Raw genomic sequence first — 250,558 nt, forward strand, 5'->3', positions numbered from 1 at the left:
GCAAATTGTTACATTACATTCCATAAAAAAAAAAGATGCCACGTAAAAAAGGAAAAGATTTGCTTTCAGAAAATATAATACCTGATAATTAAGAGAAATGCCATACTTGGTTGGTATGTTTTACATATATAAATTGCAGGTAACTTGCATATGACTGATGTCTTAGGAAAAGAATAGACAAATACAAATGCATTTGTAACAGACAAATAAATATCTGATAATTTATAGTTATATTGTGGGAGTCACAATAAATTACTACAGTAGTAAAAGAATTCTATTCCCTCCCCCTCCCTGCACTGCACAGGCACAAGCAAAACAAAATAAATGTTTTATTATAGCAAGAAATACAGTAAAATACCCAAAAACCCATTTCAAAATAATGGGTAAGAGAAATGTTTTCTAAGAACTTCAATGATCTCACATCAACTTCTCCTATTCTTTAACCCTAAGAAAGAAAATACTTTAGTTTGCAGAATTTATTTCCAAGAAATCCAAGAGAAGCCTCACTAATCCTAAAAGATTAACAAGGTTTATCTTGTTTGTGGAAAGACACGAGGTAAAAAAAGTGTAATAAAAAACTGTTAAGCTTTATGCAGAATCTTCATTTCCAAACCTGGTGATATATCAGACTTAAATATATAAGAAATGTCAAAAGATGACATTTTGATGATATAAAAAATAAATTTTAAAAAATTATCTGATTATTTTATGAAAGGAACAATGTGGTTTTTTATATAAAGTTTTATTTATTTCTGATAACATTACTGGCAGAAGTAAGACTGGAAACTGAAAGCAATGTTTTATTAACCTAAAAAATGTACCACAGATGCACGATATGTGTGAAGCATATCGTGCATCTGTGTTCAGTACAAACATGTTAATGTGCATATGCAGAAAGAATTCATGGCAATTCATAAAAAAAATTATGCAGTATGCAAAGAGAATGGAACAATCCATGTGGTGTGCATAGGTTTATTTAGTATAAGAATTAATTGAAGTGTTTACCATGAAATGCATGCGTTTATGTATAAATTTAACAATATGACATGTGATGCCTCTTTCTTACTTTCAAAGAACAGCTACCTCTAACATTTTCCTTCAGGATAAGTAATAATTGGATCAAATTGACACACTATAATTTATAACAAAAAAGTTTGTCAATATTAGTAATACACTTTCATAGGATGCTGTTCCTTAGAGGTACTAAAATTATCTTAACTTGGGGATGAACAAAAAATAAAATCGTGAACATCAGTGAATTTCTTATAATACAGTACTAAGAATGGATACCTTGTCTAGGTAAACAAGTATACAATAGTATTAAAAAATTTACAAGATAAATATACACAAAGCCTGTTCATTTTTTCTGAACTAGATCACTGCAGAAACTCAATACTTTCTTGACATAAATATTATATAAAAGTTGCCCCAAAATACAAGATTAACAACAAATATGCTGTTATAATCAACATAGTCCAATAATTAATTACACCATGTATGAACAGATTTTTTTTTTACATATATTCAGTCTGATAAATTTTCACCAGTGATGTCTGAAGAGTCACTGTTTCCCAGTCCATCATCTTTAGAATCTGAGTTTAAGACTGTACTATTTGCTGAGGAGTTAAGTAAGATGACTGATTCCTCACCAAGGATAGAGCATAGCTCTTGTAGTCGCCGTTCCATCTGAGGTACACCTGTCAACTGTGCTTCAAGCTGTTCTTTTTCATCTCTAAGGGAAAGGCGGGTAGAAGTGTCAAGTGGTTCTAGCCGCCAACCACCTTCTCCATCAAACTGTAGTAAATGAGTATGAAATTTCCTATGTGGAAAGTTCAAACATAAGTTAGAATTAAAATAATTCAAATTTCAGAATATGTATCCAAAGATATTTTCAAACATCAATTATTAACAGAGACCTCATCTACTAAAAGCAATAATCTTATTTCCTGAAATGTTACATTACAAAATCAATCAGCACATACCCTAAAATCAGTATAACAAAATATTGTAGTTCCCCTTACCACAGGTTCACTATCCACAGTTTCAATTATTCGCAGTCAACCCAGTCTAAAAATATTAAATGGAAAATTCCAGAAATAAACAATTTATGATTACATCGGCAAAGTGGAAATTTGCACTACTTGACTGAAGTAGATAAGGCAACTCAGGGATGCCGAGGATTGTATTCTTGTAAGCCCTCAAGTCAACTTATGAAACTTTCATAGTTTCTACAAACATTCGGCTTTGAAATAGTGTTGGATACAGCAATTTGGGGATGCCGAAGATTGTATTCTTGTAAGCTCTCAGGCCAACTTATGAAACTTTCTAATTTCTAGAAACATTCGGCTTTGAAATAATGTTGGATCTAATATTCTCTTTTTTACATCGCCGAAATGAAGCTGTATAGCTCTTTCTTTTAGTAATAGACGATTCATAAGTTTTAAATTGTGCACCGTTCTGAATAGTTCTTGGTTATCAGATCAACTGTCGCGATGGTTGTGTTCAAGTAACCCTTAGTTTACTTAATGGCTTAAAGCACAAGAGTAGTGATGCCGGCTCGGACATGCCAAAGGGAAGCCGTAAAGTGTTTCCTTTTAAGTGAAAAAGGAAAAAGTTCTCAACTTCATAAAATAATAAATAATAATAATAATAAACATATGCTGAGGTTACTAAGATTCCATTCACATTCAAATAGCTTTTATTACAGTATGTTGTTATAATTTTCTATTTTATTATTAGTTATTGTTGTTAATCTCTTACTGTGCCTAATTTATAAATTAACCTCCCTACTGGCCAAGGTGGATGAAATAGTGAGACCAAATTGCACTTCTTATCCATGTTATTCAACAGGTGTTACCGAATAGTATCCAGAATGCAGTTACAGAATAGTATCCAGCTGGACATCTATAGACATCATGGCTGGTTGGGGGGGTTAAACTTTATCATAGGTGTGTATGTATAGGAAAAAACAGCGTCTTGGAACATGTCCCCCACAGATAAGGGGGGGGAGACTACCATATATACAATTTGTTAATATTTATAGACGAACAATATGATGTAGTCAACTCTATATATTTAACATTTTTAATGTTATTTTTATACTGAAGAAGTGAGCTACAAACCCAGCAAAACCAGTAGATATAAGATTGCATGGCATATTCATTGCAGAGATATGCCATGCAATCTTATCCGGAATTTGATGATCGAATACAATCAATGAGATCTGATATACATGCGTTATTTTATCTTCAGAGAGCACTCTGAAGATAACATACCACAAAATAACAAGCTAATTGCAGTAACCCAAAACAGATGTGCAGATGATAGTGGTAATTAGATTATTTTATACAAAGTAAGGGAATATGGTTCAAATTCTGCATTAATTGTGGATATTAAAAACTTATTTTCCCCAAATATATAATAATTTCTTTATATTGATTATAAAAATGGGCCTGTTGCTGCTAATACTTGAGAGCCAATCAGAATTCAAAAAATCCATTCAAATATAATCAACTCTGTGTCTAGATCTAAGATTTTATTTGACAGTGTTTATGATTATTTTAAAGTTTAAACCCTCAACATTTACTTATAATGGCAAACAAGAAATTACTTTTTTTCTCTATGCAAGTATTCAAAACACACACAAAAAGTATATGTATACTGTGAGGTATTAGAACTGAAAATGATCACATATTATTAATAAACATTAGGAGAAGTATGAAAGTAATGCTTCCTGTGTTTTCAATTTGAGCATTATATGTTACTGAGTGGCCAGCAGCAGTACTCTCTGGTTTTTCCACAGTAAGTGGTGCTGCGATCAGTTGCAAAAGTGAGATGAAAGTGAGATTTATGTGGTTGCTAAGGGATAATTACTATTGTTAGGGTTAGACTATTGTTTCCGGTCTTCCAGTCCAGACATATGCACTGAACGCATCACCAAAGTGATCTTCGCTGGCAAAAACATATAATCCCCATACTACTCAGACCTGCTGTCCCCTAACTAAACCCTGGTTCTCCAAAAAATGTGTCAAGGCTGTACAAATGAAAAATCAGGAATACCACAATTGGCTCAAATCAAGAACCTCATCCTCATTCAATGCCTACACTGAAGTCCGAAACAAATTCAAGAAAACTATTAATACTTCCAAAACAGATTTTAAACGGGCAAAAAGCTTGCAGCCTGTCCAAATAGCAGCTGTGCCTTTTTGTCCCTTGCCAAGGCAATTGGCCGTAACTTTAGCCCTACACTATTCCCACCTCTATCATACCCAGATAGCTCATTTGCAACATCACCCATAGAAAAAGCTAACCTCCTGGCATCACACTTTGCATCCAATGCACACATAACTGACAATGGCAAATGCCCTCCAATCATTCCAACTGCCCAACATATAATGCCCCTATATCCTTTTGCCAAAAAGACATCACAAACCTGCTGCCTAAATTGGACACAAAAAAGAGTGCTGGCCCACATGGAATTCTTCTAATTATCCTGAAGGTCTGTGCATCTGAACTGACTCCTATCCTATGTCACCTGTACACACTCTCTTACTCCACTGGTATATATATCCCAAAACCTGGAAACTCACCTATATTCAACTCATTCCTAAAAAGGGTGACAAATCACTGTCATCTAACTACTGCCCTATCTCACTCACTTCAGTCCTATCTAACATAATGGAGAAAATCATCAACTCTCAACTCCTAATCTACCTTGAAGGTACCTGGCTATTAAGCAACCACCAGTACGGATTCCACCAAAGCCATTCAACAGGAAATCTACTCTCATACATCACCCATCACTGGACAAACGCTATGGAGAAATTTGGTGAATCCCAAGTAGTTGCACTTGATATCTCCAAAGCCTTTGACCGAGTCTGGCACAAAGGCTTACTAAGCAAACTCCCATCATTTGGACTGCCTCAGGACTTCTGCAGATGAATTGCCAGCTTCCTGTCTGGATGCACACTATGTGTGATGATAGACAGCTCCCTATCCCCATCCAACTAATGCCAGGGTTCCTCAAGGCTCAGTTCTCTCACCGACCCTCTTCCTTCTATATATCAATGACCTACTTCAGTTGACCTCTAACCCAATACACAGTTTTGCAGATAACAGCACACTACATTTCTCCCTTTCATTTGACAAACCCTATCCTACACAACTCACTTCAACCTACAGAACATCAACTACCACTGCCCTTAATTCCAACCTCCAAGCCATCCTCCGATGGGACTCAGACAACCTTGTCAACTTCAACGCTTGTAAAACCCAGTTCTGTCTTATTTCTCACAAAAAAGAACCATTTTCCCCCAGCATTGTTTTCGATAACACTCAAATTCACAGACAAGACGAAATTTCACTTCTCGGAATTACCTTGACATCAAGCCTCTCCTGGCATAAACACATCACAACCATTGCATCCTCAGCTTCCAAAAAACTAGGGTTTCTCTTTCGCTCAAGACGCTACTTCACCTCTAAACAGCTGTTAACACTATACAAGTCACAAATCTGCCCAGCTCTCGAATACTGCTCTCACATCTGGAGTGGGGCTCCAAAAAGCTCCCTCAAAATGCTTGACTCAATACAGAGGAGAGCAATTAGACTAATAAATGACCCATCCCTCACCAACCCGCTCCCCTCACTTTCACATAGATGCTTGGTCTCTGTAATCTGTATATTCTATAAATATTTTCACGGGAAAGGTTCATCTGAAACAGCATCAATAATTCCCCCACCCTGTACTAAGCCCATTTTAACACGTACAGCTGCCGCCCAACATCCTTTTACAGTACACCTTGAAACACACAGAACAAGTTTCTTCTCCTCCTCCTCATTCATCCCTGCTACTTCAGTACTGGGGAACAGTCTTCCCCCTGACGTATTTCCCAAGGAATACAATATACAGGCATTCAAATCAAATGTAAACAAGTTTCTCCTTTCACAACCCATATACGGTACTAATGCACTATAGGTTGACCAGCCAACCTCCTGTATATGGGCCCAACATAAAAAATAAATAAAATAATTACATAACACAACATGTTATAGAGAGGACAAGGGATCTGAGGGTGTTGGATCTGATAGTAGCATCAGAAGATGTATCCATAACCAAGGTAGACACTCTGCCTCCAATTGGGGATAGTAGCCATGCAGTCTTGTTCTGAGAAGTTGCCAAACACATGGAGTTATCTGTCAAGTTACTGTTCCAAGATGACTATTGAGCATACTCATTAGTCATCTTGGAACAGTAATTAGTCATCTTGGAACAGAACAAGGGATCAGCATACTCATTAGTAGAACAAAGTGCAAGCAAGATGGGTGACTAGTATGGTAAAAAAGGCCAAATCAGACTATGAGAAAGAATTACCAAAAAGAGGCCAAAGTAAATCCAAAAGAGTTTTTTCATTATGTAGCAAGTAAGAGGAAAAATGACTAAACAATGCTCATGGTAGGAAGGTGACTGAACCAAAAGAAATAGTTGAGTTGCTGAATGATCATTTTGTGAAGGTGTATCATCCAGGTGGTGATTTTAAAGTTGCTAATGGTAACGCATATCAACATTGAGGCAGATGAACAGTAGGTGTTCAGCATATTAAAAAAAATATGAATGTGAACATAGCAGTGGAACGGGATGGCATATCAGTCTGTGTACTATGTGGTAGTGCCAGTTCTCTTGCACATGCCTCTATCACAGCACAGCGTAACTAGTGGAGTACCACACACTTTTTTTGTCCTCTGACAAAAGTCTCTGCATGGTTCCAAAAGAGTGAAAAGAGGGTTAGATAGTAAGAGGATAAGATGTGTTTATACCACATAAAGGTGGCTCCAAGACAGAGAGCAAACAACTACAGACTCAAGAGTCATTTTGGAACAGTGCCATGACTTGAGAAACTACAAGGAAAGAATGTCAGCAGTGCATGGCAAGTAGCATATATCGGGAGTGGTTGTTAAAGTATTGGAAAAGTTCGTGAAAGGTAAAATATAACAGTAAAATATAAAAGATGGACAGGAATGTGATACTCGATAGTGGGCAGCATGGCTTTGTAAAGGGTAGATCCTGTCTTAGTAACTTATTCACATTTTATAATAAAGTGACAGAATTGGATAAAGGTAATGGCTATACCATGATACTGCTCGACTTTGCCAAGACATTTGACAGAGTACCACGTGGAAAAACTATTATAAAAACTGGAGAGAATGGGAATGGATATGAGGCTAGTAGCATGGATAGGGGGATGGCTGATAGACAGACACCAGAGAGTAGTATATGGTGGATCGGAGTCTAGGAGAATGATGGTGACCAGTGGAGTACCACACACTATAATGTAAAATATAACAGTAAAATATAAAAGATAGACAGGAATGTGATACTCGATAGTGGGCAGCATGGCTTTGTAAAGGGTAGATCCTGTCTTAGTAACTTATTCACATTTTATAATAAAGTGACAGAATTGGATAAAGGTAATGGCTATACCATGATACTGCTCGACTTTGCCAAGACATTTGACAGAGTACCACGTGGAAAAACTATTATAAAAACTGGAGAGAATGGGAATGGATATGAGGCTAGTAGCATGGATAGGGGGATGGCTGATAGACAGACACCAGAGAGTAGTATATGGTGGATCGGAGTCTAGGAGAATGATGGTGACCAGTGGAGTACCACACACTCATCTGCATCTGACCTACTTGCTACAGTTTTCCTGAATTTGTGCTTCTGCACTCTCAGTGAACAAGGTTCTCTAGGCAGCTAACTCCAAATCCATTTAAGTGCAGTTCATTAGTATTATACAAATCTTTCCATCTATCAAACTCAGGCAATAAGTTCACAAATTCTACATAATTCCTTCTGTATTGATTCATTAGCTATCATCACTCTCCTTTTCAGATTGCCTCTATCACAGCATGGCAGTAGACTTATAAACTTCACCTCCCTCGCTCTTCTTTTTTTGCTTCTTACAATAACTCCTTTCACATCCTCCCTCATACAATACTTTTCACTTCTCAGGTCATTGGTTCCAGCCAAAACAATCAATTCTTTCACCTTCCCTTTCTAAATTCCAACAGCATTATTAATATTATGAATTTTTGAACCAGGGAAAAAACAAGATTTTTTAGCACTTTCGTGAAGTATCCCCCCCATCCCCTTCATAGAATCACCATAAAAAATTATTTGCTTACACTCTTTCTCTTGTTTATTCTTACACTTTTCTTTTTTGGCTTTGGACCTCTTGCTTTTTTTCTGTTCTCAGATTGATTGATCTCTTGCTGTTTCTGCAGCCTTTCAATCTAGCACTTTGTTTCATGAAGGATGACATGCAAGTGCATCATTTCTTTATTCAGATCTACATTATCCTGAACTTCTGCCACAATGCTTTCAGTATTATCATTGATATTATATTTTCCAGTCTATATACTCAATTCTACTATCAAGTAATTTGTTCTCTTTGCATTTGCTCTCAAAACAATTATTACACACTTGTCATTATTACTGTCAATGACAATGCAGTTAATCCTATCTGAATTGTGTGCTATGGCTGTCAACTAGGTGCATTTTCTTCAGACTGGTTGGCTTGTTTTGTGAGATGAAAACTCCCTTTCCAGGATGAAAAAACCTTCAACTCCATATGAGACTGATTAACTGACCCTCAACTGAAAAGTCCTGATAAAGGTTCTTCATATCCTAGACAGGATTAGTGAACCTGGGTCTTTCCAACCAAAGAACTTCATTCACACTGACTAAGCTACAGAGGCTCTTTAATATGATTTTGCCATTAATGCTATCTGTTGACTCATAATTTTTCTAAGAACTCTCATGGCTGTAGTCTTTGATCAAGTGTTTTTATTTCTAAACATCTCTCAGTTGCATAAGATAAAAGTGGTTTTAATGGCTGCATAACTGCTAAATGTGTTTTGACTAATTTCTCTCTTATTCCATATAAATTTATTCAGGTGACACTTTGCCATTTGCTTATTCTATTGTCTGTTTCCATATTTAATTTGCCATCTACAATAAATAGCTGAAATATTTTTCTTGTTGTATAAGTTGTACACTGAGAATACAGCTGATTCCCCCCACCCCATGTTCATGACTTCTTGTATAGTTTGTCTTTTTATTGCTGATATAATAAATTTTCTAGAACTGTTATTCAATTTAGTTAAAATATTCCTGAAGGTTGCATTGGATTTATTTAGGAGTATAACATCATCTACAAAAAGTAATGAGCTGATTTGAATATCTAATTTATCAATATTGGATTTAAATGTGATCCATAGAGATGAAGAACAACAAGAGTGTCAGCATTTCACCCTTCTCTTACAACTGATTTTAATCTAATTATCTTCAAGTACCTCAGTTAGTTGACCTAACTGTATAATTATAATTCACACCATATAATCTGAGTTCTGAACAGTTCTTCTCTTGGCACCTTCTCATATACCTTTTCACATCTATAAAACTTAAAATAAAAATTTCTTACTGAGTATACTAAAAGAGCTCTACTCCAACCATGCAGAATTCAGCTTCTTGGTTCAGTCATTCTGATTTATACAACATAATCACTGTAAACTGTTACATCTTCATGTACAAGCATTTCTGACTGAACATTATCTACTCTGACTGACTGATAACCTTTCTATCTCAAGTATTAATATGTAATTCTAATTGCATTGCTCTTAAATATTTTTAAATCTCTTAAATACCACCATTCTGTGACTGCTTATTTCAAAGTCTAGACATCCAGAAAATCTTTATCATCAGTTTTTATTTTACCTTTATCATTTGTAATTCCTCTTATACTTCCCTTTCCTCCATTTCAAGGCTTTTTTCCAATAGCCTCCAGAACATTTTGCTACCTTTTGATCTGTTTCTTTATTTTCTTAGCCTTTCCACATCTTTTGTTTAGTTAATTTTCCTACACAGATTAGTTTTCTTATATTTTCTCTGCATTCTCTAAGAGCACTCGCTGGCTTACTTGCCAGGACCTTTTCATATGATTTCATCTTTTCTCAATTGTCTTTAAGGTTTAGTTCTTGTTTTCTGTATATATGAGTCTTGTTCACCACTGAAAGCTGCTTAGCTGATTTTTTTTTTTTTAACTTTCATTCTACATATTCTACAAATAAACCATTTCATTTTATTTTCCAAATAATATTCATTTTTATCTAAACTAAACTCAAAATGCACTTCTTATTCCAAATCCTTTTTATATTTGTGTATGCTGAACTAGTGTAACCAGCTTTTACTTTTCTTCTTTGGGTCAGCTGCTTTCTATAATGACACAAAAATGTCTATCTCTTCCTTAGGAAAATATACTGTAGGATCACAGGTACTAATAAGTTCATTTCCCAATTTTGAAATCTATTTAAAATTTTCACATTATATCATTGAAATGTCAAGTAACATAAAAATAAGGGGGGGGGGTCATGTTGAAGAGTCCATAATAAATAAATAAAATAAAATAAAAATGGCAAAATTCTTACCAAAGAGATGGTCTATGTGTTATAGTTAAAAGGGAAATACCCATATCTTTGGCAGCTTGATAGATCTGAGACTCTACATCTATGGATACAGCACTAGTACATTCATCAAGAAGGGCAAACTGAGGCCTGCAATAGAAAATTATCATTTCAGGCTAGTTCACTGCAAAAATCAGATTTATAAAAAAGATACTGCCTAATAATTTTCTGAATAGTTTTATATACAGTATAATCTGGTTAATTGGGACAGCTGTTTATTTGAGACAAAGCTTAAAGAACCAAACCAAATTGAGAAAACTGCCTTTCCTTGCTTATTGGGGACAGAAGATGCAGCACTCAGTATTATCTCTGAGTTAACTAGTGTTAGTTGAGTGCACTTGTGTCATCTTTCATGCTGAGCCACCCTGTTTTTTGATAATTTTATTTTTAATTTTATAAAATTTTATATCCTTACCAAGATACAGTGTAAAGATTTGTCATCAGCCAAAAAAAGACTTCCTTACTAGATCAAATTAAAGGCCATTCACCCAATACCAGACATTGTCATCCAGCAGAGATAACTGGGATACTGAAATCTATGATTGTGTGCTTGATACTGTTGGATCCTACTTTGTCTTAATCTGTACCTTGGATCCGACATGTTATTTACTACGATGTTCTTAACCTAAAAATAGTTGCTAATTGGTTTCTAATTCAAATATAGAGAAAATTTATATTTAAAGACTGCACCACTCTATATCTGAATTAGTTCAAGAATTGAAGAAAAATCAACCCTCAACTATTTCTCCTTAATATATATACTGGCCGAGTATATTCGACTTACTTAATTTACCTACTTTGGTTCGAATATTTTATGAATGGTGCAGTAAAAGAGATTCAGGCAAAATACAACTTTTGATTAACAAAAACAAACATTTAATATAAGCTATATAACACATATATAAATTCTACTTCTAATTTAAACAATAAAAACAAGTCAAACATTAAGCCAAGTCAATCACATTAGTTCAACCTTCCAAGCCTTCACATACACTTTCTCAGCTTCTGAGTTACAAAGTTCCTACACATATATAAATATAATAGAACTTCCTATCTAATCAGTTTTCACACACTTCTCAGTCATGCTATAAGTTCAAAATATTGCAGGCACTAATAGTTGAAAATATCTCTCTAACAATTCTTAACTTCAACTCTCAATCACGAACAGTTTCCACAGTTGAGGTTAGGTTAAGCGTAGCGTAATTAACACTCAATTCTTCAAGCATTGAAATAATACACTAAGATAGTCCTTACCGGAAATAGTTCCTAGTACATCAAATACGTTGTGAGCAAATTTTTAAATTATTTTTATTTCACTTAAGAACACATCTACAAGACTTATCCACAGTTATAATTAAAACACTATCAATCGTGCTTCAGAAATCCAGACATCGACTGCAGGGTACTTCAACTATCCTTGTTACCACTCAAACTAATTAAAACACTGTGCGGTTCTCCTTAGGGCAAATCGGAAATAAGCCGCAATTCTAGACCAACTGGGTTTATTCAGAATTCTTCCTTGAACTTCCAGCTTTTTATATTATCCGATTACAGCATCAATTTCCCTTTTATTATTACTGCTGGCTTCACTTTCAGCTAACTATAAAATTCACTTCATCCTTGCTCACTTATAAAATTTATCCTCTTAACTCCTGCCCTTAAGAACCTTTCATTTACTTCTACTTCTCTAGTTTATGCCCTCGCTCCCTTTCACTTCCAAGTTTCCGTCCCAACTCTCTCTTGTTACCTCTTATATTTTTTTATTATTCTTTTTCCAGCCCTCGCTCTGTTCCACTGCGCTCGTTTATTTCACGCGTTTCCATGACAACAAATAAACGTAAACATTTTCGCTAACATTACATAAGGTTATACCACTACATTCAGTTATTGCATAACGTTAAACTTTCACAAACAAGAATAAATAGAATATTTGCATTTCAATAAATGCGTAGTTAAATTACAAATACAAGTTCTTATAATATTGACATAACAATAAATAAAATAGCTTAATAATATTTAATACAGAATCTTATTACTATTAACACATCTTTGATTAAACAATTAAATATTAGATATAATTAAGGTAATTACATGATATCAAATTATAATTTAAGTTATTTACATTAAATAATATTTACAAATGTAGCCTTTGTGATGGAAGATCATGTTGGATTCTGAAGCAAATAATAATTACTCTAATATCTACATAATCAGAATCCAACAATACGATAGCAAGATAAATTGCAAGAAGAACAGACATGCTTTGAAAAAGAAGGAACATCCCAAAAATGGAAGCATGAAGGTAAGGAACCTGACACTGAGAATGACCTGAATCAATTCTCCATTATAAATGAATGAAGAATGTGCATCAGTGGTCCACTGTTAAAAAAGAAGCCAGAGATGCTAACTAAAAAGTTAGGTCATGGTGATTTTAATGCAACAAATGGCTGGTTGTCTCGATGAAAATGTAGGCATGATATTAAATTCAAGTTATATAAATTAAATTTTAAATAACAAATATTTTCTAACAAGTTGTATGTTTTGTTTTAATAGGATTACAATGGACATCAGTTGTTGCTGATATTAGACAGATGTAGTATCTAGAAGTTATTAAAAAAAAAAATTATTAATGTGTTATTCAGATCAAACTTTCCCATATTTTTGAAGGATATGCAGTCATTTCAGTTCAAGTTAGAGCATTGAGGTAAGGCCTCAGCACTCTCTTTGAATAGGCATTCGAATTTATATTGGCATCTGTGTAGAAACCAGACACTCTATAGAAAAAAGAATACAAGAACATCAATCTTATATTCTTCACAATAAATCTGATAAGTCTGGACTGGTGCAACACAGAATAGAGACAAACCACAACATTCTCTGGTCTAAAACTCACCTTCTACACAGATGCTGATATAAATTCAAACGCTTATTCAAAGAGAGTGCTGAGGTCTTACTTCAATGCCCTAACTTGAACCGAAATGACTGCATATCCTTGTCAAAAATATGGGAAAGTTTGATCTGCATAACACATTAATTTTTTTTTTTTAAATAACTTCTAGATACTACATCTGTCTAAAGATATCTTTAATATGATTTAATAAATTAAGTTTTTTGTATGACAATGTGAACTTAATGTAATTTATTTCTGCACTCTTATGTTTACATTTTTTCAGTGAAATGATATCATGATTAGCGATGTAACATCACGCCTTGTTCTAATTTTGAATGATCAATTGTTAGTATTCCACCTTGTAAAAGACTGTTTCCTGTCAAGCCACTGATGATAGTTTGTTATTTTTAAACCAAAATGTCTGGCAATATATTAAATAATCTTCTTGTGCTAATGTGTTGATAATTCTTAAAAATTCTGATTGTTTTTGCCAACAGTTGGGAACTTAGTTCTAATATCAATAATGCACACACCACATATACAGCTATCCAAATCTGATATGTTATTCACCACTGAACCTCAATTAGCATCCTCTGCAACTATATATCACCTAAATTTTCCACATTATCATGCCTAATGTCTTTTCAAGATGGGCAGGACTTCTGCATTTGTTAGAACTAATATCCCATACCAAATATTATCAAATGTGGAATCTCCTTTATATAATCTTCTTTGGTTCAAGATTTCCTTGCCTTCATTCTCTACCACTTTCCTAACTCTTATGCTTTTACAGACCTATTTGACTATTATCTCTGATCTTCCTGTCTGTTTATAGTAGGGCAACTCTTGCAAGGGGGGAGAGAGAGAGAGAGAGAGAGAGAGAGGAGTGAGTTGGTCCTTAGTGGAGCAGAAAAGCATACCTAACTTCAGATGTGGTTGAAAGCTGTGCAGAGTTTGTATTTCTTTTAAGATTCTGGCTATTTTTTTAATGTGCCTCAGACAAAGGGGATGGTGATAGTATAACTAGAATCCTTCTAATGGAGAAGGTCAGGGATTGGGGGGTTATGTTATTTATAATGCGGGAACTGTAGCCATTGGATAGGAAGGTGTGATGTATATGATTAAGTTCTGCTGCAAGAGAGGCCTCACTGGAACAAAGGTTATAGGCTCAATATAGTATCATTAAAACACTAACCAACAGAGCCTATAATCTCTGTTCCAATGAACACTCTCTTGCAGCAAAACTTAATCATATACGCTACACCTTCCTATCTAATGGATACATTTCCCACAGCATAATAATAATAATAAATCCTTAACTCAATCCTCAACCTTCTCTTCAGAAGAATTTTAGTAATACTATCACCATCCCCTATGTCTGAAGCATGTCAGAAAAAAACAGAATCTTGAAAAAAAAAAAAAATACAAACACTTGAAACTAACTACCTTTATCCACTCCACTAAGGACCAACTCCTCCTTAGCTAGTCCTTAGTGGAGCAGATAATGAACAGACAGGAAGATCAGCCACAATCCACATGGAAAAACATAAAAAATACATCTGCAGTCATGACCATGGTCAATCACGCCTTACAGACCATGCTTTGGATACGGCTCATAGACTCAATTTAAAAAGACCACCATGTTACATAGCAGTAAATTTAGATAAGACAGACTGCTTTTAGAATCTGTAGTTGCTCTCAAAGATCAGCTTAATTTGAATGAATATGATTGCCTACATAATAAGTGCCCACAGAGGGCACCATATCTAGTTAGGATTCTGGTTTTTACATTCACGTGTTTCACTTAGTTTTGTGTTGCCTTTGTGTGTTGCCTTTGTGTGTGTGCACACACTATAAGTCTCATATTGTACTCCCTGAAGATGTCTCTATGAATGAGATGAAATACTGGAAGAATAAAATATAATTTTTAATCCTTTCTCAGTGCTGTTTCACTCCATTAAGCCTCTAACATGAGAACCAAAATTATTCTTGCTGGTATGAGTGACTTTATTCCCCACTCCATTTAAAAATTCTCAAAGCTCTGGTTCTACAACAACTATGTTAGAGCAGTCCTGGCCAAAAATTTAGTGGCGCAAGACACACACTGCCAGCCTTCTGCAAACTGCAAAAAAAAAGAAAAAGTAAAAAAACCCAAAGCAGACTTTGTAAGGGCCAAATTTACAAGCTTGCCTCCTATTCAAATAGCTGTCGAGCATTCTGGTCCCTTGCCAAGATTGTGGGATGCAATTTCTACCCTTCCATATTTGTACCTCTCCCACATCCTGATAGTACAAATTGGTAACATCTCCTAAAGAAAAGGTAGACTTCTTGGTGGAAGTTTTTTTGTTCCAATTCTTGTATACAATGAAGGTAAATCTCCTACCACTTTTCTATGAACCATTCACAGTATGCCTCTTCTGAATTTCACCACAAGAACATCAGAAAATTACTCAGTAGCTTTGATACCAATAAGTCTCCTGACCTTGATGGTATTCCTCCAGTTGTACTAAAAGCTTGTGATCCAGAACCTCACACCCATCTTGTATCTTCCCTTCAAGCTCTCATACTCATCTGGCATTTGTCCAACTGCTTTGAAACTAGCTTTTATCCAGTCTATTCCCAAAAATGAAGATTAAAAAAAAAAAAAAATCCATCAAACTATCATCCTACTTCTCCGACTTCAGTATTCTCTAAAATAACCAAAAAAGTCATCAACAGTCAATTTCTTCACTACTTGGAGATTCACCAGTTACTCAGTGATCACCAATATGGATTCCACCATTCTCACTCCACAGCATATTGCCTATCTCACCTTATTCATCTTTGGACACAAGTCATAGATAAGTTTGGAGAAACTCAAGTGGTCATTTCTAATATTTTCAAGGCATTTGATTCAGTCTGGCATCATGGCCTGCTTACCAAATATGGTATTCCTCCTATCTTTTGTAAGTGTATAATCAGCTTCCTCTCTGGTCATTTATGATTATGGTAGATGATTTCATCAGATTTTTCAATCAATGCTGGAGTGACATGGGACTCTGTACTTTCACCTCTACTCTTTCTTCTATGCATCAATGATCTCTTCCTCTGACTTCCAATCCTATTCATAGCTTTGTAGATGGCTGTACTCTCCATTCCTCTTCTTCATTTACAAAACATGTAATGCTCATGTGATTCGGACTTCAAGATATTTAACTAATATCCAGTCATTATCAAGTGGGGTGAGGATAACCTGATGATTTAATGCCACCAAAATGCGATTTTATTCCATCTTCTGGTAGAAACGACTATGTTTCACTCTCCCTCACTTTTGACAACATTCCGCTTGCAAGTAGTGGCACAAACAAATCTTCAGCCTCCAAAAAAACTTGGAATTCTTTTAATTGTAAACAATATTTCTTTTCTGCTCAACTCCTGACACTATAAATCTCAAATCCATCCAACCTTGGAATACTGCTCTCACGTTTGAGGTGATGCATCTGAAACCTCCTTCAGAATGCTGAAATGTATTCAGATGAGAGCGAGATTGCTTAATAGATGATTCCCCTCCACCATCTCTCTCTGTGATTCCCCTTTAGTTGTTTTCTCACTCATAGATGCTCTCTATATACTGCATTATGTCATTTATATAAACATTTCCATGGCCACTGCTGGCCACCACCATTCCTATTCCTCTAATCATGTACAAATATGATTAGAGGAATAGGTCTATGGAATAACTGATAACAGATCAGAGGAATAACTGCTCGTCAGCTAAGTTTGGCTCCATTGAACCAACTTCTTATTCATTTCTTTCATTCCATATACCTCTGATTTTTGGAAAAGTCTTTTACCCATACAGTTTTCCCCAATGATTATAGTCCTCAGCTCTTTGAGAACCATATCAACAAATTTATTTCTTCTCTATAGCCACTTGCCCACATGACAAGTGGGCAAGTGGCATGTCATAATAAATTGGTTTGATAATGAAAACACGCAGGGAATGTTGTTGCTGCTATGTAACTGTAGATTTAGCAAGCTTAAAAGTCTGTATTTTATTTCTATGCACAATAAAGAGAAAAAAGCTCTTACATAACGAGTGGGAAAACATAATATATTATTTACTTAGCATGGAACTTTTGTCCTAATGTCAAGGCCATCTTCATATGACTTTCAAATTAAACAAGTAAAAGAGAAAACTGGAAGAATGAAAACATGAACTACGCATACATAATATAGTGACACAATCTAAAATACATTAAGGTCCTAATTGCACAAATTTAAACAAGAGAAAGCATTAATTAATAATTAAAAAAAAACAATAGCACATGCAGAATGTGTGGAAAAGTACTATTTCCCATAATAGGAATAATTTTAGGTCATTATTGCTGTTCAGATTCAGATGATGAAGAAAGGTTTCACGACTCTTTTATAAGCATTCCATAAGGTAATTACTTTTGTGAAGGACCTTAATCTTCCTCAAAAGAATTCAATGTTTGGTAGAGATCGCATGAACTGCAAGTACTGACTGTTCCAGCTTATAGATTTTAATGTAATCAAGGTAATTACCATGACAAACAGTCACCAATTGATCAGTTGAGCTAAAATATGATAACTCACACTGGCATGGAATTTGACAGAGTCCAGAATGGGCTAAAGGTAGAAGTTTATATTTTGCAGAGCCTAAAAAAGGAGATCTTGTTAGGCAGGGCAAAAAGACACCTGTAGACCAACCAAACTAAGCTGTTTGCCTATTCTTCCAAATGTACCTTTAACAGAAGGAAGAGTAACAAGATGGACCACTTCTTGGAAGGGAGATGACAAGGAAACTATTAATGACTGTTGATATAAGACTTGTTACAGCTATAAGCAAGAAAGATGGTCCTGATGTAACTGATTTGTAGAGATGGCAAAAATAAATTTATTTATCAGCACTTCAATAGAGAACAAAGATTGAGCTCTATGAACTAGTCTTAACAGTGCCAGATTTTTAACAAGGATGATGATATGAAAGGGCATGAATGTAAAGTCAGGTACAGGTTTTCTTTCTAAAAACAGAGAAGCAAAAACTACCATCTGGTTAAAGATGAAAGAGGAGGAGATCTAGGAAGGTAATTCACTTATCTTCTTTTACCTCAAGAATGAAATGGATACAATGGTCGATTCTGTTGATCCTTGTGATGAAATCTTGAAGTTCTGTAAGGGAACAATGCTAAATTGTAAGGATATCATCCACATGCCTTTCCCACAAGGATGGTTTAGGAGAAATACTGTCCAGTAGGCATTGTTTGAATTGCTTCATAAAGTAGTTAACAAGTGTTGGAGAAAAATTACCCATGGCTGTATGTTCAATTTTTATTTTTTTTCTATTAATTAATACTTTCTCTTGTTTAAATATGTACAGTTAGAACCTTAATATATTTTAGACCATACCACTCTATGTCATGTACATGTAGTTCGCACATTTTCACTACTGAGTCTTCCAGTTATATCTTCTACTTGTTTAATTTCAAACTCATACTTAAGATGCCCCTGACACTAGAACAAAAATCCTATGTTAAATAAATAATAAATCCATTTAAAAAAAAACTGTAGTTATCAATATTTAAATGAAAGCATTCAATAAAAAAATTGAGACAACTATCAACTTCAGTTGAACATTAATTATTCACATCTCAGGATATCTAGTCCAACTTCACATTACTGCTGTCTTCTAGCTGCAGTCATATCCCAACAAGCTTCCAATTTTCTCTTCTCACTATCCATATTAATGTAGCAACTTGATGTGAATTGTTTCTTTTCATTTTTAATTATGATCTATGCTTGATATCTAATGCTTCTGAAATGACCCCTCTCTCAATCTACAACTATTTCTATGGGAAAAGCATTTCTGTTTAAAGTCATCCTTGATTAAGCTGGAGGTCCAAGAACACAACTCTTGCATAAAAGTGGGACACAATGCATTATAATGCAATAAACAGTCTTGAATTGGGGGGGGGGGGAGCCTATCAAAGATTCAACTCATTCTATTCTCTATTCTATGGTGTTACTACTAGCATGCTATAATGACAGTGCATTATGGTCAGTGAAAAGAAAGAAAGAAAGAAAAAAAAAAAAGGAGCAGGAGAGTACCAAGAAAATTCTAATTGGCTACATTAAAGAAATATCAATGGGAAAAAAAAAAGCTTTCTTCTTTTCTCTGTTTTGTAACAGAGAAGAAAGAAAAAAAGAATACCAGGATCTCTATCTCGCAGTGAAGTAAAAAGACCCATGAGAAAGAGAAAATAGATATTGTAATATATATTTGGAAATAATGGACTGTTGCTATCACCAAACAGTATCTATGAAAATTTAAAGCATTGATCAGTTGACATGCAAAAAGAAAAATTTCTCTCCCTCTCTCTCTCTGTGTATGTGTGTCCGTGCATGTGTGTGTGTGTGTGTGTGAGAGAGAGAGATGAAGTAGAAGAGAAAGGCAAAGCTAATAAGTGCACTGCAACTAGTTAGCAAAAAATTCATATGATTTATTTATCAACAAAGGACTTACAATATTACCAAAGCAAGAAACACAATGAACTAGGCAATTAAATTAAATATAATGAAACTGACATATTTTACATTAAATTTATATTATAATAATTACAAATATAATTATGTATTATTCAAGGAGCATAGTCAAACCTGTGATAAAACAGTCTTGCCATTCCCATTCTTTGTTTCTCTCCTCCTGATAAGATATCTTTCCAGTCACCTTTAGCATCCCAACCTAAAATTAGTTTATTATATTCTTTTAAACATGTCTTTTAAGCTAGTTGTTTTTAATAATATATTTAATAAATTTAATGCATTGTCTAAGCTCATATCATGAAACATTTCTGATATATTAATTTTTGCAATCATGCATATCATTCTGTAACAAATGGGATGACATGCATGATTTCTATTTGTTCTTTCCTTAGACCAACAGTGGTTGGTCTAAGGAAAGAAAGAAAGATGAAGGTTCTCTCTCTCTATTTTAAAAAATTCATATTGGACCTACTCAAACCAAATCATTGAAATAATTCTTACTGGGATGAAGACCTTCACATCCTTTATTCCACCCAAAATCCCAGATACTCTAAACCTCAGTTTTCCAAAAAAATTGTACCAAGATAGTCCAAGAAAAGAATTCAGCATCTTGCAAAGTGGTTTTATGTCAAAACTCCAACATCCCACTAAGCCAACAAAGGCAGCAAACAACAAATGTAAAAAGACCATTAGGCAATCCAAAATAAACTACAAAAGGACAAAGTGCTAAAAACTTGACTCATGTTCAAATGATAGTCAAGTTTTCTAGTCCCTTGCCATCAGGCACAACTTCTGCCAACCCATGTTTTCACCCTTCTCACACCTTGCTAGCACCACTGTACCATCACCCAAAAAATAGAACCAACCTAACTGGTATCACATTCTCCTCCTACCACCTCTTGCACTGATGATGAAGGTAAATTACTCCCCCCCCCCAATACACACACACACTTTAACCAAGAAATGCACATCAAGAAAGACATCTAAAGAATCCTGAATAATTCAGTCTTCTAGCCCTGATATACCCCCAATATACTTAAAACTTGGATTCTGAACACCCATAGTGTGTCATCGTTATAATCCCTCATATTCATCTGGGCAATCTCCTGTACAATATACAGAAGCTATATCCAACACAGTCCAAAGAAAGGAGGCAAAAGCCAGCCATTAAACTATCATCCTCTAAGTTCTTCAAAAGTATATTTCCAATCAATTGATTGGAAAAAGTCATTTCCAATCAATTCCTTCCCCACTCAGCATTCCAAAAATTAATTGGTGACCACCAATATGAATTCTGCTACTTTCATCCACAGCATATCTTCTCACAAACATCACCAATCTATTGACCCAAGCATTTGACTGGGTACAACATAAAGATCATCCTTTGCAAAATGGCCAGCCAGTTTCCTCTCCAATTTCAGAATATTTGAAGGCTCTTTCACATATTCATAAATGATATTCTATCACTAACGTCCAATCCTATTCATAATTTTGCTGATGACAGTACATTCATTCCTCTGACAAACCTTGTAATGCTCATATATACCAAACCAAAAAATCATCCACAATCAATACTTAAAACACTGCTCTCTCTGTCATATTTAAGTAAGGTGAGAACAACCACCTTGTCACTTCAATATCACTGAAAAGTACATATATCCTCCTCTACATCCAAAAAACTAGTTATCCTTTTCCACTCAACACATTTATTTTTACCTTTACAACTGTAAAGGTAAAAATAAATCCTAAATTTCAGATCCTAAATCCATTCTACCTGAATGGATTTAGGATTTATACTGTTCTCACATATTGGGTAATGCACAAAGCTTGATGCCCAGAGTTGTGGGTGGGGGGGGGGGGGGGGAAATCTGATTAACTGGTGCTCTGAAGGACTTACTCCAGTCACTATCTAACAAACTATATTTATGCCTTACATCTCTTCTACAGGTATTTTTATAGACGCTGTTGCTGACACTTGTTCCACTTTTCTTCAAGCCTATAAAACAAATGAGCAGCTGTTAGTCAACACCCATTAAATCCAAACATACTTAACCAACTTCTCATCCTACTTTTTCATTCCTTCCACCTCTGTGCTTGGAACAGTTTCCCTAAGGAATACAGCCTGCAGTTCAAAAAAAACAAGTTCCTTCTTTCTTCTTAACCTCTTTACCAGCACACACTGATGTATTATAGAATTGTAACCTGTTCTGTGTGATATATATATATATCTGACTTTGGCATTCATAAGACCTTTAAGGCATGCATACACCCAACAATGAAGAGATACACAAAACAGCTTCAAATGCTAATAACATAAACCCTTTAATGTGTAGATTTTTTTCTCTTGCAATGTTTGTTGGTAGTTCCCTCATGTTATGCATCCGAAGAAGTTTTCTAAGAAGATGAAACTAGATGTGCAGTTTATTTAAATTATGTTTTATAATAATTTAATCTTTAAAATATATATATATATTATTATTATTAAGAGAGACCTCCAGGGAGTCAGAGACTCATCGAGAGAGGCCACATACTACACAAACCAGCTATCATACGTATTCTTGAATTCATTCACACTGCTTGCACTCACAACATCCAAAGGCAATCCATTCCGATCACACACCACCCTCTGAGAGAAAAATCTAGCCCTCGCACCCTTCCTTCTCAGCTTCCAAGGATGCCCTCTCTTTTTCCCCACCCTCCATAAATTCCATCTATTGAAATCTTGTATGATCCTTTCAGAAGTTTGTAAGTCTCAATCATATCACCCCTCTTTCTCCTGTTTGCTAGTATCTACAGTCTGCAAATTCTCAATCTGTCTTCATAATCAGTATTCCACAATCCTGATATCATTTTTAACATTCTCCTTTGTACTCGCTCCAATATATCAGAATCATGATGGAAACCAGGAGACCAGACCTGTGCACAATAGTCTAGTTGAGGTCTTATCAAGGCCTTGTAAAGAGGCAAAATAACATCCTTATCTTTATATGAACATTCAACCTTATGTGAACGTTCATTTTAGCATTGCAATTATCTTTTGAGTTGTATTTGCAATCTTTGCCACATGGCCCTTAAACTTCAACTTCCTATCTATTATAGGGTTCCCCCATAATGTTTTACTCAAATCTGGGACATTCTGAAATTTTTACTTAAAAAACCGGGAGATTTTGTAAAAAAAACAGGACATGTTAAAAATTAAGAAAACCAAAAATAAAACTATTATATATGTTGCACTTTAAATTAAATACTGCTATAAACATACATTAACATTAAATCCACTTTAAAAAAGGATTATTAATCACAAACATATTTAATTAGAAAAATATTTATCAGATTTATGGACCTGTTCAAGAATTTTTTTTTCTTTTGATATTTGATCACAGAACACAGCACAAGAGAAATTCTTAAAATATGTCTTTACAATGATTAAAGCTTTTACTGTCTCAATTTTAAGTCTGTTTTTTTCTTCTGTCCAGAACGCATTTATTAATGAAAAAACACGTTCAACAGCCGCATCAGTTCCTGGCAGTGCTAAACAAAAACAAACTAGGCATTTAATACTCCCAGAATTTATAGCCTGCTTTGTAAAATGAGCAAACATTTTGCACCATTTATCACTGACACTTTGATCCTTCTGTTCACTCCACACTTTAAATTTGCTTCCACAATATTTTTTCACACATACAAACTCATCAAATAAGTCCTCTTCATTCACAGTAAAACTTGGTGATACTGTCTGCATGAATATGTAGCTTTCTTGTATGTTCTTCCAAGTCATGGGATCCTTTCCCTTCAAATTAATCCAATCCATAGACTGAAGAGGTGTGAGAAATGGTGTATACCACTCCAGAATATATTCAATACAGGTGCAGTAGAAATCTACTGCATAGCTTTCAAACTTTTCAACTGTTATGTGTCCTTCTTTTTCTAATTATTGCAACTGTTTTCTCATAGTAGTTGTAAGAAACTTTTCTGCCTTATTACAATTTAACCTTTCCACCAGTTTGTTTGTTTCATCCTTCACTTCAATTACTGTTGTATCTTGCTTTTCAATACATTTAATAGTATCATAAAAGGTTTTTAACTGGCTGGCAAGGAAATGCAGGAGTGTAATTGAAAGTGGATTTTCAAAGAAAATTTTGATAGGACATTTGTCAATATTTGATATTCAAATATTGACATTCAGTCTCAAATGTCAAAATTTGACATTTGAGACTGATAGGACATTTGTCAATAGAAAGAAAATATGACTTCAATGAAGGGAACATGTCAATAACCGTCTGGATTGCAGGCAAAAGAGGGAGCCATCTTGTCTTGCTGCTACCCAAAACAGTTTTATACTCTGTTTGTGAATTCACAAAATGATTTTTAAGTTCCTCAACTCGTACACAATATATGTGGAAATGTTTGTAAATCTTGTTAATTATCAACTGAAGATCGATAGGTAAGCAATCTGAAGCAGTCTGCACAGCATTATATATCGCCTGTGCAGGGCAACCAATTCCAATTAAATTGTTAACAATGTTTTCTTGCATTTTGAAGTACAGATTATTCTTTCCCTTTCTCTTCTTTCCACCAAAGTTTGTATTTGTATTATCTGTAAATATAGCAATAACCTTTTTCAGGAGATCTAACTTCTGTAACACTTCCAACACATAAGAAAATAAAAGGTCTGAAGTTTCACGACCTAAATTAACGAACTCCAACACATTCACTTTCACACCTTTTTCTGAATGATAGAATCTAATGACCAGAGGAACTAATTTCATGTCAAAGTTGTTTGATGAATCGATTAGTACTGATATAAAACGAACTTCCTTCTTTTAACTCTTCCTCAATCTGCTTTGTCACTAATGGCACAATAACATTGGTTATTATTGCCTTGCACTTTGTTTGAGAATTTATCGTTGAAAATTTTTTTTCACGATGGTTGTTGTGCAGTCCATGGAGTTAAAGCTGTGGTTATGCATCGCTGTGTGATACGTGAAGGTTGCTTCCTGCACTGCCAGTGATAACTCTTTTTCCCTTTCACTCTTGATTTTCACAATTAAAAAATTACTTATACTGCAGTTGGAAGCCTTACTTCGAATAGCAGCTTTATGTTTTTCCATTTTCACTTGGTTGATTACGTCTAACCGACCACCATGCAAAATGTAAAATTTACAGTTACATAAAGTACATTCCACATTTTCATCTACACCTTTAATGAAAGGAAATTCTCTTCTAATATCATCATTAATACTGCACTTACGTTTTGGTATTATAGGGGTATAGTACGCCCACACTTTAGAGAGCTTCGCTTGGAGACTTGCCAAGAATAGTCGATTCATGCTGAAGGGGAGAAAGAAATGAAGGACGTACGAATTGGTTGCCAACACGCGAAATCACATGCTTTATAGGTAAAATTTTCCAACTCTTATACAAGCAACATAGTTAACACTTTAAAAACTACAGTGATCATAAAAGAGAAGTTAGTTTTCCAACGTGTAATAATAAACAACTCATCCCACAATACGGATTGATTACCCATTATCGGAATGGATTCTCCTTCTGTTGACATGTGCAGAAGTGGCGAAGGATCTGGAATCTGTGGGCGTACTATAGAAAACGATAAAAATTATAACACACAAAATATTGATCAAGTAAGATACTGTTATAACAGAAGCATGGGGAAAAAAGAACATCGCCATTAGTTACTATTAGTTAGTTATATTATTTATAATACTAATGATTATTATTATAAATAATAAAAAAATAAAATTTATTATTATCAACATTGTAATAGAAATTGGTACTAAAAATGAAATAAAATCCATTTTTTCCTGAAGGATATTTAAAAAAAGCGAGACTTTTGGAATTAACTGGGGACATTTTTATAAAAAACGGGACAAATGGGAGCCCTAATCTATTAACACTCCAAGATCCCTAGTCTCATCAGTTTCTTCTAGCCTAATCCTACCAATATAATATGACACTGGATATCTAATCATGCCGAAGTGAATGACTTTACATTTACTCCCATTGAACTGACATCCATTTTCCCATGCCCACAATTCCAGCCTATTCAAATCATTCTACAAGTACTGCATATCAACAGCATTTCTGATTACCCTACCTATCTTTGCATCATCAGCAAATAGCTATATGTCGCTTGTCAAATCCTTCCCAATATCATTAATGTACAGATTGAATAACAGTGGACCAAGCACTGATCCTTGTGGTACACCACTTGTTACCTTAAACCTTGCAGACTCAGATCCCCCGTATACCACTTTTTTGATATCTGTCAGTCAGCCATCCTTTTATCCATGCTAATATTGTATAATCTAAACCCGTTTTCTCCAATTTATGCAACAATCTACCATGCTGTATTCTGTCAAAAGCCTTAGCAAAATTCAAAAGTATCATGGTGTATCCATTTCCCTTGTCTAGTTCAATGGTAACATTGTTACAGAATGTGAGCAAGTTGCTAATATATATATATATATATATATATATATAAAATAAAAACACCTTATTCAATCAAAACTTCAGTCATCCTCTAATTAATAAGAGAAACAGAACTTAAGCTTTCCTAAGAAATGTGTAATTTCCAATTTAAACTTCTTGCCTTTGTTATTAAATCTATCCCCCCCCCATAAGAAGGCAGGATTAATTTGGTTAATCATACTGTAGTTTAACCATTCTCTGCATGCATAAATGCCTCAGATAATACCTGTGATTTGAGAGTCAAGGCATCAAGTAAGCTTAAAGTTATTTTCATTCAAAACAATAAATGTTCCACAAATCTCTTGCACAAATGGCTTTATACTTTTCATTCAATTTGAATGAAAAGTCTAACAGAATTTCATCTTCTGATGTTTTCTCTGTACAATTTTTAAAACTATCGTACTTGTTATGTAATTCAAATACGTCTTCTTTTTTTCACTTAATATTTTAAACTCTCCATTAAACCGGTGTCCACTGTTTTCATGCATTTAATCATCTCTTAGCATTCTTGGTAGTAGCTTAAAATATCTATCTATGAATCCTGCTTCAGGCCTCTGACAGACTGGGTATAGTCTCACACTGGACAAAATTCATCTAAAGGTGGGATTTAAACCCTCAGTCTCTTGGTCGGAGTGTGGGTATGCTATTCACTCAGTTCAACCAGGTTTGCAAAATTAGTAGTCGAAATATATTTGTTCAAATTTTAGATGAATCCAATTCCTGTAACAATGATTAATGCTGTTTTCTTGAAGAAATTCTATTTTCAATTTTCAATTTTATTTACTTCTGTTTTTACCTTTTTGAAATTTTATACTATTTGAAACATTTTGATTTCAGAATAAATTGTCTGTGATCTCACTGTCTATTACTATTAACATGGTCTGTATAGCATAAATGGATGCATGATATATAGTCTACTGAAGCTGCACATGTGGTTTAACATATATGATTACCATGACAATTAGTTGCTTTCATCTTCGAAAAACAAACTGTAATACAAATGTGGATGTATTATAAATTGTGTTCTGTCCAATGGAAGATATTAAGTATAGCAATCTTTTTCCAACCTGGAATTAACTAATCTTTGAATGGCTTTGACAAAAGAATTCTGGTACAGTATCGTGCATCTGTACCTTCGGTTACCCAACCCTTCAATTATCAGACTGGCAATTTGCTCTCCTGCTCTGGTTGGATAACCGAGAGATCATTATTCAGATTAACCAACAATATGGTTATGCACTAAAAATGAATTTAGTCAGAGATTTTTAATAATATAATAACATTAATGCAATAATTAATACAATAAATTTTATAAAATTCATCCAACAAGAACAACATTCTTATATGTGTACAGACAAATGTAATATAAATTAATAAAACAAAAACAAAACTAGCATAGTAGTGCTACAATTAAAGCAAATTTACCTCCTTCTCTTAATATAATATGCCGCAAATGTACAACATTTAAGACTTCTTCTAAATCTTTGTCACTTTTGTGTTTTAACTTCATGTCATCTAAGGTATCAGGATAAATAACTTGATCCCTTAAAGTACCCAATGACATATATGGCCTAAAAAAATAACATACAAATAAATTATTTTACCTTTACATCTTTGAACTACATGACAACATACACATGGTCTGAAAATAAAATTATTTAATTTTGGTATACCTTTGGGTTAAGAATCACTAGTCATGTTTAATAATTAACAAAGGAGAGTAGTATCTTGAGTACTCATGTTCCAGGAAATAACCAGAATTTATTCAGGGAAGAATATGTCTTCAAAATTCAGATAAGTAAGTTCCCATAAAGTCCTTAACATTTAATCAGAATTTAATTATTCACAATTTAAGATTTTGCAGTTTACACACACACACACACACACACACACACACACACACACACACACACACACACACACACACACACACACACACACACACACAGCAGTGAACAAATTAATCCAAATAAGCCGAATTTTCATCAGGTTTTTGGTTTGGTTTCAGTTCACAATAATTTTGGTTTCAGTTTTAGTTTACTATTTTCAGTTGAGTGCTGCATGTCATAACTGTCTCTACAATGTTTACTAATAATGTTATGCATTTTAATAGTGTAAACAAGTTGATTTTCATAGTGCTTTATTCATTTTGTGTAGCTATAAAATAGATACATCTCCAAGAAAGTGTTCAAAAATATGTACTGTTTCTCAGCACACATCAATGACTCAAAGACAAACTGTCAATAAGTGTGGTATTGGTTTGGGTACTATTAATGATAATTTAAAGAAGTTTAGAGAGACAGGTACCTTTTCCCCTGACAGAAAAGGAAAATGTGGGAAAAAAAAGGAAAACTAACTTACTCAAGATCATTTACCAGTTAGGAAAAGCAAAATGAATCCAAGATTGTCTGCTGTAGACTTAAATAGAGACTTGGCAACTAGTGGAATTAATGTTTCTGGCATTACAGTCTACTGAAGAGTGCTGGAAGCAGAGAGGATTGCCCACAGACCAAAAAAGAAACAACTGTTGACAAAGGATATGCAGAAAAAGAGACTCCAGTGGGCAAAAGTGGACAAAGATTGGACTGTTAAGAAGTGGAAGAAGGTCATATTCTCAGATGAGCCATTTCTTTGTCCAAGGAGAGCAAATACCCTATTTTTACAAATCAACAACTTAAAAGATTTATCCTACCCACCTTCAACACCCTCTTAAACACCCATCTAAAAACATATTTTGGGTTGTTTTACATATGATGATCCAGGATCACTTGTGCCTGTTGACAGTATAATGAAAAGTGACTAATACATAAAAATATTGGAGATAAGAGTGGTCCCACAGATAAAGAAAGCAGAAAGACAAAGAACTCATCTTCCAACAGGATCTTGCTCCATGCAACACTTCAAAGAAAGCGAGTTCCTCGAAAATCACGTCTAATTGCTTCAGTAGCCAGATAACTCTCCTGGTGTATATATATATTTTTTTTATGTTGGGCCCATATACGAGAGGTTGGCTGGTTAACCTATAAGTAAGTTAGTACCATATATAGTTAGTGAGTTGGGAAAAGAGAAACTTGTTTACATTTGATTTAAAAGCCTGTATGTTGTATTCCTTGGGAAATACATCGGGGTGGGGGTGGGGGGGAGAATGTTCCACAGTACCACAGTAACAGGGATGAAGGAGACAGAAAAGAAAATCGTTCTGTGGGTTTCAAGGTGTACTGTGAAAGGGTGTTGGACGGCAGCTGTACATGTTCCAATGGGCTTAGCACAGAGTGGGGGGAATTATTGATGCTGTTTCTGATGAACATTTCCCATGGAAATATTTATAGAATATACACATTGCAGAGACCAAACGTCTATGTGAGAATGAGGGGAGCGAGTTGGTAAGAGATGAGTCATTTATCAGTCTAATTGCTCTCCTCTGTATTGAGTCAAACATTTTAAGAGAGCTTTTAGGAAACCCACTCCAAATGTGAGAGAGGTATTCAATAGCTGGGCAGAATTCCGATTTGTATAAGGTTAACAGTAGTTTAGAGGTAAAGTAACATCGTGAACAAAAGAGAAAACCTAGTTTTTTGGAAGCTGAGGATGCTTGATGTCAAGGTAATTCCGAGAAATAAAATCTCATCTTGTCTGGGAATTTGAGTGTTATCAAAAATAATGCTGCGGGAAAATGGTTCTTTTTTGTGAGAAATAAGACAGAACTGGGTTTTACTAGCATTGAAGTTGACGAGGTTACCATGCGATAAAGATCTCCAAGCCATTAGAGGATGGCTTGGAGGTCAGAATTAAGGACAGTGGTGGTTGATGCTCTGTGGGTTCAAGTGAGTTGTGTCGAGTAGGGTTTGTCAAATGAAAGGGGGGGGAGGAATGCAATGTGCTGCCATCTCCAAAACTGTATAATGGGTTGGAGGTCAACTGAAGCAGGTCATTGATATACAGAAGGAAGAAGGTCGGCAAGAGAACTAAACCTTGTGGGACCCCAGCATTAGTTGGATAGTGTAAGGATAGGGAGCCATCTACCATCACACATAGTGTACGTCCAGACAGGAAGTTGGCAATCCATCTGCAGAAGTTCCGAGACAGTCCAAATGATGGGAGTTTGCTTAGCAAGCCTTTGTGCCAGACCTGGTCAAAGGCTTTAGAGATATTAACCCAACAGAAAATTTTTGAGCCATAGTGAAAAAGAAACTTGGAAAATTAAATTGTAATACAATGGATAACTTAATACAATCCATTATAAAAGTAAGGTTTTCAGATGCCGAAATAGGAAACACGAGTTCTATGTTGGTAGAGTCCAAGTCTAAGCAAATTAATGAACTTATTAGGAACAGAAGAGTACGTATAAATTATTAGGTAAAGTTGGGATTTAATTTTTGTACTTATTTCCTTAAAAAATTAAAATTTTTATTTAAGTGAGTGTTCGGATTAGTTTGTACGCTACTGTGTATATATACAGATCCTTTCTATTTTCATCACAACTTAGTTTTAATTTTTGCATTTTCTAAAGAATAACAAAAGCAACTTTAACATATTCTTTTCTCACCAGGTAAGCAAACCAACATTTCTGCTATTATACTTGAAGGTTAAGGCCATCACTTCTGGTGATGGCATGAGAGATAATTACTTGAAGCAGAATGTGATGGATGTGATTCAGGGTACAGTGTGTGAATCTAATTATAGGATCAGAAGATCTGTCCATAACTAAGATGGCTATACTGCCTCCGATTGGGGAAAATGATCGTGTGGTTTTGACTTGGGGAGGAATCAAAACATGTAGAAATTCAAGTTAAGAAGGGATATATGTGGAATTAAAAGTTCAGTAATTATGGCATACTTATGAAGCAGGCTGAAGCAGTACCATGCAATAAAGATCTCCAAGAAAAGAATGTTCACAAGTTCATGGAGGATAGTCAAGAGCTATATTACACTGTATACCCAAGCTCAGAGAGCAGATCAGGTAGGATTAGATGGATTAGTATTATCATTAACCATGAGCTGCAAACAAAGAAAATGCTGTGTAAGAAGCAAAAAAAGTATACAGTGTAATATAGCTCTTAACTCCATGCACTTGTGAACATTCTTTCCTTTCAGATCTTTACTGCATGGTACTGCTTTACTAAAGTAACCAGCATGGGTGAATAAGAATATGATGCTCAGAGGCAGCATGGCTTTGTGAAGGGTTGGTCAGGCCATAGTAATCTACTAACTTTTTATAATAGAATGACAGCTGAGTTGTATAAAGGGAATAATAATAATACCGTGTGATGATATAGCATTCCCCCTTTATACGGAAGTTCACGGTACCATCTAGTTCCCCCAAATTTTATCCGGGCTCCGGAACCGGCATAGGCTGACGAATCAGACCTATGGCTGGGTCTGTTTTCCTAACTGTAATCCGTGTGTGTCCTCGGACCGGTTTGCCTGCTCGCAGGATGAAAACCACCAGATAAACTGGCAGAAAAAACCCTGCTACCACACCCAAGACCGGCTAACTTGGTGAGGAAGATCCTTGAGCTCTTCACATCATTGACAGGAATCGAACCAAGGACACTCCTTCCCCAGGCATATGGTTATGAAGCCCAAAGCCACTAGGCTAACAGCACGGACATAAAGGGAATGACTACACTATAATACTGCTGAATTTTGCAAAAGCACTTGACAGTATACCACAAGGAACTCTGTTACGCAAACTACAACAAATGGGAATGGATATGAAACTGGTGATGTGGATAAAAGGGTGGCTGATGGACAGATACCAAAAAGTAATATGCGGAGAAGCAAAATCGAGGAGAAGACATGTGAGTAGTGGTGTGCAGCAGGGCTCTATGTTGGGATCACTGCTGTTTAATCATCATCATCAAATTCCTGACATGTACCCTCAAGGGGTGTAGAGGATATGATAGTACTTCATGAAAAATTTACCTCATTACTAACTTGCTATCTACAATTTTCCTCCAAATCAGTCTGTTACTTGTCAAGACTCCAACATCATTATCTGATGTTATATTTCTATCATCTAAGGCACTTCATACCGTATCAATCCATCTATATCTTGGTCTTCCTCTGGGTCATTTTCCTGCTAACCTGGCAGAAGAACACTAGTTTTGCCAATCTTTCCTCGCCCATTCTGTTCAAGTGACCATACCACCTGAGATTAGCCCTGCTAACGCATTCCTGGATGATGACAATGTCAAGTTCTTTCCTAATATCCTCATTTTTAATATGATATTGCCATTGATGACACCTGTTCATGCCTATAATCTTTCTCAGGACTCTCATATCTGCAGTCTCTAGTCTTTGGAAAAGTGTTTTACTTCTGACCCAGCTGTCAGATCCATAAGTTAAAACTGGTTTGAACATGGTCTTGTATACAGCTAATTTAGTGTTCTGACTAATTTCTCTATTATTCCATATGAATTTGTTCAATTAGCTTCCTACAATACCAGCTTTGTTGATTCTGTTGTCTATTTCCATATTTAATTTGCCATCTTCACTATAAATCATGCCTAAGTAGTTGAAATGTTTTATTTGTTCCACAGGTTCCCCATTCAAAACACAGTTGACATTTTCAATGATTCTACCTAATTTCATTGTCTTTGTCTTTTTATTGCTGACCTTCATACCATATCTATTACAACAGTTATTCAATTTAGTCAGGGAATCTTGCAAACTTGTAGCGGATTTATTTAGAAGTATAACATCGTCCGCATAAAGCAAAGAGCTGACATTAACATCTCCAATTCTGATGCCACTTTCCTTCATAATGTGATCCATATAGATAATGAATAACAGAGGGGATAACATACATCCTTGTCTCACACCAGATTCAACATTAAACCATTATTATTACAGGCGACTCCAGGGAGTCCTTAGACTCATCGAGGGAGGCCCTAAACATCGTGTTCACACAAGTATACGACATTCTCATAATATCTATCATACCTTGCCTTGAACTTATCACCGTCATAGCACCCACAACAGACTCTGGCAGCTTATTCCACTCATTTAACACTCTAAAAATAAAGAACCCAGCTCCAACACCCCTGCTAACCACACTCTTGCCCAGCTTCCATAGGTGACCCCTAGTTCTCCCATCACCAGTCCTAATCTCAAAAATATCCTCTGAATTAATCCTATAGAAACCCTTTAGCAATTTGAATGTCTCAATCATATCTTCCCTTTTCTGCAACCCACAAATCTTCAACCTGTTCTCATAAGGTTCATTCCATAAACCTGCTGTCATCTTAGTCACTCACCTCTGGATCCTCTCCACCTCCTCCCCATCAAGAAGGAACCTAGGTGACCAAATCTGGGCACAGTAGTCGAGATGAGGTCTTATCAACAACTTGGTTGTTGAAAGATATTTTTCAACAACCAAGTGAGTTGATGAGCTGATTTAGCTACATTTGCAATGTGCCTCCTAAACTTCATCTCCCTATCCACCAACACTCCCAAGTCCCTGGCCTCATCAATCTCCTGGAGTACAGTTCCACCAATGTGGTATACTGCTGCTAATCTTTTCCTTTAAAGGCATGTGGAGGTCTCCTCTCAGTTATACAGCTTTGACCCTTAAGCACCCTGCTGTTTAATTTGTACACAAATGATTAGGAAATCATTTGAATTGAGATATTCAGTTGGTCTCTGATGATGCAAGGGTGAGTAGGGTAATAGTTAGTCGAGGTGATGTAGAAGACTGACAGTATAGCAAAACATAATGGATGTCAATTTAATGTGGAAATGTGTAAAGGTATGCATTTTAGGATGCAAAGATTACAAGTGTATCACATTGAGGAAACTGTACTCCAGGAAATTGATAAAGTCTAAGGATTTCATTGTAGTAGTAGATAGAGAGCTGAAGTTCATAGAGGGCATATTGCTTAAGTAGCTCACAGGATTATTTAATTATTGAAGAACACACTAACAAGATACAGGAGTTATCACCCCTCTTTATAAAGCCTTGATACAATTACATCTGGATTACTGTGCTCAGGTCTGGTCACCTGGGTTTCTTTGAGATGATCAAATGATGGAGAGGATTCAGAGATGAGTGACCAAGATGGTGAGTGATGTGTGGAATGCTCCCTATGACCACAGATTCAAGATTTGTGAATTGCAAAAGTTGGTTAATAGGCAAAAATGGAGAGATATAATAGAAATATTTCAGTTACTTACAGAATTTTATAGGAAAAATGTTTCTGCACTTGGCTAGAGGGGCTAGAACAAGAGGTCATCCCTGGAATTGAATAAAGTTGTGGTTAGTAGGGGTGTGAGGACCAGATTTTTTGTGTGGAGAGTTGTGTAAGAATGGAAGGGTTGCCTGAGTCAGTGCTGAGTACTTTGTCTGCTAATGGTTTTAAGAAGTAAGATAGATATTGTGTTGATAGTTTGGGTCACCCACGATGAGTCTTATGACTCCATAGAAGTGCCCGTGCAATAATAATAACCCATATGTGTTTGCTATTGAGAGAAAGTCAACTGCAATAGGTGTCAGAAGGCAAGACAGTAAGTTTAACATAACTATAAAAATTAACTTCTAGATATTTTGCTGTCTGTTGACTAACAGCTTCATTAAGATGATTAACACACAAGAAGGGGGGGGGGAATTAAAAAAAAAATTAAGCACTTCTGAATTTTTTTTTTTCTTTTTTGTAATTCAAAAAATCAAGAGATTGTCTTATAGATAAAGCATTAATTAAAGGAGATGACCAATTTTAAGAAATTGTGAAGCAGCTTTTATCTTTCTTTTTACATTCAGTGTGCTCAAGTGTTCTTTTTTTATGAATTTCACATTTTTCCCAGTTTGACTTATGCTTTGCTGCAAAAGATGGAATCCTGGAGTATAAACTTCAGGCTGATTTTCAAAGGGAATACTGTTGTGAACATAGAAATTATATAAGGTGTGGATTGATTTTAATGTTGTCTAATGTTGACTTGTTTTAAAAATTGTGATATGCCTCAAACTACCATCAACATAGGATAAGGAAATGAAACCTTTATAATTTGTTTCTGTTATTGTACAAGTTGCTTTCTCACAGAAGAATAATTTATATAATAACTTTTTGAGTAGTCATTTTGAAGAAATTAATGAAATAGAAGATTAAGTTTATTTCCCCCCACCACCACCTCAATCATCTTTTTCTAGAAGACCGATACTTTTAAGGTTGATGATTTCTGGCTTTTGTTGTGGGTGATGAATGGACTTGGCAGTGAGATATCATTCTGTGTGAGTGGCTTATGATATTCCTCCATCATGTTTCTTCCTGCAATCAGAACATCCAAAAACTGTTTTGGTTTGTTCTCCTTTTAAATTGCCATTTTGAACTTCATGCTGGGATGGCAATTGAAAAAGAAACAAGTAGAAACAAACAAAATAGTCTATTCCTTTTTTTAGAACATGTTTCCACAAATATATCATCCACATAAGGCCACCATATTTAATCTTTTTATTTTTTATTCTACCAATTTCTTCAGAATGGATACTCAAAAAAAGTTACTAAATAAATTAATCTTCTTGTGAAACAGACATATGATAACAAAAACAGATTATAAAGATTTCATTTTGTTACTGTATATCATCAAAGTTAGAGAATGAACATATCGCAATAAAAAAAAACTATTAGAAATGCTTTGAAACCAGTCCACCCCATGTAGAATTTTTTTGTATATTCATCTAAAGGCAATATTGTATTGAAAAAGATCCTGTGGCATACAAGATTCCATGTTACTGCAGTAAAGCAAATATTAGTTAAACTGGAAGAAATTTTGAGAGAGAGAGAACCTGAATAACTCTAAATGCATAAGGTGAATGTGCATCTTAATATTTGGTCAGAATATCATGAATGAACTGCTCCTCTGCCTTACCTAGAAGACAATCCATTGTTAAAGACAAGTATGGAATCACAAGGTATTGCACTCACATAGCACCTTAAACAGGAACCATGGCCCTCATATTATATGACATTATAAAGCATATATAATATACAACTTTTCAGACTTCCATTGCACCAGGAACCATCTAAATGGCTTCACACTGGATATGTCATATGACTTGCACATAAGTTAATCCACATTATTATTAATGTTGTTAAGAGCTTAAACAAGTAATGTTTAGAAGTTCTCAGATTTTTTTTGTATATTCTCTACTATGCTAATCTTCCTGATAAAGTTGTAAGTGGACAACAAAACATATAGCTCTGCCATTTTAAGGTTATAATAAAAATTCTAAGAGTAATTATAGTGGTATATTCACTATTATTGAATGTCTTCCTTTATCTCAATAAGATAAGGAGATTATAATCCTTCTTTATAAGGCTTTGATAAATCTGTACTAATGCTATACAGATTTGATTAACAATATATATATATATAATATATATGGAAGTGTCAGAAAGGATTCAGTGTCATGTGACCAAAATGACAGTTCACAGAATGCCCCATATGAAAATAAATTGAAGGTTTGTGGTTTATAGTGTGGTTTATCAGTTAAACTTTATAAAAAGTTTAACTGATAGGTAGAAAAGAGGAATATGATAACAAAATACTAAAGATTTATGGAGAATATGACAAAATAAGAAGTAAGGTTAATAAGATGCAAGGATTAGATCTTTGCTTAGAAAGTGATGAATGCATATAATAGGTTGACTGAGATATTTTCAGCGAATGAGTTTAGAGAAAGAAAGGATAAGTGCTGTATAAATAATGATTAGCACAGGCTTCCCTTTATGGGTCTTTCAACTACGTAAATGCCATAATAGTGTTGTACTTCCTTAATCCTTCTTTGGCTATGGAAATGCTTATGCCATGCTTAGAGGAAAAACACTAAATTACAAACCAATTGGTAATGCACAATTGAAAAACTTTAGTTCATTAAACCATGCCAACACTTTGCTGGCACTCTCTGCCAGTATCAGAATAATATTATAGATGATCTGTAATATATTGGCCACTACTCAGAATAGAGGTACACTATAAGAGATAAAATGTATAGTGTGAATATATAAATAACGCTAAAAAATTAGTTATATACTTCCTCTTCTTTCTCATCTGTCAGATGACAGGTTGAGTCCCACAAGAAATCTTTGCCATCTGGCTATTTCTGTCATCTCTCTGAAGCTCAATATTTGTGACCTTTCCTTCAAAGGCTGTAGCCAAGTTCTTTTTTAGTCTGCCTCTTGATCATCCTCCTTCAGTGATTAAATTCAAGCCTAAATTTAATAATCTCTGAGAGGACATTCACCAAACCATTTTAATTGCTATTTAAGAATTATAGCTATGATATCTTTTCTATAGTTTAATTTGTGTTTAACTTGTCCATTTGTTTTGTGTTCTGACCCAGTGAGTCTTATTTATTTTTCTTAAGCATTTCATTCTGAATGCACTGATTTTCTGCATACTGTATAACAATGGTAAAGTTGTGTATTTTTCATGTGATATAAGAGGATAAGAAATAGGACAGGCTTTAAGGAGAACTACCAAAGAAGCACAGCAAGTCTGAAACACAATAACAAGCTTAAACAATTGCACGTTGCATTTTCTAATGCAGACTTCCCACAATCTGAGAAATCAGCATGCCATCCTTTTTATTTCTTTATTGGATTCACAGAAATCATTTAAAAAGTTCAAATTTGTAGCAGGCTATGGTGGAATGGTTCTATGGGATCCCATTTTTTCTATGACTAGTAATCATCAAAGTGTGATTCAAGAAAAAAGACCACAAGAAAAGAGGAAGCTGTTCTAATTTCTGGAACATACCAGTTGCTCAAAGTAAAAGTTTACATGGAGGTTTAATCTCAATAAATCCCAAAACATGACTAAAATTGGTTGCTTTCGTATGGGAGGAACAAAGTATGGAAATGGAAAACTGACACCTGTGCCACATGAAAAAATGAAATAAAATAAAATAATATTACTATGACTAATGGCATCTGTTCATCCTGTTCTAGGTTCTACTTTTGGTCTCTTACCAAGAATTTTGCTATTTATAATCTTCTTACAAATACTGTCATTTTCCACATTAAAACCATGTCTTGCCCACTATAAACTTTTTTTTTAACTTAATTAAACTAGATATTGTAGGTTCTTTATAGAGTTGATATAACTCATGGTTGAACCTCATCCTCCAGAGACCATTATCATTCACTAGGCCAAATATTTTTCTAAGGAAAAATTTTTTAATTTAAGGAAAGCTTTTTAAATTTCCTTTAAAAAGCTGAAATCATTTACCACCCTCAACTGTATATATCAGGATTACACATCCATAGATAACAAATGGATGAATTATTATCCACTTTCAGTTGTAGCAGAGAAAGGGAATACAGAAACAGATGTGCCAACTATACACTCAGCCAACCAGGTTGGCTGAGTGTATAGTTTCATCACCTCCAACTAAACAGGCTGTGAATTCAAATTCTACTGTAAGCATAACTATTTGTGAATGTCTAAAATTGGGATTATAGACTATTTTTATTACTGGTGGAAGAACTTCACCACTACCTTATTTGTTAGAAGCGACTCGAATTAAGTTTCGTGTGATAAGTTTCCAACCTTTTGTGGATAGGATACACGTTAAATAGAAAAAATTATATAATGATATATATCAACACTTATTACCAGATCTAATGGCTGAAGTGCCATTATTGATATCATTCTTGTAAGAATACAAACAGAATTCTTGATGAAAGAAATGAGGTATCTTTATCTGTTAGATTGAGGTATCCTGGTGCTGACCTATGGGTGCTCCAAAATGATGTGATATCTGATAGATGCTTAGACACTGATTATCCCTCATGTTAATGGAGAAAAGACATCTAGCAATACTAATTAACTAAATTTATTTAGCTAATAAACTATTAAGCCACTATTTCACCTTGTCACTAAGGCATCTTTGTGGACACAAAGAAACATACTTAAGTATGTACATGCAGACACATCAACGGGAAGGGAAAGAGGGATTGAGTGTGAAAAGCAGATCCCAGTCTTAAAAGGCATCCTCTTTTTTGGGTGCTGTGAAGGAACCTTGCTAAAGGTCTTAATATGATGGTCTCCCAGATGTTTGGTAAAGTAAAGCAACTAAATTTGTTAAGATTTGAAGAATGTTGTAGTGTTGTAGTGGAATTCTAGAAATAATCTTTCAGATTTCTATCTGTTTCTGTACAAAAGGGAGGTCCTCCCTAACACTGTATCCTGTGATCTATTTTCATAGCATGGTCTGCTGTCTCAGAGGCTGTGGTGCAGATAATAGACCTAGTTTTTATGTTTCTCCAGATTTTCAGATCTTCCAGTTCATCCAAAGTTAGTTTTCAGGTGCAAAGGATACTGTAGACACTGTATATGAGCTAATAAATGGTGCAGAATTTTTAGTACACCCTCTGTCCAAAAAGAAACCGAACTTTTAGAAAATAGAAGAAACTAGTGGTGCCGCCTGTTGTATCTTTTTGTTGTCAAAAGTGGCAACCTTCATTAGTGTTGTGTCAACTGTTTATGACATTTGTTGCATTAGAAGCCAGAAGCCATTAGAAGTTGTTATAGTGCCAGTGTGTTTTGACGAACGGTCGGAAAATGAGTTTCAAACAGAGAGCTGCGAATGACTTTTGTGTTAACCTTGGTAAAAGTTTTGCCAAAACGCATCAAATGCTTCGAAAAGCATACGGTAATGAATGCTTATCCCGTACTCAAGTTTACGAGTGGTTTAAGGGATTTCAAAGTGGTCGTGAGACACTTGAGAACGACGAAAAGCCGGGCCGTCCAAAAACTGGACTGAGCAAAGTTAACATCCAAAAAGTGTGTGTTATTTCATCAAAGAAAACCCAAAATTGTCCGTTAGATTGATTGATTGAAGATGAACTGGGGATTCCAAAATCAAAATGAATTAGCGATTTGTTCCCCCACAAGTTGACCGACGACCAAAAAATGTATCAAATTGACACTGCAAGGACCTCATTCATAAGGACTCAAACTTCCTTAAAACGATCATTACTGGTGACGAAACATGGTGTTTTGAGTATGAGCCTGAAACAAAGCACCAGAGTGCTGAGTGGAGACCACCAGAAGAGGGGCATCCGAAAAAAAGTCACTTGGAGAAGTCAAAAGTAAAGACAATGCTGATTTGTTTCTACGATTCCAGGGGCATTATCCACAAAGAATTCGTTCCGCCTGGCCAAACGATCAATGATGAGTTTTATCTTGAAGTTTTGAAGTGATTGATGGCAAGAATTCATCGTGTACGGCATGAATATCATGATGCAGGCAGCTGGTCGCTTTTGCATGATGATGCACCATCTCATCATGCAAACATTGTGAGACAGTTTTTGAGCAAAAACCAAGTTTGTGTGTTGGATCACTTGCTGTATTCACCTGATTTAGCACCCTGTGACTTCTTTCTCTTCCCCCGACTTCATTTGCTGATGAAAGGAAAGCGATACGACACCATTGAAAACGTTCAAGTGGCAGTAACCACGACCCTCAACAGTATCCCAAACACCGATATAAAAAACTCATTTAACGAATTAATTGACTGTGCCAAATGCTGTATTGAAGCCGAGGGAGAGTATATTGATTGAAATAAATGATTTGAATAATTATAATTGGCCTGTGTTTTATTTGCTGTCAAAAGTTCGGTTTCTTTTTGGACAGAGGGTGTATAGCTGAAAGGAGTCCTTATGTTATACCATTTCAGAGTTCAAATCACTACCCTCCCAGCAGTATTTAACTACATTAGCCTCCATAGCAAAATCAATCCCATCTGGGATTCTTTTAGCCAAAAGCTTTCTCTTCACAAATGAACCCTCTTACTAACCCAAAACACCCCCCCCCCCCAAAAAAAAAAACCATTGCCATTCCCTAATTATGGACACCTCAGGAAACATCTCAGGTGCTCTTGAAAAGTATGAGATAAGGACCTCCTTCAAACTATACCAAAAAAATTAGCTACCTTATCTGCTCACCAAAAGATCTTCTCCACCATTTAGATCGTTCTAGTATCCACAGTAGCCACAGTTGGCATCCACTGGAGGTACGAAATTTTCTTCCAGAACGGCTTCAGGCCATATTTTTTTCCAGCAAGCATTCAATTGTAATTCAGTTGTAATAGAGGGTTGTAATTCCTTAATGGACAGAAAAATAATTTTCACACAATTCAATATTGAAAACTCTTTCCATGCTTGAGGCAGTGCCATGTTTGGATTAGATTCCATTTTTACCAAAATTAATTGGAATGTTCAACGAATATCATATGACTTAAATGCTGATATTATTCCTTGATCAAGTGGTTGAATAAGTGAAGTAGTATTAGGCGGCAAAAAGTTATTTTAATATTCGGATGGCTTAGATTTGTTGGGTGGCCTGGTGCGTTATCTAAATTTAGTAGAATTTTTAAGTCCATATTCTTTTTCTTTGTGTAACTTTCTACATCGGGTACAAAACACTTGAAAAACCAATTTTCAAACATGCTAGCTGTAACCCATGCCTTTTTGTTGGCCCGCCAATAAACAGGTAGGGTGGACTTGTTGAGCCCTTTCATCGCACGAGGATTTGCGGATCGGTTAATAAACATTGGTTTTGTCATGTAATAACCTGATGCATTACTACAAAACAGTAGAATAATTCTATCTTTGGAAACTTAATCCAGGAGCTGATATTTCATTTTTCGAAATATATGTACGTTTTGGCATTTTTTTTCCAATATAACCCAGATTCATCCGCATTGAACACCTGATCTGCACTGTAACCACTTTCTTTAATGATTTTTAAAAGTTCTGCTGGGTATTTCCAGGTAGCTTCAACATCTGCTGATGCTGATTCTCCCTGGATTTTAAGATTATACAAAGAAAACCGCTTTTTAAAGTTTTCGAACTAACCCTTACTGGCACAAAATCCATGCAGAGAGATTTCTTCTGAAGAATCTCGATCAAGTTCTTTTAAATGTTTATAAACTTTGAGAGCTTTTTGTTTAATAAGATGTCCATCCAAAAGAATTTTCTTTTGAGTGCAATTTTCTATCCAAATCATTAGAGATTTCTCCATTTTTTCTATTAGAATATCGCGTACACAAGCAACGTGCTTTGCACTAACCAGTGACCCAGCAATAAACACTTTCTCGGATTTTATGTTCATTTTGTTTGATTGTTCGAATTGTTGATTCATTTAAATTCAGAGTCCTTGCAACAACTCCTGGTTTTTCTGCAATTTTCACCCGATCCAAGATTTTAATTTTTTTCTTCGAGACAAATTAATTTCCTCTTCAATGTTGGTTTTTTCCCTTTTGTTGCAGTTTTAGTGGCCATTACAATAAAAATAAACTTTTACATAAAAAATAAAAGGCATTACATATTGTATGTAACTCACCAGAAAATAAACTGCTCAGCTTGAGAATAAATAACACACTTATGATTTTTAATGCGTTTTCCTGGCAGAAAACGAAGACAATTTTCAACAATAAACTTTATAGAGTAAACTCTAGATGGCGAACCTATGGCACTCGTGCCAGGGGTGGCACATCTGAGAATTTTGCTAGCACATCAACGATTTACAAGTGATATCCTTTTATACGCTTATAAATTATTCAACTTTTTTTTTTTAATTATTACAATACATACAAGTTGAATTTTGTTTTACACGAGAGAGCAGCTATGAAGGCATGCATATGATTGGTGCAGTATTAACAAAAGATCTCGCAAGACAAAGGCAACCAACAAGTGTTGAGCTGAAATGCTAATTATCTTCAGTCGAATTCCATAACATCTGAAACTGTCATATCAACATCACTATTAGTTTTAACACATTCACGACAGGATGTCATTTATCGTTCCGACGGAACTTTTCATTACCGGCTGGCTCAACTCACACAAAGTTTCAAACCTTGGTGGAATTTTATAGCTGCTTGTTTGCGTTCGAGATGGCAGATGAACTCACACGCTCATTATATGGAGTGTTTCAATTCTTGGTAGAATTTTATTTGAAGTTAGCCTTTGTGATCTGTCATAATAACATCAAGAATTTCAAATGCAATAAAACAAACACTTATTTCGTAAATGAAAAATTGGACAATAGTTTTTAGTTAGATACTGTGTTGCAGTGTAACATATGGTTTTGCTCAAGTCTATACAGCATAGTTTCTGTGAGAGAAGGACATGTGATTCATTAGTTAGCACCATTTTTATTCCAGCTGTCTCTAATTGCACTATTTGTTGAGAATTACACAGACTGCAAAAGCCTCTGTATAGTACCTTATTCAGAGATACAATAAAACTAAATTCGATACTTATAACTACTTGCGCAATACGGGGCAGACACAAATTTAACGAAGATAAAATTTGATTTTTAAGTGGCGCGGTGAAAAATATATGAAAAAAAAAAAAAAATACAGGGTTACTAGAAATTGTAGACCGTGTTATATCAAAACTGCGTTGAACAAGGGTTGCTGCAATTTGTAGACCACATTATATCGAAACCGCGTTGTATAAGTACGCCGTTATACGAGGGTTACCTGTACTTATTATTTATGGAGAGTTTTAAGACTTCTTGAATTGCTCCAGATTGAATTTGAACAATGAGTTAACCATTTTAGGACACTGGATTAACCCCCCAACTGGCCATGACATCTATAGCCGTTCAGATAAATCTGGATACAATTCTGAAACATGGTTGAATAACATGGATAAGAAGCGCAATTTGATCTCGCTATTTCATTCACCTCGGCCGGTAGGGAGGTTAAAAACTTGGGAAATTGAAATACTGATCTGCATTAATTAATCATTTCATCCCCCACCACCACCACAAGTTAAAACAAATTCTGATAGTGTGAGCAGCTACATGCTAAGATAGATGTGATCACATCTATATTAGCATGGAGCACATATCCTGTCATTGGGCAAGTAATTCTTTGAGTAAATTAAATCTAGCTGTTAGTAATAAAAATAACTAACACTGGGTTTGTTGATTGTAAAGATTTGATACCAATAGTCACCTACTAGTTTCGCCACGTAAACTAGTGGCTTCATCTGAGTTTGGATGAACATACAAATATAAATATAAACAACAAGCTTCAATTATGAATCAGTACATTACTAAAAAAATACTGAACATGTAGGAACTGTTACACAAATACAACAGAAACATGTGGAGCATGAATGCTGGCAGATGGTCAGTCATTGTTCAGCAGGTGCATCCAATAGTTACCAGAGAAATTAAACTCTGATGTGTGACTTCCAAATGTCACACAGAATCATCCCTTGGTTTCTGTTTAGAGTACCTTGTGAGTAGATTACCACCTACAAATCTTAAACCGTCAATTTGGAAATATGTAGACGACATATTCATAATATGAAAACACAGTGTAGTTGAGTTATATGATTTTCTGGCATCTATTAACTCCTTCCACCATAAAATCAAATTCACCTTAGAACCTGAGAATGAAGGAAAATTACCTTTTCTAGGCATTTTAATTATGAAACAAGCAGATGAAAGCATTTCTCTTAGTATGTACCGTAAGGTCGTTATCTACATTTCTCCTTGTTGCACCATATTTTGCAAAATATAAGAGATGAAGGAACATTAACAGAAGAATTACATTCTATTCTCCAACTATTGATCAGCAATGGATACCCTAAAAAAAATAATACTCTCTAATCCCTCTCTACAACAAATCCATGACATTCATTAGAAAACTTCAATTTCCATCCCTTTTTGTTGGCAAACTTTTGCAAAAAATTGCTAATCCCCTAAAATCTCATGATATTAGAGTAGCCTTCAAACCAATTATGACAGTACAAAATCTGTTATGCTCACTCAAGGACACAACTCCTTCAACAAACATCCTAGAGTTTACAACATTTCATATTCTTGTGGCCTTAATTACATAGGACAAACTCAAGAAGTTTAGAAATAAAACAAAAGGAACATATTGGAGATGTCATCAACAACAACAACAGAGAGAACAGTTCAGGGTTGGCATTCCATTTCTCCAACACTCACCACAACACTGAATGGGATAAGAGCTCCATGCCATACATAGAAGACTATAGCTTTCAACAACATAAAAAAGGCTACAGTGGTAATCCACTCACAAGGTACCCTAAACAGAAACCAAGGGATGATTCTGTGTGACATTTGGAAGTCACTCATCAAATCTCTAAACACATCAGAGTTTAATTTCTCTGCTAACTATCGGATGCACCTGCTGAACAATAACTGACCATGTGCCAGCATTCATGCTCCACATGTTTCTGTTGTATTTGTGTAACAGTTCCTACACATTCAGTATTTTTTTAGTAATGTACTGATTTGTAATCAAAGCTTGTTGTTTATTTACATTTGTGAGTTCATCCAAACTCAGATGAAGCCACTGGTTTACATGGCGAAACTAGTAGTATCAAATCTTTAAGACCAATAAACCCAGTGTTAGTTATTTTTATTACATTAGTTTTCTGGTTGGAATAACATACTTATCATGAACTAGCTGTTAGTATTATAATTGAGGATGAAATTAATTATTCATTCTGAACTTTTTTTTCAGTTAAACAGTAAAGTGCAAGAACATGTCATTTAAAAGAAGTGTAGAAAAGTTAACTAGACAGGATATAAAAAACTTGAAATTCCAAGAATATTAGATATTTGGATCTGATTCATATACCTCAGGTTAGGTCAGCCCAGGATCATTTTTGATATAATCTAACTACTATAAGAAGCTGAATATGAGAACAAATCTTAACATTTTCACTAACATTCATTTACTCAAAGAGTAAATGAATCTTAGATTCAAGTGTTCATATCTCATTCTGCTCAGCAGGTGTCAAGATGGCATTTCGAAAAAAGCTCAGTGAATTTTATGCACTGAGCCAGTAATTCATGTCCAAGGATAACTTAGGTGAATCTATTAGACTAATCACTTGATAATAAATGAACAGAATGTAAGGGTAACCTCTTCCACAGCTTGATGATCATCCTAATATTTTTCAACTATTAGATGGGACAATCTTTCTGGAAACATTACATGACAAACTTGAGATTCCTATTCCTACATATGTGATTGAGTAAATGACCAATTTCCTAGCTAGTCATTATTCCTTACATGCTCAGATTTTTGTTTCCTGTAAAATTATGTAAAGGATAAATTAAACACAAAGTGAGTTCAGTCTAGGAGTTAAAAGAAAAAAAGTAGAGAAGCAGTAACTAAAGTTACTCCAAAAATGTTGGATGATACATAGTAAGACTTGAATTATGTGTTAGATGTATGCTAAGCTGTAAACAGATGTTTGTAGCTTAGCTGGACAGCTAAGCTACAAACATCTGTGCTTTCTTCTGTGCAAACCTTGTATAGACTATAATATACAATGTAATTTAAATTTTGCTATACAAATGTATTTTCTTTAAAATTCTACAATTTATTAATGATAAAAAAATTATAGGAATTAGTATTATTAACAAGCACCTTTGTGGAATGTAAAACATTTGATCAGTAGATGGCCGCTCTAATCTTCCTCCATAGAGTGGCCACAGACCTCGTAAAATCCTAAATAAGGAACTTTTGCCACATCCATTAGGTCCAGTTATAAGGAGATGCATATTGGATGTCATCTGAAATACATATCACTAATTTTCACTTTAATTAAAATTAATTAATAATAAAGAACTGACTAAATTATATAATAAAAGAATAACTCTTTGTATTAAATTTCTAATAAAGATAAGATATAAATTTTCTAGCATTCTTGATGGTCACTCGTTCAAGCTCAGGAATATCATCCTCAACACTTTCTTTTTCTTTTAACATCCTCTGATGTTTTGCTTTGACTTCCTCCCCAAAGTCTTCATTATCATTATAGTATTGAAGATGACTGACAATAGATGCAAATGCTTCACAGTTTCTGATGTAGTTCACATCTAATGGATGTAATTTTTCACTATCAGTGCATATTCATGATTGAATGCTTAAAACCAGAATGAGCAAAACAGTTTTGAATGGTCTTATTGTTTATTTCTTGCCAATGGATATAAATTGTATTGCTTGTAAAAGATGAACTTTTGCTCAGACCTCCTCCGCAATTATCAAGAACTAATGCAATTTTTCTTCATTTCTATTGTAATTCCATATTCCTAACTCATAACCAATTCTTAAAAAAATTCAGATATCATCCATGCATTTTTATTCGCATGGTACTGAAGTGGTAAGCGCTCTCCATTCTAGTCCCTTTAAAAGCATTGAGGTCTGGCCCTGATTCCAATAACTAACAGCTTTCATTCACTAGTTCCTGACATATTTGAACAACATAACACTGTTTACATGATCTATTGCTTTTAATGATTCAAACAGTGTAGCATGTTTATAACACAGGGAGCAATAACTAGCAAGATAAAACAGCCCTATTTTGTCAGCATTGCAGATGTCATCAGCATCAAATTTTTGAATCAAGATTACCTAATTTTTTTTAACACTCCATGTGGTAGAGGTTACTGGCTGGCTCAATTCAACAGCATTGTGTCCCAAATAAACAAAGGAAATTCATGTTATATTCTCATTTGTTTTTATTTTTCTAGACTTGAACAACGAATTTCATAAACAAGAAATGAGCCATGTGCTTGGGGGGGGGGGACACTATCTGCATGACAAACATGGCATCAGAGCATTAAATCCCAGTGATTAGGTGAGGCAAAATACAGGAAGCAAACAGATATAAAATGGAAATTGCCAGTACCTTTGCCAGGAGGTACTTAATTCACTACAAACAGGTGTGATACATAGAGGAAAAAACATAACTGTATTCTATTCTATTTAGAGATAGCTGTGTACATTATCATCATCAAATCGAAGCTGATTTAGTTCTTTCCCATTTACCATAATTCCTCTATTTTTCCAATCCAGTTTTTTTTCCAGTTTTTTAAAAAATTTCTTCTATGGCTACTGAAACTAATTTAGGTGAAATGACATCTCTCTGTTTAACTACCTTTTTATAGGAAATTTCATATCTGTTCCTGATTTTAAAGATGCAGTTGAATTGTTTTATACATGACTAAGTATATCAATGTAAATTTTTGTCAATTCATTGATTTGTAAGGGCTTCTAAAATAGCTACTGTTGAAAATGAATTAAATGCTTTTCGAAATCAATAAATGCCAAACCTAAGGATTTTTGGTATTGATTTGTCTTTTCAATTATCTGTCTTAATATATGTATTATTATTATTATTACGTGACACCTCCAGGAAGTACAAAGACTTATCAAGGGAGGGCATCTAGTCTACAACGCTCTGTCTCCACCAACTACCATTAACTGCAACTACACCAATGCCATCTTCATATATATATATATATATATATAAAAGCAATAGTGCTGTACTTTTTTTTCTGAATCCTGCTTGTTCTGAAGGTTGACAAAAATCTAGACTGTTCCTTGTATTTTGTCTAATGAAGGATTCATTAACAACAGAAAGGAGATTGATAGAGCAGTAATTTTTAATATCTTATCTGTCTCCCTTTTTAGAAACTATAATAAGGATAGTATCCAACTCTTTTGTATTCTGTCTTAAACACGATGTATAAATTTTACTTAACATAGTAATGACTAGTACACCACCCGCTTTCAGAACTTCTATTGGCCAACTCATCTTCACCTGGTGTCTTTCCATTATTCATGCCAGACTTTGCATATTGAACTTTTTTTAACACCTCTAGGCATATTTCTTCCTCTTCCATTTGGGATATTACATTTTTGTTTTCACATTGGTTTAAGTCTTGGAAATCACCACTTGTCATAAAACGATTCTTTTCTTCTTATGATAGTTCTTTGTCTTTAATTAGTACTCCATCTTCATCTTTAAGGGTTATTAATTTATTTTGTCCTATGGACAAGTCTTTTCTCACTCCTTTTAGACTCATATTGTCTTCAATTGTAATTCTAATTATCCTTGTTCTGAGTTTCTAATTTCTAATTGGTAAATTAATAGAGAGTCTTTTGCTTTTATTAAGTCTCTGTCTTTCCCATCCAGTCCATTTTTTCAATTGCTGCTAGATGTGCATCTCTTACACCTACTTTAACAGAGAAGTCTTCCATCAAGATTGTAAAGAATGTATCATTGCTATTTATGTTTCATAAAATACGTGCATTTCCCCCTCTGTGTGGTCTGAAGTTGGTGCATAAACGTGTATAATTCTTAATTTATAGGTCTGTTTTAAGACCTTAAGGTAGAGTTCTGAAATCTTGTGTTTATGGCAATTTTATTTCCTGTATTTATATATATATCAGTTGAGCAATGTATTGAAGAATGCATCCGAGAAATTCAATACTATAGGAGTGAAGCCTCAGCTTTGTCATCACATGTACTCTCTTCAACTGACCCACAAAATGCTTCACAAATGAGACTAAGTGTTATGGGATAAATCGGAACTATTACACCATTGCTTTGATACAACAGAGAGAAAAATCTGGGAGTCTTTGGAAATGGCATTGGATCCTAAACATCTAAATATTAACTCAATTCCAGTGTTCTTGTCTGAATACATCCTAGCCATCAATAGCCAAACACGTGCATGAGAATGCATAAACAAACACAACTTACTGAACAATGCATCATACAATTAGAAATATTTTAAAATAACATCAGTCTCTTTTATAACTGTATGATGGTTGTCTCCTTTGTTAGTCTTTACTGTTTTGTCTACTAGTTTGTATGTTTATATTTAAAGAAATCTTGTGCAATTAGAATGAAACATTGTTTTGTTAATTAAAATAAATGTTATCTTATTCCAGTGTTCTGTCTTATAAACTGATATATAACAGTCTCACACATAATTAAACCTGAAACAAATAAGCACAAAATTAGCCATTCTTAAATGCATGTCATTTATTAAATATGAGCTTGATTACCTCTCAGTTATACTTGAGGGTTATGCAATTAATTAAATACAGATATTATACTACAAAATTTGATCAAAAATTTCCAGACATAGTGCAATATTAAGTCCAAATTGCCAGGAAAGCACATGACTGACTAGATTCTTAAAAAAAAAAAAAAAAAAAAAAAAAAAAAAAAAAAAAAAAATGGAGGGGAATTCTCTTTCAATTAAGGCATAACTCAATCAATGTAAGAAGTATAAACAGAAAATGTTTGGAAATGGCAGATGAATTAAAGAAATATCATGTCGATATAACTGGTGTGTTACCAAAACAAGACAAGAAATAGGTAAGATTCTTTTAAATAATTATAAGACATCAGAGTCAGAATAATAATCAGGGAAAGAAAGGAGTATGTAGAGCATTAAACAAAAAGATTCTTCGATGGCAGAATTCAAGCACAGCGATGTGAGCAAACACCAAAATGGAAAATTGGACAAAGTCACTTATTTGTGCATATGGTCTCCATGAAAAGTTCTACTAAGGAAGAAGTGGAGGAATTTTAAGTCCTTAGAGAAAGCAGCTCATAGGAAGAAAACAAAACAAACAAACAAAAAAGTTGGTCTGTCTCCAACAAGGAATGTTTTAGGAAGATTTGGAAATAAGACCAAAGCTAGTAATAATGATGAGTATCTGTTGGATTTCTGTTCAAGACATGAATTAGTCCTTACTAATAGCATGCTTCAACATAAAGACATGCACAGTTTGACAAGGAGAGAAAACACAAGAAACAAGGAAGCTTTATGGATTACGAGCAAGTTATTGCTGATAGCAATTTCCTCATGCTGGTTCAGGAGAGAAAAATTATATATGGAATTTGAAACAGAAAGTGATCACCGTTTAGTTCAGTTACACTGAAAAAAATTGGTCAACCAATTTCTAGAGATGAACTATTGACTAATATATAATTATTCAGAAAAAATTTGTGTTTGAAAAATAAGAACAAAACCTTGGAGATTCAATGCAGACTATAAAGAAAACATTAATGATTCAAGCAAAAAAGACATGTTGTAAAGGTCTCTGCAAGGACAGAAAAATCAGTACTTCATGGTGGAATCAAGAATAAAGAAGCAGTCCTGGGAAAAAAAAAAATCTAAAAAGTGCAGGTAACCCAAGCATGTGCTCTGAAAAAATACAGAGAAAAATATAAGAAAGTAAAATGGTGTGTAAAAATACTTAAACAATAGTCAGAGGAAGTTAGTAGTTTTACCAAAGCATTTCCAATGATAATATTACTCCAAATTAGTCATCATTTGACAGAACTTCAATACTGTCAGATTTTATATTTTGTTCTTCTAAAGCGTCTGTCACTGCATCAATCTACCTTGATCTTCATCTGTGTCTTTTATTCTGCCATTCTAGCATAAAATACCTGCCTTGCTCATCTTCCTCCCTCCCATTTTATGTAAGTGACCATACTACCCCAGATTACTTGTAGGTAAGCTTATGTTTGGTTTAGATATTTTAATTTTTCAGGAAATGACAACATATACTAAAATATTAATTAAAAAACTTTAATCAATACCTTTCTATATTTTGGCAATGTTACATTGCCATCATCATGGATCACAAAAAACAATTATATGTGCACTCAGGCACTAACACTGAAGTCAGGCCTAGAGTCCTAAACCATGCCCCCTAGTGGGCTAAATTGGGTTGTCTTGGCCGTTGGGCTAACAATTTTAAAATCGTAGCTTCCCAAATTTGGGGAAGTCTCATGCACCCAAATGTGTTGAGGTTTGGAGAGTGTTTTTAGAGATGAGGAAAATTCGATGAATAGTCTTTCATACTTGTATTTGCTATGGTGTAATAAAATGGCCTTCTTCCAGCATATCCTGTGGTGGGTGACCATGCCTCTTGCAGTTGCAAACTGTCCTATTACAGCCAAACAGGCAGGACAGCCAACATCGGGATATCCAAACAATATCCAAACACGACTACTAAAGCATGTCCTGAGTAGCTGTATTGGTGGACCAAGATGTAGTCGTGTTTGGATATCCTGATGTTTGGCTGTAATAGGACGGTTTGCAATTGCAAGAGGCCTGGTATACTCCAAGTAGGTCTAGGGGGAAGTGGCTGGTCTTTGGTGAAGCAGATAAGAGATGCCAATTTCTTATTTGGTTTGTAAGTAGGTCATATTTTTTTAGGATTTTTTGTTCATTTTATGTACCCTGAATATATGGAATGGTGATAGATTTTGAGTAATCTCTGCTTTGGGGGGGGGAGAGAGGTTGTAGTTACATGGTTTTAATATTTTATAGATTTTCTGGGGATTATAGCCATTGGCTAAGAAAGTGTTAGGGATATGGTCAAGTTCAGTAGTTAGGGCACTGTTATCTGAACTGATTAATTTTGCCCTGTTATACAGGATTTTATAATCCTATATTATTAGGAAGGCAGGTGGTGTTATTGCTAGTCAATGTATCTACCTGTATGTGCAGGTTTTCTGTAAATGGAGAATGCTAGGGATCTGTCAGGCTGGCATGTAATCAGATTATCTAAGAATAGGAGATGTTTATTAAATTTTCCAAAGTAAACCGGATCCTGGGGCGTTGATTGTTCATGTGTGGTAAGAAATTGTGGAATGTAATGTATCCAGGACATGCAGCCAAATGGAGAACATATCATCCACAAAGCCAGATAGTGGGTTTATGCAGGGGTGGAGAGAGAATGGAGAAGCCATGGCAGTCACCCTCTCTATCTGTCTGGAGAATTTTCCTTGCCAAACATTAAAGTGAGCTGAGTTATTTATGTGTGAACGTGTGTTGCAAGTATATTGTGTGAGCACTTTGGCTAAATGTTTGGCTAATTTGTATGTGAGTGAATCAATACCATCCACAATGGAGGGGTAATAGTACATCCTGTTTGTAGATTTTTGGTAATCCATATATCTGGGGGGGGGGGGGGTATCTAGAGTTATAAGGTTTTAGTCTGTTTGTAACCTCCACAGACCAAGAGGTAACTTTTTTAAGGAACCTATAGAGTGTTCCGATTCATGTGTTGGTGGGATCATATTTTATATGGAGGTAGGCAGAACGATCTAAAAGTAAACAGGCAAGCTTACCTAAGTAATCTGATTGGTTTAAAACATCGCATTTCCCTTATCCATTTTGGCGATTATTATTCTGTTGTTGCTTTATCTCTTGCAGAGCTTCAAATTCTTTTTATGTTAGGTTGCTTTTTGGTGGTTGAGCTTGGGTAAGAAGACTTGCTACATCTAGTCTGATGTTGTTGGCAATATGGTTGGGAAGGCTGCAGATACCTCTTTCCACTCATAATTTTCTCTGCTAGAATTTTCTTAGGTGCTATTACAAAGTTATGGCCATGTGCGAGTGTGCTAATTGCTTCAGGCTTCATGGTAACAGAATCAACCTCCCAACATGGTAATAAACCTACTGGGAGGGTGATAAAGTTTGGAAGCTGAGTTTTTTTTGTAGACTTTCAAATTTCTTAATGTGCCTACATCATATTCTTTGAAATTCTTTGTCTGCTGAAGCATTCAAGATGTCAGAAAGGATCATCCAAAGTTGACATTCAGGGTGGCAGCAAGTTTCTCCTAGCCAACACCAATGAAACTATCCACGCACTAGAAGCAAAGCTTGCTGTTCTTGATTTTTGTTTTACAATACTCAATTAGAGTATCTGAGGCTGTGGGATTATTTTCCTCTGGTAGTTTTTCCCCTCACAAATATGAAACCAAATCCATCTGGTTGTAGTGCTGTATGCAATATAAAGAAACAACCTAGAATTTGGATAACTTGAGTTCTTGGTTATGCCCAAACGAGGAGACTTAAAGTCTCCTAATTTCAGCATAATAATCCTCTTCTTAAGAAGAGGATTATTATGTGTTTAATGACAATTCACTTGCCTTTTTTTTCATTTCCTAAAATTAAGTACATAGAACTTTCTTGGCCCTAACTTTGGAAAATCAGCATACAACTAATTTCCACCTCTCACTATCACTATGGTTGAGGTCCATTCTATGGATAATTATTAAACTTAAAAAAAAATATATTTAGAAAAAAAATTTAGGGTTCATAAATCATTCTAATCCCACTGAGATGGTTATAAAAACTTAATGCATCATCATCAAATTCCTGACATGTACCCTCAAGGGGTGTACAGGATATGATAGTACTACATGAAAAATTTACATCATTACTAACTTCCTATCTACAATTTTCCTCCAAATCAGTCTGTTACTTGTCAAGACTCCAACATTATCAGATCTTATATTTCTATTGTCTAAGGCACTTTGTACTGTATCAATCCACCTATATCTAAACTGGCAGAGAACACTTGTTTTGCTAATCTTTCCTTGCCCATTCTGTTTAAGTGACCATACCACCTGAGATTAGCTCTGCTAATGCATTCCTGGTTGCTGACAATGTCAAGTTCTTTCCTAATATCCTCGTTTTTAGTATGATATTGCCATTGATGCCATCTGTTCACACCTATAATCTTTCTCAGGACTCTCATACCTGCGGTCTCTAGTCTTTGGTCAATCATTTTACTTCTGACCTGCCTCTCAGATCCATAAGTTAAAACTGGTTTGAACACTGTCTTGTATACAGCTAATTTAGTGTTCCGACTAATTTCTCTCTTATTCATTATGAATTTATTCAATTGACTGTCTACCATACCAGCTTTGTTGATTCTGTTGTCTATTTCTATATTTAATTTACCATCTTCAGTAAATATCGTGCCTAAGTAGCTGAAATCAACACAGTTCATATTTTCAACAATTCTACCTATTTTAATTGTCTTTTTGTCTTTTTAATGCTGACCTTCATACCATATCTATTACAACAGTTATTCAATTTAGTCAGGGAATCTTGCAAACTTGTAGCAGATTTATTTAGAAGTATAACATCGTCCGCATAAAGCAAAGAGCTGACATTAACATCTCCAATTTTGATATCATGTTTAATACCACTTTCCTTCATAATGTGATCCATATAGATAATGAATAACAGAGAGGATAATGTACACCATTGTCTCACACCAGATTTAACATTAAACCATCTTCCTGTACTTCCTTCACTTCTAACTGCTGATTTACAACTCAAATAAAGACTAACTATTGCTTGATATAATGCCCCATTGAAACCATATAACTGTAACGTATTGAATAGCTTCTCTCTTGGCAACTTGTCATATGCCTTTTCCAGATCGACAAAACTTAAATACAGATCTTTGTAATATTCTGATGCTTTCTCAACTATTTGTCGTAAAGTCACAATTTGATTCTGACAGGCTCTATTTGGACTGAATCCAGCTTGTTCTTCACCAAGCTTTTCTTCCACAATTTTCTCCACCATTTCTCAAGCATACGTAGAGATCTTGCCAGGAACACTCAGTAGGGAAATACCTCTGTAATTCTCACGTTCAGTTTTATTTCCCTTTTTATATATGGGTACTATCAGAGCTCTACTCCAATCATCAGGAATTCATCCCTCTGTCCTGGCTTTCTGAACTATGCAGTGCAGTCACTGTAAGACTTTTATACCACCATACTTCAGCATTTCTGGTCGAATATCATCTACTCCTGCTGCCTTTCCACATTTCAAGTCTTTGATGGCTTTTTCTACTTCAAGTATGGATACATATTCCTGACCGTATACCTGTTGAGTGTTTTTTTACCACTGTGCTATCACTGCTTGTTTCATTTAGCAATTTTTCAAAGTAATTACTCCATACTTCAAGGATATCTTTTTTCTCCTATTTTCATGTCACCGTTATCATCTCTAACTGCTTTTACAGCACTCTTTCCTCCATTTCTAAGCTTCTTCAACAACCTTCAGAATATCTTACCACCTTCTTGATATTTATTTTCTATGTTCTTGCCAAAGTCCTCCCATGACTGTTGTTTAGCTAGTTTTACACAGTGATTCACTTTCTTACATTTGTCTCTGTATTCTCTAAGAGCAAAATCTGACTTATTGCCAGGAACTTTTGATATGCTTTCTTCTTTTCCTTCACTGCCTTTTCAACTTCCTGTGTCCACCATGGAGTTCTGATTTTTCTATCCTTGCAGACAACCTCACCAAATGCCTCTCTGGCTGAATCAATCAGGGTTTTCTTCAAGGCTTGCCACTGAATCTCCAAGGTTTGGTTCCTGTTCTCAAACTCTTTCATTTTTTCTTCAATTATCTTTGTGTATTTTAGTCTACAATTCACATCTGAGAGCTGCCCAACTTTTATTCGCTTTAAAACTTTCTTACATGTTATTCTTTTCAATATGAAATTCAATTTTATCCTGCTCAAGACTAAATAGTGATCACTTCCAATTTCAAATCCTCTGTACACGCTGGTGTCCTGCACCAGGGAGAAAACATCACTATCAACAATAACATATTCAATGAGACTTTTCTTATTCCTTGCCTCTTCTCTCCATGTGAATTTGTGCACATTTTTATGTTGGAACATGGTGTTAGTAAATAACCAGTACATGTCCTGAGCAGAAATCCAACAGGTATTTGCCATTATAATTAGCTTTGCTCTTTTCTCCAAATTTTCCCAAAATATTTTTGTTTGGTATTTAGATCCCCAACAAGGACCAACTTTTCCTTTTTCATTGTGTCAGTTGCTTTTTCTAAAGCATCAAAAAATTCCTCCACTTCTACCTTAATAGAACCTTCTGTGGGACTATAGGCACAAAAAAGTCCCGTTGTCCAATTCCCCATTCTGATATTTGTCCACATCACTCTACTTGAGACTGCCTGCCATTCAAGAAGATTAGCGTCGCATTTTGCGTTGAATACTATGACTACTCCTTTTCCTTGATTGTCATTTCTTGAATATAACATTTTGTACTTTTTGCTCAGAAAGATCTCACCAGTTTTTGTCTTTTTTGTTTCACTCACCCCTATTATGTCGACCTGGTACTTATCTAATTCTTCAGCTAGCTCCATTTCTTTGCCATTTAGGCTTCTTATGTTGATAGTACCGAACTTTAACTCTGGTGATGTTGAGTTGGGGTGTGCTTTCAGATTTGTTCCAGTAGCTGACTTTTCGCGCTGGTTCCCTTGCAAAAACAATGGGTACCTTGTTTAACCGGGTGATGCCCCAGCCGGCATGAAATTTTGTCATGTTGTACCATCATTTTGTATATTGTTTTAAGCCAATAAGAATACAATTTGGTTGGCTAAATCCCAAATTGCCAGCCCATCCTCGTTCGTTCAGTATCCAAGTAGATACCTAATAGGTTGCACCATGAGAAGGTGAGGATTGGACATTAGGTCAGAAGTCCTGGTCGGCTCTCCGCATTCATTTAAAGGCTATGTCGAGGTCTCCTCTCAGTTATACAGCTTTGACCCTTAAGCACTCCAAAAACTTACTGCATTATTACGAAATGATAGAATTCAAATCCTGTGGAGCCATGTGATGATCTCCTTAATAAACTACGAATTTAAAATATGGGATTTCACAAAAGAATGATTATATTTTGAAAGTCAATATTTTCGAACACAAGTGATGATAGTTATGTAATCTAAGAAAGTTACTGAGATACTTAGGATTGCACACAAACACATGCAATTTAAGGTAAACAGAAATACTGAGATACTAATGTCTACAAGAGCCTCCATAGTCACTCAGTATAGACAAAGTCCTTTGGTCAGAAAGACCTGGGTTCAATTCTCATCAATGACGTGAGGCCTTTATCTGGTCTGTCTCGACTAAAGGTGTGACTTTCAAGCTCACCTTTAGTCGAAGTGAACTTGGAAACTGTGGTTTTTCGTCCCTCAGAATAGGCAAACTGGCCCTGTGAACACAGCAGCTATGAATACTTATGGCAACATTTAAATAGAATACAAGCTTTCTTTATGAAAACCTTTATTATTACAAAAATATGCATAACCAAAGAAATTGTGTAATTTCTATTCTAGAGTGATGATGAAAAGTTTATTTTTCACTTGGTTAGAGTATAATAAAATTAGTTTAATCCTTTATCCAAGTGTGAGCAAACAAAGTTTGCGCCTGAAAGTATCTTCAGGACTGGGGTAAGGTGGTAAAACACCAGGAAAACTCGTTGCAAAGGCGGGGCAAGCTACCAACACTCCTATCTCAGTATCTCCTATAATGCAAAACACATTTCCTTGCAGATATGTCTAATGTTATGCATTAAGGGAAGGGCCACTACCCAGACTAGTTTCGACCTTTATTGAGGTCTCTTCAGTGGGAGCCAGGCCCAAGTGGAGATATAAGGCAGAAGCATTAGCAGGTCATCTCTACCTATAGGAGTTGCTAAATGGTGTGCCACCCTTTTTTAATAAATTACTCTGGATTTAGAGAAAGATGTTGAAAGTTTATTTTTCACTTGGTTAGAGTATAATAAAATTAGTTTAATCCTTTATCCAAGTGTGAGCAAATAAAGTTTGCGCCTGAAAGTATCTTCAGGACTGGGGTAAGGTGATTTACCTTACCCCAGTCCTGAAGATACTTTCAGGCGCAAACTTTGTTTGCTCACACTTGGATAAAGGATTAAACTAATTTTATTATATTCTAGAGTGAGCATATTAACATGATAAATATTGTTAAAGTTATATTGTGAAGATATCAGATGATGCCAAAAAACAATGCTATGGTGTTTTGCAACCTCTTTTGTGTGTGTGTGTGTGTGTGTGTGTGTGTGTGTGTGTGTGTGTGTGTGTGTGTGTGTGTGTGAAAAGCTGAAGGTGATAAAGCATTTTGTACAGACTCTATAATACACGCAATCTTACACATTTATATACCAGTTAAAACACACACACACAGGAAGCTTCATAAGAGTAAATACTTACTGTGCACGAGAGACTTGGCACAACAATGTCACAGTTTGGTGTTATAATTGGTACATTCTCTAACCTAATCACCCCATCCTTTTCTACAATTTCACCTATAAGAAATATTTCATAGTAATAAACTCACATATCCAAAACAATGAAGTAAGATTTTTCTAAAGTTAATAACTCATAGTTATTCAGCTAATATAAAACATAAGTAAAAAAAAATAGCATTGATAAATTATAAGTGCTCTGGAATAGTAGATAGCTTGTCTGGTTGGCCAAGTGATTAGCATATCTGCTCTTCAACCATAAAGGCTGCAAGTTCAAATTCCGGTATGAATGTTTGCGATTGTCTTTAGGTAGGAGATGAATTTCATTATTTGGTGTGCCTGAAATGGATTGAAAGTTTCATGTTTGGTCTCTAGAGCAGGATTTTCTAGACCATGTAAAAAATAAATTCAGAAAATATATAAAATTGATAACTATAATTTTTAAAAAATCCTTAGCCCACCCACAGTATACAAATGCGCTATAGGTTTGCACACAACCTTCCTTGGCTAGGAGACACCTGAGAGAGAGAGAGAGAAAGAGAATTATAAAATATTATATCCTAGTTAAGCTATTTAATACATAAGAGTGCATGCACAGAAATCATGAAAAACCACTGCAAAAGAAGTAGAAAAAAAAATTCATATCAGGATTCTGTATCTAATGGAAAAAAAACTTGTGGTACTATTTGAAAGCAACAGATTAAAAAAAAATCCATTTTTTTAATTACTGCTGATTTTTTTAAATATTTTTTCGAATACATATCTTCATAGAGCACTTCAAAAAGCTAAGAGTGCAACTTCTGCATTCTTCCACCTTATTCTGTGGCTAGTATCCAGAGCATGATCTGCAAGCCCAGAGTGAAATCGGATGTAGTCCTTGTGTTCTGAGATTCTGATATTTGCTGTCCTGCCTGTTTGGCCAAAGTAGGACAATTTACAGCTGCAAGGGACCTGTTATACACCAGGTAGATCCAGGGAAAGTGGTTGGTCTTTAGTGGAGTGGATAAGAGATGCCAATTTTCTATATGGTCTGTAAAAAGAAGTAAAGTCATGTTTTTTTAGGATTTTGTTGATTTTTTTCGGAGGTGCCTCGGATGTAGGGAATGGTGATGGATTTAGTATAATCTTTTTTTTTTGTGAAGGGGGGAGGGGAGGTGGGTTGTGGATAACTGGTTTTAGTATTTTTTGGATTTTTTTTTTTGAGGGGGAGGGTAGCCATTGGCTGAGAAAGTGTTGAAGATGTGATTTAGTTTAGTGGTTAGAGTCTTAATTGCAGATTAGTGTCTTAATAACTCCATATTGCTGTGAGGGGGGGGGGGATTGTTGATGAATGTATCTGCCTGTATGGGTGGGTTTTCTATAAATTGAGAAAACCAAGGTTCCATCAGGTTGGCGACTAGTGTTTCTAGGAAGGGGAGGCTATTGTTTTCCTCTTTTTCCAGGGTGAACTTGATTCTGGGGTGTTGGTTGTTTAAGTATGTTAAGAAGGAGAGGAGTGTATCCGAGCCATGTCGCCAAATAGCGAACACATCATCAATGTAGCGAAGCCATATGATAGGTTTTTGTGGGGCAGAGTTTAAGGCTTTCTCTTCAAAAGTCTCCATAAAGAAATTGGCCAAGGGTGGGGAAAGAGGTGAACCCATGGCTGTCTCCTCTATCTGTTTGTAGAATTTTTCCTGCCAAACTCTAGACCCCCCCCCCATATATATGGGCTCCCAAACATACATAAAGAAAATGTGCCATTACATCCCATAGTGAATGGCATTGATTCCCCCACGTACAAACTAGCTAAATATTTAGCCAAAGCGCTCTCACACTATACTGGTAAAACACCATCACACATAAAAAACTCAGCCCACTTCAAAGCCAGTATAGAAAACTTTACACTCCAACATAATGACATAATAGTCAGTTTTGACGTCTCCTCCTTATTCACAAATGACACCTCAAAGAAACCTTAGAGCTAATCCATGCTAAATTTTCTCCCAATATCTCATCCTATATCAGTTTCACAATGAACTCAGGCTATTTCGTTTAGCAGGAAAATTTATTTTCCTGCTAAACGAAATTTTAAAAATTATTTTAAAATATTCTTAATATACAACAGTGTAGAACACACAATTGCGTACAAAATCGTGTTAAGACTTTTCGAAGCGTATCTTAGCTGTAATAGCATGTCGGGAATATAAAAGTGTGTCTTGTTGCACTCACTTCCACAGTTCGAATTATCACTTCAATTGTAAACTTGTGTCACCTACCATCCATTATTTTGTTAAAAATGGCAGAGCAATATGATATCCTGAAATCCATGGCTTGGAAATTGGAAAGCCATTGGTCGATTAGAAGCTGGACAAACACAGCAAGTTGTCACTCAAATTTTTCGTGTATCTCAAAGCATAATTTCCCAACTTTGGAATCGCTTTCTGGAGACGGGAAATGTTTGCCAAAGACAAGGTCAAGGTGGCCCATTATCAACAACTCAAAGAGAAGATCAGTAATTGTCATTACTTGCCAGAAGAAAATGCCAATCCAATCGAACCTGGCTTGGATGCTTTAGGTAGGCATGTTTCTGTTCGACTAATGCCACCACAATCGCTTCAAGAGCTCGAAATTGCTCTCACAGAAGAGTGGGGAAAATCCCACAAGAACTGTCTGATCATCTTATCCAGTCCATGCAATCAAGATGTACCATTGTTCTGGCTGTTAATAGAGACCATATGCCCTATTAAAAATTAACAAAGCGTTTTTGGCTATTCTCGTTATTCTTGTGAAAATTATTTCATGCTAAAATGATATAATTTGTTAAATTTGAAATAAATATCAATTATTTAAACAATATCTCATCAATTACACCCTATCCATAAGTAAGAAATATTTATTCATGTATAAAGTACCCAATAGTCATAATTATTAGCAGAAATTTATAATTATCTGACAGAAACTAAAATACCTCCCCCTTATTGAGCCTTCTTAGTGAGGGATTAAGTATGCATTTTATGACTGCAGATCTGTGTGTATTCACAGGCTGGTTTGCCTGTTCTGAGGGATGAAAAACCCGAGTTTCCAGGTGAAAAAAACCTTCTATCTCCATATGAGACTGGCTAACTCAACTTAATCAACTTAATCAAAAGAGACCAGATAAAGGTTCCTCATGTCATGGACGGGAATCGAAAGCAGGCCTTTCCGACCAAAGGCCTTCATCTATATCAACTGAACTAAGGAGGTTCACAGCATGTACACTGAGAGAATTTAGAAAAAAATTTAAGAAAGTAAAGCAATGCACAACAGCAGCTAAACAATAGTCATAGAAAGACTTCGGTAAGAATACAGAAGATAAATATCAGGAAGTTAAAAAAAGCCTCCAGAGACTATTGAAAAAGCTTAGAAATGAAGGCAAGAGCAACTTAAAAGGAATCAAAGATGATAGACATGACAAGAAAAATGAAGATGAAAATATCTTAGATGTCTGGAGTAATTACTCTGAAAGACTGCTAAATGAAGCAAGTAGTGAGAGAAAAGTAGTAGAAAACATTTAGAGCAATGCAATCAGGAATACATATCAATATTTGAGACAGAAAAAGCTATCAAAAACCAGAAATGTGGAAGGGCAAATGGAGTAGATTATATTCAACCAGAAATACTCAAATATAGAGGCATAAAACTTTTATAGTAGTTCCATTATGTAATTCTGAAGGACTGATCAGATGGTAAAATTCTGAATGAAGTAAAGTTCTCATAGTATCCTTCTATTTAATAAAAAGCTGAATGTGAGAATTGCAGAGAAATTATTTCCTTGCTGATCATTCCAGGTAACATTTATCATCAGTTTACCTGATAAGAAGCTAAGAAAAATTATGCAAGAGAAAAGAATAAGCAAGCTTCAGGTCTAATAGAGATTACTGGGATCACCTTTCCACTTTAAATACTTCAAAAAAAAAAAAAAAAAAATCATTGAAATATGATATTGATCTGTGTTTAGGTTTTGTAGATTTAGAAAATGCACATGACAAGATGCCAAGAGCAAAAAAAAACTGTTCAAAATCAATTTAGTTAATATTGTGTAATAAATGAGAAGGCATTATACTGAACTTTTTTTTTTACCTGTTTCACACATGAAAGTCCACAAGACCTATAGCATATTAGTGCTGTGTGTGTGAGCAAGAGGAACAGAAGAAAGGAGGAATGTGTTCACATTCTGCTTGAACAGCTGAGGGTTGTAATCTTTGGGGAAGGCAAATTGGGGGAGACTGTTCAAAAGGAAAGAAGTAGACAGGATGAAGGAGGAGGCAGTGAAGTTGATTCAGTGAGTTTCAAGATGGACTGTAAAAGGATATTGGTTAGCAGTTGCTCTTGTTTTAATGATTTTGGAGGAGAGTGAAAGAATAATAGTGGCCAATTTAGCAGAGTACTGTCCATTAAAGTATCTGTAGAAGAGTCATAAGGTAGAAACTGAATGTCTGTGAGAGAGGGATTGAAGTGGGCATGTGTGAGAGAGGATCATTAATTAGCTGTGCCCTCTTCTGGATAGAATAGAGCAATCTTAGAGAGGATTAGAGTGCTCCACCCCAAATATGGGAGCAATATTCCATGGCTGGGAGGATATGGGTTTTGTAATGTCTTGTGCAAAGTACACCAAGTTTTTTGGCAGCTGCAGCAGCTATAGTTGAAATGTAGTTGTGCCAGGAAAGATCAGAGGTACAGGTCAGTCCAAGTAGAGAAATCTGATCTTGTTTGGCTATTTCTATATTTTTGGGGACCTAGTGAAATACTAGATTAATAATTTAATAACTAAATAAATTTAGTTAGTAAATTATTATCCCCACATGTATGCTTCCTCCTCTAAACATCAAGGAGTGATAATGTCTAAGCATTCATAGCAATAGGCCATGTTTTAATCCTTAATCATGAACATACACATAGAACTGTAGTGTTATAGGTCCTGCGACCTTTTATGTGTGGGGTCATCATTAAAAAAAAAAAAAAAAAAGATGGATTAATGTTCTTGAAGTCCAGAATGTGTTTTTACATAAATATATCAGATACTTTCATAATACAGGGCATTCTCAACATTGCCAAATTAAAAAAAATAAATAAATAAACATAATTTGATTAATTCAGAAGGCCTAGTCAGAAGGTCGAATTCCAGGTGATTGGAGTAGGGAGCTCATAGAACCCATCTATAAAGAAGGGAATAAAGTTGAATGTGAGAATTACAGAGGATTTCTCTACTGAATGTCCCTGATAAGATTTATACAAAGTATTCTTGAGAAGCAGCTAAGAAAAATTGTGGAGGAGAAGCTTGGAGAAGAACAAGCTGGGTTCAAGCTATACAGAGGTTGTCAGGATCAGATTTTCACTTTAAGACAAATAGTTGAGAAATCATGGGAATATAACAAGGATCTGTACTTAAGTTTTGTAGCTCTGAAAAAGGCACATGACAAGGTACCCAGGGAAAAGCTTTTCAAAACACTACAATTATATGGGGTGAATGGAACAGTATACAGAGCAATGCATAGTCTATATTTAAGCTGTATCAGCAGTTAGAACTGAAGGAAATGCAGGAAAATGGTTTGATGTAAAACTGGGGGTTTGACAAAGATAGACAGACATTATCTCCACTCTGATTCATCATTTATATGGATCACATTATTATGGCATTAGGCCTGATAATTGGAGATGGATTGGAGATGTCAAACTTAGCTCTTTGCTTTATGTATTATGAAGTTGTACTTCTAAACATATCTAGTACATGTCTCCAAGTATTCTCTAACTAATTTGAATAGCAGCTGTAACAAATTTGGCATGAAAATCAACAATAAAAAGACCAAAACTATGAAAATAGGCAAAAGCATAGAAAACATCATCAGCTGCATTCTGAATGGAGAGCCTATAAAAGAAGTAAAATATTTCAGGTATTCAGGCACAATTTTTAGTGAAGATGGCAAATTAAATTAGAAAATAGGAAGCACAATAAGTAAAGCTGGCATGGTAGAAAGTCAAATGAATAAATTTATATGAAATAAGAGAGTAATTAGCCAAAACACTAAACTAGCTACATACAAGACAGTGTTCAAACCAATTTTAACTTATGGATCTGAGAACACAAATCTGAAAACACACCCCAACTCAACATCACCAGAGCTAAAGTTCGGTACTATCAACATAAGAAGCCTGAATAGCAAAGAAATGGCGCTCGCTGAAGAATTAGATAACCAGATCGACATAATAGGGGTGACTGAAACAAAAAAGACAAAAACTGGTGAGATCTTTCTGAGCAATAAATACAAAATGTTATATTCAGGCAATGACAATCAAGGAAAAGGAGGAGTAGCCATAGTATTTAACATACGAGGCTAATCTTCTTGAATGGCAGGCAATCTCAAGTAGAGTCAAGCTATTCAAGTCATAGTATTCAACACAAAATACGAGGCTAATCTTCTTGAATGGCAGGCAATCTCAAGTTAAGGTTCTACTAAGGACATGTGGGCAAATATCAGAATGGGGAACTGGACAATGAAACTTATTTGTGCCTATGGTCCCACAGAAGGTTCTACTAAGGTAGAAGAAGAGGAATTTTTTGATGCTTTAGAAAAAGCAACTGACACAATGAAAAAGGAAAAGTTGGTCCTTGTTGGGAATCTAAATAGCAGAGTAGGAAATCATTGTCAGACATACAAAAATATTTACGGAAAATTTGGAGAAAAGAACAAAGCTAATAATAATGGCAAATACCTGTTGGATTTCTGCTCAGGACATGGACTGGTTATTACTAACACCATGTTCCAACATAAAAATGTGCACAAATTTTCATGGAGAGAAGAGGCACGGAATGTTTTCTTCCTAGTGCAGGACACCAACGTGTACAGAGGATGTGAAATTGGAAGCGATCACTATTTAGTCTTGAGCAGGATAAAATTGAATTTCATATTGAAAAGAATAACATGTAAGAAAGTTTCAAAGCGAATAAAAGTTGGGCAGCTCTCAGATGTGAACTGTAGACTAAAATACACAAAGATTATTGAAGAAAAAATGAAAGAGTTTGAGAACAGGAACCAAACCTTGGAGATTCAGTGGCAAGCCTTGAAGAAAACCCTGATTGATTCAGCCAGAGAGGCATATGGTGAGGTTGTCTGCAAGGATAGAAAAATCAGAACTCCATGGTGGACACAGGAAGTTAAAGAGGCAGTGAAGGAAAAGAAAGCATATCAAAAGTTCTAGGCAAATAAGTCAGCTGTTGCTCTTAGAGAATACAGAGACAAATGTAAGAAAGCAAAACACTGTGTAAAACTAGCTAAACAAAAGTCATGGGAGAACTTAGGCAAGAACATAGAAAATAAATATCAAGAAAGTGGTAAGATATTCTGGAGGTTGTTGAAGAAGCTTAGAAATGGAGGAAAGAGTGCTGTAAAAGGAGTTAGAGATGATAAAGGTAACATGAAAACAGGAGAAAAAGATGTCCTTGAAGTATGGAGTAATTACTTTGAAGAATTGCTAAATAAAACAAGCAGTGATAGCCAGTGGTAAAAAACACTCAACAGGCATACAGTCAGGAATACATATCCATACTTGAAGTAGAAAATGCCATCAAAGGTTTGAAATGTGGAAAGGTAGCAGGAGTAGATGATATTCAACCAGAAATGCTGAAGTATGGTGGTATAAAAGTCTTACAGTGGCTGCACTGCATAGTTCAGAAAGCCTGGACAGAGGGACAAATTCCAGATGATTGGAGTAGAGCTCTCATAGTACCCATATATAAAAAGGGAAATAAAACTGAATGTGAGAATTACAGAGGTATTTCCCTACTGAGTGTTCCTGGCAAGATCTATGCACATGTACTTGAGAAACGGTGGAGAAAAATTGTGGAAGAACAAGCTGGATTCAGGCCAAATAAAGGCTGCCAGGATCAAATCTTCACATTACGACAAATAGTTGAGAAAGCATGAGATATATAACAAAGATCTGTATTTAAGTTTTGTCGATCTGGAAAAGGCATATGACAAGTTGCCAAGAGAGAAGCTATTCAATACGCTACAGTTATATGCTGTCAATGGGGCATTATATCAAGCAATACTTAGTCTTATTTGAGTTGTAAGTCAGCAGTTAGAATTGAAGGAAGTACAGGAAGATGGTTAAATGTTAAATCTGGTGTGAAATAAGGATGTACATTATCCCCTCTGTTATTCATTATATATATGGATCACATTATGAAGGAAAGTGGTATTAAACATGATATCAGAATTGGAGATGTTAATGTCAGCTCTTTGCTTTATGCGGACAATGTCATACTTCAAAATAAATCCGCTACAAGTTTGCAAGATTCCCTGACTAAATTGAATAACTGTTGTAATAGATATGGTATGAAGGTCAGCATTAAAAAGACAAAGACAATGAAAATAGGTAGAATTGTTGTAAATGTCAACTGTGTCGTGAATGGGGAACCTGTGGAAGTAAATCATTTCAGCTATTTAGGCACGATTTTTACTGAAGATGATATATTAAATATGGAAATAGACAACAGAATCAACAAAGCTGATATGGTAGGCAGTCAATTGAATAAATTCATAATGAATAAGAGAGAAATTAGTCGGAACACTAAATTAGCTGTATACAAAACAGTGTTCAAACCAGTTTTAATTTATGGATCTGAGAGCCAGGTCAGAAGTAAAATGATTGACCAAAGACTAGAGACCGCAGGTATGAGAGTCCTGAGAAAGATTATAGGTGTGAACAGATGGCATCAATGGCAATATCATACTAAAAACGAGGATATTAGGAAAGAACTTGACATTGTCAGCAACCAGGAATGCATTAGCAGAGCTAATCTCAGGTGGAATGGTCACTTAAACAGAATGGGCAAGGAAAGATTAGCAAAACAAGTGTTCTCTGCCAGGTTGGCAGGAAAACGACCCAGAGGAAGGCCAAGATATAAGTGGATTAATACAGTACAAAGTGCCTTAGACAATAGAAATATAAGATCTGATAATGTTGGAGTCTTGACAAGTAACTGACTGATTTGGAGGAAAATTGTAGATAGGAAGTTAGTAATGATGTAAATTTTTCATGTAGTACTATCATATCCTGTACATCCCTTGAAGGTACATGTCAGGAATTTGATGATGATGATGGATCTGAGAAGTGGGTTAGAAATAGAACTTTTGAGCAAAGATTGGAGACCATAGATATGAGAGTACTGATAAATATTAGGGGCAAAACAGATGGCATCAATGGCAGTATCATATTAAAAATGAGGATATCAGGAAACAACTATACATTGTTAGCATTCAGGAATGCATTAGCAGACCTAATCTTAGATGGTATGACCACTTAAACAGAATGGAAGAGGAAGGATTAGCAAAAGAAGTGTTCATTGCCAGGATGGTAGGAAAAGACCAAGAAGAAGACCAAGACAGAGGTGGAGTGATACAGTAAAAAAAGTGCCTTAGAAGACAGAAATATAAGATCTGATAATATTGAAATATTGACAGATAACAGGCTAATCTGGATGAAAATTGTTGATAGGAAGTAACGATGTAACTGTTCATGTAGCACTATCAAAAGATCCTGTAACCCCCCCATCCCGAGAGTATATGTCAGGAATGTGATGATGACATAATTTGATTCAAATGTATATAGAAGTGAATGAATGATATTCTGGGAAGAATCTGTATAAAATAAGGGGTAAATAACCATTGAATCATATAAACACAAGAGGTCTTTAACCCTTTTATAAGGATTTTTGTCACAAAGACTTGCAAATTCTCTTTAAACTGTGTACTGGTGGTGAGGAGGCGCTGCAGTCGTGACAGAAGCAGACGATGCTTAGGAATTTATTAGCAATGTTTCCGCTGTGTGTGGTATCCATTTTTTTTTTTTAAATGTGTCCGAAGTGAAAGAATAAGTACATCATTAGTGTTTGAAAGCAAATTATAATGTTTTTGTAGTTTCAAGAATCTTGTAAAGCAAGTTTGTGTCAAGTTTTTCAGAAATAAATAACATCACTAGAGTTACATCAGTGAAATGCGTATGAATGTGTTCTAAAAAGTATACTTATAAGCTAGCATTTATTCTGCGTAATGATCAAGACTTTCACCAGCGTTACCACTCATCACAAGTCCAAGTTTTACTGGCGCAGTCAATAGGACCTACAAGGCAAGAGCAATTCGTTATGTAAATGCATGCTCCCATGTTTTAGAGTTCTATTTTGATTATTTGGACGAAAGTCTGTTTTAATACAAAACAAAGAAAAATAGTGTTCGGAGTTTGTTCCATCCTGGAACAGTAGTAGTTTTGATTTCTCGCCAGAGAAAGAATACATCAGTATTTAAATTTTGTTCCATCCTGGAACAGTAGTACAACAGTTTGGATAAATGAAAAACATGCCAGTGTTCAAGATATATTTTCGTCCCAGATAATTCAGAATAGTTGTGTTTTTTTTTTTTTTTTTTTTTTCATTTTAAATTTATTTTGTTCTGCAGTTACCGATTTGTCCTGTTTTGCAATCTTGGAACAGTCAGTACTTGTGATTTCTCGCCAGAGAAAGAACACAACAGTGTTATCATAGTTAATTTTTGCATACTGTTTTGATAGTTCTGTTTCGAGATTTCAGTTATTATATAGTAGCGGTGTAAAATCGGAACTTTTTTTTGTTTTTGTCTTGTTTTTATATATCCACACAGATATATATATATTTGTGTATTTGAGAGTGTAATAAATTGTGTAGTTGAAGTTTTTATCTGATAATATTGTAAGATTTATCTATGTTTACAAATGATATGTTGAATTTAATTATGAGTCCCATAATCGCCAAATATATACATCTCTTTTTTGGGCATTTAAAAAAAAAAAAAATTGCAATTGATTCTTTTTTAAGGGCGATTTTTTTTTTAATCAGTAAAGAGAGTTATTGTTTAGCACCATGGCTTATTTAGCCAAAGGTAGAAAGGAAGATTTACGTAAATTGGCTGAAGAATTGGGAGAGAAGCCAACTGTTGAAATGAAAGTGATAGATCTTAAAATGATTATTACGGGAAGTAAATTTTATGAAGAAGAATTTGTTAAAGGGATGTTGGAGATGATTATTAGTACCAGACTCGAGGAAGAACTAAGCCCAATGCCGGAAAGATGAATTGGGAGCCCAACAGAAAAGAGAACAAATGGAGTTCGAGTTGAAGAAACTGGAAATTTAAGCGCATGTTCAACCAACCTCAACTCCAGTATCCAGTGACAATAAACCATATTGTCTTGAGCTAATTAAGCTAATGCCTAGGTTTAGATTACAAGAGGATGACATTGTGATATACCTATCCCTGTTTGAAAGACAAGCTAAGAGAACCAAACTAGATGTTAAAGACTAAATATCATGTCTCTTGACTTTGTTACCGTTTGAGATTGTCCAATTAATTGGTAGAGAGTCAGAAGAAAATTGCAAAGATTATGAATATATTAAAACAATTCTACTAAAGAGATTTAGACTGAATCCTGAAAGTTTCAGAAAAAAAGTTTGTGATGCACCAAAAGGTTGCTGAAAAATCTTGGAGGGATTTCTGCTATGAAATAACTAATTATTTCGAAGAGTGGATTGGTGGCCTTGATATCAAGGATTTTAAAGGGTTAAAAGATCTAATTATTATGGATCAACTGAAGAAGAAAGTACCACATGAAGTGAGAGAACATCTCTTAGACGACTGGGTAAAATTCGTTTCTCCAACCAATTTAGCTGACAGACTGGACGAATACGACAGTGTTCGTAGTGCATCAAGGAAGCCCATCGGAGCTATTCCGAAGGACAAGGTTACTGAAAAGTTTAGACCTCATACTCCACCTGCTGAGCGAACATTCAAGAATAAGTTATTATCTCCCTCTCAAAGTCCACCGAGAAATGTACCAGCCGCGGCGAAATGATGATTCATACAAGCCTCACTACAAACCCACTTGTTTTACTTGTAGAAGGGAAGGTCATATTGCCAAGTTTTGTATGAAAAATAGTCAATCAAAAGGTACTCCTACTACAGCACACAGTAACCTAGTTCAAACGTCTATCACTGGGGATGGCGATAAATCAGGTGTATTGACTGCCAAAATTTTCATTCCAGTATCCAAATCAGTGGACATTGATCAAAACGTAGATGATTTGATGGTCATCAAAATCAAATGTGGAAGTAGAGTTTTAAATGGAATAATAGATACGTGAGCGCAAATATCGGTAGTGCACGAAGATTTAGTGGCAGATATGCCCCATGATGGAGAAAGTAAGATAGAAATATCTTCTGCTTTCAGAGAAAATGAAATAACACCCTTAAGGATTTTTGAAAAGAAAATTGATGATAATTTACATGGTAATGTTCCAGTCACCTGTGCCGTCTCAAGAAGACTGATTACCGATCTGCAACTGAGCTCCTCTGCCTATGAAATGCTGTTCGAAAGCATCGAGCTACATGAGAGTAGTCATCATTGGGAGACGCCGGTTCTGAAATCAAAAGATTTAAGTGATAAACGGTCAGAAGATGATGAAGACGAAGACATGCCTTTGAAAATAACCGGTACAGCATTGGCAGTAAGTACGATAGAGTCCCCACCAGGTGCAGAAAATGATTGTATACCAGAAAAAACAAAATTCGAATTCGGCAAACTTCAAAAGGATGATAAGACGCTTCGAAGGTGTTTTGAATGGGAAAAAAGGCAGAAAAATTCCTATGCGTTTGACAATGGGGTTCTGCTTCATAACGAACATATTTGTGGCGAGAATATTAGACAAGTAGTGCTACCGCGTGTGAAACGAGAGAATGTCTTAAAGATGGCACATGAAATCCCTCTTGCTGGCCATCTCGGCGAAAAGAAAACTCGTCAGCGAATCAAGTACTCATTCTTTTGGCCTACCATTAAACAAGATGTGAAAAAATATTGCGAAAGCTGCAAGGAATGTCAAATGAGAAGGACTGCTACATATAGAGATAGAATCCCCATACGACCTATCGTCAGACCAGAAACTCCGTGTGAAACGAGAGAATGTCTTAAAGATGGCACATGAAATCCCTCTTGCTGGCCATCTCGGCGAAAAGAAAACTCGTCAGCGAATCGAGTACTCATTCTTTTGGCCTACCATTAAACAAGATGTGAAAAAATATTGCGAAAGCTGCAAAGAATGTCAAATGAGAAGGACTGCTACATATAGAGATAGAATCCCCATACGACCTATCGTCAGACCAGAAACTCCGTTTGAGGTATGGAGCGTGGATTGTATTGGACCGTTAGAACCTCCATCGGGAAGAGGACATCGATTCATAATATGTGCTGTTAATTTATGCACGAGATGGGCCGAAGCCATACCTGTCAAGGAAATAAGTGCTAAAACCACATGTAACGTTCTAATGAGGATTTTTACTCAAACTGGATTTCCTAAAATGGTCTGTACCGACCAAGGTACGAATTTCACATCTAAACTCACTCAAGCTTTTGAAGATCTGCTAGGCATAGCTCCACGTTTTTCCACTCCAGGACATCCTGAGAGTATGGGCGCTGTTGAACGTTGGAACAGAACTTTAAAAGAGATGATGAATAAGAATATACAGAAACATGGAAGAAACTAGGATTTACATCTTCCCTATCTTCTATTCGCATACCGAGAAGTACCACATAGCACCTTTCCAGTTGGTATATGGAAGATTACCTCCAGGCCCCTTATCTTTGTTAAAGGAAATTTGGACTGGTGGACAAGGCATCCCAACCACTGCCTCTCGCTCGATTGAAGATTATTTACAAGAGCTTCTTGAAAATCTAAGAAAAGCTCATGAAATTGCATCCGAGAATGCCAAAGGGTCTCAAGAACAATACTCCTCCAGATATAATCTTTGTTCCAAAGAAAAATCCTTCATTGTTGGTGAAAAGGTTTTAGTATTGTTACCTTCATCCTCTCATAAGCTTCTAAATACTTGGACAGGACCTGCTACAGTTGTCCAACTTACTAGACCACATTCTGCGAAGGTTGAGACGAAGGATGAAAGTATCAGGGAGCTCCACATAAATAAGCTTCGACCATATATTCAAAGAATTAATCATGTCGGTCTAGTTTTCGAACTAGATGAAGATTTCGCAACACTCCACTATGCACCCGCTGACAAGATGAATAAATCAGTTGAAGATATTAGGAAACACCTTGAGGATATGAAAGCTCTCTTGACGGGAGAACAAAAACAAGAACTTTTTGACATCCTCTGGAAATATGCAGATGTTTTTAGTTCCGAACCTGGTCGTGCCAAAGTTGGACACTCCATCAAAGTTACAGAGAACTGTTCCCCTAAGAGACTCAAACCCTATAGGGTGCCAATCACTCTACAAAAGGAAGTAGATCGACAAATCAAAGAACTGTTAGATATGGGTCTCATTGAGCCAAGTGTCAGTGAATGGGCTCATCCCGTGGTTTGTGTGGCTAAGAAAAATGGAAGTGTCAGACTATGCATTGACTTTAGATTGCTAAATAGTTTTACTATTCCAGATGCTTATCCAATGAAAATAGCTAGAGATTTATTATTTGAGGTAGGACAAGCAAGATTTATCACTGTAGTTGACCTCACCAAGGGATATTGGCAAATCCCTATGGAAAAGGAAGCAAAGCCCTTCACCGCATTCGTGACGCATTCTGGTCACTATCAATGGAATGTCTTACCGTTTGGAACGAAGAACGCTGGAAGCACATTCCAGAAATCATTAGATAAAGCACTAGCTCCACATAAGGTATACTGCCGATCTTATATTGACGATTTGGCTATATTTTCTAAAACATGGTCTGAACATCTCACCCATATAGATGAAGTCTTCAAAACATTAAGAGAGGTGGGTTTAACAGTAAACCTAGAAAAATGCGAATTCGGGAAAAATCAAGTGAAGTTCCTAGGTCATTTGATTGGATCCGGTCAACATTCCCCAGACCCAGAGAAGGTCGAGGTTATAAAAAGGTTTAGCGACACCAGCGACAAAGAAGGAAGTAAGAAGTCTACTTGGACTGGCTAGCTACTACCGTCACTACATACCACGATTCTCCCAAATTGTATTACCACTGACAAATCTGACTAAGAAAAGTGTCCCAAACAACATTCCTTGGACTACTGATGCTGATGAAGCTTTTATGAAACTCAAAGAAGAGCTTATAAAAATGCCTTCTTTGCATACTCCAGATCTCGACAAGCCGTTCCAGTTGTATACGGATGCATCAGCAACAGCAATTGGCACATGCTTAGCTCAAAACAACGAACAAGGAAAAGAATTGCCCATTGCTTTCTTCAGTAAGAAACTAAATTCCTGTCAAATGAAATGGTCAACCATTGAAAGAGAAGCTTTTTGCATCTTGGAGGCATTGAAAAAGTTTGACACATGGGTATTTGGTGCTGAAATACAGGTAATTTCAGATCATAACCCTCTGACCTATCTAACTAAAAGTGCCCCTCATGGTGCCAAGTTGTCCCGATGGGCTTTAGCCCTACAACGTTATAATCTGACCGTTACATATAGAAAGGGTAGTCGTCATGGTAATGCTGATGCCCTTTCCAGATTAAAAACTGATATAATTAATTAATGTTATTGGCGTGTTTCTTAATAATGATTATATATTTTCTTGATGTTTAGTTAATGATAATTATATAGTTTTTTTTGTGTGTGGGAACTGCATCGCACCATAAAGCTCTCACCTCATTTCTTGTATTTTAGAATCAATTACTCGCCTGAGTTTTTTTTTTTTAGATGCAACATCGACACTCCTGTGACGGATGTGCTTCTCCCAAAGGGAGTTGTAAGGATTTTTGTCACAAAGACTTGCAAATTCTCTTTAAACTGTGTACTGGTGGCGAGGAGGCGCTGCAGTCGTGACAGAAGCAGACGATGCGTAGGACTTTATTAGCAAAGTTTCCGCTGTGTGTGGTATCCATTTTTTTTAAAATGTGCCCGAAGTGAAAGAATAAGTATAACATTAGTGTTTGAAAGCAAATTATAATGTTTTTGTAGTTTCAAGAATCTTGTAAAGTAAGTTTGTGTCAAGTTTTTCAGAAATAAATAACATCACTAGAGTTACATCAGTGAAATGCGTATGAATGTGTTCTAAAAAGTATACTTATAAGCGAGCATTCATTCTGCGTAATGATCAAGACTTTCACCAGCTTTACCACTCATCACAAGTCCGAGTTTCACTCCTTTATTAAATCAAATATTTTAACTTGAAAATAAGAGATCATCTCTCTCTCACGCGCGCGCGCGCGCGCGCACACACACACACATTGGTCAAACAGGGTGTTCAGTTGAGAGAAGGCTACAAACATCAATCTTTTATCATCCATGAAAAGCCTTAAAAGTCTGGTCCAGCACACTGACAGCAGGATCTGCTGGTATGAGTTCATTTTCTGCTTCACTGCTGTCTTAAATTTTAGCATTTCTTTAAAAAGTGCAGAAGCACTACTACATCACCCTAACTTAAACCATAATGACTGTCTTTCTTTATCTAAAATCCAAGAGAGTTATCCTTCTTAGTTATAATCACCAGTTCCCTCACCCTTGATCATGCTTTGCTATCTACTGTATTACACCAATGTGTTTATCTTTTGAAATCACTTACTGTTATTCTACACTGTTTGAACTGTCTGCTCACTGATTATGAGCACTAATATTTCTGTGTTTCAGCAAATCTTCAGTTAATTTCTGATTTTGAGACCAATTGTTTCTGAACATAAAACAAATTTATTAAAATAAACAATATAACCTAACAAATTTCATAAGTCATCGGACTGCATCATCAGTGGTAAAAGAATTGTATAAAAAGACTAGAAATAAAATAAAAATACACGCAGCAGATGTTACCAGAACTTCAAAAATAGTACATATACACAAAGTGACGAGAAAAAACCTGTTGTATTAACTAATCTGTAAGTGTTGGAACAATGCTAGTTGTTGCTGTCATGTTCTATGGTATAACACATCTCATATCTATTCTGCAGTCATTAAATGTTTGATGAATGCAGACTAGACTTGTTGTAGGATTAAAGCTTAGTTTTTTCGTTATATTATGAGGATATGGAGATTCTTGGGGCTTCTTTAAATTTTCTTATGAACAGCTATGATCAATATATGACATTTCTGTTTTCTTTCAAATGTAAGTCAAAAATAGGACTCTCACCACCATTAACAATTCTCTTTATGGAAAATTTCAAAAATAACACTATTGAAAATTATCATTAAAAACTTGGTTACATTATATTGATGACATTTCTGTTGTTTGGTCAGGAACAACAGATGACTTAACTCAATTTAAAAATTATCATAACAGCTTTCACCCAAACATAAAATTCACTCTTGAACTGGAAGAGGACAAAAAAAAAATCAGTATTCCTTGACATCCTTCTCTTATGATCTTTTCACATACAGAAAACCAACCACAACTAGAAGATTCTCACATGTCATTTTACAATACCACCCATTACAAAAGATAAGCATAATAACATTATGGGACAAAGCCTACAACATTTCAAGTACATCAGAAAACAGAAATGAAGAACTGCAATTACCATGAGGCATACTCTTACCCACAATGGGTATGAACTGAAGATGATTAACAAAATTCTTGATATGCCTTAACAGCTCCTTCAAATAAACAGGATTTCAAAAATTCAGTTACATTAACTTACATCAGGAATGTTACAGAAAAGAAGCTGCAACATTGCCTTATTATTAATGTCAAAGACGTTATTTGCCAATGTATAAGAATTCGAAGTTCTTGCATCCACCAAAACCACCTCATCCTCCCATAAAAAACTAGAAGAGTATACAAGATTTATTGCTCTTGTGTCATTTGCTACATAGGCCAAACAGAACAGTCTGGAGAGATGCACATATATGAACATGTAAAACACATTGGGGAGGGGGGGGAGAAAGAAAGCACTGATCATGATTAGTCTACCACACAACAAATACAAGTCACCAAGTAGTTTGTCAAGAAACACAAATGCCATATATTGATCATAACTGTTTTATAGGAAAATTTGAATACGCCTCAGAAATACTGCATTCACCACACAATGTAACAAAAACCAAGGTTTAATTCAAAAAGTTTGGTTTGCATTCATCAAAAATCTAACAACAGTGGAACTGGGATATGAGATACATTCTTGTGAACTTTTTTGCTTTTAATGGCTACAACAAAAAAAAAAAAAACAGTTCACAAGATCCTCCATAAGAATGCCAATTCAAAGAAGCCTGTGAAATGCTGAAACATCATCCAAATCTGAACAAGGATGATAGATTAATTATTCCAAGAATTTGGAGGACCCATCTTCAACCCATATAGCATCTAGATCAACCCCAAACAGAAGAAAATCTTAATACGAGAGGACATTAGAAATTGTTTAATGTAGTTCTGTTTTTTTTTTTTTTTTCTGCCAGAGGCCAGGCTAGGGTAAATGATTAACAAACATTTAGATCCATCTTACTTTTGTATAGTGTAATGTCATGCAGCCTGTATCCTGTACATATGTATGTTTCCCTGATGATGACCTCGACACAAAGGTTGAAATATCGAATGCTACTTTTTTAATGATAAGTAAAGTAATTATTCTAACATGTGTGTTGTGTCTCCATAAATTCTTCACTATGAATGCTGACCGCTGTGTAACCTTAAAAGAAAGAAATAACATGAATGAGATTGAAGGTAAGAATGTAGTTATACAGCACAAGTATATATGTATTACATATGATTATTAAAATTTATTAATTATCAATGTGTAAATTATTTCTAAAAATGCTTTTTTAAAAACTAAATGAGTAAAAATAAATTTAAAATCAGTACCTTTAATTTCTGGCATTCCATCCTTAAAAGTTAGCACTTTTAACTTGGAAAGCCTTTTTCCTGGGCGTTTACTAGAAGCAGCAATAGTGCGCTTATATTTACCTTCACTAACATCTTCAAACACAGTGAACATTTTGGATACACGAGCTGTATAACCTGCAAGCTCAGTAATCTATAAGTAAAATGAAAATTATATCATCTCTGCTGGACCATCAAACTCAAATAACAAATCATAATGCATTTTAATAAGAGATCAAATCCTGATATGCATACTCAAGAAATGTATACACAGTAAACATTTCTTGAGTATGCATAATTTTGTGTAAACAGTACTACCTGTTTACATAAAAGGAAGCTCTGATAGCAAGTATTGCCAATATAAGCATAACATCTTGATTAAAGAAAATCAGGCAGTAGGGATCTGCTTCTTGCCTTGGGATTACTGCCTTAACCAAAGCGTAGGCAAATGTAGCAGAGGAACGGCTAGTCAGTGGCATAATTTGTTTAACTCTTATGATAGCATTATTTCTCAGTGAGTGATTAAACTATCTCTGATGGGGAAACCAATGCACATGACTCACATATCATAGTGTGATATGCTATATGGCCTCAAAAACAATTTGCAATATCACAACATCCACATACTGCTGTAACCAGGAAAATTATAATTTAGAAAATGAACTGGATGAATTCAAACCTATTCATCAATCTGAAGAAAGCAAGATCATCCTACCTAGGTAGAACTATAAACTACATAGAGAGGAATACTAATAATAATTCAAAAAGAATTAATTCAGACTGCATAAGAAGTCTAACCAGTTTCAGTGAGATTAGCAGTCTTAAAGGAAAAGAAAAAAGACTATACATAAAATTCATTCAAGTGTTTGAACTTTAAAATATACTGAATTTTATCATAACTTACAAGATAAGATAACCACTACATCCTTTAGAGAAATGCTTATGATAATAGGAGATACTAATGCTGAAAGGTAAGCATAATTACTCTGAAGATGTCAATCAAGGGCTTATTTGGCATAGATGAAAGAAAGAGAACACTTACTGAATTTCTGTAAAGAAACTGAAGTAGTTGCAAATACAATATTTTTTCACAGACCCACACATAAACAACATGCACAGACCTTCCCACATTCCTCTACTAAAAAATTCATTGATTATATATCATCATCATCATCAATTTCCTGATATGTACCTTCAAGGGGTGTTCAGGCTACTATGACAGCACTACATGAATAAGTTTACATTATTAATAATTTCCCATGAACAATTTTCTACCAAATTAGTCTATTACTTGTCAGCATTCCAATATTGTCACAGCTAACATTTCATTCTTCTAAAGCACTTCTGACTGAATCAATCTACCTAGATCTTGGTCTTCTTCTGGGTCTTTTCCTGCCATCTTGGCATCGAACACCCATTTTACAAGCCTTTCTACTCCCATTCTGTTTAAGTGACCATACCACCTTAAATTTGCCCTACTAACTCATTATTCTTGATTCTTGAATGCGAATAATGTCAAGTTCCTTCCTAATGTTTTCATTTTTAATATGATTTTGCCAATGATGCCATCTATTATCATCACCTCTTATTGTCAGGTGGCATGTGATGGTAGGACTGTGTTTGGAGAGCTCTAAAAGACAAGTTGTTTAGTTTTAAAAAATAGTATTATCAATTAAAAAATTGTGTTAGAATTAGACTGTATTGTGGAGTTAAGTAGTTTAGGCTAAAAATTTTGTTTTAAATATTGTTAGTCTTTTGCCCAGTAAGATATGTAGCGTAGCACATGGCACCAATGCAAAACAGAATAATGGTGTCCAAGTCGTCGTCATTGTTTAAAGAATTTAATAAAAAGGACTTCTTGCAGTGCAATGTTTGCAAAATGTATGTATTACCAAAGGCAGCTGGAATTTGGTTTGAAAGTGATAGTCGTGGGAGAGTGTGCCGAAAATACCATAAGAGCAAGGATCAAAAGTGTGTCTCAGGTCGCAAGATTGAAGTAGTGGATGGAACTTGGAATATGATTGAAAATTGTGATGTAACACAATTTTCAATCATTGGCATTGAGAGTGAGATCAAATGACATGATTGAAAGTGAGAGTAAAAGTGTTGAACGAAAGAATAGTTTGACTGATGTAAAGAATGAAGAGTTGACTGCAATGAGGGAGATAGCTCGGTTGTGCAGATTGAGTGATCCATAGGACGAAGTGGCAGCTGGAGCGACTGCAAAAATGTCTAGCGAGTGGATCAGCTAAAAACAGAAAGAAGTGTGCAAGAAAAGAAAAATGAAGGCTTGTGGATGTTTCTAGGTCATGGAGTCTTGTTTGCTCTCCAAGGTACAGCGATAAACCCACGATTTGTCTCCTGCGACTAGGCAAACAAGAAAATCCTCACCTTTGTTGCTATATCACAACAGATTCTCCAGACACATATCCATGCATGCTACCTTGTGCTCTTCTGATAATTGTTGGGGCACCCATTAGGGCACCCATAAAAGCCAAGGACATCATGAAGAATTTCGTAAACAGTGGACTTACTTAAGTTCACCATTTGTGCAATTTCACGCAGTTTCACTCACTGGTCTTCAAGAATGATGCCCTTAATGCACAAAATATTGTCTTCTGTCTTTCTCGATGAAGGTATGCCAATCCAATGTCACCATGGCCCTTTAATTCACTGCACCAAAAACATATCTGCTTCTTTGTCATCACCTTTTCGCCATACACAGCAACCAGTCACGGTGAATACCACTTGGTGAAGCCCGTTTTGCTTGCAAAAAACGAATAACTTCACGGACACCTGTTTTGAACCACACTCGCAAGATAACCACCACCATCATGCAACTGGAATTAGCTGCAACAGTAGCACCACACTGCAATGGCAGTCTTTTTGAACATTATTAAGGAATCTATCTGTCCACCATGTTTTATCGCATTCCCTTTCATTATTATTAAGAAAAATAAAAAGTGTTATCCTACTTTTTGGAAACCCCTCATAAAATACTTGGAATACTAACTGTATATTATCAGAATGCCAATGAAATGGTGTGATTGAGATATAGTAACATCAATGTTTGATCTCTGCCAAACATCGAAAAAGATACCAAGTTTTCGGTAAGCCAAGGATACTATGGAAGTGATGAATTTAATCCAGGAAAAGCAAAAAGTCAGTCAGTCTGAGAAGAAATTTCTAGTCTTAAAGTAAGCATTATCAAAGGGAAGAAGAATTAAGGATTTTTTCTTTTTCAAAGATAAAAATTTTGAAGCAATCAAGGTGACTAGATGGTTTTTTCCCTACTAAAGGATGGTGTGGAAATCAGTGTTTAGGGCACCCATTGTAGATGATCTAGGATCTTGAGATGTTTGAGCACTGTAAAAGGTTTGTCATATGAGTGGAAAGTACCATCAGCAAAACTGCAGATAATGTTTGAGGTCATTGAGAGAAGGTCATTGATATATAAAGGGAAGAGAATGAATAAAGTAAAAGCACATCTCCTAGCAGACATGTATGCATAGCATACATGTACATGTCTGCAAGGAGATGTGCTTTGCATTATGGGAGATACTAAGACAAGTAGTGATGAGAGCTTGGTCCAACTTTACCACGAGCTGCCTCGGTCCTGAAAATACTTCAGGCGCAAACTTTGTTTGCTTACACTTGGATAAAGGATTAAACTAAATTTATTATATACATAGGAAGGATCAGAGAAAACACGTTTGAGTGTATAGAGACCAGGGAGATTATTAAAAGCACTAAAATAACATCTATAATCATTTGAAGAAATGAGGGCCAGGGATATTTCTTAAAGATAGCAAATTTTAAATGTTTTGAATTTCATATGAGGCACCTGCTCATTGTTTTTACAATAATAAGAAAAAAATTTGAAACAATTGACAGCATATTGAGGGGTCATGACAATTGGATCTTAATATCATTCCCAATAAAATTATGCAATTTTATTTTTTTAATTTTTTATTTGATTAGTAATTTTTAGCATTTTTTCCAAACAAATATCAACTTCAGTTGTAGAGAAAATGACAAAATAAAACTTTAGCATTCAAACAGATTAATAGAAAGTTTGCAAATTCTTAAATTTACTGGTTTTGTTGCTGTTATTTTAACAGTGTTTCTTGTGGTCAAAGTACTTCTTCCTGTAGTCATAGTCACTGTAAACAACAAAAGAATCTTTTTTTTTTTCTGATCTTCATTGTTGTAATTTATTCATCCATCAGGGCCATGGCTCTTTCTACAATGTTGCTGACAACTCTCATGCAGTGAACATTTTCTGTTTGTTTGTTTTTTTAATGACTGGAATGGCTTCTTACCACTTATTTCCTTATTCAAGAAGTGATTTGGAAGTCCACTAATAGAGAAGAACTGTAGTACGGAGTCATAGGTTTCCAGCTGCATAGAAACAATTACAGCTGGGTCTGCTGTAGCAAGTGTAGTTCATTTTATTGGACTGTCTTCTCTGGATATCTTTGAAGATTCAACAATTTTTCACTTTGCCTCAAAAGAAACTGTCATTGAAAGTAAGAAATGTGATCAGTTTCTCTGAAAGATACCAGAGGTGCTCAGAATTGAAGTGCAGCATTTGCAACTGCTTCATTTACTTCCTAGTATATGTAAACGTCCTTCAGGAATTGCCGATCATTCCTAGGGACAGACACAGTAGATGGAGATTGGAACTTTAAAACAGAGACTAACAGTGAATATGCAGATGTTCGAGATTACTTCCTGCCCCTTCTTTGCTTCTGAATTCTTTGTCTTGTTCTTGCTCTTTCCAAGATTTCCCCATTCTTTAAACAAACCTCTGACGTTATATACAACATACTTTTCAACTTCATAGGTATTCTTGCCTTTTCCCAGATTGCCAAAACATCCTGGGCTGTGGAATGGGCGGCCTCCCTTCATTTAATTGCCTTTTTGCAGTGAAAAACAACACCATTACTTCTTTTGTGGAAGAGAGTTTTCAGTAAGGCAATGTGGCTGTCTGTCTAAAAAAGTCATATTTCTGTTGTCTTACAGATAGTAATGCTGCTGATGATGCTTGTCATTTTTATAAAATAACTGAAGACTTTTTAACAATGCTCTGCTACATATATATATAGCAGAGCTATGCAAAGATTTACTTTCCTCACACAAGTCAATATGCAAACTTTGACAAACCATCAAAGCTCCTAAACATTCTATATATAAGTACTATGGCTCTGCATTAATCATCATTCATTAATTGACTAATCTCTAGGTTGTTCCTTATTTTTGAAGTTTAGTTTTTTTCTATGAGGCACAATTTCATTTTGTTCTACCTAATAAGTAAAAAATTCACTAAAAATATGAACAAATATATTGAATAAATGTATTGGTTATCATCCCCAAAAGAAAGGGATGCATACGAAGACTACGCCTAAACTGAGATGAGCAAGAACTTCCTTTCCACAAACTCTGTACAGAGTGGACTGCACAAATTTAATTTCAGGCTTTATCAGGTGTGGCCTGTTGTGCTCTCTCTCTACACACACACACACACACACCGTAATGGAATGTTAATTTTTGTGTTATAATCTGCCTGTAATCTGTTTAGTGGACAGGCAAATGATATCCTGGGAAACAAGCTGGCCTAGCTGCAACATCTTAAGCCCTATGTTCCTTAATCCCAATGTGGCTTGGGATCTAACAAAGGTGAATGTTCAGGTGGGCTTCCTTATCTGAAAGAGCACATTTCTGCAAAAACAACTTTGTTAAAAAAATGGACTATAAAATTTGCAAATTCAATTTGTGTTAAATGGATAAAAATATTCAAAATTTATCATCATTAAATAAAATAAAAATTAACAACTATTTCTATAGTCAACAATAGCATTATAGCAAGCTCTGTAGTGAACTCATTATAGTAAACTACTGGCTGAAGTCTCATAATATCAGTGATATGCAAAGCGAAATTCATTATAGTGAAGGTTGAGTAGACATTTTTAAAGCCATAATAATTATCTTATTGTATTATAAAAATATTTATGCAGTACATTACAGGTAACATTATTAAATATTTGACTATTATAGTTTAATGTGTTTTTCCTGTGAAGAGACGTTGGGAGTTGGAGAGAGAAAAAAAACTTTACAAAAATAAAAAAATAACAGCTCATTTGATCTGAAACATGAATACTTTCATTTAAAAGAAATGTTACCTCTTTATATGATGACATCAACCTTTCTGTAGCATCAGCTCCTGCCAATAAGATATTTTTGGCAGTGGTCATATACTGTGTTCTTGTACTTACACCATCATCAGCATCATAACTATCACCTGAAAATTTATCATACAAATATTATTTTACAATAGAAAATATTGAGTTCAAAAACTGATTCCTAATATTATTTTTCATGATATAATATTAGTTCACTTATTAACTTTTTTTTATTACCATGATATTAGACCTCCAGGAAGTTAGGGACTCATCAAAAGAAGTAAAACATCACTAACACCACCTGTTGTACCTTCTCTTGAATTCATTTAACCTATTTGCACTTCAAATACCACCTCAAAGGGTAAGTCATTCTAGTTACACATTGTTCTATGAGAGAAAAATCTAGCTGTCATCCCTTTCTTGACCACATTCATTCTCAACTTTCCAGGATGCCATCTCATCTTCTCCCTGCCTTCTTTAAAATGAAAAATTCCATCTGCTGGTTATACTATAGTCCCTTTCAGAAGTTTATAGGTCTCTGTCATATCATCTCCCCCTCCCCCCCATTTGCCAGCAAATGCAGTCCACACATTCTCCAACTATCCTTATAATCTATATTTCACAATCCTGATATTATCTTTAATACCCTCCTTTGCATCCTCTCTAATGCCAATGCATAACCTCAAAAACCATGAGATAAGAACTGCACAAAACTGCATGAGGCTATATTGAGGTCTTATAAAGAAGCAATTCTCAAATGAGATGGCATACATGCATATGTATATGTTAGTAAGAATCAGCTGAATCAGAGTAGACATAATTGGCATTACTGAGACAAAGAAGACAAAAACATATGTGTATACATAGTAACATATCTTACTAACATATGTATACATACATACGTATATAGACTCACATATATTGCAAAGATTTGCAATCTATAAATATGAGTGTTGAACTTCAGCTTCTTATTTATCAAAGCTTGATCTCCAGAATCCCTAGCCTGAACTTTCAATTCATGCTAAATCTTCCCTGTGCTAAGAAAAGGTAGGGTAAAATCAGATCCAATTCTGCTAAACTCTTTTAGCATCCATGCTGAAATCCCATCAGCCCTATAGCTGAATTCTTATTTGCTTTATGCAACAGCTCTAGTACCATCATTTCAAACACCTTTGTCACATTCAATACACCTGAATCACATCATTCAGTGCAAATGCAGCAATAAGCTCTATATAATTATTATATAGAGCTCATTACAGGTATAATTATAGGTCTTAGCAAAATGGACATTCATTAGCTGAACATCTCTTCTGCAACTACCACCTGCATTTTATCATAAATATTTTATATTGCTGTATTCATATTAAATAAAGTTTATAATCATCTTCAGGTGTAAATACCCTCAAGAATGTGCCAGATATTTATACAATGAAACATAATTAAGATTTCATAATCTTTTTCCAGCCTAGTCTACTCATGAAAACATCTGAATCTCATGAAAAATATAAAGCAGGATCAGAGTAAACATAATTGGCATTACTGAGACAAAGAAGACAAAAACATGTGTGATCTTACTAAATAATAAGTACAGGATGTTATTTTCAAACAATAATGATCAAGGAAAGAAAGGCATAGTGATAGCATTCAACACCAAACATGAAGATTGACTTCTTGATTGGAAGGATAAAAAACAATGTTTTTATCCTATTGACTTCTATCTTGCACCAGACAGACAAACACCTCAAACAAACCCTCTCTGCAAGACCTAAAATCCTCTTTAACTTCTAATTTTGTTGGTTGTAGTTCTTCAGTTATCAACAGCAATACCCAACCTCCTGTCAAATTCCTTCTATCCTCCCTTAAGTATATCATTTGCTGTGAACCAGGTCTCACTGATGCCTATAATTTCTGACCAAGTCGAGCTGACCAATGCAAAAACTCCTCTCCCTTATTCCTCATACTTCTGGCATTCATATACATGCATTTCAACATCCTCTTGTACCCACAATTACCCTTGTGTAATGTCTTTACCAACTCATTCAAATTGGAAACCCTGTGAAATCACATTCAGCATTGTATATTAATTTCTGTAAATACACTCATTTATCAGAGGGATGGCCAGACACATACTTGATTGCATCCCCCTCTAACACTTCTAGTTTCACACTTCAAACTCTCACTAAACAACACTTTTTCCTAACATCTAACCCCAAAATCATTTAAATGTAGTCCATCATGCATATATAATTTCATCCATCAAATTCACCCCATACATCAATAAACTGCACAGCATTCCTCCTGCCCAATCTTCTCATTGACATTAGCAATCATGACCCTTCTTCTCAACTCTGTCCTATCATACCAGGTAGCAGACTCACAATTTTTACTTCCTTATTCTTCATTTTTGCTTCTTTCAACAACTCTTTCATATCTTCTCTAACAGCTTCACTAACTTCCTTAATTTTCACACCTGGGAAACATGCTTTTGTTGCTTGCTCATTAAGTATACCTCTTATCATCACCATACAATACCTTCTCCTTTCCAGTTTCTTGCACTTTCATACTTTCCAAATTCACTTTATCGTTCATTTTCCCACTTGCTATATCACATGACTATCACTTCTCCAATTGCTCTAGCTCTCATTTTGTCCAGTGAGTGATACCACTTAAGCATGCTATTTAACTCCTTACTCTCTCATTATGTTACCCACATTACTTTCAGCCACTTCTTTCATGCTCTCACTTTATGCACTATCATTCACTACTTCCACATTCACCAGAACACCTTCATTGTAGTTGCTTACATCATTAACATTCATCACTTCATTTTTCTGCTTTCTATATGACTCATTTCTTGCATTTACATGCAAAATATTTACAACAAGCTCTCTCCATTCTTGCTTTCGTACCATAACCCATTCACTTTTGGCAATGAATACACAGAACACACACACACTGGATCATACAAAATCCCTCATGCTAAACTCTGTGAACAAGGAAGCATCTGCAAGAACTGTAGTAATTTGGCTAAAGGTGTTTGCATCCAACCGATTAATTGACTAATGGTTTACTGGCACAAGAACAGCGAAGGTCATACTGCAGCACAGCAAAGGTTATAGCAGTACATAAGATATTAATAAATTATATGCTGCTATGTACAAAAAAGTTATATAGGCAGTGCGCCTACACATAAATAGAATTAATAATCAAATGAATTTGTATAAATGAATTCTTTGCAAAAATTTAAAAACATCGTACAATTGTCCAAGTCTGATAACATCTGACTGGGCATATGTGGCTTGCCCACGTTACTAGAATAACACAAATGGTGTGATGGCCGTTGCATTTCACACATAGGTGCGTATTTACTGAGGATCATCAGCACTCAGTAAATAAGAATGTGTAGGATGACTGTGACCCATGCAGAGACTAGCAAGAACAACTTGCTCTCTGACGAACTACCTAGAATACTGCAAATGCTTAATTTCAGGTTTAATTTCATAAAATTTGTTGGTCAGTGCTTCCTGTCATGATGATGATGATGGCCAGTGGGTAGCTTTGAATTTATAAACCGCCTGTATGGAATTGTCACATAGTATATTAAAAAAGTATGAGCTGATCTAGCAGTTGCATCTGTGGTCTAATTTCCCTGACAATACAGCTGGAAATCCAGCACAACCAAACATCAAAGTTAAACTTCACCATTTTATACAGCAATTATTATTATTATTACGTGGCACCTCCAGGGAGTCCAAAGACTCATTGAGGGAGGGCACCTACTCTATAACACTGTCTCCACCACTCATCTACCACAACCATCTACTGCCCACTAACACCACTATTATTTTCACAGACAATCACAAACATCCATGCCCACGGCAGGATTCAAACCAGCAGCCTTTTGGCTGGAGAGCGGATACGCTAACCACTCGGCCAACCTCACAATGCACTAGATGTTGATTATACATAGGACAGGAGATGGCCCGTCCTATGTATAATCAACATCTAGTGCTCAAAGATTCTGTATAAATTCACACTACTGCTAGTGGTTTCTTTTATATTATTATTACTATTATTACGAGCAACTCCAGGGAGTCATTAGGCTCATCGAGGGAGGCCCTAAATCATATTCATCACAACTATTCAACATTCATACAGTGTCTATCATACCTCGCCTTAAACTCATTCACTGTCACAGCATCCACCACAGACTCAGGGAGCGCATTCCACTCATTCACTACTCTAAAAGTAAAGAACCCAGCTCTAACACCTTTACTAACCACACTTTTGCCCAGTTTCCATGGATGTCCCCTAGTCCTCCCACAACCAGCCCTGTTCTCAAAAATATCTTCTGAATTAATTTTATAGAAACCCTTCAGTAATTTGAATGTCTCAATCATATCTCCCCTCCTCCGCCTATCAACCAATTTTTGCGACACACAAATTCTCAACCTGTTCTCATACGGTTCATTCCACAGACCTGCTATCATCTTGGTCACTCGCCTCTCCACCTCCTCCCCATCAAGAAGAAACCTAGGTGACCAAATCTGAGCACAGTAGTCAAGATGGGGTCTTATCAAGGCTCGATACAGAGGAACAATAACCTGCTTGTCTCTGCTTGTCAACATATTCTTCAGCAACCAAGTGATTTGATGATTTGGCCACTTTTGCAATGTGTCCCCTAAATTTCAATTCCTTATCCACCAAAACTCCTAAATCTCGTGCCTCATCAATTTCCTGGAGCACGGTTCCACCAATGCAGTAAACTGCCTCCAATCTTTCCCCAAAATGCATAACCTTACATTTTGCCACATTAAATTGACATCCATTCTCCCTAGCCCAGACCTCCAATCTATCCAAATCATCCTGCAAAATTTTGACATCTTCTGCATTCACTATTGCCCTACCCAACTTCGCATCATCCGCAAACAAATGAACTGTTCCTCTCAGACCCTTTCCTATATCATTTATGAACAAATTAAACAGCAGTGGTCCAAGAACAGATCCTTGTGGCACACCACTAGTCACAGGCCGTCTTGTGGACCCTACTCCTGAGTAAACCACTCTGATATCTCTCCGTCAACCACCCTCCAATCCATCTCACCAACCCTATGTCCATTCCCACATGCTGCAATTTACTGATTAGAATTCCATGTGGTATCCTGTCAAAGGCCATAGCAAGGTCCAGTAGAATCACTGTAAACTCATTACCCTTATCCAGTTCAGCCGTCACTGTGTTATAATACGTGAGCAAGTTACTGAGGCATGACCTACCCTTCACAAAACCATGCTGTCCCCGATACAGTATCCCATTTTCTTCTATCCAATCTTGTATTTTACTCTTGACTATTTTCTCTAAGACCTTGATAATGATTCCTGTTATGCTGATTGGCCGGTAATTTTCAACAGCAGCCTTGGAACCACCTTTGTGCAGTGGAACTATTTTCCACTATTTCCACCGACTTGGGACTGACCCAGTCCTGAGGCTCAAATTAAACAAAATGGTCAAGGGCACTGACAATTCTTTGGCTGCTTCACGTACGACACGAGCTAATATACCATCCAATCTCACAGATGTATTGACATTGAGGTTCTGTAATAGACTAGTTACCTCTACTTCATTCATCACAATTCCAGTATAAGCTGTTGGTTCTTCCATTTCTGCAAAGTCACCACCTGGATGATATACTCTTGCAAAGTGCTCGCTCAGTAATTCCACAACATTGACTGATTCGGTTACCTCCCACACCCTCAGCATTTTTTAAGACCATTCTACCATGAGCATTTTTCCTTTTACTTGCAACATATTGAAAAAACTGTTTGGGATTCTCTTTAGCCTGCATGGCCAATTTCCTTTCGTAATCTGCTTTTGCTTTTCTTACCACCCTTGTTATCATCCTGGCCTGAGCTTTATACTGTTCCTGCACCTGATGGTCACCCTTCTCCTTAAATTCCCTCCACAATTGTTTCTTTTTTTGCAGCTCAAGCTTAATAGTGTTATTCATCCATTTAACCCCTACTTGATTTATTATTCGGACTCTTGGTATACAGTCAACCATTGCCTCCTGCAAACAGTTCTTAACCACCTCCCATGCCCTATCAACATCCAGCCCTTGCAGTTTTACATGCCATGGCATTGAGCCAAGCACACACCTAAGCTTGTCATACTTACCAGCCCGGTAATTCCACATGTACCCTGTCTTAATTGTAAATTCGACTCCTTTAGCCACCTCCCAAGTCATGACCTTATGGTCACTCTCACCAATTGGTGGCAACATGGTCATGTTCGTTACAGCTACATTTTCAGTTGCAATTACTAGGTCCAGCACTCTCTGCCCCCTGGTATTTTCCAATACATGTTGCCGTAGATAGTTGTCCCTTAATAACTGCATAAAATCCAATTCCTTCCTCCCATGTGCCCTCTCCTCTTTCCAGTCAATGTTACCATAATTGAAATCACCCATAATAATTACCCTCCTTCCACTCATTTCTTCTATTTGCTTATGCATACTATCCCCACCATCCACTCCATCACCCGGTCTATAGCAGCACCCAATTGTATATTTTGTTCTCCTAGATTCTATCTCACACCAAACAGCCTCAAATGTGCTTTTTTCCCCATCCTGCAGTTCAATTTCTATAGTCCTTGGCTGAAGCTCATTAGCTATCATCAATAACACTCCTACCCCCTTTTTATTCACCCTGTCACTCCTGAACACGCTATACCCATCGCATTCAATCCCACTAGCTTTATCATCTTCTGTCAGCCATGTTTCACTAATACCGACAACCTGTGGCCTGGAAGTGCCAACCATGGCCAAAAACTCTTTCTTCTTGTTTCTAATACTCCTGGCATTAGTGTACATGCATCGCAGAAGCCCATTTGTCCCATCCCTACTTTGATGCCTTATACTAACTATCCTATTCTGATTTGTTGTCCGTCGTACTCGCCCGGGCATAATATACTCATTCATACACTTAACTGCCCCCCTAAAGTCTGCATATCTACTCCTCCCCCTCTTAATAAATCTAGTTTCCCTGAGTCTGTACATCCACTTCCACATCATTCATCAACACTCTTTCAAGTCTCCGTACACCAACGCCATTCAAACGTAACCCATCCATCTTATATAAGTCCTTTCGCCCATCGAACTCATTCCACACATCCACAAATTCCACACCACTCTCCATGCATAGCCCACACATAAAGTCATTGGCAATTATGGCCCTCCTTCTAAACACTTCGCTGTCATACCGCGGTAAGATACTCACCATCCTAACTCTCTCACTCTTCTCTTTTGCTACCTCAAACAACTCCCTCACATCCTCTATCATTTCCATTTTGTCCTCTTTCAAATCATTCGTTCCTGCCACGATTATCATCTCTTTCACCCTCTGCTTTTGCAGTCTAATAGATTCGCTGACGTCCTCTATGTTCGCACCCGGCTGGTACGACTTCGTTAAGCTCTCAATTATTACGCCTCTTAATAGCGAATCCCCATACAGCACTCGCTCCATTTTATTGACATTTACGAACATTCTATTATTTGCCGTCACAGACTTCCGCCGGTTATTTGTTGGTTTCAACACATATTTTTCCATATGCACAAGAACAAGCTGAATAACGTGAAACTCTACTGTATGATTACTACAATTAAGTGGGATCTGGTTGGTTATAGTAACAAAGAAATACAGCAGTACAGCCAACTGACATCTCAGATCTTAACCATCAGTATAGATGAGTAGCAAATCAGAGTGGGTTGCTCTGTGTGCATTAAACAATTGCAGGTAAACGGAATATAAGATTGCTGTAGTTGACAAAGTGAGAGGTTGCAGGATGGAGTTCAAACTTGCCATGGAGGAATATTGTTATCTTTGGAGTAGGTAATATTTTCAACATTCATGTCAATAGTTTGCATAATCTCTTTAACATGCATGCCAAAGGGATGTATGGCAGTCTGATGTGTGTGATCTTGAGCTTCCCAATGCTGAGAAAAACATACTAGTCCACATAAGATGCTCTCGAAGAAGATTTTTAGGGCATAGTTAAGAGAAATGTGTTTCCATCCAAGTGATAGAGGCAGTTCATTTGCTTCAAAGCAAAGATGTTGAGTGAGTGATGTGTGAAGAGCACCAGTAGCTATCTATATACCCTGATGATGAATGGGATCCAACCATCAAAGGCTACTCTGCCTTTCAGAACCCTTGACTTGAGACCCAAAATCAAGATTTGAACATATAAGCATACAATAAAGATGAAGTAATGATGATTGATCTGCAACCTCATTCAGTAAAGGATAGAGTGCGAAGGAGATTTAATGCTTTCTTTTGCTCTTTCTCTTAGTTGATGAATGTATGCAAGGAGCTTTGTAAGCTTTCTGTGAAAGATGAATACCGAGAACTTGCTTCTGTTGCTACCGTACACTTTGTCCCATTCTTAGCTCAGAATCTGGGTGAAGAGTACATTTTCGACATAAACGTATGCAGACACATTTTTCTGCCAAAAACCTGAACCCATTACTAAGAGCCCATGAAGAGACACTATCAATTGCTTGCTGGAGTTGTCTTTCAATTACTCTCATTGTTGCAAAAGTGAGTAAGTAGTGAAATCATCAACATACAGAGCATTGCCTACAATGGAAGGAAACTGTTCAGTGAGTGAGTTAATTTCGATAGCAAAGGGTGTCACCCTTAAGACAGAGCCTTGGAAAACACCCTGTTCCTAATGATATGGCCGAGATAGCATACTTCTCACTCTGACTTGGAAACTTGCCTGGACAGAATGTTTTTAAGAAATACAAGAAGGTCTCTTCTGAGACTTATATTATAGAGGGCTTTTAATATGCCATATCTCCAGGCTGTGTAATAAGTTTTTTTTTCCCCATATCAAAGAACACTGAAAGAAGAGAGTGTATAAAAAAATGTGTATAAGAGAGAAGAATACTAGGTGTTCTTCTCTCTTATACACATTTCTAAATGTAGAGTCTCCGTAGCTCAGTCAGTATAGATGAAGCCCCTTTGGTCGGAAAGACCCGTCCATGATGTGAGGAACCTTTATCTGGTCTCTTTCTACTAAAGGCAAGTTAGCCAGTTTCATACAGAGGTGGAGGGTTTTTCTTCTAGAAACTCAGGTTTTTCGTGTTTCGGAAAAGGCAAACTGGCCCGGTGAATACACGTCTACAGACAAAAATACTCCCCCCCCCCACCTCAGGCTCTGTGACAAGTCGGTTGGGATTTCACATATAAGGTCACATCATGTAAAAAGGCCAACCCAATGCACAGAAAACAGATGGGATGAGGCACAAGAGTAAGAGAAGAAGATACACATTTCCGAATGGACCAAATGGTCCAAAGTTGAACGATGTCTATGAAAACTACATTGTATGTTGGAGAGAAGATCGTTGCTTTCTAAATATGACAGATATCTGGCATTAACCATTTTCTCCATCTTACAAAGACAGCAGATCAGAGCAATAGGCTGAGAATTGTTTACTTGTGGTGGATCCTTTCTGGGTTTTGGGATGGCAATGGCAATTGACTTATGCCAAGAATCTGGAATCTCTTCCTATGCAAGTATACTGTTGTATATTAAGAGAAGGAGATCCAGAGAAGAAGATGGAAGATGTTTTAGTATCTCATAATGAATGTCATCAGGACCTACTACACTGGGTAAGACAGTAAAAGAGTCTTTTACTATTTATTTACTATTTATTAGTTCCTCCTTAGCAATTGGATGATTGTATGGCTCAAGTCCACTGATAGAAAAATTTTAACCACTATTTCTCTTGCTACTCTTTCAATATTAAAAATTCATAGGGATAAATCTGTTGCTAAGATTCTGGCAAAATGTGTCTGCAATAGTTTTAGCTTTGAGATCTGCAGTAACATATCCATTATGGTCTAAGGTAGACAAATAGTATGTTCTGTATTTACTTTCATTTTCAGTATTTTATTCCATACAATTTTTGCACTGATTGTTTGATTAATCAGTGAGGTAAATTAGATCGTTTTCGAATGATATCTCACATTCACCTTGGCCTAAGCTAAAAGACTGATGTGTTAGGGTAGCTATGAAATATGCCTCATGGTCTGTCTTGAACTCTTTTGGTTGCCTGGCACTCTGGGTTCCACCAGATCTTTGGGATTAGAGTGGAAACCGAGATTATGTTTTTAGAATTAAGGCTGTTGCTGCCTAAACAATACAATCTGTTATACTTCACTGCTTCAGCATTAAATTTTGCAAGATAGAAAAGTATTCCAGTCAGCTTGGTCCTTTTTCTACATGGGCATCCATGTAGAAGAACATGGTTCCTGTGATTAGATAATGCAAATAACAAGAAAATGATCACTTAATGTATATGTCCTCTTCAACATTCCACATAAGCAGCGGCAAAACAGCAGGAGGGTAGACTAATCAGAATATGAACAAGTAGGTATATGGAAAAAAGTACTGAGTCAATTATTCAAAATGGGGAGGTCATTATTGTCAAGCATTCATTCAATGATATGGCCTTGTCCATTTATGTTGGCACTAACCCACAGAGTACTGTGCCCATTAAAGTCACTCATAAGAAACATGTGAACCAAAATGAAGACAACAGTTTGGTCATTAAATACTAACAAGGAAAAACTGGTGCAGAAATCAACTGACACCATAGAGACCAGTATGCAGGCATTGCATAAGAAATGTGCAAGATCCTTGTGGTCAAATGTATGTTCCACAGAGTCTTGCATATCCACTACATTAACATCCATGACCTCAATTCCAACCTTAATAGTGTCTGCTGCCATCTCCAGTCTACTAAATGCCATCTACTCTTCTTAGCAGAAATCATCCAGCACTATTCATCTCAACTTTCCAAATTACACACTAACTTCTTTCAACCCAAGGGTGGCATCTGCACTATATCAACTCTGACATACCTTACCAGAGAGCACCCAATCAAGAATCACCTGACTTTGACCTTTTGAAAATCTCCCTTCTCCACTAAGTCAAATTCATTGGCTGTCTCTATCATTCCCCTAATGCCAACAACGACTGTAAGCTCTTCAATTTCCTCTGGTTAAGCATTGTTCTTCTCCAGCCCCACTTCCCTAACAGCAAAATCATCCTCCTATGAGATTTTTAATGTCCACAATATCAACTGGCTTCCCTCCTCCAGTTGTATAGATCTAGCAGGCAGAGATGATGAAACATTTGCCATCACTAATGACCTTACACAAACTATTCATATGTGAACCAGAATACCAGATAACCCTAATCACTCTTCAAACACCCTAGATCTCTTACTCACCAGTGATCCTTCCAAATACACAGCAAATGTAGTGGGTTCCCTAGGTAATTCCAACCACAATCTAGTGCATGTCTCCTCCCCCATGCAACAATGCTTACACAGCCACTCCCATATAACAGTGCCAAGTGGGATAGCCTCTGTGATTTCTATGCTTTATTCCCACAGTTGGGAATGAGGCATAGAAATCATATTGTTTCTGACCTTCCAACCCAAACATATGCACTGAAGTAATCTTTGCTGGTATGAAAACATACATTTCCCACACTATTCTGAACTGCCATCCCCTAACTAAACCCTGATTTTCCAAAAGATGTGCCAAGGCTGTACAAATAAAAAAAAATTAAAATTTCTCACAAAATAGAACCATTTTTTCCACTATTACCTTTGACAACACTTAAATTACTAGACAACATGAGATTTCTCTTCTTGGATTCATCCTGATATCAAGCCTCTCCTGGTATAAACACATCACAACCACTGCTTCCTCAGCTTCAAAAAAATTTGAATTTCTCTTTTGCTCAAGATGTTTCCTCACCTCTAAACAGTTGTTAACCTCACATACAAATCACAAATCCACCCAGCTATTGAATATTGCTCTCACATTTGGAGTGGGGCCCCTAAAAGCTCCCTCAAAAATGCTCGACCAATACAGAGGGGAACAATTAGACTTGTTTAATGACCCATCTCTTACCAACTCACTCCTCCCACTTTTGCACAGATGTTTGGTTTCTGCAATGTGCATTCTATAAATATTTCCATAGGAAATGTTCATCTGAAATAGCATTAATAATGTCCCCACTTAGTACCAAGCTCGTTGGAACATGTGCAGCTGCTGCTTAACATCCCTTCACAGTGCACCTTGAAACCCACAGAATACTGCTACTGCTGTATAGGAATAGTTTTCCCCCTTATGTGTTTCCCAAGAAATACAATATACAAGATTTTAAAGCAAATGTAAAAAGTTTCTTCTTTCCCAACCTTTCCCTTAAGTACTCATACACAGTACTTAACACAGGGCCGCATTTATACTTTTGGAGGCCCGACACGCAACATCATGATGAGGCCCTCAAAAATAAGCATTTTTTTTAGTTTATTGAAAATAAAAGTCAACATTTCCATAATAACTCATTTTAATAGCACAATACAACATTGGTATACATATATTTCCATTTTAAAAAAAGTATAAAAATAAATCAGTTCAAATTTAAATAAAAAAATTAATAACTAAAAGTTCTTTTTTCTGGCTTTGGTTTTAGCAAATATATCCATAATGTCATAATTGATCAAGTCTATTACATCTGATTGAATGCATAATAACGACAGGTCACTTGTTTTTTTTTTGGTGCAAGTTGCTTCTGAAATAATTTTTCATTCGTTTCAACACTGAAAATGAGCATTCAGCACTTGCATTTGAAATAGGCATTGTGAAAAATATTTTTGAAATTGTTTCTACGTTCGGAAAAGTAGACCTTAACCCACTGTTTATAAATTTGCACATATTTTTACTTGTGGAATTTTCTTCCTTTATCATTATTAAAAAGTGCTTAACTTCATCAGTAAATTTTTCTGGATTAAGATCAGTTCCATAAGTTTGTAAAATTTCATTAATCCTAGTCTTGTACTTGTCTTGATCTATATCTTCCTTCAAAAAATGTCAAACTTATCTAATATGTCGAAATAACTTTTTGTTCTTTCATTAATTTCCAAAATTAGCTTATTGCAAATGACATTAAAAGTGTTCACAGCGAAATTTTCTTTCCCATGTAACATAATCTCATTGTTAGATTGTGAAACTTCGTCACTCATTTTTTTTCGTTTTATTAACTCTTTCCTTTTCATCTTTAAATTTTGTCTCATCTGTTAATAAATTCGCTTCTTCATTTACAGCAGTAGAACTATTTCTTATATCTAAAATAAAACCAACTAAAGAGTGTAACAAATTATTAGCTAAAAACAAATCCATATCGGGATCTTGTAGAGATTTACTAGTAGCATTTATTTGTTGTAAAATTTTGTCCCACATAACTGTTAAAATTGCTGTTTCTGGTTTGTCAAAATGTTCAGCCAATGATGAGCTCTTCTTCTTCTGCAGCTTCTCCCACTTAAGTGGGGTCACTGTTGATGATGAGTCTCCTCCACATCCTCCTGTCTTGGACTGTCACTACATCCAAGTTCTTCATCCTCAAGTCCTCTTCTACCAGCTCCCTCCATCTCGTCTTTGGCTGCCCACGCTTCCTCCTTCCTTGCACATCCATCTGCATGACCCTTCTTCCCACATATTCGTCCTCCTTCCTCATCACATGACCAAACCATCTCAACCTTGCCTCCTGCATTTTCGCTCCTAAGTTAGCAACTTTCACTGTTCCCCTGACATAGTCATTTCTCATACGATTCTTTCTGGTCACACCACACATCCACCTAAGCATTCTCATCTCTGCTACTTCCATCCTGCTGATGTTATTTTTCCTCAGGGCCACAGTTTCTATAGCATACGTCATAGCTGGCCTCACTACTGTCCTATAGATTTTGCCTTTCAGATTGATTGGCACCCTTTTATTGCATAACATTCCAGCCATCTCCCTCCATTTCCTCCAACCCGCTTGTATCCTGCATCTCACTTCCTTCTCAGCTCCTCCATCTTCTTCCACTGTTGAACCTAAGTATCTAAAGTCCCTCACCTTCCTCATGACATTTCCTTCCAGCTCCAGATCTGTCTCCTGGCTGCCGCCCACTGTGCAACACATATACTCTGTCTTACTTCTGCTCAGTCTCATACCTCTCTCTCTTCCAGTACTTTTCTCAATCTTTTCAGTTTAGTTCCCCACTTCTTCTCTTGAATCCGCACACAGCAAGATGTCATCTGCACACAACATTGTCCAAGGCACATCTTCTCTCACCTCCTCTGTCACCACCTCCATCACAATGTTAAACAGAAACGGACTTAATGCTGACCCTTGATGCAAGCCAACTGTTACTTGAAAATTTTCTGTCTGTCCCAGACAGGTCCAAACACTTGTCTTCACATTTCTGTACATCTCCCGCACCAACCTGACATATTTCTCCGGAACCTTCTTCTCCCTCAGACACCTCCAGACTTCTTGCCTTGGCACTCTATCATATGCTTTCTCCAGATCAAGCAATGCCAGATGTAGCTCCCTTTGTTTCTCTCAAACTTTTCCATCATCTGCTGTAACCCAAAGATAGCATCTGCTGTTGATCTACGAGGCATGAAGCCAAATTGTTCCTTTGCTATCTCCACCTCCTTCCTCAATCTTCCATCAAGAACCCTTTCTAGGATTTTCATTTTGTGGGACATCAACTTTATTCCTCTGTAATTTTTACAGTCTTGTGCATCCCCTTTACCCTTGTAGAGGACAAGAGTACTCTCCCTCCATTCCTCAGGCATATTTTCCTATTGGCAAACTTTTTTCCCTCTTCCCCCAGTGCCTTCCATGCCTCCAATGGAATCCTGTCGGGGCCCACCGATTTGCCATTCCTCATCCTCTTCATGGCATCTGTCACTTCCACTCTACTGATGTTCTGCACCATCCCCTCAGAAGGCTGCCCATCTTCTCTGTGAGTTCTTGCATTTTCCTCATTCAAAAGTCCCTCAAAGTATATTCTCCATCTGTTTCTTATGTCCACATCCCTCCATAATACTCTTCCTTCAGTCTTGGATCTGCCTCACATGTAAGATGTCCTTTCTTGCTTTATTTCTACATTTCACTAGTTGGTAAATTTTTCTCTGTCCTTCCTTTGTTTCTAATTGATCATACAGATCTTGATATGCCATGGCCTTCGCCTGTGCCACAACTCTCTTGGCTTCTTGCTTTCTCTCTCTGTCCTCTTCCACTCTTGACTCATCCCACTTCTGCTTTGCCTTCCTCTTAGCTGTCACTTGTACAGTGATGAGCTCCCTAATTTAGAAATAGGTTTTTCATGAGGAGAAATGGATAGTTCAAGTAATGTGTCTTTAATCTGTTTATATCCATGTTTCAAAGCCAATATAGCGTCAACTGTTGCGGACCACCTCGTTTCACTTAGTCTTTTAACTGTTAAAGATTTTTGTTCTAAAAGTTTAAGGAGTATACCCCATCTTCTTGTTGAAGATGAAAAGTAATTATATACATTTTGAATAAAACAAAAATATTGCACTACTTCCGGACAAGATTCCGCGGCATAGTTGCCAATTAAATTTAAGGAATGACTAGAGTACGATATATAATGTGCAGAGGGACTACGTTTTTTCAGCCTAGCTTGTAAACTTGTATAGATACCTTTCATATTGGTAGCGCTATCATAGCTTTGCCCTCTGTACATTTTTATATCCAAAGATAATTCTTCTAATTATTTTAATACTACCTCTTCTAAATATAAGGAATTATGTTGTGTAATTCTGATGAACCCGATAAATGTTTCTCTAATGTCAGAATTTTCAGCAACATACCTAAATATCATAGCTAGTTGGTCATTATGGGCAATGTCTGGCGTTGAATCGAGTTTTATTGCAAAATAAGCAGTTTCCTTCATTTCTGATATTAATATTTCTCGTTTGTTTAGCTATTAATGCTATGAATTCATCACAAGTATGGTAAGAAAGATAATTTGATCTGCCAGAACCACAGTTGGCATACATTTTCATGTGATGTTTTAAAAATCATCAAATTCACTTAAATAATGTAAGCACGATAAATAATTTCCGCAAGAATCAGAAAAAATATCATTTGTATTTCCTCTAAATGCTAGTTTACTCAGTAACTTAATGGTAGCTATTATTCGTTTTAAAATCTCTCTCCAATAATTTTCTTCAGATTGTATTTGTTTGTTCAATTCAAAATCAATTTGAGTATTTACAAACCTTGATTTTCTTTTGTGCACATCGCTCGTATATGCTCAGTAGAATGCTCATGATCACATAAGTTCATGTTATATTCCCCAGTCATTAAAACCCTTCATTAAGTTATTATTTGACTTAGAAAACAATTTACAAACAAAGCAGTAAATTGCTTTGATGGTTACTGAAAAAATTAGCCATTCTCGTTTCTTCTTTGTTCCATTCGCCTTTTTACAGTAGAAATGTGATATATTTACATTTCTGACATATATTCTATGGCGTTCTGTGTATTTTTTTTTAATTTTCAATTTTACCAACATTCTAGGGCATATTTATTAAAATATGCTCGATAAACTGTTTTCATTAATAATAAGTGGCCACACTGCTATATCAGTAGGATAACAGATAGCTTGCTTGCTGGTAAGTACAGACTCCGATTGAAAATTTTCTTCAGAATCCTCTTGATTTGTTTCATTTACTTCTTTCTCTCCTATGTTTTCCACATCATTTTGATGTTCTACATTTTCACTTTCATCTCCTCCTGATAATGATACCAATGTTTCGTTTTCATTCTGAGAACTGTGAAGTACAACTTCAGTTCTAAGAAATTCTTCATTTTCAGAACGCAAGAAAGACAAAATTTCCCCCTTTTGACTATTAGCTGTTTTTCATTTTCTCTAAATCGTTTTCTTTTAACTAGCTCTGGATTCAATTTTTCTTGGCATCATTATATGTATTAATCTATCAAAAGTGAAATAAATATTTATTAAATCCAAAATAAACAATTACGTTAAAAGCTTAAAAAATACAAAAATAGAAATAGTAGTATCTTGCTTTTGTTAAAATAAACGAGTAACAGTAAAATAAGAATAATAATTAATTGAATAATATATTCTTACCGACTGCGACAACTACTTTAACCATATAATTAGGTATATACACTTGTATGCAGTATACTGCTTTATTTAATAACACCTAATTATTTAAGTTAAGGGATATTATATCCCTTAACTTAAATAAGTTCATATCGCCGAATTGAAGCCTTTGGCTCTTCATATAATTAGTAATTTATTAGGACACCTTCTTGGCAATTCTCATAAAAGGGATGCAAGTTCTGTTCGCTACAAACTTGGTATTAACTAGGTCTACCAATTCACTGATAAGACCTCAAAAAAAGGTTGAAACCGGTCTGGGTAATGACCTTCTCTCATAATGTTGAACAATAATACAGCTCCTAGGAGCTAAGTTCATATTATGAGTAAATATCAAGAATAGTGATCGGAGCTTGCTCCACCCTTTCTATGAGTTGCCTCAGCTTGCACTACCTAAGGGATCAGGTGCTGCACTATCCAGGTATTTGCTTATGCTTGGAATTGCCGAACTTTATATATAGTTTCTATATTCGGCATGTAACTCTTTGAGTTTCTTATTTGGCTAGGAAACAATATGGAATATAATATCCCTTCTAAATAAATCCGCTACAAGTCTGCAAGATTCTCTGACTAAATTGAATAGCTGTTGTAATAGATATGGTATGAAGGTCAGCAATAAAAAGACAAAGACAATGAAAATAGGCAGAATCATTGAAAATGTCAACTGTGTTGTGAATGGAGAAACCTGTGGAACAAGTAAAACATTTCAGCTACTTAGGCACAATTTTTACTGAAGATGGTAAACTAAACATAGAAATAGACAACAGAATCAGCAAAGCTGGTATCGTGGGAAGTCAATTGAATAAATTCATATGGAATAAGAAAGAAATTAGTCGGAACACTAAATTAGCTGTATACAAGACTGTGTTCAAACCAATTTTAACTTATGGATCTGAGAGCTGGGTCAGAAGTAAAACACTTGACCAAAGACTAGAGACCGCAGATATGAGAGTTCTGAGAAAGATTAGAGGCATGAACAGATGGCATCAATGGCAATATCATATTAAAAATGAGGATATTAGGAAAGAACTTGACATTGTCAGCATCCAGGAATGCGTTAGCAGAGCTAATCTCAGATGGTATGGTCACTTAAATAGAATGGGAGAGGAAAGATTAGCAAAACAAGTGTTCTCTGTCAGGTTGGCAGGAAAACGACCCAGAGGAAGACCAAGATATAGGTGGATTGATACGGTACAAAGTGCCTTAGACGATAGAAATATAAGATCTGATAATGTTGGAGTCTTGACAAGTAACAGACTGATTTGGAGGAAAATTGTAGATAGGAAGTTAGTAATGATGTAATTTTTTCATGTAGTACTGTCATATCCTGTACACCCCTTGAGGGTACATGGCAGGAATTTGATGATGATGATGATATCCCTTAACTTAAATAAGTTCATGTCGCCGAATTGATGCCTTTGGCTCTTCATATAATTAGTATCAGTTTAATTACCATTTTCTGGAATTTCCTTTACTGTTCTACAATATTTGACCCTTTTTGGTGCACAATTTATTTATTGTGTCTCTTCCCAAAAATATAAACAAATTTCACATGTATACAATAAATATTAATATTTAAAAAATCTTGGTAATATTAAACTATAGTTCGCCCACCATTTGTAGGTCTCTGGTTGGCGTCTTGCCAAGAATAGTCAATTCATTCTGAAGGGGGGGGAAGAAATGAAGGACGTACGAATTGGTCGCCAACACGTGAAATCACGTGCTTTATAGGTAAAATTTTCCAACTGTTATACAAGCAACATAGTTAACTACAATAATCATAAAAGAGAAGTTAATTTTCCGACCTGTAATAATAAACAACTCATCCCACAATACGGAATGATTACCCCATTATCGGAATGGATTCTCCTCTTTCTGAAATGCGCAGAAGTGTTGAGGGATCTCTAATCGGTGGACGAACTATAGCAACCTTGTAAGTCATTTTATATAAATAAATGACTAACTTATATCAATGGATTATAAATAATTATGCAACTTCTATGATACTTTATATTTAATATTAAATTTTCTAAATAGTTTAAAATCTTTAAATGTAATTCTAAATATATATATATTATTTACACTTTTAAATATACCATGTAATTGAATCATAATTAATTTAAAGATGTAATTAAAATCTTTCTGTGAAAGATTTCAATTGCAGTGTTGATTATTGATTTTGAGAACGTTGATTTTGTTTGACAAAATCAATAGTTGCTACAAAAATTCTGAATAATACCAAAAAATATTAAAGTTATGGTAATAATTTAGTATAAGGATAAAAGTTTTTTTTAAAAAAAAAAAAGAATTTAAATGCAATCAAATTAAGCTAGCTAATCAAGGTAAAAATTGGAACTTCATGAACTGTAAAGTTCAGATATTCTCACTAAAAATAAAAATTTTGAATTTATGGTAATAAAAATTATAGCAAAAATCATATTTATGGAATTACAACATTTATTTATTACAAGATTTATGCAACTCCAGCTTTGATTTTTTTAAGTTGCAGTAATAAGCATAATAATTGCAGCTTTAGTTAAAACCTAGAGGCAATAAATAGTAACGATAACTTGCTATGCTTGCTAGCATCCACTTTTTTACTCGGCATTTTATCCTAAAATGACTAGAATCTTGATGCACAAAAAATGAACTGAAAAATCAATTTAATTTATAAATAATAATAAACTTGAAATTCAAATGCTCTATTTATGTGATATAGAAACTGCTCTTACCCAACTAATTAATACAAATAGCAGCAGCACACAAAAAAAACCACTGTTGTCTCTGGAACGTGTTTCAAAACGATCGCTTTAACTCAAAAACTTATTTATTCTGTTTATAATTTCCACTTATTAAACTTCTAGTATACTTGCAAAGAGGTTAGCTAACTCTCTATTAAGTTACTTTTACAAACTGTATATCAACTTCAAATATGCCAATAGATTCTCTTAATGACACTTCTTGTTACTGTTAATCTAAATCTTAATTGTCCAACTAAAACACATTATAAGAGGAATTGTACAAAGGTATATAACTTACAAAAGCTCTGTATCGCACATTCAGTCAAAGGTCTTGCACAAAAAATTCTAAGGCAATTCTTTCATCTCAGATCTTGAGCTTCCTTCAGGAAATCTGGCTTCAGAAATATCTCATCGGGAAAATAGCGGACTGTGAACTGCACCCTGCGGTACTCATACACAGCTCTGGCAAAAAGTTATACTCCCACGGCGAAAAGAAAAACTTCCGAGCGAAGGTACTTCGGGTAATTTGTCTTGCCTTTTCTCCTCTTCTTGGACTTGCCAAAAATGCCTGGACGACTGCCTCCGTTTTCTGCCACCTCCACTAACTCAAATTGCCACCAACTGTCAACCTAGATTCCTCTCTGTCCTGGAAGCTTTTCTCCAGCAATTGGAACATCTCCTTTCAGCAACTTGAAACCTTCTCTTAAGACTGGAACCAGGAAGCTCCTCTCTGGCAACATCTGGAAATGGGAAGCCCCTCTCTCTCTCTCTCTCTCTCTCTAGCGACTTGATCTGGGAAGCTCTATATGCTTGGCTCTGTCCCCTTTTATTATACCTTCTCTGAGATCTCACACAAAGTTTGTAACTCCCAAAGAATTCAGCATGATTCATCTTAAGTTTCAAGTTCGGCCCGCTCTTTGTTCTCTTCTGTGCCTTCTTTTGATTGTAAGTTGCTGACCATCGGAAAGTTGTTTGAACCTTTCTGACTGACTTTGGAGGTGCTTACATGCAGAGCTTGTAAGCCTTTCTCATATACACAAAATTTAGTAAACCTTTCTAATGCCACCATATAGATCTATTACATACAGCTCTGGCTAAAAATATTGCCTTTGTTTTTAACACTCTAACATATTCTTATTAAAGAAATATATACAGTTAATTTCCAAAGGGCTATTTACAAAAATATCTAATACAAAATATACAGAGACAAACAAGGTTATTTTTTACAACATTTTTTATGGGACTTGACCTAAGTAAAAAAATCTATGTAATGCGCTTTGGAATATTTAAGCTACAATTGAGTTTTCACAATATTGATAAGAACAATATCTAAAAGTCCAGGTAGTCCAGCAAAAACCATCTGTGACAAAATGAAACTACTTTATTTATTGAAAAACACAAAAATACAAATTTTTTAAGTATATCTTTATAGAGTTCATAATTAAAAGGACTCTAATAATAATAATAATAGATTTCTACAGATGTGTCTCATCTTGTTTTGGTATTATCAAAATTATCAAGTTATTCTGAAGCATTATGAATTTTGCTATTTTATTATTATGCCGCTAATATTTCTTCAAATGCAGCACTTTTTTTTTTACAATAAAACTGGCTAAGTTATGTTGAATATATCTGTTTGCAAATATACTCAAAATCCCTTTGATCCAATAAAAAGGCAGAATGCTGATGAAACTCCATCAGCATTCTATCTGTTAAAATGCAATTACCCCCTCTCTCCCCGCCGTTAACGGAGTATTGTAGTTATGTGCACTGTATTTCTTGGATTGACCCTTTTTTGCTGCACAATTTACTTATTGTGTCTCTTCCCAAATAAAAAAGAATTTCACATGTGTGAAAAAAATAATCAAAATGTTTGTTTGCACTGGAAATATTATGTCAAATATTTATATTTTTCAAATAACATTTATTGAAATAAATACGACATTTTGCTTCCTTTCTTTGCAAAATAAGATTATATGGGTCGCACATTTCAATTTTAGAAACGATTTTTTTCATGAACAACAAATGGTGTTACACTGCAGTACTCGGGGTTTCCAATTGTGAGTCTTTTTAATTTATATATCCAATGGTATTTTATCAGAGATTCTACGGCTTTGTCTTTTGCTTAAAACTGCAACAGTACAATTACTTTGGAAAAATAACGAATTCAAACAAAAAGAAAGTGCGTACATGTTATCTATCAGTATTTGTGGAGGGGGATAATTTTGGGAGGGGGGTTACCCATTAAAGGCGAATTAATTCTGTTATGAAAATTTTGGAAATAAAATTTCATTTTGACACATGCACCTACACGTTTCAAAAGATAAACTGTTGGGAAAATATCGCTACTTCGAAACTGCCGCATAATAACGAAATTAGCCGAAAATATGTACATAACAGTTGACTTCATAACTGCCATTTATTTTGATTTGTAGTGAGTGATTAGGGGGAGGGGGAAACCAAGAAAGTTGAAATGCAAAAACCTACAGATTACATTATAAAAATTATGCATTGGATGATATGATTCAAGATTTACGTATAACTAACCTTCGAACTAAGATTATGAATAAAATAGGAAACTTAATTTAGAAGAGATGGAGGCTTTATTCATTTTTAGATTCGGATTTTCATGAATTTATAAAATAACTGTTTTATTAAGTTCAATCAAGTTCTTGGAGAATTTTAAAATGTATTGGCGATTAAAATAATTAGCAAAAAAATTGATAGTGACATTGATCTTCCAAAGTGATACAATATGAAGTGAAGAAAGTATGAAAGGATTTCTTATTTTACACTGGCATTAAAAACTACAATTATACGATAAAAACAAGCAGCAAAATGAATATAACTCATAGGCATTTAGTCTGATATAACTTAGATTACGGTTACTGAGCAAAAGGCAAGCAACTGCGTTTCTTGCTAAAAAATTGATAGTGACATTGATCTTCCAAAGTGATACAATATGAAGTGAAGAAAGTATGAAAGGATTTCTTATTTTACACTGGCATTAAAAACTACAATTATACGATAAAAACAAGCAGCAAAATGAATATAACTCATAGGCATTTAGTCTGATATAACTTAGATTACGGTTACTGAGCAAAAGGCAAGCAACTGCGTTTCTTGCTGTAGGCCACAGAACATAGCTACTACGTACGCCAGGTAATGTAGTTAAGTGTTCTTTTCAGCATGAAGGAATTATCGCACCTTCTAATGGACATGACGGTCAAACTACACTTCTTATCCATGTTCTTTCAGCAGGTGGACAGAATTATTATCCAGGTTTGCTGGATGTGTATATACGTCCAGCAAAGAAATGGTACGCTTACATACATGAATTTTATGGAATACCGAGTTTCTGTTAGTTTTATATTCTAAGGAAAGAACAATGTATTTCAAATGGAAGCGGGAAGCCTCACAAAATTTTCAGCAGCCTCTACTTTTTATATTATGAATTTAATATTTAAAAATAAGTATTTTATTTTGCAACTATAACTACGCTGTTTTTTTTTATTGTTCTTTGTGAGGAGTAAGGTTTTAAAATGAGGCCCCCATCTTGGGCCTCATACACTTAATGGTAAATGAGGCCCTGACTAACACACTATAGGTTGATTAAATAACTCCTCATGTATGAGCTCGACATATAAAAAAGAGGTTAATGGCTTCACATCAATTGTCTTAGTATCCCATAATGCAAAGCACACACCCCCTTTCAGACATGTATAATGCTATGCATTACAGGAAGGGCCACTACCAGACTGGTTTCAACTTTTGTTGAAGTCTCATCAGTGACACCTTTTCACTACTTGTATATGGATAATATATGACTACTACATTACTTCGACCTTGGTATTTCTTCTGGGTCTTCTCCCACTGAATGGATCTCAATAAAGGTCAAAAGTAGAGTGGGTAGTGGCCCTTCCTGTAATGCATAGCATTATACACATCTCAATGTGTGTGTGCGCACTCACGCGCACGTGTGAATATAATTTCTTGGCATCTTTAATTTATAGTGTAATGAAGTGAACTTTCAGCATAATATATTAACCATTATATAAAAGAATCACAATTCCTTTTCAATAATTTAAGAAATTTTAACTTTATTAGAACTAATTTAAGAAATTTTAACTTTATTAGAAATAATTTAATCAACTTGCCTTCTTCAGTTTTTGTGATGCCAGTCATAATAGGAAGTGAGATAATAATCATGCCTGTAGCACTCCATAAGTATTTCATAAGAAACTGCTCTAACATAACATACCACAGTCGCTTATTAAAAATGACATTCATTTGTCTTGCTAGAGCTTTATAACTTTTCTGTAATACTGTCTGCTCTACCTATAAAATAAATTTAATTATGAAAGAACACGAAAAATATATCATAAAATAAGTTGTCTTAAATGGGATCATTTTCAAAAAAAAAAAGTGAAAAGAACTGTATTAAACATAACTATTATTAACAAATTCCATGGAGTTAGAACACTCATCTTGGGAGCTGCTACTCAACCAGTTAACATGTTTCACAATGTATCTTAAACTCATTGACTATTTGCAATGCAGTGAACTAATCTAATCCTCTTCATATAAAAATCTACTCCTCACTCCCACATTTGTACTTCTAAGGAAGGCTTTTGTTCATATGAATGGATGGAGATGTTTTCTCTACATCCATTCATATGAACAATATCCTATACGTGTCATGTTGGAGGTTTAATGGAATATTTACAGCACTAGGAAAGGATTGAAAACTAATTTTAATGCTTCCAATATTTCATCTCACACATCTTCAGGATTACAAATATCTTGTAATACACACACAATGACAACACAATACTAAATGAAACATGTGGGTGACTCTAAAGTCCTATCTAGGTGGTGTGCCCTCTGTGGGCATTTGTGGATGGCCTAGGGTGTAAAGCGGGACCTCTGACAATTATTGTTTCCCAAATTTTGGAAAGTTTTATGCATCCATATTTATTTAAATTCGGTTGATTTCTGAACCTGTGTGCTGCTTTCTGAGTTGATTTCTGAATGCTGCTGCAGATTCTAAAAATAGTCTTTCCTTTTTGAATTTACTATGGTGGAGTACAGTTTTCTTCCAGGAGATTCTGTGGATTGTATCCAATAGGTCTGCATGGTCAGATTGATCATAGTAATGATTGCAGATGTATGATTTGTGTTTTTCTAAACAGATGATTGTTGCTCTATCTGTCTGTCTGAAGTAAGCTAGCTTGCTGGAACAGAGTACTTTATATACTCCATGCACTGAGAGAGGAAAGAGATGATCTTTGGTAGAACGGATAAGGGTAGCAAGTTTCCATTGGAACTTAAAAACTGTGTAGAGATTGTACTTTTTTTTAAAGACCTGGTTATTTTTTTCTGATGTGCCACAGATGTAGGGGATGGTGATGGCCTTTCTGAAATCCTTCTGGAGTGATGGTGGGGAGGAATTGATTATTTTTTTAATTCTTAATCACAGTAGCCATTGGAAAGGAATGTGTTGTGTATGTGGTTGAGTTTGGTTGAAAGAGAGGTTATACTGGTTCTCTCCAAGAGTTTTTAATAATGCCATGTTTGTGAATGTATCTGCCTGTGTGAGTGGGTTTTCTATATACAATGAAGGAAAGGTTACCATTAAGAAGGTGTGTTACTAATGTGTCTAGGAAGGGGAAACTGGATTCTTACTATTGAGGTAGACTATTGAGGTGACTGAGGAAAGGGTCTAATGTGCCTGGGTCATTAGGCCAAACACATCATCTACATATCTTAGCCAGATAGAAGGTTTGAGAGAGGCTGAGTCTATGGCTTGTTTTTCAAAATTTTCCATGTAAAAATTGTAAAGAGGGAGATGAGAGGGAGAAAACCCATAGCAATTCCCACTATCTGTTTGTAAATTTTTCTTCCAAGAAAAATAAACAGAATTGATGGTGCAAAGGAAAAGAGATCTAAGGTATCAGAAAGAAAAACTTTTTTTAAGATCACTCAAGTATGACAATAACAATAAAATAAAGAAAGAGATTCAGATTTCTGAGACCAGTCAGGACTAAAACTAGATTTGATGCAGTATTCCTTGAAAGATGATGACATATGATACCTTCAGACCCGTTCAAATATTTTAACCACACATTCCTCAATAAATCACACTCACATGCCTTGAAAATCACAATGTTACACAAGGACAATTAATAAATAACAATTTAAAATTTTACTGTTAGTACTAACTAATTCATGATAAAATATTCCAAAAATCTATGAAAATGACACATATCTGATTTAAAAACTTTATATGACTGGAAGGGTTTGAATGGGGGGGGGGGGGGTAAGCACTTCAAATATTATTCATCTAAATTATTTTCAGTTGCAAAGCTTCAATTTGGAGTGCTCAAAAGTATTTGTTAGATGTCTGGGATAAAAACTTGATTTTAATTAATGATAATTTTCAAAAATGTTGATTCTTTCTTTCAGGGTTGCATGGTGATCAGCAGTCATTATGAATAACTATGGAGACACATTAGTATGTTTAAGAATTTACTTTAATTAAAATTAAAATAAAATTTCACGTTTCGACCTTTATATCAAGGTCATCTTCAGTAATACATATGTATTATATACTGCAGATCACAAGCTACATTGGCACATACTAGAGTGGACTGAGAATAATTGCTTCCACCACTCTCCAAGCAAAGAATCTTGTCCACACATCCTTATTAATGACACTCTTATACAACTTCCAGAGGTCACCTCTTGTTTTCTCCCACTTTTATGTATTGAAAAATTTCTTTTGTGTCAATCTTATAGAATCCCTTTAGTAACTTATAAGTTTCTATTATGTCCCCTCTCTTCAGCCTGTCAACTAACCTCTACAAAGCACAAACACCTTCAATCAATTCTCATAGGGAGTAAGCATTATTATTATTATTACATGACACCTCCAAGGACTCATAAAGGAAGGACACTCCACTCTGCCACACACACACACACCATTTCTCTCCTACTACACACAACTACTATCAACACAATCTACCACCCATCATCACCACCACCAACAGTATTTTTTCTCTGTAAATTGCATGTGTTCTGAAGACTGATTTGCTGGTACGCAGGATGAAAAGCCTGAGTTTCAGGGAGAAAAAACCCTGCTACCACCATATGAGATCGGCACAAACTGACCTTCAAATGAAAAAGTTCATATAAAGATTCTTCTCGTAATGACAAGAATCAAACTTAGGCCTTTATCAATTGGAGGACCAATATTCTGTCATTCTTCCAAATCCTCTATGCAGGCACTTATTCCACATTCATTCATTTATTCATTCCACAGATTTATCACTTGTCTCTGTGTGTTAAGGCTTAAGTGCTGGGAAGAACTCATGTTGGAGGCTTAATGGAGTGAAAAAGAACTGAGAAAGAGAAAATATTTAATTCTTTCAATATTTCATCTTAGTCACAGCAGCATCTTCAGGGAGTACAATGTGAAACTTGTAACATACACACAAAGGCAACAAAACTAAGTGAAGCACATGGACAAAAAACTAGTCCTAACTAGGTTTAGCATCCTCTGTTGGTACATGTTAGTAGCTTAGGATGTAAACTGGGTTTCTAAGTATTAGTGTTTCCTATATTTTTGGAAGTTTCATCCAACTTCAGGTTAGGCTGATTTTTGAGACTGCAGATTCTAAAAACAGTCCTTCTCCTTTAAATTTACTGCAATGGTGCATGATGGTCTTTTTCCAATTAATTCTATGGGCCATATCCATTTCCTGTGTCTGCAAGGCATACACAAGAAACCCACTCACACCAGTAGATATATTCAAACTTTCTCATCACGTCCCCTCATCATTAGAACACTCACCTACAGTTAGTTATAGCCTTTGTTATAATGAGGCCTCTCTGTCTTACAGCAGAAGTTAATCAACCTGTCTATTTAATGGCTACACTTCCCACAGAATAAAAAAAATAAATAAATATAAATAATAAACAATCCTTCCTCCAATCCATGACCTTCTCTTCAGAAGGATTTTAGTAATGCCATCACCATTCCCTACATTCAAGGCATGTCAGAAAGAAATAACTAGAATCTTAAAAGCAATATAACCTCTCCACAGCTTTCAAGCTCTACTTGAAACAAGTTACCCTGATTCATTCTCACACGAAGAACCAACTCCGTCCTCTCTCAGTTCCTGGTGTATAAGAGTTCCCTGTTCTTGCAAGTTGGCCTACTATGAACAGGTAGGAAAATCAGCCATCATTCACCTAGAACAGAGATTCCCAAAGAGTGGCTTGCAAGCTAATTTTGGGTGGGTTGCATTAAATATTAAAATATGAGAGTAGTTTACATGTTCATTAGGAGAGTTTTACTCATCGAGAATTGTCGGATGAACAATTCAAACTCGATTCAGTTAAAGATCACATGAGAATTACTATTTCTGTCTAGTTTCTCTCAGCTTGCAGATCTATATCAAATCAATTATGAATTAACGAAATGCCTGAGGGGATAGAAGATCAGCTTATCAACAGAGTTAAGGTGAGTAATTTTTTTTTTTCACTGCAAGTGGATGAGTCAATAGATAGGTTTGTCCCAATTGATTGTCTTTATCCATTTTATATGGAACAATATCAAACCTTTTAAAATATGCATTACAAGCAAGTGGGTTGTGAAAAATTACCGTTTTCAAAAGTGGGTCACGACCCATAAAAGTTTGGGAAGCCCTGACCTAGAAGAACATAAAAAATATGTCTGTGGTCATGATTATGGTCAAGTGGTGGCCTTGCAGACTATGCTTTGGATATGGTTCACGGAATTAACTGGAAAAGATCACTTTGTAGCAAATTTAGAAAAGAAAGTATTTTTAGAATCTGCAGTTGTTCTCAAAAATCAGCCTAACCTGAATAAATATCAAAAACACTAATATCTTGAGATCCCAGTTTACATCCTACACAGAGGGCATCCCACCTAGTTAGGTCTAGTTTTTCGTTCATGATTCACTTAGTTTTCTTGCCTATATGTGTGTGTTATAAGTCTCATGTGCTTTCTGAAGATGTCTGTGATCAAGCCAAAATATTGCAAGAATTCAATATTTTTAATTCTTTGTTGTTTCATTTCCTTAAGCCTTCAATATGAGGGATTACTCTTCTTTGAATTCTCTCCACCACCACCACCTCATAATCCCCAAAACTCCAGGTGACCAAATCTGTGCACAATCAAGATGTGGGTATATATCCTTATTATTATACAGTCACCTCCATGGAATCCAAAGACCCATCGCTTAATTATAAATAAGCTTATTATGTGGTACCCCTCCATGAAATCCTAGGACTTTTAGCAGTAGGCAACTCTATATAATAATTCACCACACGAACGTATGTGTGTTATAGTGTATATTATAGCGTATCTGGTTTGTCTAAATATTTAATTAAGAAAAATCCATACGATCTCTGTATCAGATGATCTGCAAATGAAAACGCCCACGGAACAATTCCTCGAATCGTGACGAAAAACGAACGCCGGGCGCATGAATCCCGTTCTTCAAACTGAGATGCAGAGACACCAAAACATAATTCATTAAGAGTTTAATTCGTTCTGTCAGCAGACAATGTGTTAACAGTACTGAAAAAATAATATATAAATGTGAATTACAATTTGACTATCGAATAACATCTTTCGTAAATGATAGTCTGGATACCGCTACCGGATTTTCAATGGAATAAAAAGTAGAATTCAGCAGAAAGATGCAAAATTAGGCTATCGAAGTTCACTCAGCATTTCTCCCCTTACTATCAGGATACAAAATAAGACGTCGCCAACTTTTCTATAAATACTGTTGGGTGGGTTTCAGGCATGGATTATTTATTATAAATCGTGACAGAATTCTTTCGATTGGTGCGGTCTAATTATTTTCTCCTGAATGTCAAACATTAATCATCAAACTTCCACTAAAATCTTGACGGATTGCCAAAAAACAAGCTTAACGTTCAAACTAATGATCCTTCAAATATCACACGCGATATCTGGATTGATATTTAAGCGTATAAGGATAACGTTAAAAATACATTTACAATCTGAAACCGTATCTGAAGGTAACTCGCTTTCACATTTGTGCAAGTATTTAGGCAATTACCGTGAAGATACCGTAATAAGTAAGCGGTAAAAATAGAATGCATTAGTCATGTGTGCTTCTCACCTTTATCTTTCTACTAATGTTTAATATATGACGTTAAAATGATTAAATATTTAGCTGCAGTAGTCTGAATTCGCAGCTCGGAGAAACAAGAATACCAAGTCGAACAAGTCTGGTGTGTTGAATAGTTTGAGATAACGACCACCTTTTTTTGTGGAGAAAAGCCAAATATGACGCATAAACTAGGTATTCAATTCATTGCAATAAAGAATACAAATATCAATAATTAGATTTATGAATTATTTTTGACCACAGTTTTTAAATTGTGCTTGAACTAAGATATGTCAGAAATACATCTTTCCGACCTATGGTAAGTTTTTCTTTTCTTTTTAATATGTAGAAATCCCACCGAAGAGAGGGTGAGGACTTGTGTTACACTGGCACCATTAGTAGACTTGAAAGAAAAAGAATGTTATTTATTTTTAAAACTTTTTTTTTTTTTTTTTGGTTGCAGCTGGAAGTCTGGTCTACAAGATGAGGAAGTTTAAAGCTCGATTATACAAACTCACAGAGCATAGTGTCACAACTTTTGAAAAGAGACGTGAAATAAGAGATGAAGACTCGGGTGAAATTAGTTCATGGATGTATCACTAAACAAGAGCAAATTTATAACCGGCTCGTTGGTCTAGGGGTATGATTCTCGCTTAGGGTGCGAGAGGTCCCGGGTTCAAATCCCGGGCAAGCCCACAAAATTTTGGACTAGGGGACATCCATGGAAACTGGGCAAAAGTGTGGTTAGTAAAGGTGTTAGAGCTGGGTTCTTTACTTTTAGAGTAGTGAATGAGTGGAATGCGCTCCCTGAGTCTGTGGTGGATGCTGTGACAGTGAATGAGTTTAAGGCGAGGTATGATAGATACTGTATGAATGTCAAATAGTTGTGATGAATATGACTTGGGGCCTCCCTCGATGAGTCCAATGACTCCCTGGAGTTGCCCGTAATAATAGTAATAATAAATGTACAGTGTGTGGTGCCTGGGATTTCGATGGTATTACCTACGAAGAAACCGAGGCTAGGATACCAGTGTATATCTTTACATGCATTCTCTAGTTTGGTTTCTGGGAGAAAAAAACCTTATCCAATGTATGAGATCAGCTAACTTGTCTTCAGCTGAAAAACTTACACGATGAAGGTTCTCAAAATGAATGCGAACACAGGTCTTTCCAATCGAAAAAGTCGCGTCGTCTTCGCAATCAGCCCTTACTGCTCTATTGGACAGCATAAAATATTTGCAAAGAAGTTCATAGAAATTTACCTCCCCAATCATGAAAGCGACACTCAAATTACTAGGCACAATACCATCTAGAGTAGAGAAATAAGCCCAGTTTTGTGGATGTTAAGATAGTTATGCTATACCTTTACATCAGGAAAAAATTGCAACTACCGTTACTCCAGAAAGAGATCTCTCTTCTTGACCGAGGTCTTGGAGGGAATCAAACATAACATCAGGAAATGAGGTGTTTTTTTTTTTTGTTTCGTGAAATAAGACAATGTTAAACGTAAAAATTAAAACTGAGCAGGTTCTTTTCCCACTGCATTTAGAGACAGAGATATTTGTGTTCTTGCAGCCTTCTATCACAGCTTTGCTAACAAAATTTTCAGAATGCAAAATAGAGCAAAGTGCTGGTATTTGCAAAGTTATGAATGGGGTTAACAGTAATTCATGCGCAGAAGGTATGCCTGCAAAGGAACAGAGCCTCGGGACACTCTTGCACTGAAGTCCAAGCATATCTTTGCAGATGGCAACAGAATAATGACCAGCAGAATGATCTGTAGAACAAAAATCCATTAATTAAAAAAGTAACAAAATTCAATCACATCTGCAGCTTTAACACATATGTAATCGATGTTCACAACCACTTATAAACAACTAAATGACTGAGTGACTTGCATCTAACCTTTCCTGTCTCAAATGAAAAACATCCACAGCCTTCCGTTTTTATCCAACAAAATGCTCAATACCCTTTTAAGCTCAAAACGTTAGTTCTCACCCACATAAATATTGATACTTTATAAAATTCAATCCCATCCAGCTTTAAAATACTGTTCTCACATACAGAATAGTGCACTAAAATCCTCCCTAAAACTTCCCCATGTCCCTAATGCAATCCAGAAGACAGCAATCCAGTTAAGAGATACTCCCCCCCCCTTCTATTCTACCAAACACTCACTCCAATAAAATTCGGTTTCTGCCTTCATGCCTTTTCAATGCATATTTTTATAGATGCTGTTTTTTCCCCATCATTCCAATTGCTTCTACATCATTTCTATTGTAAGTAGAAATATTGTCTTCCTCGCCATTTTCCCACAGGAATAAATAACCTTCAGATGTTCGAGAAACATCAAGATATTTCTTCTGTCTCCTTATCCACACACACAGCAGTAAGGCAATAGATTTTGCAACTTTCTCTCGGGAATAGCATATACAGGTAAGTTCAGATAAAATTAATTCTTATAGACTGTATATATTGTATTATACAGTACCTACTATACTGTTATACTGTATTATAGAATAGACTGTAAGTATATTATAGAACGTACAATCCATTCAGTATCGAAGCATACACTGTTTTAAACGAAAGAACCTGGAAGAATGTGACGATATTCTGAAATGTGTAGTACCGTACAGTTAAGATTTGAGTTACAAATTTATAACACTGGTTTGGTAAATGGCGGAAATATTCATTGAGCATCTTTTTTTCTTTTTAAGTAACTCGGAGTTTTCGAGGATATTTGTTATCTCAGGATAAATATTATCGATTAATGCAAACTGTAATAAAGAAACCTTTTTGAATAAGTATTTTAATAATTACATACATTTAAAGTGGTAGTTTTACTATGTTGGCTTTGGAAAATCTGATTATGGGAAATTAACAAATCTTAATTTTAGTTGTTTTTTTTTAATTAAATTTTGTTAGTTCTTAAATAGAGTATATTTTATGAATAATATCACACAGGCACTTTAGAAATTATTTTAAATATTTTTTTTTCCTCAGGTTCTTATTTTCTAAGGATATATAAAAATACAAAATATATATCTCATCTCCCTTTTTACCCTCTTTTACCTTGCGGTGTCGAGGGTTTATTAATCATCGGACCTCAAACCGTTCACAGCCCTACGCCCCGGTGTATCATATGTCCTGTAGTATTGAGTTTTCAAGACCGGCTTGCCTGCTTTGCGGGATGAAAAACCCCAGGATAAACTGGGGGGGGGGGGGGGGTCCCACTGTCGACGCCCAAGACCGGCTAACGTAGCTATGGCTGAGGAAGATCCTCACGTCACCGACGAGAATCGAACCTAGGACACTCCTTCCTCAGGCATATGGTTGAGAAGCGCACAGCCACTAAGCTAACCGCGCGGACTTTTTTTTTACAAAATATATATGTAATTCATAAAAATGGCAGGAAAAATTCCACGGTACAAATGTACTATAGATTTATTAATAACCTTTCAAGGATGGCAAACCACAAAAAATATATATATATATGTGGTTTCTATCCTTTTGGCTGGCTTGTCTGTTGTGTTGGACGAAACCAGATCTTTTTTCCATTCGGAGAAGGGGGGGGGGGGGAGAGTGTCGAGTCATTCCTTGATTATGCAACGTAAGTTGCATCAATGTATATCACGCCCAGAAAAAGGTGTTCCGTGACGAAATTAGTTCAGGAAATAAATACTACTAAGTGCTAAACAAACACTGCTACAGTAGTTATAAAAGGCACCTTTATTCAGTTTCCATTCTCTTTATATTTCAGTGAACACGCACGCACAGTTGCAGTTTAAAATGTGGGTCACAATAAATGAAAACAGGAAAAGAAAAATAACGATTATAATTCGGACACTGCTCTGAAGAGCATGTTTTTACGTTACAGACTTTGTTGGCTATATATATATATAGCCAACAAATTAGATCCAGCTGTGGAAAGACTTTCCGTAGACAGCTGGTTAGCAGCCAACGAATTACACCTGCCGAAAAACATGAAATGATTTGCAGAAGTATACAACAGAATCTATCTATATCCCAAGTATTTTTATAGGATACCAAATGATACATTACTGATACCAAAAGGTATCATTAGGGAACAATGCCACACAGCTAACGAGAATTATTCAGTCGTCCATATAACACCTTCAAAGATTAACCAAATATGACAGCAAATAAGAAAAATTTCGCAACACAGCGAATCCCGGCAATTCCTCATGACCAGAAATAATGCTGCATGGTTTTCTTTGTTGATATTTCAAAAGTTGCAGTAACATATCCATTTTTTTTTCGGATTTATTTTTTTAAAGGCCCATATTCACAAAATTATGACTTCTTTGTTTCGAATAAACCTATAGTACTGAGTAGTATCTTCAATAGTATTACTCGGTACCGCCATGAAGTCCAGGAGCCACTGCCGTAAACTCATTCAGAACATTAAGTTATTTACAGTAAAGTTCAGCAACTACCAGAGAATTTTCTCTCGATAATACACATATTGTCGTACCGCTCCTCGAAATCATTCGCTGTCATGCACTAAACATTTCTACTGGCAACATGTTTAATTCGCCATTAAAAACCTGCTATGTCCTTGCTTACAGCAAGAGGTTCTTTTTCCTCTAAACTATGCGTTGAAATATCTGCCTTGTATACATGGACAGGTAAGCAGAGTTTATAATTTAATAAGGATAAATGCAGGTATATTCGATTCAGTAAGAAAATAATATTAGAATTAATATAGGAATGAACTTCAAAGAAGTTAATACCCAAATCTTTGTATTTATTTCGGTTGATAAAGAATTTAAGTTGCCGAATCACATTAGTAACGCGACTAACAAAACACAGACTGCAAAAGAAAGGAAATAATAATATCATTATGCAAATCTTTAAAGAAGCAAGCCAATGTTGGATCATGACTCATTCCTTTACTCGCTAAGGATTTTATCAGAAGTCAAGAAAGCAGAGTATTCAAAGAAGAGACCAAGTGTGTAGAAAGAGAGACTGTATCATGATAGCTACGAGAATAGATTGGACAGTTGTAATCTGATGAATTTATCCAACAGGAGGCCGTGGAGATTTAAGTGAAGTTTATAAGTTAATTCAGTTAACTTATAAACTTCATAATTCATGAATAAGTTAATTCATGTATAAGAGAGAGCAAGAATTTACTGTATTTGCCTGTGAACCAGGTTCTGTCGCATAACAAAATAAAAAGATACTGAAAAAAAGAACAAATATACAAACAGTCAAATAAACAGTAAAAAAAAAAAAAGAAAGAAAGAAAGAAAGAACAAAGTTCCCTTTATTTTTATTACTGTTAGGGTAGAAAATGTGTGGAATGGACTTGCCTTCATCAACGCGTTATAGGAGCGGTGAATTTATATAACTTATGATCCGAATGCCTTAATTAAAATTAATGTATAACAATTAATTATAGCGATTACTATACATCTATGTATAAATATGGAGAAAATAAAATTCGCTAACACCTTTAATTCCCCACAGGGAAAAGGCGAAATCATTTTGACAACTAACTTTTGAAGACTGGTGACAACCAATTTCCATCCTTAGCTAATCAGAGATAGCTGGCTCATGATTATCAATGATTCTAATAAGCATCTCGGAAAGAATGAACTGCCGCCATATCTACAGTTGATTTTCTTGCGTTGCTAGATTAAAAACGAGGATTTCAGGGGGAGAGAAAGTTCTGCTTGCCCGTGGCAGAGATCTTACTCGTTAACAGGTCGGAGAAAGGCTTAAAAAAATTCGCCTAATCGAGGGCGTTGAAAATGTGTGTTAAATATATATTAAAGCAGCCTGCAAATAAGATTGAAAGTTATTTTAAATTGGGATTTTCATTTGAATTTATTGATGATTTTTTAACATTTCACTGTCAATATATAACTCTTTCTTAGGAAGGCCTAGTACTTTGAATGTGTCTGTCGAAGATTCGAAGAAGCCCGGAGAAGACATCCAATGAAACAGCTATACTGGCTACAGTAGACCCAATAATCGCTTCTATGCAACTGGAAGACTGGGACTTCAAACACACGGTTCTTCTCTATCGCTGGACTCCTCACTGATTTCCTGAACAAGGATGTAGCTGTTAAATGGAACGAAGACGAGTTTCCAGTCAGTAAAAAAAGACCGTTCAATGCATGCGTTATCAACAACATTGCAGAAAGAGGCGTGGCCCTGATGGACGAATGCAACAAATTTGCACGCCAACGATGAAGATAGAAACAGTTTCTCTTGTTGATCGTAAGTGCCTACAAGAAGTATCCCCGACTGCAAGCAATGCTGGTAAAATTACAACAAAACCAGTAAAGTTTAGAATTTGTAAACTTAGTATAAAATCTAAAAAAAAAAAAGTCACTTGGGACACCAAAGTAGATTTTAAAATAAAAAAAGCAAATGGAGTTATTTTATTGGGAGTGATAAAACTAACCGTCGCGACTCCTAAATATACTGTAAACCGTTACAAAATTTCAGATTTTTATTCGTATTATTGTAAAAACATTGAGTATGTGCCTCATACGAAATTCAAAACATTTAAATTTCGTATTTTTAAAATACCAAATTTTCAAATTTGTCTATATATATATATACACAGTAAAACCCCGTTTTTACGTTCCCGCAATTTACGTCATTTTCCGTTGGTCCCGTCTTAAGGCCTATTCTTACGATATATAGTTTCCCCGCCATTAACAACTTGTTGTGGACGTTATTTCCCGTGATTTGCGTTTTTTTCTCTGGTGGCAATACCGATTTTCGAATCAATTTCCGCGGAAATCTGCGCATTTCCGTTCCCAGATGAAGTTGCTTTCCGCTGTAGTTTCGTTTCCGCCATCACGGTGACCTGCACGCTTGCAGCAGTAATGTAGTGATGAGCGATACCGTGATTTTTCAATCACAGTACGAATTGATATTGAAGAATTTCTGCTACATAATTTAGCGTGTGAAAGTTGCTTTCAAGTTGCGGTGGGATTATCCATGTTAGTAACATGGAGGAAAAAAAGGCAGAAAATGTATTTCGGTAGAAGAAAAGATGGCAATTCTGCGACGTGTAGATTGGCATGCCGGAACATGTGTGCATTTAGCAAAAGATCTTGGACTCTCCGTGTCCACTTTGAACACGATAGTAAAAAACAGGTCAAGCATTGAACTCAATGCAAAGCAATCTGGTGCTTTGTCAAAAAAAAAAAAAAAAAAAAGCAAAAACAATCAACAATTAACTAACGATTTTTTTAAATAGACAAATGTAAGTAATTGTAAATTCATTTATTTTCAATTATTAAATTTTATAATCGAGTATGTAGACTCACATACTAGCAGTAAGTCATCTTTTAGCCTTTTTTTAATGTTTTTTTTTTACATTTCCTGCTATTTACACTTTTTTCCATCAGTCCCCTGAAAAGTGTAAAAAAAGGGAGTTTTACTGTGTGTGTGTATATATATATATAGCATTTGTCCATCCATGGTGTCAGCTTAGCTAATTCCTAACGAAAGGATCACAAAACGCATAGCTAGGGATTAAAGAAGTTATAATCGAATTAATTAAAACATGCCGATTATCATATCGCACTTGATGATAATTAACAGTACAATTAATATTAAAAATATCTATAAACCTCAACCAGCTGCTACACTTGGATATCTTGTTAACAATGCAATACATCAAGTATAGCAGCAATTCGTAAGGACGGGCAACCAAGTTTAGTCAATTTAGTCTAAAATCGACTGCTTAGAAGAGATGCTGAATTTAATCTAGCCAGAAAATAATAAGTCACAGCTATTCTGGTCCTTGCTCGTAGCACTAAATCAGTTGCTAAAATTAAAAATGTTAATAATGAAATACTCTCGCATTCCACATTAATAATTTAAAAAAGCCTCCGTGGCGCAATTGGAAGAACGACGGTACATTGCGCCCTTCAAATGGAAAAGGCCTAAGCTCGAGTCTCGTCATGATGGGAGAAATCTTTTTGTGGACTTTTTCAATCGAAGGTGAGTTAGCCGATCTCATACGGAGGTAGCAGGGTTTTTCTCCCGGAAACTCGGGTTTTTCATCCCATATACAGACAAATCGGCCCTTCAGAACACATGCAATTTACAGACAAAAAAATACTAGCTGTGATGGTGGTGGGCAGTAGATGGCGCTGATGTAGATGATGGCTAGTATAGTACGCCCACAGATACGAGACCCTTCGACACTTCTGCGCATTTCAAAAGGAGAATCCATTCCGATAATAGGGTAATCAATTCGTATTGTGGGATGAGTGTTTATTATTACACGTCGAAAAATTAACTTCTCTTTTATGATCATTGCAGTTTTAAAAGTGGTAACTATTTGGTTGTATAACAGTTGGAAAATTTTACGTATAAAGCACATGAGTTCGCGTGTTGGTGACCAATTCGTACATCGCCTTATTTCTTTCTTCCCTTCAACATGAATTGATTCTTCTTGGCAGTCTGCCAACGACAGCTCTCGCTTATGTGGTTGGACTATAGAGGTTCGGTGTAGTGCTGAAGACGGAGAGTTGTACAATGGGTGTCCTCCCGCGATGAGTCTTCGGACTCCTTGGAGGTGTCACGAATAATAATAATAATAAATACAGTATATTTAGAAACGGACACAGTAAAACAAGAAAATGCATAAATTCTTGTGGTGAGTGGATTTTGCAGTTTTTGAGGACAGCACATCATTGCAGTCTGTGTGATCAGTGTATGTCTGTTAATTGCGTGTGTTCCCTAGCACGCTTTGCCTGTTTTGAGCATGAAGAATCTTTCGTTTCTTCGAATAATTCACTAAACTTCCCCCCCCCCCAACTAAAGTGATTAGTTAGGGGGGGGGAGAGAAAACTTGTTCTATGAAATTTGGGGTTGTACCGTGAAGCTGTATGTATTTCAACAGATTTAGTAGAAAGTGGACGAATTATTGAGTATTTCATAGGTACGTTTGCCTTGGAAATATTTAATGAACATAAATACTGCAGCAATCAAACGCATGTATGTGAAAGTGGGTAGTGCAAGTTGGTAAGTGGATTATTAATCAAGACGATTGCTCTCTTTTTGTACTGAGTCAAGTATTTTCAGAGAGCTCTTCAGGCCCATCCCAAATGTGAGAGCAGTATTCAACAGTTGGGAGAATTTGTGATTTGTATAAGGTTAACAGCTGTTTTGGGGTGAAGTAACACCTTAAGCGAAATCATAGTTTTTTGGTTTTGTTTTTTTGGAAGCCGAGGATACTAAAGAGGCTTGATATCAAGGGAATTCCAAGACGAGAAGTTTTAGCTTCCTTAAATATCAGTTGTCAGAAGTTAATACTGGAAGAAAATGGTTCTTTTGGGGAATGGGGGGGGGTGGCAAGGCTGAGTTTTGCTACCAGCGAAATTGATGAAGTTATCTGAATCCCCTGAAGGATGGCTTGGAAATCAGAACTGAAGGCAGTGGAGATTGATGTGCTGTAAATTGAGGTGATCTGTGTAGTGCTAGGTTTGTCAAATGAAAGAGAGGATGGAAATGTGGTCGTAGGAGAAACTGTATTAGGTTGGTGGTCAACTGAAATATATAATGGATATACTTACGGTAATATGTGGAAGAGATAGGATCCTCACCACATGTCGTTACGCCCGTAGTTAACAATGAGTAACATCGTAGTAGTCAACCTCCTAGATAGCAGACGGCACATGAATGGAATGGAATACAGTTGGTGAGAGAACAGAACCTTGTGGAACTCCAGCATTAGTTGAACAGTGGGAGGATAAGGAACTATTCACCATCACATATAGTGTGCGTATAGTCAGAAAGCTGGTAACCCAATTGCAGGTCGTAGGATAAACCAAATAATGGGAGCTTGATTAATAGGCCTTTCTGCCAGACCCGATTAAAAGCTTTGGAGATATTGGGTGCAACCACTTGAGATTCACCCAACTTCTCTATGGTATTTGTCCAAAGATGGATAACTTATGTGAATATACCTCCTATTGATTGGAAGTGGTAGAATCCATACTGGCGGTCATATACTTGGGTAGTGATGATTTTCTCCATTACTTTAGAGGAATGAGACAAGACAGAGATCAATCAATAGTTTGGTGGTAAAATTTGTCAACCTTCTCGACAATGGGCGTAAAAAAGACCAATTCCCAGGTTGTGGGATAGATACCAGTGGAGGAAGAGGGCATAAACAAGCGACATAGGAATCAGTTCTAATGCACAAACCTTCATGACAATTGGAGGACTGCTATCAGGAGTATGAAGCTTTCAGTGTCTAATTTGGACACTGAAATCTTATATCTTTCTGGCAAAAGGACAGAGGAGGCCTGAGTATTGTACAACTGGTATAGTTGGGGGAGGGGGGGGATATTTATCCTGTTCAGTTATGCATGCATGGTAGAAAAAGTGTGAAGCCAGGAGATTAGGTTTTACTATTGGTGACGATGCCATAGAGCAATCTGGGTGTGGCAGAAGCGTTGAGCAAAAATCACGATCAGTGCTTTGGCGAGAGGCCAAAAGGCTTGGTTGACATTTGGACAAGATGCAAGTTTCTTGCTTTTTTGCTCTTTTAAAGTCTGTTTTAGAAGATAAGGGTTGGGAAAAAAATACCACGAATAAAAACATAGTTAAAGTGCATGTTATAGGTGCAATTTGAGTTGTGGGAAAGGGCCTAAAAGAGAAGGAGGAGCAGAGTTACAGGATCAACATCTCAAAAACCACAAGCTTCTTTATTGTAGCGAGTGACGGTCGCATATTTAAAAAAAAAAAAATAATAATAATAATAATAATATAAAACTTACAATGTTCCTATATTTATTATAAGCGGATAACAAATAAAAATAAAAAAATGTATTGACAAATAGATAATTTATTTCTGTTCAGCGGAATAATATTTATTTCTGTTAAAACGGAATAACTTTTCTTAATTTGTATCAACTTCATGATATTTCGAAATATCGTGAAGTTGCTATGTCAATTCATGCCACAATGCTACTTAAACGTCTCTGGCACTGAATTTAATAGTTTCGTTATTTGTTCGGAAAAGCAATTTACGTTAGTATATCTTCATTAACCTACTTGTGAAGAAATTAGTGAAACTTCCGTTTCCTTAATAATCACATGAACGACTTTCTTTATAAAAAAAATAATAATAAATAAAATAAATTAAAAAAAGAAAGGTGAAGCGATGCTGTATTAGCAAATGGCACCGCACCGAAGTCAAATTCATTGACTTGGGTGTCCAATCCCCTCACAAACTTTAGTTAATTCTTCCACAGATTTCTTTTTAGGATATGTGTTGGATTTCGACCCAAGACTATTTACACTATTCAGTTCCTAGATTGGACAAACAATCATCTACAATCTGATCTAAAACACAACTAGTGACACGCCAAGAGTCAGAGTTAGGATCTATTAGAAAGCCTTTGATATACCGGTCATATTGAGCCGAAGACTTCAAATAAATTTCATTTGAAATATACTAAATAATAATAATAATAAACTAGAAAGGAGAAGGAACTCAAACTAATTCGGTGGTCATGGCCATTTATATTCACCGATTAAATTTGGTGGAAACACTACGCTTTTCAAGCCAAACTATTTTTAAAATTTTGCCAATGGACTTTTTTTCGTTTTCTTTTTTTGTTGAAGCCTTCAAAAATAAAATAAGTTGAGTAGAAAAGTAAGTAGCAGCCAAGCATACACTTAATAAATGCGCGAAGAAAAGCTAAGATGATTGCAAAAGTATTGGGATAATTAGGACAGAAACGTACAAAAATGTACTGAAATTTTAACAATGAGCCGCACAATTATATGCAATTTCTACTTAATAATAAAATGTTTTTTTTTTTTTTTATTAAAATCACAAACTGGGGATTCGGAGCGAAAAGGTATTATTTTTTTTAATCTGGAGTCCAACAATACAAAGTAAAAAAATAATAATAAATAAATAAAATTGGCAATTCACATGCACTTCAAAAATAAATTAGTTTCCACAGAAAACACTGTTGCAGATCGCTTAAATGAAATGTACACTGTGTATAAATAAATGTAAAGTATACACATTTGCATCGTTAAACCTGTTATAAGATTTTACGCGGTCTTCCTTTTTGATAGAGAACCAGTCTATGGTTAAAAACACTCACTTTTAATCTCCATAGATCTCTTCCACAAATTACGCAAAGTTAAGGAATATTTCATTTATTTATTTTGCCATGAGATGGAGCATAAGCAAACTGAATGAAAACTATATCTTCAGTTCCTTCCACAGAGAGAGACAACATTCGCTGTGGGGAATAAACGAAATTGAGGAGGGGGAAAAAAGGAGTCTTAATGTATCTTAATGTATATATTCTTTGGAAAAAAGGTATGGGGAAGACTTTTACAAAGAACTGAGGAAGCCGAAATAAATTAAGATGTGCATGAAAAGTTTGCACGAAGAAAATTAATAAAATACCTGCTAAAAATTAAGCGAAATTCATGTTAAAGATGAAAGTCTACAAAGTTTTCATTGGATTCATTCCAACGAACACTGCAATATTAATCCACTTTATTATTATTCACCACTTAACTTTGTACTAATTTTCAATAACAGATCGGGTGGTATTTCATAAATTTCTTGATTGGTATCAGTCAAAATTTTCCAGATTTTTTTTTTTTTTTTTAAATCTGAAGAAAAAAATATATATACCCAAAAAATCCAACAAAACAATAAAATTCTATGTAAATAAAACACATTCCCGGACTTTACTAGCATTTGTGATCTCAATACCAACATAATTGATGCGCAACTTCAGGCATCCCAAAATGTTATTTATCACTGAACCTCAGCTGGCATTCTCTACAACTACAGTTTGCCTCAACTTTCCACACTACCAGGGCCGCCCCTTCCCCCTTATTTTTCGTATAGTTTATGCCATTTTGCCTGCTGAACGGTGCAAGACGTGCAAATGCACGTCTTGCACCGTCGTTAGTGCTTTCGTAAGAAGAGACATGAGCTTTTGTCGGGTCTGTTATCTCAATGCCAAAGGCAATCGAGACTTGAAATTCCCATTTTTATGATCTTCTTTGGCTCAAGATTTTCTTGTCTCGTTCTGTTACCTTCATTGTCTTTCCCGTTCTCCAAATTCTGATGACTATACCGACCTCCTTGATTATCTCTGAAAGTTGATCACATATCTGGTCACCCACACAATGACAATTTTTCTTGGAGATTTGAATGCCCATATACACTCCTTCCTTTTTTTTTTTTTTCACACTTCAAAGACTAAGTTGGAAGAGAAGTAGAAATGATGAAGATTATCTGGTAGATTGGCAAACTTTGTGTTAGCTGATTACTGACAACAAACATTTCTACTTTTCTTACCCAGCTCTCTCTCCAAATACACTACTGTTCGCTCTCCTCTTGGTAATCCTAATTATAACCGTATCCCAGCTTATCTTGGCCTCAGCCTATAATGGCACTAGTGTGAAAAATGGGATGATCTTGGGGATTTATATACCTCTTTTCTATGGCACTTGAAATTGTTCTTATTGGGATGTATGCCTTTATTTCCCTTAACTAAAAAGATAAAAATAAACTCCCACTTCTTATCCAAGACCTGGTTCTCCAACAAATGTCTTAAAGCTATCCAAGACAAACTGAGCATACAGTCAATGGCTGGAGTTTAATATTCCAGCAGTGACAACTAAACAGAGGAAAATGCACTAAGCTTGCACTGCTCAAAAATTCGACATCTGAAGTCGGTCTCTAGAACTTCTATAGTGATAAATTTTCACTCTTCCTTTCCTTTTTTCCTAATGGGACAATGACAACATCTGCAGGAGACGGGGAATTCTCCCCCCCCTCACAAATTCTTGCTTAAACTACCAAGGCAAATCTCCTCTCGCTATTCCATAAACTATCCACAGCATGACTTCTCTAATCTTTCATTAGAGGAACACAAGAAAAATAGTCAATAGCTTTGATATTAAGTCTCCTGGTCGAGAGGATATCCCTCTAGTCGTGCTAAAAATGTGTGCTTCAGTTCAGAAAAAACATATATTCTTTATCACTGATATAATCCATCACACTCATTTGGCATCTACTCATCCATCCAATAGCACAGGTACAGATGAAAGTTTGTGTGTGAGAGAGAGAGATTCCCACCACAAAAGGTTGTAAACCTATAGCAAGTTAGTACCGTGGGTTGGGTAAGGGTTTTTTTTCTATTTCGTTATATTTTTGTATTTCCGATTACTCTTTTACCCAATCTAGAAACCCTGCTTTAGATACCCAACATGGAACTTTTTCAAGAGACACTTCGGGCCACTAATAAGTGGGGAAATGGCCTCACACCAGGCGATAAAATTCATCTCCTATCTAAAGAAAACTATGAACATCCATGCCCACGGCGAGATTCGAATCTACACCCTGCTCGTTGTTAAGCAGATGCGCTAATGACACGGCCAACGATGTGGTTATCCAGCTCGTCCCTAAAAAAGGGTGATAAATATCAGCCATCGAACTGCCGTTCCCACTTCCCTCACCTCAATATTCTCAAAACTGAACCAGCTTCTTCACTAACTTGACATCCATCAGTTAATTAATGACTACCGATGTGGATTCCACCGTGTAAGACCACAAACACCTGGTCAACATCCAATCCCAGTTCAACTCCAAACATTGAACCAACGTCTAGCCATCTTCTTTCATTCCACCTACCTGTTCTTTGGAACAGCCTTTCCCATGCTGTTTTTCTTCCATCGAATACAACTCCCAGCTTTTAAAGAAACTTAATAGATTCCTACTTTCTCCTTAACTGACTGTTGCGTTAAAGGGTTTGTGACGTCGTGCGTGGAGTTCATATATGAAGTTCAATAGCATTTCTGTTCTTATTGATACGTATGGAAATACGTCAACCAGCAACTGGTAAACACACACAAAAACTCTTTCATAGCTTGTACACACCAAAATGCCATTCTTACTATGGCCTCATTAGCAACATAACAAACGCAGTAGCCTATATACGAGATATATAGGATACTAAACAATTCCCCCCTCCTACTCAGACGTAAAAAAACGGGGACTCCGGCATCGACAAAAGGGAAACTGCACGTGCACAGGTACTTGAAAGAAATGTCGACTGATAAAACCGTCGGCGACTGAATGGAGGTAATTCGTCTGTAAATTACATTTCGACTTCCCATATAAAAATGGCATACAGTGTTTTATTACTTCAACATAATAATACAATACGTATTATGAATCCCTAAAGGTGTATTAATTAAAAACACATGCAAAAGACGTTAAATCGTAAAACGCCGTATTAGTGTTTATAAACTCAAAAGCAATGTATTAAAAAAAGTTTTATTATATACTTAATTGAAACGGAGAGGTCAGCTAAGCTATATTTAGCAAAACGCTTTCCGTCATTTCAGCAATACAACTTTAAAGATTTTATATCTTCTAATTATTTCCACATTTCGACTTCCTTTATGTCATAATATAAAATCTTAGCCTATTTTTCTAGACATGGGTTGATTTTCTATAGACAATGAAAGCACTTAAAATTTGTGTTTACAACCTAAGTGAATATAAAATGACATTTGTAAAACGAAACATTTTAGAATGGTATAAGTGGTTTTGTTTCACAAAAAATAGTGTAATGGAAAATTAGTGTAATAGATATGTAAAATAAGGCTTGGATAAGATAGCACGTCTTGTTTTGAATATATAATGACAGCCTTGTAACAGAAAGGAAGATAACCTTTACATTAGCACAAAGCATAAGACAGAGAAATCAAACTCAGAGCTTCTTGCATTTATGGATTTATTGAGAGATTGACTGACTTAACATTTTCGACAACGGTGTACATAAGAATAGTTGGGATCATGATTCTATATAGAGAATAGCATGGATATGTTGGGGAAAGATCTTTAAGCAATTTACTTGCATTTTATAAAAAGGCGGCAATGGCATTAAACAAGGAGGTGCTTTTTTTTTCCTTTTTTTTAAAAAAATTCTGAGATGACATGACAAATTTAGAGTAAGTTGCTGTTTAATTAAAATGGGAATGAAGAAAAATAAAACGGGTAGTTTGGATAGACAATTGTTAGCCTGACAATATCAGCAGTTGGGAATGAAGAAGAAAATCAGTGTCGGAAGAAAGAAAGAAAACGGAAAGATGACAAGTGGGATCCTTCAAGAGTCCTGTGCTGGTGCCATCTAACTTTTATATATATCGTTCCAGGCGATATTCAGCCAATTGCAGATCATACATGATTTTCGGGAAGGTGTAAGGAGTGAAAGTGAAGAATCACTGCAAGAAAATCCGAACTCATTGTGAGTGGACAAATAAGAATTTCAGTTCAACGCTGTTAAGTGCGAGGTCTAGCATTTCGAAATACAGTTGTTTTTCTATGTGGTTCCCACTCACGAAAGGTTATTAGCAAACCGACAGTACATTTGTACTGTATGAGCTAAGGATTTTTTCCCCATTTTTTATGAAGGTGATATGAAGACGTAAAAGTTGGTAAAAGGTGTTTATTGAACTGGTTAGAATGGAACTATTTGTAGAGGAGAGGGGGTAAAGCGAGAACACAAGGTCAGTATTCTGCCCCCCCCCCACCCCCAGAAAGGTAGTTTAATTTGTGAAAAGTATAACCACATTAGGCGATGAATACAAAGTCTATGGATGAAACTTGAGGCAAGATATCTAAAGTGGCAGGTAGTGGAGATAGCAAAGAAGAGTAAAGTTGTATTTTTCTTAAAGACCCCCCCCCAAAAAAAATGGAGTCCTGTTACTCTTTCTTAAATCGAGAAAGTTAGTTATTTACAGAAAATTGAAACCAGAGGAACAAAATACTGGACTCGAAATTTTGTCTTCCCTTTTTTGAATCAAATACAAGCAAATTTCCAAGATACTGCAGTAGGTGAGTTAACTTTGAAAGTTAACTCGCCTACTACAGTATCTAAAAAGTTAATTCTGAAATAGGCGTTTTAAAAATACACCGGTAGTAAATAGCTGTTTTTTTTTTTTTTTTAAATCAAGGTTCGGTTTCTGTTTTTAATCAGATCTATTTCTATGAAATTCCGAGGAGACATGGTCCTTGTAAGACAAGTTAGGAGACTTAATACAGGAATCTGCATTTTCCCACAACCCATTGGCTGGTGAGGCAGCAGTGCCACTTTACTAGGGAGTTATTATTATAGAGTAATAATAATATTCCCATTCCCTTCCTTGTACGATTATGTCTGTAGATATGCGTGTTCAAGAGGACGGTTTGCCTAGTTTGAGGGACGAAAAACCAGGGTTTCGGGAAGAAAAAAAAACGTCAATCTGTATGAAACCGGCTACCTCACCTTTGATTAAAAAGCCCGGATAAATGTTCTTCACGTCACAGACGGAATTCGAACCCAGGTCTCTCCAACAAAGGGCTCCGTCGAAACCAATTGAGCTGCGAAGTCTCAAATACAGGACTATAGTAGCAAAAACTGCTGGTCGGTTAGTTCTATCTAAAATGGAAGGAAACAGAGATATCCGAATACAAAAGCAGTAGAAGCAAGATTGAAGATAAATTGCTATGAATAGTTTTTATCAAGGAACAAAAGGAACAAGAAAGCACGAGTGTCGGCCTAGGCAAACCATTGCATCACAAAATATGCCGAACACTGACATAACCCCATTTTCACTCTAAACTAAAGCAATTATTTTGTGGCCAGAAAAGCATATTCATTAAGTAAAAGTCAATGTACTAAGTCTATCTCACTAACAGGGCAACGACTCGGAAGTTATGCAATGTCTAATCAAAATTCCATGTATTTTGCCAAACATTTCATACGAGTATCTAGCATTGTCGCAATTCTTTATTGCATTCGAATTATTCATAAATATTTAGAAACTTAATCTACATCATTCAACTTCGGAATATATCTCCTAATCCGCAACATTCAAAAAATGATTACGCTACTTCTGACATGGATTCATCTTCTATGTGTGTGCGACAACATGCTTAATGAGGCATGTGTGCAAAATATTAATCAAAATGAAGATAAGGGTTGATTTCTTTTTTGCAATAGCCTATAACGATTACAACATATCGGATATAACAAAATAATAACTGATATCTAATAGCACTTATTTTTGTAGCTAAATATAGTCTCTTTCGGCATGTTTTACCTCTCGTCACGATAGGTATTTTAGGTTCAGCTATTTATCTGAACAGAATTAAGGTTGCTAAATTGAGGAGAATTTCGGGAATTTCACGCGATAAAATACATGACTGGACCTATTTCCAATGCCGAGATAAGCTAGACTGTGACCTTGCGATAACATTCAAGTAAAATTTCACATGGTGCGGATTTGCACCTGCACCAGACCATAAATAAAAAGGAGGAATGACTTGTCAACCCTTCGGGCTACTGAGGCGTAACCTAGTCACGGTTTTTTTTTTTTTTTTTTTTGTATGTGTGTGTGTCTTTCCCATCTCTTTCATTCAATGTTTCTTGGTTCAGTCATATTCTTTGTTTCACTGTATTCAATAGCATTCCACCGGTTTATCAGAAGCAGACAATATTCAGATACATTATGCAAGGGGAATTAATTTAATTTGAGAATCAATTGCTTTTCATATTAAATATTATACTTTTTTTAATTAGGTGATCCTCTTAGTCAGGATGTCCTGTCACTACCAAAAAAAAGGTCTTTTGCATTTCGTAACTGCAAAATAATAATAATAATAAAACACTGTATATGTGTATGTACACACACACACAGGATATATGCTAGTTGTCAGATTTTGTTTATAACAGAATCACATCAATCCTTTAGTCATACCAATAATGGTAACACCAACTTTTGCCATGTTTTGAATAGACATTGAGCAAATCGAAGGCAGTGAAAATCCATTAAAGCAGTGGAGGGATTGTATCACGACAGTTATGAAAATCGGTTGGTTATTTGGTTGAAATGTGTTCGAATCTATCCGAGCAGAAAACTCGAATGAGATTTAACTGAAGTTTTAATTGTTCAAGGCAGCATTAGAAAGATAGTAAGAAATTATGACACTTATTGAAATTAGCTAAGTTTAGCTAAACTGGATTACTGGAGAAAGTAATAAAACGACAGTGAAATAGCAAGAAAGAGAGAGAGAGAGAGAGAGAGAGAGAGGGAAAAAAAATCATCCTAAATATTCAAGACCGTTCCACGTATTTTCGCCCATAACCCTACGATTTGGAAATGGTTAGAGGCAATGAATTTATATAATTTTAAAAATTAGTTGTTACAGCTGAAATACGCTCATTAAAAATTATGTGCAATGTCAATCTACAGTAATTTAACACGGTTGAGCAAGTCAGTATTGTTACTGTTTGTGTAATAAGTCTATGTTAAAAAACAAAAAAAATCTATCGATTCGAATTTGTAATACAAATTACCCTTACGTTATTTATTCACTTCAGAGTTTCCATACGGAAGTGGCAGGTTTTTTTTTGTTGTTGTTTTGTTTATTTTTTTCTCGTCCCACAAACTGCCGTTTCATTCTGCAACACGGATAAGTCGAGCAGAAATGTATACCGAGTTCAAAACCAGCTGCTTCGGCCTTAAATGCAACCGAACCTAACTGCATCACCCAACCAAGTTCGACTCAAGTACAGCTTCTGACATCGCTTCAAAGTTCTCTGAGAAATTCAGCCCAATCTGAATAAAATGAAGGAGATGAGGGATTGCAGGTAGAGGTCGTATGATTTCAACTGGTTAAATTGGAATATAACTTTTTGTTACATTGCTTAAGCTAGTCTGGAATTGGGCCAAACAGGACCCAAAACTGGGTGTGTGTGGGGGGGGGGGGCTGCTTCCCTCTCAGGCACCTGTTGAGGTAATATCATTAACATCATTCAACCGTTTCCATATATAACTTGGAATATAGCTTCTTCAGTTGTTTAACATCACTTTGACAATTTCCTCGCAACTCGACTAAGGAAGCAAAAAAGTAACATGCTTTACGTAGCGATGAACTCGCACGATACAACTGATTTCAACAATTTATTGCTTATACTGTTTAAATCATCCACTTCACCTTAAAAAAAAGTACTGGGGTAAAAAGCGGCTGGCTGCAATTTAGAAGTAGCTACTTAGCTGGCAATGTTTTAATTTCTGGAAATGTAAATTTTCCTCTGAAATTCGAGCAATATCATAACAGAAGCAACAGAAGAGATGGTTGGCATAGTGAACAGAGTGCTACTCTCCAACCAACAACAGGCTCTACATTCGCATCTTCCTGTGAGCAGGAATGTTTGTAAATGTCTTTAGGTGGTAGACAATTTTTGCCGCTCGATGTAAGATCACTCACCATTTTCAGCCTGAAGTGATCTGAAACATTAAGTGATGATCTCTCGATTATCTAATCATTAACCTTTCGTGGATGGGAGCAAGATTTTTTAAAAAAAGGACTATTTGCAAACCTATAGTACATTTTGTATCGTGAGTGGGTTAAGGATTTTTTCTATATTTTTAATTTATTTTTTTTTTTATATCCAGAAACCCTGATCTAGAGACTAAACATGGAACTTTTTCAAGCCACTTCAGGCCTCCAATAAGGAATGGTGGTCTCACACCGGGCAATGAAATTCATCTCCTACTTAAAAGCCTACCCACAGTACTAATTTACAAGATGATTTAAAACCCTTGCGTGGATGGGATGCACATAATAAGTCCCATTAATTATGTTAAAAATAAAGTCAGTAAAGTGGGCCTTCTAAAATGGCCGAAAATCCTCACTTGTTATGAGATAAGACAAAACTACAAGTGTCGTATAGAAAGTAACTTAAGTATTGTATAGAAAAAACAACAACAAAAAATAACGATCATTAACTTCTTCCAGCACTATACAAGCTTAAAAACCCTTGAGAAAGTCATTCGGCACCTCATAGTCAGCTTCCTGGACTGTCTCGTTGTTATTTAGGTACCCCGTTGATCTTTCAAGGACACAAAAGGTGTGGTCTTCAGGGGAGAAGAGAAGAATGCTTCCCAGTCGTTCTTTGTGACTTTCTCTGACGTCAGGGGCACCGTATGAGATCGAGCGTCCGATAAAAACGCAGTGGCAGCTCAAGGATGACAGCTCCTTTATTACTATATTTTAATTAGACATTTTTTGGAGAATGCACGTTTGTTTCTTCAGTCTGAATGTGAATCGTGCAGATAGTTCCCACTTTAATCAGAAGTCGACCAGTTCAGGCCTTATAACTTTGCTGGTCGAGGATATTATCCACGACTGGCAACACACAAGTTCATTGCATTCACTTATATTCTGGAAAGACTACAGCTTGTATGTGTGCACACGAGATAACTTCCTTGGATCATCATCATGCATGCATATCAAGGATTTCGGCCTAGCATGGCCTGTTCCGGCCTTAGAAGTCATCGTTTAAGAGGACGTCCTGGTTTTCTTTTTCCTAATGGCTCATATGGATCATATTCCTTGAATCATTAACCTAGAATGACTAAGTACATACTGCCTCCGTTTTGTACTGAGAGCCTGGGGCTTCAAATTTCATGATGATATCGATGATTGCGAAGATAGAGATGATTTTCATTGCACTGTGTGAGGCCACCACCGCCTACTAGGAACATGAATTTTAAGATGTACCAATAGAGGAGGGTTTTTGCATTAAATTATCTTCAGCCATCATGACGTTTATAGTGTATAACCTTTTTCGAGTATTCGTCATTAAATATACAGCACTTATATATACAATAAAGCTGTTCCACAATCCCCAAATGCGATTTTTGCCTTCACACACTGCATTGCCGAAGTGAACTCCTCCCCCGAATTTTTTGTTTGTTTGTTTTTAAAAGGAGGTGGCAAAAATTAGTGGTGTGATCCCAAATTTGTATTTAGATTTCCACTATAAATACTTCAGTTATACTAATTTAGCGCGCGCATAAACAAATTCAATGCTCATGCATAGTCATTTCATTATTATAACGCCTACTATACAGATAATGAATGCAATGTTTTGCTAGCAGAAAACATCTAATGTTACAACCACTTTCAAGCTATTGTTAAGGACTGATGCACGGCAAAAAGACTAGACTTGAATAGAAAAGTAATGCATCAAGATATGGAAAAATCATAATAAACATAATATATCTGGTTAATCTTCTTTAGAAGAAAATCAAACCAAGTCTAGCTTTTTTTTTTCCATGTGATGATACTGCGTTACCCATTTTTACGGGAGTTCACGGTACCATCTAATCCCCCCCCCACCCCAAAAAAATTTTATCCGGGCTCCAGAACCGGCATAGGCTGACGAGTCAGACCTCTGGCTGGATCAGTATTCCTGACTGTAATCCGCGTGTCCTCAGACCGGTTTGCCTGTTTGTGGAATGAAAAACACCAGATAAACTGGAGGAAAAAAGGAAAAAACCCTTCTGTCCACGCCCAAGACCGGCTAACTTGGCTATGGCTGAGGAAGATCCTTAAGCTCTTCACGTCGTTGATGGGAATCGAACTTATCCCCAGGCATATGGTTGCGAAGCGCAAAGCCACCAGGCTAACTATGAAATCCAATTAATGATTTTTAAAATGTGGCTACAGTTAACTTAAACACTCTCCTCTTTGCAGACGACCAAATAATAATTACAAATTCTGAAGATAACTTACAGAAAGCTATTTTAAATCTAAATGAGATATCCAAAGATTATGGTATGATAATATCAACGGAAAAATCAAAAACTATGGCCTTTAAAGGACAAGATCCAGCAAGAACTAAAATAGTAATAGATAACAAGATCTTAGAACAGGTGAATTCATTTAACTACCTAGGATGTATGATCACATATGAAAATGAAAAAGATATAAACGTAAAAATTGCAAAATATTTAAAAATAACAGGTGTAATTAACTCTATATTTAAACCAAACCTAGTTCAAAAACAAACCAGGCTAAAAGTATACAATACATTAGCCTTCCCGGTCTTAAATGGAAGCGAAATCTGGACAATAAAACATAAAGACAAAAAGATTAACAACAGCAGAAATGAAGTTTATGAGAAAAATTGCAAAGTATACCCTATTTGATCACAAAAGAAACGAAGATATTATGAAAGAATTAAACCAAGAACCAGTAACAGAAAAAATTAACAAATATAAACATAAATGGATGGAACACGTTCAAAGAATGAAAACAGAAAGATTACCAAAACAAGCCTTAAAGCACAAGCCATTAGGAAAAAGAAAACCAGGACGTCCTCTTAAACGATTCAACGATGACTTCTAAGGCCGGAACAGGCCATGCTAGGCCTAAATCCTTGATACGTATGATGATGATGATGATGAAAATGTGGCGGTTGGCAAGATTCTTCACCTCTCCTCTCATTGAGGAATTTTTTTCCGGTTTAAAAAAATACGATCTCCATCAAACATCGTCTTTCAGGGGGGGACCCCATATAGATTCAGAACGAAAGATTGAAAAACGGAACATTTAAGTTCAAGAGACACGTATTAGGGCAAGTATATATACTCGCATATACACACACACACACACGGCGTTAAGGCTTTCAACTTTCTTTGGCCAATAAGATGACCACGTGGCGCAATTAGACAAGTAACGCAGTCTTTGGACTCCTTGTCCAAAGAGTTGTAACAAAGATTGTGTTACTTGTCTACACCAACGCCATCTACTGCCCACCACCACTAGTATTTTCACAGACAATCACAAACATCCATGCTCACAGCGGGATTCAAACCCGCAGCCTTTTGGCTAGAGAGCGAATACGCTAACCACTCAGCCAACCAGGCCGGCAATATCCCAGTCAATATCGACAAAATATGCCGAGTCATTTAGAATGAAATACTCGTAAAATTAACGCTAGATGAAACGAAACTGTCGTTATCCATTATAATACACAGACGTCTTGTAACTTTGCAATACGTTATGTGTATGCATGATCATTTCAACGGATTACACACCTTTTTTCACTGAAAATTAAAAAATATGAAAGAAATTCTTGGTAACTTTCAACCTTCATTTCATTAAAAACCTCATTTTTTTTTTATATAGAAATTTCTTGAAACATTCCTTCCATTTATTTGTGAAAAGTGGAATTTCATTTTGAAAATATCTCAAACCTACTGATGTATGATTTTTAAAGCGATTCACTTCTATGAAGCAGATACTAGTACGTTAATCCAAACAAAGCAATTAGATGCCTGGTTTTCCTCTAGTGCGTATAAACGTTTGCACTATTAACCATACAGGAAAAAATAACACCGAGTTGCTTGCATAAAATATACTTAACTGCCTCAAGGGCATTGTGGAATGATTGTTTAAATGAAATTCATTTGCATATCAGCAGACAGTTTTTTTTTTAATAAAAGGAAGTTAAACTATTATAACTTGCAACTTAGCAGTATTATTTCAGAGAACTTCCTATAGCAATATACATATAAAATATGTTGACTATTTTTGACGAGGTACCAAAGTGTCAGCCAATCTCACATTGAGCATTATCACAATACAAAAGGGACAGCATAAAGAGAGCGGTTGCAACTTGGCAACTGTTATAATTGAATATACACTTAAAATACAGGATATGAGAAGGAAAAAATAAACTGTAGAGAAACAACAGCACTATCAATGATTACAATTTTTACAAAGACATTTTCACACTTCTTTAGCTAGGTTAACGGAACATCACAACTCAATGTGACATTAATTAAATTAGAATTTCACTCGTGCTAGCACTGACCATGAGCAAAGAAAAAATAATATACAGTGAAGGTTTGGAAAAACAAGATTCAAAGAGCAGTAGTGTGCTGATAAATTTGCACAGAAGTGTGTGTCAGCTATAATTTTAAGCCACTAACGAGCAACGAATAACATATCGCTTATTCCAGTCAAGCCAATTCAAACTTCATGTAGCATGGTTTGATTCTACAAACTATGTTCTGTGAGTATACAAGTACATCTTCCACAGGCGGAGAAAATGCCAACTAGACTAAGTGGTAAATGATTTCGTAAATTAGTGAAACACATCATTCAAGAGCATGCCTGATACACAACTTATTCAATCATCAAAATACAGTACTTTTTTTTTTCTGTCAAGATGATCTCATCTATACTGCTGCTAATTCCATGCAAATCTTCTCACATTTGGGGTGGTACGTCAAAATCTTTCCTAAAACGATTGATGCTATCCATAAAAAGGACAATTCAGTTAAGAGATGCTCTCTAATCACCCTCTCTCTCACACACACACTCACTCACTGCAATACCATTTCTCATTAATACTCTATTTCTACCTTATGTTTATTCTATAAGTATTTTTATGGCACTGTTCAATTGAATTGGTTTCCATAATTTTTTTCATTTATTTATTTTAAGCCTATAAACAGATAATCTCATCTGCTAGTCAAAATTCACTCAGAATCTAGCTTTAAAACTATCAAAACAACTCTTATACTCTTCTTTCGTTCCATCTGCCTTATACTCTTTCAGCCAGTTTTCGTTACACCGTTTTTTTTTTTTTGTTGTTGTTTTGTTTGTTTGTTTGTTTTTCCCGATGGATTATAATCTTCAGCTGTTTGAGGAAAGCTGAATACGACACGCCAACTGGAGTGTCGCAAGACCAGGCGTGAGTGGAGTGACTAGTCGTGCTATAGCATTTTAATGCGATAACGCGAATGGTCATTTAAACAATTACTTTAGTAATTGTTTCTGAAGAATTCACGAAAGAGAATGAAAGCTCGGAAAAGGATATATTATTTCAATGCAATGTTGAAAGAACAGCTGCTGATAGGAAATCGAATCCTGCCGTTGTTCCGCTTTACCATTTGGTAGAATTGTATGGAGCTGTTACTTCTATAACAGCAGGTTAGTACTCCCTACTATAAGAGGAGATTTTGATCATCATATAATCACAATTATTTGTATAGCGTTAGTATCAGGTACCACATGCGGACGTAAAGAACAGATTGTGAAAAATATTTTCACGTTTTTAGTGAGACTGTGAAGAGTTAAGTAGGTGACTTTACAGTCACTTTAATCTTATTAGAAACTCTTTAAGATCGACAATCGATCTGATCTGCTGTAAATCTCGTTCCAGATTGCATATTATTGACCCTCTACTTTTAGTCGACAGTAATACTGAACAGGGCAGAGCTTGCAAAATTGAAGCTTCATATTTTGCAGGTTGTAGTATCCTGCGATTAAAGTGTTAAATAATGAAAGAATCAGATCACTCTTGCACAGCAAAAACGGTTCTTTTTTAACTCGTTGTCCTTTGCAGGTCTCACCCTTCAACTATTTCCATTAAATCTGGAATATATCATTGTTCTACTGATAACGAAACTGAATTTGGAATATAGTTACCTATAAGGTCCCCTCAGAATTGGTCTAGTCTAAATTGGGGTGGGAAGTACATTCCCTTAATATTTTCTTATCATGGAACAAATGGCCTGTTTAGGCATCGCTTTCTTGGTCTTCCAATTCTTCTTCTCCGTTTATTTTTTATATCTGTACAGCAATTTTGGTAGTCTGCTAATGTCTATTCAATTTTGTTTATATTTACTCATAATAATTTATTAGGGTTATATTCGAAGACTTTAAATTTTCTTCATTTGTTTTTTGGTCCCAGTATATCGAGCTGTTTTTCTCAGAAATTTCATTCCCGCAGTTTGAATTGGTTTCTCCATCTTTCTTTTTCCTGGTCCCATGTTTCGCTTCATATAATCTTAATTCTATGATGTTTTTGTAAAAGGATTAACTTAAAAATATTATTTATGTCATTTACTTAAAAAATAATAATTTATCACATGCGTGAAATTGCATCTCGGTTCCAATTTCTTGCACCTTTTTGGACAACTTGTATAGCAGAGTATATAAGTTCTTTTCGCTATACCCTTTGGTATTAATAATTTGGTATAGCTACTCACTGATGAAGCCTCAATAAAGGCTGAAACCGGTCTGGGTAGTGACCTCTCTACCATGATGTAAGAACAGCATACATTTCCTAGGAAATGTGTTTTTACATTATGGTAAAAAGAATAGTGATCAGAACTTTCCCCACCTTTGCAACGAGTTGCCCGTGTTTGTACTACGTTCTAGGACTACTTGCATTCAGCTCACCCTAGTATTCGCCGATACTTTTATAGTTTTTTATACTCTATTCGGCATGAAACTCTCTGATTCCAATCTTTGAGTTTCTTATTCGGTTTTAAAACAATGTGGGATCTAATATCCCCTTAATTTAATTAATGATTAACTTTTATTATTTCATAATATGATAGTAATGATAAACCATTTCAAAACTGCCCTTAGGAAATTAATGGTAATGAATGCATCAATTCAACTCGAGAAACAACTCTTACGAAATGAGGAAAACTGCTGTCTGATTAACCAGAAACATAATAACTCCATCATTACATTCAATGTATTTGATCATAAAGACGGAAAATTATAATATATATATATAATATCCCTTTGTTAGTTCAATTATGCTATTTCGAAAATGACTTATACCCAATTTCGCAAATAGGATATTTGCGAAAGAGCTCAATTGATATTAATCATATTTATTATACTAAAGAAAAAAAAATGATGGGAATTCACTTTCAGTGGAGTATTAAGTTTCAAATTTTGTTGATTAAAAAAAAAAAAAAATAATAATAATAATAATAATAATACTGAATGAAAAATTGTACATAAAGGAAAGAAATCTAGAAAAAATTAGTAAAGAGAAAAAATGAATTTGATTGACACCTTGAGGCACATAACAAATAATAATAAAAATAATAAATTTTACAACAAACATATGATGAAAAATCAGAAATGAATGTCTGGACGACTGTAGTGAATAATAGCATATACCTACATATCTAAAAAAATTAACGTAAACCAACTATTCGTTCAAAAACATAATCATTAAACTGTATAACCATTAAAAGTTAATGAGAAAAACTGCTGTCTGATGAACCAGAAACAAATAATTCAATGTGATATTTAAAGTGAATATACGCTATAGCGTACATCCACTAAATTTTCTATAAGCCATATATGGTTTACATAAACTTCAACGATTCTACTGAAAGATGTAATTCAGTTGAATCAATTAAATGAAATGAAAAAATTCATTTTTATTCTATTACACTGCGCAATTACATTTCACTGAGTTATCAATTCAATGAATAACTACAAGGTTACGAGGCACATAGCAGAAGTAAAGCAGCAATTTATACCCACATCATCCTGTGATAACAAAATTTAATAGTAAAATGTTATCCTTAAATTTCATTATTTACTGTAATCCTTAATTTTTACTAATGATAATCACTCCAGATAACTGATGATGCTCAAATGATGGTTGATATACTTCAGAAGGGAAAAAAAAAATAGATGAAATATTTCACAATTTAGAAAAGTTAAGAGATTGTAATAAAAATTATCTGATAATTGTAAGAAACTTTAATTCTGTAATGGAGTACCAAAGTATTCAACAAACTGTACACAGATGCGATGAACATTTAAACCAAAATGGCAATAAAAAGAGATTTCTCATCATTTTATTTATTAATTACAAATTAAACATATATTTCGGCGATTACACCACATTTTTTATTCAGTTATTCAGTTATATAAAACTGAAATAATAGTTCCCGACAAGTTTCGTAAATCGGGATTTACATCTTCAGGGGGTAAATAGTATAACTTAAAGTTTACACAAGAGAATTAATAAATACAATTCATAACCGTCTGGCTATTCATAAAACTCAAATAACAGAATGCAGATATATAACGTCGAACAATACTGGACGATGTCACGTGTTCTTGTTCTCATTCATACAGTCCGAGCTCAGATTGAGGTAGATTTTTTTTTTATTAGAGCTGACCACACTTGATATTAATGAACAAACATAAAAGTAGCCTTCCTTCCTATGGAAAAAATCTCAAGATTCCTACATCCACCAAAACCACCTCATCATCCTCTTAAAAAACCAGGAGTCTACAAAATCCATTGCTCTTGCGAGATTTGCTACGTAGGACAGACAGGAAGATCTCAAGAAATACGCATGGCTGAACACCAAAAAGATGTACAATACAAAAGAGAACAAAAAACAGGTCTTGCTTTCCATACCACTTCCACTGGACACGATGTACTCTGACAAAAAACCACGATGTCATGCATAGAAAACAACAGTTATATAAGAAAATTTAAAGAAGCTGCTAATATGCTAAAAAACCCAACCCAATGCAATAAAAATCAAGGTTTAATTCTCCATCAAGTGTGGTCAGCTCTAATAAAAAATCTACCTCAATCTGAGCTCGGACTGTATGAACGAGAACAAGAACACGTGACATCGTCCAGTATTGTTCAACGTCAATAACGTTATATATATATCTGCATTCTGTTATTTGAGTTTTATGAATAGCCAGTCGGTTATGAATTGTATTTATTAATTCTCTTGTGTAAACTTTAAGTTGTACTATTTACCCCCTGAAGATGTAAAATCCTACGATTTACGAAACTTGTCGGGAACTATTATTTCAGTGTTTTATATAACTGAATAAAAAATGTGGTGTAATCGCCGAAATATATCTTTTGAAACAATTAGCCACAGATGTCTACGCCTGCAAATTAAACATAGTTTTCCGAAAAAGATATATATATCCATAAATATGCATGGACTGCCAGAGGAATATAATGAATAACGGACAGTATAATCGTTAACAAAAAGCTATCTTAACAAGCAGGACACTCAACAGTTTGCAAAGTTAATGATATATATTCAGACCATTTTCTGATAATCTCAAAAACAGCAATACGACCAAGATGGAAATAACAAAATGACGAGAGCCCAGTGAAAATAAAAATGCAGAAACAAACTACAAAACTAACTACTCTACGGAGATAAATTACAAATTACCGGGGACTATGTTGCATTTATTATTGTTTTTCTGGTTCTATCATTATTAGCCAGTCCGCTCTTGAATGGGGGATCAGTTCCCCCCCCCCCCCACACACACACACGCCATGGGGTCCAAACCAACTATTGTCAGTCCTGCTTACATAAAGAATACACGATTTTAGAACAAGATCTCTGAACACAGTCTTGGTTCAGAGAAATTTCTTAGACAAGATTTTCTTACCCATATTTGATTTTGTAATTCACTCTAGTGATTTTACTTATAAGGAAGAATTGTATTAGCTAATCAAAAGTATGATATGCAGTCCTTCCCCTGCTATGTATGTCAACATACTACGAAGATAAAATTTTGGAATGGAATGGATTCTTCATGAAAAGGTTACATAAAAAGCACTGTGAAGCACTGCTACATTAATCAGATTATATATAATCTAATTAAGGAATAAGAATTATATATAATCTTAAAAGATAACATATAATCTCACATCATGGAATGTTAGTACAATACAACCACTCCATTCACATTTCATTATAACATTTCGAGATCAAATTTCAAGATTGCGTTGCATTCAAGTATGTTCGCATTACAGATGCACTAGCAATTTTTTTTTTTCATAATAAATTTGAAGAGGCCGTGATCCAGAACTAATCAACAAGACACTGAGCCATACAAGTGAAGCTAAAAATCAAGAATCTAGCATGTTAAAGTGTCCAACTGTGCGCAAGCGATAATATGTACAGGATGATCAAAATTAAAATATCCCTGTTCAAGGCCTTATGAATCGCCACCTAGTGAACCAAATCCTGCCAAACTTTGCAAGAATGCATTGTGTCATGCAGAAGCGATATCCGATAAAAAGTACTACCAAAATTCGCCACCAGGGGTCGCTGTGTGGTGTACCGAATGTAGATGTAATTTTTCTGTGTAAGAAGGAGAAAAGCTACACAAGAATAAATAACATGTTTTTATTCACTTCTATTATGCATCCACGGGCTGCTGTACAATGTGCTATCCTTCCCGGTGTGACACAAACTGCATCCTTTGCACAGTATGTTCAACGGAGAACGCAGCTAGTTGGGACTCATTCTGCGTTATGCTGTCTTTCAGCGCTGGTAAGTTATCAGGATGATCTCGATAAACCTGTCCTAGAGAAATCTTCAGAGCCAGAAATCACAAGGAATCAGATCAGAAACAAAATCATCCACGGCCACGCAGAGTCCAACTCCATTCGAACAAGAAATGTTAAAGCGAATGTCAGTCGACGTTCAAAGTCCTGCGAGCGCAACTCCAGTGCAGGATTATCTTCGATGGGTAGAAATGCAGAATCTTCCGTAGAATTGTCCAGAGTTGTGTAAGGCACATCCATGTGTTGATATAGCAAGTGCACTACAGGAGCCAACACTGTTATTCATGGCCTGCTCCACACGGCAGTAGCAACTTCATTCACTTGTGAATTGATTGGTTTCCGATCTCTGCTAGGTCTAACTTCCAACAATCCCGTTTCTTCAAAACAACAAATCATTCGTAACAGAGCATATGAAGATAGTGGATCTCGTCCACATTTGTTCAGGCGACGAAATTCGTGGAGTACAGCAACAGCATTGCAACTGTTTAGGTAGTACAGCTTCATGAGAGTAGTAATGTGGCCACTTCTGACCAGATCAAGATAAGATAAGGAATCGTGAGGTGATTGGTCATTCGTCTGATGACATTATTGTGGGTGTGACGCCATGAGTTTGGAATTTCCCTGGGGGAATATGTGCCAGTGACGTCAGTTCTTGCGTTTTGGTTCGCGTATGGAATTATGGGTGATGGTAAAGATAAGGATTCGTGTCGTGATTGGTGGGGAACTTCTGACCAGATCAAGATCAAGATAAGATAAGGAATCGTGTCGTGAGTGTGTGTTGTTATCAGATGTAGATAAGTGACGTAATTCATTAGTTGTAAATAAGTGACGTTATTGTTTTGAAAGGAAAAGGAAGATATATTAGTGACTAAGGATTCGTGTCGTGATTGTTGGGACACTATGAACAAAAATAGGGGTAGGGTGAATGGGAGAAGCGATGTCAGTGTCGTGGGTGTGTGTTATCAGATGAAGTTAAGCGGCGTAATTTGTTAGTTGTAAAGAAGTGACGTTATTGTTTTGAATGGAAAAAAATATATTAGTGGATAAGGATTCGTGTAGTGATTGGTGGGACACTTTTAACCAAATAGGGGTTGGGTGAATGGGGAGTTTAGTGATGTCAGTGTCCTGGATATAAATAAGTAAATGATTTATGTACGGCGTTATGGGTAGTGATAAGATAAAGTTTTAATGATTGGAATTTCGCTGGGGAGGCCCCTTCTGTCAGGGACATCACTTGGTGTGTTTGGCTCGTGTATGGCATTGTGAGTTGGGTTTAGAGATAAGGAATTCTGCCGTTATGTGTCTGGAAATTTCCGGGGAACATACGTATCTGTGATATCACATGTTGTTTTGGTTTGCCTATGGAATTGCGGGCAATGTTTTTGAGCTAAGATATCTTGGAATTTCCCAGGGTGACAAACATCCATCTTTGTCTTCAAGTTTTGTGTTTGGTTGTCTATACAAGGTGGTATCAAAAAGTTTCGAGACTAGCTCTGTTTACGAGAAATTACTTTATCTATGTTTACACACTATCACCTTCAAAATAGTCCCCTTGCATATCAATACAGCGCTCCCAGCATTCTTGCCACTTCTGGAATGTGTCCTAGAAGTCTTCTTTTCAAAGCAAGTCAAGCACCTTCTGTGATTCGTGCTGGATCTCTGCAATGGTGTCAAAACGGTGACCTTTGAGCTGGATCATCATCTTCGGAAAGAGGGCAAGTCTGCAAGAGCCAAATGTGCCGAGTAGGGTGGGTGCGGAAGTGAGATCATGTTGTTTCTGGTGAGAAACTCACGTGTGAGGAGAGCTTGATGACAGGGTGCATTGTCGTCTTGGAGCTTCCAGTTTTTTGCATGCCACAGATCTGGTCGCTTTCGCCAAATGTCTTCCCTCAGATGCTTAAAACCTGGCAGTAGAACTCGATATTGATGGTCTGGCCCCTGAGGATGAATTCTCGATGCAGAATGCCACGAATGTTGAAAAAAGAACGAGTATGCACTCGGTCGAGCTGCGTACCTGCCTCGCCATTTTCTGTCATGGAGATGATGGGCTCTTCCACTGTGAGGACTGTTGCTTCATCTCAGGGTCGGAGCCGTACATCCAAGTTTTGTTACCAGTAATGATCCTCGAATTTCACATTTTTTCAAGTGTGAATTTCACGTTTGCTCTTTGTTCTAACTTGCGGTCCATGAAGAAATCGCAGATGTGGTAACGCAGGTGCTCAGAATAGCATCAGTTGCACAGCTCCCGATGTAAACAGGGCGATGTCTTTTGGCAGACTGACTTATGAAGGTCGGTGCTCCCTGTGACTGTGCATGCAGCCATCTGTTGGAGTGTTACAAACCTAGTCTCGAAAAACTTTTTGATACCATCTCGTAGATGGCAGTACTAATTTTCCAATACAGTTTGGGGTATTTCTTTCCTGTTAAAAGACTATTGGAATTCATAGAGTAGTGTCTAGATGGAAGCAGCCTTTAGACTTATCTGAATAATTACATGCTGATATCACTCAACCACAAACATTAGACATGAAAATTCGCTAAGTATCCCATGGTAATACTCTAATGTATGTACCCTATGATTATTCTTATGAAAAAAAAAGACTATTCAGCATTAGAATTGCGCTTACCAAACATACAATCACTGGTAATTGAAATTACAAATATCACATGCTATGTTTAAGTTAAACAAAAGAGATTAACTTACTTTTCAGGATGGGGCATCTTGGAATTAGCTAGCTAGGTTCTGAAAACAATATTTATTCCAAATTGTTGATTTTAACATATATTCACAGCACAAAAGCACACAAAACATATGAGATGAAAGAATGACATTTCTGTAAATAACCAGAAAATCTAGTTGACTACTTCCTTTAGATTTCCATCCTTTTGGTAGTCTGCATTAATTCCTTCCCACAGTTGGTCATGTTATGTTTTCCCAAGCTTAGTGAGAAAGTCTAAACCCCCCTTTTTTGGGGGTACTTGTTATTTCCTGTTTGGAATTCTGGGTACTGTTAGAGTATGGAATTCTGACAAGTGAAATTAGTTTTTTTTTTTTTTTTTTTTTTAAATTTACAGGATACACAAAACACTACAACACAAACATTTTTTTTTAAAACCAATACATGTAATTCTAATCAATAAATAAATTGTGTAGATTACTTTTTCCCTACAATGTAGATTTCATGTGTTATCTTAAAATGTATCTTTTCTCTTCCTTTTTTTGTTGAGCCTACTTGTGAAATTTTCTGACTGGGGCATTTGCACTGATGTTCATTTATTTCGAAGATGACCGACTCATTTTGGCTCATTTGTTTTTTGCTCTCTTTTGTGCTAGAACTTTAGTTTAGACATTTGTAAATAATTAATCACATCCTTTCACAGATGTATCGCAGTATTCTTCAAAGGTAAAAATTTTCCCAGGGTTGTGCTTTACTCACGATTTCTGATGTGACTAAATGTTTTCAAGGTGATACGAGAAATCATGTGTTTTGATTGGAAGTCTTCGTTCCCATGGGTAATTGTTACAGTAGTAATTAATGCTTACATTGTTTTTTTAAAACCAATACATATAATTCTAATCAGAATAACTGAGCAAAAAAAAAACAAAATAAATAATTCATTGTCCTTCTCTTTACCTTTGATTCCTTGTGCTCTTAATCTATTTCTGTAACTGAAATTAATTTTATTTATTTATTTTTCTTTAGCATAAGCAAGTTAAGTAACGGATATTGAGACAAACAAGATTTTGAACTCTTCGTTAGCATTTTCTTTTAGAAACTTTTTTTTGTGCCAGTATAACAAATAAATAGTTATTTTGCACTGTTGTTCAAAGGTTCTTCCCATGGTTGCAGAATTGCCATCATGTGGTTTTCGACAATGTGACTCTCATCTGAAAGTTTCTTCATTTGTGATTGTTGGGAATTTGTTACTGTAGTAAAATTAAGGGTCACATTTTTATTTTTTTGAAACCAATACATATATTTTTGAGCATTATTGAAAGCACAGAAACGTTCGCTATTGTTTCCGAAAGCATTTAAAAGTACACGTTTTGGGGATCCAATTTCATTTAAATCAAGAATAGGTCTCCTTGTTAATGTTTTAGATTTTTCACTTCCTTTGGTGAGCAATATTTGCATGTTGATTCTATTATCCAATTTCTTAGTTTGTCTAAAGATATTGAACCAATTTCCAACTTCAACTGATGGTTATATTTTATTAACCAAGAATTCTGTTTTTTTTTTTTCCCAGGTAATTCATTCCAACTACAAAGTGATTTTGTCAATGCATATCTTAAAATAATTCCATCAGAAATACAAATTCCTTTAGTAAATAAATTTGTAAATCTTATTCAAAAGAAATTGACGATCAATTATACCAAAATGATAACTGAAAATTAATATTTTTCACCTGCTGTCGATTTTTCATATTCGTTTTCCTTCATTCTTCTTACATTACTTCATATGGCACCACAAATAAATAGTTAATTATTATTATTTTGCTCATTATTAGCTCTGATCTTATATTTTATGTCAACTTTCTGTCACAAAATCCTAAACCATTAGAACTTTTCACAAAGAAACTTTCAAAGAATTTTGCAGCTCGCCCATTATTTTTACATTACCATACACAGCACCACAACACAATACAGCAGCTGCAGTGGTTAACGATTACCTAAGTCCAAAGTCACTCGACTCTATCGTTTTTTCTTATAGTACTGTTTACCTTTACCATGCCCTACTCTGACTGTTCCTTCAAAAATGAACCTTTTGCGCAGATGACTCAACATATTTTTGCATGCTGCTGGATATACTGTTGGTGTTTTAATCTTACTTTGTGTGGAGAAAGGTAAAATTTGTGGTTGTTATCTGGAGAGTACAAACATTTTTTCTATACCAAACGTTAAGAGTTTAATGCCAGGAATAGGGGAAAAAGTGGTGAAAACTGATATCCATGTAATTGATTACTTTGGAAATTGTCTAATGCTACCTATTAACATTGTTTGAGTTATCTGAAAACATTTTATTCACATAAGCGAAAATCCGAACTGTTAGAATTTGGTGATTTTACGGAGAGACAGCAAATAATTTAACTCAAAAACGTGACTTAAACTCTTAACTTTAAAATTTTAAATCAATTTCGCAGTAGTCGTTTTTTTTTTATAATAATTAAACAGAATTGCATTAAGGTATAAATTTGTGGATTTAAATATCAAATTCTTATCAGAATAACAGTAAAAAATTCACTGTGGAAAAACCCAACAAAAGCATACATCTTTGTTCATTTAAGTTTACAAATACATTTATTTTGCTGAAATACTATTTACAAGTATATTCACAGAGAAAAATTCTTAACATGCATGTACTTAACTAAATATTGTGTAATATTTTTAGGTAACTCTTAACATTGTCCAAAGAGTTCAATAAAGAAAATTTTCATTACTCACTGTTTCTTGGTTACATTACATCAAAATAGCTGTTCACACAAAAGTTTTTAGATCGAATACCATGGTAAGCACAGCTGCAGACATTTGATATTGTGTCAGTCTGGAAATGACACCATGCCTCCCTAAACATTCTGTGTATTCTTTTGTCACCAAACATACACAAACAGTTTTCGTAAAATATTTGTAAATGTCTCAAAATAAAGAATCTTTATTGAATTGCATTCAATATTGAAAGTCTAATTTTACCATTGATGAATTTAAATGATTAGCGATAATTTTCCCCATGATACGAATAGCTGACGATTCAGTTTCCAAAAATAGTAAATGATTATCAATGTTCATACATTTTTGGGGAAAATCTCTCAGCTTCTTCACAACTAATAGAGAAAACTTTACTTCCATCAACTCCTGTATCATTGAGTATTAGTTCTCCATCTTGGCATTTCAGAATATAACACTCACCGAGGTCCATTTCGTAGTCAACTCTTCTTTGCAAGTAGCTGAGGATATCAGACCACTTCTTGCATAACTTTTCCCAAGTGGTCCTGGATTAATACATCACAATGTACTTGTCTTCTAAAATAATAATCAGTTTTCATCCTTTTAGAGCTAGGTGAAGAGTTTTGTCTTGTGCTATTTTCCTGAGGAAAAACAAATTTCAATGACTTTTGTGGCTCACCCATTATTTTACTTTATATTCCTGGATACCAATCACCACAACACAATACGATAGCTGCACGGGATGAACGAATTGCCATAACTGCAAAGACACTTGACTCATTTGTTTTTTCTTATAGTACTGTTTACCTGACCCTTAACCCTGACCGTTCCTTCCAAAATGAAACTTTTGCACAGATGATTCACAGACATGTTTCTACATGCTGTTGGATATGATGTTGATGTCAGATTATCTTACTTTGTGACATCATTGGGCAAACCTTATCTCTGTGGCTCAAATGGTATTCTATATTATTTGTCCTTGTTCTGTTAAGTATTTTATCCTAAAGGAGTGTTTTTTATGTTAGATCATGTGTCAAGTTCTCTCTCATATGTCCGAAATTCTTGGGATGGGGAAAAAATAGCATTAGGTGGTGGAAGTCAAAGGGTAGTCAAGAGGGTGACACTGGTCTTCCCTGCAATGCTTCCCCACCCCCTAACCCCCTCTCCTCCAGAAGATGTCTGTTCAGGCTAGTGGAGATGAGCTTGCTAAAATGAGCTTTTTCCCTCCAAAGTTATAAATTAGTTGGAGGTGACATCACTAAAGATATCTGCGAATGAGCTCGCTTAACTCCACTAGCCTGAGCAGACATCTTGTGGAGGAGAGGAAGAAGAGAGGGATGAGGGGGTTAGGGGATGGGAAGCATTGCAGAGAAGACCCCTGTCACCCTCTTGACTACCCTTTCACTTCCACCACCCAATGCTATTAGGTGGTGGAAGTGAAAGGCTTTTTTCCACATCCCAACAATTTTGGACATATGAGTGAGAGAACTCATCACATGGTCTAACATTAAAAATACTGTTTAAGGATAAAATACTTAGCATAATAAGGCCAAATAATACAGAATACCCTTTGAGCCACAGAGATAAGGTTTGTCCAATGATGTCACAAAGTAAGATAATCTCACATCACCATATCCAACAACATGTAGAAACATGTCTGTGAATCATTTGCACAAAAGTTTCATTTTGGAAGGAACAGTCAGGGTTGTGGGTCAGGCAAACAGCACTATAAGAAAAAACAAACAAGTCAAGTGTCTTTACAATTATGGCAATTCGTTCATCCAGTGCAGCTACGTATTGTGTTGTGGTGTTTTGTGTCCAGTCAAGTAAAGTAAAATAATGGGTGAGCCACAAAAGTCATTGAAATTTTCTTTCTTCAGGAAAATCGCACAAGATCTTCACATAGTTCTAAAAGGATGGAAACTGATTATTATTTTAGAAGACACATACATTGTGATGTATTTACCCAGGACCACTTGGGAAATGTTATGCAGGAAGTGGTCTGATATCCTCAGCTAATTGTAAAGAAGAGTTGACTACGAAATGGACCTCAGTGAGTGTTATATTCTGAAATGCCAAGATGGGAAACTAATACTCTATGATACAGGAGTTGATGGAAGTAGTTTTCTCTTTTAGTTGTGAGGAAGTTGAGAGATTTTCACCAAAAATGTATGACATTGATAATCATTTACTATTTTTGGAAACTGAATTACCAACTATTCGTATCATGGGAAAATTATCGCTAATCATTTAAATTCATCAATGGTAAAATTAAACTTTCAATCGTATATCCAGCAGCATGCGAAAACATGTCGTTCAGTCATCTGTGCAAAAGGTTCATTTTTGAAGGAACAGTCAGGGTAGGGCATGGTAAGGGTAAACAGTACTATAAGAAAAAACCATAGAGTCAAGTGACTTTGGCCTTAAGGTAATCGTTAACCACTGCAGCTGCGGTATTGTGTTGTGTCCGGTAATGTAAAAATAATGGGCGAGCCACAAAATTCTTTGAAAGTTTCTTTGTGAAAAGTTCTAATTGTTTAAAATTTTGTAACAGAAAGTTAACATAAAATATACGATCAGAGCTAATAATCAGCGATTATTAGCTCTGATCTTATATTTTATAAGATCAGATCAAATAATGATAATAATAATTAACTATTTATTTGTGTTCCCATATGAAGGAAAACGAATATGAAAAATTGACAACGGGTGAAAAATATTAATTTTCAGTTATCACTGGTATAATTGATTGTCAATTTCTTTTGAATAAGACTTCAAATTTATTTCCTAAAGAAATTTATATTTCTGATGGAATTATTTTAAGATATGCATGACAAAATCACCTTGTAATTGGAATGAATTACCTGAGAGTTAAAAAAAAAAACAGAATTCTTAGACCAATAAAATATAACCATCAGCTGAAGTGGGAAATTGGTTCAATATCTCTGGTCAAACTAAGAAATTGAATAATAGAATCAACATGCAAATATCAAATATTGCTTGCCAAAGGAAGAGAAAAATCTAAAACATTAACAAGGTTAATAGGGAGATTTAAATGAAACTGGATGCCAAAAACGTGAAATCGTAACGTGTACTTTTAAATGCTTTTGGAAACATAGCGAATATTTCTGTGCCTTTAATAATACTCAAAAATATATGTACTGGTTTCAAAAAAGAAAAAAAAATGTGACCCTTAATTTTACTACAGTAACAAATTCCCAACAATCACAAATGAAGAAACTTTCAGATGAGAGTCACATTGTCGAAAATCACGTGATGGCAAATCCACAACCATGGGAAGAACCTTTAAACAACAGCACAAAATTAATAATAAGCAGATTAAGGACCAAAAAATAAGATTATATTTTTCACTTTATTTATTTTTTGTATGTTAGATTCAGTAAATACAATTTTAAATAATATTTCACTGAAATAAAATAAGTAAATTAAAATTAACAAAAGGGTGTTGTTGATGTGTTATGCAATTTTAAGTAAGATCATATATATGGTCTTACTTAAATTATTTTTTTTCTTGTAAAATTTCTTGCCACAAATTAATCGGAGACTTTTCTTTCTTTTTTTTTTTTTTTTTTAAATCCACTCAGTGAATTAAAAGTATTTGTTCATGCAAGCCTTCAAATATTTCAAAAAACTGTCAACTCTTGCAAGCAAAAGAAATCAGGTATTAAATTAATAGCTAGAATTTTAATGGAGATTTCACCTGAAAAGTGACAATTTGTTACTATATCTGCAGATACCTCCATCAGACTAAAAAGGAAAAAACAGTCGTACTTTCAGTACGACTGCTAGAATTTAGTTATTTTACAGAGAGACAATAGATAGTTAAATTCATCACGTTTTCCAAACTCTTAAAAAAAAAAAAGAAAAGTGTGATGTAAAAAAAAAAAAAAGACAGATGTAACAGCTAATAATGTAATTATGTCTTTGGAAATGAATAAAGTACAAATGAATTAAATAGTGACAATATCTGTAGATGTCTCCAACAGACTAGTATATTTGATCATCGTTTGGAATTAAAGTGCAACTGTTGGCATTTGGTGATTAGAAAATTGTGTAATTCTACCTACTGACCTTGTTTGAGTTATATGTAAACATTTCGTTCACATAATCAAACCCCGATCTAATAATCTCTAAGAGAATGTTGGTGTCATCAAAAGAACACACTGTGCAAACGCATCAAAAGGGGTATACATTGTACGCTTACGTAAACATATCATATAGTCTAAAGTTTTAAATGATTGGAAATTGGTAACATGGAAGTTAAACTAATTACAAAGTACAGAATACTACTGAACTGATATTCATTTGAAATAATAAGAAATAACTATTTATTTGTTGTGCTGTCAAAAAAAAGTTTCTAAAAGAAAATGCTAACAGAGTTCAAAACCTTGTTTGTCTCAATATCTGTTACTTAATTTGCTAATGCTAAAGAAAAATAAATAAATAAAATAAATTTCAGTTACAGAAATGGATTAAGAGCACAAGGAATCGAAGGTAAAATTAATAGTCAGAGAAGGACAATCGGTTATTTTTTTTTGCTGTTATTCTGATTAGAATTATATGTATTCGTTTCAAAAAAAATAAAATGTAAGCATTAATTACTACAGTAACAATTACTCACGGGAACGAAGACTTCCAACCAAAACACACGATTTCTCATATCACCTCGAAAACATTTAGTCACATCAGAAATCGTGAGTAACACACAACCCTGGGAAAATTTTTACCTTTGAAGAATACCACGATACATCTGTGAAAGGAAGTTTTATTTATTCACATGGAGTTTCCTCTTGTTTCTTCCCCATCCCTAATGAGGCGAGTTGAGCTCCCTCATGAAGGATTAAGTATTTATGGCTGTAGATTTGTGTGTATTCACGGGGCCGGTTTGCCTACTTGCAGGATGAAAAACCCCAGATAAATTGGTGGAAAAAACCCTTCTGTCCATATCCAAGACCGGCTAACTCGGCTATGCCTGAGGAAGATCCTTAAGTTCTTCACGTTGGCGACAGAACTTTAGTTTAGACATTACAAATGTCTAAACTAAAGTTCCCACACAAAAGAGAGCGAAAACCAAATGACAAATAAGTCAGTCATCTTCAAAATAAATGAAGATCAGTGCAAATGCCCCAGTCAGAAAATTTCACAAGTAGGCTCAACAAAAAAAGGAAGAGAAAAGATACATTTTAAGATAACATATGAAATCTACATTGTAGGGGAAAAGTAATCTACACAATTTATTTATTGATTAGAATTACATGTATTGGTTTAAAAAAAAATGTTTGTGTTGTAGTGTTTTGTGTATCCTGTAAAGTTAAAAAAACTCATTTCACTTGTCAGAATTCCATACTCTAACAGTATCCTGAATTCCAAACAGGAAATAACGAGTACCCCAAAAAAGGGGTTTAGACTTTCTCACCAAGCTTGGGAAAACATAGCATGACAAAGTGTGGGAAGGAATTAATGCAGACTACCAAATGGATGGAAATCTAAAAGGAAGTAGTCAACTAGATTTTCTGGTTATCTACAGAAATGTCGTTCTTTCAACTCATATGTTTTGTGTTTTTGTGCTGTGAATATATGTTAAAATCAACAATTTGGAATAATATTGTTTTCAGAACCTAGCTAGCTAATTCCAAGATGCCCCATCCTGAAAAGTAAGTTAATCTTTTTTGTTTAACTTAAACATAGCATGTGATATTTGTAATTTCAATTACCAGTGATCATATGTTTGGTAAGTGCAATTCTAATGCTGAATAGTCTTTTTTTCATAAGAATAATCATAGGGTACATACATTAGCGACTTTCATGTCTAATGTTTGTGGTTGAGTGACATCAGCATATAATTATTCAGAAATGTCTAAAGGTTGCCACCATCTAGACACTACTCTATGAATTCCAATAGTCTTTTAACAGGAAAGAAATACCCCAAACTGTATTGGAAAATTAGTATTGCCATCTATAGACAACCAAACACAAAACTTGACGACAATGACGGATGTTTGTCACCCTGGGAAATTCCAAGATATCTTAGCTCAAAAACATTGCCCACAATTCCATACGCAAACCAAAACAACACATGATATCACAGAGACATATGTTCCCCAGAAATTTCCAAACACATAAGGTCACGATTCCTTATCTGTAAACATCACCCACAATGCTATTCACTAACCAAACACACCATGTGATGTCCCTGACAGAAGGGAAATACCCCCAGCGAAATTCCAAACTTTATCTTATCACTACCAATCACCCATAACGCCATATGCAAATCATTTACTTATCTACATCCAGAACACTGATATCGCTTCCCCATTCACCCTATCCCTATTTGGTTAAAAGTGTCACAGCAATCATGACACAAATCCTTATCCACTAATATATTTTTCTTTTCCATTCAAAACAATAACGTCACTTATTTACAACTAACAAATTACATCACTTATCTTCATTTGATAACAACACGCATCCACGACACGATTCCTTATCTTATCTTGATCTGGTCAGAAGTGCCCCACCAATCATGACACGAATTGGTATCTCTAGCATCACCATAATTCCATACACAAACCAAAACACAAGAACTGACGTCACTTATCTACATCTGATAACAAACCAACAACGATTCCTTATCTTATCTTGATCTGGTCAGAAGTGCCCCACCAATCACGACACAAATCCTTATCTTACCATCACCATAATCCCATACACAAACCAAAACACAATTGAAGTCACTGACACATATGCCCCAGGGAAATTCCAAACTCATGACATCACACAATGACGTCATCCGATGAACAACCAATCACATCACGACTCCTTATCTTATCTTGATTTGGTCAGAAGTGGCCACACTACTACTCACAAGCAAGGTACGTTTAGGCAACGTTAGTGCCATCACTGTGGACAGTATTATTACAACCAGAATAAAGGTAAAAATGCCGCATCCATCTCTCTAACCCTTCTGGCACCTGACGAGTTGCATGATATGCAAATTCCAAGCATTTGTTGTTTACAACTCCGCTGGTGGTGAATTTTGGAAATCCCCCCCCCCTAACTATCGCTTCTGCATAATGCACAAAGTTTCACAGCATTTGGATCACTGGATGTCATGCCATAAGGCATTAAACAGGGGTACTTTAATTTTCATCACCCTGCTAATATATAACAGGGTGGTTCAAAATTCCACGTACAAACTTTGAGGGGAGGTGGAGAACATCCAAATCAACCATATTTACGTAGGATAGCATGACCAGAAATGTCCAGTGACATTTCCGGTCCAACTACATATCCAAATATGTATCCAACTATTATTGAGTAAACAAGGTGCATGTCTGCCAGCTCAGCGTTCATAAAACTATGAATGTTCTTAGTACGACGTCGAAAGCTTGAATGAGGAAGTCCCAATTGCTCACTTGGAGCGCTGGCGAACAGCGCCACCTATCACTTTCAGGTGACGTTTCCGGTCATGCTCTCCTATGTGAATATAGTTGATTTTGATGTTCTCCACCTCCCCTCAAAGTTTGTACGTGGAATTTTGAACCACCCCGTGTGTGTGTAGAAATTACAAAACAGAGCAAGCTATTATTGTGTAATTTTCTCGATTTAACCGAATTATGGGAGTAAACGATTTTTTTTTTTATAAGGGAAAAAAAGTAAGTATATCTAACAATCATATAAATCAAGTATAATAACTTTTATGACTGGTTAAGTAACGTTTACAAATCTTTAGGCGAAAGGAAAAAAGAAAAAAAAAGAAAAGAAACCGAAGAGATTCGAAATAAGTATGCGACTATTACACATTGTAAATTTCAATTTCTAAACAAGCAAAACGAAATAAGAAGTAGCCACTAAACATATTAATGAGAGAGCACATGTTTAACTTTTCAACAATACGATGTATGTCTATACTACAAAAGATCACCCACCAGTTACAAAGAATTTCTTTCATTACAATGATTTTTGAAAGGAGTGTTATATGATCCATAAAACTGAGTTTGAGAGTTTGAGATAATTTGAATGGAAAATATAAACACGTGTCATTGGCACAGTAATGGTATTTACGATAATACAAGTAATTCAGACGCAAATGTAAACGCACATGTCAATGACACGATGTTACCTTTTTTCCAAACCAGTAATTTCCAAAACAGAAGAAATTTGACAATTTTTACAAAATTTTTTATATATTCTTCTGGCCAAAAAAGGTGACGTGGATTACACGAGCTCTAGTTTCATCGAACTGTTCCTTGTGGTGAATAACCTTTGGATGCATTTATAAACAGATTTACAAGGAAGACTATTTTCAAATTTTCCGGTCTTCAGTTAAATCCGTGTTTAAACTTCCGGATTATAACCACTGATTTGGTTCTGTTTTTTTATTTATTAAACCATTCATTTATTTTTAGACGTTTTTATTGCAATGCTTCAAGGTCAACATCCTGGAATCAGCTTATTCGTACTTTATTCGAGCATGAAATTCTACAGCAGCTATTTATTTCAAACCAAGTTGACTGCATATGCCGGCGTATAAGATGACACAAAATTTATTTTCAAAATCCTTATTTTGAGCTATGCACATATAAGACCACAAATTTTACACTGACAGCTTCTTACACATTTTTTTTTTTTACTCGTAATATTCACACATTGAGTTTTATATCAGGGGAGTATAAGACTCCCCCTGTTTCAGTAATTTCTTACTTTTTTTTTTTAACTTCAAATAATGTCTTACACGTCGACATATATGGTAAGTATAACCGCGTACAACCTGATTAGAAAATCCGTTTCTTGCATGAATTTCTCTTTTTTGTAATTTCTCTTCCATATATTATGGAAGAGAACTTCCATAATATATGGAAGTTCTCTAATGCTTTGACAGCTCTTAGAAAATAATCGAGTTCAACCTCAATTTCGCTAACATTAATTGGTGAGTCTCTTCATTTAGTATTCGGTAGCTTTGAATATAGTAATGAAACAGATCACTAAGTTATCTTCGTGCAAACAAGTCTAGTCTTCGAACAAAATGCTTATAATCAAAACACTACACTTCGAGACATTCCATTGCCTATCTGAGGTTGCATCAAAAAGCGTTTGTTGTATGAATAAAATTTCAGAAAAGATTACAAATGCACTGAGCATGCAGGCAAAACAGTTAAGGCTAGGAGATGAATAAATTAAGTTTTGTCAATTGCGTGTGTTCACCGACTGGGTATTTTCTTCCTTGGTTGACGTAATACGATTCACCACTTTTTTTCCAACTAAAAGGGCACTTTCTCCTGCTGGTAGTGCAACATCCTCAGTGGAAAAGTTTAATCATAACGCTCTATGAGCTGTGAAATTATGGCTGAAAGCGGAAAACTACCATCGAGAAAGCAATGCTAGATATGGAAGTGAGGAAGCTTTCTCATCCCGAAAAGCAGGACAACATCAGAAAATTATGAGAATACCGAATTGCCTCTGTAACACGGCACTAGAACATGGAAGTTTTCCTTTATACTGTACACTAAAAATGGGAAAGATATATAATTTCTAAGTTCTTAAATATGAGAGGGTGTTTCAGCGTAAAAAACTTTTATATGGCAGTTGCAAACACGAAAGGCTCATGATCTTTGAGCTAAGATGGATAGGAGTTTCAGAAGAAAAAGAATCTGAATAAATATATCTGAATTAACTATAATTTTCAGTTAAAGCTGTTAATTTCTTGTTATATTCGTGTGTTTTTCTATAGCGTTTATTTCAAAAGTTTGAATTCGAACGATCGAGTTTGAGATTATATTACCATATGCTAAGATTTAAATTATGCGAAGCACACAGCTAAAATGCGAAATAACAATTTTGTGTTATGTGTGTTACGATCCATCGAGTCGTTTCCGACTCCTGGCGACTCCACGAACATGCACTCTCCATTCCGATCTGTCCCTGACCATGTCCTTCAGAACCTCTAAGCACACTCCAGTTGCTTCTTTAACTCCATCCACCCATCTAATTCTTGGTCTTCCTCTTCTCCTGCTTCCATCAACTTTAACAAGCATTATCATCTTCTCCAGACTGTCAATTGCTCGCATATGTCCGAAGTATGACAATTTTTGCTTGATGATCATAGCTTCAAGGGAGCAATCTGGCATTATTCTGTCTATCACTGATTTATTGGTTTGCAGTCCATGGTATTCTTAGTAAGCGTCTCCAAACCCATAATTCAAATGCATCTATCTTTCTTCTTTCACTCTTTCTCAGGGTCCAACTTTCACATCCATACAGCACCACAGGGAATACCATTGCTTTCACGATTCTGATTTTTGTTGTGAGGCTAATATCTTTAAAGATCTTGGTTCATTGCCATTTTGTTCAATGGTCAATTTGTCATTGCTTTTTTTCCGAATAACAATTTTAAGCACCTGATATCCATTTGCAGGCCTTTTCATTCTCGGCTATTCTGCATGCACACAAAACTCTGCAATTCGGTGGTTTTTTTTTGGTTTTTTTTTTTTATTTCCTGCCTAAAATATGTTTTTAATTTGCCATTTTGCTAAGTGAAGGTTCCTATGTTTAGCATAAACGTAAAATATATCTGCACTTACAAGCAGAGAGAAATAAAAGGACTATCTTTAGTGGCATCATAAACTTCACCACCCAAATGAACTCTACACCTCCGAATTAAAAACTTAGAATAATCAAAGAAAATGTGTTGAATGACTTGTAATTCTAATTTATTGCATAGAAAATAATTATTACCAAATATGAATTAGCATCATCTAAATTTATGTGCCTTGTAGATTATATACCCCTGTAAACACATAAAAATGTAATATAAATTATAAGAAAACTGTTATTTGAAAACATTCACAAAATTAGAATAATTTCTACGTAGTTCAAAATATTAGAATATTCCAAATTTTGCCGATTGGTTTTGAGGAGAGCATAGAAATAGCATATATTTCATCAGCTGCGGGACTGACTCGTATGTGAGAAATCGTTTGTGCGTGGATTTCAGTTAATCATTCGCTAAATATGGGTCGAACACGGGTGACATATCGGAAACTAAGAAGTTTTGCATGGTGTCTCTACACAAAGAAGGCAAAACAACAGTTTATAGCTAAGGAATTGAAATGTTCTCAAGCAAGCATGAGTAGAGTATTCTAATAACTGGAGTTTTCAAAATAATCGCAGCAATAGCGGTCGATAGATAACTACATCAAGAGATGAGATGAGAGGAGATTGACGAATATCGTGAAGAAAAACCGCTTCCGAACTGTAAGGTATTTTCACAGGAGATGGAAAGAGCTACGTGTGAATGTGTCAAAATCTGCGACGTTGAAATGACTTCACAAATTGGGTTTTAAATCACCTGTGCCTAAGACGAAGCTGCTTATGACTTCCGCGCAAAAGGCGCTGGAGTGCGATAGCGTAAGCAAAGACTGTTGTGGGGTCAAGAGGACTGGAAAAAGGTACTTTTTAGCGAAATATATTTTGTGTGTCCCATGGTCATCAATGGGTATTCGGCGTCTTAAGCAAGAAGCATTTGATAAAGAATGCATGAAACATTTGGTGAAATTTGCAACCTCTGTCAGTGGCTTTTATGACCGCAGAGGGTCCAGGAAGGCTGTGTATTGTGTACAAAAGAATTAATTCCAAAGTGTACCATGAAATTCTTGAGACACTTTATGTTACTAGCATCAGAAGATTTATGTGATGGCGATTTCCTTTTTCAGAAAGATTCAGCTTCTTGTCACACTTCCAAGATCACTACTAGATGGCTCAAAGAAAAGCTAATCACTGTAATTCCTTAGCCGGCAAACTCACCAGATTTAAACCCCATTGAGAATTTGTGGGGAATTATGAAGAAACGTCTTTAAGAAGTTGCACCAAGAGACAAAAATTAAATTGTTTATAGTCTGTAGACAATATAGGCATGTTTTGATATATATATATATATATATATATATATATATATATATATATATATATACACATTATATTTGTATGTATTATATATATGTATTATATATTATATATATTATATATGCATTATATATGTATTATATTAGACTGAACCGCTAGTAAATAATATGCCCAACCGTTCACGAACGGTCTTATAAAAGCTAGGGGGAGGGGTACAAAAAGTACTAATTATCGTGTTGTTTTCCTTTGACTATAATTTTCGTGCATTTATTTTCGAATTATTCTAATATTTTGAACCACGTTAAAAATATTCTAATTTTTTTAAATGTTTTCAAATAACCGTTTTCTTAAAATTTATGACATTTTCATGTTTACATGGTTATATAATCTACAAAGTACACAGATTTAGATTCTGTTAATTCATATTTGGTAATAATTTTTTCTATGCAATAAATTAGAAGTGCAAATCATTCAACATTTTCTTTAATTATTCTAATGTTTTTATTCGAAGGTGAAGCCTATCACTATTATGAAGAGTTTCATTTCGGCTTTTCAAGTCGATGGATTTTCCTGCGAACAACTTTACCATACCGCATTGAGTCTTTAACAACAAAGAAATTCAAATTAACACGCACACATCACAGCCTGGTGAATAGCTTATTAAAAAATTTTCACAGCAGGTCAACCCTTTCAACATATTTCACAGAAATAACCATGTAGCGGAAGCGCTAGTACCAATACATATATAAAAGAAGAGTTCTTAGAAACGTTTACTAATTTAAAAAAAAAAAAAAAAAATCTAAACCTCTTACATTTCTTAAGACTGAGCGGAACGAATATTTTCGCAGATTTGGCCCCTTAGTGAGTCTATTATACGAGAGATATTTCAGCTCAATTTATACCATGACAAGCTCCCAGCAAGATACCGAAAAAACAGGAAAGCCTTTTGACACTTCAGATTTTGTTCGCGCTCCCTGAGAAGGCTAATATGGATAACTTCTTTGCACTGTGGAGTTATTTAAATACACTACAATTCATTTCGTGCTGTAAAACATTTTGCTGTAACTCGATGTTAGTATGTATAAAATAAGTATTTTGACACTAACTATGAGAATAAAATAATTTAAAGTACTTAAACTGGGAATATTAAGTTTAGTTAATTCGGAACCCATAAAGTTAGGTTCCAGATTACCTAATCTTCAGTCCAAAAATGCACCAAGAAACGTGCAATTTGTTGTTTCACTTTTTGAGGGTGACATTCATATGAGGGATATTTAAAAAAAAAAAAGAGTCGAAAGTCTGCCAACACAAGGATGGGAAGAAGGGTTTTTTGTTTTTGTTTTTTAATTAACACGCACACATTAAAAAAAAAATGCTGTTCGTTAAGCCACTGCAGAAACCTGCGTGTTTTAACCAGTGAAGTGCTGCATATGTAATAATTCTTTTTCGTTCCGCAACCAACAACTGAGAAATATTTTGCCCAGTTCACAATTTTTGCTCAAGATTTTCACAAATCTCCATCTACAGTCGAGTTCGAATGTTTAGGTTACGGTAACAGAACGGGACTTTAACAACTGGACCAATGAGGTTAGCAGATCAGAACTATTTAAAAACGGCAAGGTTGATTTAAGAAAATGTACGTGGACGTAAATACTTAATAAATAATGTTATATACTATCTACCAATAATTATCCAGACACTAGAAATTTACAATTGATGCCAGCTGGCGAACTGTAATATCGGGTATGTCCACCTTTGGCTCTGATCACCTCCTGCACCCTTTCTCTTGTCTGTGTCATGAAGACTACAGACAAGAGTACACAAAAAAGCATGCAGATAACGTATGTCTGTAAAAGAATGCTAGAAGTATTAGAAACAAAAAGGTATAGAGTTTGTTGCCTTAGTTAATACACCAGGTGGGGGGGGGGGGGTTGAGGCTAGATTTTTCTCTCATAGAATGGTGCGTGGGAATGGATTGCCATTGGATGTGGTGTGTGCAAGTAGTGTGAATGAATTCAAGAACAAGTACGACAGCTAGTGTGGATAGCATAGCCTCCCTCGATGTCTCTCTTAATAATAAAAATATAAATTAGTGCAAAAGCTCAGAGATTTGACCGAGTGTTAAAAAAGCATGTCTATCGTGGCATGATAAGCTGAGAAATTTTAAGCGATTCCAACCACGAAAGGTCGTCAATTTATAGTATATTAGTACCATCAGTGGGCTAATTTTTTTTAATTGTGTTTTACATAATCCGAATACGCTGCGCTACAGACCAAATATGGAGTAGTTTAAAATCATCTCAGATCTCCAATAAATAGGTTGTGGGCTCACACAAGCATCCATGCCTATGACGGGATTGGATACTGAAGCCTGGTGGTTGGAGAGAGGATGCGTTAACTTTTCGGCCTTAACTAGGCCGGCATATGTACATTTCTCAACAACTGTAACTGCTAAAATGAACTGATTTACTTAAATCAGCATTAGCTCTCAGGCAGTAAAACAGGAAGTATTACATAATAACTCTTCTAATTCTCAAAGATTAGAAATGCACTGTTTCATTACTAATGTCAATATCCTTATCTGCTCTAAACACAAACACTCCAGTGTGGGACATGTTTACAACAGAAATGCTTGATCTGTTGATGGATATTAAAGAAAGCAGTTCGATTGGAACGTTACAGAAAAGTGGTCGATTCAGCTTCATCGGACCATTAAAATACATTGGACTTTCATTTGTCAGCAGACTAGCGCGCGCACACACACACGTAACCACTGCATGTACGAAAAGTGGTTTGTTCACATCTGAATGTTATTTTATTTAAACCAAATCAAGGTCATTATATCCCTGAAATGTTCAGCCTATGCTGTTCTTATAGAGCTGGTCACTGGCATCCAGATTCTATCAAATTTAAGCTAATGATGACCCTCACAATATACATAAAAGAGTCAACGTATTGGGTGATGTGTGGACCAGAACCTATGACAGCGAAACTTATTTCCTGCACGATATTACAAGGCCGTGAAGAATTCTACCCTGCTTAAATTAAAATAAAAAAGACGTTTTATTTATTTATTTGGCCCAAATAATGTAAATAATTCAAAAGTTCACCGATTGAAAATTATTTATTAACAAATTAAAAAAGTACTGATAGTTTTTGTTAAAAAATAATAATAAACCTTGTGGGAGTCTAAAATATGAAGAAAAAATTGTTTCAAAAATATATAAACTATAATATTTTAATAACGACGTAACAACAGTCAGAATATGACCTGATGAAGCAGCTCGTAACTTGAAGTTACTAAAAATGAGCTCAACTGTAATGTTTTTTTGCACTACTTCAGATACCAATTTTCATAGAATGTGACACGGTTACATTTAATCTGATAAAATACCACGGAGATTATGAAAATCTATCGTATAATGTTATACGATACGATAAAGCATAGTTTGCATAGTATTATGCAAACTATGCTTGTACTACTGATCAGCCGGCATTATTTCAGGGTCCAAATACTTCCCTTATAATAATCAGATTTCTGCAAAGACACCTAAAGTCACGGTGTGTAGAGTGCCACTTCCCAAATGATTCGTGAATGGAAGAAATTCTTAAACTTATTATGATGGACAAGTTGCTCAAACTAATTATAATAACAAAATGATATATCGTTAGCTGGGCAGAATTACAATTTCCCATCTCAACAAGCTTTCTTTGTGTCCGCCTCTAGACCTTGAGAAATTTTGTTGGCCAATCTAAGTTCTCAAATCCCCGGCTTTGCGGGTTTCACGGAATGGTAGTTATGACCGAAGACGATTATCCTCGTTTTGCATTGTGATGACCCTGACATTAATGAGATGAGATGATAAGTAATGCTTAATGTGCGAAGTTGGAATTTAGAAGTTGCACAGGGAAAAAAAAAAAAAAACGAAATGAAATGAAAGAGAAAAGAAGAGCTCCCGAGTTCATATTTGTTCTTCTCTCAACCCTCTTCCCTCTCTAACCGTCGATTCCTCACACAAAAGCATGGTTATTTTCTAAAATACCCCACTTATATATCACTTCCTAATTAAGCGCTCCCGTCATTTCCATCTCTTCTTCAATAACGTCAGATCCTTCATAATACACCGTTCACACAAGGATGACTACTTTCGACATAAAACTCTACTAATGCTGCGATTTCTCTAATATTTTAAAATTCAAAATTCGCTGATTTAAATTTTGTAAATCCTGACATCAGTAAACATTCCAATAAAGCGATGAATATGTTGTATTATTTTTAATATTGGGTAAAAAGTAATTTTATTTGGAAGCCAATACAATAATCTTAGAAACTTTTTATTTTTATTTTATTTTTATTTTTTTTTGGGGGGGGGGGGGAATATTATAATAGTCCGTGAATTTGGAAAGTGAGCACCATTAGTTTATTATAGTAAGGTTATACATAAGATGAGGAGTGGGGGGGGGGGGGGATACACGTGTACCAGTGAGAAGAATAAAAAAAAAAAACAGTTCTTCTAGCCGAATAACTCTGTACAAGGCATTTCTGAACGCATACAAAACAAAAGTTTTAAAACTACGGAATATTTTTGTTGACTTTCTCCCCCATCCGAAAAATCTCCACCTTTCTCGCTTTTTCTAAGGACAAGCTTCCACTTCTAGGTTTACCAGATTCCTTGCTCTTACGGCTTATCTCATTTGGACAAACCAGAAGATCTGCTTGTATTCGTGTAGAAAAGCGCTTCCCAAACTGGGCCCGTGAAATAATGAAAATAAATTTAACATTTGTACTGCTAATGTACAATAACAATATCTATATAAAAATATAAGATAATGTGTCATGTCAAATGTGTGTGTAAGATGCTAAAAATGTAATATTTGAATTTGATTTTTGCAATATTCGCTGTGTATGTTTTGTATTGAATATAAATACAATAATAATATATGTTTGTATTACGATTTTTTTTTCGATGGGGGCCGCAAGTTTTCCTCCGTTTTTATATTTATTACTATTATGCCAACCCACGGTATTCCATTATTGAAACAAATAATGTAATAATGCTCACAAACCGTGGTTTGTGAACACGAACGTCACAGCACTTGACTAGCCGCCACAGAGCCCTAATCTCAACCCTACTGAACATCTGCAGGATGAACTGAAGCGTCGGGTGAGGTCAAGGGACGTCAGTCCCAGAACCTCATTACATGCCTACAGGAAGAATGACTCAAGATTCTCACTGATCGCAGTAGTACGCTTGTGGAAAGTATGCTTCGTAGGATTGCTACAGTCATCGTATGGGAAAGGGGGTCCTACATCTTATTAAGTTGGGCACCATGGCTGTTCGTTCCTCACACTATGGTGTCCGTTAACTTCTTTCCAAGCAGTATATATATACTTTTTTTTTTTTTTGCTTAAAATTACTTTAAAAAGTAAACCTATAAACTATGGTCGATTTCATAAATTATATGTCCTAAGATGGAGTATGAAAACCCTGTGAATAACTGAATAAATAACTAAGATTTCATTTGCAAATTTGCTTATGAATTTCTTTTAAGCAGCTGTTAATACAGGAAATTTAAAAATAAATGCTACAGTTTCCGCATCTTTATCCGTCCTTCTCAACACTGCAAGATTTCAACATGGCAACTCAGTAACGCAAAAAGTTCAAAAAATGATAGGTAAGGAAGTTCAAGGCATTCCTCTTTTCAGGCCATTTAATATTTTATTGTAAAGCAAAATACATTATTATTCATGTCAGATACTATGCTCGAAGAACACTTTTTTTTTTAACGTCTAAAGTTAGCATCATCGTTACTATTAGATATTTATAGGTTCAAGGATACTAGAGCTATTTCTGTCAACTTCCATTTTTGTTTTCTAATTTGCCTGTCCGCAATTGATAACGCAGTTTTACATCTATATCTCCAAGAATTCCACAGCAGTTCGGCACTTCATTCTGAGGGATTTTATATAAAATTGGTACACTTCGAGAAGATGTGGGGGGGGGGGGTTTCTCTCCTCTCTCGCACAAACACACATGGATAGGACTGACATTCTATTTTTTCTTCCTTTTTTTTTCTGAATCACTATTAAGTCACTATTATGCAGTTCTTGAATTTATATATTACAGCCCTTACTGAAGCCATATCGTGAAATCAATGCAGATTACGGCCAGAAAATTTAATCGCATTTTAATTAAAAACATAACATAAAAATACTTTGCACCGGATGCCTTCAGTTGATTTACATTGTCAAGTATCGGAAACTTTGACGATGTACGTCATCAAACAGAAAATATATAGGAACGAATACTGAATAGAAAGTAGAGTTTATTAAAAATTGATAAAATGTAATTCCATTTGAAAGAATGATTTATCCTCATGTATGATATAATAAAAACTTCTCTAAAATTATAGCTTGCGTGTAACGACTAACTTGATTTGGTGATGAATTATAACGTGAGTTGCCAAGTACAGTTATCCGTGCGTGTACCATTAAAAATGCAATTGCAACCTTGGGCTGCCGGACGAAGGATAATAGGAACTATTACTATAATGCTGACTCTCTTTTTATGATATATATTAAATAATTGATGTTAATAATAATTTGTGAATAACTGCTATAGCAGCAAGTATCAACATAAAGTAGGCAACACCCCAAATTCCATCGCATCTTCTCTTTTGGCAGGGAGGAATTAAAAGGAAATAATATAAATATATCAAATGGATGAGTTCACCGCCAATTCAGTTTCAGATGGGGGGGGGGGGGAGTTATTCTTCCAAGATGCTTTCTTACAGATGCTTCTTCCATCCACAGTGTTCAGCCCAATTAGCATCCATATTCTGAACTCTTTAAACTTACCACGAATAGCTAGTAAGCAGCAACACACAGCTTCAAATTTATCGAATTGGTTTTTTTCCTCCTTATTTCACTGTATCTGCCTTATTTTCAGAAAACATTCTCTCTCACCTTAAGTTTCCAAAAAATTGAAACTTACACCTGGTCGAAACAGTCAATAAGTTCAATCTTTGTTCCTCATTTCTAATCCATACACAGAGTACATAAACTAACCACACGTCTGCAATCGTTCTTGTGTAGGAGCGATTGAAAACTGAAATTCTCCCCCCCCCCAAAAAAAAGCTCCATCCTGCATTGTAATCCCAGTTTGGATTATTGTAGGATGGGCAGTGCAGTAGTGAAACAAAGATTATCGTTGACATATTTCAGTGACAAACATGTTACCATGTTTCTACAATTCTGTATTACTAATACAGCATGTAAAAGAAATGTTAGTGCAATGATCCAAGCTGTGCATCTGTCATGAGTTCTATCGTCCTTCTATGATGAAAGGCTTTCCTAACATCATTGACAAAATGTGCACCATTAGTATAAGACTGCGACAGTTTATTCTTCATCATCATAACGAAATTAAGCATTGTAAATTAAATAGTCAGAATGGATGACGACTTAATAGCGTCTTCGCTTTGCAACCTACAGACTAAGTCCCATAGATGTTTTTGAAAGTTTTAGGTAGTAGATAACTGTCACTGTCCGATGTAAGACCGTACACAAATGGATGAGTTCATTCAAGTTGCTGGAGGTCTGAAGTGGCTGGGGGGGGGGGGGAAAGCATGTCTGACTAGATAAGATTCCTGAATTATTTAAACTTCCAGTCCAGCCATGGTGCTAACATGATGCGAGTTTAAAGCGTTGGTGTTTGGGATCGTTAAAAAGTTATCTTCTTGTTCCTTTTCCTCCAGCATAGTCCAGTCATGTACTGAAAACTCATTATTTCTTCCGAAGTGATAAACAGCCTAAATAACCTAACCTCTATTGTCACACCAAACAAATTGAAATTCTGATGGAACTGCAAAGAGGCGTTTGATTTACAGTTAGCAAATGTTCGCGTTTTCTTGGTCACGTCCAGGATTTTTTTTTTAATATATATCATGCTTGAGGGTAATTTAATGCAGACATCCGGGTTTTCGGGAACTCCCTCCGCACCCCTTCTTTACGCCTCCGGAATCATGTCTCGTCAAGAATCATGGCAGTGACTCTGCGCATAGTCCTGTAACGAGATACTGACTCCTCTTTATTACAAAAATTAATTAGAGCCTAAATTCGACATATTGTAATTCTGGTTACAAGTTGAATATTATGGATCCAACTCTTTTAATCCAATTAAAAAATAAGCGTAGTTTTTTTTTTTTTTTTTACTTCTACAAATCGCACCGTTCAACCGATTTCAACCAAAATTTCTTACATCGCTTATTAAAGCCTTCTAGAAAGCTTTAATAAGCCCAATCGAAGTAAAACATAGGAAGAATGTGGGAAAGCTAGAAAGAAACGTCCCCTCTGCAGCCACTACTACTACAGGTCACACAATTTAACTATTCGCAACGTTTAAGCTGATACTCTAGACACGATCAGACCAAAATGGAGGGCGAGTAATAAGAAAAGAAAGTAAAATGCAGGTAGGCACTAATTCCAATGGTTTACCTGCTTCACCTCAAAGAATATAAATTTCACATCATTTGTATTCACCTCAAAGAATACAAATACTGAAGATACAGAAGGTTGAATGCAGTTTATAAGCAAGTACCCTTTGCTGACAGCGTTTTAACTGTTGGGAATGCAAATTCTGAAATTACGACGACATCCATAACAGCTGCAGCAACAATAGATCATTAATACAAATGTCAGCTAAGTAGGCGCCAGCCAAGCTGCTGTTTTCTCAGTATTTGGTACCTTCACTTAAAATATGAGATGCTTCGTGAGATTGAGAGAGTAGAAGAGAAGGAATTAACCATCTTCAGTCCAGTATTTCAAGCTGCAATTATTGTATATGCTTCATTGTGTAATCTTTTGATTTCACTCCGAAATAAAAAAAATTTTCAAAAAGGAGACACGAACTGAGCTGCACCATTTGGTTGTTCAGTCACTGCTGTATGTTTAATATCTCGCTGTTTAATTCACTGTAATGTAATTTAGAAAGCCTGAACAAATTTGAGAACAATATTTATGATTAACTACATAATCCGACATTAATCACGAGTTGGATTCGAGGAATCCAACTCGTGATCAATTATATTTTCATGGTTACTTCATACGAGATACGATATCTATGAAATTAGCAAAGATACTTAATTGTAATTGCAAATTATTTTTGAATATCTGACCATGTCGACAAAGTGGCCATTAATAACTTCTAGCGAACTTTTTAAACTTGAACCAAGATCAATTAAGGTTTAATAAATATTTATGTTTTCACATTTTAATTTACATTAAATAAATCAACGTTATGAAGACTCTTCGTCCTTTGCTGGCGAAAGTACTGCAATGGCAAGTGTAATTCTCCTGACAAGATGCCAATCAAAACAAAGGCAGGTTGGAGAATCTCGCCTTCCCTTAACATGTTCTTCAATGGCTTAGCACGAACAAGTAACTCGTCTTCATAATTAACATTATGGTAGGGGGAAGGGGGGGTATTAATTCCATCCACAGTTAAGCTGTTGTTTATATATATAAGTTTCATCTCCCTATGATGCCGGCGAACCTCACTTCCAAACTTCAGAGGTTCCTATACCGAATTCGAACACAAGTATTCTAATCAAAAGTTGTGTGTGGAGATGAGTAGGGGAAGAGAAGTGTGCGGGAGAAGTGAACGTGCATATATACACAGAAACGAGCACACTAAGATTTTGACAGAGTACAGTATGAAATACCGTGTCGCTTTTTGGCAAGTATATTGCATTATAAAGCTATATACTTTATAATGCAATATATTGTTCGAGTATTGTTCTTCAGAGGATTTACTTGCAACCTTCACAACGAATAGGCACTTAGACATTTGAAGCAATGGATTATCCTTCTAACAAACAATATACAATACGGTGTTTAATGTTCTTAATGAACAAGTTCTACATTGCTGCAACTAGTATTCCAATTGTTCAAGTCTAGGTCAGTGGTCGATATAATATTATTAGGGGTCGATAGAAAAATATAAGACATCATTGTACGGGTAATATTTGATTTGGTTAACTTGGGTTACCTCCATCATGAATAGGACCTGTAAGATGGAGTAAGGATGAAAATAGTTACGGAGGCCAATCAAGTAGGCCAAAATGACGTATTTACCAATAAACAGATGTCTGTGGTTCAAGCCCAGCCGGCGCGGTGGGAGCGAGATTGCAACACGTGCGCGGTTGCTTATTTACTTATTCTTACACGTATTCGATCCCAGTCTCATTTTTGCGCATCGACATACAAGTGAGCGTTAATTTTCTAAAATTCATCAACATACATATTATAATTCAATCGTTATTCATTCACGAACTAAACTTCTCTATGTTGAAGAGTTGAGAAGGGCTGGTAGTTTTGTTCATCCTATAGAAATACGTGAGTAGGTATATTATTTAGACATTACTTTTGCTTACTGACTTCAATTTTAATTATTTTGTTACAACCCCAGTAACCACAATGGCAGCTTCAGATTCTAAAATTGATCTTGATGCTAAAACGCTTTTTAAAAATAGGACTAAGTTACTTTTGGAGGAATATAAATGTTGTAGAAAAATATCCAAAAACTTTCTGAAGTGCCCTCTTTTTGCTTGCATTTCCAAGCTCGTACATATTGAAGCTGGTTTCAGCCATGTTAATTCCATTTTAACAAAACAAAGAAATAAACTAGATATAGAATTCCGTGGCGATTTAAAGCTGAAACTTACTAATTTTGAACCCATCATTGCTAATCTTGTCAAGAGTCACGAAGCACACCCTTCACATTGACAACGTTAGTAAATTGTATACTAAGTTAATAAAAGTCTTATTTTCATATATATAAGGAAGATTGTATTATTGTTATCTAAATTAAATTTTATATATTATTTATCCCTCCTATCAAATATGTTAAGAAGGACGCCAAAAACGTATCCCTTTGACGTTAAGCCAATATAATAATATATACTATATTATACATACAATAAACACTGTAACTATAAAATAAACAATCTAAAAACTCACATAAGCGTCTTTTTTGCTTGTCCTATTATAATTACGTAATAGTAAAATAGAGGGGGTCGATAAAAAGTCGAGAAACTCTTGAGGGGGTCGACGGTCAAAGAAGTTTGGCGACCCCTGGTCTAGGTGATCACACATGCTTGATGAGTGAGTCACCGGATGATAATTAGAAATCCGATTTAAGATGAGATTTTAATGTTCAATGTAATGAGGTACTTTCACAGCCATATTCTGGTCGTTTTATAACTTTCCTGCTAATGACAACAAAAGAAAAGATGTTCACTGGAGTAGGAAAATTAATGCCAGTAATAAAGTCTTCAGGGAAATACGAGTATATATATATTTTCCTTCCTTACGTCAACCCTGAGCTGTTTTTCCTGCTGTTTGCATAGTTTCATTACTTTTTTAATTCAAAAGTGACAACTACAAATACTATTCTATTGTACTATTTTATGGAGGCATCAATTAAATTGATTAGCGCTTTCCTCAATTTTGGATAACATCTCTCAACGTCAGAAACTGATCACTTTATGGAAATCGAAACACGGCCTTCCGGAAATGCTTTACAAAGTTTTATTTATTTATTTTACTATATTCATAAATTTCTCGAAAGTCTGTATATCTGTTGCAAAATTTAACCCAAGGTGCAGCCCGAAAGATGACTTCAGCTTGAGATATTCTGGTTTAGTCCATGAAAGCGCGCACTAGAACGTTAACACTGAAAATATAGAAGTCCATACACAGAAAATATTTATTCATGATGATATTTTTAAGTTCAGTTTAGTTCTCGAGCTTGTCCAAATACTTTGTCGAGAGTAGCGGTTTGGGTCCTCGGTTTAAAACAAAAAACAATTATCTGAAGTGTATTTACGTACCACATAACCTTTTAAATAATTCTTCACGTTTATGAAGCATATTACTATCCAATGAAGGACGTCTACAGAACTAAGACGCCTACTGTGTGAAGTAAAACTGGTGCGTTGTTGAAATTAACTATGGCACCAAACCTGTTGGTACTGCCTCTGTTATTATTTCTCTCCGCTACGCGTCCTTGAAGTGCTATATAGCCCAGCCCAAGGAGAACACGAACTCCAGGATCATTAACCTATTGAATCTTATGCAGCAATTAATTCAATTCAGTGCATGATGTAAGGTGAATTAAATATTTACTCCCCATTCAACATAAAGGGGGGGGGAGAACAAAAGCATTTCCGTAAAAATAATGTTTATAGTCTTGATGCTACTATTATCAACATCGAATAGTACACAAGTGTTTCTTTCCTTGAAATGTCCTAGTTTTAGTCTGATATAAAAAGGCATGTTTGTCTGATAAGACAAACATGCCTTTATCTCTATGATTTTTTTCAATATGATAAACAATCGATGTGCGTAACAACTCTTTTTAAAAATCTTATCCTTAACATATTCGAACACTTGTAAAGCTGCTATGAAGGGGGAAAAAAAGACCAAATATTAGGGTTTAATAGACCAAAAATGGCTGTTTATCTTAGTAAAATACTTTATTTTTATAAAACAACGAAGGCGGGAAGGTCATTTTACTGTCCATGAACCTTTGAATCGAAGATATACAATTCGATTCAAAGGTTCATGGACAGTAAAATGACCTTAAAAGGACATTAATATTTCTGCGAATGGTTGCAGAAAACTTCTGAGGTTAAGAGAAGCAAAATAATCTCGCAACCAAATATTTTTGCATTATCTCTAATCTAAATGTTTGGTAAGAAATAAAATAAAACTCAAATATTTCTGTCAATCAGACTGTTTACAAATTTACCTTAACCACTTGCTGTTTAATTAGGTGTACAGCAATTAATTTACTTCTCGACTGTTAACGAAATTAACAGTATTAAAAGACCTAACGAAAAACAGTGTGGGATCTTATACAAAATTATTATTTTTTTTTTTTTAGATTCTCATACTACTACTATAGACAGACAATATGTGGATCCCTCTTGGAGAATGTATCTTTATTGTAATACATAGTGAAAACAGTTGGCGCTGATTTGATGCGAGGTCAGTGCATTATATAAATTAGGTATGTTCTTCGGCTGGTTTGCCTGCTTAGCAGGATTTAAAAAAAAAAAAAAACTTTCCGGAAGGAACCATGTTGTTGGGCCTAGTTCATGTTGTCCTAACATCAAATGATGAGATTTTGGCACGTAGTTAACAAACGCTAAGATAACTACGGTTACGAACAAGTGTATTGCGTACATTCCTCGGCTGGTTTACACACAGATACTTATTTTTATTTTATTATTATTATTATTATTTTATGCAAGGCTGACAAATGATAGCTTCCAGAAGAAAAAGTTCTTGTACCTCCATATGAAACTGGCTAACTCGCCCTCAATGCAAAATATCTCAAACGTTCCTAGTGAGTTCAGTGAACACAACTCCAAAGCGTCCTCTTTTCTATCCTCTTTTTCCAGAAAAGTTTCTATTTTTCACCTTCCCAAAGAATTCTCAGCCCACCCTTAAAACCTGGGTTTTAAAATTTGCATACCTCTTGCCTCACCCGCAATTTCTTCTATCTCCACATTCCCAAGCCCCACCTTCCTTTCAGTCATACTTCAGCAGTAGTACAAATATATATCGCCATACGCCGGATGCCGCTGAATAAAAAGACAACCAGGAACACCGTACAAAGATATGTCCAAAATTATTCTTCATATATCTATCTTCAAAACATTAGTAATGCCCTAAAAACCGATTAAAAAGCCAATGACATTATAAAAAGGGGTTGTTGTTATGCTCCGTCGAGTCGTTTTCGACTCCTAGCGATTCTATGAACATACACTCTCCATTCAGATCTGTCCCTGGCCATATCTTTCAGAATTGTCAGGCGCATTCCAGTTGCTTCTTTAACTCCATCCATCCATCTAATTCTTGGTCTTCCTCTTTGCCTTCAACTTTAGCAAGCATCATCATCTTCTCTAGACTGTCATTTGCTCGCATAATATGTCCAAAGTATGACAATTTTTGCTTGATGATCATAGCTTCAAGGGAGCAATCTGGCATTATTTTATCTATCACTGATTTATTGGTTTGCTTTGCAGTCCATTGTATTCTTAGTAAGCGTCTCCAAACCCATAATTCAAATGCATCTATCTTCCTCCTTTCATTCTTTCTCAGGGTCCAACTTTCACATCCATACAGTACCACAGGGAATACCACTGCTTTCACGATTCTGATTTTTGTTGCGAGGCTAATATTTTTAAAGCTCTTGCTTAAATTTGTCATTGCTTTCTTTCCGAGTAATAATCTTCTAACTTCTTCAGTACAATAACCATCTTTATCAATTCGGGATCCTAGGAGCACAAAAATGTTAAATACTTCCATTTTCTCTCCATCTACTTCAAAATCATTAAGCTCACATCTTGCCATAACTTTTGTCTTTTTAAGGTTAAGTTTAAGGCCATATATAAAAAGGGGTACTCCTAAAGAAAAAAATAAGCAAAAATAGTCATAAAATTAACCAAAGGGTCATTTCACATTAGTTAATGTAGAGTCTGTAGACAATCCATTTATTGCTATTTTTGTGCACTGTTATCAAATGCCGACATTTAATTTTTTTTATTTATATTTTGTTAACTAAAAAATAATATAATATAAACAAATGTATCAATTCATTAATAATTCTTTTATTAATCAAAAAATATCGGCACTGCGTTATTGAACAAAATAATTTGTTTTTATATAAAAAAATACTGAATAAAATGTAAAAGGGGGGAAAAAGATGCATTCTGTTTCGTAAGGTACTGAGTATGAATAAATATGTACTTAGCTCAAGTGGAAATTTTCAGAAAGAGCAAGGAAAAGAACCTTAAAAATCAACATATACTTCTGCTAGTAATACTACGTTGAGTTTCTTCATGCAATCCGTATATTATTTCACCAGCAAACATGCAACGATAGATTAGTCCCACTTCCCCTACTATGATGCGTATTCACTTTTCCTTTCCTGTTTCATTCCACTACAATCATCGTTTTCACGTAAATGGACCTGCATTTTCCCAGTTTCTTTTGGAAATAAATATGATTTCAAATTTTGGAGAATAATTTTCAAATTTCCAATCTTTTTAATTTGTTACACATCCTGCACATTAACTAAACTAATTCTTGTCAGGAATTCCTTGCTTAGTGACTTAAAAAATAAAAAAACATCATACCATTTGCATTGAATTTTTAAGATTCGTGGCTGGAGATGGAAAGCAGTTGACAGACTTCGTACTATCAATTCTAGACGAGAAATGAATAGAGGTCTTTTTATAAGGGAGTTTACCCCATAAGAAATTAAATTCGGGGTGCCAACATGTATTAAATGTAAAATGTTAAATGGAGACACCGTTATAATAATATTAATGTAAAATATCAGAATGGTTTGTTTTTTTAATAAACTATTTTTCCGCGGCACCCAAAACTTACGCATACTTGTGTTTTAAAAATTAAGTCAAAAATAACTTGCAAGTCCGATTTCAGCTATAAAATTAGCTTATATTTTATGACATGTAGTTTATTAGTGGTACGAATACATTAAGGAGAACTATAATTCCTAAGAAACATAAAAACGAAGTCAATATTATGAAGAAATTTCTAATTCCTAAATCCGAAATCATATGCAATCAAATTCTGTGAAAGATCACAGTATGCAAATTTTAATCGAATTACTCTCTGATTTACTATAACGTTATAAAATAAAAATATTTCCAAGTATAAGCAAACTGATAAATATAAAAATATCGGGAGAGAAAAATGTTCTTATTAATTATTAATCGATCTTTATTCTGCAATAAAGCACAACAATAAATTTATAAAATAAACTTCTTTTCTTTACTATCACCGTTGAGGGGAAAAAAGATGGTCATACTGTAGAATCCAGGAAAACAACAAACCAGAGTCTGTATGAACAGCCATATCTTCGCTATTCATCTCATTTTATGTTTCTGTGAAAAGGAATAAAAGAGGCCAGTTGGTGAAATTGACAGTAGCAGATAACCTTCAAACCGTCAAGGTTACGTAAATAAGTAAAGCTGAACGGAGGTTGGAGAAGACATCCACGAAAGTGAATGTTCACCGATCGCTCTAATGTGTGTAGACGTTGTTCAAATTAATAGGGACGTCAGTGAATTAGATCAGTCCATTTCATAAATGGACTGATCTAATTTATAATGACAATTTCTTGCGGGATTTCTTCTTGCTCTTAAAAAGGTTTTAAAATAAATTCAGAAGATCTGAAGTCAATTATTGTACGCCCAGAGTTCATAGAACCGGGTCTAGCAGATTTCCAAGAATAGTCAATTCATGCTGAAGGGAAGAAAGAAATAAAGGATGTACGAATTGGTCACCAACATGCGAAATCACGTGCTTTATACGTAAAATTTTCCAATTGTTATACAAGCAAAATACTTACCCCTTTAAAAACTACAATGTTCATAAAAGAAAAGTTAATTTTCCGACGTGTAATAATAAACAACTCCTCCCACAAGACGGACTGATTACCCTATTATCGGAATGGATTCTCCTTTGATATGCTCAGAAGTGTCGAAGAGTCTCGCATCTGTGGGCGTACAGTAATTCAAAGAAACGTTTTAAAAGTACGATATGCATTTGTGTGTGTATGTGTATATAAAAGCAATTTTATATTACTACAAGGCCTTTAAGGTTTATCCTTAAGTTTAAAACAAAACTTAAATATGAAATTAAACCAATTCCATTCACTCTCCACCACTACACTCTCGAACTTTTTTATCCCTCCGACATGAGGTTTCGTCGTATGTTAGTGCCGCCACAGATTTAAAAAAAGATATACCAGTAATACTACTTCCCAATACTTTCAACCAAATGAAATCTTAGTTTGTAAGAAATTTTAATTGTCAGTTTCAGGCGTTATCCAGCTAGAAGAGCACATATGGATTTTTTTATACATTGAAACCACGAAAGGAACTGAAAAATACTTTTTATGTTACTTCTGCGCATGAACACAAAGTGGATAGGCCAAGAATCAGATAAGCTGACAATCACTTCTGAAAACTAAATACTTTTTTTTTTTAATCATTTCAAGACTGCGAAAAAAGTCTAAAATTATGTCAGGCGATGAAATTCATTTACCATAAAAAAAAATAAATAAAAATAAAATATTATAGATAATATTTTATTCAACTACCAGACATTTTACAAACAAACGAAGGATTAAAATCCTTTTAAAAACTCATGGTTAATATACTTTGCCTATTAACATAATTAATGAAGTAAAATACGTATCACCCTTCCTAATAATAAAGTCTAATAAAAGTTTTTAAATGAAAATATTTAAAAATAACGTTTGAACATGCTAATCATGAAGTTGTCTATTCAAACGGTTCAAAACTAATGAATATCCTCAAATAATAAAACGATACAAATTGATAAGGCTTTTGATCAATGTGGTATATTATTTTCCTTGTGAACAGAGCCGTGACTTTATTTAATGATAAAAAACGATTCGTCTTGTATGGACTCGATTAACTGAATGTTGTAGATTGTAATATTCCTATTCCAGATGATTTAAACAGAAAAGCAAAGAAAAAAGTTAAAAAGATGCAATTTCGAAAAATCCAACTATAATAAATCGCTGCTCATGCTACCCTACAGAAGCTCATACTAAGAATAACAAGTAGCGATTACTATAAAATTGTACTAGCCTTTGTTTTCAGAGTAATGAAAATGAATTACTTTCTACACAACGTATCAGCTAACATTTAAAAAAAATAAAAATGCAAAATAAAATTACGAAATACAGCTGATCAGAACAATTTTTAATGTTGTTGCCACCTGCATATGAAGTAACGTATTCTCATCGAGTCATTTCGAAACGGTCACAACCCGTTTTCGTATATCAGTAAAATGAATCAGTCATTATCCTTGCTGGTTGTTTTATCCGGTTAATATTTCTGGTATTACTATGGTTTAGTTTATTATATTCACAGTTTAGTTTTGTCTTCATTACGGTCTTTTAAAACCCGTTTGTGTTTATAGCAACTGATAAGTTTTCTAATCTCATTTTTCATATTTTCGACTTGTGATATTAATGGATTAATTATGAAATTTAAAGCTTCAACTTCATTAACGTAATACGCATGGCAAACCTATATTTTCTAATCTAGAACTTCACTTAGGGTGACTTCATGAGTAAAATGCCTTCCACCGCACAAATGTTGGCTTGAAGCAGTTGACTCACACAACTCATTTCGTCATTGCCGCTTATTTACTGAGAATCAGCATTAAAATATAAGCCGGAAACTATGTATTACAGCCAAACTGAAACCTGACATTTACACATAATATTCTTCATTAAGAGATTAAAAACTTAATTCTCTAAAAGCGAACTTCCTGCTGTTGTCTTTACATAATGCTAACATTTACCTCTGATGATAATGTGCGCAGTAACTGATTATCCTCGCCTGAATTGTTTCTTTTGTTTCTCAACTAAGATTTGAACAGCTTATGCCATTCTAAATATTTTTACTTCGGTGATTATTCCGAGAAGCGCAGCAGTGTTATACATGAAGAAAAGAAAGGAATAAACGATAACTTCGTTTTCCGAGAATTCCAACCCCTCCTCCTTAAATTGAGAATATTAAATTGATATTATTGCACGAGCACCTCCATGGATTCCGAAGACTTATCATGGAAGATCCAACTATCTGCACAATATGTATCGCACCTCTCCTTGAACTCTGATAACGCCTTCTACTCATTCACCACTCTCCGAGTGTAAAATCTAGCCTCACACCACTGCTAACCATCAAGTGCTGAAAGATTTTCTCTGCATTAATCCTATAAACCCTTTTGGTAATTTACATGTTTCTATCATAACCTCTCTTGTTCGCCTTTCAACGAATTTTTGCAACTCACGAACCCTTAAATCTATCGTCAGAGGCAGCATTCCAAAAAGTACTCGCCATCTTGGTCACTCACCTCTGGATCCGCTCCACTACTCCAAGGACGCCTTGATACGGCCACGAGTGGACGTATCAAGGCGGCTTTATAAAGAGGAATGAAAACTTATCTCTACTCATTACTGAAGAACACTAAAAAGCAGAGGAATAATAATTTACCTCTGTTTGTTAGTGTGTTCTTCAATAATCATGCTTTCTACATCGCCTTAATTAAATATTACTCTACCCTATTTTGCATCATCAGCAAACAAATTAATACTTTATCATTTATGTACGAATTAAACAACAGTGGTCCAACCACAGAGCCTTGCAGCATATCGCTAGTTACCCAAAACCTGCCCCTAACTTTTACCACTTTAAGATACTGATTGGTCTATAATTTGCCACCGTAGTCTTGGAACCTCCCTTCTTTATGCAAAGGAATTATTTTGTCCTCCTTCCATTCCCTTGGGACTTCAACAGACCTGAGACTTGACATAAATAGAATAGCCAGAGACACTGCCAGTTTGACAATAATGTACTTTTGTACATTATTGTCAAACGCGAGCTGATATCCCATTGAATTTTACGGCCATAGTTAAACTGGGATTCTGAAATATCCTAAGTATTTCCACTTCAACCTCTAATCCCACATCAGTTCATATTACATTTGCCAAAACAATATCCTCACTTGGGTAATAAACCGTTTCAAAGTGTTAACTCTGTAGGAACTATTTCGTCTGTTTCTCTCACCCCATCAGCACTTGTTGAATTTATCCTTCCATAGTCATTCTTCCTTTTGCTTGCCACAAAGCAAAAGAACCCTTTGGGATTTTCTTTTGGCCCGCTTGGCTAATTTCTTCACATAACCTGATTTTGCCTTCCTTACTACGCTGGTCACCTTTCTTCCAGGAGCCTTGTATTGCTCGTAAGTTTGTTGCTTACTCTTCTTCTTATATACCCTCCACATCTCCTTTTTACAGCTTCTGCTTAATGATAGTATTTATCCATCTAACTCCTACCTGATTTATCCATTGGGTATACAAGCCTGATATTGCTTCCTTAAGATACCGCTTGGCTATTTCCCAGGCACTGACTCAGTTATATGAATGAACTAACTCCAGAAAGAACAAATAAGCAGTTTCAATATTGGTTATTGCAGAATTCTCATGGCGATAATAAATGCATAAAGAAAAAAATACTCAAGAACGCGGATTAACGAAACACATTGTTGCAAGAGCCACAGTACAACAGCTTCTCAATCCGAAATTCTGTTTACCATGTGCAAAAATATTGAGCTGTAGTTGGATTTTATACCAACCAAGCAAATCCAAATTTCTCATTTTAGATAGTCATAAGCGCTGCTAAACAGCCCAGACTATAATAAAATATAATCATAGTTGAGTTATCAAAATACTTACTCAACTTCTACTGAAGTTCATAATTCACTATTCTTCTGCAAAGGTTGTCAAGTATCTCCACATAGATACGGAAGAATGGAAATAGAGCAGCTTAAACAGTATAGTAATACTTCAGAGGGTCAGTTTAATATCGATTCTAATAAACTCAATTCGCATTTGATATTTTCAATCATTTCATTTAATTCACAACTTTTAAATACTGTATAATTTTTGAGCTTCGTGAGCTCCATCAAAAAACTCGGATTCTGTAGGCCCAAGTGAAAAGATGACCGTTCTATAGAAGTAATAAACTCTGTTGTAGATATTTTGAATAACACTTAATGAAAAAAAAAAAAAAAAACCTCACAAAAGATTCCGTTTCTGTGTAAATAGTTGTGCCAGACAAAACGAAGTTTAAGAACTAGTGTTCTAAAATTTATTGTCTTGAGCAACTGTTTTTTTAATTAAGGATAGTTTATGGCCAACACAGAAAGCATAATGGCCATAAATGGAGGTATAGCTAGGCAATCATCGAGGAATACAACAGCACATTTTTCTTCCAATCAAGAAACAAATTCCTATAATTCCTCCTCTCTTCTTCAAGCAAGTGCATGAATGAACGACGAACATTTTGTCTACAGTTCAAGCTTTCATGACAACAATCTCATTAACACGAAACCTAATTCACTGGTCAAGTATCATTCGGCTACTAGCCAACATTTAAAAGTCTGAATCCTCAAACTTTATTGCAAACCGTGTCAGTAAAAAGCAGTGAAACTACGGAATGGTAACAAACAGGTGCATAACTGCAAACTCTTTGTTCATACTGCTATGTTATATGTAACAGCAGTATACTGCTCAATACCCACGGTAAATTCCATATCGATCATTTATCAATTAAAGTAGTTTCTCAAAAACACTTTTTGAAGTCCATTAAAAAATAAAAAAAAACTCATTAGTATGTTAGTAAAGCAGCTGGCGTGTAAATAATTAAACTAAGTATGTATGCGAATAACACAGAGATAAGTCACTTGTGCTCTTTATGTTATGCCACAAGTTAGCCTGGTTATTAAATGGATAAACGTCTTCGCTGACTAGCACGACCTGTTAAGAATCTCTCAGTTTTACCGAACTATTTCACTAAACTGCCATCTTAGTATCTAATGCTATTAACAGCAAGGAAATGGCCATAATTCGCTTTCAAAACATTTCAAATGAAATGCTTTGAAAGCGTTACAATTGCTATATATAAAAATAATAAATAAACTTGTTTCATGACAATGGTTTATATATTAAAACTCGTTAAACTAATAAAACGATGAAACTCCTACATCAACTTGAAAATTAGCTCCTTGGAAGATATTTTAAAGTGAAAAATAAGCATATCAAGAACTCAGTTCTGACGTTTGTATATCAACCTAACAACAGGTTACAAAAAATAGGGCTTAGTCGTGTGTGTGTTGGGGGGGGGGGGATTATTAGGAAAAGAGAAAGAACTGATGTTTTCCTTGGACATTAGTAAAAACTTCAGCCTTTGGTAGACACATGAGATGACTATTCCACAGGATATATAGAATTTATTTATTCTTATGGCAAAAGTGATACAAAGCAGCTACACGTCAATGTCCAGTCCAGAAAGTCAATCCAGTGCCTCAATCCGTCACCTCGTGGATATCTTGGAGGCCACCACCATGAAATTGGCGCCTTGGGCAGTCATTCACAATATAAGTGATCGTTTGGGCCACGGGGAAACAGTCACAAAAAAGGGTGGTCTGACAGTCTCCATTTATCTAGTAGGTAGCCACATCTGCCCTGATTAGTTCTGATCCTGTTGATAGATGACCAAATCTTCCTAGGAAGAGCAAAACCAGGATGCAGAGCACAGGGATCTAACTGGGAAGCTATTTGTTGGAAGATTGTTGGACCACATGTCAGGTGTTGATGGTAAGGCAGCTGAAGAGAGTTCGTCCATGGATCAGAAAGTGTTTTTTCTTGATTTTAGACGAAGACAAGGTAAATTTATGAGAGACATTACTTCATTAAATTCTTTAATCGAGGCTTGTCTTCTCCATATTTGGTGGAGCAATGTTAGATAGGACAGGCAGCTTCTCAGTGTCCCATTAATTGTGCACATGGTAGAGTTTAGCTGGGCGTCTATAATGTTAGTGCGCGTACTTCGTCCCCAGACGAGCGCACAGTATTCTGCTGCAGAGAATGCGAGGGCTACTGCAGACGACCTTATGACTTCTGCACCACAACCCCAGGTTATTCTAGTAAGCCTTGAAATGATGTTATTTCTCGTTTTAATTTTGTTGGACAGGTTGGTGATGTGCCTTTTATAGGTTAGGCATCTGTCCAGGCTCACACCACGGTATTTTGCCAAAGAAAAAGGTTGAGGTGTCGACTTTCCTCTGTACTGTTCAAGTGGTAACACTTGAACAGTATGAAGCTCGTGTCTCAAACCAGGCGTCCAAAGGTACCAAGCTTCCTGGACCACTTGCAGCAACCATGATAAATAGATGGAATGGAAGAGGATAATGAGTAGTTCAGGCGTATAGAATGTTGATATACATTAAAATATTAATCAGCAGTTACCCATCAGCAATGAAATACCTAAAACAGGCCAGAAACAAAATATTTGAGAAATTGCAGCTAAGGTCAGTCGATGAGGAACGAATCATCAGTTAACTAAATTATCCGTCTCTGGAGAATATCAAGAACTTTTAGGAAAAATTTTGGCACATCACCCCAAATGTAAAGTAACTAAAGTATGAGGCTAGTATACGATAACTCGTGTGTGTGTGTGTGTGTGTGTGTGTGTGTGTGTGTGTGTGTTGTTTTGCTGGTCGTTTTTTTTTTTTTTTCCTTTTGCAGAATGGACTTGGCTGCGATGCTAAAAATTACGAATAAAGCAACTAAGGCTATGGTTCAATCTTATGCCTGTTCTCTGACCTGTTTCCCTGTCTTACGGGATGAAATCTATCAGCTGCGTGTGAAGCTAACTCATCTTCAGATGAAAACCCTTAAACACTTCCTCATGCTCTAGATGGAATTCGAACCCCAGATCTTTCCAACCGATGAGCAAAATGCCGCTTCGTCATTGCGACAGCGCTACAAAAGCGAACCTAAGGTCGGCAAAATTTTAGAATAGGTGAGAAATGGTGTTTTGAGCAGAAAAGATACGTTTTTGATCGTGTCTGGTATCGAAGCAAGAGGGAATAAAGTGAGATCTGCTTTATGAAAACCCAGACAGAATTGTTTCCTGGTAATATTAAAATTTAACTCAGTATTTAAAGCACTTGTTTTGGAAAATCTTAAAGCTTGAATGTTTCAGCAGCGCAAGTGTTGGTCAAATGATGAGGTGGAATGGAGCATACTGACAACATTCAGCATAACTGTAGTGGGGATTTGAGATCAGCAGAGGTCATTATGCAAAAGAGGAAGCCATCTATTAGCATGTAGTGAATGAATAAAGGAAAGCGAAGAAACCGTCCGTCCAATCACAAAGGATGGAATGTGAACTTATAACATGTTAATTTGTTAAGCATGCCCCTCTGCCAAATCCGACCAAATGAGTTTTAAAAGTCTTTACATTTGTTTGCGATGTCAAGAATGACCACGCAAACCTTGCCGTGCCAAGTGTCACGAGGTGGGTAATGTTGGATAGATCTGTTGTAAACAGTGGTGGGTATTCAGGTGGTGAAGTTGCCTGTTCATGACCATTATTTCCGAACTGAGGTAAGGACAATGGGAAGATAGCTTGATGGATGACTTATCACCCTTGTTTGGAATACCTGAATATCAGGAAAAAAGCCTATATTCTCGTGTAGGCAATTTGCTGGCTGTTATAAAAGTTTGTAGAGAAGGTGTAAAAGGGTTTTTAGATCCAGAGCACAACTGCAGGATTCCAATTACACCAAACGACTTCTTGTATCCAGCAGACGGTGATTTACCTGTAATTTACATGATACACTGGTCTTGTACCGTTAGCTACGTAATTCCAAAAACACCTTCAACATCCACATGAGACTAGCTAACTCAACTTCAGTTGAAGAAAGCTCATAAAAATTCTTCGCATCCTAGACAAGATTCGAATTCGGATTTTTCCATTCAACGAGCATTGTCGATACCGACTAAGTTAGGTAAGCTCGCACGCGCGCGAGAGAGGGAAGCACAGGACAACCGATTCTTCAAACAGAGAAACCAAGGAACCAAAAAGAATGGCGGCCACTTGAACAGAGGAAAGTTTCTTGCATTTAGTCCCTTCAAAGTGAAATTTTGATTTGATACTTTACGTAACGCTGTTGAAGTGCAGTTAAGACAAAGTGTGAAAATGAGATTTTATTTCAAGCTACATGGGGTATGGTAAATTTTGTGCTTGGACTACCGTGGCATACCTGTTGGAACAAGGCTGGATAGTGGTCGAGGAAGATTTTCAATGGAAAGAAAACGAAAGCCTTCATCCAGAAAGAATTATTTCAATGATTCAATCAGAACAGGTGTTTGGATCACGACTAAAAACAGTAACGTATCCGTTAAGCCAATATCTTAGGTATATTGAAAAACATACTCAGATATATTGAAAAAGTATCATCATCAGTAGATATTTATATTCAATCGCATTTTTAGTATATTTTAAATTATCTAAAGCAGTTTCCTAGCAAATTAGAAAATTAACTGTATAGAACTGCATTTCTAATCTGAGCTCTTAATGATTAAGAGACACATTAACGACATTCTGCTTGGTGAAAAGTACTATATTTCATCTCTGATAATCTAATCATTACACTTCAGTAATCTCGAAGTAAAATTTTACAGGCACATTACCTATATGAAGAAGTGAGTTTTCTTGCATTCCTTTAAGAATTACAATCTTCCGAAATTCATAAACGTTGGGTTTTTTTTTCTTCACAATAAAGGTTCAACAGCCTCTCTTATCTAGTATTAATGTAGGAGGGGGAGGGGGGAAATATCCCTATCATACAATTCACAAAAAAGGGAAAATAAGGACAGGAATGCAAGTTATTATTCTATTATAATTCAAAACAAGTAATGTTGTTGAACCTATCTATATAGCTTTAGTACATGAATAAGCTCGACAGCAGGAAATATTACATTTATATTTGAATTTCTGAGGATTGACTTTTAGGCAGAAATGCGAAAGCACGTACAATGCAGACGTACGGGGGGGGGGGGACAAATGCGGAATAAGGAATCTTTGTTCAGTAGTAGCCCATCGTAAAATCCCAGTGGTTGGCTATCGTTTGCATGTGTACGTTAACCACTCGGCCTACTGGGTGTTGCAACTAGTCTAGAGGAAAGAATTCTACTTCCAATGAACAGTAAAGCGCAAATATCTGAAGAAAAATACATACCAGCAGAAGTTACAAATCTGTGTAAAACAAAATGAATAAGAGTGTTCGTTGTTCAATCCTTTTCATTTATTTTTACAAATTTGTAATTTCTGCCAGCAGAATATATGCATTTTTCTCCAGACGTTTTGCAAAGCAAAGAATTGGGGAAAAGGCATTCTATAGATGAGATGATTTGAAATTATTTCTACAGTGATTTATTTTGAAGAAAATATCTCGCATACGAAACAGCTTAATATGGATCCCAGGATACATTAAAAATTGCTAAGGCTGACTCGGCAAAGTGCATCATATTCTTTATCGTATGAAATATATTATGTATATCTGCATGAAGAAAAAATCGATCAATATTCATATGACTGACCACGAGAAGCTGTACTTGAGGTGGTGAACACTTTCAGTTAAAGAGAAAACAGGTCTCCTGTTCTTGTTTAATTCGTGTGTATCAAAATTACCTGCACACACAAATATAGTTACTCATTACTTTCACATTTAAGTTGTTTCTTGGAGCATATTTGCTATTTTGCAGAGAAATGCGCAAATATCATTAAGGCTAAGCAGCCTACTTTTTTCTACAATCTGCAATCGACAGTGGTATTCACCCAGACAGCCTGCAAAGTTTGCAACGTCATATCCGATTAATGAACTTTTTTTTTTTTTTTTTTTTTTTTTTACATTGCTGAAGGGCTGCTGAATATCAGCACAATCGGATTAAAATGGAGGGGCACTGTTGTTGCATTGTTCACTCGATTCTGACCATATAAATAAATCTTCCTACTGATTTATTTGATCTAAAAACATGTGATGATCTACTAAAAATTCATAAAAGTATACCGAGAGGCTCTTAAATGGAACTTATAAAAATGTGCTGTTTTCAAGTGACTGTAAAGTAGAAGCGATTACTTGACATTGTTATAATAGCTGACAACGTACACGTACCTCTGAACTTTCAGCAACACACCATCGGACAATAAAAAAAAAAAAATGTACCAGTAACAAAAACAATGCCAACCAACGTCCTATTTCTCAGAATTGAGACCACCCCCTCCCGTTTTAATTTTCACGCCTTTCTCCCTTTAATAATTACAGAATATAATTAATAGTTTTATAGACAGGAAAGCAAAAAAAAAAAAAAAATTGCCTTTTCAAACTAATAGTTTCCAAAGTGATCCTGCGCTTACAAGAATGCAGCATTCAGCATGAGTCGCTTCGATATAGGACAATCTCGGGAGCCAGTACTCAATTTTCGATAGCATTTAATCTGAGAATTTCACATATCTAACCAAGGAATATTCAGAAACCAAGAATGTCATGTTCAACGCATGCTTGAAAGATGCATTTCTCTTAAGTGAAATTAAAACGGCACAAACATTACAGAAAAAAAAAAAGTTTCAACTTTCTATGAAACCACTACGGATATTTATCTTTTTGTCCAGTTGGAAAAAAAAAAAAAAAAAAATCCTTCACAAGCAATGATTATAAATAACATTTTGGGTAACATCAAATAAACTGACTTAATTATAAAAATGCTATTTTATATGAAGCTAACTAGCTTTGATGGAGCCAAGATAATTTTCAATATCCTGCTGTGTATCATTCTTTTAATTTCCTCTGCAAAAATGCACGGTTTGTCTAATTTTAAAATGTTAGTATAAAATTAATGGTAAAATACAGTTTAAGTATTAATATTGTTAGCTTTAAAAAAATCACTTCTAGACAGGAAAGACTGCATCTCCTGTAGTAATTGATACGTGGATTAAGAGAGAATAAAGCTACCTCTTTTTGAATGACTTGCTGTTCTGTGGAGAGAGAGAGAGAGATTTGTAACGATAATTTCGCAATACATGTGAGGCCCACAGAGCTGTAGACTGATTCCAAGGAGGGGGGAAATGTTGAGAAGCTTATTAACGTGCATCTGAAGACTACGGATTCGGATGAAATACATAAGAATGTTCCATGAAAAAAGCAGTTGGAAGAAATTTACTCTGTAGGTTTAGAGTCGAACAGAGAAGGGATGGAGACCAGCGGCTGCGCATCTTAACAGGTTTAGAAGAGAGTGGGGAAGTTACAAATACTAATTCTGAATAACAGTGATTACAGAAACATCGGCAGCAAATTCCATGAAACACTGAAAGAGGATAAAGTGATTTATTTTTATGTTAATCTAACCACAAAGAGCTGTTACCTAGACGAGCTAAGATAATCTAAGGGCCCAGATAATCCAGAAATGCTGCTCTAGAGACCAAACCAGGAACTTTTCAAGCCATTTCAGGCCTACGATAAGCAAGGTAGGATTAGTCTCAGACGATGAAATTCATCTACTTAAACATTCACAAACATCTGTAAGAATTGTGGGATTCGAACTAAGAGACTTGACTGGAGAACTGATACAGTATCCATTCAGCCTTCAGGCAGCAAATTGGTAATCGGGTTGATTAATGAATATAGCTAACTCTCATCCATTATGAAGGATTTCAGGAAACTTAGCGGCGCCATCCAAAATGGGATATAGTTACATATCTGGAATTTCTTGTTTCTATCCAAGAAAAACTCGTCATATCATTAGAATATGGTAAAATAATTATTATATGTGCAAATAAATGTATATTAACATTTTCTCTACTAAATGATGCTAAATATACTAATAGTTTTCCATGAATAAATGTAAAAGTAATGTAATACATTTTGATATGCGCAAGTAACGATTATACTCGTTCAAACTCAAAAATTGTTCGCCTCTTTATGAGAAACTATTAAAGTGTACAAAATTCCCCAAAATCACCTCGCTACAACATATGCTCGAAGGCATATGCAGTGAGGTGCTCCGAGACAGGTCACTGATCTGTTCTTGGGAAGAATTTTTTAATGTGGCAAAAATGAGTTCAAGGACAGTGTGGGGGGGCCCAGGAAGCTACTTGCGTCACTCTGTGGATACCGTTCCACGCATGCATGCTCCACAGAATTGATAACCAGAAAGATGACCGCGGTAGAGGACATACACACTCTTTAAATATCCTCTTGACAAACCTTTACAACGTTCATGTTATAAGTTTCTGAAAATTATAAAGTGCACTAATTTTCAAACACTTATAATCCTCTCTATCTGAAGCGAAAGTTTTTTTTTTAAAAAAAACTCCTAAATTACACTCCCATTACGTTGCAACATTAATTATGGCATTCTGTTAAGTGATATATATCCAGTGACGACCAGTGCATAAGCACTGCGACACTGCAGCACCCCCAAGGAAAAAATGAAAAAAATAAATTTTGTTCGTGTTTATAAATAATAACAATGCTTACAACATTATATAAATGCAATACAACATGTTAAAGGTTACAGCTTATGTTTTGACATTGATTGAATAGTTAATAATTGGAATTGTTCGATTAACGCTTTAGATTACGAAACAAATGCACTGCAATCTAACGCCGATATTTTTGCGCTTGTCATTGCACGTTACGTCATTAGATACACTGACGTCTGGGCAGTGTATCTTATTATTGCATGCGTTATTTCTGTGAGATATGAAACGTTTATTATTGGTGCGTGCACGTGGTGAACTATTTTTTTGTAAATCTTATTTTATTTTGTTAAAATAATATATAATTATTTATTTATTATAGATACAAGGCTGAATTATGACGAGTGTCACTGCTGAAAATATGAAAAAGAATTATATTTTTTCAATTATCGTTACACGAAACAAATGCACTGCGATCTAACGCCCATATTCGTTTGCTTGCCATTGCTATTGATACGAAACTTTTATTATTGGTGTTTGTTCGTGGTGAGGATGAAATATTTTTAATATGTAAATTTATTTATTAATAAATTCGTTACTGATTAGGAAAAAAAAAATTTTTTTATGCAGCACCCCCACTTAAAATTTTCACCAGCAACCACTGATATATACACACCTGCAACCGTGCATATATTAATTTATAACCGGATATAAACAAGTATGCACTACTGGGAAAGTGGGGGTAAAGCAAGAAAAGGATCAATAAATGTGGATTTATGGTAATATGATTTTGTCAATCTCAGACAAAATATGTCATTTGGCTGCCTACATTTTTTTTCTTCGTGTCATCACAACTCATGAAATGTGAGTTAGATCAGTAATTCTCAATTCTAAGGGACTCTATACAGCATTTTTGAAACGATGAGTTAGATCATCGTTTCAAAAATATCCCACTTTCACAAACCCTTTAACATCATAAAATTATTTTCATGTATAACATTTACTTTAACTGAATTCCAATAATATCAACAAATTCATACATTTTTGTATGAATGCATGCATACATACACACATACAGTAAGAAGAAAGGGAATACAAAAAACATAAAAACTTTACGCTGTGCACGTTATTGTCTACTGGATGAAGCCAAATATCTGTTAATATTTGGATTCATCCAGATAATCTGTTAGGAGATTTACTTGTATGTTTAAAAAGAAAGCTATTTAATATGTGTATTTTTCCAGTTTACTGTTGGAAGTAACACATGGGCCACGACAAAAACACGACGGGTTGCGTGTGGTCCAGAGAGCTTTAAAACAAAGAATGCTCAACATAACAAAAAGGGATAGAATTAGAGAGATGACTGGAGCTAGGATATTGTGAGGTATTGTAAAACATGTAAAAGGGGCTGGAGTTGCTAAGTCAGCAGATTAATAAAAATGGACAAAAATAAGCGCAGTGTAGATGGATACTAAGAGAAGGAAAAAAGGAGTCAAGTTCACCAAAGAAAAAGATGGATTAATGAGTTCAAAGGTTTGACATCGGGGGGGGGGGGGGGAGCTGCTATATTCAGTACTGGATAGAAAGAGGTTGAAGAACAGTTACTCTATTACTTCCGAAACAAAACTACTTTTGTATGTTGCACTTTTTATATATATTTGGTTGAATTTCTTGCCTATGTGTGTGTGTGTGTGTGTGTGTGTGTGTGTGTGTGTGTAATGATGATGTATATAACTGTCTGTGACTTGGGTGAGCTGGTATTTTTAGGTTACACATAATTTTCCGAAGTTTTCTACTGTGATGTGAAATGTAACAAATTGATGGAAAAAATAATATTGCTAACAGAAATTACGTACTACGTTATATTTATTTGAAATAGCGATTCATGTATACACAAAACTACAAAGAATTATAAAGAAGAAATGCATGAAATATTCCTAAAACAAATATTAGGAATTATTTTATTTATTTTAGGAATACAAAAGTGATCCTGAACTATATATGATCAAGTTAAATATACTTAGTACATAATATTTTTAAAGAAAAGCCTCGCATCTACTTTCCTGGGTATTTGCAAATCCATTTTGTTGCTTTAATAGTAGCTACACTACTGAACTGAAGACTTTCTTCACTAAATACGAAGTTATAAATTGTATGAAAGTCCTTCATACAGCTAAGAATATATTTATGATCAGATTGAAGGCACAATTCAACACGATTAATTTCTATAATACAGGTAACCCTCGTTCCAAAAAGGGGTCTACAAATTATATAAGGGGGACCGGAAAGTACTCAATTTTTGAACTACATTTTTAATATAAATTTTATTAAAGAACAAATTAACATTATTCAATTCTATAATCGCCATCGTTAATTACAACCTTATTCCAACGATCTACTAAGTTTAGAATTCTTTTTTTGAAAAAAAGTTTTTTCTTTGGAGGCAAAAAATGATATCAAACTCCTTTGGACATCATCTTGCGAACCGAAGGTTTTATTTTTTCTAAGGACCTGGATAAGTGATAGTCTGTGTTCTAATGACCTGAATAAGTGATAGTCTGGTTCTAAGGACCTGAATAAGTGATAGTCTGGTTCTAAGGACCTGAATAAGTGATAGTCTGTGTTCTAAGGACCTGAATAAGTGATAGTCTGTGTTCTAAGGACCTGAATAAGTGATAGTCACTAGGGGCAATATCCGGCGAATATGGAGGATGTGGTAGAAGTTCCCATTATAACTGCCAATTTTTTTCTCGAGTCATTCTTGCAGAATGTGGTTTTGCATCATCTTGCTGCAAAATTACCCCTTTTCGATTGACAAGCGAAGGACATTTGATTAACAATGCTTGATGTAGTCGCTCTAATTGTTCACTGTAGATGGCTGCAGTGATAGTCTTACCTTGTTCCATGAGTTCGTAATGAATAATTCCATTAATATCACACCAAACGTAAAACAGAACCTTTTGTGGATGAAGTCCATCTTTAGGTGTTGGAATTGGAGTTTGATTTGGAGAAACCCACTGTTTTTTGCGTTTATTATTCTTATACAGCACCCATTTTTCGTCACCAGTTACGACTCGTTCCAAAAAAGGGGTCATTTTGTTGTCTGGTCAACAATGAATTACAAATCGCCCGTCTCTGTGCTTTATTGTTTTCTGACAGTTCATGCGGTACCCATACACCCTGATTAAGAACCTTGCCACTCTTATGTGAGTGCTCTTGAACAGTTGACCATGATGAATAAAGTTTTTCTGCTAATTCTTGTATGGTTTGTATTGGATCTGATTTAACGAGTCTTAAGAGCATCCTCATCTAGTGTGAGAGGTCTTCCAGATCGAGGACGATCAGAGAGATCAAAATTTTTTTCTGCAAATCTCCTAAACCATCGCTGACATTTGTTAACCTTCAATACGTCTCCATAAGTTGAGCAAATGATTTTGGTAGCCTCGGTAGCATTCTTTCCTTGATGAAACAAAAACAGCATACAATGACGTAAATGGTGCTCTTCAACTTTAAAGTCTGCCATATTAAAAAAAATAATCTAAAATTAAAAAAAAAAAAACATTTTAAATAGAAAAGTAATGCTAATATTTAAATAAAAATCAAATTTAATAATTTATGTGTTATTTAAGAAAAAACAATGGCTAAAAATGACCTATTAAAAATAATTGATTACTTTCCGGTCCCCCTTATATAGTAACCCTTGTTGAACGCAGTACTTACACAACGCGGTTTCGATATAAGACGATCTACAAACTGTAGTAACCCTTTATCTTTTCATATATTTTTCAACGCGCGACTTAAAAATCAAATTTTATCTTCGTTAAATTTGCGTCTGCCCGTATAAGTAGCGAATTTATATTAGGGGAAATACCCTTTAGCACGCATGTAGGTCAATTGTTTACCGTATAAAGTATTTATTGTTGAAAATTGTCTTCATTTTCTGCCAGGAAAGCGCATTAAAAATCATAAGGATGTTAATCTCAAGCTGAGCACTCTATTTTTTGGTGAGTCATACAATATGTTATGCTTTTTTTTATGTAAAAAAAAAAAAAAAAAATTTTATAATAATGGCCACTTAGAGCACTTTTGTGATATGGTTGAAAACGAAATTAGTGAATTAATTGATGGGGAAATAGATTTAAATGAGGAAGAACCGGTACAATTAATAGATGGCGTCGATCCAAATGGCGGGGAAAGTTCTGCCGAAGATATTGATTCTGATGAATCCGTTAAAGAATTCAGTTTAACGAAATTACCAGAAGGATTGGACTTTGCAAGAAAGTTATTTTATGGATAACGATCTCTCAATGGAGGGATCCGGAAAATTCACGAGACAATTGAATATTTGTTTAGATCCATATTATGAACTTAATAAAAAATTTATAAATAAATTTTTGATAACTTTCTTGATAACTAAACCAGCCAAAGTATGCAATGAGAATTATACAAATTATGTCCAAGAGATACCAGGTGATGACGATCCGTCCACTCACAAATAAAGAACATCTACGAAATGTTCGTTTTTGAAGAGAGTGATGACGATTAAAATATGCACTTTATTTTATCTTGCCTAAAACATTTAGGTATTGTGCGCAATGAAGTTTAGGTACAATTTATAATTTTTTTATAATTTTATACTATGTACTTGTTTCATAGTTTATTTGTTTTCTTAACTTACATGAATTACCTGAATTAAATAAAAATATTATTTTCGTCTGAATTAAATAAAAATGTCATTGTTATTGGATGGAACCTAACATCCGCGTTATACGAGGGTTACCTGTACTTTGCAAATCGCTAAAAATGAATTAATCACCCGCCTGAAATTTCGCGTTCGTTCAAATCTTTAAATCTAATCAGCATATCTTGAATGGTATCAGTGTGCATGCAACATACTTCCAAATCAGTATCCAAAATTCTACCCGTAAACCTTATATATAACCTTGATCGCCGAAAAGAAAGTTTTCGGCGATCAAGGTTATATATAAGTAAATATAAATCTGGTTAATTAAGGCGTTATAATGGATTTTAAGTGAATAAATGAAGTTCAAACTTTAAATTCTCATTTAAAGTCTACAGCAACTGAAAGAGGCTTCCACGTCATTTTGCAATCAATTTCAATGCAAAACTGATCACTGACTGAATCAAAAAATTTTTACAATTGTATCGAATTGTCCATAAAATCTTTTTTCATTTCCTTGGGAGTCATCTTACTTACGGCGGCGTCTGAAGTCTTCATTGTTAACAATATGCAATGATTTCAAGAATCTTTCACTAAAGTGGACTGGCGGTTAAATATTATCACAATGAACTGCTGAAACAAATACTACTTGAAGATGGCTGTAAAACCACTGTTGTCCATTGGGCACATATTGGAAAGCTTATTCTGCAAATCTTGAGTTTCAAATACTGATAAATCCTTTGTATCTTGTCCGTAATTTGAAATTCATTACAAATCTCAGATATACGAGTAATGAACAAGGTACTTTCATCCAGCAGTAATGAAAATTAGCTGACTGCAATATCCTACACAGCTGATTTTCAATATCGCCCGTCATCTCACTAATCCCTTCTCGAAAAGGAGTCAATGCTCAGTTGAAATGAAGAAATGCCATTAATAACAACTGTATTATAACTTGATGTATTAATATTAAAACTTTTTCAGATACTATGATTTCAGATTTTAATATTCAACTGAATACTGTCGACATTTTTACTTTGTAAACATATCGAAATGAACGCTCAATAAATACAGTTCATTGGCATAAAAATTACGCACCACAAATATTGGGGTTATAATGAGAATAAGCGTGAGTGTAGCAACTGCCACAGACTGATGATGCATTTGAACTGACGAAATGAAATCGGCGCCCTAATCAGTGTAAACAAACAAAACAGACTTCCAAGAGATTGCTTAAACTCTTACGGGGAGGGCAAGGTTAAGAAAGCTCTGAAGACCAACCTTTAATGCACTTCAGGACTTCCTTAAACAAAATGGTTTTGTAGAACTTCCACTTGGGTGTGTGTGTGGGGGGGGGGTGAAACTGCTCGAAGGAGTTCCAACAACCATGGGCAACGTGTAACGGTATCAAAGCAAATGGTTTGATACACATTGGCAACTGAAGCTTCAATCTGCAACATATTTTGGATTCCGTAGTAAAAATATCAACGTCAGTGAAAGAATTCAGATTTGGATTAAAACAGAAACGCGTTCTCTTCATTATTACGAATGAAACAACTGGAATAAAACAAGATTGTATTGTTACTCTACATCATTTTTGACTCCCTCCCCCTTCCTTATCCCCATCAAAGTTGGGAAAAGGAAAATTATTCTTTATTTCTAACGTAATGAACTATTGTCCTCATAAGTACAAAAATCAGTACGCAATGAATTCTGCCTATTCATTCTCTTTACTTCTCATGGAACATAGTGAACTTTGTACCGTTATCAGTTTCCATACCAAAGTATTTCGCAATCGTTTCCTGATTAGAAACAATCACGGAGGGGAGGATGGGGGGGGGGGGGAGAAATTGGCAATTAAAAATTATTGCAGAGTTCCCAAAGTGTGACACGAACCCCCTAGGGAAGCTCGAGTAGTTTTGTGTGGTGGTGGTGATTGGGGTGCTATGAATTTAACGACTTGTGGAGAAAAGTTTTTTTTTTTTTTTTTTTTTTAAATTCTTTGCTCAGATGAGACTGAATTTATGCAGTACTGTATGATATCTAACTAGGAGCCTCGACGATTTCGGAAAGTAAATACGAAAAAGTATTTTTAAAATTTACAAATTTCTTCACGCCTCCGAAACATGGTGAACTTTGAACCATTATCAGTTTCCACCAAAGTTCTTCGTAATCGTTTCCTGATTGGAAACAATCACGGGGATCAACAAATAAATTTAAAAAAGTATTTTTAAAATTTAAATTAGTTCTTTGCAGCAATACTTTATATTTGAAGATTATATTTCGCTTTATATTATTTTAAAAATTAGCTAGGGGTATACATAATTTTATGTCAAATTATTTATTTGCACTTGTTCTGGAAGAGGAGGCGTCGAAGTTGTAAAATATTTTAATAGAAGTGCAAAGTATAAAAAGGAAACTGATCGACTGTAATAAGTTTAATGGCCTAGGCCTATTGCAATAGGCAGTATTGTACGTGGAGATCACTAGTAATTACGAGAAATTTTAACTGAAAGGCAAGAATATAAAATGTCAGTTTCCTGTTTTATTCCGTAATCAACCATAAGAAAAAAGTGTAACGGGAGATAGTAAAACATTGCGCTAGATTTAAGCCCATCATGCAAACGAAGAATTATGCGACGGTACAACATACATGATATTCAAAAGGAGGAGAGGGGGGGGGGATTACACCCATTCAGTTATTCTTTTCTTAGGGGAAACCAAGCCTGTCGGTGGCATGGCAAAGGAACACAATAGGTCGTTTTATGTCAACTCATCCACGAAAGATATACAAGTACGTACGTTAGCTAAGAGTTAAATCCAGCCAGGAACAACGGTGTTCAAGATTTTAGACGCATTTCGCAAAATACAAGTGCTTAAAAAGTCATTTGTCGTCCAGATGAAAGGATTTTTATTCACATTTCGTATTTGGACTGCTTACAAAAATTTGTCAAACTATTTCCAGTTTTATTTCAATCTAACTATTTGGAGGGGCGCATCGTGCTGGAATTGTATTTTGCGATAAATCTATTCTGACTGGAATTCGATAAAATATGGAATTTAAGATGCACACAAGATGTCCCTTGTGGTTATGATCGAACGAATTAAATTATTATGTATCAGAAAGTGCTTTGAACAACGTAATTATGTTAGACATGATGGTTCTCGCAAAAAAAAAAAAAAAAAATTAAGTTTGTGTGAAACACATGTAAACAGTCACATACACACTTATGTTATTCTCGCAACACACGAAATGTATGGGTGTTGTAGCCTACAAAATAAAATAAACCCGTTAAGAAGAAGTCTAGTTGCGCGTAAATTAGCGTAACAGCTCTCCAACCAACAGACTGCGGATTCGAATCTCGCCGTGGGCATGGGATGAATTTTGTTGCCCGGTGTGAGACCACCTCCCTGCTTACTAGAGGCTTGAAAAAGTTTCATATTTGGTTTCTAAAACAAGGTTTCCGGAATATGTAAAAAAATAAATTAAAAATATAAAACATCCTTAGCCAGCCCACGGTACAAAATGCATTATAGGTTTGCAAATAACCTTTCGTGGTGAGGACAGCATAAAAAAACGATTCGCAACTTACACGCTTAACAACTACGTTTTCCAATTTATTGAATTCGCTGACTAAAGCTGCCAAAATTTCTGATTAAGAGGCACCATTTACGAAGTTAGAATAAATACTGCGCATGTGGACAAGATCGTGTTTCAAGTGTAATAACACTAGGCAGTGAAACAACTTTTTTGATCTTTCTTTAATGGATATTTGTACTTAATTTTCTATCCATATATGGACACCTAATTCCCAAACAAGAGCTATTTCCCGGCTTTCCTTGCTGTGAATGCAGTTGTAAGTGTAGCTAAGTAGCTTATGATAGCTAATTACTGTAAATAATTGTATCTGCAAATTTGCTATAAATTTATAGATGCAATTACTCTTAACGTTTCATCATCATCCATGTGTGACATCTTTAACCGGAAGAGAAAAAGGGGAAACCTGTTCATTTGACGATCATGAAAAAATTCCTGCACAGACATCTCCTAACATTTCGAAATAACAGGTTTTATATGTGATTAACATAAGCTTCAAGTTGCTCATTAAGTGGTATACCACTAATGTTATTGACACTAGCAAACACGCTATGTGACCGTGGTTCAAATGCAAACAAACTCGGAAAGTCACGTAGATTGTGAGATCACGTAACGTACACAGAAAACAGGTGTCACTGACTGTAACAATTTCTATTCGATCTACGAAACTGGAATTCTTAATTAGGCCACGAAACTCTTTATTTTGTTATACAACTGTCTAACTGAAAAGGACGGGAAGATGATGGGAAAGGCTTGGGAATTTGTACACATAATTTCCCTTGAAACAACGGAATAAAGAACAATCTGTGCACATTTTCAAGGGAAGGCGTTTTTTTTTTTTTTTTAAATTAGGAAGGAGGACAGTAATTATGTTAACTACGTGTATTCTTCTGGTCGGTTTTCTGTTTTCAGGGATGATAAACTGGAGTTTCCAGGAGGCCAAAGCATGCTTCAGGTGTTCAAGTAAAATCCACGTAAATTGCGCATTCTTTTTACTAATGTAAAACGCACCTGCGTAATAAAAATGATTAATTTAAGGTTATTTTAATTTTTTTAATCCTCATTTTCTGTTTGTGACTTATATAAGTCATTACTGTCGTATTCTATCATAATAGTACATCCCTTTAAGGGTTATACTAACTGAAAATTTATTCCGAATTTTAATTTTTCATTTTCTTTTAAATTATAATTTCACCATAACTCAGATATCATGGACTTTGATTATAACGGATTATTGAAATGCACCTCAAATGATACAGTATTTGCAAAACGCATTTTTCGAAATAAAAACTGTTACTATCGTAAGTTACAATTGTACGGCCCTGGAGAGTACAGTAAGGAAATATATACTAATTCTACTTTCGAGGAGAGATGTCATATTATACTGCAAATCCAAGAGATAAAAGCATACTACTGTATATACTGAGAATATGTATGGAAATCAGGAGTAGATATCAGAATATGTGAATCCCATTTATCTGAATATTTAAATAGAGTATGGTTGGGATTGGAATTAAGGCTTGTTTTCCTATTGCACACTTTCTCCAACTTCTTAAGATCATTACATTATGTCTTAACCGCAATGCCACTCACTCAGTCTTAGCAGCTTCAAGAGAGTTTATTCAAAAAAGGTTCAGTGAACAGAAAATTATCCCGAATATAGTCTCATCCCGATCACTTATCACAAACTTTCGATCTGAAACAATCGATGACCAGATATGAAAATTATCGCGTCCTTCGTTGCCAACTCACATATCTGTTGAGCAGAACGATCTTTGTACTCGACCGATTTCACTTGGTTTCAACAGTTAACAATTGAGTAATGCTTTAAAAACTGAACGATAAGATTAATTTCTAGGAAAGCTTATAACAATATCAGCCAAACATGCATGCAAATATTAAGTGACGGAATATTTCACGCTTACACACACACTCTCCTCCCACAAAACTTTAAATGCAATCTTAATGCCATCGAAAAATTAACTTTGCAAAAATAAAATAAATCCTCTAAAGCCTTTTATTCCGGGAAGGGAGTAGACGGAATTCTAGTTACGAATATGGCGTTTGGAAATAATAGGCAAAAACAGTCTCCTTGGAAGTCGTAGTCACTGGTAGAACTACCAGTTGCGACGGACGATTTGTAAACGTTACGGGTAAATAATCTGTCACCATCTCATGTTCCTAACCCTAACTCATTACGGCCTGAAACACGGTGTTCTAGGTGATTTATATGAATTGCATGGTTTTTAATCCCGCACTTTATAAAAAAAAAAAATATATAAATATTTGCCTGTAAAGATCGACTAACTCAAAACTAGATAAAAAAGTAAAAGTTAAAAAGCTGTTTGGCGAGTAGAATCAAATATGTAACAATCTTCCTTCTAGAGATCTAATCATGTGGAAGTTACCACAAAATACACAAGCAACTGTCACTACAGAACATTATTTGACCGCATCACTTTAGATTTCTTTATATAGTAAACCCACAGACCATTGGCTAAATGCGAGGATTATATGAAACAAAGAATCTAGTGGTGTCTTGAACCAACTTTGTAAAAAAGGTTGTGCTTTTTGGCGCAGATTAGGGGAAGCTGTTGCAAAACAGATCGATGGATTGAGTGAGGAAGAGAAGTTAGTTCGATAGGCTTCCAGCTCGACAGTAAATGAATAATGACCAGCAGTTTCTCTTGTTTTTAGTTTTAGAAGAATGAACGTGCCAGTTCAGCAGAACATGTGAGAAGTAATGTCTTATGCAAAAAGCCGAACCAGCTTCCAAAATGTCTAGGTTTTTTGGAAGTTGGTTCAGATGCGTTTGTACCAGGAAAGCCATTGATGTATATCAACCTAAGAGAAATTGGATCAGGTTTGAAGACTGAATGTTATTCTAAAGTAAGAGAAAGTGGCTTGTGTTAAATTAAGAAAATGAATGGAGTGTGTAATGTAAATGTCATGAACAGAGCTATGGAGAAGATTGAGATCAGCAAGAGAAAGTCATGAGGAAAGGAAGTCGTCCACCATGACAGGCAGTGAAATGGAAAATGTAGAAAGCGGTCCCTAAAATTACTCCCACAGAATTAAATTATTGTGAATTCATGCGGAACCTAATTTATTTTCTTAATGCGAGATCTTCAACGCTTACTTCGTGTTAGAGTGGAGGTCAACGTACCGTTTGCAAGTATGTCAACAAATTCTCTCGTTCTCTCCGCCCCCCCCCCCTCAAATCTAGTGGATAACATTCTAAAGTTCGCTCTGGAAATGAAATCGTCGTGATAGTTTATATAATAATCCATGTAAAAGAAACGTTAAGTGCGCTTGCAAAAATCGGCAGCCCAAATCCAAAATGTTGCAGAGATAACCCTGAAATTTGACGTAATTGCTATCTTCTGATACTGACAACTAACGGTGACAGCATGATCTGACGTAACACGTACTGGTTTAGAGCGTTTCTATCTGACAAGTGTCCTGCTTTCAAGGTTTGAAAATCTGGTCACGTTACAATCGTTGGATACTGCCCTACAGCAGAGCTCTTGAGAAAACCGACTGGGACTTAAAGATGAAAATGAATAACCTTTTTTTCCCCAACATCAGCAGCCTCATTATATCAAAGCAAACGTTTTCTTCATTTTTGCAAAGTAATAAGCGGTAATAAAACGTAACACGACTTAACAGGCACGATGTTAAAAGAAGGTGTGTGTTGGGGGGGGTACTAACGAATGATTTGGTACATTAAATGGAATTTAAACATCGGAGGGGAGAAATGGAACAAGAAGAGGATATCGGCCAGCATAATTACTGTTTTAATTGTGAATGAATGCGCTAAACGGGATAACGAAAGCATTCAAAAGCTGTAATGGCAGACTAACATATGATTCCACACACGAACGCTTATGCACTATATGTCGTGCATATGTAAAAGGAAAAATAAGAAGGCTAAATAAAAGCGAGATAACGGAAATAATCATTGTAAGATATGTCAAAGATGAGTATGAAAAAACTATTTTTAAAACAAAGTGTGCAATGACTGAATGGTAGCTTTACGGGATAATATATATATAAAAAATGTGCAATTTCAGAAAATTTACAGTAGAAGTCAATATTTGGATTTACATTTGACAAGTTGCGTATTAGCTAAACTATTTTTCTAAAAACACCGTTCAAACTGAACCGTCTTTTCTAGACTAGTCAGAATTTGCATCAGCTGAATTACACCTTTATTAGCAACGTGTTTTTATACAACAATGGCAAGAAAATATATGCTTTTTTCTGAAAAATATTAGGAAAGCATCAGCATTTCCATTTTCAAACCCAAGATAAGCTATACAAAAACAAGAAATTCTTATACTAGCGACTTCTCATACTTATGTTTTTGTGTCAAACAGAGCTGTTTGTAAACAATTTCATCAGTGAAAATAACAAACATGCTACGAGGCGTTTATTTACGATGATATTACTGATGTATGATGCAATTATTAATTTATAATAATGGCATGATTTTGCTATTTATTATGTACTTGCAAATTTCTTTTTTTAAAAAAAGAGACATTTGAAAAACAGCTTTAAATATTCCCAGCTTAAATGGAAATATTTAAATCTATTTTTCAAGAGGGATATTTCCAGATCCAATAAATACACATTTTGAATTTTCAAATTTAACTGCCACATTTTCCCAAAATAAGCAAAATTTCTTAGTGAGCTTGTTTTCTAACCTTGGCTTTCATTATTAGCCAAACACTACTAGAAATTTAAAACAAGTTTCCAAAACTTGTTAAGAAAGATTGTGAAGCTATAACATTCCAAAAAACAACGCAATAATTTTCCACATGTAAATATTAATATGTAATATTCATACTATAATCCTTGGAAAACAAAACTTAAACAAGAAAACCTTTTCCATAAAAACTTGGTTCAAAATAATTGAATGATTAAATAATTCTACTGGTACTTGGTTCAAGTATTTACATAAAAACTGACTTTGAATTCTGAAGCCTGTATTTGTGAATAAGTTTTCGGCATCAGATCACGGTTAGAATTACTACCGAAACAACTAAGGGTATGAAGGTAAGGAGAATAATGTATTATGTCCAGATTTACAGGAGGATAAACTAAGTTTCTGGAAGGAAAACTCTGGCAACGGCAGTCACTTTCACTTAAGAACTGCTTATCAAGGTTACCAATGATTTAGATCCAAGATAAATGAAAACGTTACCCAAGAGATTAATGTAATATTAATCTCTTTGGAAGTATAAAAGGCAAAGAAAGAAAAAAACTTCACACAAATTTTGATAATAAGTCCTACAGTGTGGTAAAACTTATTTTAAGCGATAGGTTGTATAAACCTTTCCAAATAGTGCTGTTAGCAGTCATCATCAAATTCCTGCCATGTATCCTCAAGGGGTGTACAGGATATGATAGTACTACATGAAAAAAACTACATCATTATTAATTTCCTATCTACAATTTTCCTCCAAATCAGTCTATTACTTGTCAAGACTCCAACATTATCAGATCTTATATTTCTATCGTCTAAGGCACTTTGTACCGTATCAATCCACCTATATCTTGGTCTTCCTCTGGGTCGTTTTGCTGCCAACCTGGCAGAGAACACTTGTTTTGCTAATCTTTCCTCACCCATTCTGTTTATGTGACCATACCACCTGAGATTAGCTCTGCTAACGCATTCCTGGATGGAGACAATGTCAAGTTCTTTCCTAATATCCTCGTTTTTAATATGATGTTGCCATTGATGCCATCTGTTCACGCCTCTAATCTTTCTCAGGACTCTCATATCTGCGGTCTCTAGTCTTTGGTCAAGTGTTTTACTTCTGACCCAGCTCTCAGATCCATAAGTTAAAACTAGTTTGAACACTGTCTTGTATACAGCTAATTTAGTGTTCCGACTAATTTCTCTCTTATTCCATATGAATTTATTCAATTGACTTCCCACCATACCAGCTTTGCTGATTCTGTTGTCCATTTCTATATTTAATTTACCATCAGTAAAAATCGTGCCTAAATAGCTGAAATGTTTTACTTGTTCCACAGGTTCTCCATTCACAACACAGTTGACATTTTCAATGATTCTGCCTATTTTCATTGTCTTTTTATTGCTGACCTTCATACCATATCTATTACAACAGTCATTAAATTTAGTCAGAGAATCTTGCAGACTTGTAGCAGATTTTAGAAGTATAACATCACCGCATAAAGCAAAGAGCTGACATTAACATCTCCAATTTTGATATCGTGTTTAATACCACTTTCCTTCATAATGTGATCCATATAGATAATGAATAACAGAGGGGATAATGTACATCCTTGTCTCACACCAGATTTAACATTAAACCATCTTCCTGTACTTCCTTCAATTCTAATTGCTGACTTACAACTCAAATAAAGACTAAGTATTGCTTGATATAATGCCCCATTGACACCATATAACTGCAGCGTATTGAATAGCTTCTCTCTTAGCACCTTGTCATATGCCTTTTCCAGATCGACAAAACTTAAATACAGATCTTTGTTATATTCCCATGCTTTCTCGACTATTTGTCGTAGAGTGAAGACCTGATCCTGACAGCCTCTATTTGGCCTGAATCCAGCTTGTTCTTCCACAATTCTTCTCAACCGTTTCTCAAGTATACTTGCATAGATCTTGCCAGGAACACTCAGTAGGGAAATACCTCTGTAATTCTCACATTGTTTTATTTCCTTTTTTTATATATGGGTACTATGAGAGCTCTACTCCAATCATCGGGAATTCGTCCCTCTGTCCAGGCTTTCTGAACTATGCAGTGCAGCCACTGTAAGACTCTTATACCACCATACGTCAGCATTTCTGGTCGAATATCATCTACTCCTGCTGACTTTCCACATTTCAAGCCTTTGATGGCTTTTTCTATTTCAAGTATGGATATGTATTCCTGACTGCATGCCTGGTCAGTGTTTTTTATCACTGTGCTGTCATCACTGCTTGTTTCATTTAGCAGTTTTTCAAAGTAATTACTCCATACTTCAAGGATATCTTTTTCTCCCGTTTTCATGTCGCCTTTATCATCTCTAATTCCTTTTACAGCACTCTTTCCTCCATTCTTAAGTTTCTTCAACAACCTCCAGAATATTTTGCCACCTTCTTGATATTTATTTTCTATATTCTTGACAAAGTCCTCCCATGACTTTTGTTTAGCTAGTTTTACACAGTGTTTAGCATTCTTGCATTTGTCTCTATATTCTCTAAGAGCACAAGCTGACTTATTTGACAGGAACTTTTGGTATGCTTTCTTCTTTTTCTTCACTGCCTCTTTAACTTCCTGTGTCCACCAGGGAGTTCTGATTTTTTTATCCTTACAGACAACCTCACCACATGCCTCTCTGGCAGAATCAATCAATGTTTTCTTCAGAGTTTGCCCTGAATCTCCAAGGTTTGATTCCTGTTCTCAAGCTCTTTCATTTTTTCTTCAATAATCTTTGTGTTAACAGTCACTGCAATATAATGATATGGAAAGCTTTTAATCACTGGCTTGAAAAAAAAGTACCATGTTTTGTCTCTAAAGCAGAGTCTCTTGTTTATTTATCTCTTAGCCTTATGCAGGATACTAATATACTTTTGGTTTACAAACTTCGGTGGGAGGGGTGATAAAAAGTAAATATAAGATAAAATCCAAATTATCTTAATGGTTCGAGATAAGTTTTCTTTGTCAATCCACCAGAGACACTATTATCAAATATGCCGAGGAATTCACTGACATCCAACCTAATTTTGAGTGAAAAGGTGGTCAAAATCTACATGTTTATAGGTATTACAAAGAAATGCTGTTCTGTAACTGACCGAGAGTAAAATCCAAGTTTCCTGAAGTTGTTCACTTAAGAGAAAACAACACACAAAGTTTTTAAAATTACGTACTTTTATATACACTGCTTGGAAAAAAGTTAATGGACACTATAGCGTGAGGAGCAAACAGCCATGAGATTGCTACAGTCTGCGATGACTGTAGCAATCCTACGGAGCACACTTTCCACAAGATACGATTTGTTCTCAGAAGTTAGAACACACGCAATGGTAAAACGTATTAAAGCATAATATAAATCATTAGTGAATAAAAACGCCAAGGAGAACATAATAATGAAACAGTCAGAAGAAGGTGGGGGGGTGAGGAGAAATACTCAAGATGTTTTGAACTAGATTGAACAAAAAAAACCCATCATTCCCAGAGTTCAAACCTGCCAAATAGATATAGAAAAGCAATTATAGGCAGATGCAAATGACAACTGCTGCAATGAATAAGAAATGACAGATAATCGAAAATAATCATATCAGATTCTGATTATACCTATCTGGCACCGCAATTTTCATAGTCAACCTGAATCTATTGCCTAATTCTGACTGCTTTCATTTTCGGATGAGTAATGACGGCTTAATGCACAAGTATAATATTATGGACATAACATTATGAACATGAGCGCGTGTTTTGGGAGGAATGTACACATGATGCTTAATGGCGGAGCAAGAAGGATCATGAACTGACTTGACTGGTCATAAAGTTGAAACCATGCAGAAGTATATAAAAAATCACAGTAAATATATTTCGAGTTTTTGCCACTGTAGCAAAAAGTAACTTAGCACACTAAATTTCATTCAACGTTCTCCTTATCATTTGGATATTTAGTTTCTTTAATGATTCATATTTGCAAAACTATTACGAAAAATAGATTTAAACTAATATAAGATGCGACACTATCAAAAAGCCTCAGTAGACAACCACATAAAAGATTAGGGAAGGCATTCATGATACAATGGCTGCTAATAGGAAGGAACGATGTCTCCAGCACTTCGGTTTCAAGTACTTCGAATAATTCGGAGTTGTGGATAGGAACTCTAAACAGCTCTACTTCAATCATCTGGAATTCGACCTTCTGACTAGGCTCTCCGAATTAAGCAATGTAGCCAGTGCAAAACTTTTATACATCCATATTTGAACATTTCTGGTCGAATATGGCTGGCCTAGTTGGCCGAGTCGATAGCGTATTCGCTATCCAGCCAAAAGGCTGCAGGTTCGAATACCACCGTGGGCATGGATGTTTGCGACTGTCTGTGAAAATACTAGTAGTAGTGGTGGGCAGTAGATGATGATAGTTGCGGTTCGTTGTAGTTGGTGTAGACGGAGAGTTGCCCTCCCTCGATGATTCCTTGGAGGTGTCACGTAATAATATCTGATGGATTACAGACTCTGGTTAACAGGAAAAAGAATAATGATATGATGGATGTCTATAAACTTTTGAATGGGTGTTATAGGTTATCATCTGATGAAATTTTTAGAAACACGACAAGATTTCTAAGTAGGAGGAACAAAGCGTACTATCTCAACAAAATTACGCAGAAGGTTTGAGATCACTTACTAGACAAGGAAAGTGTAATCTCCACCCAAAAGAGATATTTCATTAACTAAGTAACGGTTTGAACTCTCTATTTTCATTCACAATTTTTCAACATAATCTCCCTCCTTTCAATTCTCCATCGCACAATAAGTTTTTCAAAGCAGACATGAACTCTTTGATTTTTGAAAAAATAAAATAAATAAATAAATTCACTTTTGGTTATCCTTTCATCATTTTCAAAATGGCTACTCTGAGATGCGCCTTTAATTTAAGAAATAATCAGTAATCCCGATGGAGACACATCCGAGGTCTATGGAAAAACGTTCCACAACTTCAAATCTGATTTCTTAGTCAGCTGATGAAATCAGTGGGGTCGTATGCCGGTTAGCGTTGATATGCTGTAAAAACTTTCGAACTGACTGGCGCCGCTCTCCCCCATAAAGTCCTGTTGAATGATACTTTTACGGTCCAGAAAGACAAGCATTTTCGCTGGAAGATTAAGTTTTGAACTTTCCGCCCTGAGTGACATGAGACGGCGATATTCCAGACTGAATAATGGACCCAAGTCCCCGATTTTATGAAGAACAGCACTGGTAACATTTAAATAATCGAAGGCATACTTCTAGCCCTTGTCTGTTATATTTAATTAGTCAAGTGATGCGCGTAAGCAGACAGTTAAATCAATGGCAGTGAATGTTCGGGAAGGCATATGAAACAGTGTTGCTTCTGATGTTCAAGAAGGAGAGACTGTTGTCAAGTATATGTTCAACAACTCTTCCTGTGATGTCAGTTCGGCACTACTGCAGAGAGGATTGTGTCCATTTAAATTTCCCATTAAAAGTAAGGGATATAGTAATTGCAACATCAGATCAAAGTCATCTTGAGAGAGATCTGTAACAGGAGAAGGTAAATGGAGCATACTGTCAGAGTTCCAACTGAGAATTGGATGGCCACTGCCTCTATGTTGATATTAAGTGGGACCTGCTGAAAGGGGAGGGGGGGATATCCACTAGGATGACAACTCCTTCATGGGCAGGCCTGCTCCCTGTCCTATTCCTACAAATGATACTAGAATGCCAGATCAACTGAGCTTCAGGTAGAAGCACATTGGCAAATACTTTTGAAAGGGAGCTTTGATTACTATAATTTTCCAAGTAATTAAAATATTAGATCCGTTTTGCTGATTTCCAAATAATATTAATCAGAAAGAAAACTCTGATTAAGAGTAAGATAATTTTACATGAAATGTAAAAAATAAAATTTAACTATACAAATCTAGATTTATCATCATTAGACATCCATAAGTCCAAAGTGTTTACACCCTAACCTCAGCTACACAGGCGAAGGTGTAAACAGTAAAAACTATTTCCACACTCACAATCAAGAATGCATTGTCAATCAGGCTGAACAGATGGCATTCCATCAACCTGTTCTCATAACCTATATTCCAGAGACTAGAAATTATCAGTCACTCTTCTATGGATCCATTCGAAATCTATTCATTTCATGAAAAAACCAATTCATGACTAATACAGAGTGGTCCTTATCCAGTCTAAACAAGGTCCGGTCTATCATTATTCTCACGTCCCTTATGTCTTCCACTTCCTTTAATACATCCCCAGTGATTCAATACATAGATGACTGCATATAAAAAAAATAACAATAAATATATATACACTTTCTTTGTGTGTTCATTAACTACTTATACCAATATACATTGCAACAGTATAAAAGTAATCACTTTTTTAAAATCAGAAAAACCAAAAGCAAACACATCTTAAACTTTTAATTCAGGAAACGGATTTCTAAGTTTATATTATAAATACCACAAAAGGTATACTTAAAGGGAAGGTGAAGAAGAAAGGAAAATAAAATAGTTTGTTTTGAACAATTCATACATGCATACCAACCAACCATGCATATAAAAATTGAAGTCATTCTGACCTCAGCATTCTGATTCTGTAATAATGAGGACAGTTTACTGCAGTAACACAGGAAATTTAGTAATTTCCTCATCAAGAGGTGTTTTAGTCTGCAGTATATTTGCACTTATCAAATTATTTGGAAATTAGCCAAGAGCTAAGCAGCCACAGGCTGCTTAGTCTCTAATTGCCTCTGAATCTTTTTATACATGCACAAATTATAGCATTTCCATTTTTTTTTTTGTTTAAATGTAAATTCCTACTTATGCAAACTTATCTTTTACCCATTTTTTTTTTAAATTTTTAATAGAGAGAGAGAGAGAAAAAAAAAAAATTCATAACTCAGTTGGTAATGACAATATCCTTTCGTTGAAAAGACCTCAGTTCAAATCCCATATAAGACACAAAGAATCTTTATAAAAAAACTTCTGAATAATTATGTAAAAATTTAACTTACCTTGATTAGATATGGATTTTGTTTTATCATACTTTTGATATCACTTTTTTAGCAGAATTAAAATCATAATTTAACTTCCTTCATACTTTTTATTTGCAATAGCATTTGTTAGGTATAACATAAATTATGAAAGTTCTCTTTGGACACTGTTCATATTAAATATTTTTATTTTCAACTATGAAAATTATTCTGCTATGATTATCACACTTAATAACAGCTGCATGCAACAGATCATTGTGTGCACTGCAAAGCCCAAGCAAAGTAGTAAGCATATGTAATGCACAGAAATAACTAATTACATCAGGATAAAATTTATCGTTTTTTGTGTAATATATTATAATTTTTTTAGTCATCTTTTACCATCTCTTGGATGCCTCCTGATCTCTTAAGGTTTTGGAAGTAATAGGGTTGCAACTCCCTTTCCATATGCAATTAGTAAGACAATCAAAAACATCAATGCCCATAGTGAGATTTAAGTCCACAGCCTGTTGGTTGAAGAGCAAATACACAATCCACTTGGCCAACCAGGCTGATAATATATTTCATAACATAAAAATAAATAAATAATAATTTTCAAAATATGTAAGTTTGATATGCAACAGCACTGGATTTTAAAAGAAATTAAAAGTACTCTGCTTTCTACTGCTTAAACTAAACAAAACATAAAATAAAAACATAAATTAAATAACTTAAAAAGTTATTTAATTTTTTTTTATAGTGCTGAACTTAAAAAAAATTAAATTAAATTATATGCTCTCCAACAAGAGTTAGACAATTCAGAAACTTTGCTCTATAGGTCAAACATGTCATATACCACTAAAAGACATTCAACAAGCATTCATCCTCATAGCAGGATTCAAACCCACAGCCTGATAGTTGGAGAGCATATATGGTACCCACTCAACCAACTATAACTGATACTGCTTATATCAAAAGTATCTTAATTACATTTTTCCCAGCTCTATCAGTCCGGAAAATCTCCATGTTTACATTATCATTTTTGTGATAGAGCAATACTCATTTAAATATAGAGTAATTAGAAGAAAGAAAAAAAAAACTGAAAATGTAATCAACAAGCAATTTCTTACTTCATTGTCTGTGGTCTGCTTAGAATTAAACAAAAATAAAGTGATGTATATAAGTTTTACACCATCCAAAAGTGATGTAACAATTTTTTTTTGATCTTCTAATAATTAGTATGTACATCTGCAATATTAATTTTTTGTGACTACCACCAACAGAAGCTTATAAACCTATAGAACATTGCCACCACAGTTAGGCTAAGGATTTTTTATTTTTAATAATTAATTTTTTTACATAATCTAGAAACTGTTCTAGAAACCAAAGATTGAACTTTTTCAAGCCACTTCAGACCTTCAATAAGCAAATGGTGGTTTCACAGGACAATAAAATTCAACTCCCACCTAAAGGCAATTACAAACATCCATGGCCACAACAGGTTTCGAACTGTTAGTAGGAGAGTAGGTCCCTTGGCCAACAAGGCAAAACATTAATGTATTTTTCCATTAATGTTATGGAATGGAATAATAACAGAAATGTTATTATTCCATTTTATCTGCATTTAATGTAATTATCCACTTGTTTTCGGCTCTGCCAGTGCCAAAATTTCTCCTGTCGGCGACTTTTGATACTATTTTTTTTTTTTGCAGAAATCATCTCCCCATGCTTTCAAAAGTCCAAAATATAAAATTTGGTCTCATTCTGTTTATTGGTTTTAGCTACATATACCTCTAAAGAGGGAAAGTTATTATATGGCCACCCGTACTATAGCTCTATCGTACATCATAAACATTACTGACATAATGGTCTATACCTTAAAATTGTATTACATGATGGCTGCCTTTATGCCACTAAACAAAATTTCAGCTATACTTCAATTACCAAGTATAATGAGAAGATAAAAGTACATAATTCAGGCCCTCTGAAATTTAGGTTCCATGTAGCTAGAATTCAGGAAACAGAAATAAAGACTATAATTCCACTATATGATCAGGCCATATAGCGATTACCATGCAGTATATTATCACACGATATACACGATTAAATAATTAAATAAAAAAACTCAAAGGTAATTATATGAATAACAGTTTATAACAAGAGATTGACATTAAATAACATCTACAAATGTAGTCTTTGATATGGTGGATTCTGAAGGGAGTATTAATAATTTTAATTTCTCTTCATTCAGAATCCAACAAGATATACCTCAATGATATCGAATAGAAGTAGATAGGTACATCTCATAATGTGTATGGAAATGGAGTATATTGCAATGTGGGTGAGGAAGTTGAGGCTGAGTGAATGTATGTGGTAAGCACTGATAAAGGTGATTGGGCAAGAACAGGTGTGGTGGGGAAATCACAACCAACAAGTGGCTTGGATAGGACTGGTTATAGACCTCAACATGAACTGCTGTGTTTACAAATACCAGAAGTAAGGGAGATGAAATGGTTTCGCTGATTGAGTTTATTCACCCCAAAATTGTTGGAATAAGTGAAGCATGGTTGAATGAAGATGATATCCTGATCATAATAGAAATGCAAGGATCAGCATTTTTCACGGGGATAGAAAGGACAAGAAGGGGGGGGTGTGCTGATGATAGCAGGGAAATTATGTCTGCATAAGGTAGACATGAAAGAGGGAAATAGTGGCAATGGTTATGAGGCAGTGTGCTGTAGTGGAGGGTGACAGGAAGACATATTTAGTTAGATAATGCTATAGGCCAGGGAATGTAGAGTGGTGATGAAAAAACGTATAAACAACTTGGATTAGTGAACAAAGGAAGGGCAATTATTATGAGCAATTTTAATCATGGTGGTATAGATTGGAATGAAGCATATGAGAATAAGGAAAATGTATTTCTTGAGAGATAACCATATCAGGCAGTATGTAAAGGAGGGCATGCAAGGATTGAGAGTTTTAGATCTGATAATTTCATCAGAAGATGTAATTGTGAGTGGGGGTTTTGCACTTTCCTCCAGTTGGTGAGAGTGATCACCTGGGTTGTGGCTAGACATATGCAGACTTCTGAGAGGAAAGGATATAGATGGAAGTACAAGGCTGGTGATTATGACAAACTTAGGAGATAGCATGGAATGAGGAGTTGAGCAGTAAGGAAATAAATGCTGCTTGGAAACTGACAAAGAAATACATAACAGCATCAATGTGTGAATGTATTCCAAAGGCCAAATGGCTCAATAAGGTAGGTGTAAAATGGATGAATAAGGGGCTTAAGCATGAAATCTAGAAGAAAGTACTCTGGAAGCAGTACAAGATGAATAATGGTAATAATCAGTTACATGAAAAGTACAAAGAACAAGCCAGGAGAGTAACTCAATAAGAGGTAATGAGCAGAATGAGCAGAAATTGGAAAATCAGGTGAAGCAAAACCTAGAGTTTTTTCAGATATGTGGCAAGTAGAAGGAAGACATAAGATGATGTTAATGGATGAATATGGTAGAATGGTAACTTCTACAGAAGACATTGTTGAGGAATTCAGTGATCAATTTATAAGGGTGTTTCATCCTCATCGGGGTAGAATCATGAGGAACTTAAGTGTAGAGGACATAGGAGAGGATGGCTTAATTGTGAGTGAGCAGGAGATATTTGAGGAAATAAATAATCTTGATGTCAATAAGGCAATAGGATTTGATAACATATTACCACACATCTTAAGGGAATGTTCCAGGGAATTGGCATGCCTGTTTAATAAGTTTTACAACAGCACAGGTTCTAAGGGAGTGGAAAGAAGGCAAAATTGTTCTACTGCATAAAGGGTGATAAAGCTGTAGCCAATCTGTATATCTGGAGTTGAAAGTACCAGAGAGATTTGGTGACAAGTAGGATACAGAAATGGATAACAGCAGTATTCTCTGTGGTTATCAACATGGGTTTGTTAATGGAAGATCACATTTCATTAACTTATGTACTATAACAAGGTGACAAATAATTCTAAGAAAAATTATACGCAAATATTCAGAAAAAAGAAGCACATCTTGCTTAGGTTGATATGAAGTAGCTTTCCTTCATTTGAATGTAGCCAATGAGCATGAGTGTTTAGAGAGCCAATCAGGTGTCATCTTGTTTTGGCAATGAGCCAATAAGGTCACAGTAGGATTCAGCTATTGATGTCATGTATTGGCTGAGAGGAAGGCATTTGTCATGTGATTGCTATCAAGTTGGTTGGTTTTTTTTGTGTTCTTTCATTTAGCGAGCTTGTAAAATGTAATAAAATTAAAGAAATGGCACAAAGAGTTGACTGGTCACCCAGAAAGCAATGTAAAATAGTACTATTAAGTGAACAAGGCTACAGTTACAAAGAAATTAGAAGTAAAATTGGTGAAAACTTAACCAAAGGTGGCATTTCTAAATTTCTGAAGAGGTATAAGGAGACTCAGTCACAACAAAACCAGACTGGTCAAGGCAGGAAAAAGTGCACAACAGCAAGTGATGATAGAAGAATTGAGAGACTGTGCCTACATGACAGAAGAAAATCATCTGGATGTATACAAGATGAAATGGCGCAATACAACGTGAAGTTGAGCGCAAACTGCAGGAATTTGGTCTAAATGAAAGAAATGCACGAAAAAAGCCATTTTTATCTCTCAAAAAAAGGTTGAATTGATTAAACTGGGCTAAAACCCATGTTAACTGGACAGCAGAACAATCGGACAGTGTTATTTGGATTGATGAGACCAAAATCTCCCTGATTGGTAGTGATGGCATAAAATACATAAGGAAAAGAATCAGAGAAGATTTGCATCCTGATTGCATTACACCTACCGTGAAACACCACTTAGTGTTATAATCTGGGATTGTATGACATTAAAAGGTGTGGGCAGAATTTGCGTGATTAATGGGAATATAAATGCCTAAAAATATATAAATTAAATACTTGAGCCCAAACTGAAGCCTTCTGCACGTGATCTTTTCCAAGATAAAGAAGCATTTATATTTCAACAGGATTCAGCTCCATGTCATGTTGCTGCTATGTGCAAAAAGTGGTTTCAAGATAATCATATTCCACTGCTAGAATGGCCTAGGAATAGCCCAGACCTTAACTTAACCCAATCGAAAATCTATGGAGTCGACTAAAGAAACTTGGTAATCAGCAGCAACCTATCAATAAAACCCAATTAATAGAAGCAATAATTCAATCTTGGTTTCACATTATAACAGCTACAGAACTAAAAAACTTGGTTCACTCCATGGGAAGGTGTTGTAAGACCATAATTAACGCTAAAGGTTACCCAACTAAGTATTAACTCACATTGTGAGAATTTTTGTATATCTCATTTTTTCTTCTAAGTGTTTCACTTTTCTTCTTCATAACTGCTGTTCTAATAAAAAAAAAAAATCCTTCACAAAAGTTATTGCATTCTTGATTAAATTATCTTTCCATTGATATATAATTTTATGGTATTACACCAAAAAAAAGTGGTGTTATGAGCCATCAAACTTCTAAAATACACTTTTTCCAAAAGGTTTCCACAATTTTGGCCACTAGTGTACAGTGGCGTACTTGGATTTTGCAAATGCTTTTGATAGACTGCCATACTAGAAGCTGTTAAATAAACTGAAACAGATAGGATTGGATAACAGATTCCTTAGTTGGATCAATAACTAGCTGTCAAATAAGTATCAGAAGATTGTATATGGATGTAATTCAAAGGTAAATACAATTGTTTAGTTTGTAGGAACATTTTTCTGTTTTGTGACTTTTCTCCACGGTAATTATGCCTACTTTATTGTGTTATTATTCAACAACTGTTTACAGTTTTGGATGTGTATATAAAGGGATGAGACATAAAGATAACATTCCATATGTGTAGGCTTATGACATACCTCAAGAGTAACACCACTGTTAGATTTTTTAGTGATGAGAATGTCAAGGAAAGGAAGTTTTCCATCCTTCTCATGCTTAATGTAAATTTGATAGTAGTTTTGTAAGAGTTAAGAGAATGAAGAAATTGTTGCTGATTAGGGAGGTCATGTTTCCAAATAATAAAAATATCAACAACATATCTCCACCAAACCACTAGTTTTAGACTCATTTCTGCTAGGAAAGTCTTCTCAGAGCTCTCCATAAAAAAAAGTCAGCTAAAAGAAGAAAGAGGGAGCCATGTCCATTGCACAAAGTCCAAGCTGTTGTTCATAAAAACATGTTACTCTACTGAAAAAAATTGAACTGGAGATAGTATTAAAATAAACTAGTGACATCTGGTGGAAAAAGGTCTTCAATAAGGTTTAATATATCCCTATTTACTAATGCTCCTGCAGAGGAGCAATGTTGAGACTTACAAGGATGTCAGTGAATGATATGTGTAAACTTGATAGTTTCTGGACAAAATGGGACGAATTCTTGATGCAAGAGTCAGATGACCTAAAAAATTAGGAGAGTCTTTTTTTGGAGAGCTAATGCCATCTACAATTGGTCACAAAGGAACATCAGGTTTATATATTTTAGGAGACCAGTAAAGTCATGGATGAATAAGAGATGACGACTTGAGATTTTATAATAATTCTGGAAGCCAGTTTGGGACATACTTAATTAAATCAGTGATTCAAGAATAATAAATTTCCTTCTTGTTACTGAATCATGCATTCTCTCTTTGCTATCTCAAAAAGAACATTCAGTTCTTTTGAGGCTTACAGCCTTAAGTTGCTCTGGTCCAATTCCACCTAACCCAGCACACACAAAATAGTCTAATTTCTTGAATCAATTTTAAAATCAGAAAACAAGCTGTCCACTCTTCTTTAAACACTTTGGTCAAATGATCCAATGTCCTTTTTCTTGAACATTATTTTAACAACCATTTCATATCATCTTTACAATCTTTCATACTCATCCAGTATCTATCTAACAGAATGGAAGTATATTTCAACCTACTCCCAAAAAAAGGGAGATAAAAGCCAATAATCAAGCTTTTTTTTTTTCATTGATTAAAAATAATGATGACATTCTTCAACAGTCAACTTCACTATGTAAAAGTCAGTCAGCCAATTAATTAGTGAAATTTACCCATTGGGCATAAACTATGGAAAGGTTTGAAGAAACTCTCAAGATCACTCTAGAGTAGTGTTTCTCAAACTTTCAGTACAGACGTACCCCTTTTAAATGTTTAGTAATATTGGTGTACACCTTCTAAGGCAAAAGCAAGGACAAGTTATATTTCATTCAAACACAAATAATTATAAACAAATTTATTAATTATAGATCTGCACTTATCTGGGGCAATATTATTATTATCTGAGACCTCCAGGGAGTCAAGGACTCATCAAGGGAGACTGTCGATTACCCAACCCAGCTATCATACCTATCCTTGAATTCATTCACACTAGATGCACTCACTACCCGTAAGGGCAAATTATTCTATCTAATTTGGAGGCAGTAATGCCACTCACTCACTGCTCTTTGGGAGAATATGGCAACAAAGATATAAAATTAAAAAGCAAAGGTTATCAAAATTTAATAAAAGTACCTCATACCCCTAAAGACCTTTCACATAACCCTGGGAGTACACATACCAAACTTTGGGAAATGCTACTCTAGAACATTTGATTAGGCCTAGCATAAAGGATTACCAAACTACTATTCTGCCATACACTCTTTGCATTTAGACTGCAAATTTTATTTCCACTGTATGACATGGTGAATGGACACCTTTCTTCAGATTTCCCCACAATGTTAGAATACCCCAGAGCACTTTTACTTGAACTAACCTCACATCTTATCCAATTCTGGAAAATGAAAGAGTACTCTACTCTTTCATTTTCCAAACCTTGCAATGCTCAAATATCCCAAGTTACAATAGTCTCCATAACCAACACATTAAACACTGATTATCCTGCTATATTTCAATAGAGTGAAGATAACCTAGTTATTATTATTATTATTATTATTATTCCTGATACCTCCAAGGAGTCAGAGGACTCATCGTGGGAGGACATCTTCAACTATCTCTACACCTTACCTCTACTACGAATCAACGCCATCTACTGCCCACCTCCAACACCACAACTAGTAATTTTTGTCTGTAAATTGCGTGTGTTCTGAAGGGCCGATTTGTATGTATGCGGGATGAAAAACCCGAGTTTCCGGGAGAAAAAACCCTGCTACCTCCGTATGAGATCGGCTAACTCACCATCGATTGAAATCGACATCGATAGTTATCTTCAATGCACCAAAACATTATTTTGCAGAAGAAAGATCACACTTCCCCTCACCTTTGATAACAACCACTTACAACTCTAGAGTTTCCTGGCATAAGTACATCATATCCAGACTTCTTCAATCAAAAAAAAAAAAAAATCTAGGTGTCCTTTTATATTCAACATATCACATCTCACTTGTACAGGTTCTAACATCCCAAATCCATTGCATCTTGAAATACTGCTCTCACACATGGGGTAGTGAACAAAAGTCCTAAGGAGTCTAGTAGCTCAATTGGTATTGATGATAACATCAATGTTTGTGACTGTTGAAATATATGAATTTTGTTGCCCAGTGTGAGACCTACTAACTGGAATCATCTTATTTTTTTATCGGAAAAAAAAATTACTCCTCCCACATGCATATATCACTTTCTCTAGCTATATAACCATATCATTCTTTACTAACAATACTAGAAAATGATATTTAAGTTCAATGAGAATGAATAACAAATTCAACTTAATCTACCCATTCATTAACCAGAAAGTTCTGATAATTATAACAAAATTATACAATGTAAGACATTATATCATAAGCTGAATAAGAAAGTGAAGGAATTACTGCTAATTATTATTATTGTACAAGAATCTCCATGGAGCCCAAAGGCTCATCACAAGAGACCCACACGATCCAGTATCTATCATACTCTTTCTTGAATGTATTCTGACAAAGCACTCGCAACATACTGCCAACCCATTCCACTCATTCACCCTTCTCAAGTAAAATATCTAGACCTCACATCCTTGCTAAATGCATTCTTACTCAATTTCCAGTGGTGACCACCCCACCTCCCATTCTGTTCCTCTATATACAAGTACTTAAAACTTTCCTCTGCATCAATCTCATAAATTCCTTTTTAGTCACATTTAGCAAGCCTGGTTGGCTAAGTGGTTAGTATATCTGCTCTCCATTCAAACGGCTGTGGGTTCGAATCCCACCATGAGCATGGATGTTTGCGATTGTCAGTGAAAATACTAGTGGTGGGCAGTAGATTATTATTATTATTATTATTATTTGACACCTCCAGGGAGTCCAAAGACTCATCGAGGGAGGGCACCTGCTCTACAACTGTGGAGACAGTTGTAGACAGTCGTAGACTCAAAACCACTGAATGACTGCAACTACACCCACGCCATCTACTGTCGACCACCACCACTAGTATTTCCAAAGAAATATTACAAACATCCATGCCCATGGCAGGATTTGAACCTACAGATGGTGATGGTAGTTGCAGCTTGCTGTAGTTAGTGAATTGATTGGTGGAGACAGAGTTGTAGAGTAGGTGCCCTTCTTCGACGAGTCTTTGGACTCCTTGGAGGGGTCATGTAATAATATTGGAATAACTTATGTGAAACTTTATTTAGCATAAAATTTCTGCTCTAGTATCTAGTGCATCTTCAGTATGACTCAAATTAAACAAGCAGAAGTGATAACAAGAAAACTCAACAATAAAAACATGTGATATAATAAATTTAGTTTAATCCTTTATCCAAGTGTGAGCAAACAAAGTTTATGCCTAAAAATATCTTCAGGACTGAATATGGTGATGCACTACCTTACTGGGGTAAGGTAGTACAACACCAGGCAACTCGCAGCAAAGGTGGACCAAGCTACCATCACTCCTATTCCAGTATCTCCCATAATGCAAAACACATCTCCTTACGGATATATATAATGTTATGCATTAAGGGATTGGCCACTACCCAGACTAGTTTCGACCTTTATTGAAGTCTCTTCAGTGGGAGCCAGGCCCAGTGGTGGAGATACCAGGCAGAAGCAATAGCGAGGTCATCTTTACCTATAGGAGTTACCAAAAGGTTTGCCACCTTTTTTATTAAATTACTCTGGATTTAGAGAAAGATGTTGAAAGTTTATTTTTCACTTAGACTATAATAAATTTAGTTTAATCCTTTATCCAAGTGTGAACAAACAAAGTTTGCACCTGAAAACATCTTCAGGACTGAATATGGTGTTGCACTACCTTACTGGAGTAAGGTAGTGCAACACCGGGAAACTCGCAGCAAAGGTGGACCAAGCTACATCTGATCTAGTCACAGATGACAGAGTGGCATGTTCTAAAGCACACTAATGTTGTAATTGCATAAATTTGAACAAAGAAACTTAATTCTTAAACAAAAAAATTGACTATGGAATGTATAGAAAGGAATTATTTCCCAGAGGAGGGAGAACTTATTTTCCACATGTTCCACAGTCAATAGTTTAAGAATTAATAAATTATCACTCATTTAAATTAATGCACTTAGAACAGTAGTGTATTTTAGACCATGCTCTACATCATGTATGAGTAGCTCATGTGTTTTAATTATTGAGTTTTGGTTATCTCTTCTATTTGTTTAATTAAAGACATCTGAAGAGGCTCTAGATCAACATTTCTCAAACATTTTACTGGAGGAACAGTTGAATAAATTTTCAAGTCGTCTCAGGTAACCCATACATAAAAATTATTATATCTTTATATTTATTTATCATGCAATACACATGCACACCATGTATACGTTTATTTTTTCTTCTTTTTTTTTCAATCATTTCAATCTCTCATGGAATATCCATCAATATCTCATGAAAAAATGATCTAGATGCTAGAGCAAAAATTTTATCCTATATAAAGTTTAATGTTAATTCTGTAGTTAATAATTATTTCATGTATGTAAGCTGATTTTCAGAACTTTCAACATTAACTGCAAACCATTATACTTTCCCTATGCTGTCACCCCATATAAATAATAATTACTATTATTATTCTTGCACAGGCATGGAATCCTAAGATTCATCATGAGAAAAAACTAATCCCACAAACTGTCAACACTGTCTTGATTAAATATTACACTACCCAATTTTGTCCAACAAGCAATTCCGATATTTCCCTTCAAATCATTACTTATAATATTTACAGATATTAAGTCTTAAACAGCAGTGATCAAAGCACAGGGCCTTGTGGTACACCACCAGTCACCTGCTTTCTCCTGGAATCTATTCCTACAAATACCACCAGCTTCATATCTGCAGAGATTTATCCCAATTTATGTAACAGAAGTCTATGTGGTAACCAGTCAAAAAATTTCAAGCAGTATCATCATGTGTCATTTTGTTTATCCAACTTACAATTATAAAAAGTGAGTAAATTATTAGGGCATGAACTACCCTTCACAAAGTCATGCTTCCCCTCCACAGTAGATGAATGAATATAACTAGAACAGAGTAGAGACCTGGAAGATATTGAGTAACAGTATAATTCAGACAATACATGGAACATATAAATCTGGATGACAGAACATGGTCATCTGCAGTCCAGAACTGCATAACAGCCCTTCTTGTATCCATAGGGATCAGGAGTCCTGAATCCCTAACCTAATTATCAACTGAGACTTCCTTGGAAGTCTCAGTTGATAAGGACACACATCACCCACACTAGCTGTTATACCTTCTTTTAAATCATTCATACTAGATGCACTCACAGCTTTGTGAGAGAAAAATCTAGCTCTCAGCTCTTAACTGCACACAAATGTCCATGGATGCTTCTTTTGTCCTCTCTCCACCTTCTATATAACAAATCTTTCCTCAACCAATATCCTATCACACCCTTTCAGAAGGCCATATGCCTCTATCATGTCACTCCTCTTTCTCCTGTTTACCAGGATCTACACACATATACTCTTAGTATGTCCTTATAATCTACATTATACAATCCTGACATCTTTGCACCCTTTCCATAGCTTCTTTTATCTCCTGGTATGTAGGAGACCAAATCTGTACACAGTAGGTTCAGGTATAGTCATATCAAAGCTTTGTAAATAGACAAATTGAATTTGTTATCCTTATGTCAATGTTCATTTCAGCATTCCCAATTATCGTCTAAGTAGTATTTGCAAATGACCTTTGAACTTCCATTTCCAATTCACCCTAACTCCAAGATTACCCTCAGCTTCTCCAAGCATAAATCCACCAATACACAAAATTGCATCACACATAAGTACATTTATATGTGATGCCTTACTCTTACCAACACTGAAACAGCCATCATTTCAGCCTATTCTAACACTATTCTAATAATTCTGAAGTGCTGTATATTAGCAACATCCCTCATTCATCTGCTTATCTTTGCAGCATCAAACAACTGATCTCTGGAATATTCCACTGGTATTCAACCTTAAATCTTACAGATTTACACCTCTATATATACCACTTGCTGATATGCCTATCAGCCACATACTTATTCACATCAATAGTTTATATTCCAATTCCACATATTTCAATTTATTCAATAATTCTCATGTGATATCTTATCAAATACCATAGTAAAATTGGACAGCATTATAATGTATCTATTCCCTTTATCCAACTCAGCTGCAATATTATCATAAAATATGAAACAAATTTCTCAGACATGACTCATGCTGTTCCATGAGAGGCATACATTGTCTGTCAACTCATCTCTGTATGCATATTCTTATCAAGTTCTCTCAAATCTTCACCACTCAAGAGATGTTGACAGGTCATTAGCTAAGCATCAGTTTTCGCATGATTCTTGTACAACAGGAACATTTTTTTTTTTTTAATTTCTGTGAGAGCTTTCCTGAGCTAAGCCTCGAATTATACAAACATGTCAAGGGTAGCTTAACCAGTTCAGCTGAATGTTCCTTTAGTATACATGCTGATATTTCATTTGTCCCTATTGCTGAATTTCTTATCAAGGTTAAACAGCTCTAGAATCTCCTTCTTATGCAATTTTCTTTATCCAATGTAGTGATAACACTGTGCACTATGTTATATACACCAATTTGAAAGCTCTTAGCAAAGTGAGCACTCATTTATTTGGAAAAATGAAACTTTCCCCAACATTCAGAGATTACATTAACACTGGGGAATGTCAGTTATAAGGGTGGATTGAGTAAATGGGTTTTACAGAACACATTACAATGTTGAAACAAAGCTTGTCGAGAAGTTCAAAACTGATACCCTGCAATTTTTTCAAAGGTTGAGGGAATAAACCATCCCCGAAAGTTGTATAAAAGCCCTGATAAGTAACAAACTGTGAAGTAAATTTTTTGAATAGGTTGAGTGGGATGCATTTGTCAGAGAAATGATACACCTGTTACATTTACTTGATTCTAGTCAGTTACCTCTCAAGATAAGTCTATAATAATAATGTTTTAAATAACTCAGAACAGTGTTATTGAATTAATAATAAAGCTCTAAAATGAGCGCTTACATATTTATGAAAATTATACTTGTTTCGAAATCACAAACTTATACAGGAAAACGGTATTTAAACAAATTAATTATTCAGCAACGTACCTCACGGCCTCCATAGAAAGCAATCTCCTCTGCATTTGCAATCAACCGTGAATGGACAAATCGCAAATACCCTTTCCTTTTGGCTTCCTCTGCTACAAGCTTTCCAAACTTAGGTGACATTTTTCTAAGTACGTGAGCGGTAAATGCACATATCGTAAAACCAAGGAGGGGTCCTGGAATTCTATAGGATCCCATGTCATTTGCCATTTTAAACAGAGTAAAAGTTATGACAATAATATCTAACAAAGGTTTGGTGATATGAGAATACAAATGGGCTACAGACTGCGTGAACGTTGTAATGTCATCTGTCAAACAGTGATCAGCATTTTCCAGTCTTCCATCAAGATTGCTCACACGATAATATGTTTGATTCTTAAAATAAAGTGAGTAAGCATGGCGCACTAAACGAGTACGAAAAGCCAAAGCTAGTTGACTTTCCAAAAACCTGATCAAACTATTGATGAAAGTAGCAGGAAGGGCAATGAGGAGCCATTTCGTTAACTGTACTGTAAACATTCTTATATTCCTCCGAACAATAAATTTGACAACTCTTCCCTCTAAACTTGCAACATAAATTGAAAGAAATGTCCTCGACATAAGTGACAATGTGTGCAACAATAAAAGTCCAGTTTCTACAGTCCGAACTCCAGGAACCATAATCCTAACTAATTTATTAAGTTGAACTAAAAATTCCTTATTGAATGCAGGAAAATTCCTTAACTCATAGCCACCTTCTTTTTTATCAGCAGCATCAACATTACCTTCCGCTTTTTCTCCTCTTGCTTTCTGATGATCAAAATCATCAAAATATTCATCATCGTCCACAGGCCGTGAGTCAGGTACAGCTGCTTTTTTATGAGGGCTAGTTGAGGAGATACGATTTTGTGCTTCTTCTGCCTTATTCCTGAGAAGATTTAAAGTTTTTGCTAGCATAGGATATCCTATGCGGGCTGCATAAACGACACATACCGCAGTTGCGAGACCTGCACTTAATTTTTCAGGAGGAACTTTAGTCCTTTCTGTTAACTGTCTCAGAAACTTAGACATCGAATTGGTCATAATTATATTTTGATAATCAAAAATCCTTTACTAATTCAATATACACAGTTTATCTTCATACTATGAGAGGCAAACAACCTCATTCATCCTCTTAATCACACCACCAACCATATAACACAAACATCGCTATGATGGCATTTACTATATAACAGTGCAATCTCGTTCCCAATGCCACAGAGCGCAACGAGTAGATGACGCACTCTACTAGGATTTAAATACTATCGTACTGATGTTTAAGATTTTCTTCAATTAATACGAAAAAAGGGATAAGTAATGCTATTTATTTAAGGCCATATATGTCAGCTGTAATAATATTACTGAATATTACAGGCTGAAATATAAGGCCTTAACTAAATAGTATTACTTATCCCTTATATTTTTTTCGTGTTAATTGAAGAAACAGGTCTCATACTATATTCAACTTGATTATGATTATAAAATAGGAAATAAGCTATACGATAAATAAATAAATAAATAATAGGGCTTAAATATAAGCCCTGATTCCAATCTTTGAGTTTCTTATTCGGTTTTAAAACAATGTGGGATTTAATACCCCCTTAATTTAAATAATGTTTATATCGCCGAAATGAAGCCTATTGGCTCTATATATTTAAGTAACGCTTGGCAATGAACGTGTTAATGGGTGCACCTTTTTGACAACTCGTATAGCAGAGTATATAAGTTCTTTTCGCTATAGTATTAATATTAATTTGGCCTAGCTACTCACTGATGAAGCCTCAAAAAAGGCCGAAACCGGCTGGGGCTATTATGAGTTCGCTCTCTTAAGGTTTTTGACTTAAGGGAGCAATTTGAGTCTCCGGGGAAAGTGTTCTTCGGCACGGCCCGCTGAGGGGTTTTGTCGGTGAATGCTTTTCTTCAGAATTTGTGCGGTTCTGCTCGGTGGTAGCATGTGGGTGGAAGGCCATCACTGAGTGGAGCCAACGCTGAGATGAACGGTCTTTCGCCCACGACTGAGTGGCCCAGGGATCGTCCGAATTTTTAGAGCCGACTTTACTTTTTCATAAGGCTGAAACCGGTGAGATTGCTAATATGAGTTTGCCTTAAGGGAGCAATTTGAGTCTCCAGGGAAAGTGTTTTCCGGCACGGCCCGGTGAAAGGTTTTGTCGGTGAATGCTTTTCTACGGAATATGAGCGGTTCTGCTCGGTGGTGGTGGTGGGTGGACGGCCATCACTGAGTCGAGCCAACGCTGAGATGGACGGTCTTTCGCCCACTATTGAGTGGTCTAGGGATCGTCCGAATTTTTAGAGACGGGCTTTACTTATTCATAAGGCTGAAACCGGTCTGGGTAGTGACCTCCCACTACTTAATGTAATAATAGCATACATTTCCTAGGAAATGTGTTTTACATTAGGGAAATTACTAAGAATAGCGATCAGAACTTTACCACCTTTGCTGCGAGTTGCCCGAGTTTTTACTACGTACTTGGACTACGTGCATTAGCTCACGCTAGTAGTCTCAGATACTTTTATAGTTTACTATACTATATTCGGCATGAAACTCTCTGATTCAAATCTTTGAGTTTCTTATTCGGTTTTAAAACAATGTGGGATTTAATATCCCCTTAATTTAAATAATAACAGGGAATAAATTAAAATATATAAACGAGCAGGTTATCTATCACAGCAATATGTGATAATATCGTCGCAATCGTAATTTTAGAAAAACATTCAGCATTGACTGTGTCTTGCACATTAACAATACGAAATTTAAAAAAAAAAGACTGTTGTAGGTTATTCTGATCACACTCTATAACTTTATTTAAGCTTTTTTTTCAGCTGATTTCAAATATAGTAGTCCTATGGAGCAAGAATACTGGTTCTCCCCCCCCACACACACACACCACCATCCACAAAGAAATAAGGTTTTTAATGTCCAAGTTCGGCTAAATTGACTGAGAACACGCACACACATTATTTACAAAATAAATGCTCTACTAATCACATAATACTAGGACGTCATGTAGTTAGGATATTCAATCAACATCAGAGCAGGGGTATCCACTATCACCAGTACAGTCCACAGGGTGTAGCATAGAGGCAGCTTGCCCCACGTCTCCGCTTAATTAAGGGCGCTCGTTCAGCCATATTGCGGTAGGTGCAATATGGCTGAACAAGAAATTAGAGCAACAAGATATTTTACAAGATCTGATGTAGATGCAATAGATTTATATGAAGAATTTAAAATTCTCTCCAAAATGATACAAGAGAAAAGAGGTCCTCACCAAATTTTATCATATATATATCACCTAAATCTTATAGAAATTTATCCCAACGTAACCACCGCCCTAAGGATATTGTTAACACTTCCTGTTAGCGTAGCAAGTACAGAAAGAAGTTTTCCAAGCTTAAACTGATTAAAAATTGTTTGCGAACAGCAATGATCCAAGAAAGATTGGCTGGTCTAGCAACTACATCGATAGATGCGGACATAGCTTATAATTTAAATTTAGAAGAGCTTATAAAACAGTTTTCTTGTGCGATAACCCTGTAGAGCAAACATTTAATTAATATTATTATGTAATCGTTGTGCATTAATGTTTCTCTTGTAATGAAACAAAACAGCAATTGGAGATTTTTCTTATATTTTTGTCTTATAATTCATCAGGGGCGATATATAATTGTTCGCCTCAGGGCGCGATCTAATCTGGCGACGGCCCTGACTATCACATAAGGCGAGTGTGGACATCCCAGCTATCTTGTACATACAAAATAAATAAAAACAATTAAAACAATAAAACTTAAACGTAATATTTTAATTTTTAATTATTTTAAATTCATTATTTAAAAAAGTAAAATATAAAAAGTTATAGCTTTTTATATTTACATCTTCCTTTGGATAATAAACAAGCTGTGATCGATTTATTATTTGTTGAGTACTTCGTTCGCGATCACTAATGTGGCTGTTTTGTTCATTAGAATAATATTTTAAAAAGGAAAAAATATGCTGCTGCTATATAGTGACTTTTTTCTAAATTTTCTTTAATTGAAAAAAATCTACAGAAAAAGAAAGAAAAAGAAATCCATTTACTTCACAGAGAATCATTATGATGTAATCCAAAAAGAGAATTAAAAACGACTAGTTTAACTATCTGATTTATTCTTGCTGGGGAGAGAATATTGGAAGCAAATAAGTGGTAATAAGAATATCTTCTCTTAATCAAATATTTCTCATATCTGCAGTTATTCCCAAAATATTTAAGATTTATCGAAAACAATGATTCGCTTCAAACTATTAATGCCATTGAAAGAAACGACTATTACAAACAACATGATTACAAATATGCCATGCGGAGAATTAAAAAAAGATCCTAGGGTCAGTCCGAAAGTATCTGATGCCCTAAGGCAAAGAAAATTTAGGGCCCCTATACATTGTCTCTCTATATATAATTTGTCATACTCATACGTACACCTACACATGTGGATATTTATAAAAATAATATCATTACGTACATTAAAAAAATTTATTAATCAAAACCAATACATTTGTATACATATATGATTATTCCAAATATCTGTAGAGCAAGAAAATTATTACATCTTTAAATAAATTTTAATTGCAATAATGTGATTTATTATTAGTATTATTATTTCCAATAATAAAATTGCAATTAAGTGATATGCAGAAGAGTAGTAGGGGTTCCACTATGAACAAGATCAAGATCAAGATAAGGTAAGGTATCGTGACGTCATTCGTTGATAAGAAGATGATGTCGTTGTGAGCGTGACATCATGGGATTGGAATGTTTGGAATTTCCATGTGGGCATATGTGTCAGTGAAGTAAGTTCTTGTGTTTTGGTTCGCGTATGGAATTATGGATGATGATAGAGAAGTTACATCATTTGTTAGTTGTAAATAAGCGACGTTATTCTTTTCAACAGAAAGGATGATATTAGTGGATAAGGAGTCGTGTCTTGATTGGTGGGATACTTCTGAGAAGATCAAGATCAAGATAAGATAAGGAATCGTGAAGTGAATGTTGGTTGTTATGAGATGTAGATAAGTGACATCATTTGTTAGTTGTACATAAGCGACCTTACTGTTTTCAATGGAAAGGATGATATTAGTGGATAAGGAGTTGTGTCGTGATTGGTGGGATACTTCTGAGAAGATCAAGATCAAGATAGTATAAGGAATCGTGACGTGAATGTTTGTTGTTATCAGATGAAGATAAGTGATGTCATTTGTTATTTGTAAATAAGTGAGTGGGTGATATTTAGAGATAAGAATCGTGATGTTATGTGTTTGGAAATTTCTGGGGGAATATATGTCTCTCTGGGATATCACATGGTGTTTTGGTTTGGCTATGGAATTGTGGGCGATGTTTTTGAGATAAGATATCTTGGAATTTTTCCAGGGTGTCACACATCTGTCATGTTTGGTTGCCTATAGATAGGTGTACTAATTTTCCAATATATTTTGGGGTATTTCTTTCCTATTAAAGGGAGGGAATTCTTAAAATAAGTCGTGATAGTGGGTGTGTTTCGAGTTTTTCTGACTAATTTAATTATATACTGGTGTCCCTCAAACACACACATACTTTTTTTTTCCATAGCTCATTCGTATTTTCTTCTATATTCATATTCTAATTCAAGTTCATATTTTATTCATAATTCATCCGAATATTTTGATTTGTCTAAAATTAAGATCTTAAAGTTCAATAAATGAAAAAATGAACAAATCGTGTATGAATTCATGGTGATTTTAAAAGTGATCTTACATAAACATAGATAACATATCAACGACACTGTTTGTTCTTTAGAGTTTACATGGCAACAGTATTTCGAGCTTTTCTGAATAATTTAATTATATGCTGGTGTGTCTACGGCATTTTAAAATAAATAAATTAAAATACACGGACGGTTAAATCGATTACAAAAACTTTTGTATGTTTTCTAGAAATTCTAATGATAATTTAAAATTACTTACAGCTTTCCAGAATGGGTCTTCTAAATACGAATATTCCAAAAAAATAAATAAATATTCCAAAATAGTTGAATTTTATATCCACACCACAACACAAACACAAAAATCACAAAGAACATAATTTCTGGAAATACTGTAACCTGAAATAGTTGAGTACTCCTTCCTTTAGATTTCAGCCTGTAGATGGTATGTCATCGTCATGAGAAATATCCCCCAAGAGAACGGTTACAACAAATCCCGGTTTTCTTCAAAGGGATCTTTCATGAAGATGACATGAGTCACATCCGTAAATTGTGTTATTGCTCAAAAGGTAACATTTTCCCAAGTTAGGATGTTTCACAAATACTTACATATGACTAAGTGATTAGCATTTACATGATTGTGATGACACGTATCCTAAAATTATTCATTCTTCGTACCCGTGGGAAATTATTGCTGTAGTAAATTAATGCTAACATTTATTTTTTAAAAAAAATATTGACTATTAATTTTAGTTGAGATTCCTTGTGCTCTTGACCTATTTCTGTAACTGAAATTTATTTATTTTATTTATTTTTTTCTTTAGCATTAGTAATTTTAAGTAACGGATATGCAACACACAAGGTTTTGAACTTGCCGTTGCATTTTCTTTTAGATATTTCTTTTGCAATCACAACCAATAAATAGTTATTTCTTATTATTTCAAATGAATATTAGCTCTGTAATATATACTTTGTTAATTTCTATTTTACCTTTTATTTGACTGTAATATTATTAACAAATGGTTCTGTAAAATAGCCAAATTCTTACAGTATTGTAACTTTACAGGTGGAATCTTCTCCACTAAAATTCTGGCTAATAATTTAATAGCTGATTATTCCTTTTGCTTCCAAGAGTGGACAGTTTCTTGAAATATTTCAGGCTTGTATGAACAAATAAGACTTTTAATTCAGTGAGTCAAAAAAAAGTCTCTGGTTAGTTTGTGGCATGAAATTTCACAACGAAAAAAATGTTATGATCTTAATTAAATTTGTATAGCACATCAATGACATTCAATTTGTTCATTTAAATTTACACATTTTATTTGAATGAAGTATTATTTACAAATTGTATTTACTGAATCTAAACATATAGAAATAACTAAAGTGAAAATACAATCTATTTTTTTTCTTAACCTATTTCTTTAACTAGAATTTATTTATTTTATTTGCTTTTTCTTTAGCATTAGTAATTTTAACTAACAGATAAGAGACAAAGAAGGTTTTGAACTCTCCATTTTTCTACAGCAATCTTTTTAAGAGTCTTAATAACGTGTCATTGGTTTAAAATATCTAATGGCTCTGTAAAATAACCAAATTCTAACAGTTGTGAAGAAGCTTTGAGATTTTCACCAAAAATGTACGACATTGATAATCATTTACTATTTTTGGAAACTGAATTACCATCTCTTCGTATCATGATGAAAATTATCGCTGAGCATTTAAATTCATCAATGGTTAAATTAGACTTTCAAGATTTTATCCAATTCGATAAAGAGTCTTTATTTTGGGGCATTTACGAACATTTTACAAAAACTGTTTTTGTGTATATATGCTGACAAAAGAATACACAGAATGTTTAGGGAGGCATGGTGTCATTTCCAGACTGACTCAAAATGAAATGTATGGAAGTGTGGTTACCATGGTATATGGTTTAAAAACTCTTTTGCGTGACCAGCTATTTTGATGTAATGCAACCAAGAAAGTGCGAGTAACAAAAATTTTATTCATTGAACTCTTTGGAAATTGTTAAGAGTCTAAACTAAATATTGTGAAATATTTTTAGGTAATTACATGTTTCGAATTTTTCTCAGTGAATATACTTGTAAATAGTATTTCAGCAAAATAAAATATGCAATTGTAAAGTTAAATGAACAAAGATGTGTGCTTTTGTTGTGGTGTTTTTCCACAGTGAATTTTTTAACCAGTTATTCTGATTAAAAGTTGATATTTAAATCCACAACTTTATATCTTAATGCAATTCTGTTTAATTATTTTTTTAAAAAAAAATCACAACTGTGAAATTAATGCCAGGAATGGGGAAAAAAGTGTTCAAAACTGATATCCATGTATTGATTATTTTAGAAATATTCTAATGCTACCTACTGACATTATTTGAGTTATCTGAAAACAATTCGTTCACATAATCGAAAATCCGAACTGTTACAATTTGGTTGTTTTAGAGAGAGATCTGATATTTAACCCAAAACGTGACTTTAACTCTTAAGGTTTGGTATAAAAAAATGTTTGTACTCTCCAGATAACACATATACAAATTTTACCTTTCCCCACACAAAGTAAGATAAAAACATGCCAACAGTATATCCAGCAGCATGTGAAAACATGTCGTTGAGTCATCTGCGCAAAAGGTTCATTTTTCAAGGAACGGTGACTTTGTTCATCCACTGCAGCTGCTGTTCTGTGTTTGGTAATGTAAAAATATGGCTGAGCCACAAATTCTTTCAAAGTTTCTTTGTGAAAAGTTCTAATTGTTTAGAATTTTGTAACAGAAAGTTACCATAAAATATACGATCAGAGATAATAACAATAATAATAAATAACTATTTATTTTTGGTGCCATATGAAGTAATCTAAGAAGAACAATGAAGGAAAACGATTATGAAAAATCGACAGTGAGTGAAAAATACGAATTTTCAGTTACAATTGGGATAATTGATGGCCAATTTCTTTTCATTAAGAGTTCAAATTTATTTCCTGAAGAAATTTATATTTCTGATGGAATTAGTTTAAGATATGCATTGACAAAATCACCTTGTATTTGGAAAGAATTACCTGAAAGAGTTAAAAAACAGAATCTTGGTTAATAAAATATAACCATCAGTGGAAGTGGGAAATTGGTTCATTATCTCTGGACAAACTAAGAAATTGGATGATAGAATCAACATGCAAATATCAAATATTACTCGCCAAAGGAAGAGAAAATCAAAAACATTAACGAGGTTAATAGGGAGGCCTGTTCTTGATTTAAATGAAATTGGATGCCCAAAACATGAAAACATAATGTGTACTTTTAAATGCTTTTGAAAACATAACGAAAAATTCTGTGCTTTTAATCATTCTCAGAAGTAATTATATTGTTTTCAAAAAATAAATATGCAATCCTTAATTTTAGTACAGTAATAAATTCCCAACGATCACCAAATGAAAGATTAACTTTCAGATGAGAGTTACATTGTCAAAAACCACATGATGGCAATTCCACAAGCATGGGAAGAACCTTTGATGTATTTTTCAATTTATTTATTTTCTGTATTGTTAGATTCAGTAAATACAAATTGTATATAATATTTCATTCAAATAAAATGTGTAAATTTAAATGAACAAATTGAGTGTCGCTGATGTGTTATACAAATTTAAATAAGACAATAACATTTTTTTCCTTGTAATATTTCATGCCACAATGTAACCAGAGACTTTTTTTTGATTCATTGAATTAAAAGTCTTATTTGTTCATGCAAGCCCTCAAATATTTCATGAAACTGTCAACTCTTGGGAGCAAAACGAATAATCAGGTATTAAATTAATAGCCAGAAATTTAGTGGAGAAGATTTCACCTGAAAAGTCACAATACTGGTAGAATTTGATTATTTTACAGAGCCATTAGATATTTTAAACCAACAACACGTTATTAAACTCTTAAGAAAAACGCTGCGGAGAGTTCAAAACCTTGTTTGTCTCATATCTGTTACTTAAAATTACTAATGCTAAAGAAAAAATAAATAAAATAAATAAATTCCAGTTTCAGAAATAGGTTAAGGGAAAAAATAGATTGTGTTTTCACTTTTTTTATTTCTGTATGTTAGATTTAGTAAATACAATTTGTAAATGATATTTCATTCAAATAAAATGTGTAAATTTAAATGAACAAATTGGTGTCGTTGATATGCTATATCATTTGTTAATAATATTACAGTCAAAAAAAAGGTAACGTAGAAATTAACAAAGTATATATTACAGAGCTAATATTCATTTGAAATAATAAGAAATAACTATTTATTTGTTGTGCTGGCAAAAGAAATTTCTAAAAGAAAACGCAACGAAGAGTTCAAACCCTTGTTTGTCACATATCTGTTACTTAAAATTACTAATGCTAAAGAAAAAATAAAGAAAATCAATAAATTTCAGTTACAGAAATAGGTCAAGAGCACAAGGAATCGCAGCTAAAATTAATAGTCAATATTGGTTTTAAAAAATAAATGTAAGCATAAATTTAATTAAGACCATAACATTTTTTTCCTTGTGAAATTTAATGCTGCAAACTAAGCAGAGACTTTTTTTTTTGATTCGCTGAATTAAAAATATTATTTGTTCATGCAAGCCCTGAAATATTTGAAGAAACTATCAACTCTTGGAAGCAAAAGGAATAATCAGGTATTAAATTAATAGCCAGAATTTTAGTGGAGAAGATTCCACCTGTAAATTTACAATACTGTAAGAATTTGGCTATTTTACAGAAACATTTGTTAATAATAATAATATCAAATAAAAGGTAACATAGAAATTAACAAAATATATATTACATAGCTAATATTCATTTGAAATAATAAGAAATAACTATTTATTGGTTGTGATGGCAAATGAAATATCTAAAAGAAAATGCAATGGCGAGTTCAAAACCTTGTGTGTCGCATATGCATATCCGTTACTTAAAATTTCTAATGCTAAAGAAAAAAAATAAATAAAATAAATAAATTTCAGTTACAGAAATAGGTCAAGAGCACAAGGAATCTCAGCTAAAATTAATAGTCAATATTTTTTTAAAAAAATAAATGTTAGCATTAATTTACTACAGCAATAATTTCCCACGGGAATGAAGAATGAATAGTTTTAGGATATAAGTCATCACAATCATGTAAATGCTAATCACTTAGTCATATGTAAGTATTTGAGAAACATCCCAACTTGGGAAAATGATACCTTTTAAACAATAACACAATTTACGGATGTGACTCATGTCATCTTCATGAAAGACCCCTTTGAGGAAAACCGCGATTTGTTGTAACCGTTCTCTGGGGGGATATTTCTCATGACGATGACATACCATCTACAGGCTGAAATCTAAAAGAAGGAGAACTCAACTATTTCAGGTTACAGTATTCCCAGAAATTTCGTTCTTTGTGATTTTTTGTGTTTGTGTTGTGGTGTGGATATAAAATTCAACTATTTTGGAATATTTATTTATTTTTTTGGAATATTCGTATTTAGAAGACCCATTCTGGAAAGCTGTAAGTAATTTTAAATTATCATTAGAATTTCTAGAAAACATACAAAAGGTTTTGTAATCGATTTAACTGTCCGTGTATTTTAATTTATTTATTTTAAAAAGCAGTAGACACACCAGCATATAATTAAATTATTTAGAAAAGCTCGAAATACTGTTGCCATGTAAACTCTAAAGAACAAACAGTGTCGTTGATATGTTATCTATGTTTATGTAAGATCACTTTTAAAATCACCATGAATTCATACACGATTTGTTCATTTTTTCATTTATTGAACTTTAAGATCTTAATTTTAGACAAATCAAAATATTCGGATGAATTACGAATAAAATATGAACTTCAATAAGAATATGAATATAGAAGAAAATACGAATGAGCTATGGAAAAAAAGTGTGTCTGTTTGAGGGACACCAGTATATAATTAAATTATTCAGAAAAGCTGGAAACACACCCACCATCACGACTTATTTTAAGAATTCCCTCCCTTTAATAGGAAAGAAATAACCCAAAATATATTGGAAAATTAGTACACCCATCTATAGGCAACCAAACATGACAGATGTGTGACACCCTAGGAAAATTCCAAGATATCTTATCTCAAAAATATCGCACACAATTCCATAGCCAAACCAAAATACCATGTGATATCCCAGAGAGACATATGTTCCCCAGAAATTTCCAAACACATAACGTCACGATTCTTATCTCTAAATATCACCCACTCACTTATTTACAAATAACAAATGACATCACTTATCTTCATCTGATAACAACAAACATTCACGTCACGGTTCCTTATCTTATCTTGAACTTCTCAGAAGTGTCCCACCAATCACGTCACTACTCCTTATCCACTAATATCATCCTTTCCATTGAAAACAATAACGTAGCTTATTTACAACTAACAAATGACGTCCCTTATCTACATCTCATAACAACAAACATTCATGTCACGATTCCTTATCTTTTCTTGATTTTGATCTTGTTCAGAGTGTCCCAGCAATCACAACACGAATCCTTATCTCTACCACCTCCCATAATACCATTCGCGAACCAAAACACAAGAACTCACCTCACTGACACATATGCCCACTGGGAAATTCCAAACATTCCAATCCCATGACGTCACGCCCACAATGACGTCATCTTCTTATCAACCAATGACGTCACGATCCTTATCTTATCTTAATAAATTGGTACTACTTGAAAGCCAGTAGTACCAATTTATTACACTTGTTTATAAATTATTATTATTATTATTATGTAACACCTCGGAGACCTAGAACTCATCATATGAGAGCACACTACTCCACTACAACTTCACTGTCTCTCATTTTTAATCTCTCAACTAAGCTCTTTTCCAACTAATCGGGGACAAGTTGCTATCATTCTTCCATGCTATGAAGGCGCATGGCAATTTATGTTTTTGCATGTATTTTATGCAAGTGGGATTTTTGTGTTTTAATGTATGCTTTTAATCTTTATTCTTTTAATGTCTATTTCTTTAAATGCATCTTTTAATCATTTGTATGTATGCTGTTACATTTTCTGTAGTTCTGACACGAAATAAATAAATCTGGTCTCTTTCGACTATAGGTCAGTTAGTCAGTCTCATATGGAGGTGGAAAGTTTTTTTTTTCACCCAGAAATTCGTTTTTTTTGTCTCTCAATTGCATGTGTCTCAGTAGAACACGTGCAATTTACATACAAGAATACTTTGAGGCATAGGGATAACCGGCTTTTCCTCGTGTTTATGGTTGGGAAGGCCAAGGATACTTGGAATGCTATGGACGTTTAAGTGCTTGTTAATACCACTGATGGATGGTATTATAAGTGACTTCTCTTCAGTCTCAAAAAAAGTTTGATGGCTCTAAAACTGCCTCGCCTTTTCTCTATAGGTAATAAAAGGTGGTAGAGGATTTTTTAAAAATCTGCTTTTTTTAAAAAATTGGAAGTCGCGTTTGTTTTCTCAGCACTAGATCGCCGAAGTAAGCCGACCTCAGTTCGAATCTAGTCAGCAAGAAAAGGGAAATTTTTCTAACCATCTCTTCCAACGGTTCTCGAAGTTAGTCGATCTCAGGAAAGTGTTTTTTTTTCTCTCGGAAATTCAGGATTTTCGTCCTATAAAGTCTAGAAAATCGACCAAAGAACACACACACTACTTCATATATTAATTACTGTGTTACGGTTAGGGAACACGAGATGGCAACACTTGTCTGTCTGCCTCTTTTTACTTGGCTACCATTTATAATTAGTGATAGTCTTTGGTCATTTATCTCTGATTGGCTACTGGTGGAGATTGAACCTCCCCCACACTCACTCTCCAAAAGTTAAGTCTAAAGTAGCCTCGCTTATTCTCCATAGTGATTAAAATGTAAGGCGCCAGAGGATTTTATTATATATCCTATTATTATTATTATTATTATTATTATTATTATTATTATTATTATTATTATTATTATTATTATTATTATTATTATTTCTCATCAGTGCATATACAGGTCGAGAGTCCTCTATGTAAGAATCTTCTCCATCTAGCTCTGTCTCTTGCTAACTCGGTCATCATTTTGTAACTGGGTAATTGTGCTTTATCCCTTAACAACTGGAGCCATGTCTTCTTGGTCTCTCTCTCTCTCTTGGTCTGCTTATTTTTACCTGTTCATTCAACACAAGGTTCAATATTCTAGTTGAAGGCATATTAATATTAGTAGTAGTAGTAGTAATAAGCTAAGACATTTTATTCCCTTATAGGGCCTTTAAACCCTATCTAGCTTTTGGAGACTGAGTGGGCAGTTCAATCTTTACCGTTAGCCAATCAGAGATAGCTAGCCCATGCCTATCAGTAATTATAATCGGCCACCGATAAAGATACTGGCAAACAAGTGCTGCCATCTCTTCATACCTAATTTTAACAGGATATGTTATTGTCTTAAATAATGTGGATCCTATGGTAGCTCTGTGGTTGTGTCGCTTGTGTCTTCTGCGCTAGACTGCCCCAAGATAGACCTATAGTTCAAGTCTAGTCGCCGACTGGAGGAACTTTTTCTAAGCCTTTCTTCGACTAGTGCCCGAGTTAGTCGATCTCTGCCATGGGCAAGTGGGTTTTTTTCTCTTGGACACTCGGGTTTTTCATTCTGTAAACTGAAGAAAATTGGCCATCGAACTACAATATTTTCAGACATTAAATATATTGTGTTAGGGTTAGGGACCACGAGATGGAGACACTTGTTGTGCCGTATCTTCACTGTGTATCAATTCATTAGTGATAGCCTTGGGCCAACTATTTCCTCTGATTGACTACCAGTAAAGTTTGAACTGTCCACTCAGTCTCCAAAAACGTTAGATAGGGCTAAAACGGCCTCGTCTACTTCCTTTATATAGGAATAAAAGGCTTTAGCTGATTTATTATTATTATTGCCAGTAATAAAATCACAATTACCAGATATGGAGAAGCAGCAGCAAACAGAAGATGTGAAAGTCAGTAATACTAATTTATTACACTTATTTGCAAATTATGTAAAAAAATCAGCTAACACCTTTAATTCTCCTATAGGGAGTAGGCGAGGCCGATTTAGCCCTACCTTTTAGAGACTGAGGGGGAAATAATAATTATTATTATTATTTTAGTATTATTATCAATAGTGATTTGGACACCTTATACACAACAGCCAATATCCGACCAGTACATGGTGACACAGAATCCAGAGCATTAAAAATCTGAAACACTACATAATATTACTAAGGAATTACTTCAGCATCACCTATCGAAACAACAGAGACACATATCGTATAACACGACCCACAACAACTCTCTACATCCCTACACCCTTCAACAACTCATATGATTCTTTTGTGAGATCACATCAGATACCTACACTACTCCACAACCTATCAAGAAATTTAAAATACATAGACAACTACAGAACATTAAAACACGAACTCTGAAAAATATACCAACAAAGTTAACATACCATATCACAAATCACCAGCATCCAATGCCTACATCCAATACATAAACAATAACAACAACATAAATAGTGAAGGCTAAATCCCACGCTGTTCATAAAAGCTAACCCTAGCTTCGAAGAAGGTGGGATTAATCTCCTCATTCATCTACACATAATCCTCATAATCAAAGACTGCAAATTATGTAACAAAACAGTCAGTACATGTATAATAATAATGATGAAGATACTGATATAAAAAAGTATATGAATTTGTATCCAAAGAAAAAAATATTGAAAATAAATTATTTAGCTACTAAAAGGAAAAGCTGATGGAGGGCTTGGAGTTAGAGAGCAGCTTGGGATGAAGTAGTGAATATATTGATTGAAATTTGTCAACAGGTTTGGAAGAAAATATACTGACCTAGAGATTGGAAAACATCAGTATTCATCCTAATTCCGAAAATATCGAATACCAGAGATTGTGACAATTATAGAACCATTGCTTTAATTTCACATGCAAGTAAAGTTGTGCTGTGATCCAACAAAGGCTGGAGCCATGTGAATAGAGAAATGCCACAAAGCAGTCAGGGTTCAGGAAATGTAAAAGAGCTAGAGGTCAAATAGCAAATATAAGATGGATTATGGAAGTATTCATCTGTTTTATTGATTGTAAGAAAGCTTTTGATTGCATGGATCACAACAGACTGTGGATTATAATGAGATCAATGGGAATATATGAGCATCTAATTCTCTTGATAAGAGAGCTGTATGATAACTAAGAAGCTTCAGTAAAAAGTCTTTGGAAAAACACTGTTCAAGTAGAAAAAGAGGTGCGGCAGTGTTGTATACTGTCATCCTATCTTTTTAATATTTATGTGAATATATTATGAACCGCGCGGTTAGCCTAGTGGCTTTGCGCTTCGCAACCATATGCCTGAGGAAGGAGTGTCCCAGGTTCTATTCCCGTTGTAGACGTGAGGAATTTGAGGATCTTCCTCAGGCATAGCCAAGTTAGCCGGTCTTGGGCGCGGTCAACAGGGTTTTTTCCGCCAGTTTATCTGGCGTTTTTCATCCCGCAAGCAGGCAAACCGGCCCCGTGAACATACGCCTCTACAGTCAAAAAAATATTTCCCCCCCCAGCGGCAGGCCAGGCGACGGGTCGGTTGGGAGTAGTACTAACAAGAAGTCGCATCTAAGTAACACGCGGACCCTGCATAGGAAGCGGGAATAACGCGAAGAAGAAGAAGAAGATGTGAATATATTATGAGAATGGCCAACTTAGACAAAGATCCAGCTGGAATTAAGATTGGTGGTAGAAAATAAGTAATTTAAGATTTGCAGATGATACAACCCCCATGGCTGAATCTAAGGAAGATCTGGAGTGCTTGATTTAATTAGTTAAGATGGAAAGTAACAAAACCGGGCTTAATTTAAACATCAACAAAACAAAAGTGAAGAGCCCAAGATGCAAGAGCACAAACAAAACAAATTAACGTCTTTGTTGTTAAAACCGATCCAAAAAACGTTATTTTCTTGTTTGTAATACAATACGGCTCAATAGTATTTTATAAAATTCATTTTATAGCAATAGTTCGATTTTGCAATAGTCAATGTGCTGCGAGCTAGAAGTAGTATGCTACATTCAATGCAGACTGCGCCAAACACTATCTAGTGAGGATAACGCAATGAGGTAACGGGTGATTTACGTGCAGTTTGGGCTGGTAGCATTGCAGCCCAAGATAGGTAAGGTTGGTCGATTGGTAGAGTCTTTGCTACCAATAGCTCACGCAAAAAGTTAAGCAAGTTTGAGCGCAGTTAGTAGTTGGAAGGGGTTCAATCGTTCGATGCTGCTGCCACACTTTCCCTTGATGAGTCTTTGGACTCCCTGGAGGTGTCATAATAATAATAATTACTATAAGAGGCTCAAACAATACAAATTAACGTCGTCGTTAAAACCGATCTAAAAACTGTTATTTTCTTGTTTGTAACACGATACTGCTCGGTAGTATTTTATATAATTCATTTTATAGCAATAGTGGTATTTTGCAATAGTTAATGTGCTGCGGGCTAGGACTAGTATACAATACAGACCGCACCAAACCGCTATCTAGTGAGAATAACGCAATGAGGGTAACGGGTGATTTACGTGCAGTTTGGGCTGGTAGCATTGCAGCCCCAACACTACAAATTCTTACGCGCCGTCACTGCTGAGGAATGAAACAGGAGAAAGGATGTCAGAGTTTTGTGTTGAGAACAATTGCTTTCAACAACATAAAAGAAGATTGTACACATGTACTTCACCTAATGGTGAATACAAAAATCAGAGTATATTGTTGTCAGCAGAAGGTTGAGAAGTGTTATCCAAGCAACAAAAACACTCCTGGCGCAGACTGTGGGAGAGATCATGAATTATTGATCATCATCATCATCATTAGTTGCATCAGTCTTGGGACTGGTAGCCCAGCAGCAATTTCCTTCATTCTGCTCTGTCATTGGCTTTCTTCTTAACCTCCTGGTAACTCCTCAAACCCGTGCTGTCTTTGACTTGGTCAAGAAAGCTTTTCCTTGGTCGGCCTCTTCTTCTTTCCCCCTCTATTTTTGCCTTCAGTTATTCTTTCCACAAGTCCATCATGTCGAAGAATATGTCCAAACCATCTATCCCTTCTAATTTTGATCGCTTTAATTAGAGTTCTTGTTTCGTTTATCTCTCTCAGGACTTGTTGGTTTGCTTTTTTTTCTGTCCATTTTATTTTGATTATGCGGGTTTGATCGAGCACCACATTTCAAAAGCCTCCAATCTTCTTACATCTTCTCTGCCTAGAATCCAGGTTTCACATCCATACAGTGCAATGCTCCATATCAATGTCTTTACTAATTTTTTTTTTCAATTGTAGGTTGAGGTTTCTTGTTAAAATGCTTTTCATCTTAGAGAACTGGGCTTTTGGATTGTTTATTCTTGATCTTATGTCTTCTCTTGTTCTGCCATCTTCTGTTATTAGGCTCCCTAAATATTTAAAGCTTTTCACTTGTTTTATTTGTTTCCCGTTGATGTCTATATGCCCTATATTAATAGGGATTTTTACCTGAAACAATGATTTTAGTCTTATCTGTGTTGATTTTCATTTTATATTTTTCAAGGTTATTATTTAGTAATTCAAGCATTGTTTTTAACGTTCTTCTGTTTTCCGCTGCAAGGGCTATGTCATCAGCAAATGTCATACACATGACATGCTCACTATTTATCTTTATGCCACTATTTATTTTATCTTTAGTTTCCTGAATGGCCTTTTTCAATATATAAATTAAATAAAAGTGGTGAAAGTATACATCCTTGTCTTACTCCACTCCTTATATTTATTATTTTCTCCTTATCATTGATTTTAATCCGTCTATTTTGATTTTTGTAAATTTGATAAATTATTTAAATATAAAGAGCCAATAGGCTTCATTTCGGCGATATAAACATTATTCAAATTAAGGGGATATTAAATCCCACATTGTTTTAAAACCGAATAAGAAACTCAAAGATTGGAATCAGAGAGTTTCATGCCGAATATAGTAAACTATAAAAGTATCGGCGGTTACTAGCGTGAGCTAATGCAAGTAGTCCTAGTACGTAGTACAATCTCAGGCAACTCGTTACAAAGGTGGGGAAAGTTCTGATCGCTAATCTTGGTATTTTCCATAATGTAAAAACACATTTCCTAGGAAATGTATGCTGTTATTACATTATGGTGGGAGGTGAATACCTAGACCGGTTTCAGCCTTTTTTGAGGCTTCATCAATGACTTCTTCAGCATGAAACTCTCTGATTCCAATCTTTGTGTTTCTTATTCGGTTTTAAAACAATGTGGGATTTAATATCCCCTTAATTTGAATAATGTTTATATCGCCGAAATGAAGCCTATTGGCTCTTTATATTTAAGTAACTTAATGGTTGCACCTGTTTGACAACTCGTATAAGAATATATTATATTCTTATATGAGTTGTCTATTTGGTCTAGCTACTCACTGATGAAGCCTCAAAAAAGGCTGAAACCGGTCTGGGTAGTGACTTCCTACCATAATTTACTAACAGCATACATGGTCACCTCGGTTCCTTCTTGATGGGGAGGAGGTGGAGAGGATCCAGAGGCGAGTGACTAAGATGATAACAGGTCTATGGAATGAACCATATGAGAACAGGTTGAAGATTTGTGGGTTGCAGAAACTAGTTGATAGGCGGAAAAGGGGAGATATGATTGAGACATTCAAATTGCTAAAGGGATTCTATAGGATTAATTCAGAGGATATTTTTGAGATCAGGACTGGTGGTGGGAGAACTAGGGGACACCTATGGAAGCTGGGCAAGAGTGTGGTTAGCAGGGGTGTTAGAGCTGGGTTCTTTACTTTTAGAGTGGTAAATGAGTGGAATAAGCTGCCAGAGTCTGTTGTGGGTGCTATGACGGTGAACGAGTTCAAGACAAGGTATGATAGATATTGTGAAAATGTAATCGCATAGTTGTGTGGACATGATGTTTAGGGCCTCCCTCGATGAGTCTAAGGACTCCTGGAGTCGCCCGAAATAATAATAATAATAATAATAATAATAATAATAATAATAATAATAATAATTTCCTAGGAAATGTGTTTTTACATTATGGAAAATACCAAGATTAGCAGAACTTTACCCACCTTTGCAACGAGTTGCCTGAGATTGCACTACGTACTAGGACTACTTGCATTAGCTCACGCTAGTAACCGCCGATACTTTTATAGTTTACTATATTCGACATGAAACTCTCTGATTCCAATCTTTGAGTTTCTTATTCGGTTTTAAAGCAATGTGAGATTTAATATCCCCTTAATTTGAATAATTGATAAATTATTTTCCTACCCCTGAAATCTATGTCAATATTAGTTAGACAATTTAGGAGTATTTGGTGGTTTACTTTATCAAACGCTTTCTCTAAATCAAAGAAGCAAATATAAGTATTTTGACTAAGGTCTAATCTTCTCTCTATTATTGTTCTTAAACAGAGTATTGCCTCTCTTGTTCCTTCATTCTTTCTGAATCCAAATTGGTCTTCATCCAATAGACAATCTATTTTGAATAATTTTTAGCAGAATTTTGCTAACATGTGGAATTAAAGCTATTGTTCTAAATTGTTGCATTTGTTTGCATTATTCTTTTTTTGGTATTAGTTTTATGGTTGATTTCATAAACTCCTTTGGTATTTCTCCTCTATCATAGATTTGGGCTATTAATTGATAAAGTTTTTGTCTCATCACCTAGATTTTGTAGCAGTTCTATAGGAATATTGTCTACACCTGGACTTTTTCCCTTACTAATTTCGGACAGTGCTTTATCAAATTCTTCTTGCATTGGGGCCCTAGATTATCTTCATTTTGATTTTCTATGCTGATATCAACATCAAATTCGTAGCCATTATAGATTTTCAAGATAATTCTTCCATTCCATTAATATATTATTATTATTATTCCTGACACCTCCAAGGAGTCCAAAGACTCATCGCGGGAGGACACCTACAATTGTCTCAACCAGTACACCGAATCTCTACTACGAATCATCTCCATCAACGGCCCGCCTCCACCACCACAACTAATATTCTGTCTGTAAATTGCGTGTGTTCTGAAGGGCCGGTTTGTCTGTATGCGGGAAGAAAAAACCCTGCTACCTCCGTATGAGATCGGCTAACTCACCTTCGAGTGAAAATCGTCCAGATAAAGATTCCACCCTACCCGACGAGAATCGAACTTAGGCTTCAGATTCTGTTAGTAATTTTCCATTTTCGTCTTTGATGAAATTGTTTTTGCTGTTCTTATTAAATTTGAAAGTCAGTTTGTTAATTTCTTTATAGGCTTTCTCTATGTTTTCTTTTTTTAAATAACTCATCTGTTATTACACTGTTCTTCTAGGTATTCCTTTTTTTTTTTTTTTTGGCTTGTTTATATTTTCTTGTAATTTGATTTTTAAGATATTTGTATTTGGCCACATCTTCTTTAACAGCATTTTTATATTTTCTTCTTTTATCCATAAGGCCAAGTATTTCATCAGTTATCCAATGTTTTCTTTTTTCTTTTTCTGCATTTTTCAATAAATGATTTGATTAATTTGTAATTAACTCTTTAATCATATTCCATTGGTTTTCAACATTATTCTGACTATGTATGTTTTCTGGAATGTTATTGATCAGTTGCCTCTTGGTATCCTCTCTTTACTCTTTAATTTTTCAGGGTTCCATCTTATTGGTTTGTATCTTTGGATTTGTTTCCTATGTTTCAGTTCTGTTTTCATTAAGACAAGGTTATGGTCACTACTAATGTTGGCACCTGGATACTTTTGCAATTTTTTATTTGGTTTCTGTATCTTCTTGACCAATATATAATCAATTTGAATCCCCAGGCACTTTCCAGGTGTATCTTCTTCTTTTTGGAACTTGAAATAGTGTATTTGCTATAAGTTTTTGTGTACAAAATTCTATTAATTGCTTTCCTCTTTCATTCCTACGTCCAAGACCAAATCTTCCTGAAACATTATCATTCCTCTCTTCTCCCACTATAGCATTCCAATCTCCCATTATATTGTATTGTCTCTGTCTCTAAAGCTGCTCCAGATTTCTTCCATTTGTTCATAAATTTCTTCTATTTCTTAATCACTATGTTGTAATGTTGGCATGTACACCATTGAGGTATAATATTGAGGTTTACTGGTTCATTTTGAATGCTTATCGCCTTGATTCTGTCATTATGGTTAATTATTGTAGTGATTAACTTTCCAACTTTTTTATGAAGCATTATTGCAACACCTGACTCGCCCTTCTTTTTTTGTCCTGAATATATTATCCGAAATTCTCCACTCCAGAAATCACCCTGTCCCTCCCATCTCATCTCACTAATGCCCAGAATGTTATTTCAAGTCTTTCCATTTCTTTTTTCACATTTTCTATTTTACCTGGTTCTAGGTGTTCCTGCATTCCATGTTCCAATATTCAGCTTATTTCTTGTCTTCATTTTTGAATATAAGTACCAGGATTTCGTTGGCTGTCAACCTGAGAAGGCTGCTTATTTCTCCTGCCGGGCATGACTCCATCACCGATCTTGACTTCATTTTTAACTTCTATTGCTGCTTCTACTTGGGAATGTAATGTGGTGGTTTCCCTTTGCCTTCCACATCGCAGTATTGTAACATGTATGCTACAGGAGGTTAATATAAGTAGTGCTGCTGCCCACTACGATAACTATTAGCAGTTAGTTGAAAGAGAAGGAAACACCCTTAGCCCTTGAATACTTTAATAGCTTCAGGGAGAACGCAGGACCTCCTCCTAAGGTTAGTAAGCAAGAAAAGAGACAGAAAGTTTTAAGTAAAGAATCCTCATTAGGAAGAATGTCAGTATGAGGGTAGAAGCAGGAAGTGGAAGAGTTAGAGAAAAGTATGACCAAAAGCTTTGAAATAGATCATACTTAGCTCTGGGACCATGGGTTAGCCATCCCCGTGCCTACAAGTCGAAAGACCCATGGGGATGAATTGATAGACGAAGTTAAATTGAAATTAAGGACTAAGAAAAAACATTTATTTTATTTTGAGTACGATGATACAACGGCCATGTGTCCCCTTTTTATGGGGATGTACATCATCATCTCAATCCCCATTTTACCTGGGCTTGGGACCGCACAAAATGGTTGAAGAATCAGGCCTATGGCTGGGTCTTAAGTATTCTTGACCATAATCTGTGTTTAAGGGTCTGTTAGCCTGTTCTAGGGAGACAAAAAAACCCAAGTTTCTGGGTGAAAAAAAAACCCCTACCTGCATAAGAGACCGGCTAACCCACTTTTCACCAAAACAGACCAAATAAAGGTTTTCCTCACATCACAGACGTGAATCAAACCCGGGTCTTTCCGACTGAGCTACAGAGGCATTTAAGAAGGAACAAAAGGACAGCATCAGATTTGATTTAAATCATATAAATGAAGCATTTAAAGTAGAAGGCAGAAAGAAATTAAAAAGTTTGAAGAAGACAGGGAGAGAATTAGAACTGCAGGAAGAAACAAAATGTAGCCACAGCAGCAGCAAAGGTACTCAAGCAGAGGAAAGAAGAAAATGAAACTTCAGAGAAACAAAGGGTTAGACACACCTGAGTGCAGACTTCCAGAGCGAGGCTGGGAAAGATAAGGAAAACACGTGCAAGGAAACTGAAAAAAGCAATATTATGGTTAGAACAAGTGATCTATTTAGAAAAATGTTACAGGAAACTTTATCCCTAGATTAGGAGTTGTAAAAAGTAGTTTGGGAAGAAGTGAAAAGAAGATGGAAAGAATATGTAGAGGATCAGTACAAGAAAAATAATATTGAAGGAGAATTTGAAAGGAGAGAAATTGTTGAGGAACCGCATGATAATGAAAAGTCGGTGGAATAGCTACTAAAAGGAAAAGCTCCTGGAGCTCATGGATTGCCTGGAATAGAGAGCAGATGGGGATGAAGTAGTGAATATATTGATTAAAATTTGTTTGGTTTGGAACAACAGGTTTGGAATAAAATATACTGACCTAGAGATTGGAAAACATTATTCATCCTAATTCCAAAAATATCGAATACCAGAGATTGTGACAATTATAGAACCACTGCTTTAATTTCACATGCAAGTAAAGTTATGCCGTGATCCAACAAAGGCTGGAGCCATGTGAATAGAGAAATGCCACAAAAACAGGCATGGTTCAGGAGAGGTAAAAGAGCTAGAGGCCAAATAGCAAACATGAGATGGATTATGGAAGTATTCATCTGTTTTATTCATTGTAAGAAAGCTTTTGATTGCATGGATCACAACAGACTGTAAATTGTAATGAGATCAATGGGAATACAAGCATCTAATTCTCTTGATAAGAGAGCTGTATGATAACTAAGAAGCTTTAGTAAAAAGTCTTTGGAAAAACACTGTTCAAGTAGAAAAAGGGGTGCGGCAGTGTTGTATACTGTCATCCTATCTTTTTAATATTTGTGTGAATATATTATGAGAATAATTTAAGTGAATTAAAAAAAAAATAGAATAAATAATTTAAGATTTGCGGATGATACAACCCCCATGGCTGAAACTAAGGAAGATCTGGAGTGCTTGACTGTATTAGTTAAGACAGAAAGTAACAAAGTCGGGCTTAATTTAAACATCAACACAACAAAAGTGACGGCTTCTGGCAATATAAATGAATTTATTATAGAGGGAGACCAAATAGAAATCGTTAAAAGTTTTGATTTGCTGGGGTCCAAATTCAGAAATGATGGTAAATGCAAAGATGAAATTAAAAGGATAGTCATGGGGAAAAGTGATGTTAAACCTGACAAAAATTATGAAAGATAGAGGTGTTAATAAGGCTATAAAAAGAAGTTAGAATTGTCAAAGCAATGGTATTTCCAGTAGTGAGGTATGGATGTGAAAGCTGGATTATTAAGAAGAAAGCAATCTGATTCATTTGAATTATGAGTGTGGAGGAGAGTATTAAGAATTTCATGGACTGCAAGAATGACCAATAAGAACGTTTTAGAGAATATAAAGACAGAATGCTCCATGGAGGCCACGATTGCTAAACAGAAGTCTATGTACTTTGGACATGTTATGCATTCTGACGAATCATTGGAAAAGGCAGTTATGTTGCAGAAGATTGAGGGAATGAGAAGAGGAGGAGGACCTCAAAAGTTGGATGGACAACATAAAACAACTTACTGATTTGAACTTACAATTGCTGAAAGAAAGGACAAGAGGCCGAGTGGGATGGAGAGCCTTTGTTCACAAGATCAACAGTTAAAAACAACTGGATGGCACATAACAATAACATGTAAACATCACTTACACACTGTATATGAAAAATACTTGGTCACTTGCATCGCATGTTCTAAGCAAACATTTAAGAATGTTGCTGATCAGCAATCATCAATAATGTTGATCACAATGGGAAATGCAAAGGATGCAGGAGCCATGATTTTTAAAACAGCACAGCTGACTGGTTTCTCATAAGGTGATATATTCTAGGGATGTTTAATCAGTGAAAAAATGGCATTGCTCATCTGAGGCATAACTATGGTCCTAAGACAGTCTTTCAGGAAAAAGATCGCCAATGTCTGAGAAGGCTTGTACAGACAAACAACGTCCTGTGTGCACCAACTGACCAAAGCATTTAATGAAGGCTCTTCCTGACCCATAATCTCACCGAACTATGCCCAGGTAATTGAAGAGGACTGGTACTGGCAGTTGCATTCCTACATGTAAATCAGTAATTTCTGCAAAGAACTGG

The 250,558-nt window shown here is 35.2% G+C and overlaps 1 protein-coding gene and 1 non-coding gene across 2 annotated transcripts; one reads left to right on the plus strand and one right to left on the minus strand.

The window, feature by feature from the left end:
* Positions 1-900: 900 nt before the first annotated feature.
* LOC150101977 (ATP-binding cassette sub-family D member 2-like) lies at positions 901-226,199 on the minus strand. The gene is made up of 11 exons (XM_090400540.1): positions 225,064-226,199; positions 108,130-108,310; positions 91,546-91,554; positions 84,172-84,290; positions 77,972-78,143; positions 59,117-59,211; positions 46,875-47,020; positions 27,872-28,017; positions 20,072-20,156; positions 10,486-10,611; positions 901-1,819 (listed from the first exon to the last, which is right to left on the minus strand). Exons 1-11 carry the CDS (start codon positions 226,120-226,122, stop codon positions 1,525-1,527), a joined length of 2,433 nt encoding a protein of 810 aa, XP_090256666.1. The 5' UTR covers positions 226,123-226,199; the 3' UTR covers positions 901-1,524.
* On the plus strand, positions 114,765-114,836 carry TRNAP-AGG (transfer RNA proline (anticodon AGG)). Its single transcript has one exon. It is a non-coding gene; the product is annotated as a tRNA-Pro (tRNA).
* Positions 226,200-250,558: the final 24,359 nt, after the last annotated feature.

The sequence above is a fragment of the Typopeltis vanoorti genome, chromosome 11 (genome assembly GCF_054136105.1).
Source record: "Typopeltis vanoorti isolate ZY-2024b chromosome 11, IOZ_Tvanoo_1.0, whole genome shotgun sequence".
In the NCBI taxonomy this organism is placed as follows: Eukaryota; Metazoa; Arthropoda; class Arachnida; order Uropygi; family Thelyphonidae; genus Typopeltis; species Typopeltis vanoorti.

Excerpts from the sequence above, each read along its gene's own strand:
- LOC150101977 (XM_090400540.1), bottom strand. The coding sequence starts at position 226,122 with ATGACCAATTCGATGTCTAAGTTTCTGAGACAGTTAACAGAAAGGACT. Across the intron at positions 47,021-59,116 it reads TGCCAAGTCTCTCGTGCACA|ATGACATCCAATATGCATCT; the intron begins GTAAGTATTTAC and ends TATGTATTTCAG. Across the intron at positions 10,612-20,071 it reads GCAAGACTGTTTTATCACAG|GCCTCAGTTTGCCCTTCTTG; the intron begins GTTTGACTATGC and ends TTTCTATTGCAG.